This window comes from Puma concolor, chromosome C1 (assembly GCF_028749965.1).
Source record: "Puma concolor isolate L17-30 chromosome C1, mPumCon1.1.hap2, whole genome shotgun sequence".
Classification (NCBI taxonomy): Eukaryota; Metazoa; Chordata; class Mammalia; order Carnivora; family Felidae; genus Puma; species Puma concolor.
Genome location: NC_141674.1, coordinates 102,243,656 through 102,532,013, shown reverse-complemented (window position 1 = coordinate 102,532,013; position 288,358 = coordinate 102,243,656). Strand labels below are relative to the sequence as shown.

Here is a 288,358-nt window from a genome sequence, read left to right as displayed (position 1 = left end):
TACAAGGGGGTCCTTGTTACCAGTCCACACTCTCCCTCTAAGGGGCAGATGGACCTCACTCACTTTCCTTCTTTGGATCTTAGTTTCCTTACCTGTAAACTGGGGAAACTCATTCAACAAGTGCGTTACTAGCCATCCACATTCTAGGCTTGAGAGGTACAGAATAAAATGAAATTCTCTGCTCCTATGATGCTTATGTTCTAGAGGAGGGGCAAATAAATTAAGTAGAATATGTTAGATGGTAATAAGGGTTGAGGACTTGTGAGGAGACCGGTGTGTCCAGGCAGAGCAAGGTAAGGGGGGGTGGTAGTGAGGAAAGAGGCCAGAAAGGGAGGTTGGGAGAATGCAGATCATTTGGGCCTTATAGGTCTTGGTAAAGACTTGGGATTTTTCCCAAATGACATGTAAAGCCACTGGAGGTTTTGAGCAGAAGGGTGGCTGTAATCTGACCTATAGTTTAATGTGTTGCTCCAGCTGCTAATTACGAATAGACTGGAAGGTTCAAGGGAGAAAGCAGGCAGAGGTATTAATACCTTATTTGCTTTAATTTCACCTTTTGGTATGCCTTATTCATGTCTATGGCCATGCTTCCTTCATGCAGTTATCTCTCCTAAGGGCACCCCGGTCCTCTTTCCAACTCAAAATCCCATCCAGTACCTCCTTCAAGAGCTGCTCAGTCCTCTCCTCAGAGCTGTAAGGGAACTCGGGGAACTTGTTATCCCCTGCTCTCATCTCAGGATGAGGAAACTGGGCCCCAGGCCCTTAGGAAGCCTGTCCGGGGTCGTACAAGTAGCAAGTAATAGAGCCAGCATTGCCCTTGAAGCGTGATTCGAGGGAAAGCAAAAGGCCTTCTTGATACAAAGATGTTTTCCCTGGAATTCTTTTGCTGTTTGCAGCTTCCCTCATTAAATTGTGATGTGGAAAAGCGCACAGAGTATCTTATTCAGTTTTGTGTACTTAGCACCTGGCCTGGTGCCTGGGTTGTGATAGACCCCCATAGGTATTTGCTTATGTGTAAATAACAGAATGTCAAGCCCTCAAGAGTCTGGTGTTTATATGTTATATGTCTCCCCACCGCACCCCACTGCCTCATGGTATTAAATGTCAGACAACTGGAAAGGTCTAAGAATCTATGAGAGCTAAACTGAGTGCTCTAGGAAATGAGACCTTGTTATTGTAATGAAAGGCGTGGCACCAGGATTGGAGTGGGATCTTCCAATCATCATAAAGGTCAGAGCTGGAGACCCCTTCTTTTTCCTTCCCTCCTTGATTCCCAAGCAATTCTAGAATAAAAAGGATAACACAGGTTCTGAAGGGATGTTATTCTTCGAGGAGAAACCACAGTCCTATTTTGAGTGAACTCCTGTGCCCAAAGCATGCAGGTGATAAGTGACAGTGACGATGTAATCGCCAAGCGTAGCTAAGGCTGGTGTGGGAGCAGTGTGTGTTGACCTGGAGACAGGCCCTAAGAAGCGCATCCTTGTTCTGCCAGTGACCCTGTGGACTCATACTGAGTTATCTAGTTGAGAATATTTTTTTTAATGGGCAACTTGAGTTCACATTACCATGTCCACGCTCAAGAATGGCTCCTATCCTGCTGTATTTTTTTCTTAATTTTTTTTAACGTTTATTTATTTTTGAGACAGGGAGAGACAGAGCATGAACGGGGGAGGGGCAGAGAGAGAGGGAGACACAGGATCAGAAGCAGGCTCCAGGCTCTGAGCCATCAGCCCAGAGCCCAAAGCAGGGCTCGAACTCACGGACTGCGAGATCATGACCTGAGCTGAAGTCGGACGCTTAACCAACTGAGCCACCCAGGTGCCCCTATCCTAATGTATTTTAACAAGTTGACAAGAAATCTTCCCTGCAGTACTCAGCTTCCCCAAGGTGGGATCCAGCCTTTATCATCTGTGGATCCCAGTACTTTAGACAGTCCCAGGTTAATAGTAGGTGGTCAGTAAGTACAGAAAAGAAGGAAGGCAGGATGGGAAGGTGGGAGTCGGGAAAGAATGCCGGTTTCCCAGTTTCTCTAAGTTTTCAGAGTGGGAACTAGTAAACTACAGCCAGGAAAAGAAGGTGATAGATGTGATAACTATAAGAGGTATCACTATGATGACTCAAGATTGCCTTTTTAGTCCTTTAGTTTTATGGGCATGCAGTTAGCATGCGGTAAATGATTTCTGAGTGAGTAAATACTGTGAACGAAGTTAACGGCACCTTTGACTAACAAATTTTACGGTAGGTGGTTTCCCATCTCCTCTACCTCCAAGGTCTCTGCCCAGGCACTAGCTGCCAAACTGGCCCCCACCTCGGAGATGCATGTGATATTAAAGACTCTTCATTTCACCTTTCCTTTGAATTTACTATCTAGTGATTTCCTCACTGACAGTATGCTCTTCAAGTTAGTCACAGTTTGGCTCAATTCCTCCAACACCAGATTACCCAAGACAGTTTCTGGGTCTTCCACACATGAACAGTGTAATAGGTAAAGGATCATTGAGTCCCAGCTGGATCGTCTGTCCAAATGGGAGTATATTTCATCCTATCTGCCCAAGTACCAGGAGATCCTTGGTTAAAAAATGAGACTCCTGCATGATCATAAGCTTATACAGTTCAGGGCTGGAAGGACCCTTGAGAATCAGCTGGTTCAACCACTCCCATTTTTTCAAGGTAAAAAGCAGGCTGAGAGGCTACTTTCCAACGCCACTTTGCTAGTTGTGGCAGAGTCAGAACTGGGTATAAAACCCAGTGTTCTTCTCAGGACACCCACTGCCTACTGGAACACAAGCTCTTCTCTCTTGCTTCCCAGTGCTTCAAGCCTGCTGATGGAAGTTGCTCTTCTTAGATGCAAAACTGGTATGGACAGATCCTTAAGAAGAGATGCTGGCAAACAGAGAGCTTGATGATAAACAGGGAGATGATGCAAACACAAGAACTGAATCCAGAAATAAATCATATCTTCACAATAGTGTTTACAGAAATTGCACTTTGAATAATTTCCATAGAAATTATTTTACCCGCCACAGGAATGTTGCTCCCTCCCACAGGGATTTGACCGAACAGAAAGAGAAGCAGAATGGAGGAAAAGCAGTAATTTAGATTTATATATAAAACATTAGTTGGAACCTAAGTAATAACCCTCAACTAATCAGAGTATTTTATGCATTCTGCTTTTTAGTGGAAAGAGCAAACCACAAGAAAGCGGGCATATATCAGTGATTTTAAAAATGCTTCCAGGGCTTATTTTAGGCTTAAAAATTTTCCCTCCAATTCCCTGCACTATCTTTAAAATATCCCACTGCACACCTCCCTCTTCCTCCTCACATGTGCTCATTTGCTCATTTAATCAATCTGCCAATATTTATTGAGCCCTCCTCTGATGTCCCAAGTACCCTGCTATGTCAGAGGTGAAAACATGGTCTTGCCTTCAAATGTAATGCCTGGTTAGAAAGTTAACCTAATACGCTTTAGATTTTTACCATTGTTTCAGAGTTATATTTCTAGCTTTGTAAATGGATAGTGGCTCTGTACTGAGTATTTCCATTTGGACTTTCAAGATCCACTGTTCCTATTTTGCAGCTGTTCTGTGCTTCTGGGAAATGGGAAGTGGTGGTGGGGGGTGGGGAGGAGAACTGACATTTATGACCAGATAAATCATGTTACTTCATCCTGAGGTTCAGCAAATGGGAGGAAGCAAAAGATCAGATCAGAGGATGTGTAGAGAGAGGCAGGGCTGTCCCACCCCCCACACCTCATTCCCCACACCTGCCTAGCTGTGGGTGGACACTGGCTACCTTCCTCTCCTAAAATCACAGCACCTGCTTGATAACCCTCTACTAGAACTCTTGGGTTAGCAGCTGTTACATAAGTCACTGATTGCCAATTACAAAATAATGACTGTGTTTCTGACAAATAACGAAAGCAATACAGTTGGGAACCCAGTGGGTTGCCCTAACGTAGCTAGAGTGAATGAAAATGGGTTAAGATATTCTTCTTACTTACACTTTGGAAGATATGTGAAAAGCCATTTCCTGCTCACAGTTGGGTGAGAAAAGTTGCATATTCCCTGTCTTTCACAAACCTAACCCTTCCAAGACAGAAGGAATAGGGCCCATTTTATTTGGTTGAGAGTAGCTGCCTGGAGCTGTCTTGGGAAAATTCTGCAGCCCATTCTCAATATCTGTATGTCAGTATCTGCCATGGGCACGTGGTCAGGGGATGTGCTCTGAAATGTGGATCCTGACTGTAATACCTATTTCTGTACCTCTAAATGAATCTAATTTGGGACAAAACAGAAACTAGTTCCTAAAATCACCAGAGTTACAATGTATGTCATCTAGCTCCCCCCATTTTTTGTTAACACACTTGACACACGTTATATTAGTTTCAGGTATACAACATAGTGATTCAACTTCTCTATACTATGCTTAACTTCTCTATGCTCACCAGTGTAGCTACCATCTATTACCATGCTACATTATTATAATATCATTGACTGTATTCCCTATGCTGTGCCTTTTATTTCCTTGATTTATTTATGCTACAGCTGGAAGCCTGTATCTCCCACTCCCCTTCACCCATTTTGCCCATCCTTCTACCCTTTTCCCCTCTGGTAACCATCAGTTTTACTCTGTATTTATAGGTGTGATTCTGCTTTGTGTTTATTCATTTGTTTTTTAAGATTCCACATGGGGGAGATCACATGATGTTTGTCTTTTCTCAGTCTGACTTATTTCACTTAGCATAATACCCACCCATGTTGTCTCAGATGGCACGGTCTCATCCTTTTTATGGCTGCATAATATTCCTGTGTGTGTGTGTGTGTGTGTGTGTGTGTGTGTGTGTGTGTGTGTGTGTGTGTGACATCTTCTTTATCCATTCACCCATCAAGGGACACTTAGGTTGCCTCCATATCTTGGCTATTGTAATTAATGTTGCAATAAACATAGGGGTGCATATCTTTTTGAATTAGCATTTTCATTTTCTTTGTAGCCCTAGCCCTTTATTCATTTTATAGATATGAAAAAAGAGGCACATGAACGCTAAACGGTTCACTGAGATCAGTAATGGGGCTAGCATCCAGAATTTCTCCAAGATCATGCTCACTTCTACTTATTAAAGACAAAAAGTGAAGACAATCACAGCTGACTCCAACTATCAGTGGGTTTAGGAAAAGTCCAACAGACTCTAACTGGTTAAGATGGGATTTGACTGAGACAGTGAGGTTAACATGTCCCTTGTTTCAGAGAGATCTTTTCACGTTGTTTTTAGAAAGATCAAAATCTAAGCATTGTGTCTCACTTTAATAGCTCCTAGCATTACACCACGGAGATAGAGTATGCGAAGGGATCAATGGAGTTTGATTACATAGACAAAATAGAAAGGAGCCTATCTGAAAGACACTCCAGGAAGCTTTGTCCAGACCTACTTCTTTTTGTAAAACATAAATTCCAAAGTGGGGAGCCCATTATGAAGTAGCTGGGAGTGATTTAAAAATACAGGGGCGCCTGGGTGGCTCAGTCGGTTGAACGTCGAACTTCAGCTTGGGTCATGATCTCAGTCTGTGAGTTCGAGCACCGCATCGGGCTCTGTGCTGACAGCACGGAGCCTGGAGCCTGGAGCCTGCTTCGGATTCTGTATCTCCCTCTCTCTCTGCCCCTCCCCTGCTCATGCTCTGTCTCTGTCTCAAAAATTAAAAAAAAAAATTTTTTTTTAATTAAAAAAAAAAAAATAAAAACAGAACAAGCGTGCAGACAACATAAAGATCTTGTCTTCGGGGCCATACCATTTGGAGCAGCTATGGCATGCAAAGGGAGACAACAAAGTAAAATGCTCTTTTAAAACTTTAATTTGCTAATTTCTAAGCTCCATTTCTTCCACGGAACATTTTCTCCTAAGACTGAGGGTGAACAATGGAGATAGAGAATATTGAAAATTGTCTTTTACATTTCCAGAAAACTATTTGCCCCATTCTGGATCCATAGTCAAGGGGGCAAGTCTCTTCTTTGAAGACTTGTACTCTGATGTTGAAACAGCCATTTAGGCTGAAATGAAAACATCTTCAAAATACTTTAGAAAGCATTTGAAAAAAGTTAGAGAGGGAGGGAGCCAAACCATAAGAGACTCTTAAAAACTGAGAATAAACTGAGGGTTGATGGGGGGTGGGAGGGAGGGGAAAGTGGGTGATGGGCATTGAGGAGGGCACCTGTTGGGATGAGCACTGGGTGTTGTATGGAAACCAATCTGACAATAAATTTCATTAAAAAAAAAAGAAACAGCCATTTACAAAAAAAGTATAGAGAGAAACTATTAAATATGAACAGGAATCCCCAGGTCTGCACGAGCCCCATATCCTATTCCTGGGATCCCACGCTAAGGACTCTACAAGCAATGGAGTCATTTGTCTGAAGACTGAGGCATGCAAATCATTCACTTCCTAGCTTTGACTCTCTCCACCCCTCCCACCTTCTCCCACTCCCAAATGTTTTCATTGTTGTGGAGTAGCTAAGTCCTTAAGAAGTTGAATCTGGAAAAAGCTATGGCCTTGGCCCTTAATTTTAAGGAAAAGGTGCTCTGAGAAAAATTCTGTTTTGCTATTCACATCACTAAATCTCTCCCTTAATTTTGCTAGATGGCATCTTCTGGGGGGAAAAGTGATAGTAATGCCTCCTTTAAACCTCTAAGTCTCTTTTTCCAAAGACCAGATGGGCCTTCTGACTATGATCCTCATACAAAGATGGTATAATGTACACTTCCCCAAAAGCTACTAGGGAAAAACAGCATCTTTTAATGTTAGGGGAGGAGAGATGAGCGCATCAACCCTTTAAAAATTAGCCGTTGAGTTGCTCTGACTTGGAAGCATGACACAAATATGTGCCGTTAGATGAAACCTTGCCCTTGCATCAGTCCTGCCTCAGCTACTTCAGCTTTACAGTGGTGTCTGTTACTGTAGAGCACTTGTCTATCCTGCACTTTATTGGTTGTGTGATTTTTGTCAAAGTACTTAATATCTTTGGATGACTTTCATCGCTATGAAATGAGGGCTAGAACTAGATAATTAAGCCAAAGGTGGGGGGAGGGGAAGAAATTATCTCCCCGTCATTATTATGGTTTCCCGCCTACTTTGATGACACTCTGATGAAGTGATCTCATTCAAAGGCGGACTCTGCCTCACTTTGATTTAGATCCTCAGAATGAGTCCAGCCTAAGATAGCATGGCTGTACCCCAAATTATGAAGAGGAAGATTTACCTTCACTGTGGAATCTCTTCCTCTATATTTGAAAAACATATTTAATATAAAGGAAAAGCCAGAGGTGAATGGATTGTGCTTTAAGTTTTGAACATAGATGCCATCTAGTCTTTGCAGTCTGCAAAATTCTTCTTTAAGTGAATAAATGTGTAGGGCAACTCTCCATTACCGTGATCAGCATCTAATACCAACCTGACACTTAGAATTAAATTAGAGAGACAAAATTGGATACTTTGAGACTTGAGGGCTGATTATACTACTAGAGCTGAAACTGGATTTAAACTCTTTCCTTATCCCATTTAAATCTAACTAGATATAAACTCTCCATTACTGAGGAATAAAGGTGTGTCTGCAGAGGTGGAGGTTCCCCTTGATGTTCTTGGACAAGGAAACCTAATCCTTTCTTCTGACACACATGGTTGCAATAGAAAGCGTTCCCCAACTGCCAGTCTGGTTTTAATCTATTGTTTCAAGCAAGATGGGATTTGCAGGGAATGTTAAGGAAAGAGCAAAATTACCAGGACGTACTATAAAAGTGTTGATGAGAAATCAAATTTTAAACAAGTATCCAAAATAGTATGCATGGACAGCTGCAGACACACAGTGTATGCCATAAGCACAGGACTATACAAATTTCTAATTCTAAGTATATTTGAGGTAAGCTTTAAGTACAACATTTAGATCTCATTTTATTAAAGTTATTTGGCTTACCAAATGAGAGCAGTGTGAAACACTGCCAATAAATACGGCGATGCTTCATTTAAACAACACTGTTGGACAATGAAATATTCCATGAAGTGAACTTCTCAGGTAACCAAACTAACCCTGCAGTATACAAACTTTTAAAATGTTAATCACTTTGTACAGAAACATTTCAGAAGTGTATTACACAATTGTTCATTAAACGGTACGCTGAATAACATACCTTTTCCTGAAGACTCAGGATTAACATTTAAAATACTCATTAAAATAGGCTGAATGTATTGCACTTCTTAGAAGAGCAGAAGGCAGTGGGCTTAGACAATGGTGAGCTTTTTCATGATCCTTTCCCAACGCCAAAGATTTCAGAACGCCACGTAAAAGAAGTACAACAGACGAAACTAACTTGCTTTAAATAAATCCAGTGTCTTTTCCGCTATCAGCTGTCCCTCCCGGCTATTAAAAACATACCAACCTCTGACAATTAGTTACATACTTGGTCAAAATAAAATTTAGATATAAAAGATGTGCCTTCTCTGTGCAAGGTAGCGTACTGGATGCACGGGAAAATGTAAGAAACATAAAACACAGTCCTTGCTCAAGGGGCAACCTGGCTGGCTGAGTGACACTCAAGAGTCACCGGTCACCTCTGTGGTGGGAAGCAATTACTTCTAAGTTTGAAAATAACTTGTTTAAAAAATACAGATACGACCCCCCCCCCCCTTGCTTGCATGCCCTCTCTCTCAAAATAAATTAACATTAAAAAAATACAGATATTGAAGTTGTTACACTGTGTTCCCATACACCTTCTTCAGTGGGAGTATGTCTTGGAAATATCTCCCGTGGAAATATTATCAGCCACGTGAGTTTTTGTAGATAAAAGACTAAAAATACTGCTTGAGGAGATAAAGTGGACAGGCCTTGGACAGCTTTCTATTGTAACCCTCATTTTATTGCTAGGCTTTATCGCACAATCCAGAGGGTTGAAGATGTCACAAGTCCAATCTTACTAATTCCTAGGGTCATTTAATCTAATTAATAACATATCTGTAAAAAACTGTATTTTAATGCTTTGCTGTATATACAAGTACAAAACATTTCTAAAACTGCATGTTTACTTTTTTTAAATGTTTACTTATTTTTAAGAGAGAGAGAGAGAGAGAGTGAGGAAGGGACAAAGAGAGAGGGGGAAAGAGGATCTGAAGTGGACTCTGTGCTGACAGCAAAGAGCCTAATGCGGAGCTCGAACTCACGAATGGCGAGATCATGACCTGTACTGAAGTCAAGAGCTGAACACTTAACTGACTGAGCCACCCAGATGACCCACTACTATATACCTTTATAATGATCAATCATCACTTCCACTGGCAAAGTCTTTCCTGGGGTTGAGTAATACCACATTTTGGGGGTTTTAATTATGTTTTGACTAGTCCTTTTAATTTCCATCATCTGACCGCTTCTATTCCACAGACTACCTGGTGGTCTCAGACTTCCTTACTTTCAACTACTATCTGTTTTGCAGTTTGGACCTCTCTCCTGAGCCCCTGACCTATTGAACAGTCATCACATTTGGAACTACTGCACACACCTCAAATTTAAGAGACAAAAGCAAACTTCAACTGATTTGTACAAGAATAAGTCTTGATTTCCTTTGGATTTTTTTTTTTTTTTTTTGCTTTTATCCCTCCGATTCCTTCTCTGCTTATTTCTACATTACTCCAATTATGCTTGAATTTCCACCAGTACTTTGTACCACTATTAAGAGATTGTAATGGATGGTTCTAATTCACACATTTTGTTTTAACCTGTTAAGATTTCAGCTGTTTTAAGAGTACAGTCATCCTTATTCATCTCGTACCTCTCCCTATGGAAATGTGGTAATTGTCAGTACTTGTTCAATGGATAAACACAAGAAAACACATAAAGGAACTCTGACAAATCTCTTCCTGTTATATTTACACTGATAGGTTCTTTACCATCTGGGAGCTTTTTGAGCGCATTAGCAGAAGCAGGAGCACTGTGTTAATTCTCAAAATTTAACCCAAACACAATTTCTTCTATCAGTATCCCCTTCTGAAGCCTTCCCTGGACCAGGCTCAGGCACAACAATCTCAACTACCCCTCTTCCGCAATCTTGAGTGTTTGCTTCATAACACACCAGTGCATCGTTTATTTACCTGCTACCCATCAGGCCGCATAAGACAGATGTCTTTGCACCTTCGGTACCTAGCAGATGGCAGGGTTTAACAAACGTTTGTAGATGGAATGAATTAATGAGGCCACATTAAGTCTCAAAGGACCACTTACTGCGCTCTAACAGGATTGGGAAGGCCCCATTCCGAGAGAAACTTCTTAAAAGATGCCTCTGGATGGCTAGGATCCGAAAGGCAATTTATGGGCTTTCTTCCAGTCTAAAACGCTGCTACTACTGTCCCGGGAGGAAATTCTCCCACCATGAAGCCTACACAAAGACTAAACTCTAGCGGAAACACTAACGCCAAGCCCCACCCCGTTCCTGTCCCCACCTGCCCTGCAAATACCCGAGTCCCGAAAGCAGCGGCGCCACGGCACGCCCGGATACATGCGCGCATGCGCAGCAAGCAAGGCAGCTGGGACTGGCTCTCTGAGCAGACGTCACACAAGCCAAGACGGCTCCGCCCCTCTCAAGATGGCGATGCGCTCAATACGGAAGGCGCGTGGGTGCTGGAGCTTCATCCGGGCACTTCATAAAGGACCCGAAGCTGCTCACGCTCCCCAGGTAACCAAAGCCGGTCTTTCTCCCGCCAGCTTCCCATCCCGCTAGATCCTTCCCGTCTCCCTTCCCTCCGTTTGCTTCTCTCTTCCTGTTTCCTCTGGAGAGCACCGAGACGGTTCTCTCCTAATATCGACTCGCCTAAGACTGCCCTCCTACTCGGAACGTGGCGACGTTGCAAGGATGTGCGATGATGTCAGGCGCCCTGATGGGAGGAGCGCGCTTCCGCCTGCCCCCTGGGCCTTCGTAGAACGTTGGCCTGCAGCTGTTGCCGGGCAACGAGGAAGCGGAGTCCCGCGTGAAGTCATCACACCCCAGGGCAGGTCTTTCCCAGGCTGCCCGCCTTCTCAAGGTCCCCTCTTTCTATTCTTTCTATTACTGTTTCACCCTCCTTTCCTTAACAGCAAGCCGAGGGGCCAGCGCAGAAATCAGAGAGGAGGTCTTGTGAGGAATTGGGCGATATTTTTAAATCGGAGCAGCCACTTGACGTCCTCCTTCTGGCCGTGCGGCACTTCAGTGTCAAGTGTCGGTGCGTCTTCCTGTCTGGTTCCTCCTCATCCCCCAAGTAGACTTGTATCTTGCAGGCTCTGGGAAGGAATTACAGCACGTTGCCAAAGTGCATCGTCCTGTCCTGCGCCCGGCAGCACTGCTGTTACCATTACTGTGTCGTGCTGAGAGTGTGGATGCGGTTCAACCCACCCCGTCAGTGTCTGTGAATATACGCCGCATATATATACCCTTTCACTCGTTCAGTTATTTACTTCACTCATTCAGACGTTTACTAAATGTCTTCCAAGTGCAATCTCTCGGTGGTAGGCGCTTTGCTGTACATCTCTTGGGACGTATCTGTGGGGAAGTAGGCAGAAACTTGAGATTCTGTGATGAGATGATTTCTTGGCAGCCTTGTGTATTCGTTGTCATAATGCATAGGTGTGGATTTTGCGTGGTAACTGGTATATTGAAAGAGCATTAGACTTGAAATTAAGAAATCAAAGTCCAAGGGATTGGTCTGCCACTTGCTAGCTGTATGACACGACAAGACAAATCTCACTGGATTTTTTTTCTTTAGCAAAATGGGTGGAGGAAGGGTTGGACCCATTGACACGTTAATGTTCTTCAAAGCTTTGGAAAATCTATGACTCCATAATTATGAAGCCAAAGTAAAGCAATTAGATAAATTATGAAAACCAAGATTTGAGTAGTCATCCCATAAACTAATGTTCTGTACTTAAGTTTTCTTCATTGATATGGGCCTCACAAGATTCTTTTAAGGATCAAGGATATACTGGAGCAAAACAGCTACTTAAATGTTACTTTAAATTTCAGGCAGCAGTGTTAGGTAAGAATTGATTCATAATTAGGTAAATCCATTAAATATCCCTCTCTTTGAAGTTGGAGGGTTTGATTTTGCAGAACCAGAATAGGCTGATTACTATTTTATAGCTAATAACGTGTTAAAACGTATGATACCAAAGTAACAGCCTTAGACCCAAATTTCCTCTCATTTCAAACCCAAGAAGTGAGGATGTCATGAGAAATAGAAAATCAAAGAGAAAAGGAAAGCAAGCTAGAGCCCACTAATTGCCCAGGGAATTCTAGGGCACTAAATTATTATAAATTCTAAAGAAAAAAATTCTTTCTTTTTTTAAAAATGTTTTTATCTAGGGGTGCTTGGGTGTCTCAATGGGTTAAGCATCCAACTTTGGCTCAGGTCATGATCTCATGGTTTGTGAGTTTGAGCCCCACGTCCGTCTCTGGGCTGACAGCTCAGAGCCTGGAGCCTGCTTCGGGTTCTGTGTCTCCCTCTCTCTCTGCCCCTCCACTGCTCGTGCTCTGTGTCTCCGTGTCTCAAAAATAAGTAAACATTTAAAAAAATTAATAAAAATAAAATGTTTTTATCTATTTTTGAGAGAGAGAGAGAGAGAGAGAGCATGAACAGGGGAGGGGCAGAGAGAGAGAGAGAGGGACAGAGGATCTAAAGCAGGCTCTGTGCTGTCTGCAGAGAGCCTGATGCAAGGCTCAAACTCCCAACCATGAGATCATAACCTGAGCTGAAGTCAGACCCTTAAGTGACTGAGCCACCCAGGCACCCCAAAGAAAAAATTTCTTAAACTTCTATTATTGTTCTAGTGGAATTAATGAATATGGTTATGTTAAAGTTAATCAACTTCAAAATGTAGAACTTCCAGAACAGATTAGTGTTTACAAACCTTTAATTTATCTTTGAGTACTTTTATTACTTTATGATCTTATTAATTACATTTAATAGGAATTAAATGTGTAAGTGGGAGCATTTCTTTTAAAGTATAAAGCTACATGTAACATTTAGTCATTATGATGGCTTAAAGTCATATGATGGCTTAAAAGGCCTGTTGAGAAAAGATACAAAATTGTATTCATAGTATAATTATAATATTGTTTGTAAATAAATATTTAGATAAATACACACACACACAAACAGACTGGAAGGAAACAACCAGTCTTAACTTTTTTTGTTTTGCTTTAGTCTTCCTAAATTTGGGTTAAAAGTGGCTGAAGTTTTCTTCTTTAAGCATTCTGTATTTTTTCCATGTTCTAAATTGAAGATATATCACTTTTATACCCATAATAAAGTGTTAAGGCATAAATCTCCATATAAATGCATAGTCGTTAATCTCATCTGTGATATTTTAGATCTCTAAAGACCTAAAGAGATACCTGTCCCACAGTGCTATTATTAAAATGGCCTTAGAAAAGGACTACTAGAAATTTATGGCCACTTTTCCTGTATGTATCTTCTTTTTCTCTTGAAAAGCTTCCTTTGAAGTCAAAGAGATTTTTGTGAACAGATGCAGAAATATGTGAAGGAAGAATTGGATTCTTAAACCAGATGGATTAGACGTTTTTATGATATCTCATAACCTTTGTAGAAAACAGAAATTATTTTGCAACAGTATAGTCTAATAGAAAATGTATTTTTATCATATGGATGATTCTATCAAATCTACGAAATAGCCACATTGCTTGTTATTTGGTTACACAGTTATTCCCTGAGGTGAGAGGCAGAAGTCAGGGTGGTGGGGGGTGGGGGGGCACATAGCCGATCTTTGTTGGAAACTATGACTGATAAAGTATTGTGATTCCTAGGTTGATTTACTGTTTTCTTAAAAAAGCAAAATCTTGAATAATAAGGTTGACATTGGGAACCTTTAGTTATCTCAAAGGCAGGTTTTTGCCCCTCAAGGCTAGAGGTAGACTCAAGTTTAAAATAAAACATAGAAACCACGAATAACAGTGTTTCAAGCCATGTTCATTGTGAGCTGTCTACAATTTATGTGAAAGAGGTTTATTTTGCCAGGTGTTACCTCACAAAAAAACTGTTGAAGTTTGACAAGATGAGAGTAGTCACAGTCTGGGGAATGAAGATTTGACATGCTACGTTTAAATGCTGATGGCATTAGGTAAATGTAAGCCTGTCATCATTGGCCAAACACAGAATCCACACTTCTTGAAGCACTAACGAATGATTGTGTTGTACCAAGAGTGAAATATTGATGGTTAGTAGGCCTTTGCAAGAATATTTGTAATCATTCAGTATAAAACGTCCACATTTTGTTGCAGTTGAACAACACACTTCACTGTTAGCTGTCCCAACCTGGGTCTGGCCAGTGTTAACATAATGTTCCTACAGTTAATGGCCACTGAGTTTAGCCATTGGATGAAGGAATCATGCCTACAAAAAAAAAAAAAAAAAAAGGCAATGTATTAAATTAGTGATCTTGTCTTTAGTTCTCACGACTAGGCTTTTTAATTTTTTTTTAATCTTTATTTTATTTTTGAGAGAGAGACAGTGTGAGCAGGGGGGGAGCAGAGAGAGAAGGAGACACGGAATCCGAAGCAGGCTCCAGGCTCCGAGCTGTCAGCACAGAGCCTGATGCGGGGCTTGCACCCCTGAACTGTGAGATCATGACCTGAGCTGAAGTCGGACACTCAACCAACTGAGCCACCCAGGCACCCCTCGACTAGGATTTTTAAATAATTGTTCTTTTTTTTTTTTAATTTTTTCATTTTATAATAATTTCAGATTTACCAAGTTGCAATAGTAGTACTTAGTATTCCTGTACACCCTTCACCAGGCCTCCTTTTACGTGATCATGACACAGTGATTAAAGCCAAGATATTAATTTGGTACAATAGTAGCTAAAGACCTATTTCAAATTTCACCCGTTTTTCCACGAGTGTCTTACTGGTCCAGGATCAAATCCAGGATCCCATATTTAGTTGTTGTGTCCCCTCCAATTTATGGCACTTCCTCAGTCTTCATGACCCCTGGCATTTTTGAAGAGAATTGGTCAGTTATTTTCTAGAACGTCTCTGAATTTGGGTTTGTCTGATGTTTTCTCATGATTGGGTTGTGGATTTTGGCAAGAATACCACAGAAGAGATACTGTTCATAACAAGGCTTTAAGGCAGGTTTATTTTAAATCATGAGGAAACAGACTTTAGTTAAGTAACTTGCCTGATGTCACACTGCTAATTAATTGTGGAATTACGATGCCAGAATTTACTATTGGGATTTCATTCCATATTTTTCCATTAATATTTGTTACTGTAGGTTTCTGTGATCTTAATGAGATTCAAATGTGGTGATATTCCCAGTGACTTTTCCCTTAGCTTTTCTCTGCCACGTCTTGTCCGTCCATCTTGCAACAAGAGCTAATCAGCCTGGAGAGCTACCAGGAGCTTCCATAGCCATTATTTTGTAAAACAGTTAACTGGGCTGGTTTGATGGGGCTTCTTCATCTCTCTGTGCTTTTCTCCAGTGGTGTTACCGGGACCCACTCTAAAGCCCCTTTCAAGTTTAGTCAGCTTATGACTCCATTCGCTTAAAATCCTCTTTAGGTTGGTTTTCCTTGTGAACTGACTTAGCTTATTAGAAATAATAATTTTCAAAAATACATTGGAGTAGATAATGAAAACTACCGATGGTCACTGATGAAAATATAGAGGAGGAACAGTGAGTAAATGCTGAGGATTTTTGCTAGCAACTCTTACGACATCCACAGCTAGGAAATGCTAAGGAGAGTAAGGCTGAGATCCTTTGTCGGGATATCTGCTGCATGGCTGCAGGCTACAGAAGTGTCTGCAGAGGCTTACACAAATATATGTGTGTGTGTGTGTGTGTGTGTGTGTGTGTGTGTGTGTGTGTGTGTGTGTGTATATGTGTGTGTATATATATATATATATATGTTTTTTTTTAAGCCTATGTACATCCATAACCCAGTCTTTCAGAAAAGGAACTAACATTCAGCTAGTGTCTTCTATGTGCTAAGGCCCTGTGTTGTGTGCTCTACACACTTTACCTTATTTTCTTCTCACAGTTATGGAAATATTATTCTACCCATTTCATGCAAGAGGAAACTAAAGTTCTGAAAGATTAGATAACTTTCCCAAGCCTAGTAAATGGGTGTGCCGGGATTCAGACTCAGCCTTGCCTGTGCTTTTTCCACTTTGATGAGTATTTTTTCATCAAATAAAATCTTACATCAATCCCTGTTAGATAAAACATAAAAGCCAGGCTGTTCCTGTTTCAGAAATAGAGGAGTAGCTGGAGCCCTGCTTGTGTGACCTCACTGCCCCTCCCCACTCCTCCCACCTGCCGCCCACCAACAGAGGCCCCTGAGATGGTGCCACACAATCTTCAATGTTGTATGATGAAATTTGAAAAACACTTCATCTTCCTAACATGTCCGAGTAAGTTTGTTGGCTGATGACCACATATAATGGATGAATTATGTTTTAGGAGCTACCCTGTAAAGAAGTAGTTTGAGAGTATTCACTTTGATATGTATGTATTTTATCAATAAAATGCAACATAGGTTCTATTATCTTTTTTTTTTTAAGTTTTATTTAAGTAATCTCTACACCCAACGTGGGGCTCGAACTCATGATCCTGAGGTCTAGAGTTGAATGCTCTTCCGACTGAGCCAGCCCCCGATTTATCTTAGGCTATACAAGTACTCAAATTAATAGTAGTCAATTTTCCTTCTTTCCTGCTCTCCTTTCTTCTTTCTTTCTCAACATAGCTGACTTCTGCTGATCTTTCTGCACAAAGATGGTTCTATGGATTCTCTCTCAGTGACTATTATAACCAACCCAGCCTCTCGCCTCCTCATAAAGAACATTTAACCAGTTCTGCTCTTGATTCCATTCCACCACTCAGGGTTCAGGAATTTCCCTTCTAGAGACTGCAGCATGAGGCCTAAGGCTTCTTCTTGAATTTCCACAGGAGCAATTTCCTCATTTAGGGTGGGAGCTTATCTGCCCATGTGAGACACTAGATACAAAGAGGTAATTTATAGGCACAGAGGTGCTACGTTGACTCCAGCTTGACTTAATTTAATGCTGCTGGAGCATTTACTGTTTTCCCTATATATCATTTCTTAGCAATACTCTATCTTTTATTCCTAGTCGGAGGTGTAGCACTTGTCTTAACTTCCCTGCCTCCTGAATGAATCAAGGTCATATCAAGATCTTCACACCACCCTGACATCTAAGTTCCGTTGGGCCTCTAAACCGTTTATCAAAATTCATCTACAGCTTTCTTTTTTCATGGCACACAGTCATCCCTGCATCTCTGGAACCTACTTCTGGTTGGCTAAGGAACTGCCTTTTGACTGCCCCTTTGTCTCCTGAACAGCGGAATTAAGCCAGCTGATTTCTAACCCATGGGGATTCTCACAACTTCTGCTTCTCAATCCCTTGCCCTCTCGGCCAGGACACCAACTAGTGTGCAGGTTGCATTCCTTTGCTGGTGACACATTACAGTGCCAGGCAATGCCACTGTGTATAGAGCCCTGAATGAATGACCTAGGTTACACTGCTTATTGTCCCAGGTCTTTAGGACAGTAGTTGCAGATTTTTCATCAAGGTATTTAAAAGCATAAAATAAAATAACAAATCTCACCTTGTAGAACATTTTCAAATGGAATCTGTTATTTTCACTGATAATAATATCCTTTTGTAATATAGCACTTTGTAGTTTCCAAAATGCTTCACATATTCTCATTTAATCTTGAGTATAACATACCAAGTTTCACTATTTGGTCATCTAAAATTTTTACTCACTGATTAAATTTTCATTGTGTCTTCCCATTTTTTTTAACCAGTTTTCTAAGGGTGATGAATAAGTGAATATCAGTATTCTTTTTGTTTTTTTATTTTATAAATGTTTATTTTTGAGCGAGACAGAGCGTGAGTGGGGGAGGGACAGAGAGAGAGGGAGACACAGAATCTGAAGCAGGCTCCAGGTTCTGAGCTGTCAGCATAGAGCCCGATGCGGGGCTTGAACCCACGAACTGTGAGATCATGACCTGAGCTGAAGTCAGACGCTTAACTGACTGAGCCACCCAGGCGCCCCTAATATCAGTATTCTTTAAAGTTTTAAAAATTTTTTTTTTTTCAACGTTTATTTATTTTTGGGACAGAGAGAGACAGCGCATGAACGGGGGAGGAGCAGAGAGAGAGGGAGACACAGAATCGGAAACAGGGTCCAGGCTCTGAGCCATCAGCCCAGAGCCTGACGCGGGGCTCGAACTCACAGACCGCGAGATCGTGACCTGGCTGAAGTCGGACGCTTAACCGACTGCGCCACCCAGGCGCCCCAGTATTCTTTAAAGTTTTAGTTGACTAGATGTTATTTTCGTATTTGTATTAAAATCAGTTTAGTATTTAAGTTCTTTTGGGGCCCTGGTCTGATAGGACTGTGATCATTTTGGTTATTATAAACACGATGATGATGGAGGAGGTAGAACTAGCAAACATTTATTGGATGCTTACTATGTGCCAGGCATGATTTGACATGTGTTCGCTTATTAAACCTTCACAACCCGATGAGGTTTGTGCTAATATAAGCCACATTTTATAGATGAGAATAGTAAGAGGTTAAATAACTCACCCAAGGTCACATCACTAGCAAGTGTTAGGGCCAAGATATAAACCCTGGTAGCCTGATTCCAAACTCTGTTCGTTAACTGCTAAATTCTAAAACACATTACCCGTGATAACTGTCTTGCAACTTTTAAATTTGTTCCATGAAAGCCACTGATATGTATCTTGCCATGGTGACATGCAGAGTAGAAATTATAAATCATCCCTTGTTGTCACTGTTCCTACACTCTTGTTTGGCTCCTTGAGTTATGAAGAAGGAGCAAAGCTGTCTTGTAAATTTATCTCCATGTCTCTATTTGGCTATTGCCACTAGGATTACCCTGTGTAAAATAAGGGCTTTAAACGCATGAGTCCCAAGGTGCATGTAGGAAGTTCTGTTTATACACAGTCTATAGCTAAAAGGTCAACCTGTGCACAGCCCTGCAGGCAGAGGGGAGGTGGTGAGTGCTGAAGCTGATGGATGACCAAGGGGCCACTATCTAGGGTTTGTTGGGATTTATGGCGAGAGTACTTTCTTCAAAAGTAGCAGAGGTGCAAAGTGGGAAGATGGGAGAGGTGAAAGTAATTAGTGTTGTGTGGGCCATTTCTGCAAGTGATAAGGAAGAATTTTATTCCAAAGGATCCTTATTCCAAGGAGCTCCTAAAAGGGGCTCTAATTCACTAATTGAATTAAAGTGAATCATTTCCAATTAGTACCTTAATTAGGGTGCTGTTGAGGCTTTAAAATGAGCAAAATTGAACAGAATTTACTTTATACACCAAAGGGCTCCTCGTGGCCTTTTCCTTATACTCCCCATGAACAGAGACTGCATGGGCTATTCTACTTTATGTTCGTTCAGCCCCACCCTTTACTCTCTATGTTACCTCGGGCCCCTTTTGGGAAGCAGGAGAATGTAATGGAAAAGGGATATGGAGCTGTTTACTCAAATCCCTGATTTAGATTCCTGTCCTCCCATGGGGAGAATGGGCTAAGTAGCCAGTTCATAAATTTTCTGCAAGAGACAAGAGGTGTCTTGAGCTGGGGCTAAGTGTGCAGGATGAAGGTGGAGTCTCAAGGGAGATGTTAAGAACCAGACTGTGGAGCCCGTGCCAGTTCTGGGGAGAAAGCCAAGTTGCCCCTCCGTGGATACTAGTTACCTGGCTATCTTGGTTGTGAAGGAAGATCCTTCTCTGTAGGCAGGCAACTTTGGCTTCTCCAATGGCTGGCAACTTTTCAGCCACCCCCATGCCATCAAGCTGTGAAACTCTGTAACCTAGAGAAGCAAGTGTCTAGAGAATAAGCAGTCACATGAACAGTATCCTTGTCATTTTAATTTACTGGCCCCTTCCTAAGAGGAAGTGTGGTAAAGCAAAAGGGACATGACTTTTGGGATCAATTAGGCCTGGTTGTACTAACTTTGTGATGCCAGGCAAATATTTGACCTAACTAAACTTTAGTTTTCTCATTTGTAAGTTATTCATAATAATGCCTTGTAGGAATTTATGTGGATTCGAGATTTTATATATATACATATATATACATATATATGTGTGTATATATATAAAATACACATATATATGTATATGTATATATACATATATATATACATGTATATATGTGTGTGTGTGTGTGTGTGTATATATATATATATATATATATTCCTTATATATATTCCTTTTGCTAGTGCACAGCATCTAGTGGGTCCTCCATGCTGGATGATGATTATTTCTTCAATAACATTTAAGTCTTCTCAGTGAACTTTTCTCTCCTCTACCCTTATCAATCTTGATAATCCTTTGATTCCCCCATCACCACACTTTCTTGCCCTTCCATCCTGTCCCCACCCCAACAAAATTAGTCTGACCAATTAATCTCCTTAAAGCAGCACTCTAATTATGCATTTTCCCTTGCTTAGCAACCTTTGAGGCCTCTTGTGAAGTTTAGTCTCCTTAGAGTTCCACATTCAAGACCTTCCCTAGTCTAGATCCAAAACACTTCTCTAGGTCTTTGCTGTCTTGCATGGATCCTTTGCCTTGGAGTTCATAGAATTTACAAGTTTGTTCAGAGCTTTTCCCTTTTACTTGTTTGTTAATGCCATTGTCTCTTCTTGGAAAGGCCTTTCTTTCCATTCTTATTTGTCTGTATTCCACCATTCTTTAAAAATGAAAAAAAAAAACAAAACAAAACAAAATTCCAGACTTCAAGTTATAGTACAAAGCTATAGTGATCAAAGCAGTATGGTAATGGCCCAAAACAGACACATAGATCAATGGGACAGAATGGAAAACCCAGGAATGAATGTGCAACTATATGATCAATAAATCTTCGACAAAGCAGTAAAGAATATCCAATGGGAAAAAAGATAGTCTCTTCAACAGATGGTGTGGGAAAACTGGACACCAACATGCAAAAGAATAAAACTAAACCACTTTCTTACACCATACACAAAAATAAATTCAAAATGCATTGAAGAGCTAAATGTGAGACCTGAAACCATAAAATCCTAGAGGAGAACACAGGCAGTAAACTCTTTGACATCGGCTGTCGTGATTTTTTTTCTGGATATGTCTCCTGAGGCAAAGGAAACAAAAGCAAAAATAAACTATTGGGACTAAATCAAAATAAAAATCTTGTACACAGCAAAGGAAACAATCAACAAAATGAAAGGCAACCTTTGGAATGGGAGAAGATATTTGCAAATGATGTAACTGATAAAGGTTCATATCCAAAATATATAAACAACTTATCAAATTGAACACCCAAAAAAATAAATAATCCAATTAACCAATTGAGCCACCCAGGCACCCCTTCAGCCCATTTTTTAAGTGTCTGACTGTTGATTTCCATTCAAGTCATGATCTCGTGGCTGAGAAATCAGGCCCCATGTCAGGCTCCAAGGTGGGTGTGGAGCCTGCCTGAGAGTGTCTCTCTCTCTCTCTCTCTCTCTCTCTCTCTCTCTCTTTCTCTCTTTCTCTCTTTCTCTCTTTCTCTCTGCCCTTCCCCTGCTTGTGTGGGTGCTCTCACCCTCTCTCTCAAAAAAAAAAAAGGGGGGGGGCAGAAGACCTGAGCAGACATTTCTCCAAAGAAGACATATAGATGGCCAACAAACACATGAAAAGATGTTCAACATCACTCATAATCAGGGAAATATAAATCAAAACTGCAATGAGATTCCATCTCACAACTGTCAGAATGACTAAACAATACAAGAAACAACAGGTGTTGGCAAGGATGTAGAGAAAAGAGTACCCTCCCACACTGTTGGTAGGAATGCAAACTGGTGCAGCCACTGTGGAAAACAGTGTGGAGGTTCCTCAAAAAGTTAAATTCAGCAATTGCATTACTAGGTATTTACCCAAAGAATACAAAAACATGAATTCAGAGGGATACATGCACCCTAATGTTTATAGCAGCATTATCTACAATAGCCAAACTATGGAAACAGCTTGCGTGTCCATCAACTGATGAATAGATAAACAAGATGTGGTGTATATATGCTGATGGAATATTACTCAACCATAAAAAAGAATGAAATCTTGCCATTTGCAGTGATGGATGGAGCTGGAGAGCATTATGCTAAACAAGTCAGTCCGAGAAAGACAAATATATGATTTCACTTGTGTGGAGTTTAAGAAATAAAACAAATGAGCAAAGGGGGAAAAAAAGAGATGCAAACCAAGAAACAGAGAAAACTATAGAGAACGAACTTATGGTTACCAAGGGGAGATTGGTGGGGGGATGGTTAAAATAGGTAAACAGGATTAATGAGTGCAGTTGCTGTGATGAGCACCAGGTATTGTATGGAAGTGGTGAATCACTGTTTTGTACACCTGAATCTATTACACAGTATGTTAGCTAACTGGAACTTACAACAACAACAACAACAACAGAATTTATATACTTGTTCCAGAAAACTTTGTTCTGAAGCTGGAAATAATTGCTCCCATTTTTAAGTTTTATAGGACTTTATACCTTCCTTACAGAAATTAACACATCCTTCCTTATATTCTCTGCTTATAGACATTTGCTTTAGGACAGATGGAGAGCATGCTCTTTTTTTATTTAGACCTTTTATGAACGCTCCAGCAAGAAATGGCTTATAATTAATACCAGGATTCCACAGGTGCAGCCTTAGGCTGCCACTCAGCAGACAGATTTTACCAGAATGGATTTTACCATTCATGGAGGCCACCACCAGTCATAAAAGCTGGGAGGGAAAGATTCTTCCTGTTGAGACTTGGCTATGATAACTGTATGTGTGAGAAAATGAGTTATTACTTAAATCCTTGGCATAATAATTCCTGTAGCAGAAAGAGCTCAATAAGTTTTTAAGTGAATGAATTCAGTGAAAAATAAAGCCAAGGAGGTAAGACAAGAGAAAGTGCATACCATTGGCATTTAGTATACTGTTGAATTTAAACCATACGTTTCTGTATATATTTTTATGTATTTAATTTCAGAAGATGTTCAGTGTTTGCTGCAGTTACTAAGTGATCTTACTATTGTCCTAAGTATCCAGATATTTATAAGTGATTAGAAGGTAATACCAATTTTATTTCAATGATTTTCCAAGAAGACTGTAATTTTCAACTTGTTCCTATAACTGATTTTATTGCCTCTCTAGCTCTAAATTTATTTTTCATAGGCATAGCTAATTACACTGCAGTTTGCTACTTTTGCGTATCATATTAAAGTTTATTACTTTTGTCTGTAGGAAAATATAGACATACTTAGGATTAAGATGAGAAGATTTTATTTTGAGCATGGTTTTCCCTTAGAAGACTGTCTGGTTCAACAAATGTGCTGTATTATCTATACAACTGATGTTATGTTTTTTTTAACTGTTATAAATCAAGAGTATGCTTTCTGCAACTCATGAAGGAAATAGGCAGCTCATTTATCATATCAGCATTGCATTGCATTTTTTCTTAATTGTCCATCTTAAGTCCCTTTAAAGCAACCTGTCACACTATGCCTGGTACCTTTGCTCTATAGATCTTGGTATGCTCTACATAGATAAACAGCCTTAGGTCCTACTGCACTGTTACACTGTGTAGACAGTGAGGCCACTTGTAAGCTTCCAATCTAATGCTGTTTTATTTTTCTTTGCTTCATAGTAAGAATACAGCAGTGTGATCCAAGCAGAATTTAAGTCTATATTACAAAGAACTTATATTTTCTTCTTTTCAAAGTGGCCAGTGGCATTTTAGTAGTTGGTAAGCAAAGTTTTATTGTTATATGTGTTACTAATTTATCATTTAGATGTTTTATAAAACCTTAAATCATCCCAGCATAATCACAGAATGTCATGTCTGTTAAAAGGGGTTGGTTTGCAGCATCTTCCAGATAAGTCTGTGACTACAGTGGCCAGATATCTTGTTAAATCAGGGACCAGTTATACCCCTAAATCTTTAAAATGTCTTGCAGATTCCAATGTTTCAGCATCCACATGATATCTCCCGCATTGTTTTTCACATTCTAAAATGGAACAGAAATTTTTTAGCAGACCATGTGTCCTTAATTTTGATTGGGAATATATTAACATAACTATGACTCAACTAGAGATCCAGCTTATGCTCTAGTCTTATTTTTCTGGCTAAATGGCAGAGTTTGGGGTCGGACTTCCATGATACCTGTCTTCTTGAAAGCCAAATGCCCACCTTTACATTTAGAGATAGGGTCGTCTAGCTTCCATTTGGACCACATGTTAGAAGGGATGGGGAGAGAAAGGAGTGGATCTTCAGAAAGGAATAACAAAGCCATGACTACTGATAGGATTACTGCCAGCTGACTGGCACTTAAATTTCTGTCTTCTTTTGTGAAATCATCAAGAAAAGCATGTAAAGTGGGAAAAATAATTTTTAAAAATCACAGGTTTTTAACCCTACATAGGCTCAAACTCTAGGAGAGAGCCAAAAGTTGATGAATCTAAAAAAAGAAACAGTGATGGGAGAACAATCACTGGAGTGTAAGTGTGGACCTAAGGATTTTAAAGAGGTAGAGAATTTCAAAGATAGTGAAGAGCACGATAGTGGTAAGGTATGATAAAGACTAAAAATGATCCATTGGTTTGTACAGTTGGTATGTCACTAAAGATATTAGCAACAACAGCTTTAGAAAAGTTATTGGTGCGGAAGATTAATTACTGGGAGACAAAAGGTGAGGAAGTGAGGACTGCTGTTTTGAGGAGGCTGACTGAGAAGTGTCAGAGACGGGGAAGAGAGCTGTGAAGCATGATCTGACAAAAGCAAAGTTTTTGGTGGTAGGATCTTTTAGGATAGAAGAGACTTGAGTATGACTATAGGAGTCAGTAAAGATGGAGAGGTTGAAGATACAGGAAAGAGATGGAAAGAAACAAAAGAAATGCAATCTGGAGCAAATGACTAAACACTGGGAGAGATCAACCCTGAGACTGGGGGAAAGATGGCTGTGTGTCTAGATTAGTTGGCTGCAAATGGGCTGAGAAATCCAGGAACTCCAAAACCTGTTGGATATAATTCTCCCAAGGGGCTTACGACCTGAAAAGATGGTATCGGGTAGGGGTTTAGCATGTGGCATCTACAGTCTGGCAGGGTTCAATCCAAGTTCTTCCACTTGATAACTAGATGTCCATGGGCAAATTACTGAACCTCTTCATCTGTATGATGGATTAAAGGTTAAAAACTTGAACTCTGTGGCCAAACTGCCAGGGTTCAGAGCTAGTAAGCTCAACCACTTAAATCCCTAACTAGCATTATGTGTGGGGCAAGTCACTTAACCTTTCTGTGCCTTAACTCTTCATCTGTAGAACGGGGTCAATAATAGTATCTACCTCAGAGAACTACTGTGAGGATTAAGTGAGTTAATACTTAGACGTATCTAGAACAGTACCAGGCACATTGTAAGAGCTATGTAAGTTTTAAAAAAGGATTCAATTAGCAGTGTTGAGAGTTGAGGCCCTAAATGAGATGAGAAACCATAAATTAGATTTATAGCTAGATTCTGCAGTGTTTTTGAGATTTTTCACCAAAGTGCATAGCCACCAAGGTGTATAAATGAAGAACAGCTCTCTAGCCTTGATCTGGGATTGGTGTTTTTATGTGGCTGTTGAGACATAATAGCAAAGGGAGTTGGGTTGCAAATGAGAGCAGTCCGAGTGATTGACCCTGGGGCCAGGCTGGGAGGGGTGGGGAGGAGATAGACAGGGACTGCTGCACCAAGAAAAAATGGAATAATCGGAGGCCTTGATTCCTAAATGAGCTTGGGGAGCAGGTATAGTGGAAATAAAAGCATGAAAGGGTTGACAGATGGGATGGTTTTAGACTGAGTAGAATGTTGACATTTATGATTTCAGAAATGGAGGAATCATGGGTGATGACAGGGTCCAGTGGCTGACCATGGGAATAGGTGGTTGAAGTTAGAAAGACTAAAGGAGTATATTGAATGCTAGTGTATTTCACGGGTAGTGTACCTTGAACTCTCTTGGATGATGGAAGTTAGGGAAGAAAGAGAGCCAGCTTCCTAAGCCTTTAATTGATTTAGGAGAGTATTCAAGAGGTGGGAACATAACAACAAAGGGCTGAATAAGTGTAAACAGTTATTCTCCAATTTTTGTAGCCATGTGAGAGATTTTGACACATTTATAACCAATGTCTCCTGAACTATTAAAAGACTGTTCAATGGAATATTATTTGGATTTGTCACCTGGTGAACTATGTCCTCATCTCTAATTCATGGGAATAATAAAGTCATGAATTTTTTTTTAATGTTTCCTTATTTTTGAGAGAGAGAGACAGGGCATGAGTGGGGGAAGGGCAGAGAGAGAGGGGGAGACACAGAATCCAAAGCAGGCTTCAGGCTCTGAGCTGTCAGCACAGAACCCGACGTGGGGCTCATGGGGACCGCGAGATCATGGCCTGAGCTGAAGTCGTACGCTTAACCCACTGAGCCACTCAGGCGCCCAGGTCATGAATATTTGATTTGTATTGATGTATTCAACAAATATTGAATATTTGTTATGTGCTAGGTGTTGGAGATAGACCATTGAAAAACATCGACAAAAATCTTACATTTCAGAGGCAGAAACAAATAAAAAGAAGTAATTAAAATATATAATATGTTATATGATTTTAGTGATATGGGAAAAATAAAGCAGGGACAGGGGATGGTAACTGCAGTTTTAGATTAGGTGAAGGCTAATCAGTGAAGGCTTCCAAAAAGGCATCATTTGAGGAAAGACCTGAAGGTGGTGAGAATATGTACAAACTGGATATGTGGGGGAAGAACATGCCAGGTGGAGGAAATAAGAATTGAAAAAGTCTAATCTACCATGTTTGAAGACCAGCAAGAAGGCTAGTATGGCATTTCCTTTGTTTAACAAATATTATGCAATACTTACTTACTGTGTGTTGGGTACTACTCTAAATACTTTGCCAATATTAAGTCTTTAATTCTCGTAACAACCCTATATAAACCCAGTGCTGGTGCTAACAGATGAGGATCTGTAAGACAGATGTTAAGTAACTTGTCACAGGAACAACAAAATGCACAGACCTAAAAAGGGGAGGGGGCGAGGGTTCTAACCTTGGGTTTAATTATGCTGCCCAATATGGTAGTAGGACATGAAGTCAGGTGACTAACAGAAAAGTGGAAGTGGGGGATTCAGTTGTACAGCACCTCAAAAGCAATTGCAAAGACTTTGTCCTTTACATGGGTTGGGTTGGAAAGCCATTGGAAGGCTTTTGTTTAGGGGACTGATATGATCTGATGAAGGTTTTAAAGCTTACTCTGGTTGTCATGTTAAAAATAGAATGCAGAGGAGCAAGGATAGAAGCAAGGGAGATGAGTTAAGAGGCTAGTACAGGATGCATGCAAGAGATGATGATGGCTCAGACTTGGGTGAGTGGTACAAATTGGCTTCACGAGAAGTGGTCAGATTCTGGATATTTATTTTAAAGGAGGTAACGCCAGTAAGATTTTCTGATTCGATATAGGATGAAAGAAAGAAAAGAGTCAAGATTGATTCCAAGGCTTTTGGCCAGAGCACCTGGAAGAATGAATTTGCCACTTAAAGATTATAAGAAGAACAAGTCTTGCGGGGGTGGGGGGGTGGGGGTGGTGAGCAGATGAGGGGTTGAGTTTTAGACATGTGGAGTTTAGATGCCCAGGGAACATCTGAGTGGAGATGTCAGGTAAGCAGTTAGATTTATGAGACCAAAGCTCAAGAGTGAGGCCTAGGTCTATAAATCTGTGAGCTTTTGGTAGAGACTGGGCTTCAGGCTATGAGACTGGGTGTGATCATCTAGGCAGTGTTTGTAGAAAGAGAAGAGATCCAGGTACTGAGCCTGTGAGCATTTCAACATTAAGAGAAGATGATGAGAATGACCAGCCAAGGTAGTAGTAGCCAGATGGGTAGAAGGAAAAGTAGAAAAAAGGTGACCTCCTAGACACCAAATGAGGAAAATGTTTCATAGACCAATCCACCTGAATGCGTGTGCACCCACACTCAAGTGCATGCACACACCCACGTGCACACCATATATCATATGTGAATTTAGAATGACGGAGTACCGGCTGCTTTTCTTTACTGATTACCAGAGTCTCTACTTGGAGGCAAATTGAACTGGAAAGCCAGATTATTAAATAAGGTGGCTTGACATGTGGGGAATCAGAACAAGGGGAGTTCATTAGATCACCTTATTGGCTTGTGTAATTAAGTCATAATAACCCAAAGCTTCATCTCATTATGGGACATACTTGCTCCTCGGGTAACATACTCTTGGCCTGTTTCAGGGCACCATTTCTCTTGGACAGCTCTTGAAAACACATGTCCAAGGTTTTCCCAACAGTGTTGCTTTTCTAAGCTTCTACCCTCCAGGGGAGGTATTCTTTCTTTAGATATGTTAATGTACCTCATCTTGTTTCTATTAAGTCTTGTCCGCAGAGTTCTTATACTTTTTGGGTTGGGGGGGGGGGTCGCTATTTCCTTTGATTACAATGTGGACCTTCCACCTAGAAAAATGTGTACATAAACTCTCAAAACTTTGTGTGCAAGTTCAGAAGTCCATAAACCGTGGTTAAGACTCGCAGAAGGTAAACTTTCCTTGTTTCAAATATTGAGCCTTCCTCCTCATCATTGCCTTTCTCTATTGCTACCCAGTTACAAAGCTGGTCTTACAATCTACACCATAGGACTTTTGTGTGAAATTGTTTTATAATGAAGTATTTGTGGTACTTCAACACGTAAAACCTCTTGTCTAGAGAACGAGGTAGACCTTCATACCTTATTCCTTTCTGTATAAATCACTTTATAAGTGAACTTCTCATATATGTGTATACAAAAACAAATATGTAAGGCTCATGTTAGCCAACTCTGAAATTCAACGTTTGTAGGGGTATAAAATCTTACTGTAAGATGCTGCTGCTTAAACATTTAGGAATATATCTATTATTTATTAAAGTTTTGGAGGAAATAGAGCAAGCTTGAAAATATTTGCTTGAAGAGTGTAAAAAAAAAGATGCAGAAGATTAAGAACAACACTCATCTGAACTTCACAGAAAGTGTCATGAGAGTGTCAATGATTAGAACTGATTAGATATTTGGCTGTCCTTTTCAACCAGAAGATGGATTTGAACCAGATTACCACATCCATGGTTTAGTTTTGAAGAGAGAGGGGGAAAAAAAAAGCCAATTATTTGTCTCTTTGTTCAAAGCCCCCCCCTCCTTTTTTTTTTCATTTTGTAGATCTCTGAGCAGCTAGTAGAGAATCCAGCCTTTCACATCCATTAAGGTTAGCTCTGAAACTGTTGAATTTGATCTCTTCCATTTGCCATCTGGATACAGTAGAGAAAAAGCTATTCTGCATTGGGTTGCTGGACACCATCCAGAAAATAATATGTCGGGGGCATCAAAGGCTTGAGGCACTTGGTCCAGTCTGTCTAATGATCACAGGCAGGGCCTGCTCTCCAGTTTTGTAGAATGTTTTATTTTTGCTGTGACAATATATATCCCAGTAAAATAGATCACAAGGATTACTGCCAGCTTGTCAAAGCTAGGATTCTTCCATCATAGACTTCAAAAAAGGACCAGATTTTAATTGGGCAAAGCTTGATTTCCAAAATTGAGGAAGCTCCGTCTCATCTCAGTCTATTCCCTTTCTTTGGGAGGGCACTTCATGCAGCGAGAGCTTTAATTTGTAGACTGTTTCATCCCACACCCAAATGCCAAACTTAAAGCCTCCTTAAAATTGACCTTATTTAAAGTGGTATTCCTTATCCTCTTTATAAGTGGGCCTGGTACCGGCCAGCTAATGACCACGCTGGCGGCTTTCCAGGAATCTGACAACCACATCTCATTATTCACACCAACTGGAGCCAATTGTGGCTGGATTTTTTTTCTTTTTATTCTGTTATTTAAAAATGTGAATAGGAAGCAACAGCAAGCAATGGCATGTCGTTTGGTCTCCTCTGGGATTGGGGAGGGGCCTTGCATAATAGGACCTGTAATGTCCGAGAGCATATGGCTGTGTTTTAAGGTAGCTGGAGGCCATCTAACTCTAAGTGCTGATAAAGCGAGCTTTGGTTTGAATCTATGCAGGATGTACTTAGGGATGAATTTATAGCCTCTGCAATAGGTAAAACTGTAGGGCAATTGCCATTTTGTCTCTTACACAGGAAAGGGATTCAGGAACGGTTTCCAAACCCTAACCACAAACGTGACTTTTCCTTGTGGACAGGAATGGCCCCCAAGCTGCACCCTAAATACTAGGGCAGCTCCCAAATCTCCCACAGTGACAGCTGGAGAAGCCCTTGCTGGGATCCGGCCAGCTGACTAAATGGGGCATCATGGACAGCATTGGTCCAGTTTTGTACCTTGTTTGAGTTATCCGGTACATCCAAAGTTATAATTTATTCTGCTCCAAACTGTACAGACTGTCTGCACTCCCATCTTGTCATTCAGGGACTCTGCTCTCAGAATCTTCTTGTTCTTCTGTTCTCCCTTCAGATCTCCTGATATTGAGAGCAACAATTCTCCTCGATTAAGAAAAACAAACAAAATCTCTTCTGAACCATAAATCAGGCAAAGCCAGATTGCCAATTCTTAGCAGCATTATCCCTCTGAGTTTTGGACACATACTCATGGCTTCTATCTGGCCCCTTTCAGGCTGGCCTCTCTCTTTCTGCCCTCGGTGGCTTGCTTTTCCTGTAGGGTTTACCTGCTCTCAGATCACCCCCCTGACTTAAACACAAAAGCAACAACAACAAAGGAAAGGCTGTGATAATCAAATCATTAGAGCCAGACCTCTGGGCCCTGCCACCTCCCACCCAAGTTAAGTTAATACCTCTATGCCTTGGTCCCCTTATCTGTAAAGTGGGACTAGTAATAGTGTCCGTGTTGTGGGTGTGCTGTGATGGTCAAGTAAGTACTGGGAAGGGCCTGGCATAGCAGGGCATTCAATTTATATTGACCACAGTTGTTATTGTTCTCATTTGATATATTAAACTACAAACGAGTTTGGTTATTTTTACCTCAACCAATCATTTGGCATTTTAAGCCCTTTATTATTTATTATAGATGAAAAGATTTGGGGTTCTGCGGAAAGAATTTCAAGGATTAGCCAGCAGGAATGATTGCAGCAGAGGGGATCCTCAAGATCACACTGTTGCCGTGTGACTTTGACATTGCAGCAGAAGCCTTGTTTGTTGGAAGGAGCAGAGAGACCACGTCCCCTGCTGCAAGATGAGCGCCCAGAGAGCAGGGGTTTGACCTGTTTGGTCACCTTTGCCTCCCAGTATCTAGAACAGTGCCTGGCCAGCTCCTCTTCAGTCCAGTCCTTTACAAACTCATGTGATTAAGCACAAAATTTTTTTTATCTTTTACCTTTTGTTCTTGAAAACATTTGGGGGGCAGAGGGCACCTGGGTGGCTCAGTCGGTTAAGCGTCCGACTTTGGCTCAGATCATGATCTCATGGTTTGTGGGTTCAAGCCCCGCGTTGGGCTCTGTGCTGACAGCTCAGAGCCTGGAGCCTGCTTCGGATTCTGTGTCTCCCTCTCTCTCTGCCCCTCCCCCACTCACACTCTGTCTCTCTCTCTCTCTCAAAAAGTGAATAAATGTTAAAAAACAATTTTTTTAACTTTTTTTTTTTTTTTTTTTTTTTTTTTTTACTGCCATTGTCTGTCCAGACCCCTTCTTAGTTTGAAAGAATCCTCTGAGTTTGGTGGGGGCAGGACAACTTGTATCACTGTGGAATCCTGAGGAGGAGTTCCCCTCTTTCTCTGCCCTCAGGTAGAACGAGTAAGGAAGGGCTCAGGACCCAAGCTCCAGCACTGGTACTCACCTGCCTGGGCCTTTGAATCTTACAGTGGGGAGGCTAAAAGAGGAAGAGGTGGGGGATGAGCTTTGTGGTGGCAGTGGGATAGGCCCTGCAGTATCCAGTGGCAGCAGCAACATCCTAGCTGGGTTGTTTCTGCTAGCCAGTCTTTTCTACTCTAGTTAGAGCCAGTTGGGTTTCTGCTCACACTCAGAAATTCTAAGTACTGGGGCGCCTGGGTGGCTCAGTTGGTTAAGTGTCCAACTTTGGCTCAGGTCATGAACTCGCGGTCCTCGAGTTTGAGCCCTGCGTCAGGCTCTGTGCTGACAGCTCAGAGGCTGGAGCCTGCTAAGAATTCTGTGTCTCCCTCTCCCTCTGTCCCTCTCCTGCTCATTCTCTCTCTGTCTCAAAAATAAAACATTAAAAAAATATAAAAAAAAAAAAGAAAGAAAGAAATTCTGAGTACTCCCACATGGCTTCAACTCTGGATCTTGTCCTCACTGGCATAGCTTCACAAATGTCACCTATCATCACCCCACTTTATGAAACCCACCAGCTGACCCCCTCTTCACTTCATCAGGCACTCACAGGCCAACTGTGTTCCAACCCTATCATGTCCCCCAACCTACTGACCTGACTCCTTTCTCGTGATCCACCACCCCATTTCTCACGGCCAGTCATCATGAATCGCTCCTTGGTGAATATTCTCAATCCCCGTGCTGTTTGCATTCAGCAAAACCCAGCCCACTCTTCACTTTCTTCTCACTTATACCCAAGCAGCCAAACGTAGCTGCAGAATATTACATGGCAGACTAATTGCTTCAACTTTAATTGCTGACCAAAGTCTTCAAACAGGCACTTACTATTGCCTGGCAACTATGTTTGTCTAGTAAATCGGTTTCCCTTTCTGAAAGGTAGACTCTCTGAGACTCTGTGTTATTTCCACTCCCGCACCTTGCCCTACCTCCTGGCAAACAGGTAAGGTTCCCACTCCATACTTCATTAAGAAAACACCACAACACACTCGCTCCCTGTTTTTGTTTCAGCATCTAGGCTCATGTTCTCTTGTCTCAAGTCACAGTGGAAGCCATGTTCCTGCTCCTGTGTTGGTCACTCAATCCATCTGTGCTTTGGGTTCCCTCTACTTTTTTTTTTTTTTTTTAAGTTTATTCATTTCGAGAGACAGAGAGAGCAAGTGGGGGAGGGGCAGAGAGAGAGACAATCCCAAGCAAGCTTCACATTGCCAGCATGGAGCCTGATGCGGGGCTTGAGCCCACAAAACATGAGATTATGACCTGAGCCAAAATGAACAGTCGGATGCTCAACCGAGTCACCCAGGCACCCCCTCACCTTCGTAAGGACTTAACACCTGTTTCTATATTCTCTTCTTTTCATTGCCTGCATCATACTGTCTCCCCCCTCTGGATAATTCCTATCATCATACAAAATGCTCTGATTATTTTCCATCTTAAAAATACACATCTTGACCCAATAACTCCCCTTAACTGCTGCCCCACTTCTCTGCTCCCTTTCATGGTAGAACTTCCCTAAAAAGTTGTCAGTACTTGCTTTCTCCACCTCCTCAAACAGGCTTTGGTTTCTCGTCTACCTCCCTGCTCTAGAATCTTATCAAAGTCTTCAGTAACCTTCACAATGCCAAATCCAGTGGGCAATATTTAGTAATCATATTGCTTGATCAATCAGTAGCTATTGACAGAGTTGAACTCCATCCTTCTTTACAAAACACTTATTTTATGTGTTGGCTTCCAGGACACAGGCTCCTGATCTCACTACTACCTCTCTGGCTGCACCTCGTTAGTCACATATCCTGGCTTCTCTGACGTGATGTGTTAGAGGGCTGCTGAGCTATATCCTGAGTTCACCACACTCTTTATGCTAGTGAGCTAGTCCAGTGTCTTGGCTTCAAATACCATGAATATGTTCATGATTTCCAAAGTGACACTTCCAGCTCTCCCCTATGCCTTGTATTCGTATCCATCGACCCAATTAGCATTTCCTTGTAGAAGACTAGTAAGGATCTTAAACTTGTCCAAAACAGAACAAAAAATGGCCCCAGCTACCAGTTTCGCCAACTAGTACTTAGGATTTCCACGTGGTACCGCCCTTTTCTTCAGCCATACACCCATTCTATCAGCAAGTCTTACTGAAATTCCTTTCCAAATATTTATCAGATCTGTCCACATTTCTCCCATTTGCCTGCCAATACCCTAATCAAACCCACCATCATTGCTTACTTCTGCTCCTGCTTCCATTCTCGACTGTCTTCTGTCCTTTCTTGATCTAGAGGCCAGGGTAATTCTTGTAAAATGTAAATCTGATCATGTCATTCCTTTCTTTTTTTAAAAAAATTATTTAATTTTTAAAAATCTAGTGTAGTTTACAGTTACATTAGCAGGTGTACAATACAGTGACTCAGTAATTTTATACATTACTCAGTGCTCATCATAACTGTACTCTTAATCTCCATCACCTATTTCCCATCTCTCCACCCACCTCCCCTCCAGTAACCATCAGTTGATTCTCTATACTTAAGAGTCTGGTTTTTTGTTTGTTTCTTTTTTCCTTTGTTCATTTGTTTTGTTTCTTAAATTTCACATGTGACTGAAATTATGTGGTATTGTCTTTCTCTGACTGATTTCGCTTAGCATTGTACTCTCTAGCTCCATCCATGTTGTTGCAAATGGCAAAACGTCATTCTTTTTTATGGCTGAATAATATTCCTTTGTATATATTTATGTATGCCATATCTTCTTTATCCATTCGTCTATCGATGGACACTTGGGCTGCTTTCATGGTTTGGCTATTGTAAATAATGCTGCAATAAACATAAGAGTGCAATATAATCTTTTTGAATTAGTTTTCATATTCCTTGGGTAAATACCCAGTAGTGCAATTACTGGATCATATGGTAATTCTGTTTTTATCTTCTTGAGTAACCTCCATACTGTTTTCCAGAGTGTCTGCACCAGTTTGCATTCTTACCAACAGTGCAGGGGGGTTCCTTTTTCTCCACATCCTCACCAACACTTGTTGTTTCTTGTGTTGTTGATTTTAGCCATTCTGAGAGGTGTAAGATGGTATCTCACGGCTTTGATTTGCATTTCCCGGATGATTAATGATGTTGAGCATCTTTTCATGTATCTGTTGGCCATCTGTAGGTCTTTGGAGAAATGTCTGTTCATGTCTTCTGCCCATTTTTTTTTTTTAATTTTTTTTTCAACGTTTTTATTTATTTTTGGGACAGAGAGAGACAGAGCATGAACAGGGGAGGGGCAGAGAGAGAGGGAGACACAGAATCGGAAACAGGCTCCAGGCTCCGAGCCATCAGCCCAGAGCCTGACGCGGGGCTCGAACTCACGGACCGCAAGATCGTGACCTGGCTGAAGTCGGACGCTTAACCGACTGCGCCACCCAGGCACCCCATCTTCTGCCCATTTTTAATTGGATTATTTGTGTTTTTTGGTGTTGAGTTGTATAAATTCTTTATATATTTTGGAGACTAACTTTTTGTCATATATGTCATTTGCAAATATCTTCTCCCATTCAGTAGGGTGTCTTTTTGTTTTGTTGATTGTTTTCTTTATTGTGCAGAAGCTTTTAATTTTCATGCGGTCCCAATAGTTTATTTTTGCTTTGGTTTCCCTTGCCTTAAGGAGACATATCTAGAAAAATATTGCTATGGCCCATGTCAAAGAAATTGCTATCTGTGCTCTCTTCTAGATTTTTATGGTTTCAGGTTTCACATTTAGGTCTTTAATCCATTTTGAGTTTATTTTTGTGTATGGTGTAAGAAAGTGGTCCAGTTTCATTCTTTTGTGTGTTTCTGTTCAGTTTTCCCAGCACCGTCTGCTGAAGAGACTCTCTTTTTCCCACTGTATATTCTTGCCTTTGCCTTAATTGACCATATAATTGTAGATTTATCTGGGCTCTCTGTTCTGTTCCCATTGATCTATGTGTCTGTTTTTGTGCCGGTATCATACTGTTTTGATTCCTATATGTTTGTAGTGTATCTTGAAATTTGGGATTGTGGTACCTCTAGTTTTGTTTTTTCTTTTTCAATATTGCTTTGGCTCTTCAGTGTCTTTTGTTACTCCATATGCATTTTAAGATTGTTCTAGTTCTGTGAAGAACGCTGTTGGTATTTTGATGGGGATTGCATTAAATGTGTAGATTGCTTTGGGTAGTATAGACCTCTTAATATTTGTTCTCCCAATCCTATTAACATGGAATATCTTCCCATTTGTTTGTGTCATCTTCAATTTCTTTCATCAGTGTTTTATAGTTTTCAGAGTACAGGTCTTTCACCTCCTTGGCTAGGTTTATTCCTAGGTATTTTATTATTTTGGGGGGCGCCTGAGTGGCTCAGTTGGTTGAGCGTCCAACTTCGGCTCAGGTCATGATCTTGTGGTTCATGAGTTTGAGCCCCTCATCGGGCTCTGTGCTGACAGCTCAGAGCCTGGAGCCTGCTTTGGATTCTGTATCTCCCTCTCTCTTTGTCCCACCCCCACTTGTGCTCTGTCTCTGTCTATCTCTCCCTCAGAAATAAAAAATAAACATTAAAAAAAATTTATTTTTGTTGCAGTTGTAAATGGGATTGTTTTCTTAATTTCTCTTTCTGCTATTTTATTATTAGTGTATAGAAATGCCATATTGATTTTTATAGCAATACAGGCCTACCTCAAGAAGCAAGAAAAATCTTAAATAAACTACCTAACCTTATATCTAAAGGAGCTAGAAAAACAAGAACAAACAAAATCCAAAACCAGTAGAAGGAAGGAAATAATAAAGCTTAGGGCAGAAATAATGAAAAGAACAATAGAACATATCAATGAAACCAGGAGCTGATTCTTTGAAAAGATCAACACAATTGATTAAGCTTTTAGCCAGACTCCTCAAAAGAGAGAGAGGACTCAAATAAACAAAATCAGAAATGAAAAAAAAAAAAAAAAAGGAAAGAAAGAAAGAAATGAAAGAGGAAAAATAACAACCAACACCACAGAAATACAAAGGCTTGAAAATTTATGTGCCATCGAATTGGAAAACCTAGAAGAAATGGGTAAATTCCTAGAAACATATAACCTCCCAAAACTAAATCAGGAAGAAATAGAAAATTTGAACAGACCTATTACCAGTGATGAAGTTGAATCAGTAATCAAAAAACCCCCAACAAACAAAAATTCAAGGTCAGATGGCTTCACAGGTGAATTTTATGAACATTTAAAGAATTAATACCTATTTTTTTCAAACTATTCAAAACAATAGAAGAGGAAGGAAAGCTTCCAATTTCATTCTCTGAGGCCAGCATTACCCTGCTACCAAAACCAGATAAAGACTCTACAGAAAAGGACTACTGGCCAATATTTCTGATGAACATAGATGTAAAAATCCTAAAATACTAGCAAACAGAATCTAACAGTACATTTAAAAAGCCATTCACCACCATCAAGTGGGATTTATTCCTGGGACGCAAGGATGGTTCTAAATATATGCAAATCAACGTGATACATCACATCAACAAGAGAAAGGATAAAAACTCGCAACAAAGTAGGTTTAGAGAGAAAATACCTCGACATAATAAAGGCCATGTATGAAAAGCCCACAGCTAACATCATATTCAATGGTGAAAAACTGAGAGCTTTTCGCCTAAAATCAGGAAGACAGGGATGTCTTCTCCAACCACTTTTATTCAACATAGTACGTAAGGTGCTACTCACAGCAATCAGAAAACAAAAAGAAATAAAAGGCATCCAAATTGGTCAGGAAGAAGTAAAACTTTCACTATTTGCACATGACACAATTCTATATAGAGAAAACCCTGAAGACTCTACCCAAAAATGACTGGAGCTGATAAATGAATTTAGTAAAGTTGCAGGATACATGTCAGTCCTTTCTTAAATTCCTTGACTTCAGTTCCCAACCCAAGCTCCTGACCATATCCTACTAGTCCTTATGAGACCTGCTCCCTGTCTGCTTTTCCATCCTCACTTCTGGCCACTCTTCTCCCTTCTCCCTTCTCCCTTCTCCCCAGACACCTTCTCCCCAGACACCACCGTACTGGTGTCCTCTCTGTTCCTGCTGGTTTGTTTTTTGGCCCAGGATATTTTTGCCTTGCCTCTTCTAACAATCTGTTTTCTCTCTTATTCTTCAGATAAAAGCTCAAATATCATTTACTTCTAGATACATTGTGTCCAGTCTATGTACAGTAGGCACTACCCCATTACTCTGTTATTTCACCCTCTGTTTCCTTCCTGGCACTAATCACAGTCTGTATTTATCATGGTTATTCATTTACCCATTTTTTTTTTGCATGACTTTTTCTGGAATTAAGCTCCACAATAGCAGGACCATTTAATAGATGCTCACAACTATTTGTTGAATAAATGAACGAATGAATGGCTATTTCTCCCACTAATTTAGTGTTCTTGGGCAAATCAGTTAATTTCTTGAGGCATCACTTTTTTCATCAGAAGTATTGTTGTTTGACTTAATGATTTTTTAATATTCCTAAGTCCCATGATTCTCAAGAGGGAGAGAATGGAGACAGGGACACCAGTACAAAGATTATAAAAATATAGGTGTGAGGGGAAAAGGATCCTAATTTATGGGCATTAATATATTAAAAGGAATTTGTTACATATACGTACATTGACCATGGCATATTGTGAAGTGGGAATAAAAGCAAGGTCAGAGTAATGTGTTATGTGATCCCAAATTTGCTTAAAAATGTACCCTACATATGTAAAAATTTTTCATATTTTTTGATAAAGGTATGTGTATATACACTCCAGAGTCTTAATATCCATTGCTTTAGTTGGGTGTAATATGAAGAAGAAAAGATTTTTTTTAACTTCCTCTTTTATATGTCTCTATATTATTTGACTTTTTAAAAATCTAATAAAGCAAAGAGGAGGAAGTAAAGATGACATTATGGCTTGAGGTCCAAGAGTGTACCAATCTCCTTCAAACCTCGGATTTCCTTCTCTAGGAGGTTCCAAAGGATGGAGATAGATACAGATACAGATATAGATACAGATACAAATATAGACAGGTAGATATAGCATATGAGAATTAAAATACTGTTTTATTACAACTCAGCATGGGTCTGATACCCCAACGTGTAACTCTGGTAAACTTGATTAGACTGAGACCCTTGCCCTAAACCCAGACCCAAACACGGGGATGTGAATTACCAGCTGCCTTTGGTAAAGGGTGCCAGAGATGGATGTCATCTCCGGAATGAGGGCAAGAGGATCTTGGGGGCCAGGCCCAGCTCTGAGACAGGCTTGGAGGGATGACAGAAAGGACAAGACTCATCTGGAAACAAACATGGCCCGGTCATGGTCCTTGAAGTTGATCAGTTCAACAAGCAGTTCCTTGATCCAGGTGGAAAATGAGACACGGGAAGAAAGGAAGTTCTCCTTTCAGTGAACATTACTTGTCACAACAGCGAAAAGGTTGAAAACTGTTGTTATGGGGTAAGACCCAATATAGTGAGTAAAAATAGAAAATCAGGAATAACAAAGACAAAATTGGAGAAACCATAGGCCAAAGTGACAATGCAGTGCAGCTTCATGAAAATCAAAGGAGAGTATTTGAAAGGATTATAATAAACAGTGTCAGTTGATGGATTCAAAGAGATCACTGAAGAGCAACAAGACAGAAAAAGCCATTGGATTAAAGGATTATGGGACCACTGTTGGTTTTAGAGAAGTTTTAGTAACTTGGCGGATGAGAAAGCAGATTATGGGGGAAGATTAAGTGGGGTGTAGATTATGGGGAGTTAAGGTAGTGACAGCAATATTTGGGAAGAGTAGACTGAGAGCACAAATAACTGCAGATAGGGGTAGACCTTTTTATATCTCTACATAGTAGGAAAGACTGTGTAAAGAGATAAAGATTAAAAGTAGAAAATAGAAAAAGAAAACTTGATAGAGAAATAGTCTGAAGAACACAAGAAAGGACAGATCAACACCGGGAAAGGGTTAGTCTCAGAAAGATTTTTCTCTTCAAAACAAAAGAGGAGAGTAGATGGTTATCTACATGGAAATATTTGGAGAATCAGAGTAGAGAAGATATATTATACACTGAACTCAGCAAAGCAAGAACTGAGGTCATCTAACTCCTGGGGCTTAAGTAGTAGACTGGAGATTTAAAATTAGCTCTAAGGGGGGCACCTGGATGGCTCAGTTGGTTAGGCTTCTCACTCTTAATCTTGGCTCAGGTCATGATCTCACGGCTCGTGAGATCAAGCCCCATGGCAGTGCAGAGCCTGCTTGGGATTCTCTCTCTCTCCCTCTCTCTCTGCCCTCCCTCCCTCGCTCACGTTCTCTCACTCTCAAAATAAATAAAAAAACATTAAAAAAAATAAAATTAGCTCTGAGGAAAATGGACCAGCGAATTAGCTGGGCTTGGCACAATCATCATTGGACTATAGAGTTTTCAAGGGCAGATACTGTGTTTTATTACTCCTGTATCCCCACTGCCCCATACAATGTTCAGTGCATGGTTAGTGCTCAATGGATATTTGGATGGATAGATGGATGGATGGATAGATGAATGGTCTGGTATGTAGTATGTGCTTATTAAGAGTTTATTTTATTGAATTAAACTACACTTGATCCCTAAAGAAGGCTGAGGTGAAATTAACTATATCATTAAACTAAGCCTTTAAAAGTCTACAGTTTGGAAACAGGACTAAATAAAGTTGCTGGTACCCCTTTTATACTGCCCAAATTTTGTGTGTTGGCTTTCTGCAGGATAAGGGATAGCGGTGGTATTTTGCTTTGGCAAGGTGGGTGAAAGGGTGAGTTGTTACGTCTAGCACACATTCATTATTCTGCTGCTTTTGGCTCTGGAATCTGGCCCAAGTTCAGAAATGTCATATTTGGGCTCATATTTGCAGCCTCCGAGGAACCTGCACCTTCCTGCTCTTGCATCCTCATCTGAACGTTCCAGTAACTTTGAGAGAGTTCAGATATCCCTGTTTAAAACTGAACAGCTAGTGTGTGTGTTAGAGGGGCTTGGGCACCCACGTTAGGAAACGTGTATGAGACGTGATAAGTGAACCTCACGATTCCAGATGTCATGGCATGTGCCTTTACTTTGGGAAAAGACTTGGAAGAGAAAAGAGGACAGGGGCTGTTTGAGAAAGAAAAGAAAAAGACCTCAAGTCTTTTATTTTTCTATGAGAATAAAAAGGAAACTGGTGATGAAACTCTCTCATCCAGTAATTCAATATTGAGCACCTGTGGATTACAGAGGACGTCTCATTAAGATGAGGCTAGTGAAATGCAGCTTGTTCACTGAGGAAAGGTTTTTGTTATCCTTCATTAAAGACACAACATGGTCTTGTTTTGATTTTAAATCAGTGAAGATTCCAAATTGGTTATTGTCTAACAAAGGGATGTTGAAATCATCCTGATTCTAAAACATACATTTCTCCTCCCCTTACCAGTTTACATCAGGAGTTGGCTGTTTTTCCATTACTACTGGGGACACTGGTAGGACCAAAGCATTTTTCTCCATGTTGCTTCTGGTTGTTAAGAACTGTTATAGTGGAAACCCTGGCCCCTTGAACCACAGCAGCAGCAGGTGAGCGGAGGAGTAACTCGGTTTCAAAATATTTTAAGAGGTTGTTTGTTGTGTTGAAGTCGTCACACAACATCTGAAGTTGATTTTGAGATTCTTAATTTATCCTTCTCAAAGATTCAGATTAAAAAAAAGAAAACAGTAAACACACTTTCCCTTGGTTTTCTCATAAATCTCATCCCTTCACTCAACTCCAAACATCCTGATCCTGCAGTGTTCTGCTGTGTTCCTGTCCCTGCCAGATGGGTGTGCTCCTAGATGCCTGGTGGGGACACACACTGCTTGTCTTCCAGAAAAGGGGAAATAGCACCGTATTATAGGCAAGACACACTCAGCCTAAGGCATAACTAGTCAGAAATCAAACTGGATTTATATCATGAGCTCCCCATATGCTTGTGAATGCCTCTTTAACAGCACACGGTTAAAATAAAAGGTCAGGAAATTGTCATGTAAAATCCACTCTAAACCTTGAGATAAGATTGCTTGATTCTAGGGAGAGAGTTGAACAACTTTATGAGGAGTTCACAAAAATAATGTTTTTCAGTACATTTTATCCAAAGAGTATTTTATTATAGATTCAGCTAAAATTATAATACATTAAGAATTTGGGAAACTATTCTGAGGATTGTAGGTACTGTTGACTAAACGATGGCTGCCACTTGCTTAGGTAACCCGTGGCAGGGGGCGGGGCAGAATTTGCTATCCTACTAGTCTTGGTAAACGTCCTTCCCTCCTTCACCTCTCCTCTGGCACTACTGAGCGCCATAGAACTTAACACCAGACTTCAAGCTCCTGCATTCAATAAGCTTCACAGAGTATTCACTTCTACTTCATTCACATGCATGTATTGAACCTCCACCCTGCTGCTGCTAGGAATAAAACATGGTTCTCACCCTTGAGAATTTCATTGGCTGGTGAGGGAGTAGACTTACAGGAAAAGTAAATTACATACAACTACGTGCTATAACAGAGGGAGAACAAAGAATTGTGAGCACTTCTAGGGGCAAGTAACTCACCTTGGGAAGATGGAGAAGACTTCACAAATGTGGTGACATCTGGACTGGGTCTTAAAAGAGAAATTGAAATGTGTCAGGTGGAGAAAGGCACACCAGGAAGAGAGAACCAAACGTGCAAAGGCTTAGGGTTTAGAAAGAGTATGGCTTCTTCGGGGCAGTAAGAGAAGTGTGTAATTCATGGAATGCAATGGTGGAAGAAAAAGATTGACAAAGTAGACCTGGGCCTTGCAGAGTGCTGGCGGCGGGGGGGGGGGGGGGGGGGGGGGGGTTGAGGGCTAGCACAAAAGGTAACATTGCTGGAAACTTGAGAGAATTTGCAAAAATACCTTGAGTTTGTTACATAAATAGGTAGGTAATTGGGCAATTTTTTCTGCAACTGTGTTTTTCTCTCTTTTAACTCTCATTCAGATGGAAAATAAACAAAATCCCTTTCGTATAACTCAACCGATGACATTTCAACAGCATCATCTTTACCAGTGGGGGTTCTTCCTCTCTACACAAAACAGCTCCCTGTCCTCTTGGTACCTACATTTCTCACTCTTCTTCCCTAATTGCTGATTCAGATGTGAATATTTGCAGTTACTTACTTAGTACCTATGATGTTTTGATGGTAATGTCAAAACAAAAGTCTGTGTTATTTTTCACAAAAATGTCAAAGAGTTTACCAGTCTTGGCAAGCAGTCATGTCCCTTGTGGTACCAAGTATCTTATCATTAATAATTACTCAACATATAGGGGCGCCTGGGTGGCTCAGTCAGTTGAGCATCCGACTTCGGCTCAGGTCTGTGAGTTTGATGATCTCACAGTCCGTGAGTTTGAGCCCCGTGTCAGGCTCTGTGCTGACAGCTCAAAGTCTGGAGCCTGTTTCAGATTCTGTGTCTCTCTCTCTCTCTGACCCTCCCCCATTCATGCTCTGTCTCTCTCTGTCTCACAAATAAATAAAACGTTAAAAAAATAATTTTAAAAAATTACTCAGCATATAGTAATTGGTTATGTAAGCAGATGAAAAATAATGTACCTTCAAAGCAAGTACACTTTCAAACCATGTGATTGAAATTGTTGAAAATAAGAGTAATGTTCTATTATCACATTGATTATTTTACCTACAAGAATTTAGTCATAGAGGAGAACTATGTACAACATAAGCAAAACTCAGTCTCAAAAACTCAGGAGTAAACTGCATTTAAGATCATTACAGGTTGAGTGTGAGTGCTGATTTTGTGGTGAAGCTGTTGAAAACTATAGTTTTGACTCAAAGCATATTTACAAAAATAAAATGTACCCATATAAAAATAGAAAATATGTAAAAATATATAAAAATAAAACAAGAGTTGAAAGTTTATTGGAAAACAGTGTTCACTGCAAAAGAGACATAAGTATCGTTTGGTGAATAAACGCAGACTTGGGGAGTTGTTGGAAATGAAACTAAAATATAAAAGAGAATAATTATTTCGGTTTATACATTTACAACTTGGTTGCTCTAAGAATGTATAGGTTCCAAATGAAATCATTGGAATTGGAAACAAAACTGCATTTGGTTGCAGTTAGCTACATTATCTTATAAATGAGATACATGTTTCTTCAGCTTATTCGATAATACATGATGAGGCAATTCAATAACAGAATGAAAACAATGTCATCAATTTGTGTAAACAATCAGGAAAGGAAAGGCTATCTTGATTAAAGAAATATTTTCAAATTTAATAGGCACACTGAGAGAATTGACTAAGGAATGGGGAGTTACACACACACACACACACACACACAGTATATGCAAATCAGAACCATGATTTTTGACACTAAAGAGGAGTAGAAAATTAAATGTGGTAAAGTTTTAGAGGAACAACTAAGTCCTCAATTGTGCAAAATTCTAAGGTTTATTAGTAAGTGTAAGAAATTGAAAACTCTGAAGTCCCCAGTACTGACACCTCTTTGACCACACGGTCTCTCACATCTACACAAAGATTGCCAATTTTTTCAAAACTTGTTTAAGAGAAGGGGCACCGGCTGTCTCAGTTGGTGGAGCATGTGACTCTTGATCTCAGGGTTGTGAGTTCAAGCCCCATAATGGGTGTAGAGACTACTTAAGATTTAAAAAAAAAAAAAAGCAGGGCGCCTGGGTGGCTCAGTCGGTTAAGCGTCCGACTTCAGCCAGGTCACGATCTCGCGGTCCGTGAGTTCGAGCCCTGCATCGGGCTCTGGGCTGATGGCTCAGAGCCTGGGGCCTGCTTCCGATTCTGTGTCTCCCTCTCTCTCTGCCCCTCCCCCGTTCATGCTCTGTCTCTCTCTGTCTCAAAAATAAATAAACATTAAAAAAAAAAAAAGCTTGTTTAAGGTGCTCAAAGCTGTGACACTCAGGAAGCTATGTGAGATATTAAAAATATGTTAGACTATTTGTTCTCTAACGTTACGGGCTGTCGTCAAGGGCTTCCAGAGATAATCCAGGTAATCTTTCAAACGTAAGGAGGAATAGTGAATTAATGATTGGCTGACACTGATTTCTAAATGTGAACTTTTCCCTCCCCCCCATGTTTATTTATTACATACAAAGCATTTTAAGAATTTTTTCTAAAAAGCTTTGACGAGAAATCATAGATATATTCACTTGGTCTTTAAAAGTAAGAGAAACAGCTCATTGCTTATGATCTAAGAAAATATCTCAGAGCCATTTGGGCTGGGGTAATTATGCCAAAAACAATCTCTTAAAGTTTCAAAGGGGGACAAAACGTTCTTTCCGAGAACAACAGATCATAGCAGCTCAACAGTGCATATACTGCTTCATCAGATAAATGGCACACAGTATTTTCACCAAAGACAAGAGTATTTGCTAAGTTTAAATCTGCGTTTTTTCTGAGTGATTACAGCATAGTGAAAATTTCAGAGCTACCATTCAAATGTAAGAAATACATGGAGCAGAGCCAAGCACGTGCAATAATTGTACAAAATCAATGCAAATATGACCCTAGAACCTGGATTTTCCTGGCGCAAAGTAACAACAACTTCATCTATGTGTCTATTTGTCGTGAGCTATGCAAAAATGCTTCCTGCATCTCAGCACCACTGCCTGTGTGTCCTTGTAGTCCGATCGGTCCCAATCACCAGTGTTGAATGCTTGTTTTCTACCCTGCCTTGCCCCAGCATGGGCTCGTGCAGCTCTTTGGAGGAGCTCAGCGGCCTGGCAGATTACAGATCCTGAAAGACTCACCAACCCACTCAGTTCACTGGCTTAGCCAAGTGCTTTAGTTTTGCTGCCATCACAAAGTGCCACAGACTGGATGTTTGAAAACAACAGAAATTCATTCTCTCACAGCTCTGGTCGTTAGGAGTCTGAAATCAAGGTGTCAGCTGGGCCCTGCTCCCTCTGAAGGGTCTAGGGAGAATCTGACTTGACTCTCTCCTTGACTCAAGGAGAATCTCCTTGACTCTTTAGCTTCTGGTCGCTCCCTGCCATACTTGGCATTTCTTGACTTATGGCTACAACCCTCCTATCCCTGCCTGCCATGTAACATATCCTTTTTCCCTCTGTGTCTCCCTCTTCTTATACGGACACAGTCACTGGAATTAGGGCCTACTCTAATCCAGTATGACTTCATCTACACTGATTACATTTGCAGAGGTCCATTTCCCTATAAGCTCACGTTCTGAGGTTCAGGTAGACATGAATTTTAGGGAGATAAATTCAACCTACTACATCAAGCAGTGGAAATACTGTAAATTTCATCTTATCTGGAATAATGTCAATTGTTACTTTTTTTTTTTTTTCTTTGCATTTTGGGCTTTAAATTATAAATCCTAAAGATTACTCTTGTGGTTTCAGTTGAATATGATATTGGCTCCAGTGCTAGGATGATTAGTGAAAAATAGCTTGTTATAAAATGTGAAATTTACTCATATGAGGACTTTAAGAGACAAAACAGATGAACAGAAGGGAAGGGAAACAAAAATAATGTAAAACCAGGAGGGGGACAAAACAGAAGAGACTCATAAATATGGAGAACAAACTGAGGGTTGCTAGAGGGGTTGTGGGAGGGGGGATGGGCTATATGGGGAAGGGGCATTAAGGAATCTACTCGTGAAATCATTGTTGCAGTATATGCTAATTTGGATGTAAATTTTTAAAAGTGAAAAATTAAATTAAAAAAAAAATGTGAAATTTAAATAGTAACCTCTGGGGCACCTGAGTGGCTCAGTCAGTTAAGCATGTGACTCTTGATTTCAGCTCAGGTCATGATCCCAGGGTTGTGGGATCGAGCCCCAAGTTGGACTCCATGCTCAGCATAGAGCCTGCTTAAGATTCTTTCCCCTTCCCTCTGCCCCTCTTCCACTCACTCACTCTCTCTCTCTTTCAAATTAAAAAAATTAAAAAAATAAACACACATTAATTCCAGATTTCTCACTTGCTTAGTTAAGTCTCATCCAGAGGCGCCTGAGTGGCTCAGTCAGTTAAGTGTCCCACTTCAGTTCAGGTCACGATCTTGTGGTTTGTGGGTTTGAGTCCCCGGTCAGACTCCGTGCTGACAGCTCAGAGCCTGGAGCCTACTTTGGATTCTGTGTGTCTTCTTCTCTGTCTGGCCTTCCCTCGGCTTGCGCATTCTCTCAAACATAAATAAACATTTAAAAAAATTTTCTTTTAAATTAAGGCTCATTCATGGAGATATGTGCCCCTACCATGTCTAAGTAATTTGTATGTGTGTGAAGTCCACTTAGGAAGGATTTTCTACACTATATTCAGGTGTTTGGATTTGTTCCTGTAGGAAAGGAAGAACCAGTGGAGATTCACTATTTCAAAAAGATATTCCAGGTTGTGGTATGGAGTATACAAAAGTCAGATCAGATGAGATGAGTGGGGTTTAGGCTACATTGATGGGGATGGGGAAGTGAGATTGTATTGGGTAACATCCTCACGATTCAGTAATTGATTAGATGATGTCAATAATAATAGCTAATATTTTTTCCAGCTTTATTGAGATCTAATTGACATATAAAACTGTGTAAGTTTCAGGTGTATAACCTGATGATATGATACATGTATATGCTGGGAAAAGATTTCTGCAAGAAGGTCAGTTAAGACATTCACATAATTATTATATTTTGTGTGTGGTGAGAACATTTAAGACCAATCATAGGTAAGATTTATTGGGCATTTTCTATGTGTCAGGCACCATTCTAAGCACTTTTTATGTACTAATTTATTTAATTCTGGCAATAATCCTATGAAGTAGTTCTTTAGTAGTACTAAAATTTTGATTTTATATGAGGAAACTGTGGGACAAATGCTTGCCAAACGTCACCTACCTAGTAGTGGGAGGAATCAGAATTTTGACAGAATCTGGTGAGCAAAAGGAAGGAGTCTGGGGTGACTCTGGAGATTGGGGAGCTGAGTAGAAGGTTGGGTCATTAGCCAAGACTGAGATACAGAAGTGCAGCAGGGGTGGTGGTGGGGGGGGAGTTTGACTGGATGGTTGTGAGTCAGTACATTTGGTTTTGGGTATAATATTAAGTTTGAAGAGCTGTGGGTGGGAAATCCAAATGGATATGTCCAGCAGATAGTTGATAGTAAGTACTAGAATAATATTTGTTACTCTTTTAAGTGTGTTAAAATTAATCTTTTAAAAGAAATAGTTTTAATTTCTTTTTTTTTCATATTTATTCATTTTTGAGAGAGAGAGAGAGAGAGAGTAGGGAAGGGGCAGAGAGAGAGGGGGACACAGAATCCGAAGCAGGCTCCAGGCTCTGAGCTGTCAGCACAGAGCCTGACACAGGGCTGGAACCCACAAACTGGGAGATCATGATCGAGCTGAAGTCGGATGCTTAACTGACTAAGCCACCCAGGCACCCCTAGAAAATACTGTTTTAATGTATACATTATGCAGCCGTAGTAAAACATAGGGGAGAATCCGTGATACTGTCTCCTAGCCCCCAAAAAGAAAGTGCTTTTAATAGGGTGAGATTCTTTGTGATAGTGTATCCTCTCTACATCAAGTCAGGAAGGTAAATGACTCTCTTACCTGGAACTTTGTGACATTGTTCAGCCAAACAGGAAGAGGAGAGGCATTGGTGATGAATGTGCACCCGCCCTATCGTGGGTGAATTGCCTTCATCACAAACTCCCCTCAACTCCCACCCTGTGCTCCAACATTCCAGCAAATGTTCCCCCGCCTTGCTGTAACCACAGGGTATTCCAGTTCAAACCCGGCAGTTTATGGGAACCGCTTTTGTTGAAGTCATTAAAGAAAGAAAGGCCTGTGACTTCTCTTTCCGACGCACCGCCTGTTTTCTGTGTCATTTCAGTCTCATTAATCAGCGCTGCAGCAAGGTAGACATCGCGCTGTGTATTTTACTGTCCCCCGCACAGCGGCTCCTGCGTCTCTGCCCCCAGGCCGGCGCATTGGGGAAAAAGAGGGAGGGAAACCATCAATCTTCCCAGTTGCACATGTCAGCAGTGATTCCTTCCCCCTTCCTGTTGGCTGTCTCTCTCACCACCTGTGTTTAGAATTAGCATTGAAGCTGCTGCCCAGATGAATAAGAACCACTGTCCCTGTCACCTGCCCTGGTACGGGCCACCACTTCTGAATGAAAGCAAGAAGTCCGTAGGGCAATTATATTCATTTTGTGAACAGTGCGGGAAACAGAATCACACACCCCCTTAGAAGCTCATTAAAGCCTTACATTCAAGCAGATTTTATGTCATGCATTCTAGCAGGTAGCATCATTTACTGGATCAGAGGAGTAAAAGCAAATAATTTCTTGGTGCCTTGCTGTATTTTCATAGTCTCCCTGTAAGTATATACAGCTGGTTGGTCTAGCCAGGTTGAAGTCCACTACTCACTAGCTACGCGTTATTCTCTGAACCCCTCTGTGCCTCAGTTTCTTCATCTGTAAAACCGAGATGATAATATTACCTACCTCATAGGGCTTTTTGTGAGGATTAAATGAGGTAATGGATTCATAGCTTCTGTACTTTGCACATTGTAAGCACTCCAATGGTAGCCGTTAATTACCATAGTTAACCTCATTGTTCAAATAATAAAACCGAGGTTCAGAGAGGTTAAGTAATTTGTGCAAGTGATAGGAGTGCAGAAGGAATTTGAATTTGGCACTGTCTGAGTCCCCCAAACTCATGCCCTTTCTGTTAGACTACATTGTTTCCATTCCAGCTCTATCTTAGAGATAATTTCATATGTGAGCTTAATAATTCATTTAACTTTATTACCCATTATATGAAGCAAAAATGGTAACAAGTGACATTCCTGTTAGCACTAGACTCTTGTAATTACATCAATTAATATAATCAGGCTGTATGCAGAAAAACTATTTTAAAAATTTCGCTGTACTAGGGCTCCTGGGTGGCTCAGTTGGTTAAGCGTTCAACTCCTGATTTCAGCTCAGGCCATGATCTCATGGTTCGTGGGATTGACCCCCATGCCGTGCTCTGTGCTGACAACACGGAGCCTGCTTAGAATTCTATCCCTCTCTCTGCCCCTTCCCTGCTTGCTCTGGCTCGCTCTCTCTCTCTCTCTCTCTCTCTCTCTCTCAAAAATAAATAAATAAACTTATTTAAAATTAAAAAAAAAATGGCTACAGAAGATGTTCTTGCCCTTAAAAAAAAAAGTTAAACCATACAAACGTAACAAAAAGGAGGTCATTACCATCACTTGGGGTAACAACCATTGTTGTTAAAGTGTGTTCTTCCTTGTCAGAATTCATCTATGTAACAAACCCTGGTGGGCTAAGCATTGTTCTTGGGTCTTGAGGGGGCTGCTATTAGTATTCCCAGTTTACAGATGCGGAGGTTGCTTGACTTGCACAAGGAAACACATCTAGTGCACGGCAGAGCTGGTGTTGAACTCAGTGTCTGGCTCCAGAGTTGGACCCTTCACCCACTCTGCATGACTCTTAAATTCTTCTTAATTCTACTTAAGTTCTCCTTATCTCTTCCACAGGATTCCATCTCATAAAAATAAAATTTAATGTTATTTAATATTTCTCCTACTGATGGACATGTCGTTACTTGTGGCCCTCTCGCTGTGAAATAATGTAGAGAATGCCAGGTATCCTTACGTTCTTGTATAAATATTTCTTTAGGACAGATTTCTATTCATTGAATGGTTGGATCAAAATATGTAAACGCTTAAAATTTTGACCTCCATAAATGGTCAGACAACTTAGAGCTTACTACATGCCAGGCACTAAGCACTTTACACTAATAAAGGTATCACAGTCCTCCCCTCCCCAGCCACCCATTTAATAGATGCTCAAAACCATATAAGTCATAGGGGCCAGGGCTTCAACCCAGGCAACCTAATGTGAGCCTGCTTGTTACCATGGTTAATAACCAAACAAGTTATCATAGTCCTATTTTACTGCTTGACTTTGTCATTTTTCTCATTTACACTAAAGTCAAGATAGCGATATAGGCTGACACAAGGATCTGAACTGAAGCAGGTGTATTTGAAACATCCCCAGGAATGGTGTGAGTCTACAGGTTGCATGATGACAAAGGCAGTCCTGGGTGGCGGGAAAATGAGACTTCTTTCTCTTGATAGTGGTCAGGACAGTCAAAGAGATTCTTTTTTGGAAGGGACTGTATGCCAGGAAAATAACTAGAAGGTTTTTTTTTTCCATTTATAACATGATAGCATGTAACAAATTCACACTGTGTCTCTCTCAAAGGTTCAGAACACTTGGGTTAGTCATGGAGTTATTTCCTACACTGTGTATAAGAATTTCCTGCATCTCTGCTTTTACATAGCCAACACCACCTGTTGTTTGTTGAGGTTTTGGTCAACCGAGTAGCCATAAGACCTACCAACAACTGTTTAACTATTGAATCCAGACTCTCTCATAGGCATCAGAAGGACTTAGACTTTTCCAGGCAGGAAAATGGGTAGAAAAGAGCATTCTATATAGAGGTCATTTTGTTTTCTCTCCATTACAATTCTGGTGTCAAAACCTTCTTGGGCGATTATTTTCTTGGTAAAGCCCCGGCTACACGTGCTTCCTGAATCCCTGAGCCATAAGGATTTATGGAACTGGACATTGCCAAGTAAGTCTACCTAGGCATCAACGATGATGTGCTTACTTGTTGTTACAGGTGTCTTTTCTCACCAATGTAGAGACTGTAACCATACCTTCATAATCTGTTGGTCTTCCCTGCTGCCAAATGTGATATCTGTACTGCCTGATGCCCAAATGGCTTCTGACCATGAATTAAGAAATAACTGTCCCAAGAGTTTTATTACCTTGAAATGTACATTATAAGCAAATGAACATACTTTTCACATTTTTACAGTGTGTGTGTGTGTGTGTGTGTGTGTGTGTGTGTGTGTGTGTGTATTTCCTAGCAGGTTGGCAGCTTTGGAGAATAATTATGTAGTAGTTGGCTTTGAACAGTGTTTTTTCAATCTTGGCCACACATTAGAATCACCTGGGGAGCTTTTAAAACTCCCAGCGCTCATGCCAAATCCCAAGCTGATTAAATCAGAATCTTTGAGGATGGGACCCAGGCATCAGTATTTTTTAAAGCTCCCAGGTGATGACTGTGCAGCCAGGATTGAGAACTGTTGACTTAGAAGGTATCTTTTTTTTTGTTCACAGCATTTTCATCTGTACTTCAGTTTAAGTGGTTGAAGTGAATTTTCAGAATTGATGTTGGTGCCCCAAACCCCTCTCAAACTGGAGCATGCCCCAGAACTACTTGGAAAGCTTGTTGAAGCACAGATCATGTAACTCTTATTTCTTCTGGGATAAGCCCAGTCTTAGAATTTCTGAGTCGGTAGGTCTGGGTTGGGACCCAGGAGTTTGCATTTATAACAAGTTCCCTGTTATGGCGATGCTGCCGGTACTGGGGACACATTGTGAGAACATCTGCTCCAGTGCCTTCCTTCCACCTTCCCTCTGCTCTTTTTTTTGCCAGCAGGGGCTGGCCAGGGCACCTGTCCCCAGGGCCGCCTGTGCTGTCAATATCCACCTTAGGAAAGGGATGCTTGAGAATACCACACCTACCGCACCACCTCCAGTGAGCACACAATCGAATTTTAAAAGTCTACTCCTTATAGAGTAGTTGAGTGCAACTTCCTCCTCATTCCAGATCACCCTCTTAAACCTTTTATACATCAGAATCAGAGGCACCGCTGAGGGTTTTGGTGTCCCAGTATGGAACTTGGATTTCACTTTCCCACAGAAACAATTTTATGAATGGTGTGTAGGTACAGCTGAAATGGTGATGTTAAAACCATTCATCAAGAATATTGTGGGCTCAATGAGGCTTCAATGGACTGCCTTCCAGGAACTTAACCACCATTTAAAGAACTGAGTTTCTGAGTTTCAGAAAACCAATTTTCAAACAAACTCATAGAACGTAACTTGTTTAGGAACTACATATAACTGGAACATTTGATTCATTTTGTTTATAGTTATTTTGCCCTTTACATTTTGGAGCCAAAGTGGGGTGGGGGAAGATTTGTCATTCATTCCACTAACATTTATTAGGTGCTCACAATGTACCTGGCACTGCCCTGTACTGGGAATATAAAGATGAAAAAGACAACTTCTGCCCTAGAGGAGCTCATATTCTAGAGGGAAAATATTTTCTAAGCAAATAAGAAAATATTTACCAAGTTGCCAGTGTGATATGTGCAATAATGAACTAATGAAGGAGGGATCTGTTCTGCCCTGGGGGCAGGGAGAGGGGTATGGTGGGTGGGGGGGGGAGAGACTGGGTAGAGAGAAAGAGAGAGGAAGGGGGGAAGGGAGGATGGGTGACTGTGTGTGTGTGTGTGTGTGTGTGTGTGTGCACGTGCGGGAGAGGAGAAGACATGTTTACGAGGTTTAGAATCAGGGAGAGACTGTTAGACCTTGAAGACCCAAGGGAGTTGCCCAGCAGAGAAGGGGATTAGGGCATACAGGACAATGGAACGGTCTGAATGCGGACAGGAATGAGCTCTACAGGACCGGCAGTAACCAGGTCAGCTCCTCACATAAGATGATGGAGGATGCCTGGGAAGGCCGTTACTGGCCACATGAAGTTTGGACCTTAACCCAGAAGAAGAAAGGAGATTTATGCACACAGCATATATGGTGTTTGCATTGTTATCTCAGACCTTCTTTTTTTTTTTTTCAACATTTTTTTATTTATTTTTGGGACAGAGAGAGACAGAGCATGAACGGGGGAGGGGCAGAGAGAGAGGGAGACACAGAATTGGAAACAGGCTCCAGGCTCCGAGCCATCAGCCCAGAGCCTGACGCGGGGCTCGAACTCACGAACCGCGAGATCGTGACCTGAGCTGAAGTCGGACGCTTAACCGACTGCGCCACCCAGGCGCCCCTCAGACCTTCTTTTTAAAGAACTTTCTTCTGTATGTGTCCCACTACCCTGAGGAAGACATTTTTTTTTTTTTTCCCAACAAAATATTGATACTTAGAAAATGTCTTGAATCAAGCAGTTTTCAGACCTGTGCTCTGAAAGAGCACCCTCAGAGGCTGGGTGGGGTGAGGGTAAAAGAGCAGGAAGGGCCTCCCTCCCTAACTCTCCCATTATCCACCCACCTACCAAGTTTTTCTTTGGACTGCTTTACATGTTGGGCATATCTAGTGAGAATATTGCACTTGAAAATGGGTATGTAACTAAGAAAGGCTTTAAAACCACTGTAATCTAGGGGCGCCTGGGTGGCGCAGTCGGTTAAGCGTCCGACTTCAGCCAGGTCACGATCTCGCGGTTCGTGAGTTCGAGCCCCGCGTCGGGCTCTGGGCTGACGGCTCAGAGCCTGGAGCCTGTTTCCGATTCTGTGTCTCCCTCTCTCTCTGCCCCTCCCCCGTTCATGCTCTGTCTCTCTCTGTCCCGAAAATAAATAAAAACGTTAAAAAAAAAAAAAAATTTAAAACCACTGTAATCTAATCCTCACACGCTAGCAATAGTTTAAGGACTTTGGTGTGCGTAGCCAAATCTCTCAACTGTGGTTCTGAGACCATCAGCTGAAGGCGGGACATCAGGCAGGCACTGAGGCCGATGTGTGACCGGTGACAGTGGTTAGGAGGGTAAGCCTTTAGTTGGCCACAAGAGGTAATGACAAAATCATTTGTCCCCAGAATGATCTAATACTTTAAGATCAATGTTTGAATTTTCTTATGAGGAAAAACTAACATTTTTGTAAGCATCTCAGATTATTCTTTACACTTTTAAAAGTTGAGGACTTCTCGATCCCTTGCCTGTGTTAACTGTTCCATTCAACATAAAAATACAATGTGCGGTGGTCATTGAGGCATTTATGTCAAGAATTTGACACTTGCTGATTTGGTTTAGCAAGTGGTGTCATCATTAGGAGTTAAAAGTATTTCTCACCACATACCATGTTACATTATAATTATTTGTCATCTTCATATAGTATGTTAATTTAGTTTTGATCACCTTTGCTATGAAAATTAAAGAGACTGGTTTATTCTGTACCTACATATAACCTTTGCATTTATTTTTATTTTTTAATCTATTTTTTAAAGTTTATGTATTTTGAGAGAGAGAGAGAGTGAGAGCATGGGGGAGGGACAGAGAGAGGGGAAGAGAGAGAACCCCAAGCAGGATCCATACCATCAGCACAGAGCCTGACACAGGGCTTGAACCTGCTAACCACGAGATCATGACCTGAACTGAAACCGAGACTCAGATGTTCAACCGACTGAGCTACCCAGATGACCCCATATAAGCTTTGCATTGAAATATAACTTAGCTGCCCTGAGGTGACAATGCAGTCTTTCTAGGGAGCTAGAGTCCCAGACCTTGTATTTTATCATCTGTCTCTGATGGGGAGACATTCGCTGCGTTGCTGTTTAACATGTAGGAAACAAAACAGAGAAGAAAGACCTGAAGAATATAAGCCCAGAGAGCTGTTGAAGTACAAAAGAAATCGCTACAGAAGAAAAGAACACAGTCAGTGTCCCAACCTGAGGCAGAGTGTCCTGTGGTCTGCGGCTGGGCTCTGGGGTTCTGGATTCTGGTCCCAGCTAGGTCTGCCAGTGTGTCCATGGCCTTTTGGTAAACATGGCTGTGACACACTTTGTCCTTCTGAGAAGCCTGTGTGTGGAGGCAGGTGTTGGTGGCTGAGGGTGCTCGAAGGCCGGGCCACCCCAGAGGCGAAGAAGTTCTAAACGGGTCACAGCCCAGTGTCGAGGCAAACTCAGAGCTCAGTTCTGGGACTGACCTCCCTGCCAGTGATTTCCCCCCACAGTGTCCTTCCCTAGAAAGTGTGGCCACTAATGTCAACTCCATCAAGGACATAAGGTATGCACGAGTACCAGGAAGTACGCTCATCACAAGAAGGAACATGTATGCGCATAAGCCTTCCATTCCAGGCTGGGGACTGCACAGAGCACACAGGGAAAAGAGATGCGCAGCTCTTGAAATTCGGAAGAGGCTTAAGTAAGTCTGCAGGAGACTTGTTAAAAGTCAAGTTTATTCCTTTTAGACTCTTTCATAGCCGAACAATACACATGAAGTGTTTATCATCTATGCCGTTAAGGAACTCACGGGGGTGAGTTAAGGAACTTTGGGGGTGACGTAAGACGTGCTTTCTCTTACACTGAATTAATATTTACTATATTGATTCCCAGGTCTGAGCATCTGGCTTCACTTCTGAGGAGAAATGAACCCATTTTTCTTGGTGCTGAGTCAGCATTTCCTCCCCAGACCCTGGGTTCTCCGGACATTCTGGAAGAACCGACTGTGGCCGGACAGTGAGCTATGGCCAAAGAAAGCTTCAGAGGAGCACCTGGCTTTTCCCGGCCATGGCTGAGATACTGTGTTTCTGTGCCGAGTCTCCTGTTTCAGCTCTTAAATCACTAATTGTTAGTAGAGATCTTTAAAAAAAAAAAAAAAGTTGAGATGTTCAAGGAGCCTAAGATTGAAATAGTAGGGTGATGTATAGGATAGAATTGAGAAACACTGACAGAGAGCCAAGGAGTTGAGAATCTTAAGATGTATTTTTCTTTATACAAAATTAGAAGCACATATAGACTTACAGAAAGAGACTTTTAACCCAGTTAGTTAATAATGTTGGTGACTTTTTTTTATCATACTCTGTGATAACATGCCCTTTACAGACCCGGTTAGACACAGTGGTTGTTCCCCAAGGTTTTGGTGTTGACTATAGCTAAAACAGATGAGGTGAATGAATGATTGCTATTATAGCTGGCTACAAGCAGTTCTTGGTTATAAGAATCTTGAAATTCTTACTAGAAGCCCTTGGTTCCCAACACCATACCCAAGTCAAAGCTAGTAGGCAGCCTCCTTTGCATGGATTTTATTCACTTGGAATTAAAGACAGAAGCTCTTTTTAGCTAATTGCAAAAACTATCTTTTGCAATAATTGGCAGCTTCCGATGTTTCAATTGCTTTTGGGTACGGTAATTAACACGAAGATGGCCGTGAATTTTGGATACGCTCAGTACCTTAAGACAGGAGTGGTGTTAGCTACGTCTGTCAGATTGGTAAGTATGTTCTTCCTTTGATTTGAACATCCAGCCTCTCCTCTGGAAGATATCAAATCCCGGGGCTGAAGCTGCCCATCAGTAACACCGATTCTGCTACAAAATGAGCCAGTGAAGATATTGATTGGAAGTGGCATTTGCTAAGGAAATAACACCTGAGATAAAAATGAAACCCTCTTTTGTACAAAGCTCCTTGCTTATCCTCTGCACACTGCGATGGGATTGCAGCCCGATGCTCCGGACTCCCCATGAGAGCCTGTGGGCTGGTCCTGAAGCTGTTTTCTTTGTGGCTTGCCTCCTGTCCGCTGGGGAGCCCACGCTCCTCTCATTTTCATTCTTTTCCAGCTCTAGTGCTTTTGAACACAGAACCCCCATCCTCCAGCCACCCAGCCTCCACATTCCAGCCCCGTGATCTCATGGTACCCGGCAGAGCTCCCCTGCCATGCCGGCAGGCTGCCTGCTGACTCTTGCAGGGGGAGCAGATGGGAACATAAACTCGCCCGCAAGAGCAGGATGCTCTCTGTATATTTTTAAGACCAGGAATCCAGTTCTCATTTAGAGGCTGTATTTTTTTAATAGCTCCTTGAAAATTGAACAAAACCTTTCTTGTTGCTCTTATTTCTTGATAACATCATTCCCTCTGTGTAGACATATAGAATCACAGAAACTGGAGAATGGAGAAGATACATTAGATCTTGTCTGACCCATCCCCGCTGGTTACAGTTCTTTTTTCCCACAGTCTGTCCTCTAGTGCTTTTCTCTTTTAGTTTTCTCAAGAATTAGTTTCTCCATTTCTCCTGGGGGAAGGATTCCTGAGTTTGACCATGGAGGAATGTATGTGCAAATATTCATAGTCTTTTTTTTTTTTCAGCTTGATATTCCTACTCTTCATAGCCCTTTACATTAGCATAAACAGCCCCTCTTTATCCTAAGTCAAGTATTTCTGGATGGTATTTCTTTTCCTCTTCCATTTATTAAGTTCAGAGCTTGTTTTTCTGCTTTGCTTTCTCTCTTCATCAATCAGTCCCTAAAGCCCATTAATCATTTTTTTTTTTTTTTTTTTTTTTTACCTCACTGAAAGCTCCTTTGCTTATTCCCATATCAGGAACCCAGGGCTGGTTAAGATCCCAAGGTACTGAAGAAGCCTCACTGATATGTGTTTATTCCATGTTAACTCACTCACTCTCTCTCTCTCTCTCACCCCCACCCCCCACCCCCAGCCTCGGTTCACAACCACAAACTGTTTCGACAAAAATGTTTCTAAATTATGATATGGGGAATTACTCATATCAGTCATCTGAGGGCTGCGTGTGTGTGTGTGTGTGTGTGTGTGTGTGTGTGCGTGTGTGCATATGGTTTTAAGTGGTAAGATTATATTTGTTCTCAGTTACTTAAAAGATATTTTTCATATCCTTGGAGCCACAAATCTTTCAGGTCTCCTGAGTGCTTGGATCAAATGCAATTCTGGACCACAGAACTATGAGACATCAGTAGAATGTAGCATTCTATCGTAGAGCTGTTATCTCAGAAGTAGACGGGAAAATAATGACATACAGGGAAAGCAGACTGTATTTGTAGGATGTAGAATTCTTGAGGAAAGAGAAGGGCAAAGTTTAAATAGCCTTGGCCCTCACATATCTAAAGCAGATTAGCTCTTAAAAACTAGTTAGGTATATAGACTTTTTTCTTATATCACTTTTTTTTTTTAATATCTCAGCTGTATTGAGGTATAATTGACAAGTGAAAGTGTAAGATATTTAAAGTGAACATCACAGTGATTTCATATGCACATGCCTTGTGAAAGGACTTCCTCTGCCTGGTGAATTAACATACCATCACCTCAGATGTTTATTTTTATTTGTTTGTTTTGTTCAGAATATTTAAGTTCTACTCTCTTAACAAATTACAGTTATACCATACAGCATTATCAGGTATAATCATCATGTTTTACCTTAGATCCTCACACATTATGGTTTCATGGATTGGAGGACCTAATATTATAAAAACATCACTTCTCCCCAAAGCAATCTATAGACTCAATGCAATCTCAATCACAAACCCCAACAGTGTGTTTTTTTTTCCTCTTGAAACTGGACAAGGTGATTCTAAAATGTATTGAGAAATATAAAAAGCCAAAGATGAGTAAAATAACTCTTGAAGAAGGTAAAAAGACTCTCTCCACTGTGTGCCAAGACCTACTAAAAAGGCACTGTAGTGCTGACCAGAGATAGACACATAGACCAATGGGACAGACTGGAAAGACCAGATATAGACACAAGCATAAAAAGGTGCTTCATTTATGACAGAAGTGGCATTCCAGAGTAATGGTCAAAGACAGTCTTTTCCATAAAGGTACTGGACCAGTCTGATATATCCTTGGGGGGGGGGGGGGGTTAAAAGAAATTGGATGCCTACCTCACACCATATGCAAAAAACTCCAAATGGATACACACTTAAATGTAAAAGATGAAACTTCAAAGCACACTCACACATGCGTATACATATGCTTTATATATGTATACACACTCATACCTTTATGACATCAAAGTATTGAAAGATTTCTTATATGCCATAAAAATCTGTAGTCAAAAATCATATATTTGGTAAAATGAAGAATATCTCTTCATCAAAAGATAACATAAGGAAGACACATAGCTACACAATGAGAGAACATTTTGGCTATACATGTAATTGATAAAATATTAGTGTCCAGAATATATAAAAATACTTAAATCAGTAAAAGACAATCCATTCTGAGAAAAATAGGCAAAATGACCTCAATAGGCTCTCCACAGAAGAGGAAATAAAAATAGCCAATAACCGTAAGAGTTCTCAATTTCCTTAACAACCAAAGAAATGCAATTAAACCATAATGAGATTCCACCTCATAGCCATCACCTTAGCTGAAAATAAAAATATTAAAAAAAAAAAAATACTGGCAGTGTTAATGAGGATGGAGAGGGACAGAAATTGACGATAGAAATTGCAATATGTTGGGGCGCCTGGGTGGCTCAGTCGGTTAAGCGGCCGACTTCAGCTCAGGTCACGATCTCGCGGTCCGTGAGTTCGAGCCCCGCGTCGGGCTCTGTGCTGACAGCTCAGAGCCTGGAGCCTGTTTCGGATTCTGTGTCTCCCTCTCTCTGACCCTCCCCCATTCATGCTCTGTCTCTCTCTGTCCCAAAAATAAATGTTAAAAAAAATTAAAAAAAAAAAAAGAAATTGCAATATGTTACATAGTTAGGAGTAGTTTTAATACCCTGTAGTACACCTGAAGAGCCATAATGCCTACCTTATGACGCAGCAGTTAGGTATATACGCTAGAGAAGGTTGGCACACAGAACACAAAGGTGTGTTTTTTTTTTTTTCTCCGTAACTTAATTTTTGGAAACTTGCAAGCCTACAGAAAAGTTGCAATATTAATACAATGAATGTGATGAAGTCTCCCTGGATAGCAGCTAGTGGAAAGAAGTAAGTGATACTTGCCCTGATATCCCAACTTCACTTACTAGCTGTGTGGGCAATCTGTAAAGATCTGTGAGCCTCAGTTACCTCCTCCGTAAATTGGAAGCAATAAAATGCCTGCCATGTTGGGTATTGTAAGAATTAAATGCATTAATGTATATAAAGCCCTGAGCATAAATGCCTATAACATAGTTGCCCAGCAAGTTATGGCTGCTGTTATTAATATTTTGTTGTTGTTAAAAGTGATGACACATTTTATTTTTTTCAGAACCTTTTAATGACAGCACATTTACTGACGTGTATTCATTTTTCGTGTTTCACTACAGAATGCAAAATTATTCCAGAGAAAAATAGCCTTTTTTTCATCCTCTTTTACTGTTTTCTTTCTCATTTTCCTATTACAACTTCAATATTAGAAAGTGCAAACCAGTGAGAATACATGCCCTTAACAAAAATTTTTTATAATTTCAAATAATATATAGAATTAAAAACTACTTTTGAAGAAATAAAAGTATGATTTTATCAAAAATAAAAGGAAATGGAAGCACAAAAAAACTTACATAACTTTATCAAGAAGCAACATTAGAAATAATGTGTAGGTTTTCTCATTTCTGGCCCAAGATCCTGCACACTGAGTTGTAATATCAGCAGTTATTTTTAAAGAAAACCAAATTAATTAAATAGCACTAGCTCTTAGCTCTAACGGTATGCCTTCCTTGCCTGGACAAAATGAATGAAATCACATGAAAAACCTTTGAAATCGCATTAAAAGCCCTTTAATCTCCAATGAAACTTGGTTCTGTGTCTGAAGTCTTTCTCACTGACCCCCAGACCCACAGTCATCTTTTCCTCTTGGGAACTCCTGCCCATACCCCACTATTTATGGTTGCAAACAGATTACGATCATATTGCCACCTTGTACCATTACATATCTCTTCGTAAACATATCCTCTATCTCCAATTAGCTTGCATCTCCTGGGGATCCAGACCTTTTCTTATGTGCCTTCGTATGTTCTTGAGTGCAAAAAAAAAAAAAAAAAAAAAAAAAAAAAAAAAAACCTACCCACATTTTAAATATCATTTTCTGTCCTTAGTAACACCTAACATAGTGCTTTGCACAGACACAAGATAAATGCATAAGGATGACGACTGTCAGATTGCAGTTGTAAAAAATAGAACGAGTCATAGCTATGGTAACACAGGCATAGGCTCCATGGATTCTGCCTCGAAAGCAAATGTCTCTCTTCCTCTGTTCCAGAAAGAAGCCGTAAAGCGAGTGTTCTCTGGCATTCAGCCTACAGGAATCCCCCACCTCGGCAATTACCTGGGAGCCATTGAGACCTGGGTGAGATTGCAGGAGGAGCATGGCTCAGTGCTGTACAGCATTGTTGACCTACATTCCATCACTGTCCCCCAAGACCCGGCTGTCCTTCGGCAGAGCATCTTGGACATGACCGCTGTTCTTCTCGCCTGTGGCATAAACCCAGAGAAAAGCATCCTTTTCCAGCAATCTCAGGTCAGCTTCTCAGATGAGAACCAAGAAAACCTGTACTTTCAAATTATTTGAGGAAAAATGTGAATGGTTTATGTAGCTCCTATTAATGATTCTTTTTAAATTGTTGAAGTGACTTCATCAAATGCAAAGATTTCATTGTATTTATTTTTATTTTATTTTATTTTATTTTTTAATCTTGATTTATTTTGGAGATGGAGAGACAGAGCACGAGTGGGGATGGGGCAGAGAGAGAGGGAGACACAGAATCCGAAGCAGGCTCCAGGCTCTGTGCTGTCAGCACAGAGTCCGACGCAGGGCTCGAACTCACGAGCCGTGAGATCATGAACTGAGCCGAAGTCGGATGCCCAACAACTGAGCCACCCAGGCACCCCTATTTTTATTTTTGATTTGAGAGAGAGAGAGCGTGAGCAGGGGAGAGGGGCAGAGAGAGAGAGAGGGAGGGAGGGATTGAGAGAGAGAGAGAGAGAGAGAGAGAGAGAGAGAGAGAGAGAATCTTAAGCAGGCTCTGCTCTAAGGGCATAGCCTGACACGGGGCTCAATCCCATGATCCTGGGATCATACCCTGAGCCCAAATCAAGAGTCAGAGGTTCAACCAACTGAGCCACCCAGGTGCCCCGCAATGATTTAATTTTAATGTTTACCCTGCATTCATATCTTTAAATGTCATCATGAGGCAATAGTGTTTTTCACCTTTTCCTCCATTATACTTTACTTGCTTCATATAACAAAATGTTGCATCTCATTAGTACTTGTAACTCTGGAATTGTTTTTCTATCCTGGGTTGAATTCAAACTGATGAATTCATACTGTTGACTAATCTCCTGGTGATCAAGGATAGAATTTAGCAACCAGTGGTTTTGCATAATTCCATTTTGCTTTACTGGGTATTGCATTTGGAAGGCCTATTGGATAATTCCCATTGTTCATTCTTTGTATAATAGCTTTTGAGAAGATTTGAGAGAACTGGCTGGGAAATTGGAAGACCATGTCCATTCTCTTGAGTCCAAGCCAAGAAAGGCTTCAGAACAAAGCCAAAATATTTGACTCATATCGTCACTATGGATGAATCAGTTTACTCTTGGACAGGCAGATAGCCTGGACCAGAGACAGGGCACTTAAGAGACTCCCTAGCAAAGAAGATGAAAAATTTAACTGGATCATGCCCTCATTACATATCCACTTTAACGTTATGACAAAGCCCCAGCCCAAGAACAGTGTGTTAGACGTGTTTTGGCACATGTTAACATGTATACATGTATGGTATATATATGTGTGTATGATGTGTTGTACATGTGGATATCTCCTTCCTTGATCATAAACTTCAGACAATCATCATTTTTTTTTAAAGAGAGAGAGAGAGTGAGAGAGATATATCAGCAGGGGAAGGGCAGAGGGAGAGGGAGAGGGAATCTTAAGCAGGCTCCATGCTCAACATGGAGAGCAGTGCTGGGCTCTATCTCATGACTGTGAGATCATGACCTGAGCCAAAATCAAGAGTTGGACGCTGAACCAACTGAGCCACTCAGGAGCCCCTGACAGTCATCATTTTTATGTACATTTTATCACCCGCAAAACTTAGTATAAATATTCACAGTGACCATTTTAAAAATATGTAATAGGGGCGCCTGGGTGGCTCAGTCGGTTAAGTGTCTGACTTCGGCTTATGTCATGATCTCGCGGTCTGTGAGTTCAAGCCCCACGTCGGGCTCTGTGCTGACAGCTCAGAGACTGGAGCCTGCTCCAGATTCTGTGCCTCCCTCTCTCTCTGACCCTCCGCTGCTCATGCTGTGTCTCTCTCTGTCTCAAAAATAAATAAAAACACTTAAAAAAATTAAAAATAAATAAAAATGAATAAATAATATGTAATAAATGAATATCTTCAAAAAATAAATAGATTTATCAGCTTAAAATGTGTTTCCAGCTTGGAGATAATGTGATAAAATCATAGCATGTAATCATTAAAATATCCATAAAGGCAACTTGTCTCAATTTCATTCCTCACGGTTGGCCTTTAGTCACACATAACTTTTCAAAGTCAATCTTGGACTGATCTAATTGTTATAAGAATATAAATGTACTTGCTTATGTTGAGCATATACCTGCCTCCCTATAATTCCCATCCACTCATTTGACTTACGCTCTCTAAAAATGCAGAATAAATCAACTCTGTCTTCCACATGGCTGCTTTTCAAATACTCAGAGACCTTTATTATGCAATCTCTTTACCCTACAGATCCTTACCCCATAGGTCTTAACCTTCTTCACGCTAGGGGTCCCATCTTGGGAACAGTCTGTCTCTCTGAAAGGAACGTGCCTGTCCTATATCACGAAACAATGTTTATTCAAACTCGTCACATCTGTCTCCAACATTATACTGCTGACCATCATTAGAGCCACTTTTTAAGTTACTTGATACACCTTAAGTTCATCTAAGCTATTTTTTTTTTCATCTAAGCTATTTTTGATAAACGCTCCCTTTTGATCCTTATGTGACACTGTTTCTAAAAATGGTATTCCCAGTACCTACTTCCATACTTCTGGAAGGGGAAAATGTCTATGTCTCCACAAAGTAACCACTTGCCAGACTGCCTTGTTAAGTGATGTTTAAAATTAAAGGCTCATTTACAACCACGTCCAATGCTTGCACTTTGAGCTCATACCCCCAGGAATGATCACATTATAATTTTTTTTTCCTTCTTTTTAAAGGATGTTTGGCAGTGATATCTGTAAGCATCTAAAATTTGTGATAATTAAGGTCTCTTCTTCAACATGATACTTTGTTGTTCAAAGTAGCAATAGAAAGAGCAGCCCACAGTATGGGAGACTTTGTGAGAACTCCCCCATAAGTGAGGGATAATGAAAGTCTCCTTCCTTGTGATTCTTGTACGGCATGTGATACGCTCATTGGTTCCAATAGTGGTGGTGGGTCTATGTCAGAGACTGCAGGTCATGGTGTTGGCTGTTTCCTCAGTGGCCTCGATGCAGCCTCACAGTGCCTCGAAGCTCCCCTTCTCCCATCCCTGACTGCAGCTCCCTCCGGGGAATTTGGGTAGCCTGCCAGTAAAATGTGAGGGAAGTACTCATCAGCCCATAGTCCACAGTTCGTCCCACAAAGACAATATGAGAAGACTTCCTCAGGTGTCTTTCTAACCTCAAGACATGTTTGGTCTGGGCCATTTCCTTCTTTAACTCAGACAACCCACCTTAGTACAACTGAGTGGATGGACTGGATGTTTTATCAGGTTTTCTTTCCTTGTTTAAATATTTAATAAAGAGAAATTTCAATATGTATAGAAGAGTAGCCTTTTGTGATTTGTCTCATCAAGGTGGTTTTTTGTGGTTGTTGAAGTATTTTAAAGCAGATAACACATATCATGGCATCGCAGCCCCTGCATATTTCAGTGTGCCTGTCTGTAAACTGAGAATATTTTCTTCCATAGCCACAATACTGTCATCACACCCAACAAAGCTAATGACAATTCCATATGATCATCTACTACGCAGTCCATATTCAAATTACGCTGAGTCTCCGAAAATGTCTTTTATATTTGGCTTGTTTGAATAATGGTCCACATGTTACATTTTTTTTGTATCTTTTGATTTGTTGTTCAAGTTTTATTTTATTTCCCATAGAGTTAATCCTCCACTTAAAAAGAATTAAAACCTTAGGTTTTTTTAGACTCCCACTTTTTTTCATGACTTTGATATGTTGATCAGCCTTTCCTTTATTTGCTATATAATTAGCTCTTTTGAGCACAAAAATAAGCCTTATTTTTTGTTGTTGCTTTTTCTTTGCTCTAATGTGTATTAGCTCATGTTTAGTGGCTATCCACCATGATTCGCAAAGTTGCTGATCGCCGTTTTTAATGGTTGGAATAGAAACTATGCTTGTCTAGTGCCCGTAGAATGCCTGGACGTCAGTTCCCTCAGAATGGCCATAAAGCTTCTAGTTGTTCATGGAGGATGATGGGAAGTTCTTCCTCATGCTTTATCTTGAAAGTATGAAGGCATGTATTGAATTTGCTTCTTAGAACCATTCTCAAATAGAAGTATAATCAAACAAGCTAGTCTCCCTGAAACAGTTATTATTCTAGACATGTAGCCCCATATTTGCAGTGTTCTATTAAGTGAAAGAATCCTCATGGTGTTCATGTTTTATGTCTTACCATACAAAAATCAATAATTAATAACTGTCTTTATCAATCTGTGGAGTCTCCAATAGATGGAGACTGAAAAGAAAATGCTCATAGCATTTAGGAAAAAAATTGGAAGTCATGTTTATTAGAAAACTAATATTTTTAAATATATAAAATTGGAAAAGCCTTTTCATGTGTATGATATCTCTTTTAATCCTCAAAAGAGCACATGAGTCAGGGATTACTGTTCTTTCACAGGTTTCACATTAAGGTATGAAAATGTTCAGTAAATTATAAAATGTCCTCAGAATCATCTCTGAGAGGTGCCTGATACCTAGTAACAAATGTAGCTTCTTAATTTGACCTGTCATACAGGTGGCAAATCCAGGACTCTTTTTTTCCTCCTAAGACACCACTTTTGGAAGGTATTCTCATGGGAGAGAACCTTATTCTGCCCCCCCACCATGCCTTTGCCTCAGTAGCTGGCGTCTGGGGGACAGCGGAGAGCCAGGGCTGACCTCGAGGTCCTCACTGTTTCTTGCTTGGACAGTTATATCACCCTTCCACTCCTGCCTCAGGCCCTCATATCAGCCATCCTTCCCCCACATTGCAGCCACGGTCATCTTTCTACTTCAGATACCTCAGCACCTCTCTCCTATCCTCAGGTTAAAAATCTAAGCTCAAGGGGCCCCTGGGTGGCTCAGTTGGTTAAGCGTCCGACTTTGGCTCAGGTCATGATCTCACGGTTTGTGGGTTCAAGCCCTGCATCTGGCTCTGTGCCGATAGCCTGGAGCCTGGAGGCTGCTTCAGATCCTGTGTCTCCCTCTCTGTCTGCCCCTCCCCCACTCACAAGTGTCTGTCTCTCAAAAATAAACATTAAAAAAAATTTTTTTTAATCTAAACTCAATTTCTAGAAAGCCCTTCAAGAATGAGGCCCCTGCGGGGCGCCTGGGTGGCTCAGCCGGTTAAGTGGCCGACTTCGGCTCAGGTCATGATCTCGAGGTCCGTGAGTTCGAGCCCCACGTCGGGCTCTGTGCTGACAGCTCAGAGCCTGGAGCCTGTTTCAGATTCTGTGTCTCCCTCTCTCTGACCCTCCCCTGTTCATGCTCTGTCTCTCCCTGTCTCAAAAATAAATAAAACGTTAAAAAAAATATTAAAAAAAAAAAAAGAATGAGGCCCCTGATATGTATTTATAAAATATACCTACATATTTTGTATTTATATATTATAAAATATTTTTACATATTTATATACATTATATTTATTATAAAATAATCTATATAATTTATATACATAAGGGGATATTATTCAGCCATAAAAAGGAATGAAATCTTGCCACTTGCAACTACATGGATAAACCTCAAGCATGTAATGCTAATCTAAGTAAGTCGCTGAAAGACATACTGTATGATTTCACTCATGTGGAATTTAAGAAACAAAACAAAGGGGCAAAGTCAAAAAAAAAAAGAGAGACAAACCAAGAAACAGACTCTTAACTATAGAGAAGCTAGTGGTTACCAGATGGGAGGGGATGGAGGGATGGGTGTAGTAGGTGGTGTGCAGTAAGGAGTAAGTACCCTTGGGATGAGCACCGGGTGATGTATGTTAAGTGATAAATCACCATATTGTACACGTGAAACTAACATTACACTATATGTTAACTATACCAGAACTAAAATTAAAAACGTAATTAAAAAAAAAAAAAGAACAAGGCCCCTAAGAACATCCGTCCGGTGTTGTTTCCACTCTACCACTTTTCATTCATCAGGTTGTTTTTGTTCAGATGATCTGATTAGCTTTTACTAATAACTCTTTAAAGCAAGAGTTGGGGGAGGTTCTGGTTTTATTTTGAGAAAATTTGATAAATCAGTTCTTAACTTTCAAAGCAGATAACTTAGAGGTCAGTTGTCTATTTAACAAGGGTTTTTGTTAGGTCCTTTCTTTGGGAGTTTTATAATGCATTCAAGCATTTAATTGATCATGAAACATGTAACCAAGAGGGTAGGGATTTAGAAAACAATTGTACCTCAAGCCAATGCCAGCTAAAATTAGATATACCTTCATTACTCTCCCCATGCACTGTTATTTACAAATAAAATTAAGAATTTTGGGGGCACCTGAGTGGCTCAGTCGGTTGAGTGACTGATTCTTGGTTCCGGCTCAGGTCATGATCTCACAGCTCGTGAGATCGAGCCCCACATCACCCTCTGTACTGACAGCACATAGCCTGCTTGGGATTCTCTCTCTCCCTCTCTTTCTCTGCGCCTCCCCCACTCATGCATGTGCTCTCTCTCTCTCTCTCCTATACTAAATAAACTTTTTAAAAAAAGAATTTTTGAAATTGCGAACTAGAGAAAAATTTTTAATTATATAGCGCCCTCTTTTCGTGTATTATCCATTGTGTTAAGCAAAGTACTTGAAGCTAAATCCAAGACTCGTTCCCCAGGTGCTATTGTTGTACATGGGAGTAAGTTCTAGCAATCATTTGAAGTAGGGAAGGAATTTAGCTGTGCTATAATGCTTATTTTACCAATAATTTTCATTTCCAATCCTCTGCATTCTTTCTCAGCAGTCTGACTGAAACAATTTAGACTTATTGAAGATTTTTCTCATTATTTTCTTTTTCTTTCTCTCCCAGTGGCCTCTAGTCATGGTGCTTCCCCTAAAATATGTTTGCCATATGTGGGGAATTTTACAGAGCCTCTCTTCTGAAAGGTGTGTGTGTGTGTGTGTGTGTGTGTGTGTGTGTGTGTGAGAGAGAGAGAGAGAGAGAGAGAGAGAGAGAGAGAGAGAGAGACTGAGAAGGAGAGAGAGCAAGCAAGCCCACTTGTGTGTGTGTTTGGCAGAAGTTTCCATCCCAATGCCAAAATCAATGGTCTTTTATTTCCAGCAGGCCTCAGTGCACATCCAGTCTGATTCCCACAGCTGTCTCTGAGGTGCACCTCTCCACATCTTTAGTTGTTACTTTCCTTGCGAACTAATCACCCTGCGGATGGAAGATAAAAGCTGGAGTTCATAGCTTTAGGCGCTGGCTTTCTGCCAGAGCCGGGAGAAAAGGACAGTTTCGGCCAGCAGACAGTATGTTACAGAGAGCTCCAGCACTGTCCAGGGAAGAGTTGAGGGAGAAGAGTGGAATCTACAGCTTTGGAACGTGGCTTCAGTCTCTAATTAGAGTTATGTTTTGTTTTCCAGGAAACTAAAATCAATAATAGTAATAATAATAATAATAATAATAATAATAAAGGATAGTAAACAGTAACCAAGCTCTCACATGTATCCTGGCTCACGTACACAAACAAAAGGTGTACCTGACCCACTGTCCCTCATCTCAGAGGTGTGAGACCCCAACACTTAAACTTGAACAGACAGTCTCATGTTTTCACTTACCCAGGAATTTTGGAAGCCTATTTGACAATACATATTTATAGCTGTTGAACTCTCAAAGTTGTTAGGCTACCAACAACAGGTGCAACATACAACTCAGAAAGAAAGTAGGGGCCCCTGGCTGGCTCAGTCGGTAAAGCACGCGACCCTCGATCTCGGGGTTGTGAGTTCGAGCCCCACGTTGAGTGTGGAGATCACTTAAAAAATATATACGTTTTTTAAAAAAGAAAGAAAGCAAGCAAACATCCGTAAAGATTAATGGACTTGAGAAATCAATTTATAAAATTGCCATTACCTCCAAAGTTTCTAGGGAGAGACAAAGGATCTGAATGGCTCATGGTATAAATAATAGAGAGAAGTTAGGAAGATTACACAACCAAACTCCCCAAGTATTTCTTTCTCTAAGAAGTTTCCACTGGTACCACTTGCTCGCCTGGATTGATACTCCCTGTGACGTCATGAGCAAGCTACGGTAGTTTTGCTGCCTCCATCCTGGACCACAGGATTAAGTCGTATCATAATGATACTTTCAGGAAGAGTTCTATTTTACTATCATAGCAATAGTGGAAAAAGTACAGCTTTTACAGCCAGCTGTAGTTCGCCTGAATCGCACTGTGACCTCTTTTTGTTGTCACATGCTGGGCAAGTTCTCTGAACCCCTGTTTTAATGTCTAGAAGAGGGATATTTAAATAATAGGATATATCATACCTGGTAAGTGTTAACTTTCTTTCTTGCCCTACCCCACTACACACAATACTGCTCCCACTGAGGCTTCTTGATACCGTGAAGATTTAAGGGTGGAGTGGAATTGGAAAGTGCAGCTCAAATGAATGATAGTACCTATCTTCATACTCAGTAATCAAATATTTTCTGAAAAGTTTATTGTTGAAGGTTTTGGGGGAGCTTCTTAAATAGTTCAGGGTGCCTGTGTGGCTCAGTCAGGTAAGCATCCGACTTCAGCTCAGATCGTGGTCTCACGGTTCGTGAATTCGAGCCCCACATTGGACTCTCTGCTCTCAGCACAGAGCCTGCTTCAGATCCTCTGTCTCCCCTCTCCCTCTGCCCCTCCCCTGCTCAAGTTCTCTCTCTCAAAAATAAACAAGCATTAAAAAAAAAAGAGTTCAGATATTCAAAAAAGCAGGAAGATGAATGGTTGCTTTTTGCAATGCTAACCTTTGGGCATACTTACTTATTAATGCTTTTTGTTTTTTAAGAAATAAGATATTAGGAGTATAGTAAAAACTTTCTATTTAGCTCCCTCTAATCCCATTCCACTTGCTGCCTCCCCAGAGGTAACCATTGTATTGAATTTGATATTCATCATTCCAATGTATGTGTTTATATTTTTATTGCATAGGCTTTAGCCGTAACAGTCCATATTATTAATTTTTCATGTTTTAAAACTTTATATAGGTGGTGGTACGCACATAGCTTCCTGCATCTCCAGTTTTGTGTGCAGCATTACTGGGCTGAGATTTGTTCATTTTGACTGCTCTCGATATTCCACTGTCTGGCTCTATCACAATTTATCCATTTCCCCAGTAAAGAATATTTAGATTTTTTTTTCTCCAGTTTTTTGTTATTATAAACAATACTATAGCATGCTTGTATATGCCTTATGTGTACGCCTGAAAGAGTTTTCTAGGTATGCGTACCTAAAGTGGGATCATGACAGTGTGTGACATACATCATCAGCTTTACTGGATATAGCCAGATTGCTCTCCAAATTGGCATTCCAGTTTATATTCCTACCAATAGAAAAGGAAAAGAGAAATTACTCCCTGTCTACCATGTGAGCACGCAGTGGAAAGCAGCTGTCTGCACACCAGGAAGAGAGCTCTCACCAGAACCTGACCCTGCTGGTACCCTGAGTTTGGACTTCAGCCTCCAAAAATGTGAGACAATAAATTTCTGTTGTTTAAGCTACCCAGTGTGGGGTATCTTGTTATGACAGCCAAGCAGATTAATACAGAGCTACTTAGCCATTACCATAAGTGGAAGGCTTGTGCTTGGATAGGAAATTCAATATTGTTAACATGTCAGTTCTCTCTAATTTGATCCATAGATTCATTGCAATCCTAATTGAGATGTTGTAGACACTGACAAATTGAATTTGAAATGTATATGGCAATACAGAGTACTTAGAATACCCAAAACAGTTTTGAAAGAGAAAACACAGTTGGAGGACTGATACCACCTTTCCTTAAGACTTACTCTAGGGGCGCCTGGGTGGCGCAGTCGGTTAAGCGTCCGACTTCAGCCAGGTCACGATCTCGCGGTCCGTGAGTTCGAGCCCCGCGTCAGGCTCTGGGCTGATGGCTCGGAGCCTGGAGCCTGTTTCCGATTCTGTGTCTCCCTCTCTCTCTGCCCCTCCCCCGTTCATGCTCTGTCTCTCTCTGTCCCAAAAATAAATTAAAAAAACGTGGAAAAAAATTAAAAAAAAAAAAAAAAAAAGACTTACTCTAAAGCTACAATAATCAAGTGAGTGTGGTCTTGAGATAAGAATAGACTAATAGAGGGGCGCCTGGGTGGCGCAGTCGGTTAAGCGTCCGACTTCAGCCAGGTCACGATCTCGCGCTCCGTGAGTTCGAGCCCCGCGTCAGGCTCTGGGCTGATGGCTCAGAGCCTGGAGCCTGTTTCCGATTCTGTGTCTCCCTCTCTCTCTGCCCCTCCCCCGTTCATGCTCTGTCTCTCTCTGTCCCAAAAATAAATAAACGTTGAAAAAAAAAAATTTAAAAAAAAAAAAAAAAAAAAAAAAAAAAAAGAATAGACTAATAGATCAATGCAAAGGAATAGGGAATCCAGAAGTATACCCACATCCAGAAGCCAAATGTTTTCAACAAAAGTGTCAAACCATTTCAGTGGGAGAAAGATAGTCTTTTCAGCAAATGGTTTTAGGTGTCCAACTGGATATCCATATGGGGAGAGGGAAATGAACCTTGGCTCTTATCTTACACCATTCACAACACATCGACCTAAAACTACCATAGACCTAAATGTAAATGTGAAAACTATAAAACTTCCAGAGGAAATCATGGGGGGAATCTTCCAGACCTTGAGGGTAGGCAAAGCCTTCTTAGAAAGTACAAGAAAAGCATTTAACTTAAAAGAAAATGTTAATACTTGTTTGAGTTCCTGAAAAGATAAAGCTTCTATTTTTTTTTTTTTTAATTTTTATTTTAGAGAGTGTGTGAGCAGGGGAGAGGGCCAGAGGGAAAGAGAGAATCCCAAGCAGGCTCCATGCTCAGCACGGAGCCTGATGGGCTTGATGCAGGACTGAATCCCCTGACCCTGGGATCATGACCTGAGCCGAAATCAAGAGTCAGATGCTCAACCGACTGAGCCACCCAAGCGCCCCAAAGCTTCTATTTTTTGAAAGACACCATTAAGAAAATGAAAAGGTGAGCCATAAAGTAGGAGAAAATATTTTTAATACATGCATTTGACAAACTCTGTGCCAAATATATACAGGACTCTTAGTAAGACAGCCTAATTTTGTAATTGGACACTATATATTGAACAGACATTTCACAAATGAAGAAGTAAGCACGTGAAAAGCTCAACATCATGGTTGTCAGAGAAATGTAAAATAAAACCACAGGGATATACCATTTCACCCACTTGGTTGACTAAAATTAAAAATACTGGCAATACTAAATTTCAGTAAGGTTATGAAGCAGATTGAACTCTCATACATTGCTAGCAAAAATATAAAATGGCAGTTTCTTACAAAATTAAACATGTTTACCCAATGACCCAGTAATTCCAGTCCTGGGTATTTTCCCAAGAGAAATGAAAACATTGCCTACAAAATGACTTGTACACAAATGTTCATAGTATTTTAGTTATAATAGCCCCCCCAAATCCTAAACACCCATCAACGAGTAAATAGATAAACAATTGTAGAATATTCAGTTAATGGAATACTATTCAACCATGAAAAGGAGTATATCACACTGTGGAGGAGTCTCAGAAATATTATGTTGCTAGAAGCCAAGCACAGAAGAGTTCATATTATATAATTCCATTTACAGGCTTTTCTAGGATAGGCAGAACTAATCCATAATAACAGAAAACAGGTCAATGGTTTCCAAGAGCAGGGGTGAGGGATTTGTTGTAAAGGGGCATGAGGGAACTTTTGGGGGACATTGAAATATTCTGTGTCTTGATGGGTGTGGTGGTTACACATGTAAATTGGTCAAAACTCATTGGACTGAACAGCTAAAATAGGTACATCTTACTGTGTATAAATTATGCCCCACCAAAGTTGATTTAATATAAAAAAAATTTTTTTGAAATAAGTAGACACTCTGGATGTCGTTATATAAGTCAAAAGAAAAAAGAACCATGGAATTGTGTACGAACACTACAGGTATTTCAATGTAGCTGTTGTTCAGACATTTAAAATGGCACAGACAAAACAGATATGGCATGAAAATGTCATCCAATCTTTGAGTCATCCATTCACAGTGAAGCCAAGAATCAACCTGCTCACAGATTTAGTAACTAAACAAATTATTTGATTTGTTGAGGTAGCGTGTTCCTTGTATGTCTTCAAATGGTACAGATTGTAAACCAGCCAGAAGCACTGTGAAACCAAGTGTTACAACTATTGGCATCCCTCCAGGGAAAGTGTGAGAGCAATGTGCTTATTAGGACAGTGTTTAGAATTAGATTGAAGGGATTTTTTTAAATTTTTTTTAACGCTTATTTATTTTTGAGAGAGACAGAGACTGAATGCGAGCTGGAGAGGGGCAGAGAAAGAGAGAGACACAGAATCCAAAGCAGGCTCCAGGCTCTGAGCTGTCAGCACAGAGCCTGACACAGGGCTTGAGCCCACAGCCATGAGATCACCACCTGAGCCGAGGTTGGATGCTTAACCAACTGAGCCACCCAGGCGCCCCTAGATTGACGGGATTTTAACTGCCAAGAATTTCGGGAAATTTTAGTCAAAAACTGAAAAGAGCTTAAAATAAGAATATGAAAACCATCTTATAATTTAAGATTTTCATTATTTTTGCTTTGAAATTGATGTGTTTCCTTGTCTAAACATTGTTTATCCAAATCAAAGCAAACAAAAACTATGTAGGGAGAGCCATCTTTTACAAATATATTTTCTCTCTTTTTTTTAAGACCTTATTATTAAGTAATCGCTACACCCAATGTGGGGCTCAAACTTACAACCCCAAGATCAAGAGTTGCACGCTCCACCGAATGAGCCAGCCAGGCGCCCCTACAAACATATTTTCTACTTCGTTACGTCACAGGATTATGAACACAACGAAGTGTTTGTGTTTTTAATGAAGTGCAACGTGACCCCTTACCTGGGCTTAGTCTGTTCTTACTTCTTATACTTCTTTACTTCTCTGATTCACTGATACATAGCCACTTCTTCCTTTTAGGATTTTCTCTTGACTCTAATGATAGGGCAGTAATGTATTTTTCTTCTACTCCTCTGATCATTTGTTTCATTTACTGACTCTCTTGAATCTGCAGTTCTGTCCTGAGATAAAAATCTCTCCATATATATTCTACCCTCCTAAAGTCATACCTCCTTCTATAACTTTCAGCCATTTTCTCTCCCGTCTTTGCTGCCAGCGCCTGTCTTTCTTCTTAATTCTACACTTGCGCTTCTAGCTACCTTCCAGGCATCTCTATCTGGATTACTTTCCCAAATCTCAACTTCAACATACCGGAAGCCAGGGCTTTCCTTTTTGCCTCTGACCAGTCCCTCCACCTGATTTTTTTAAATAATTTGAGGCGAGATTCATGTAACATAAAATTAGCCATTTTTCCCAACTTGAGAAATAGGTTTAATCTGTATGTTTTTCTTTACACAGTATTTTTAAAAAATAGTGGTAAAATACACATCACATAAAATTTATCATCTTAACCATTTTTAAGTGTACCATTCAGAAATGTTAAATACAGTTCCACTGTTGTGTAACCAATCTCCATAACTTTTCATCTTAGAAAACTAAAGCTCTGTACCCATTAAACAACAATTTCACATTCTCCACCTCCTCCAGTCCCTGGTCACCAACTTTCTGTCTCTATGAGTTTGACTACTCTAGGTAATTCGTATAAGTAAAATCATACAGTATTTGTCTTTTGTGACTGTCTTATTTCACTTAGCCTCATGTCCTCAAGGCTCATCTGTGATATAGCATGTGTCAGAAATGTTTTTGTTTTTAAGGCTGAATAATATTCTGTTGTATGCATATACCTCATTTTGTTTATCCATTTGTCTGCCAAAGGACATTTGTGTTTCTTCCACTCATTGGCTAGTGTGAATATGGGGGCACAAATGCTTGAGACCCTGCTTTGAATTTTTTATATCTATACCCAGAAGTATGCTGGATCATATGGTAATTCTATCTGTAATTTTTTGAGGACCACCTTACTGTTTTCCATAGTAGTTGGACCATTTTGCGCTCCCAGCAACAAAGGTTCCAATTTCCCTGTCCTCACCAGCCCTTGTTATTTTCTGGGCTTTTTGTTTGTTTGTTTTTGATAGCAGCCATCTAATGGATATGAGGTGATACCTCATTGTGGTTTTAATGTGCATTTTTATAATGATTAGTGATGTTGAGCATCTTTTTATATGCTTGTTGGTCATTTGTATATCTTCGGAGAAATGTCTATTCAAGTCCTTTGCCCATTTTCTTAAATCAGACTGTTTGTTTGTTTGTTGAGTTGTAGGAGTTATTTTCTCCCATTTTGTAGGTTGCCTTTACGCTTTGATTGTATATTCTTGATGAAAAAAAGGTTTTAATTTTGATGTACTACAAAAAACCTCCATTATTTTGTTGGACCTAAATTCCCAGGGCTATTGGACATGCCCACACAGAAATTTAAAATAGAAGCTACTAAAAAATGGATTTTATTTTTTTAAATTTTTTAAAAGTTTTTATTTATTCATTTCGAGAGAGAATCCCAAGCAGGCTCTGCACTGTCAGCACAGAGTCTGATGGAGCATTCGAACTCTGGAAATGTGAGATCTTGACCTGAGCCGAAACCAAGAGTTGGACGCTTAACCGACCAAGCCACCCAGGCGCCCCAAAATTGGATTTTATTTACAAAATAAGCAAACTGTCTGCCATCAAGTTCTGTACAGGATAGCTAACACTCTTCCTTCCTCAAGGTAGCCAATTTTGAGAGTTGCTTGTGGTAGATTGTTACTGTTTTAATTATTCATGTTCATTTCCTGTAAGAACAGGGATCAGCCAACTTTTTCTGTAAAGGCACAGATAGTAAATATTTTAGGCTTTGCAAGCCACATGCAGTCTCTGTCACCCCTGCCATCACCACCACCTCTTCTCCTTTTCCTCCTCCTGTTTTGCCTTCTCCTCCCTCTCACTCTCTTTTTTATTTGATTATCCTTTATTTATTTTTGAGAAAGAGAGAGACCAGGGGAGGGGCAGCAGAAGAGGGAGACAGAGAATCCCAAGCAGACCCTGTGCTGTCAGCCAGAGCCTGACGTGGGGCTCGACCCCACAAACTGAGATCATGACCTGAGCTGAAGTCAAGAGCTGGACGCTTAACCAACTCAGCTACCCAGGTGCCCCTATTTGATTACCCTTTAAAAATGTAGAAACCATTCTTAGCCCATGGACTGAACAAACACAGTCCACAGGCCAAAGGCCTGTGAGCAGTAGTTTGCTAACCCTAGCAATAGTTTGCTAGTCGTATGAGGATTAAGTGCCCTTATCCACTGGCATGTGACTATGAGTGCATCCTATAGGAGAAGTGTCTATTCCTACTCCACTGATGTTGGGTTCCTCCATATGACAGTAAAAAGTGAGTGGGCATTGTATACATGATGCCTAAACAGAACCTTTAAAAACAATTTCCTGTTTGTTATAACTCTGCTGCTCTTTTCTTCTAACTTGAGAATGGCATGTTCCAGATAGGGAATACTCCTTCCGTTTGGGTCTTGGAATGAGAAGGTGTATAAGATAGAGCTATAGCCAGCCTTCAGCTACCAATATATAATGTGTATGAGAAAGAAGCCATTGCTCTAAGCCATTTATATTGGGGGATACTTGTTACTCAGCATAGCCAAGAAATAGCTGGCTAATATAATGCAATAGGTTTTTTTAAATCCATATATACACACATACATACATATACACAATAAGCAATACAGTTTAGATGGGGATGACTTTTAACTCAACTGCAGGCTGATAGAAGCTGTTTACTTAGCTTTGGAAATATTGGACTAGAAAACATATAGAAAAAATCCAAATGTGTACACATAAATACTGACAGTTGAAGAGAGTGAGTGAGAGTTTATCATTGATAACATACTGCTTTTAATTAAGATCAGATCCCCAAACAACGTTCTGTGAAGGGGATTTGTCATGGGGATGATGAGTCCAATAAAAATACTCAGCCTGAAATTGTTGGTTTTGAGAAGATATGATAAATGGGAATTTGTGAGTCTGAATGATCTTCCAAGTGTTCTAACCAAAATTTACAGGGCCTGATTCCTGGGAAGATCACAGTGTTTCTATGGGAAATAGTAAAATCCTGAGGGACACTGAGGGTATTTTAGACATTTGATCCACTATTTACTGAACCAGCTAATTGCTTGAATGCATTTGATTGCTACCTAACAGCTATAGCTTTGGGAATCATGGTATTCTATGTTCTTTTTGTTAATTAGATATTTTTAGAGAATAATGTAACACACATTCATGTTTCCAACAGCAAGGGTGAATAGTGTTAACATTTTGTCATATTTGCTTGACTTTTTTTTTTTTTTAATTTTTTTTTTTCAACGTTTATTTATTTTGGGGACAGAGAGAGACAGAGCATGAACGGGGGAGGGGCAGAGAGAGAGGGAGTCACAGAATCGGAAACAGGCTCCAGGCTCCGAGCGGTCAGCACAGAGCCTGACGCGGGGCTGGAACTCATGGACCGCGAGATCGTGACCTGAGCCGAAGTCGGAGGCTTAGCCGACTGAGCCACCCAGGCGTCCCAAGTTTACTTTTTTTTTTTTTTTTTTAATTTTTTTTCCACGTTTTTATTTATTTTTGGGACAGAGAGAGACAGAGCATGAACGGGGGAGGGACAGAGAGAGAGGGAGACACAGAATCGGAAACAGGCTCCAGGCTCTGAGCCATCAGCCCAGAGCCTGACGCGGGGCTCGAACTCACGGACCGCGAGATCGTGACCTGGCTGAAGTCGGACGCTTAACCGACTGCGCCACCCAGGCGCCCCATGCTTGACTTTCTTATATTAAAAAAATGATTCTGAAGTTGAGGTCCCCTTTAATTCTTCCCCTTGCCACTCCCCATACCCCTCCTCCCTGCATCCCTTTTCTCTCTCCCCAGGCAACCAAAATCATAGATTTGGTGTGTGTCAATCTAGCCAATCTTTCATACTGGTTTTCACATACAATTTCACGACCAATATATAATATTTTTATTTGTATGGTTTTTAAAAATTATATAAGTAATGCCATATTGGGGTGCTTGTAGCAATTTTCTTTTCTCATGCAGCAGTATGTTTTTGTGATCTCACATTTATCCATATAAATCTAGTTCATTTCTTTTATGTGTTGTGTAGTGTGCTATTATATAAATATGCCACACTTTATTTAGACATTTCCCCATTAATCAATCTTTAATTTCATTCATGCATTCATTTAACAAATATTTATTGAGCACTTACTGTGTTCTTGGTACTCTGCTAGGTATTCCCATTGCTTTGCCACCATGGTACTCATAACGATAGTAAATTTTCCAAACATAAGGTATATGCGGTGATAGTTATTCAGAAAAACATTAAGGGACATTAGGAGTGTCACTGAGGGAGACAGATTGTTATGTTAAACAGTGCAGTCTGGTGAGCCTCCTTAATGATATTTTAGCAAAAAAGTTAAGGTGAAGGAGTCAGCCAGGTGGCTATCTGGGAGAAGAGAATTCCTATCACAAAAAAGAGCCCTTGCAAAGCCCCTAGGGTGGGAACATGCCTGGTGTGTTCAGGGAACCCGAGAAGGCCAGCATGGCTGGGGAAGAGGGAGCAGAGAGGGAGGAGGGCTGGAGGACTGCAATCACAGAGGTTACAGGGTTGAACAGGAGTCGATGATCGTGCCTGGTCATGTAGGCCATTATAAGGACTTTGGCTTTCACTCAAAGGAAATGGGAAGTGCTGGGTTTTGAACAGAAAAGTCGCATGATCTATGTTTTTAAAAGATCAGTTCAGCTGTGTTGAGAATAGATTGTATGAGCAGTCAGGTGGAAGCATGGAGACCAATCAGCACGTTATTACAGTAATCTAGGTGAGGGTTGATGGTGCCTTGGACCAGGGTGCTAGCAGAAGTGTTAAAAAGTGGTAAGATTCTGAATATATTTTAAAGGTAGAATTAACAAGATTTGCAGATGGATTAGATGTGGAGCGTGAGAGAAAATGAGGGGTGAGAATATCTCCAAGGTTTTTGCCTAAGTCACTGCAAGGATGGAGTTGCCACCAACAGAGATGACATCTGTGGACAGAACAGGTGCAGGATGGAAGAGTGGGAAGTCAGTTTGGGATGTGTTGAGTTTGAGGTGTCCCCTAGGTATCTATGTAAAGATGCTCGACAGTATATAAGTCTAGAGTTCAGCAAGGTGGTCTGGCTGAAAGTACAAATTCAAAGGTCATCAGTTATATAGATTGTATTTAAAACCATGATTACAGGGGCGCCTGGGTGGCTTAATTGGTTGAGTGTCTGACTCTTGCTTTCAGCTCAGGTCATCTGATCTCACGGTTTGTGAGTTTGAGCCCTGCGTTCGGCTCTGTGCTGACAGTGTGGGGCCTGCTTGGAATTCTCTCTCCCTCTCTCTCTTTCAGCCCCTCCCCCACTCGTGCTCTCTTTGTCTCTCTGTCAAAAATAAAATAAACTTAAAATAGTATATTTCCAGGGTTGTGCATCCATCACCACAATCAATTTTAGAACACTTTGTCACTCTAGAAAGAAACGTTGTGTCCATTGCCCTCTCCACCCACTCCCTGGCAACCAGTACTCTTAACCTTGTCTTCTGTGGATTTGCCTTTTCTGAACCTTTCATAAAAACGGAATCATACAGCGTGTGTTATTTTGTGATTGGCTTCTTTCATTTAACATAATGTTTTCAATGTATATCCATGTTTTAGCATTATCAGTACTTCATTTGTTTTTATTGTTGAATAATATTCCACATTTTGTTCATTCATCAGTCAACAGACATTTGGGTTGTAACCACTTTTTAGCTATTGCGAATAATGCCGCCATGAACATTTGTGTAAAGCTTTTCGTATGGATATATGTTTTCAGTTTTCTTGGGATACACCTAGGAGTGAAATTGCTAGTCATAGGATAGGTAAATCTATACCTAACCTTCTGAGGGGCTGTTAAACTGTTTTGAAAGTGGCTGCATCACTTTGTGTACAAGCGTTCCACCATCAATGTATAGGGATTCCAAGTTCTCCATTTCCTTCCCAAAACTTGTTATGGTCTGTCTTTTTTTATTTTAGCTATTCTAGTGAGTGTGAAGTAGTATTTCAATGTGGTTTTGATTTATCTTTTCCTAATGACTAATAATGTTGACCTTCTTTTCATGTGCTTATTGGCTGTTTATCTTCTTTGAAGAAATATCTTTTCAAATCCTTCTCATTTTTTACTTGGATTTATTTGTCTTTTATTGTTGAGTTATAAAGCGTTTTCTTATATATTCAGGATACAGTTCTCTTATCAGATGTATGATTAGCAAATATCTTCCCCATTTTGTGAATCATCTTTCACTTTCTTGATGGTGTCCGTTGAAACACAAAAGTTATTAATTTTGATGAAGTCCAGTTTGTTGATTTTTTTTCTTTTGTTGCTTATGCTTTTGGTGTCATATCTAACAAGCCACTGCTTACCCCAAGGCCATGGAGATTTACTCCTGTGTTTTTTTTTCTGAACATTTTATAGTTTCAGCTGTTAACATTTAGGTCTGTGATCCATTTTGAGTTGATTTTTATAGATGATGAGAGGTTAGGGTCCAATATCATTCTTGTGCATGTAAACATTGCATGTAGATATTCACTTATCCCATCACCATTTGTTGAAAGGCTATTCTTTGCCCCCATTGAATTGTCTCAGCACCCTTGGTGAAAATCCGTGGGCTGTAGATGTGTGGATTTATTTCTGGGCTCTCGATTCTATTGGTCTATATATTCTATCCTTATACAAGTACTGCACTGTTCGATTACTGTAGTATTACATTGACGGATTTTTGGATGTTAAACCAAGCTTGCATTTCTGGAACAAATCCCACTTGATCATGTTGTGTAATTCTTTACCTATGTTGCTGGATTTGGTTCATTAGTATTTTGTTAGGATTCTTGCATCTATATTTGTAAAGGCTATCAGTCTGTAGTCGTCTTTTGTCGTGATGCCTTTGCCCGACTTTGATACCAAGATAATACTGGCCTCCTAGAATGAGTAGGGAAGCACGCTTTTTTAATTTTCTGGAAGAGACTATGAAGAATTGGTATTTATTATCTTTAAATTTGTAAGAATTCTCTAATGAAATCCCGCACACACTTAGGGTTCACTTTTGTCATTGCTGTTTGTTTGTTGACTTTCCTTCATCAATTCTGTAAAGTCTGTCTACACTGCCATGTCTAGCCACTTCAGTCTCTGTTGGGTTAGCTTAGTGTTCAGGTAAAAATTGAACAGACATTTCCAAATGCCTTGATCCTGTATTCTTGACCCTTTGCTGAGGGATTTATACAGGGTCTGAAGGTGGGGCAGAGGTGAAAGATTAGGATCTCTTCTGGACATGTGCAGAGCCCTGCACGTGCGTGTGTCCTTTTAGATGCCCTCGAATATGTCAGTCAGATCTTTCCCCAGTACCCCATGGCCATATTATTTCCCAGCTTTTTCCTAGTTTTTAGCTAGCCTCTTGTTTTCCCCTACTGGTATCAGCACCTCAGACAGCTGCAGTATTAAATCATTGCTGCCGATTATTTCTGGAAAATGTCCTACAGATAGGGTTTTTACCACTGAGTGGGCTCGAAGTGAGGTCCATTAACAGCAAGCCCGGCCAGTGAGGTTTTTCCACAGAGGTGTCAGACAGCTCAAGGAGTGACAGTTGTATGTAGATGAGAATTGACTTTTCGAGAAGCTCCTAACCCAGTCTTTCCCTTCCAGTGGCTGCTAGGCTGCTGGTTTTCAGAGCCACCACAGACATGGGCAGGGGTGATGGGAATAGGATGAGTTTAAATGCCGCACAACTCTGTTTTCACTGAGATTCAGATTATTTCTGAAGTAGGTACTCTTGCCATTATGGCAAGCCTTTGGTTCCTTTTCCAGAATTCTATAAAAATTGCCTTTGACAATTTGTGCTGGTGGTCTCATTGCTTTTATGGAAGAGCAGATTGTCAGAGGGTATTCCTCTGCCATTCCAGAAGTCCCTCCACCTTATTTTAAACACCAAAAATTGTAAGCAATCCAAACGTCCACCTTCGTAGGATAAATTGTGGTATATTCATACAATGGAATACTATAGCAATGAAGATGAGTAAACTATTGCATTCAACAACATGAATGAATTTCATAAACATAATGTTGAGTGAAACACCAAAAATTTTATCTTATCCAAGAACAAATGTAGACTTGCTAGCTTTTTATCTATTTTTGTAAACTGAACACGCCCATGAACTTGTACCCAGAATGTTCTTCATGCCCCTTTCCAAATAACCTGTTTCTAAACCTTGATATAATTTGAATTATTTAGTATATACTTTTTTGTGTCTGGCTTCTCTCACTCAACATTATATTTATGAAATTCATTCATGTTGTTGAATGCAATAGTTCATTCATCCTCATTGCTATAGTATTTCATTGTATGAATATACCACAATTTATCAATCCTATGTAGGTGGACATTTGGATCGCTTACAATCTGGGGTTGTTACAGTGCATTCTGCACATATATTTTTGCAAACATATGTGCATACTGTTGTTAGATATATACCTAGAAATGGAACAACTGGGCCGTTTGTTATATGAATGTTAACTGTAGATGCAGTCAGTTTTCAAAGTTGGTACACCAATTTACATTCTCACAGTAGTGAAAAGTATTAAATGTACCCAGTATCCTTGCCATACTTGGTTTTATTTGACTTTTTCATTTTAATCATTCTGATGTGTATGTATGGGGTCACATTATGACTTTAATTTGAACTTAATGCATTTGGTCCATTTTTATGGTGCTATCTGCTTTTTTCTAATTAATTTGTAGAAATCCTTTATATTTTGTATATCAATATATTCTGTGTAGATTTACAAATATCTCCTTCCACACTGTGACTTGTCTTTTCCTTCTTTTTTTTTTTTTAAGTTTATTTATTTATTTTTGAACGAGAGAGAAAGTAGAAGTGAGGGAGGGGCAGAAAGAGAGAGGAAGAGGGAGAGAATCCCAAGCAGGCCCCACACTGTCAGTGCAGAGCCTGATGCAAGGCTCAAACTCACAACATGAAAGCATGACCTGAGCCAAAATCAAGAGTCGGACACTTAACCAAATGAGCCACCCAGGCGCCCCATGTCTTTTCCCTCTTTAAATGGTAGTGTTTCAATGGAGTACTATGTGGCAATGAGAAAGAATGAAATATGGCCCTTTGTAGCAATGTGGATGGAACTGGAGAGTGTGATGCTAAGTGAAATAAGCCATACAGAGAAAGACAGATACTATGTGGATCCTGAGAAACTTAACAGAAACCCATGGGGGAGGGGAAGGAAAACAAAAAGAGGTTAGATTGGGAGAGAGACAAAGCATAAGAGACTCTTAAAAACTGAGAACAAACTGAGGGTTGATGGGGTGTGGGAGGGAAGGGAGGGTAGGTGATGGATATTGAAGAAGGCATCTTTTGGGATGAGCACTGGGTGTTGTATGGAAACCAATTTGACAATAAATTTCATAAAAAAAATAAATGGTAGTGTTTGATAAAATTTTAGTAAACTTGATGTTGTTTAATTTATCAATATTCTTTGCTATTTACGTTTAGTAGTTATCGGATCCTGTTAAGATTTTTTGCTGGCTAAAGGAAATCAAATGCAATCAACTGATTTAATTTTTTCTGCAAAGTTTTAAAAGCACCTACGATTTATGAAGAATATTTTAGTCTACCTTGACGAACAACAGTGCTTTCCCAAGAGTGTATTTTATGAACGATTGTCCTCTTTCATTCACAAAAGCATCCACAAAACATCAAGCCTTAGGATCAAACCCAGCAATTCCATTGAGTATATTTTCTCATCCCATTTGTTTCTACTGGACTGTCTTCTATTTTCAGAGATAACAGAGCCTATTAGATGTGAAATTCTCTAACTTTTTGCTCTCCACTCCTATCCCATAAAATAGATCCTCATCTGTATTTATTTCCCCTCTTCCTGCTTCAGCGGAAGACATTTCATAGAAAGTGGGTCTATCCCACCTTAAAAAACAAAATAAAATATGGGGCGCCTGGGTGGCGCAGTCGGTTAAGCGTCCGACTTCAGCCAGGTCACGATCTCGCGGTCCGTGAGTTCGAGCCCCGCGTCGGGCTCTGGGCTGATGGCTCAGAGCCTGGAGCCTGTTTCCGATTCTGTGTCTCCCTCTCTCTCTCTGCCCCTCCCCCGTTCATGCTCTGTCTCTCTGTCCCAAAAATAAAATAAAACGTTGAAAAAAAAAAAAAAAAAAAAAAACAAAATAAAATTTGTATTCTCTAACCCCTACTAGTTATTATTCCCATCTCTCTCCTTCCTTAAAGAAGGAATATCTTACGTATGCGATAAAATTGCACGGAACTAAATATACCCACACAATGAGTGAGTATACTACTGGTGAAATCTGAATAGGGTAGATGGATTGTATCCAATTCAATTTCCTGGTTGTGATATTGTAGTTTAGTCATGCAAGATGTTGCCATTGGAGGAAATTGGGTGAAGGTGTATTGGGTTGCACTGTATTATTTTTTTACAGCTATATGTGAATCTACAATTATCTCAAAATAGAAAGTTAAAAGTCTTTCTGAAACTTATCCGTAAGAGTAATTACCATTTATTGAGTGCTTGCTGTGTGCTAGGTACTGTTCTAAGCACTGTCAGGTGGATACTGTCGCTAACCTCATTTTATACATTGACAGAACAGGCATAGAGTGATGGAGTCACTTACACAGGGTCACCCAGCTCACACGTGGCAGAGCTTAGCATTCAGATCCGGGCAGCCTCGTTGCAAAGGTAGAGCTCTTCACTCGGCTACACGTCTTGTGTAATCTGCCTTCCTGCCACCTTGTCACACTTCAACCCACCCCTCCTTAATTTAGCTCCCATCCCACTCACTCGGCTGAAACTGCTTTGCCTGGACCACCAAGTCTGTTACTAAATGGAATGGATTCTTCTGGGCCCTTACCTTTCTTCCCGCAGCCTTTGGTATTGTTCATGCATTCAGCCAGTATTTACTGAGCACAGGGCGCCAGACTCTGCTTTTCTGCTACAGCTGAAGGATGTATGTATCTTCACTTGTTACAACTCGGGGATCAGAATTTTCGGGCCCTGCTGACTTGCTTGTGGGTGGTTGACAAGCCACCTTCTGTGTCCCATGCTTTTATTTTTCTGTAGCTAAAACAGATCAGATTGTTATTTTGTTTGTTTCACAACATTTAGTGGGAATGACTATATTTAGATACTGTTTCCACTTCTCCCCAGACAGAAATCTGAACCTTTCCAAGCAGTTGTTGTGAATATGGATACATTAAGAGAGCCAAATCCTGAAGTATTTTACCCCTTCTTATACAATTATTAATGATAAATGATTAATGATACAAATGATCTGAAAGTTGCCTTTGACTCTTTACCTACCTTTTTCTGTATAAGAATAATTTGGATTATTCTTATGCCCCCTTATATGGAAATACCAGGAAGATCACTGTATAATATTAAGTAGGTTTCATTCCATATGTTCAAATAAAAAAGCCACTCCAAGGAAAATACTTGATTTCATGAAAACACGGTGGAAGCTTTTTGCATATCATCAAAACTGAGCATTGAAGGCCAAGTTGAAGGAAAGGAGTCAGTCGTCTCGTCTCTTTCTACATATGCACGGTTATTTTTCTGTATTTTCATTCCTTTCCCTAATTCAGTAAAGGAGAAAAAAAATTTTCTCCTACTTCTTCATGCCAAGAAAACAACTCTTATTTTATTAGTTCTAATGGGAATGTGTTTTGCTTGATGATTGGAAGCAACTATAATCCTCCTGCTCCCATGCAGGGTTACTGTTTTTGTCTGTTAGCTGTTTGTTTACAGCAGCAGTTAGCAATTTGTATGGACAGTGCTGTTCTCAATGAAACCCAAATGCCTCTTGGAAGAAAGATGACGGATTCAGCCCAGTGACTTGCAAAACTTTAAAAGCAATTCCTTGTCAAACATGTGAAAAACAACTCTTCCCTCTCCATGACTCGAGGAAAAAAATGAGAAACTATCTTACACCAGATGGTGATTCCTTGCTAGTAAAATGGGCCAGGGCTGACTGGGCCCCAGTGCTTCATGTTCCCTTTGCAAAACCCACAAAGAACACATTTGGGGCCACTTTTCAGAGTTGGCAACAGTCTCTGCTTTTTAAGGAAATCATATGGACACCAAAAAAAGCCACAGTGGATGAAGGGCTCGGAATCCCCAGAGTCCAGAAATGGGATACTTAGCCTTAAATTCTAAGTCATCAATTGGAACCTGGCCTGGACCCAGGAATCATCCCAGCTGTTGCCAGGTTTGGTTACTTGATTAAATTTGGTTAAAACAAATTGAGAAAAGGTTATATTCTCTTGTTGACTACAGCTCTTTTTAAAAAGAAGATGGAGGGAGGAGGAGAGGGAGAATGGAGCACAAAAGAAGAAGGAAGGTGGAGGAAAATGGAAACGAAAAAAACAAAACAAAACAAAACACCTTTGGAATGATGAAGTGATTAGCAAATTTCTAATTACTCCAGATCTAAGAGATTCAATCACTGATTTTTAGGCCAGAACCTTCCTCTCCTAATACTATTTACATGTAAGGTATTATAGTTGCTTTCACATATTTATAAGTTATTTAAAGAGGATTTGAGAGAGAGAGAGAGAGAGAGAGTGTGTGTGTGTGTGTGTGTGTGTGTGTGTGTGTGAGTGCGCATGCATGTGTCAATTTCCTGGCTTTTTAAAGATGGAAAGGATGCGTCGGGACATAATGAAGCCCTTTCACTGACGACCTTGAAGCAGAGTCTGGCCAGCCACTTGCTAGGGGTGTCGTGAAGATCTAAACACTAGAATAGTAATTGTATTGGTTAGTTTTAAATTTTTCTTCTTCATCTCAAATGCTGTGCATTATGAATCAGCCCCCTTTGCCTGTCGTTTTTTAAATTACCTTGATTTGCACTTTCCGTCACTTGAGGTAACACCTGTTTACTCTTGCCTTATATGCAAGAAAACGTTGACCACCTTCGCTAACGTTCTGTTTTATTTCTTTAGGTGTCTGAACACACACAGTTGAGTTGGATCCTTACCTGCCTGGTCAGACTGCCCCGGTTACAGCATTTACACCAGTGGAAGGTAAATGCTGGTGATCTGATTAATAAATAAGGAGTTCAAAGCTATTTTTTTCTCCTGTTTATATTTGTGTTAGGCTCTGGGAATCCTGCGTTTACTCGCCTCCCTGGTCTGTTACTCACTAGTGGCTAGAACAGCATTTTAACCTCTCTGCCTCAGGGTCCTAAATGGGAAGTAAGAGAGTTCTCCAAAATTTCAACTTAAAAATAGGATAGGGGAGCCGAGGTGTCTCAGTCGGTTGAGCGTCCGACTGCGGCTCAGGTCATGATCTCACGGTTGGTAGGTTCAAATCCCCGCATCGGGCTGTGTGCTGACAGCTCAGAGCCTGGAGCCTGCTTTGGATTCTGTGTCTCCCTCTCTGCCCCCCTCCCTGCTTGTGCTCTGTCTCTCTCTCTCTCTCTCTCTCTCTCTCAAAAATAAACACTTAAAAAAATTTTTAATAAAAAAAACAGGATAAAAATGTCCAACTTATTAACTATTTGATTTTATCTGTGTAGGTTGAATCAGAGCGATCTTTGGATAGATTTGGTAATGACTTAGAACATTATAATTAACAGACAGTCACAATTTCTGGATTACTGGGCTCTGAAGTTGCCTCCCATCTCCACTGTAATTAACTGGCAGTCAGGCTCAAATGTTTCCATTGTGGGGAGAGGAAACAACATATTTTATTTAACATTTATACAGGTTGAGTCCAGGCAACAGTTCAAACCCACAGAAAAATGAAGGCTGTACTTTTTCTAGAAAGCTCAACTGAGAAAGATAAAGTGGATAATTCATAGTACTTCACTCCCATTTATTTTTGCAGTTGGATAACCTGAGGGTAGGTAGCCCCCATGTATGTCAGCCTTGAATTTCAGTTTCAAGCTTCTTTCCAGCATATTTTCAGGGCCATTGGTTTCTTCAAAAGCTGGTCCAGAAACCTCCACGTGAGTCTCAGCAAGAATCAGAGCTTTCAAGCGGCCGGGCCTAAATAAGAGGTAGAGTTAATACTGTAGAATCATTACCTGCCAGGAATTAGAAACAAAATTTTTTAATGTTTTCTACCATATCTTGGTTTTAGGCAAGACTTTGCCATTTGATCATAATACTCTAAGTTGAATACTGCAATCCGTTTTATAAGAACTGAATACTAACTTAATGGGAAATGTTCCCACTTTAAAATCGTGTCCGAGGAGCTCCTGATAACACATTACTAGTGAATGCACAAGATGGTTTCCCCCACTACCCAAAACTAGAACATTCCTCTTTCATAAGCCACAGTGGAGTAGAACCAAGAAGCACCTTTTCATAAAGGTGAAAATCCTCTTCCGATTTCTTCCAGTTATCAAAAGCAGGCACTACCGTAAGTCATTTGCAAAAGCAAAGTGGCATAATGAGAACTTTCAGGTAGCAGGGGAAACCTATATTCTGGAGAAGCCTTCCCTCCAGTCCATGATATTTTATTTGTGGGGAAAAACATGGGTTTCAAATGCCAGCCTTATCCTAGAGCGTGTTCCTGCCTTCTCTGGTCATTCCTTCATTAACAAATACCATCAAGTCTCGTATCACATTAGGCGCTGGGGTTACAGCAGTCAACAGGAGGGACAGAGCCACTCTCATGAGGCTTGTCATCTATTTGGGCAGAGACAATTACACAAGCCATCAGAAAGTGTGAACAGTGATCAGAGGGGAGAGTTCCAGGACTGTAGAAGGATCTCCGAGCACCTAGCTTGGTTTTGATTAGGGGGGATAGTAGGGTAGAAAGGTGGAGTCAGTGTTGCTTGAGGTCAGGGTTATTTGGAAGATTCTACAGGGAGTAACACAGATGTAAGGCATCTGAGGCACATAATAGACACTCAATAAATATTAATGCTCTCCACATCTCCCCCTTCCTTTGTAATTTCGAGATCCAGTATTCTAATATAGAAAGACTAGGAAGCTAATGCAGTAACAGTTTTTAAAAACTGGGTTCTTTTCCCATTTGCTCATTTCCAAATTGAGCTTTCATTATCTTTACCCAGTGATCATTGCAAACTGGGCTTTGTAGTGGACATTGTAATCAAGAGATGTACTGAAGGAATTATACGTTCAAACTTTTCAAGTTTCCTTTGAATGCCTTATAGCATTAGATGCTATAAGCCAGAAACTACTTGAAGTAACCTAAAGAGTTAACTTTGTACCTGACTTGTGGAACATTGACATTAAGAGGGTTAAAGAGGAGCTGTTGCTTTTCAAACCCAGACTCAAAGGGTGTATCTGCATGTTGGTTGGGGAAGCCCGAGTGGTGAGCCCATGAACTTGGTCCTCAGAATCATGCAAGTGTATATATTCAGTTGTTCAGTTCATTCAGAAATAATCAGACCTCAGGGAAGTGATTCATATTAACTAAATGAATAATGTCTGTACACCAAAATAACCATGTTTCATTTTACAAGAGAGATGCTTAGGCCTTGAAGCAATGACCAGTAAACTGTATGCAATATTCCCTATTAAGTAGTTCTGCCCAGAGCACTGTTACCAAATGTTCTGCCCAAATTACCTGTTATCAATGCTTAGCTGTGGCAAGGGAAATGCTATCACTAGGGCTTATGTTCGGTGGGTACATACTCGTAGCTTGTGGTTGGTATCCATTAATTAAATACTTGTCGTATCTCTTCTGGTGTTACTATCAGCTTCCCCATTAAGGAAACACTTTTCATCTATACAGTCTGTCTTGTACACTGGAATCACTTTATGCCCTCTAGTTTTCAGTACCTACAGACCAAGACAGATTCACAATTGATTAGATTAAAATTTTCTCTTAGTTTCGTTTTTTAAATGCCACAACTTTTTGTTTTTGGTTTGGTTTGGCTTGGTTTTTTAAAGAATTTTTTTTTAATGTTTATTTATTTTTGAGAGAGACAGAGAGAGAGCGTGAGAGGCAGAGAGGCAGAGAGAGAAGGAGACACAGAGCCCAAAGCAGGCTCCAGGCTCTGAGCTGTCAGCACAGAGCCCGATGCGGGGCTCAAACTCACAGACCGTGAGATCATGACCTGAGCCGAAGTCGGACGCTTAGCCGACTGAGCCACCCAGGCGCCCCTTGGCTTGGTTTTTTAAATGTGATTTTAAGGGGGACCTCACATTTTGGTCAACAGCACAGGGTGAGACTTTCAGGGAGGTTTCCACAGACACGATATGGTGTTTGATGTTAACTTATCAAATTAATTAATTTGCAGGAATCTAATTTCATTATATTTTCTGACCTTACTTGTGAAATACAGAGTTCATCTGATTTGGAAACTAGAAATCCCCCCCTTTTTTTTTTTCATTTTATTTGTGTATTTTTTAATGTTTTAATTTACTTTTGAGAGACAGAGAGTGCAAGCAGGGGGGTGGGGCAGAGAAAGAGGGGGACGGAGGATCCAAAGCGGGCTCTGTGCTGACAGCAGCGAGCCTGACGCGGGTCTCGAACCCAGAACCATGAGATCATGACCTGAGCCGAAGCCAGACACTTAACTGACTGAGCCCCCAGGGCTCCCCAAAAACCAGAAACTCTTATACGCTTGTTTTAATTAAATGGATAAGAAATAGTGGCCGTGCAGGACTCGTTAGAGGGGCAGTGGTGAAGTAGATGTCCCTTATTCCTGCCTGAGCCTGCAGCATGAAGACAAGCCAGCCCCATGGCTAGTGTTGCTAAAAGGAACTGAGATATAATGCTAGTCCTGGTAGCTTCAGATTACCTTTTGCGTGCTTTAAAGATTTCTTTATTTAGCAATATAATTAGGTGCATGTCGGATTTCATTCTCTCCTCTCTCTTCACCGCACAGGCAAAGACTGCCACCCAGAAGCATGGCGGAACCGCGGGCCTGCTCACGTACCCAGTGCTCCAGGCCGCTGACATTCTGCTGTACAAGTAAGGAGCAGAGCTTACCTCTGGTCTCACACGTACTCATGCTGACAGGAGAGTGAACCGATCCCGAAAAGATTTGGTTCGTGGGGCAAGGGGACATAGAAAGGATTGTGTGAATCAGTTCGCGTCTATTCCCCAGTAGGAGATACAAAATGATAGAAGTATGTTTCCATATGGAACGAGTAACGTTAAGGGCTAACACCTAAATAGCACTGGCTACGTGTTCAAAACTGTCATAAGTGCTTTATGTGCATTAGCCCACTGAATCTTCACCAACCCTTGTAAAGATAGCACGACTATCATCCCCATTTCACAGATGAGGAAATTAAGTTAGTGATTTGCCCAAAATCATGTAGCTAGCAAAGCTTGGAGCCAGGACTTGAGTGTAGAAAGTTTGAGTGCAGAGTTTTTGTGCTCTTTTTTTTTTTTTTTTTTAATGTTCCTTTATATTTAAAAAAAAAAAATTTTTTTTTAACATTTATTTATTGTTGAGAGACAGAGTGCAAGCAAGGGAGGGGCAGAAAGAGGGAGACACAGAGTCCTAAGCAAGCTCCAGGCTCTGAGCTGTCAGCACAGACACGGGGCTCAAACTCTTGAACCGTGAGATCATGACCTGAGCTGAAGTTGGACACTCAACCGACTGAGCCACCCAGGCGCCCCAATGTTTCTTTGTATTTTGAGAGATAGAAGGAGAGACAGACTGTGAGTGGAGGAGGGGCAGAAAGAGAGGGAGACACAGAATCCAAAGCAGGCTCCAGGCTCCGGGCTCTCAGCATGGAGCTCAAAGCGGGGTTCGAACTCACGAACTGCGAGATCATGACCTGAGCCGAAGTCGAATGCCTAACCCCCTGAGCCACCCAGGCACCCCGAGTTTTTGTGCTCTTAACCACTCTGTAATATCTACTTCCCTGGTAATAATTAAACTTCAGGGGTTTTAAGTGTTGACTTCTACAATCTAGACTCTCAAGCAAGGCAGTTTAATACAACTTGTCTGCAATTATGGCAGTCAACCCATGCTTTCCAAGACCTTAGCGGCTAGCCGCATGGACTGTTGACAGAGGAACTGAATTTTAAATTGTGTTTCAGTGTAATTAATTTAAGTTTGAATGGCCACCTGTGCAAGTTTTTCAGCATGATGTAGAGTTGCTCTGCTTGTCCCGGACCCACAGTCCATGCAGTCAGCCAGTGCTGTCCTTTATGGCCTCAAACCCTACAACCAGAGGCCGCCAAGGCCTGCCCTCTCTGACTGCTGGCCAGAGCTTCTGACCTCATCCCTCTCCCAGTTCTTCCCTGCCATCCCCAAGTCACCTCCCTCAGCCCTCCATTTGGCCTTCTAGAGAGAAAACTTCCCAATCAGCACGCGCATAGCCAAGCCTTGCTACTATGAACACTTCTGATGAAAAAGAGAAACTCCGTGAATCTTTTCCCCCCTCTACAGCCTTGATCCTTCCCTAGGAAAACTAGAATTCTTTGCATGTAATTATGATAACAGCATGGAGATGATTGGATATGTACCTTGTAAGAGTCCTTGTGCAATTAAGATGGAAACAGCCAGAAGAACAGCCTCTTAGCTTTACAAATAAGGAGTGTCGTTTACTACACGCAGGCTATCTTTAACTCCATTTCAAACGTACACATAAGGATTGTGTGTTGTTTGTTGTATTAACTTGAATACTGGATTCCCAACAGCATTTACTACTTATAGTAAACTTTTGACTTAGCCTGGAAAATCCAGAACACTTTTCTCCAGGAGTAGCAAAATGAAAGTCTAATAAAGATCTAACATATCTTCCAGCAAAGTGGCATGTTTTCTCACCTGTAAAATGGGAATCATGATTATCATGCACAGGATTATTAAGGGATTAACATGAAATATGGGCCAGGAAGTGCTGTGGCTGGGATCTGTCAGTTGGTCATAACTAGTGATGATTGTCTTTAAGGATTATAAACTCATGTGAAATTTCACTTCCCAGGGGGTCTTCTGTATAGAAGCAAAGGCTGAGATTTTTTGGCACCAGGATATCGAGCCAGTTGATTTCCTTAACAGTTCAAGAACTACAATGTAAAAGTCCTCTAAGCTCAGGGCTGTGAAAAAAGAATAAACTTGAACAAAAGTGACTTCCTCCTTTGTGATACCAGGGAGCACAGAGAGGGAGGGAACTTTTCAGGGCTCTCTTTCATTTTCCTAGCTTTACAGATACAGCCCAGTGAGGTTGAGCAGTTTATCCAAAGCTGCACAGCCTGTCAATGGACAGGGAAGCATCAGAGCATGATTATGGCCTCCTGAGGCCTGTGCTGACCCTCCTTAAGGAGTCAACAGTTATATTAGGGGGCAAGATCATCACATAAGTAACTAGGACAATACAAGGTCATATATACTGAAGTGATGACAAATTTATTTTTACCAGTTGCCCAAAAGACAATTGGCAGGATGATAAAATCCTGCAGTTTCTTTCATCTATAAAGTGGGCCAATGGGACATAGCTCAGGGGTTATTAAACAAATTATGTGTGAGTTGACATCACCTACTATATGCTCACTACACACATTTTAAAAGTACAAGCAACATTTTAAAAGGCTGACATTGGCAAAAGTAGCCCAAGGTCCCCAAATCTGACACATATTCTGCCTAAGCTTGTGGATGTCTTCTTCGCTTACAGAAAACAGTAAGTATTTCAGATGTTGCTGGTATACTTGAAGAACTTTCAGTAGCTTCCTGCCTCACTTTGCCCTGACACTAGCAGGTTCTCATAGTTAGTTAATGTTTCCAAGGATAAATAATATCTTTCTAGCATCAGCTACCCTCCAGCCCACTCTCTGGAAGCAAAGAAGTTATCATACTGTATATAAATATTCCTTTTTTGACTTCTGATCCAGGGGCGCCTGGGTGGCTCAGTTGGTTGAGCGTCCGACTTCGGCTCAGGTCATGAACTCGTGGTTTGGTTCATGAGTTTGAGTCCCGCGTCGGGCTCTGTGCTGACAGCTCAGAGCCTGGAGCCTGCTTCGGATTCGGTATCTCCCTCCCTCTCTCTCTCTCTCTCTCTCTCTCTCTCCATTCCTCCCCTATTTGCATTCTGTCTCTCTCTCTCTCTCTCCATCTCAAAAATAAAGATTAAAAATATTAAAATAGTGGATATTTGAAGAGAGACAAAATACCCAAAAGTAGCATTTGCTCGTAGTATTATTTTGCATCTGCATTATTTTTCTGAATATCCAATTTCAAATAACTAGCTATCTGTTGAGTAAATGTTTCTCTCTCACTTTCTCTCTTTCTCTCTCCACACACACACACACACACACACACACACACACACACACAGTTGTAATGAACATACAGCAAATACATGTTAAGTACTTGTACTGCCGCTAACCCAGAGAAAGGCACCATGCATGGACGTGAGGCAGAGGGAAAGAAGGAATCAACATGAGGGGGGCATTATTTGGCAGTCGCTGTACTAGCCACAGCACACCTGTCATCTATTCAGAGTTTGGGACAGCTCTGTAAGGTAGGTAAGTGATATTATCCCCATTTTACAGATAAAGAAGTGAAATTTTAGAGTGGTGCCACGAAGTCTGCTCGGATAGAGATGACAGTGGTTACCTGGGCCAATCGGTTTCTTTCTCTCAAGAATGCAAACAGAGAAATACAGGAAGAGGCTGAGAAGATAGTGAAAGCAAAAGCTGACACGACATAGGAAAATGGGGAAACAGAGGCCTCAGGAACTGTGAGTCAACAGAACCAAGACCCGCCAGGAACAGAGTATACAGAGTCTGATGACTGGTCAGAAACGTCACCCTTGGTAATATTCCAGAGAAGAGCGTAGTCAGCCCTAATGTCTGAGAATCAGAATCCGACCACTGCCATTGAGGACAGCGGAGATAATCAGTTCCTGAAACTGCTTTGGAGACTTCTGGCTGTTGAACTACATCCTTTCTCTATGAGGCCGGTCTGCCCCCAATTTGTATGACATCCTGAAAGCTGCCGGCCACATCCTCACCCACAACTGCCAAGCAGTAGTGTCTCCTCTTGGTCTTTGACTTTCCAGCTCTGCGGCAAGTGCCTGTGGTAAACCAGAAGCCTCTGGAAATGTGGCTTGCAGGCTGCTAGCCCCTGGAAATAGAGAAATTGCCTAGAAGGGAGAGGGTGGGGCTGAGATGTCAACAGATAACCCAGGACACTCTCCTGAAAGCAACAGGAAGCTCTTTGTGATTTTCAGGACAGCGTGAGATGATCTGATTTATACTTTTAAAAGTCAACTGATGGAAGTACAGAGAGTGAGTTGCAGGGGCCAAGAGCGGCTGGGGCAGTCTGTTCGGGGCTCTTTCACTAGTCTGTCTGGACCGTGATGGTGTCGGTGAAGATGAAGAGAGTAGGCAAATTTAGGAGATTTGGGGAGGAAAGAGGGATAGAGCTTCCCGATGGAGTGGTGGGTATGAGAAGGGGGTCTCAGTGACCCCGCATTTCTGACTCGTGGCTGGATGGATGGTGTCGCCATCCATGGAGACTGGGAATACTGTAAGTGGACTAGCCAGAGGAATTTATAACTTCACGTGGTGTTTTCTCTCCTCAACTTCACTAGAGGTAAAAATCTTCATTGTATCTCTCACAAGACCCAGCACCAGGCCATGCACATCATAGTCCCGAAGTCGGGAAAGAATCCCTGAATTAGACATCATTACGGTATATCCAACAAGCAGCCAGTGATGGTGAATTCATCCTTTGCAAAAGGAAAAACAGCACCAAACTCCACCCCACCCAGGCTGGTTAGAGGCAACATCACTGAAAACTCACCAACATAACCAAAGTAGGAAAAAAAGAGAGGAGGACAAAATTCTGTGAGCAGATATATGTAGGCAATGATTATTCATCTGGACACTAATTTTGCTGGAGGGTGGGGTGGATCCCAAATAAATGTGGATACAACTAAGAACCGAACAAAAGGAAAAAACATGAGTTAGTCACCAGAGAAGAAGATCAGACACATTATTATGTGACAGAAGTTATAACAATCAAAATTATGAAAGGCTTTTGTTTTCTGTTGTATCTAAGGAAGCACAATCAGGATAAGTTAAAAAAAAGAGAGAGAGAGGAAGGAAGGATGGAAGGAAGGGAGGAGGAGGGAAGGAAGAGAAGGGAAAAAAAACTGGGGAAAAAAGACATATTAATATGGATATCATTATATAGGGCATAAATTTTAAAAGAGCAGCTCTAAATTATCTGATGATGAGGACAGAGGTTGAAAATATGAAGAGAATAAGGCCCATAAGTGAGCAGAATCAAAGACAGGCTGAATTAATGTGAAGTGTGAACCCAATGAATGAGAAGTAAGGGCCAAGATAAATTATAGGAGGTGAGGAGAGCAGTAGGAGCAGAGGGAGAAAAGACTAGAAACAAACAAACTAAAATCAGAGGAAAAAGCCAAGCAGGGCAATAGGACCAGGTGAAAAAAATTAAAACTTTTTAATCCTTTTTTCAAAACAGCACAACCTCACAGAATTGTAAGAAAAGAGGCACGGATCTCACAGAAAGCCAAGAGGCATGCAGAGTCATTATGAAAACTAAATGTGTTTTCTGTTTAGGTTGGTTGCTTTGTGGATCTGGAACCATTTTGACATGTGGAAATATTCATTTTGATGTGCCTAAAGTGTATTGATTATGGTAATTGCTTTTTCTATGTTAGCTGCAGTCCATTGTGATTTCCTATGGGCTACTGTAATTGCTTTTTAACCTGCCCTGTTGGCTAATTTGGTTTGGAGGAGTCAAAGTGACCTCTGCGCGTCAGCCTGACTAGAATCACAAGACAGAAGAACCAAAGTCCAGTCAAAGAAGAGAAACGTAGGAGGGGGGTGTTGTGTGTGTTTACCTCTGAGAGGCGCGCATGCGGGCTTATGGGCATGGAAGGAAACCTAAAAAGGAACATTTTTGGTTTTACCACTTAGGAAGCCAGTGACTTTCTGTGTGGAAGAGAACAATGGACAAAGCCAAGCAACCATTTTGTAGAACTTCCTAAATTCATTTACTGACCTTAGACAAAGAGAAACCACTTCCTGATCCATCGTCACGGTCCCTGTGCTTTGCCTGTCCGTTAATTATTCTGTCTCTGTTTTTGCTTAAATTAAAGGGGTTCTCAGAATTCCTATAACATGCTATTTATACCTGGGGATTGCCTAATCAGATATGTGAACCATCAAATTTGTTTTCTATATGTATCAGGATCGCTGCCCAGGTCTGTGACTGTCTCTGGGATTATATGCTGGTATTTATGTTTGTGGTATAAATCACCTGGCAAAAAAGGAAAGTGATCCTGGCTTGAAAAAAGTCACAATGTACCTCTCATCAAGGTCCCTGATGGTATCAGTCTTTTACCATTTCATACTTCATCATGTCAGATATTAATGAATATCTATTATATCAACAGCTAGTGTTTATTGAGCTCTACTGTCCAGTATTATGCTTGCTTATCTCCTTTAATCCTTGAAACAATCTTATGAGGTAATAAGCACCATTATGACACCCAATTTACAGAAAAGTAGGAAGCTTGGCTATGGTAACTCACCTAGTAGCTGGTGGAGCTGGGATATGAACTCAGATAGTCTGACTTCTGACTCTGTGCTCTTATCTTATACTGATGACAAACCGATCTTACTATGATTTTTCGCTTGGTATAAATCTATATAGGTCACAGTGCCCTCCTCTTAAGATCATTCATTTATTCAATAAATATTGTCACTTGATCTTAACCAAAAGGCCGAGAAGCCATTACTTACTCAACAAATAATTGTTGAGCTCCTCAAATATGTCAGGCAATTCCTGTAGGTACTGGAAATAGATTCAAAAAGAAGACAAACAAGCTTTCTAAAAGCTTATTTTTCAGCCGGAGAGAAAACAATATACAATTAAATAAACAAATGAAAGAACATAATTAGATTAGGATTCATACTATAAAGAAAATAAATAGGATATGTGGAGAAGAACAAGAGGGAGAAATCAACATTGGAGAGTATGGCTGGGGAAGGCTTCTCTGAGGAGGTGATATGTAGGCTGAGACCTGAAATAAAGGAGCCAGGCTGAGGCAGCTAAGGGAGGAACATTCCCAAATTCTGGAAGAGCCTCACACGCTCACCCAGGTCACTGATACGACCTGTTCGTGGGATTTCACTCCTTACTGCTCCTGACTCTTCTGTTTTGTGTTTGGTTTTCTTTATTTCATGAATTCACTTCTTTTCATTTGATCGGTTTTCTGTCACCACCTATGTTCTCCGTTTCGTGGTCCTGCTTTTATCTTGTGGCATGATGCCTTTTTGAATCCCATCGAGGGAACCAAGCAGTTTTCTTTTTTTTTTTTTTTATGTTTATTTATTTATTTTTGAGAGAGAGTGAGCGAGCACATAAGTGGTGGAGGGGTAGAGAGAGAGGGAGATAGAGAATCCCAAGCAGGCTCCACACTGTTACCATGGAGCCCGACGTGGGGCTCAATCTCACGGACCTTGAGATCATGACTTGAGCTGAAATACAGAGTTGAACCCTTAACCAAGCAACACCACCCAGGCGTCCCAAGCAGTTTTCTTTAAAATGCAAAACTATCTGTTTCTTGTAAAAGCTCGCTTTCAAATGTCTGATCTTCCTCAGGATCTAAAGGGTAAAGTCCCCCTTCCCTTGTTCCACAGTACTTTTCACGGTCCCATATTGGGCTCTTTTACTTGTCTGTCTGAATTTTATGGGCCGGGTGTTTTAAATCCATATTGGAACAAGGGAACCTTTCAAATAACGTCTGCCAGTCTACGAAAGGCCCTTGTGTCCACCTTCTGCCTCCCTGGCCGCTAGTTGAATTCCCTGCCCAGAATTCAACAGGAGGGCAGGACAGTGTGTCCAGTTGCACATGCCAGTCAGCTAGGTTGGTACCGCTGGCCCGAGAGAGAGCTTTCTCCTACCACCTGTCTGGCTCTTTCACTCTCTGAACAGAGGCATTGCATGCAAAAGAGTCTTCACCAGGTTACACTGCTCCCATGTCGCTTTCTGCTTCAGTGTCTCACCTTCTGCGCTTCCCTTTTTCATTCAACACCTGTAACCTGAGTGCCGTCCTTCGCTGGCCGGGATGTGTTCTGTGTCCTGGGTCCGGCAGTGGCCAAGACAAACAAGGCCCTGCCCTCGTCCCTCGTCCCAGAGAGCCCTCGTCCCAGAGAGCCCAGAATGAGCTCTCGTCCCATTCTTGCGAGGATACAGTGCACCCTGACCTGCTCCTGCCGCCTCCGCTGCGTGTCTGGTTACTTCCTCTTGTCGTGACTGAGTGTCTAAAGAGTCAGGCTGATGAGACAAGGGCCGCCCTGGCGGCAGCAGAGGGGTGTCTGCCCCCATCCCGCGGGGCATGGGTTTCCAGCAATGGGGGCTCTCGCTCTGACCCTACATGGCCACCAGCTCCACCAGTCACTCTTTTCAGTGCTTCTGTTGATCCTCACGGTTCATGAAAAGTCTTCTCAAATTCCGTCTTCAGGTGTAACTCTTGCTGCTAGTTTTAAGTTATTTATAGTTTCTTTGCCTTTATGGGTATTTTAATACGAAATTGACATAGGTTCTCTTGGAATATAGTGCCGACCTGCAATGTTGGTTCTCCGATGTTGCGTTGGGGAGTAAATGTGGGATAGTCAGTGCCAACGTCTAGCAGGAAGGCAGAGATATAGTCCTAAGCCTTCAGAGACACAGCAGAGCTAGAGGCAGAGCCCCAGAATCATCAGAGGAGAAGGGACGTGTAGATCCCCAGGGGAAAGCTGATGAGCTCTCTAGTGATGAGAGAGAACCAGTGAGCCAAGATGATGTTTTTAGAAATATCAACACTTAATGGACAAAAGGGAGAGAAAATAAGCTACACATTGCTCTCTGTTGATTCTGTTTCTTTTTTCCTCCCCTGTGAAAATGTATACATACATAAATAAATATTCATCAGGTCTTGATTATCCGCTTTGCCAAACAGATGACCCTGGGCTTTTTTCCCCTCACAAACGTCCCCTCTTTGGGGCCAAGCTAGAGAGAAGTTGGAATGAGAGTCAGGTCACGGGCGAACCTCTGGCTGCATAGGCAATGTTCGTGAGCATCCTTCCGAAATACGGTGTAGTACCATTTTAGAATTATTCCCTACATAGCTACCGGTGTCTGAAGGCTTACAGACTTCAAGCAACTCCACTAAGCACACGTTGTCTCATTTCACCTCCACAATAGTATGGGGTAAATATTATTACTCCCATTTATAGTGAGAAAGTTGCCTATGATAGGAATTCTATGATTTACCCAAAGTCACACAAAACGAGAGTGGCAGAGTCAGGATTTGAAGCTCAGAGCCTGAGCTCTGAGGGCCATATTGCATTCCCACCCCACCCCATCCACACACACACACATGCACACAAACATGCACACATGCACACAGGGCAACTGCATGGGTATTTGAGGGGCTGTATGAAAACAACTAATATTCAGAGATTTTTTTTTTAATAAATAAAATATATTACTTCCATGCAAAAGAAGTGTCAGAGTTGCTTTCAAACCTATACTTACTTACTCTAAACTTCAAAACATTTATCAACATTCATTTTGGAAATACACTCTGCGTTATTTTATGACAGAAACAAATATTAGTTTCATTAGCTGACAATCATACCTTGTTATTGACCAGAAAGTACTAAACATACATTCACCAGATTTACCTCCACAGGACTTTTGGGTTATTGTAAAAGATTATTTTTTTCACTCGAATCAAAATTTCCCACTATATGAATATTCAAAAGAATCTGCTACAAAATCATGTAAATTCTTTACGGTTCTATAACTATAGCACAGGAATATTCTTTTTTTTTTTTAATGTTTATTTATTGTTGAGAGAAAGAGTGCGAGTAGGGGAGGGGCAAAGAGAGAGGGAGACACAATCGGAAGCAGGCTTCAGGCTCTGAGCTGTCAGCACAGAGCCCAACACGGGGCTGGAACTCACAATCTGTGAGATCATGACCTAGGCCAAAGTCAGATGCTTAGCTGACTGAGCCACCCAGGTGCCCCAGCACAGGAATGTTCTTATGCAGCTATTAAAAAATTTTATTAATGAAGACCACATAGAAACATGGGAAATACCCATTATGTTAACATGAAAGATGGTATGCATATTATACTGCAATTATGTAAAAATATGCATCCATAGAGACAAGAACAAAGACTAGAAAGTAATTGGCAAAAATAAAAATGATTGCAAAATGAGGGATATTTCAGATGTTTTCAAAATGTTCTCCAGTGTTTTACTATATTAAAGTAGCCAGTCTGTACGCTTTGTTTGCTCATGCTCTGGACAGCTTTGTGAAGTAGACCAGTAAGTAGCCTGTGGGCAGTAATTCACAAGGGAAACATAAGATCTCTGCCAGTTTTTTAAGGACCACTGCTTAACCACAGGGATAGGAGATTTTCCTCTATATAACAAAGTAGAATAGTTTTCCTCTTCTGAGGCTGTTTTAAAAAGTTGTTATTTTCCCACTCAAAATGTACAATTATCGTGTAAATATCCAAATTCACTTTGAGGCAGCTGTTTTCACAGGAAGAACATGAAACTGTTTTGATCAAGAAACAACAGCACTTTATTATCTATATTATCAAACGTAAACTCCCCAACCAAGTATTAAAGACTTAAAATCTCCTATGGGGCGCCTCGGTGGCTCAGTCGGTTAAGCGTCCCACTTCGGCTCAGGTCATGATCTTACGGTTCGTGGGTTCGAGCCCCGCGTTGGGCTCTGTGCAGGCAGCTCAGAGCCTGGAGTCAGCTTCGGATTCTGTGTCTCCCTCTCTTTCTGCCCTTCCCCTGCTCAATTCCTGTCTCTCTCTCAAACAAGTAAACATTTAAAAACAGATAGATAAATAAATAAATAAATAAATAAAGACTTAAAATCTCCTGTCTCTTTCCCTAGTAATGCTTCCCCATCGAGACTTCTCTGTAATGGCTCATTGTTCCCTTGTTTGACATGCTGCATCATGATCCAGCACTGCAAATTTTATATATGGGATTAAAATAACCATTAGTGAAGCTCCTATATTCTGACATCTTTGTCTCACATCTCTATTTTTTAATAAAATGAAATAATAAAATAAAATAAAATAAAATAAAATAAAATAAAATAAAATAAAATAAAATAAAATAAAATATTGCGGGATACAATTCAGGTCTCCTTTTTGCTTTTCCCCAGACCCACTGCCCTTCCCTCCTCCTCTGGGGGCAGCTACAGTCATGGCTTTGTGCAGGGGTGGGGGCCGCTTCCGTGTGTCATCCTACTTACATATGCAGCTGTAAACAATAGACAGTACTTTAAGATCTGCACGTCCGTGTACTCTACGTGTCTTCTGCGACTTGGTTTCTTCATTCAACATTGTTTTCAAGATCTGTCTGCATTGTAATGATAGATTTGTTCATTTATTTCAAGTTCCCTGCAGCATATTAATTGTGCTGTGATTGCAATTCACTGAAAAACGAAGGAGCATATTCCAAAAAGATCTTGAGTTACTCCCTGTATGACAGGGAGGAAAAACCCTTGCCGGAAGAGCTTTCTGCCATCTTTGATTTGAAGAGTGGATTGGAGCGGCTTTCAAGTGTGAGCGCAAGCTCTGGAGTAAAAAGCATCTGGCCAGGGCTAGGGTAATATGTGCTGACTGGGCGAGGGAACAGGAGTGGTTTTAAAATACAATTATGCTTAGAGCATATGCTATTTAAGATACCATTCCTCCCTCCCAGCAAGATCCTGTCACACTGGTGTTGATGGCTGTATTCTTCTGCTATGGAAGAAACAGAACTAGAGTTGACAAATGTCTCTTTGGCATTTGTCTGATACGTAGATAAAGAATTGGGCCTCAATATTCCCTCTGTAGTTGGTGAACATTTGTTGAACACCAACAGTGAAATAGGCACAGGAAAGGCAGCTGCTTGCAATATCATCTCAGTATAAGCAGGAGCCTTGCTGAGTGTTTCTGTCTGTCTTTTATTAAAGGTCCACACACGTTCCTGTCGGGGAGGATCAAGTCCAGCACATGGAGCTAGTTCAGGATCTAGCACAAGGGTTTAACAAGAAGTATGGGGAGTTCTTCCCGGTGCCCAAATCTATCCTAAGTAAGTAACACACATATGACTGTTAAATCAGGCCATGTTTCCAAGACAGGACTGGATAATGGACCAAGGCTTGGGATTTCTCCGGGGCTAAACTTGGCTTTCTTGTGGACAGGCTTCAGGATTTGTAACTAGAATCCCCATCTTTCTCTGTACTGTGGTAGACCTTGTTAGATTATTGGATAAAATAACTAAAAAAGTTTGAAAAGTATGGGAAAGGCTAAAAATGAAAAATAATCAAATTCATTAAATTATATAATATGCATATATATATATTTGGTAAATTATATAATATTTTGAGAGTATGAGAAAGACTTAAAATGGAAAATAATCATTTTTATTAAAAAGGATTATATAATTTACCAATTATATATATTTGGTAAATTATTTTATATGTATATTGAAAACATATTAATAAATCAATGTGCTAATATTGTATTATTAATATATCGTATATTAATATTTTATATATTTAATACTTTATAATGAATTACATATATATATGCACACACATACTTCCCTGGTTTATGGATGGGGATACTAATGGTTGGCAAAGCTAATTTTGCATCCAAGTCATATATCAAGTTGGTGGCAAAGCTCTTCTGATTTCTTTTTTTTTTTTTAATGTGTATTTATTTTTGAGAGAGAGAGAGAGACAGAGTGCAAGCGGGGGAGGGGCAGAGAGAGAGGGAGACACAGAATCTGGAGCAGGCCCCAGGTTCTGAAAACTCTTCTGATTTCAAAGCCAGTCGACCTTGCCTTCCCTGCTCACAAGAAAACAGTCAGAAGACTGAGAACTGCTGAGTCATCAGCTAGATAAAACAAGAGGGCACTGATCGTTCTCACACTCTCCCTTCCTAAATGCACGACATCGACAGAATGTACCGTCCACCCAGTGGATCTGACATGGCACCTGCAGCTTGTGAGGTAGTACTGGTCTGGAATCTTCTTGAGGAAAGAAGCTGTGAATCTCTATCAATATTTCAGTAGCGATGCAGATTTGTGGCAAGGGCAGAGATCACTGAGCCCAATTAAACTGAGCGTTTATTAAACTGACTGCATTTACGTGGGCCCAGTATCTGATCAGAAGCAAAAGGCAGGTATAAATTTCTAAGCTATTGCAACAGTTCGCACAAATAAAAACTGGGCCTTCCATGCATTGAAACCTTCTTTTAGCAACAAGTAATATTTTAATGCTTTTGCCTATTATTGTTTTTCCTATTTCAACTTGATATGTTTCTGTAATAGCCATAAAATAGGCAATTATTAAAAACACTGGTTTATAAAGCACAGCTTAACATCTTGATTCTATCAGAGCAGTAAGTGAGTCACTTCTGTGTGTGTGTGTGTGTGTGTGTGTGTGCGTGCGTGTGCACACACACGCGTTGGTATATACTTATATAACTGTGGATAAAGAAATGAAAGCATTGCCACAGATTGTTAAAATTTGTTGGGGGCAGGAAGGGCAGTGGTTGTAAAGGGCAGAGAGTGATTAGCTAATAGAGAAAGAGAGAAGGAAAGAAATAGATCAGACTTTTTAAAAAGGTAGGCACAGCTAGGTATGATTGATATATTTTCATTTGTGTACGATTATACATTTTATGAGTATATATGCATTAAGAGATGCATGAAAATATGATCAACAAAATGTTAACAGTATTATTACATATTACAGGGGATCTTTATTTTCATGCTTATATAAATGGCTTGAATTTTTCACTATGAGTATTTGGTATTTATATAATCAGATAAAAATAACAAAGTCATTTGGCAAGAAATAACAAGTGTTGGCGAGGATGTGGAGAAAAAGGAACCCTCATGCACGATCGGTGGGATGCAAACTGGTGCGGGCACTGTGGAAAACAGTGTGGAGGTTCCTCAAAAAATTAAAAATAGAACTACCGTATGATCTGATAATTTTACTGTTGGGTATTTACCCAAAGAAAAGGAAAACACTGATTCAAAAAGATATATGCACCCCTGTGTTTATCGCAGCATTATTTTATTTATAGCCAAGATATGGAAGCAACAACCTAAGTGTCTGTCAACAGGTGATGGAAAAGGGGGATGTGGTGTATATATACACAATGGAGTACTGCTCGACTATAAAGAAGGATGAGATCATGCCATTTGAGACAGGCTGGGTGGACCTAGAGAGTATTATGCTAAGTGAAGTAAGTCAGACTGAGAAAGACAACTACCACATGATTGCACTCATAAGCGGAATCTTTTTTAAAAGAGTCAACAAAAAGCAGAATCAGGCCTATGAGTACAGAGAACAAACTGATGATTCCCTGAGGGGAAGGGGGTTTGGGCCAAACGGGTGAAGGGGAGAGGGAGGTACAGGCTTGTAGTTATGGAATGAAGGAGTCGGGGGAACAAAAGGCACAGCGTAAGGAATGGGGTAATAGCATTGGAGGGTTAGATGGGTAGATGGGGTAATAGCATTGGAAGGGACAGGCGGCAGTTATACTTGCGGTGAACATGGCATAATGTCTGGATTTGTCAAATCACTACGTTGTACGACAGAGTTGGTGTACGACTGTGTGTCAACCATACTCACTAATAATAATAATAATAATAATAACAACGTCATTTGGTATTCTCTGCACGTTTTAAGATCTAGACACTGACATTCCTGGTGATGTTTTCTGATTTTGGTGTTGTCTTCTGGTTTTGGTTTCGGTGTGTGTGCGTTGGCGTTTTCCCCCAGCATCGATGAAGAAGGTCAAATCCCTCCGTGATCCTTCGGCCAAAATGTCCAAATCGGACCCTGATAAACTGGCCACCGTCAGAATAACGGACAGCGCGGAGGAGATCGTGCGGAAATTCCGCAAGGCTGTGACGGACTTCACGTCGGAGGTGACCTACGAGCCGGCCCGCCGGCCGGGGGTCTCCAACCTGGTGGCCATCCACGCGGCCGTGACCCGCCTCCCCGTGGAGGAAGCGCTCCGCCGCGGCGCCGGCATGGACACGGCCCGCTACAAGCTGCTGGTGGCCGACGCTGTGATTGAGAAATTTGCGCCAATTAAGAGGGAAATTGAAAAACTGAAGATGGACAGGGGCCACTTAGAGAAAGTTTTACAGGTCGGGTCAGCAAAAGCCAAAGAATTGGCACACCCCGTGTGCCAGGATGTGAAGAAATTGGTAGGGTTTCTGTAGGAAGCTTCAATCCCAGAAAGGCGTTTATGCCTTGTGGTCTGTGCACTCCAATAAAGGCAGCTTTCCTCACAAACGAAAAATTGTGGCTTGGGGATGTTTAATTTGGTACCCATGATTATTTGCTTCATTTGATAAATAATGATTTGTAGCCTTCAAATAGAGCAGTATTCTAAATCATCAGCAAAATGCTGTGGCTAAAGGAAGGGGGGAGTGGGGGAAGAAGGAGGGAAGGAGGGAGGAGGGAAGGAGGGAGGAAGGGAGAAAGGAGGGAAGAAGGGAGGGAGGAGGGAGGGCAGGCAGGCATAAGTATCTGAACCCTCAATTATTTGAGGCACATTCCTTACCCTGAATAGGTACACAAATGTGATTGAGCTGAGCAGCAATTTGGCAAATGGAGGTATCATTTGTGTCTCCAGAGTACGTATTACTAGGCTTGCTCCACTTTATGTGTCCCAACACTTTGAAATGTTGTTATTGTTGTTGTTGTTGTTGTTATTGTTTAAGTAATCTCTGTGCCCAGCGCCCAACATGGGGCTCACACTCATCACCTGGAGATCAAGAGTCACACACTCCCCGAACTAAGCCAGCCAGGTGTCTCTCTGTCCCAAACCTTTTAAAAAGTAGTATATAGAGTCTAGAATCCTTAGGATCCCATTTGGGCCAATTTGTATTGAGATCTTATAAAAACTCAGTTGATATATATTATGATTCATTTGTCACTAAGATAGTGCCTGCCTAAATGTATTTAAGCTGCTTAAATTGCTCCCTATGAGACCGCGTTGACTGTCCTAACAAGTTGTTTTGTTTTGTTTTAATTCAGAAACGCATGATACAGTCTTCTGAGAAGGTTGCATTTCAACTTGATTTATTTCTAGTGCAAGAATGCAAGTTCCTGGATTCTGTTTGTACTACATGCTTCCTTGCCTTCACCTCTAGTTCAGTATCACCACCCCTCTGGGAAGTATATGAGGGGGAATGCCATTTTACACCCAAGGACAGTGAGGGTTAGCTTGTGCAAGATCACTCAGTAAGAAGAAAGTGCAAGATAAAAGCCTTCACTCCTTAAAGAGTAGTACTTTTCTCATCAGCACAGAACCAAAAGAGGCCACGCGTATGAGACTCCAAACATTCTTATTTTGAAGGTGATTACTCGAAATGTAAGACCTGAGCTATGGAGGCTGTTTATATCGGTAACCCAACCAATGGCCGCCTGCTTTAAATTTGCTCAAAATCCCCAAGGCAAGTCCTGAGCCCTGTCTCCTATGTTTTATGCAGAGACACCTCAAAGTATATTTTGCCAGACTACAAGAATAGTGAGGCCTGCCAGATCAGATTTTCCCAGTTACCAGAAGCTTCTCACCTCACCTCTACTTCAGCCTCTCTGAGTCATAACCAGTCACCCTAAAACCTAGCTTCTCTGCACTTTCTGAATATGGAAATGACAATCCTGACTTATGACACCAGGACCTGTTAAAAAGATTGATTTTGTAAGAAAAATTGCATGTAAGTTTTTTGCCAGTGGGTACCATGGCCACTTTTATACATAAGAGACTAGTATGTTAGGCAAAGAATTTGTACTCATATTTTTTTTAAGTTTTATTTATTTTCAGAGAGAGACAGAGTGAGGGGAGGGGCAAAGAGAGAGGGAGAGAGAGGATCCCAAGCAGGCTTCACATTGTCAGCCTGGAGCCTGATGCAGGGCTCGAACTCATGAACCGTGAGATCGTGACCTGAGCCGAAATCAAGAGTCAGACGCTTAATTGACTGAGCCACCCAGGCACCCGCCTTACTCATGTTTCTTAAGAGAAAAAAGTAGAGTGGTCTTCTTAGAAGAACAGATATAAAAACACAAGATGCTGCATCCTGGAATCCACCCCAAGTCCAAATCCTTTTTGGGATCTTTTCTTGGAAGGGGTATCTATAGTCCTAGAACTTCTTTGGGCATATTTCCTCCAAAGCTCTTTTTTTTTTTTTTTTTTCCTTTCAAAGGAACCGTAGTATGAATACTGGAAAATGAGAAAATTAAAGATGGATCTACCAAACCAATTTGTGTGTGTGTGTGTGTGTGTGTGTGTGTGTGTGTAACCCACTTACAACACCTTTCATCCACAGAACTAAAGGCACCATGGAAAGGACCGCTGAGGAGAAAAACTAGGGGACTTGTGATAACTTCCAAAGAACAAAGCCCTCACAGGCGAGGGTGAGGGTGAGTGTTCTGCTCTTATTGTCTTTGAAAGTGACCTGAGGGCTCATCACGTCCAAAATCCACGCGCATAGTGATTGAGAGATGTGCCCAGTGATCTCAGGAAGTAGAAAAATGAGCCAAGACAAGAACCTAGATCTCTTCTCACATCCTTTCCACCTACTATTTGCAGGCCTCAGCACAGTCTTTTCACAGAGATGAAGAATTGGAAGTCTAACCAGTGGCTCACCTCAGGAGGTGATTTTAATTGTCATTTTCCATATGTTTTGTGGAGAATTAAAATGATGAAAGGTATTTCAGACGGCAGTAATCATGGCCACGTAACTTGGTGTTCTGGAGCTCTGGCAACTGACAAACCCCATTTCAAACCCACTTTGACTGACTGTCGCTTGGAATACATTGGGAGTATCTTGTCCTTTGTAGGTGCCTCACAAACATTTATGAAAATAATGTCAGAAAATGAGTTAGAGAGATCTATTGAGGTGTGGGTTGTGTTTCAGAAACCTTGATGCTGATCCTAAAACACTAAATAACACTCCCGAGTTCTCACATATATCAGGCACCATGCCAAGTGTCTTACCACAGTGCTTTCCCAGGTGTGGTTCCCTGACCCGCAGCCTGGGCACCACCTGGGAACTTGTCAAGAATGCAGATTCTCTGGGGGCGCCTGGGTGGCTCAGTTGGTTTGGCGTCTGACTTCAGCTCAGGTCATGATCTCACAGTTCGTGGGTTCGAGCCCTGCGTCGGGCTCTGTGCTGACAGCTCGGAGCCTGGAGCCTGCTTCGGATTCTGCGTCTCCCTCTCCCTCTGCCTCTCCCCCACTCAAGCTATGTGTCTCTTCCTCTCAAAAATGAATAAATATTAGAAATTAAAATTAAGAAAAAGAATACAGATTCTCTAGCTCTACCCAGACCTACTGAGTCAGAAATGTGGGGAATGAACCCAACAATCTGTGTTTTAACAACCTTCCAGGTGATCCTGATGAACAATAAACTTGGAGAACCACTGCTTGATGTGTATTCTCTCATTTAATTCTCTATCCCAATACAGTGATACTATTGTCAATTTCGTATTACCAAGGATGAAACTGAGGCATGAGAGTGCTCTGTAGGTGCTCACCAGCCTCAGTGGCTATCGGCTAGTGGACTGGACAGTGCAGATAGAGAATATTCCATCATCACCAGAATGTCTACTGGACAAGGCTGTGTGAAGCATTCAGCTTACTGAATTTGCTTGTAGCAGGTCAAACACATATAGGTCAGGACTCTCCCCGGAGAGTTCTTCAACTAGAGAATTCATGAAGATGTTAAAAGGATGAGTTAAGAATGACAGACCATTGAGTTCCCCAAACAATACTTCAGTAATAAGAGCTAACATGTATTACATGCACTTGCTCTGTGCTGGACACTTTGTGTGTTTAGACGCAATATCTCATTTAATATTTCTATCAGGCTATATGATAGGAATTATTAGTGCTGCTTTTTCAAGTAAGTAAACAAAGAGCAACTTGCATAAAGTCCCACACGTATTAGTCTCTAGTATCTCCTAGTTAGGAGCTCGCTGATATCCCTTAACTAGTATGCCCAAGGGAGGGGTCCGCCCCTCCCTGACTAGTCTAGAGTCTTCTCTCAAGCACTTGTGATCCTCTCCTGTGTGTCCCTTGACCTTAGCCCTCACTTCTCCCTCCTTGCCTCCTTCCTTCCTATGCTTCTTGCTTCAGTGCTCCTACAATTCTTCCCCAAAAGTTCTTCGTGTGTGCACCCAGCGGGTCTAGTTTGCTTTTTCCTGCAGCCTTTATTTTCCCCCAGTTCTCACCGTCACGTGCTGTGTGCCCGTGTTCCTAGCTTAACGGCGGTGACTGTGCCACGTGGCGGCTCTTGGTCTCTTTCACATGACAACTCTGTTCTCATTGCCTCTGTGTTCTCCCTGTGTGATCAACATGCTCTTTTCACTCTGTCAACCAGAGGGGTCTTTTGGAATGTCTTCGGCCGGCAAGAGTCCATTCTTCCCGGAAGTGGAGCTGAAAACAGATTGCCTATCACTACCATGTCACTTTTCCAAGTACCCCCATAGGCAGAACAACCTGGAGGCTCTACTGTTAATCATTTAAAGTTCTCATCTGTTAACTTCCAATAATTCTGCTCTACTGGCGAGGCAGGGGTTGCCTTCTTTGTCCAGGAAGGAAACTGGTTTAGAGCTTCGGTGACTTATCCTCAGATATGTAATTCAGCATTGTGACAAACGTTTACGTAGGGCCTCCTTTGTGAAAGGCACAGGGGAAATACAATATGCCAGTAGGTTAGAGGAGGACCCACAGAGATGCTAGCTGGAAAATAGCATAGGAATGAAAGATTGACCAAGATGTTTGGGGAAGGAATAAAATAGATAGATGATAGGAGAAAGGGCTTTCCACTCAGAAACTAGGACACAGAAACATGAAAGCATTTAGGGAAAAGCAAATCCATACAGTAAATGGCAAAATGAGAATGGAAATACAAGGTTAAACTATACAAAATTGTCAACATTGGATTGTTATTTTTTACCAAAACACCAGTAGTGCAGTGTGGACCAACCTCATCTATCCAATGAAAAAGCATTTTGTCAAGCACCTGTTTTACAGGTACCATCAAAGCACCAAGAATTAGAAATGAGACACAGTCTCAAGAGATGTCTCTCAGAGATGAACATGGAAAGCCAGTGAGAGGTAGAACCAAAGGCTTCTGGGTCTTGTACCTTTCCTGGACACACGCCATTAACTATGGCATTTAATTATTTGAAAAATGGCTCACTCGGTGTCTCTGAAATAAACAGAATATTTAGTATTTGATATAACCATGTTGGCTCTGTAGGATGTAGACTCTTTTTTTTTAATACCCCCCCCCCATCCCTACCCACATACACACATGGTAAACCAGGCTGACGGTCATCATTTTCTGAAAGTGTTTCTGAAAAGCCCATGGTGTGGCTTTAAATGACTCTATTTAGAATAACTTGATCTGGGGCGCCTGGGTGGCTTGGTCGGTTAAGCGTCCAACTTTGGCTCAGGTCATGATCTCACGATCCATGAGTTCGAGCCCCGCTTCGGGCTCTGTGCTGACAGCTCAGAGCCTGGAGCCTGTTTCAGATTCTGTGTCTCCCTCTCTCTCTGCCCCTCCTCTGTTCATGCTCTGTCTCTCTGTCTCAAAAATAAATAAAAACGTTAAAAAAATAAAAAATAAAAAAAATTTAGAATAACTTGATCTGATTTTACATAGTCACTGTCTTATCATATCCACCTTAACCCCGTTTTCAAATAAAATTTTTAAACACGGGCTTCCTGGGAAGACAGCTGTGACTCTTCTTTTATCTGTGAATTCAGGGTGAAGAAATATGTGTGCCTGGCATTTACCACCAGATCGCCCCCCACTAGCCTGTCCACAGAGAAGCCTATCGAGAGCAACTGTCAGTTCAAATAGATTATCTAGAGAGTTCCCTTAGCTTTCAGCAGCCTCCCCACCACCACCAAAAAAAAAGGAAATCCTATAATAATTTAAACACACACACACACAAGTATTATGCGGGTAGTCCAGACATGACCACGGGACCAGACCTGGGGAGGGGAGAGGTGTTCCCACTAAGAACCAGACAGCCAGTGAGCAAGATGGGTGTTATTCTTCAGCCGTATTCTAGAAGAAATTTCTTATACTAAAAGGAGAGGTGAGTCCTTGTGGGAATGCAAAGCCAGAAAATTGGGTTTTATGATGGATTCCCCTCCTGGGAATTAACAAATTGCGGTATTTCTGAAGTTGCTGATTCCTGCATTGTCCTCCCTGGATCAGCCACTATTTTGACTTCCAAGCCATCCTCACACCTTCCACAGCTTTGTATTCTTCTTTTGAGGAAAGCACATCCTGATGCCCCTTTGACGTACTGGCACTTTCCTATGTCAAGGTAGACAGAAGAGTTTTTGCCTTTTGATCCATCTAAGTTCCAAAGTAACAACCTCTCTATTCAGCTTATGCTTCCCCACCCCCAGAAAACAATAGGTCCAGATACACAAAGAGTACTTACGGTACTTATGGTTCAGATTTTCATCATTTTACGTGTGGATTTGCCATAAAATTGTTGTGTGGCAACTCCTCACTATGCCCGCGTATCTAGTCTCTCCTTCCTTTTTAGTAATGGAATCCTCTCCCTTAGTTTTAGGAGAGAACATACTGCCAAGTAGGAACTACATTTCCCAGCCTACCCTTCAGCGAGGTATGGATCTGTGCGTTTGTTCTAGCCAATGGGATACGAGCAAAAGTGATATGTGCAATTTCTAAGACACAGCTTTTTTAAAGGAAGTTGCTTCCCCTTACCACCACCCCCCACTTCTGGAAGAGCCTGTTGGACCAATGGCTGGAAGACACAAGAGAAAGATAGGGGGAATCAACCCCTGAGCCTGGGTCCCCGGACTCAATAAGCAGTGCTGCCTCTCTGCCCTGGATTACACCACCTATCGCTGGACTGTTATGTGAGAAATAAACATTCATCATATTTAAGCCACTTTATCATGAGATCTCTTTGTACCTTAGCTATTATCCCAACTAATACACTCATCTTACTAGACTCTTTGTCTAATGTCTGCCTTCCAGTTGGGTTACTTCAATTCAACCAACATTTTGTGGGAGGCTTACCATGTGGTGAGACAGTGTTTTTCAAAGTAGGGTTCCCAGACCAGCGGCATCATCCTCACCTGGGAATTGTTAGATATGCTAATCCACAAACCTCTACCCCAGCCTTCCTGAATGAGAAGCTCTGGGGGTGGAGCTCAGCAGTGGGTTGTTTTTTTTTTTAAGTTTATTTTGAGAGAGAGCGAGCACGTGCTCATGTGGGAGAGGGACAGAGAAAGAGGGAGACAGAATCCCAAGCATGTGGGCCTCGAACTCAGGAAGAGTGAGATCATGACCTGAGCTGAGATCAAGAGTCGGAGGTTTAACCAAATGAGCCACCCAGGCGCCCCTCAGCAATCAGTTTTAACAAGCCCTTCAGGTGCTCTGGATACATGTTCATGTTTAAGAGCCACTGTGCTGGGGGATAAAAAAAGGATAAAAACTGGCCTCTGTCAAGGAATTTACATTAGAGAGTAGAAGGTGCAAATGGATAATCAGTCAGAAAAACATAATTATCGCCTTGACTGTTGGCTTATTTTCCTGTCTCCTCCTCCTTTTCATCAGATTAACTCAAAATATTTAGCTTAGGTTGTTTTTGTTTACATATGCAATTGTTTATAAACAGCCTAAAAATTTAGGTCATATGAGTGTATGCAAATCCTAAAGGGGGCGATAACTGCATAGGGTAAACAGAGATTTGATCATCAATATTAGAATTGATGAGGCTCTCCTGAAGCCAAGAAAGACAGGAGGAGGGAGTTCTTTTACACTGTGGGTAGTAAAATTACAGTACTTAGTTCCCTATGAAGGATTATATGGCCTAGAAATAAAAACAGGCAAGCATGGGTTAAATTCATGGGTGAGAAAGTCAGAAAATGGCATTGAGCACAAGATAGGAAGGTTCAAATTATTCTCAAAGTCTCTGACGTCGGTATCCTAAAAGGAAAGTACCATCTTTACTTCTCATCATAATCTTCAGTGTTCAGAATTCTAGGCTAGACCGGACTAGGCCAAGGTGGTATCGGTGATGGGCTCGAAAGGAGAATACCCAGGAATAAAGACTCCTGTGTTTAGTGTGTTTGTATAATACCTGTACACACTTCAGATTTAACGGGTGATAAAGGTAGAGGAAATAAAGGAGACAATGGATGCAATTCATAAAAGAATTTGTTATCATTCCAGAGTAAGGTCAGTTTGCCATGACTCTTATTAACAAGAGAAGAGACAATTCAGATCATCGAAATCTGTAGATAATCCAAAAATGACATGAAATATTATTATTACTAAACACAGCAAACTGATCTTATGTCTTTGGCATAGGAGCTACACACTTTAGATAGTGCTAACATGTAAAATAAGTGTTGTATGTCCCCAAACTGCCAAACTTAGGCACTTATCTCTTTGAGATAAGGAAGAGGCAGCAGTTAGCATTGCTGAAAGCTCTGTGAGTCTTTAGAAGAAAGGGTTTGATTTCCCCACCAACTGTTAGGAACAAACAGAAGTTATTCTAGCCCTGGCTTACATGTTTTCAAAATCTTGCAGTGTCTTTAAACTACCATCCAGTTTGGTAAGAGACAATCACTCTACTTCCTTCTTTCCCTCCTTTTCTCCTTAAGGATATTTCGTCTTCTTCCCCCAAAATACTGTCAGTCAGACGTTCTGTTCCAAATAACATGGAGGCAAAAGCATTCAACAGTCTATAGGTGAGCGAGCTCTTAATTGCATTTTTATTGAGAGCAAATTGAACTGTGTGGGCAGGCCAGAAAGGGACCCCTCTGTGAGGCTCCAGCAGCCCCACCATTGCACCCTCGCGAGGATTCACGTTACAAGAATTACATCGTTGTGATCTGCTTCTGTTGGCTGACCAGGCCAAACAGACTCCTGGGTGTTGCAGGCAGGTTCACTCCTGTCAATCCTCAGGAACCTTCCAGAAGAGAGCTCATGTGGCCTCCAGAAGTCACTGTCTTTCTTCTTGTAGCTTTCGAATCTTTTACTAATTTAACATGTGGAGATATATTTGGCAAACTGTAACAATATTTCATCTTCATAAGCTTGTATAAAGCATAAGAAATCTTATCCCCATTATACAGTGAAGTTTTCCCTGTGTACTTCGGCACTGACTAACCTACTTATCGCACTGGACATTTGCACCATAAATTTCTATTCGTTTATCGTATGTGTCCTTGTTTGTAAGTGCCTCTGAGGGCACTGCAAAGTCATATGGCTTCACAAGACAGAGAACTTTATAAATTCATTAAATAACTTAACAAATGTTTATTCAGCGCTTATTATGTGCCAGGCGCTGCTCTAGGCACCAGGGATACAGTGGTGAACAAATAGACAGAAATCAATGTCTTCGAATTGACGTTGTCGTGGGGAGAGACAGACAACAAACCAACAAGGAAAGCGAATTAAGTCATAAGGTGATGAATGATGTGGAAATATACAGAAAATGGGGGTGGAGTGTGTTATGGACTGAAATGTGGCTCCCCCTGCCACTCCCTAAAATTCCTATGTTGAAGCCCTAACCTCCAGCACCTGGGAACGTGACTTACTGGGAGATAGGGCCTTTAAAATGGTAATTAAGTTTAAAATGAGGCTGCTAGAGTACAATATGGCTGGCGTCTTTATAAGAAGAGATTAGGACACACAGAAGGACATCAGAGGTGCTCTTGCACAGAGAAAGGACCGTGTGAGGACACAGAGAGAAGGTGGCCACCCGCAGGCCAAGGAGAGAGGCCTCAGAAGAAACCAAACAGGCTGACACCTTGATCTAGAACTTGCAGCCTTCGCACATTTTCTGTTGTTCAACAGTTGGCGGTATCTTGTTACAGCAGCTCATACAGTGTGCTTGTTTTATTTTATTTTTTTTATGGGAGCGAGAGACAGCGAGCATGAGCGGGGAAGGGGCAGAGAGAGGGACACACAGCATCCGAAGCGGGCTCCAGGCTCTGAGCTGTCAGCACAGAGCCCGACGTGGGGCTCGAACTCATGGACCGCAAGATCATGACCTGAGCTGAAGTTGGACACTTAACCGACTGAGCCACCCAGGCGTCCCCAGTGTACTTGTTTTAAATAGGGTTATCAAGGATGGTTTCGCTGAGGTTAATTTTTAAGCAGAAAACTGACTGAAAGGAGGAAGGCAGTGATGTCACCTCTGGGGTAAGACCCATCAGGACAGAGAATGTCAAACACAAAAGCAGGAGCGTGCTTGACTTGTTTAGAGTAGCAAGAACATTGCGGGTAGAGTCGGGTGAATGAGAAGGACAGCGGTAGATGAGGACGGAACTGGAGTTCAGCCAGGGCCTTATGGGCCATTGTAAGATTTGGGCTTTTCCTTTAGGGCACTGGAATTGGAAAGCCATTGTAGGCTTAAGTTATAAAAGTTTCACGCTGGCTATTATGTTGGGAAATAGACTACAGGGGTCAGAGACGGACAAGGATGAGACGGATGAGTTAGGGGGGCATTGTAATCATCCATATCAGAGGGGAGACTTGGAATAGGAGAATAGTGATGGAGGTGGTAGGACTCCATCCAGTTTGGGATACATGTGTGAAAGCAGGGCTAACGGGGTTTGCCGACAGATTGGTTGTGATATTTGAGAAGAAAAAGGAAGTCAAGGATGCCTTCATGCTTTTGACCTGAGAAGTTAGCAGCATGGCGTAGCTGTTTACTGAAAGGGGAAAGGCTGCAGGAAAAGCAAATTTGGAAAGATCAGGAGTTTGGTTTTGACATGTGGACATATTTAGCAGGCAGTTGGATATTTAAAATTAGAGGTCAGGCAGAGGGCCGGGCTAGAGATATTAATTTGGGCGTCATCAAGATGGGGACAGCATTTCAAGCCAGGAGTCTTGAAGGAATTTCTGCAGAGAAAAGAGGAGGTCCAAGGACAGATCCTGTTTCGGTGTGGAGGGAAATGAGAAAATATGAACCAAGGAGACTGAGAAAGAAAAGCCAACACGACAGAAGAAAAACCAGATGACAGTGTTGCCATGAGAGTAGAAGACAAGCAAAAAGGCTGTTCTCCAAAAAACGGACTGATCTACGTCGAGTCAAATGAGCGCTGGAAAGGACCACTGGATTTGGCATTGGGGTGGGGGGGACTGGTGACCTTGATCAAACCAGGGTGGGTGGAGGGAGGGGTCAAAAGTTGAATATTTTAAGGGGAAATGGAAAGAGGGAGATGGGAGGGAGTGACCTGGACAGCACTCACAGAAGTAATGCTGTAAAGGGAAGCGGAGAAATGGAACAGGAGGAGGGCGATATGGAATCAGGGGAGGACAAACAATTGCATGTTTGTACGCTGATGAGAATGATCCAGCGGAGAATGGAAATTCGGTGACGCAGGACTCAGAGGACAATTGCTGAAGGAATATCCTTGAGGGAGCGAGTGAGAAGGGATGGGATCCAGAGCACATGTGCACAGGCTGGAGCTACATGGTGGGGGGGAGGGGGACACGGAAGAGGAGGAAGAATAGATGGAAACGGGTACAGATGGATTTTTGCAAGTGCTAGTAAAGCAAGTAGTAGAAAGTCTCTTTGTTGCCTCAGTTTTCTTAGTGAGATAGGGATCAAGGTCCACAGCAGAGAATTAGGACAAGGAAGACCATGTTGGAGGCTTGAGGAGTAGGGGCAGTCACAGGGAAAAGGAAAGAGAATGTGCCAGGCAGGTGTAATGGAACTGGCAGGTGTTATGGGCTCACTTGAGGCTCGTGAATGTATGAGAGCAGTCAATGCGGTTGATTATTTTGCTCCAGCCATATTGCACTGTGTGGGGGTAGGCAGAGTGTAGGGAAAGTTGCATTTCACCTTGAGCTGGGCTTTGCTCAGCAAGGTAACTGCAACAAAGGTCGAAGTGGCGAAGGATCTAAGTGTGTAGAACAATGGCCATAGCATCCAAACCGGGCAAGGGGGAAAGTGAGGATGTGAGGGGCGTGGAAACGGTGAAAAGATAGCAAGATCAGTTGATGAAAGGTCCCAGTGGTGTCCCAAGAATGGAAGGAGTGAGCTGAAAAGACAGGAGGTGATGATCTAAGCTTGATTTCAAGCTTTTGGGCATGTAATTCTTGGTATTGGTAAAACGTGAGGGATGGCCTAAGGAATGGTTGTATATATGGGGTGGAAAAGATGACCTCTGGAGAAGAGAAAGTCAAAGAAGCTAGGGTATTATAAAGATTATTTACTTCAGGGGCGCCTGGGTGGCGCAGTCGGTTGAGCGTCCGACTTCAGCCAGGTCACGATCTCGCGGTCCGTGAGTTCGAGCCCCGCGTCGGGCTCTGGGCTGATGGCTCAGAGCCTGGAGCCTGTTTCCGATTCTGTGTCTCCCTCTCTCTCTGCCCCTCGCCCGTTCATGCTCTGTCTCTCTCTGTCCCAAAAATAAATAAACGTTGAAAAAAAAAAATTTAAAAAAAAAAAAAAGATTATTTACTTCAATGTGCAACCACTGAGACTGTGCCCAGAGAGGTACTGGAGAGGGGGCCAGGAATGAAATCTCCAAGAAATGGAAGGGAGTGGCCTTGGGAGTCTGTAGCCTGGTGGCCCCAGTTCCCAGCGAGGGGTTTTAGGGAGGAATGAGGGATAATGATCTAGAAGTGGCAATGAGGAACAAAAGGGACACTTCCTCCACCTGTAGCAGCCAGTATTGCATCTCAGCTGGAGCATGAGACCCCCCCCTCCCCCCGCCACATTTCCAGCACCTTCTGGCAGCAGGCCTGGGCTGGGTAGAGACCACGGGTAGTGAGCAAGGTAGTTTTTCCTCGGTCTGCACTTCGGAAGATGACAAGGTCGGGAGGGCATTGAGAGACAGGTGGTTGGCCATTGGGTTGTTATTCCTTAACCTATAGATGATCCATCATCGTTTGAGCCCTCAACAGACTTGTAATTTCGGTGTGGCCCTGCTGGTCTGATTCTTAATCTAAAGCGTTTGGTTTTTGTTGTTGTTGTTTTGTCTTGTTTATTTTGTTTAGAGGGGTTGGGAAAGTGAGGGTCCTGACAGCTAAATTAAGTCTGAGTCCTCTGAGACCATTTCAGAATATCCCAGACACTTCCGAATAGGGAGGCTTCCTTGGAACAAATTCTCTCTCAAATAAAGGGACCCAGAATATCTGGGATTCTCCAGGCAGTCACCCTTTCTAGGAATCTGCTCTGATTTCTCGGGGCTGCCTCGTTCTGGAGCTCTGAAGCCCCTGGATGGGGGTGGGACTGATGACGGATGCTGCAGGCCTCTGCTTGCTGTGTGTTCCATCCCAGGGACACCCTTAAAGTGACATCTTTTCTCTAGGCAAAGATGTTGCTTTGCACCTGACAGTCCTAATTTTTAGAATTGGTTCCTTAGTTTGGGCAGCTTTGATTTCCAGAAGGGTACCCATATTAGCCAGCTAAGAGGAAAAGGGTACTGGAATATGTGGTGATGCGGTCTTTTATTGGCTCATAAGCTATTCCTAAAGACATTTCCAAAAAAGGCATTCCAAAAATGTTTTGAGCAATCATTTGTATAAGAGAGAATCCCAGAATTTCTTCTTTGAAGGACAATCTAATTTGAATACATTCTGGTATTTAAATATATATATATCCGCCCCATTGCTCTCCAGTCAGCTTTCTACCCTTTAATCCTTTAAAGAAAATTTAACTGATCAAAGGGAAGTCCTGCCTTAGTGACAGTTGCCATTCACCATTGTAACAGGCAGGATGTGTGGCTGAGGTAGAAAATACTTCTGATTTGGTAGAGTTGGGACCAAACTCCACACTGTTCACTTTTTTTTTTAAGTTTATTTATTTATTTTGAGAGAGAGAGAGCACAAGCAGGGGAAGGGCAGAAAGAGAGGGAGACAGAGAATCCCTCTGTGTGTTCCCTCCCAGGGACACCATTAAAGTGACATATTTTCTCTAGGCAAAAATGTTGCTTTGCACCTGACAGTCCTAATCCACGCTCAGCGCAGAAACTGATGTGGGGCTCGATCCCCCAAACCGTGAGATCACGACCTGAGCCAAAATCAAGAGTGGAACGCTCAACTGACTGAGCCGCCCAGGCACCCCCAACACTGTTGCTCGCTTTCTAATTTAGCCAACATCCAATTCAAATACTTGAGACTTCTGAACACGTTAACGGAGAAATACAGTGAGGAATCAAAGGAGGAGGTACTCATTATTGAGAAGGCCAGCATTTTAAATGTCTGTGTATTGTGCTTTACATCTAGGTACAGGGCGTTAATGAGAGGGCTCCTTAAGAAAGCAGAAAGTCTTTCTATTTTGGAAAGTCACAAGGAATGACAAACAACTTGACCTTGAGTGCCTATGTTTGCCATGGGGAAATTTTAAACGACAAAATACAAAAAGGGGTGGAAAACAGAAAGCTCCTTGAAAGTGGGTTTTATGTCTCTTTTCATTACATAGTCTGACACAGGCACAGAAGCCTATGTGATACTTTGACTTCCTTGGGAAAATCCAACTGATTGGCACAGCTTTTCCAAAAATATAGTTTCCCTTGAGGACATATTAAGGGTGGCTCTTTCCCAGTTCTCTTCTGCCAAACAGCACACATTTATAGTAGAGGCTATCAAGGATGTACTTGGAATAAGGCCAAATCAACTAATGCCCAAGTGGATGGAACTTTTGGGATGATCTCATTAGGACCCACACAACCCCACTGAGTTAACCCGTCTTCACAGTTTACAATGACACAGCTAAGGAAAGCTGTGGGTGGGGGGAGTGGGGGAGCTCATATGGAAGAGTCATCTTCAGCTTAACTCATCCCCTTCTCTGTGTTTCATAGCCTCCTGGGGGAAGATAAGGGGGGAGAGGATGTTGGTTCTGGACAGAATCTGGGCGGGAGGAGATCTGACCCAATTGAAGGAGAAATCTGAACAGAAACTTCCCTACCCCTGGACCACTATATATGGTCCCTCAGGATGCCTGGCACTGCCCAAAGGAATGTCTAAATGTTAAATTTCTCTTAATATTTCCTAACTTAAATTCAGTCTTCTCCTTCCCCTTACTCTAAGATAATGGATCAATATACCCAGCAGGATGTACTGAAAGTGTGTGTGTGTGTGTGTGTGTGTGTGTGTGTGTGTGTGTGTGTGTACATAAAGAAAGTATTAACTTTGAGCCTCATCTCAGTATGCTAGCATCTGTCAGGAACCCCCTCCCCAAAAAGTAAACCCATTAACCAAGGTCAGTCCCTCACAATCCAGCAAAACTTGTTTTCCTTTGTATCACACACTCAGTCAAGAAATGTATCTTGGAGGAGCGTTCAACTGAATGGAGTTAAATATCTGATCCCCTTTGTGCAGCTTTGTCTTATACTTTTCAATTTGTCCATTCACGCAACAAATATTTCTTGAATGTTCTGAGCAAGGCACTATGCTGGGCACAGAGAAAGCCATGGTAAACATGGTAACGTATCAAGGATATTAATACTGATCAATAAAGCCCCCTAAAAATGATTCCTTGTGAAGCATTCCAAACAAATGGTTTTTAAACTTTGGTTATTATCTTCCCTTTCCCCTCCCGATATGCCTGTTTAATCCTACTATGAAAGTACTGAAAGTATTTTGGTGGAGTGAAATATGAAAAAAAAAAAAACAAAAACAAAAACAAAACAAGTTTGTGGTGTAAAAGGATAAATGAAATTGGCACTCTCTTCTCCTCTTAGAAACATGAGGACTCTGCCTGCTCTGGGGGTTCCTGTTCTTTTGGGAGCCCTCAGCTGGTCTTTAGCGGCAATGATGACATAAAGGAAAATTACATTCTGATGCAGAATTCAGCCCCTTCATCTTTCTCCTTTCTCTACAGCATGAAGCTAGGGGCCCATAGAGGATCTAATATCAAAAGGAAGAGGGTAATACCACTACATGGAGAAAAAAAAATAATTACCAAATTTCCTGAATAGTAAACAGCTTTAAAAAAAAGAAGAAGTTGAACCCTTTGATAGCTTGGCCCTTGGTCGGCCTGTGAATGCCTTAAGGATTATATCATCAGACTGACTCCAGCAGCCCGTGCTATTGTTTCAGAAGGAGGAAACAACGAAGAAGGGGAGGGAGAAGAGGGGATGGGTGGGAGCAGGTCCGTCCTTAGGGAGGGGAGAGTTTGATTTTGAAAGTGCAGTTATCAATGTTAGGGGTTGTGAGGCCAGAAAGACAAATTGAACAATTTCTCAGCGTCTGTGGAAAGGAAGTTTCTCAGGGTCCTTTCTCCTTTTCTTGGGGGATTAACGTAAACGTTTGGATTCAATAACTTTTCTACCGCAGATGACATTAGCTCAAAAGAGAGAGAAAGCGACCTCAAGTTGCCCAAGGGGAAAAAAAAAAAAAAAAAAAAAAAGTCATTGCTGTAAACTATCACCTGGGGGCAGTCTTGTGACTGTTAAGTTTCCTTGGCCCCATTCTAGTAGGGATTTCACTTTTTTCCTCCAAGTGCTCAGTTTCTTTATCTGAGATTGAAGAGTGAGAAAAAAGGGCAAAGGGGAAGGAGGCTCGGGAACTGAGCCTCACACCCTCCCGAGTCAGGCGGGAGGCGACACCCCGAGAACGTGCAGGAGGTTGAGAACAGTCACAAAGATCTTCCTTTGGGTCTTTGAAATGGAAAGCCTCAGAAGCCGAGGAGGCGGCGGGGTGGGGGCCGCAGACGGCGGGTCCTGGGATACTAACGACCCCCGCGCGGACCGCAAGGGCGAGTGGCCTGGGATTCCCGAGATTCCGGGAATTTACGGCGGCTCCCCCCAACCCCGACCCCTGCACACACGCGTCCCCGCCTCCCTGCCCCACCGCGCCAGGCCTTCCCCGCGGGGGCCGAGACGCCCTGGCTCCGGCCCACGACCGCACGGGGACTACTTAGCCCAGGGGTGGGGGGCGTGGACCGTGCGGGGCGCTCACTGACCAATGTGGTCACTCCAGCTGCGGCAGCCAGGCCTGCCCCTCTCTGGCTGCGGCCACGGCGTACAGGCCCTAGCTTACCAGCCAGCGCGCTCCTTGGCCAGCGCCGGGGGAGCCTCCCGGCCCGAACCTGGGCATCCACAGCCGACCCCCAGGGGGCAGAGCTGGCCCAAGGCCGTCCGCCTCCGCCCACGGCCGGCCGGGGACGCGCGTCGCAGCGAGGCGGGCCCCGGGCTCACAGGCCGCGCCCTTGACAGGACGCGAGGCTGTCTGAACCCCGCGTGCCGTTTCCGACGGGCTTCGTGTCGTAGCATTAAGAGCACCGAAGACCTGGGCTAGGGGCTCCAGTCGGTGTAAGGGAAGCCGAGCGCAGCCTCCCCCCGGGCCGCGGGCCCCAGCGCGGAGCCTAGAGGGTTCTGTCCCTCCGCGTGCGTGTGCTGGAGCGGCCCGGGAAGCGGCTGAGCGCCAGGGAAGGCGGGCGTGCGAGCCGTGAGAGTGTAAAGCAAAACCTGAGAGCCCCGAGCCCGAAACAAAGCCAGATCCTCGCTCCACAAACCAGCGGCGGGAAGCCCGGGTTTACGAGGGAGGACTTCCTCAAGACTTTACCTCCCCCCACAGGCCCACCGTGCACGCAGAACAAGGGGGCACCCGCAAAAGTCGGGAAGAGGGGAAGCCTGCTGGAGGACTTGGCCTCGGCTGCACCGGGAGCCTGCTCCGGAGGCCTCCTCGGGCCCAGGACCACACGCCGTTCGGCGCGGCGCGAGGTGGGCGATCCGAGCGCCGGGGCAGCGCCCGCAGGCTCCACGGAACTTGCGGCGTGGACCCATTTCTCCGGAGTTGTGCCCCGAGGGACAGACCCTTAGTGGAAAGGAGGGAGAGCCCGTCGCTTTTCAAAATCTCTAAAAAAAAAAAAACAAAAAAAACACACAGTTAAAACTCAAGACGTCTTCCCTCCCTCCCCCTGCTCCCGAAGACAGGGAAGAGGAGTATCTGGGTTAGGGTGGACGAGGGGCCTCAGTCCTGCATCTCGAGCCCCACAGATAAGGCGAGGGCGCCTTTTTGCCCCCTCGCGGGCTGCCGTAGCCGCCCTCGCGGCCCGCCCACGTGGGGAATCGGCACGGCGCGTGGCGCCGGGACGAGCCCCCGCGCTGAAACTTCTCGAGGGGGGCACGGGGCGCCGGAGGGCTCCTGCAGAAGCCTCCTCGGGGTCCCGGAGAGCGTGCAATCCGCGGAAGCCTCAGTCCGAGAGGCGCGCTGCGAAGCGGCGCTGGTTTCCTAGAGGGCCCCGGCAAGGGGCTCGGCCCCGCCGCTCCCCGCCCCACCAACCTTTCCCTTCTTCCCCTCTTGCGGCCCCACCCGAGTTCCGCGCGGCCCTTCCCGCCTGGGACAAAGGCAGGCGTAGCAGCCTGGGCTCCCGTCGGAACACCACAGACGTGTCCGAATCGCACAAGGAGCTCCTGCGCTTCGCTGGGTGGGGACCGAGCCTCACCTAGAAGCCTCTACTCTCCTCCGCGACGAGTGGCAAGCGAGGGGCTGCGAAGGGTGCGTTGGGCACCGCCCGCTTCCTGCGCTAGAGCGGCGGCCGGCCGGACTCCCTTTGCCCGCCTAACTGCAGCGCCGGCGGGCGGCCGGGGTAGTCAGGCAGCCTCGCTGCCTCTCCCACCGGCCCGCACCACTTCGGGCCCTGCTGCTGAACCCGGGCCGGGAGGGAAGCTCGCGGCCACGCCGGCTGGTAGCCGCCTGGCTTTGCAATTTAGCGATCCAGCCCGGAAGGGGTGTGAGCGTGTCTCACCTGTACAGGTGCAGTGAAAATCATTGCGCGCGTTTAAGTCCGAGGCTACATTTCCAAAAACTAGTGACAGAAACAAGAGCGATGTTCAGGAAAGGAAAAGCCGTTTGCTTCATTTGTTTAAGGTGAAAGTGAAAATGTTTGCAGCTTGACAGAGCTGGAGGATTTTCTCTGCCGTGTGGTTCGCTAGATAGAGCTAAGGCGGATGGGCAGTTAGGGAGGTCGCGTGCAGTTTACCCTTCCTCGGAATCCGTACGAGGAAAGGCTCTCGTTCGCAGTGCCCTCTCATCACTGCCTTCGCGTTGAAAGAATTGTACCCGCCTCGGCCGTTGGAGTCGGGTGTGCTGGAGCGCAGCCACATCTGGACGAGTTTGGGTGACGTTCAACCCCCACCCCTGCCTTTGCCCCCAATCCTTCCAGCGGCATTATTATCCGTGGCATCTAGTGGCCGGCTTTTCTGTCTCTTGGGGCATTTTACCTTCCTCCCTACTCCTTTGTCACACTCGACCCTAGATGACCAAACACAAAGGAGGGGTCGCTTCCAGACGGAATCCCCATATTAGTACCTCTTTGCTTGGCTTAGATGGTAGGATTCGAAGTCACTACCCAGGAATATGCTTGTACGTGGGAAATGCCTACGCCAAGCCTGCTAAGCCTTGTTCCCGCATGCCTCAGAGAGTCGGAGCATTCAATACCGGGTAGTATAGACCGGATTTTAACCGAATATGCCATGAAACCACAGGCCACTGGCTCACTTGCTGCTTCCCGTCCAGGATAGGTCACACACTGATAAAGCAGATAAGTTAGCAAGGACACATGAAAATGACTGCTAAAAAACTAAGTGATATTTTGAGCCTACTTGCAGAATTTCTGAATTTGGGAAGTAGGGAAAACTAAATACACTCTCCTCCCATTCTGCTTTTGTTGTAGGTGTGATTGCACTATGTGCAAATGACTTGGTATAGTAATGTAATAATGTGTGTTTTTGTGTGTACATATGTCTGTGTGTGTGAGGGTGATATTGAAGTGTGTACCTGTGGAGAGTGCCCTCAATCAGTCTCTCCTCTCTGGCGTATGAACTGAAAAGAAATTCTTTGGTTGCAGGGTTTATGATTCACAGCCTCCTTAGACTGCTCCTGGAAGAGGAATAGGCTTTAGGAATGGCAAGCGTTATTTGAAAGGGATTTAGCACATTCTGCTTCTCAGCATTTCCCCCAAAGGTAGTAGGACTGGAAGTTGGAGCTCAAGGCTGCCCCTCCCCCACTTCCACAAGGGCACAGGAGGAAAAGTGTGAACTCCTAGGGTGCCAGCAGACTCGTTACCACCTCTGGCAATGACCCAAAGTGTGTGTGTATCTTGAAGTCTGAGCCCCCATCACTCTGATTGTTCAGAGCTGAAAGTTCACAAACCTGCCATGAAGCCAAATTACAGTTTGCTGGATGAATTTGTACACACACACACACACACACACACACACACACACACACACATTTTTACCAAGGAGAACTTAGTAAAATGTCCTGCACATGGTAGACATTCAGTGATTATTTGTTGAGTGAATGAAGGAACTCATTTGTATATTTATTCTTTCCAAGGCAATTTTTAACTAAATAGGCTTGTATATGCATATGTAATATATACGTAACAAAGAATCGTGTGCCCCGAATATAGGGGGATTTTTGTATCTGTCCCTTCTTGCTTTCCAGTTTTCGCAAGCAAACCCCTCCCCCAAGTCCCTGCCTGAGGCACAGGTCTCTGCAACTAGTTGGTAAACTTATCCGTCTCCCACCAAAGCCTGTCAGTCAGCCAGTAAAAGCAAATGCGTTGCTTTGGTCACGTCCTTACTTCCCTCACAGATCACACTCATGTTTCTATAAAGGTTTTTCGGCTAATTTCATGCTGCACACCCCCACATTCCTTTATACTCTCTATAGGTGGTATAGTGCTTGGGTTTCACAGGCCTGCAAACAGGCAGGTCGCCTCTGTTAACAGACCCAGCCTCAGTCAGCATTTTCAGAGAGTGGCCCAAGTTCCCAGGAAAGCTTGGATCTTAATATGGGAAAGGACTGCCAGTTCCCCGGAAGGAGAGAAGCCACTGTTCCCCGTCTGGCTGAGACTCGCTTCACGCTTCTAGGTTCGTACTACAAAAACATGTATTTAATCGCAATTCTGTGTGACTTCAGAAATTACAAGCCTGGTGCCTCAGAGAAAAGAGTCCAGTGCCAGGACCTTTTGAGCCCAGTGGGTCTCACTCTCGCTCTCCAGTGGACCCCAATTCATCATCCCTCTGAGGGAGCTGGAGGACCCTTTTCTGTGCCCCGGCCAGCCTGCTGCCACCTGGAGGATGAGGGTACCCTCTTCCTCTTGTTTCCCCCACACCCTTTTTGAGGGGTAGCAAGCTGGAAGAAGTAGGACGCGAACCGAGCTAATTTCTGCCCTGACTCTGAACAGACTCTGCCTGAGCCCAAAAGACCCAGGACAACAAGGACAAAGACTGTCTCCTTTCCCCTCTGCTCTCCCCTTCCTCATCCCCTACCCCTTCCCTCACTGTCCCCCCCTTCCTCCAGCCTGTGGAAGTCCTGGAGGTCCTGGAGGGGAGCTGTCTCTAAAGGCTTTGCCTCCAGGGCTGCTGCCTGCTTCATCAGGAAGGAGAGTGGGGTCGGGGACAAGAAAGGAGTATTTTTTTAAAAATTTGTTAACATTTATTTTTGAGAGACAGAGACAGAGCATGAGCAGGGGAGGGAGAAGGGAGAGGGGGAATACAGAATCAGAAGCAGGCTCCAGGCTCTGAGCTGTTTGCTAGCACAGAGCCCCGATGTGGGCCTCGAACTCACGAACTGTGAGACAATGACCAGAGCTGAAGTTGGACGCTCAACCAACTGAGCCACCCAGATGCCCCCAAAAAGGAGTATTTTTTTTTTTTGAGAGAGAGAGAGATTGGAATGGGCAGAGAGAGAAGGAGAGACAGAACCCCAAGTAGGTTCTGCACTGATAGTGCAGGGCTCAAACCCACAAACTAGGAGATCAGGACTTAAGCTGAACTCAGGGGTCAGAAGCTTAACCGACAGCCACCCAGGCACCCCAAGAAAGGAGTATTTAAAACTCCACTAAAGCCAAACTGAAATGGCAGCTCATTGGGGACAACCTGGAATGTTTCAGCCCCCACCTCTGCCCCACAGGAAGGATAATACCTCCTCTTTTAATGAGATGAACAGTGATCAGGACTCAGTGGGGTCGGGAGAAAGGGACCTGCAAACTCATGGTGGAGGGGAGTCTAACTTGTTTCTCGCCTGCACTGCTAGAAAAATGTCTAACGGTGCTTGCCTCTGGAGTTGCTCCATGGTGAGCAGTCTCCAGGAACAGGCCTGACCCAGAGCATGGCTCTCCCAAGTGAGGCCTTGAATTTGGGTCAGGACACTTGTGATCCTCCGTTTCCTCACCTGTCTGCCCCACCCACATCAGAGGCTAAGGCCCAGAGGGGCCTTGCGATCTGCTAGCGCTTTACGATTTGTAAAGAATGAAAGTGGTGACAACCCAAAGACCAGTCTAGCTCAGGGATCTGGGCAGCCTGCCGCCTGCTGCCTTCTTGAAGTTCTCCCAGGGCTGCTCTCTGAACCGCCTTTAAAATAAAAAAATAAAAAAAAAAATAAATAAATAAAACGAAATCAAACCCAAGGCAACAGTGTTGAATCAGCTGTTCATTCTACCTGACCCGCCCCCGATGTGATCTACAGCCACGATCGCTAATGGTCACCTAGGGACAAATTAAAGAATTGAAAATGCTGAGCTTGAGAAGCCGAATTCCTTACGCTATCTGGAGTCGTTAATCACCCAGCAGAAACCAGCCCAGCAAGCAGGAAAAGTGGCTAGAGGGACAGAGAGACAGTGCCGGTCTGTGCGCTGGTGTTCGAGGGGCTCAGGTGGAGAGATTTCAATGCAGTTGTGCTCAGGTGTCCGATGTGCTCCGAATGAGCGCCACGGGTGACGGTCCCCAGAAACCGTTAAGCTCTTTTGGGCTCCTCTAATAGCCTTAATTTTGCAAATAAATGTGGACTTGATAATCAAGAGATTTGTGCAAGGTTAGTTCGCGACTTGATGGCCCAGTGAGTCGGGTCCACTCCTGCACGTATCTATTTCCCAAGAAAAGGCAGCTGTTTGTTTGTTTGTTTGTTTGTTTTACCCAATGTGGTGAGAAGAACAGGAGATTCGCGTTCAGTGTCCCTGGGCCTCTCCGGAATCCACCTCTGAGGGCAAGGCGGGGTTAAGGGTAGTGCAAGTAGCAAGAAGGCGCGTGCCTGGGAAAGTGGCACCCTGGAGCCTTGCAGAGACAGGAAAGCAAGTATCTGCGGGGTGGAGGAGTCTCACTTCTGTGCGGACAAGGAAGGGGAAGCTTCTCCACCCACCACTATCCAGGGTGGGCATCCCTACAAAATTCAATATCCAGGAAGCCTGGCGCTTCGGGTCGGTAGTCTGGCACCAGGTCTTCCAAGCAACTAGCGCTCTCCCAGGAGGCGGCCGCTGCCTGACTAGCCCCTCGCCCGTCCGGGAACCAAGAGTCCAGGCCTGGACACCCCCTTCTCCCGGGGCCTCGACGCCGGTCGCGCAGCTCCCTGAGCGCGGCGCGGGCGAGCGCGGGCGCTGCGCTCTTCCCTCCTCCCGGCGCCCTGGAGGTGCAGGGCTTCCGGTCACCGTCTCCGGCAGGCAGGCTCTGGGGTCTGGGCGCCTCCGCGGCCTGCCCAGGCCCGCTCTTCCACTCGGGTCCCCCAGTTAGCCGCGCTTCTCAGTAGCTCCAAAGCTATACAGACAATTTGTTTAGTGAAGCTCCTCAGACAATGGAAAGTTACGAGGTTTCCTGGATGTTGTGTTCGGGAGGCGGGGCCGGGACCCGCTGAAGGCGGTTTCCCCAGCCCCGTTCTCCCCCTCTCTGCCCCCCCTCAGCCACCGGGCCGCAGAAAGAGGCGGCCAGCCTTCTCCTGCCCTTCAGCTGGAGGACCTACGGCTGCCGCGCCCGCCACCTCTGCACCTGCCAGGCTGAGGTGAGATGCCCGGCGCGCGCGGTGAGGGCGGTGCGCACAGGCCCGCGCTCAGCTGCCGGAGCTACCGGGGCGACAACCTCTAGTGATGGGCGGGAGAAGGGAGTGCGAGGCGGGGGGGGGGGGGGGGGGGAGGGAGGGAGGGAATCACCCCTCAGGGAGTGGGAAAAATAAGAATTTTTAGATGACCTGGGTAAAAGGTCCCATGTGATTTTGCTTCTCGAAAACTCAGGACCAGTGAACGAAGTTTTAGGGACCGTGGTTTTCTTATCTAGGATTGAGAATAACATCACGCTGTCCCCACGCCCCAGGGGAGTGACAGCTCTCTGATCGGAGGTGCAGTCCCGAGGGCGGCTGGGGAGAGGCGGAACCCAGGGCCGGGAAAAGCAGGCGCTCTCCCATCCTGCTGTGGCAGGAAAAGCTGACATTTAAAACCTCAGAAATGGCCACGCAGGGGCAACGGCGGTCAAGTACAGTCGAGGTGCTATTGCGCGCTTGGTCTTTCCAGGAAAGGAGAGACCGCCGCGGCGTGGGGGCAGCCGAGTCTTCCGGCTTCCCGCGGGCCGGCCCCAAAGGGCGCAGGGAGCCCAGTGGGGACGTGGCGGTCCTGCTACGCGCCTTTGCTCGGGAGGTGGGTTCAGCAGACGCGCGAGAAAAAGCCCTCACCTCTGCCTCCCGGCTCCACGAGAACCTGGCGGCGAACGCCCAGAGGCGGCCGGCCCCTCCCTGGGATTCAACCCAACCTGGATTCAGCCTCTTCGGCCGCAAAAACTCCCAAGCCCCGCAGCCTCCCTGGGATTCAACCCAACCTGGATTCAGCCTCTTCGGCCGCAAAAACTCCCAAGCCCCGCACCTCTCGCGGCTTCCAGCGCTGGGGCCCCGCACACTTCCGAGCTTCTGGCGTGGCAGCCCCTGGCTTCCTTTAAGGAAGGCGCGAGGGGGCCCAAGGGACCTCCGGCCTAATCGACCAGGACCGCATAGTCTCCCAGTGGACCTTAGAAACAAGCCCACAATCAAGATCCTCGCTACCTTCTGCCTGGAAAGCCCGGGACTGACCCGAGTCCCCGAATAATCCGAATCCTAACCTAGTTGTCCCCAGTTTTTCCCGCAGAGCAGAAGAGACCTGCCAGCCTGAGCGCAGAGGGGGCTGACAAGGAGCCTCTCTCTGGCGGCTACTTGGTAGGAACTTGGCGTTTTGCTGGCGTCTCCGCGTTTTATCCGCGTATTTGGTTGACCCTACGGTCGGTGATTAGCCACCCAGGCCCTCCCGCTCACCACGCCCCGTGGGGCCCGGGAGTCAATGTTTTGGCAGGAGCCTCGGGGGCTCTGAACGTCTTGCGAGCGGAGTTGGCGAAGGCAAGGTTTCTCCACGCGCCCAGAACGAGCGCCGTTACGCGCTTCCCCGCTGCGCACCCCGCGAAGTTGGAGGAGGAAGAAAATTTTAAATACATTGGCCAAAATTCGTTCTTGAGAACACTTTGAAGTTGGGTAACTCGGACTGCGCTACTCTGCTCCGCTCCCTCCCCCAACTCCCTGCGCAGCCAGATGCACCAGAAAGCGGCACTTTGATCTTGCAAAGCAGTAATTCACATTTCTTTTTAAAAAAAATTTTTTTTTCTGTGAAAAAGATGATGGGACCGGGGTGAACATAATACAATTCCACGGGCGCGCGGTTGAGGAGCGGTTTTCTGGGCCGGGCCAGGGCTGGGCCCGGGATGCCGGCACATCTGTTCGCCCGGGTTTGCCGCATTCCAGGCTTTTTTCTTCCTCTCCCTCTGTGGACCGGTCCGCGTGATTCACCCCAGGCAGGAAGCTGGGCTTTATTTGTCTTTGACCTGGAGATGCTAGGAGAGGTGTGGAGAGGTTGGCCGGGGCGGGGGTGGGGAATTGCCGTCGGAAAAGCTCTGAGGCTTTCCGTGATTTGAATTGGAAGAGAGGGGAGGAGCTCAGAGAGTAAAAGCGCCTCCTGCCTTCCAGCGAAGAACTCGGTACCCTCTACCCTCTTCCTTGCCAGGAAAGAGGTGAGGGCAGCTGCAGACTCTGTGGGTGCAGGGCCAACATCAACCCGTACCGTCGGTCTTTCCCGCCACAGGGATTTACTGAAATAAAACCGACGTGCAACTTTGTCTGGCACTTTGCCTAATAACCTCAAATTGGATTAAATTCTCGAGAATACTAAAGTCGGTACAGCGCCAAACACGGCAGGCTTCCCACCGGCTCCTCCCACCCGCACACCCAGCAGACAGATCCTCCCTTTTCTGCCCAGGTCGACCAGGCAAACTCCCACCGCTCCCGGGCCCGCTTGGAGACTCTGGTTCCCTGGGGTCCTCAGCCCACCAGATCTTTCTCCCCATAACTGGATTCTCTTTCTGTTCTCCAAGTGGAATCTCTTCTCTTTCCTCCGAGACCTGGGGACTGCCTATCGCACACGTCAGAGCTTGAGGAAGCAGTGCAGGAGGCCACCCATCTTCAGTCTGCAGGCTGGTCCCACTAGGCCAATGGGGTCTCTGTGGGAGTCTGGTTTGTGCTAAGGACCCTAAGTTAGGCGCTTGTCCTGGGCGGGGGGTGGGGCTCTGCTCTGCAAGAGTTACTTACTTGGAAAACCCATTCCAGGCCCCCTGGCTAATCCTGTCCTGCGTCACCCTAAATCCCACTTTGGGAAGGTGGATCAGAGTGGGGGGACCCTGATTTCATGCCCATGCCAGGGTTAGGGTTTCAGGAGATGAGGTAGTCCTGTCCTCTTTCCTTTGATTTTTCTTTTTCTTTTTCTTGTTTTCCTCTTCTTTCCTTTTGTTATTTTCCATTTCTTTTCTTTCTCTCTTTCTCTCTTCCTTCAGTTTAGTTTCCTCCTTCTAGCCTTCCTTCCCCTCTCATGTTTCTCTGGCTCTTGTTTTCTGTAGACTCCCAGTCCTAAAAGTTCCAGTCAAGTCTCTCAGGCTGTAAGGAGGCCACTGTCAACCTGCCCACCCGCACTGGTAGACCCCGACAGAGCCTGTGGGCCGCATGGGGAGCTGGGAATAAAACAGAAGCCGGCCATCTGAGAGTGGTCAAGAGCCTCCCAAGGGCCTGAGGCAAAGGCCCAGGAGAGGGACTGGCTCCCACCGCACATTCCTTTCCTCTCCGTTGCTCTAACACCCCCACCCCCACTCACTCACCTCTCTCTCCAGCCCACAGGACACTCTGTGTGAGCTCCGCTTCCAGTTACAATGTAAAAATTCAGGAAAAAATAGATGGAAAGGAGACAAGTGGGAGTCCCCAGTAGGTAGAAGAGTGGGCTCAGTCAGCTGGTTGAGTGGAAAAGTACATCTGTGGTGCTGAGGGAAACTCCCCGGCAAGAGGGACAGGGGCAGACGTAACCAGTGAGGGTGCAAGGCAGGCTGGAGAGCAGCACGGAGCCTGTTATCTGGGGGAACATCCACACCAAGGACCTGGGCACACAACACCACGTTGCCTCGACAGGAGTTTTCATTCGGTGTTTGCTCAAAGCAAGTCTGCTAGGGAGGCTGGATTTGCCATCAGTGGGAGAGAAAAAAATAGCCCAAGAAAAGAGGCTGCCAACATTCCACCAAGAAACCAACGTTGGGAAAAGGGGAAAAGGAGAGGGATGTTCGGCCTGAGTTTCACCCTCTTTCTTCTTTCTGGATCCCACAGGAAGTGGCTGGCTGGGGCCAGTGCCCCAGGGCCATCCTTGGGACCGTTCTCCAAAACGCTGCTTCCTTCGCACCCTCCGCCCCAACTCCCCAGGCCTGGGTGTGGGAGGAAGGAGTCAGACCTGCAACCTGGGTGAAGGGAGGAGGCTGCAGTCCCTGGGCACAGAAACACGATCAGACTCAGTGACTCTGAGTCCCACAGAGTCTGAAGGTTTCCAGGGACTTTGACACATCACTGCCAAGGTGCATCCTTTGAGAGGTGGGGACTTCGATGATGAATCTGTCTCCTGCCCAAGCCCGCTGGTCGGTGGCTTCACAGGGAGCCCTTCTTGGGCACCAGGGTCCTCTATTTTACTTCCCTCTCCCACCAGATTAAACCAAAAAGCTGTTTCTCCCAAGCCGAGCTTTTGCTTCCAAACTCCAAAGTTCTCTCTTATGCTGGGCCCCAAGGCCCTAGGAGTTTTCCCTCTCTGAACCCTTTTATGCAACAAATCTGATATCTGGGGCCTCAGCTATTTTGAGGAATAAACTGCTGATACCAGCCAATGCTGGGGCCACAAGACCTGTTCCTTATTTGCATTTCAAACAGACCTGAGCTGTAGAAATGGGGACTAAAATATACTATGGACCTCAGAGTTGAACCCTGTGAATAAGTGTTTTGAAGGGGGGGGGGGAGGTGGGAGGAAAACTCACTTTGAATACCTTTGAGGGTCCACCATAGGAAACAGCCTGTCCCTGGTGGCCTTCCAGTTGCAGAAATGGCTTCCCTGCCAGATCAACACACTCTGTTCCCGGGAAACTTCCAGTCTGAGGGCAGAGGTGGTCGGCAAGGCACTGTCTGCCATCCACCACTGGGTGGACAAAGTCCACTGGGGAAGGACAGGTGTTGGAACTGAGCCGGGGTGAGGGGTGGGGGGCTCTGCTGCCTCCTAATTGAGCAGTTACCATCCCCCGCCCCCCCGAAGTGTCTTATGGGAGATGTGCGCCTGGGGGAGGGGCAGGCGGTGTGCAGGCAGGAAGCCTTCAAGGAATAGGTGGTTTGAGGGGGTTAGACCAATAAAGGATCGGAGCTTTAAAAGCCTATGGTGCTAAAGCGAAGCCGCCCTGGCCGACTGGGCCGCGCCAGGAGGGAAGGTCGGGGGCTGGCAAGTCGGAAGGAGACATCCGCTGGAGGCCGGTCCTGCGGCAAAGCCACGGGCGCCCACCGGAGCTTCGCAGCTTGATCTTAGTTGACTGAGCCCCGCCAGAGACGGCAGCCCCCGATTCCCATCCCGCGTGGCTGGTGGTGTTTTATCTTCTCTGTTCAGCACCCGTTGCGTTTCACCCCCGGGAAGGACCAGATGGAGCTCCTTTTATCTCCTTGCTCACAGGGTTGCTGCGCTCAGGCTGGGAAGGCCTTCTGTGTGCATTTCAGATGGGGTGGGCTTTTTTCTACCTCTGTAAGCCAACTCCATCGGTGCCGTCTTCCCCACCCCTGCCCCCTTAGCCGGGGTCACTTCACCGCAGAGACAAACTGGGTGTGTGAATTGCACCCAGAGAGGCTGTGGGTATAGGGATTAAGCATTCTGGCTCTAGAGCTATAATACCGGCACTGAAAGCTGTGAGACCCAAGCCAAGTTATTTAACCCCTTTGTGCCTCAGTTTTTTCCCCTGTAAAATGGGCCTGGTAACACTGGTTCTTGGTTCACAGAACTTGAAGTGGGTGGAATGGGTTAGTTTATGTAACACGCTTAGCACAGGGCCTGCCACAAAGGAAAAAAGGCTCAGTTAATATTAGTCCTTCGTACGTGGTGCAGAATAGAAAGAGAGGAGATACAAAAATGAGACCTGATGGCGTGAGAGGAAGACTATGGAAATACATGCTTCTTATCTTTTCTCTCTGATTTTCCTGGAAGCAGGGGCCTCTGGATGGCAATGCCTCTGCTGTTTTTCGAGTTGGGTCAGAGGTTCTCATTTCCTGCGAAAGCAATCTCGAGAACAGCAACACTGGGGGCAGGTGTCAGTGGTGCCATGGCCCACCCTGGTGCCACTGCTCTCTGCTGTTGCCCCGCCGAATCTCCAAACCTCTTGGGCCTTTGGTGCTGCAGACACAACTGAGCTCTAGGAGACTATGGACACACCCGTTTGTTCTGCCCCGGCAGAGCCTTCATTTGCCTGGATCTGTGGGCTGTCCTGTGAAGTGTTTGGAAAGTATGTAAAGTTAAGCAAATATTTTTCCTGATTAGGGATAGATAGCTTTCCTTGCCCCTGGCTTTTTGGGGTACTTGGCTGTGAGCCAGAGTGCAATGCCTCCTGCTGCTGTTTGAATGCCTCCAGCGTGGGACCGCCTCCCCCATCCCCAGCGGTAGGCCCTGTAACGGGCAGTGTTGGCCTCTCCACAGACACCCATCATGTGTCTTTGCTCTGAAAGACCACTGGAATAGACAACTATATATATATATAGTAGAACATATAGTAGAGCATATAGTATATATATATATATATAGAGAGAGAGAGAGAGAGAACTATATATATGCATGTATTTGTAATTAGTCTTATTTGCTATGGTATATGTTTTATATATAATCATAACATATAATATAATAATACATATGTGTGTATATATGTGTATACATATATACACATACATACACATATCTTTTCAAGGCTCCTTTGCTGGGACAATGGGGCTCCCCGTGTTGGTAATCTCTCTATGCCAGCTCATTTCCAAGTCACCAGGGATGTGATGCACATCACTCATGAGTTCTGGATATTTTTCTACCCCCTTTTGATTTGGTTTCACTCAAGAAGGGTAGAAGGAGGCGGCTTATGAATTATGGACCAACACGAATAAAAAGCCTCCCGTGACCTAGCTCACACACCTCTCCCCAGCTCCTGCTTCCCCAGATGGAGGGCAGAAGCAAGCGTAGGTCTGGCCCTACCTCTGCAGGATTTAATTCCCCAACCGCTCCTTGGAGCTGTGCGGTCAGAGAGCTGTTTTTCCACTCTTTGTGTAATGGACAATTCGTTCCTCACTCCTGAAGAGGGAGAGATTGATCCGTAAGGAGGCTGTAAAAATCTACTTGTCAGCTTAGCCGGTGCCGGCTCAGGCCCAGCCGGCTTGCCTAGTTCTACCAAGGACGTTTTGCTCCTGGGTGGCCAATTTTTATTAGTGACAAGTGAAATCCAAACACACTTCTGGCAAAAAAAAAAAAAAAAAAAAAAAAAAAAAAGCCTTTAGCTGGTGGTTGTCGTGGGCGGGGCCCCATTTCGGTGCCCTCCTCGCTCAGTCCCCAACCCGGAGCCCAGGAACCCCTGGTATCCTCTTTAGGTTTCAGGGCTCTGGCCCACTGTGTTCGACTGTAGAGCCTGGGGCTTCTCCCCTCTTCGCCCCCATAAGCTTTAGATAATCCTTCCTCTCAGTGGAAAAACCAAAGTGAAGTCTTAACCTTGCTCAGCCATGCACCTGCAAAAACCAGCAGGAAGAGAGAGATGGGGTCACATTTAGGGGCAAACCTGGAAGAGCGGGGAGACCATGGATCAGAAAGAACTCAAAAGAATCTTCTGCCTGGGAAGCGTCCGGCTCCTGGGGTTTGGCGTTCTGGTCGAGGCAAGCTGGCTGAAGGGTCAAAGGGGCTGCATGCGATTAAAAACAAAACTCGACAAAACACTGCTATCCCTGCTAGGTGCCATTTCTCACTGACCCATCTTTCAGTCCCTGTTGGGTCTCCAGGGCTTTGGGGACCCCCTGGTCTCTCCCGGGCACTGGGTAGCTTTCCCAAGGGTTGAGGCCTCGAGGCTGGGTGCTCATCATTTTCCGCTTCTTTTGGCTCCTAAGTGATCTTCACCACAGATGAAGCTCCACGCAGATGAAGGAGGAGGTTGTGGGGACAGCCGCGTGGGTTAAGCTTCTGGAGGCCGGGGAGAGCTCAAGGGAGCTGTGGAGTTGGGAAGGAGAGGCGGAATCCCGGTAGATTTCTGCAGACTTCGGGGCTAGCTGAGTGTGTGGCCCAAATGCTTCCCCATATGGCTGTGCGTGATGCTGCATTTCTATGTGCGTGTTGGATTCTAGAAAGGCATGTGCGTACATGCATGCAGCGGCACTCCGTGACAGATATAACCATGGCTCCGTACAGTCATGATGGTGCAAACTAGATGCACGAACCTTGTGCTTACAAACTTCCTATACAAGTACATAGCAGTTACTGATGTACCCACGTTTACTTGGGGGTGCGCGCCGGTGTCCTCAAAGTCTGCTAACCTTGGGTTGGTTGCCTCAGGTAGCCAAGCGGCCCTGAGCTCAGGAGGGTGCTGGGATGTTGCCTTGCAGCCCAGGCCGAGCAGGGCGAAGGCCAGGGGCAGGAGGGCCTTCCGGGAAGCCCCCTAGCCTCACGCCCCGAGCTTGCCTTTCCTAGCGCCTAGGTACCCGGAGGCTGGCTCCTCCCTCACCCTCCGTGGGCTCAGCGCAGGCTCGAGGTTTCGCTTCCTGCGAAGGCTGGCAGGGCAGGAGCCGGCTGCCCCCACGGCGGGGGCAAGCTCAAGGCGAAGGTCCGGCGGCCGGGTTGCGCGACTCGCCCGGGGAAAAGAGGCGCTGGGCCTGGGGGAACAGGATTTCCTCGCCTCCTGGGCGCGGCCGCTCCGGGCAAGGCCACACAAGGCCCCCTTTGTGGAGGGGCCCAGCTCCTGCGCAGACCGAAGGCGGCGAACAATAGCGCAATGTTGCCGCTCGCCGGGCCAGGCTCTCCCGGTTACACCACGGCCGCCGAAGGCGAGGAAACCGGGTGGCGCTTTTTTATAGTCACGAGTATAAAATCGGGGCTTTCTCCCCTTTCGCTCGCCCCCTACCCCAACGCCGATAGAAAGCAGATAAATTTATGAAGGGCGAGCTAAGAGAATAATTACAGGGTGAAGGCCGTTAAATTTTATTTCCAGTCCCAAAGGCAAAACCTGCGATTTTATTGCAAACATCTGGAAGGACCAAGAGGTGGGCACGCTGCTGGTTTAAAATAAAAACAAAAGATTTTATTTCGCGAAAACAAAAAAACATCATTAAAGACCCTTTCGCCCCCACGGACATTTATTTTAAAAAGTGTGAGGGGGTTGTTGAACAGTCAACGACGCACGCCGGTCCCGAAGCTCCTGGCAACCTGAACCAACCCGGAGACTCGAGATGCGGTCTACCGGAGCGGGCCTGCCAGCGGGCAGGCATTTCCAGAAATCGACCCCCTCCCACGCCCTCCCCGAGGGCTCCAGGCCAGTTTTGCCACCCTGTAACTGGGCGCCAATTTGGAAGAAGAAGTGAAAAGTGGGTACGTTGGCCTCATATTCCCCGAAGAGGCGGTCACAGCAACCATAAGACCTCAGGTCTGTTCCGCCTCCCACCGATTATCTTGCCTGCTTTGCCTAATTGTAAAGTATTTAGGACTCACTCTGCCCACAGGGAAACTGAGGCACCGGTCATTCATCAGCTTGCCTGAGGTCACAGTTTAGAGCTGAAGGGGACTTTCAGCTAGGCTTCACCTGCCTTGGAGTCCGGAGGGTCACCTCCCACCCCATAGTCGCCTCATAATGTTTTATATCTAGTGCCTAGACAGGCTCAATTCATTGTAATTGCCTCCCCCCAACAGAGTGTCCTGCCCACGTGTTTAAGGGCACACTAACATGTCCTGCTGGCAACCGTTTTTAACATTGTTTTCAATTACTCAAGACTGCAACATCACACAGATCACCTTGTATTGAGGCATTAGCAGGGGTGGGACTTAGGGTGGTATTTAGTGGGGAGAAACCCCAGGAAGACTGATTCGTGGGGGGGGGGGAGGGTGCAGGAGCTGTGTTTCCAGGACTCCTGTTTTTACACTGCAGAACTCTGGTGTTCCTTTGAAAAATCAAAATATCCGGACATGGTCGATTATAGGTGAGCAGTCATCACGCTGCCTTTTCCTTCTTGGCTTTCCTCCTGTCAAGGCTAGGACCAGGCACCCATTTCCCATCTGTCCCTACCGGTAGTCAGTGAGCTTCTCTTCCCCATTCCCCCTCGATCCCCTCTGACTCCTCCAGTGCTGAATAACCTCTGCCTCTTGGGGACCCTGCAGGGGATGGGGGGGGGGGGGGGGAAGGCGAGCTCCAGCTTGTCCCTTTGCCGTCAGCTTCAGGCCTGAAATCTACCCGTAGACTCCACCCAAGACCCAAGGTTGTTGGCTGGGAAATCTGGGGACTGCCTCAGGAGTTAGCCTCAGACGCTGGGTGCCCCACTTCTATTCCTAAAGGTTGAAGAAGAGAGAAACTGGATAATGAGATTTTGAAAACACTGATATAACGAGGGGAGGAAAATGCACACTCCCAGATTTTTGCATTCAATGCCCCCAAACCTCTTTTTCTTCTTCTCCCCAATCACATACATTTATACACTTCAGTCATAGACGTTAAACCATCCCGCTTAAGATTGTCCCAGGCCTTCTTCCCCATCAGTACGGGTCGTGAACCAAAGACTGCATGCCCCTGGGGGTGGGTGGGGTGGGGGGCGTGGAGGAAACCACAAAGCACCTTAGATTGACCCCTACTGTCACAAAAAGGAAATATTCCTGCCCCTCCCTTTTACCTAGAGGAAAATTCCTGTTTTCCTGACAGATCCAAAACAACCTGGCTTCATTACCATCTGATTTATTTTAATGGCCTAACCCACAATTCTAGGATATATGAATATATAATAGAGGTGTGGCCACCTACATGTGGGGGGTCCTCTAAGAACTCTGTGTGGAGTGAAGGCTTTGGGGTGAGGTGTAGATGCATGCCATCGAAGCCATTGCTCTCTTCTCCATGCATGGCTCTCCCACGTGTGTGTATGGGCACCGACGTTGTGCAGGCTTTCTGGGCCTGCACGTCAGTACGTGAGTAAACCAAAAGTTCTTTTTTTTGAGAAACTTTCACAGCCTCGGGGAGAGTGTATGGCCTAGGGTGCAGCTACTTCTCAATCCAAGCTAGGTCTGCGAGAGAAGGTCAAGGCAAGAGGCTGCCAGAGGGATGGAGAAGAGGAAAACGCTGGGAGCGAATAGAGTTTGGCCCCGTCGACCCCACAGGGCCTGGTCCCATCAGACCCCAGCCAGGGGCAGTCACACCAGAATCGGGAGCCTTAAGAGGGGTCTGAGCTGCCAGGGGAAGGTAACTGCGCGCTTGGGGCCTGCCCTTGTCTCCAGCTCTGTTGCTGAGGCCCGGTAGTGGTGATTGTGTTGTCACCGGAGCCGAGCGTGGCTGAATTGCACACATCCCATGGCTTTTCCATTTTTCTTCCTGGATTTGCTGCGCCACTACCTTCCTCTAGTCTGGCTGGAGCCCAATTTGAGGGGGCTCCAAACGTGTTCTTTTCTGTTTCCCTCTGAAGAGGCCCAAGGTACATTCATGACACTGCCGATGCCTCCAGCCCCGGAGCGCTTCTAAGTGTAATATCAAGGACTAGATTCACCCTTCAGTCAGGAGGGGGAATGTGGCATTTCAGGGGCCCACAGGCCCTCCCTTCTCGCCCCCAAGGTGGAAAGACACATGGGCGCTTGTTCTTGGGGGGCCAGTGGCACTCAATGGGCCCCCCTGCCCTAGGCTTGCTGACTGTACTCAGGGCCTGGCTGTCCTCGAGACCTATCTGCTGAGCCTCTCTCTTCTGTCTGTCGCTCGAACCCGAGAGCTGGCTCTTTCCTGCCTCTTCGCCCTGGGACAGAAGCGTCTCCACCAGGGCATTGGGACGGGAAGATCGGGCTGTGGCTAGGCCATCGCCGGCGAAATCCGAGACCTTTTTTTCCTGCTTGGCAGGATCAACTTCTCGGCCCTCTGAAACGGCTGTGCGTTGGGATCCGCTTGGGGTCTCCGGCGGCCCGCGACCAGCAGCGTAACCCAGGAGGGCGGGTGTGGGAAATGAGAATGGCCTCAGCGCTGGATGGTAAGTTCCGTAGAAATCCCTGACGACCGCACTATCCTGAAAGATTTTTTTTTTTTTTTTTTTAAGGGTGGAGGGAGGATCAGCTGGCGGGGAGAGCCCGGTTCCCGAGATGATCAGATTTGAAGGGTATTCTGAAAAAGCTCCTCCGCTGTCAAAGTTACTGGCTGCCCTCGCCCAGCCCCTCTCCGTGGGTTCTCCAGAACAAGCGCCCCGAGCCGGCGAAGCTCAGATCAGCATCCACGCCGAAGCGAAGGCGAGCATTTGCTGCGTGCGGGCCCAGTCGGGATAAGTCTTCGCAGCGGGCGGTAAGCCGGGCGCCCCACGGCTGGCCTTTTGCTTTGAGCGAGCAAACGTCTTCTTCTCCGCCAGGTAGCACTGGAAGGAGGAAGCGATCTCTAGATTTCCAATTACAAGACCCTGGATAGTAACGGGGCGTCTTTGTTTGTTTCTTTCGTTTTGCCTTAGCCAGAGTTGATTGGAAATCGTACGACAGGAAAATAACCTGTGTGGCGAAATCCGGGCAGAACCAGGAAAGCTAATAGCATCTGGGAGCAGGAGCGAGATTATCAGAGGCGTTTTCTGGTGTCTTTGGACAGGTTGAGAGCCCCCGAAATCCAGATTGGTAATTTAAATGACTCTGAGCTTGCAGCATCTATGAGACCTATCAGATTTGGAAGGAAAAGATACGGATTTGGGACTTGCAGGAGTTTGGACCGGCACAGATCAGACCTCGACTTCCAGCTCTCCTCCCTCCCCCACGAAGAACCCGTGGGGGACCGGGAAGCCAGGGGTTAAAGTGGGCCCTGGAGCATCCCCGGGACTACCGGCGCGGAGCCTTGGCCCGAGCCTCAGTCTCTCCCCTCCTCTCATTGGCCCGCGCTCTCAGGATTTCTCCTGTTCCCTCCTCGCCATTGGTCGGGGGCTGGCTTTTTTTCCCCTCAGTCTTTCTCTTCCTCCCCCTCCCTCTCCCTCGCCCCTCGGACAGGAGCGCACCGCCTGCCCCCAGCTCCTCGGGAAGGGAGGAATTTAGAAAAAAAGTTTCCCAGAAGTTTGGATCAGAGGGAGGACGGGAAGACCAAGAGAGGAAGAGGGAGAGGGAGGAGAGAGAGGGAGAGGGAGGAGAGAGAGAGAGAGAGAGAGAGAGAGAGAGAGAGAGAGAATAAAAAAAAGATGAAGTCCAGTCTGCACAGCCTGTGAGCGCCTGCCCGGGTAGGGTGGGAAGCGGGACTCGGGCGCTCATGCTGCGAGCGGGCGGCGCTCCGGGCGCTCGTTCCTAGCGGCTGGGGCAGCTAGGGGCGCCGGTCCGACCCGCGGCGGCGGAGGGCGGGGGAGGACGCAGGGGGAGGGTGCCGGGGACCCGCAGGGCCGCCGCCTCAGTCTCGGCCGCCGCGCCGCCGCCTCTCCCGGGCCCGGCCCGGCGGGCGCTCGGAGCGTGAGGGCGCGGGCTGCTCCCTCAGTAGCGGGGGCGAGCGGAGGCCGGGGTGCGGGCGGCTAAGATGAGTGAAAGGAGAAGATCTGCAGTCGCCCTGAGCTCGCGAGCACATGCCTTCTCCGTTGAAGCCTTGATCGGCTCAAATAAAAAGCGGAAACTGCGAGACTGGGAGGAGAAGGGGTTGGACCTGTCCATGGAGGCGCTGAGCCCCGCGGGCCCACTCGGAGACGCGGAGGACGCGGCCGCGCACGGCCTGGAGCCTCACCCGGGTGAGTGCGCAGGACCGGACCGAGGGAGGCGGGCGGAGAGCGGACGCCGGGCGGCCGGCGGGCGGGCGGAGCGGTGTGGAGGGAGGCCCTGCTCGCTGACGCCCTGCCTTGCTCCAACGCGGGTTTCCTTTTCTTCGCGCAAACGCCTTGAGCCTTCCCCAAATTCGCCGCAATTTGAGGGAACTGAGCCTTGCATTTTCGTCGCCAACCTCAAGCAAGGAGGCCTCACTCGCATCCCTTTCTCTTCTGGGAGCGGAGCGCAGTGTTCTGGTGTGCGCGGCTGAGCGGCCGCAGGCCCTTGGGGTTAAGGAGGGGCGCAGATCGAAGGCGACGGCGGGAGCGGAGAGGGGCTGGGACTGTCTTTTGAGAGCCCCAGAGGACTGGCGCGGAGCTGTCGGGCTCCATACCCAGTCTCGGGAAATGCCCGGTTTGCCCCATTTAGCTTTCGACCTCGGTCCTCGCCCTTCCCCCACCAACTTTCCTGGGACTCAAGTTGTTGTGTTTCCCCTACCCCGGCGACAACGGAGCATAATTATATTTCTACTTCGTTGGCGTTTATGGAAAGAGAATGTCTGTTAGACCTCTCAGCCTGCGCCCTGGGCCACTCTTCAGGGCCCACACCTCTGTGTATTGCGGGGAGAGCGGTGCGATTAATTTCTGTGCCCATTATATGTACACAACACGTAAAACTCAGAGCGGATGTCGGTGTCTGTATTTTAGCAGAAACCTGGGCGGGTGGTTGAGGGGGGAGACAACTTAAAGTTCTGTATTAAGTGCCAAGATTTCAACTGTGCAAAACAGCCCCGGGGAACAGCTGTTGTCGGAAGAATCTTGCGCGCGCGCGCACACACACACACACACGCACACGCACACACACACACACACACACACACACCCGCTCGCAGCTTGGGTTTAGCGGTTTCAGAAACTTTCCAGCCAGGACTTATGTAGCCATTCTGGAGGTGCTCCTGCTGACCAGCTAGGGCTGGGGAGTAAACCTGGGTCAGCCCGCCGGAAAGCGGAAAGCCAGGGTGGGGGCGGCGGCCCGCAAAGGGATGGGGGTGGCCACGGGTCGAAGAGCTCTGGGACGGAGCTTGGGGCCCAGGGGCTTGGGGGCTGGAAAGCTGGCCGACCCAAGGAGGGACAGCTGTCGCTTACATTTTCTCTTTCGGCAGTGACAGTTCAATTTCCATGCTCCTGAGGCTAATAATAACGCGATTAGCGTGTGACTTGCAGAGACAGGGTTTTATGAATTCTCCGTGTTCTTGTGGCCCGTTACGGTATTTGAGTTTAGTGCTGGGGAATTATTTTTATTAGTCGATGAAAAGAAAATTAAAAGGGAGATTTATTTCGTCCGCTCAAGTCTTTCCCTGTATTTGGATGCGGGTGCTTGCCCACGCGGACCCCTGTGTGGGCAATCCAGAAAAGAACGCGTGGCTAATGTGTGTTTCCCATCTCTGGCCAGACCCTACTTCCTCACCGCATTTATATGTTGTCAAAATCTCACTCGGGCCTTCGCACAGTTTAGTGGAAGTTCTTTCAGGCTTCATGACAATTCACGACTTGGGAGGTTAGTTTGTTTTACTTTCCCGACGGTGGGAAGGCAGAAGTTACTTAACTGCGTGTGGCAGACGCCTTGTCCACGGGACTTTTCTTTAAGGAGGGGGGCCAGGTCGGCCGGAGCTGATCTTGGGTCGCACGTTCCAAAGGACCAGCACGTGGGGTCATAATCAGAGGCTCAACTCGCAGTTTTCTCTTATCGCCGTTCTTTTCAGCCATAGTGAGGAGAGAAAAGGTTGGAGCAAGGTGAGACCAGTCCGGAGACATAAACGCGAGGGCCTGTTGTCCAGAATGCGGTTCCCTCGCTCCCACAGTATGGGGGCCAGAGGGTGAGGACCTAATCTAGAACTTTGTGGCACACAGAGCTCAGCTGACCGTTTTCCTTTCCTGTATCATTCTTTTTTAAAAGAAAAAAAAATGTGCTTTTGTATTAGAGAAAACGAAATACGTTTGTGGGGCTACGGTCTGGGAGGAAGGAAGAAGCTGAAAGCGGAGAGCACTCCCGGGCCTTATGCGGGGCCGGCTACCAACCGGGCCTCGCTGCGAGGTGCGCCGAGGGGATCTCCAAGTTGGAGCCCCTTTAGTGGCCAAAGCTTTCTGACGAACCGGACGTACGAAGAGAAAAAAGATCTTTCAGAAAAACTGCGCGGTATCGTGGAGCCTAGGCAGCCCCCGGAGTGGAGGAGGCGGAGCTGCAGGCTCTGGGCCCGGATGGTGGTGGAAGGCAAGGCCAGGGCTTGGGGTCCCCTGTAGGCCTTTCTTTCTTTTTCCTCTAATAGAGCGCCCTAACGAACACATACAGACTGGGCCACCGTTAAGGTGTGTGTATGGTGGTGGAGGTGGGAGGGGGCACAGGCGACTCCGTTTGTGCCCAGGGCCGTGTCTATGCCGGTCTTAGCCTCCAACTGTTTAAACTCTCTTCCCGGATTAGGACAGAGAGCAGGCTGGACCCGCTGCGTGGCTCAACTGCGCTAGGCCGGTGATAAGTCAGGAACCGGGATAAAAACGACAACAACAAAACCAAAATTGCCACGGAGCTTGGGGAAGGATTAAACAAACAGGCAAACATACACAGGACACCCGCCTAGAGCAACTCTATTTATCATTTTCCCCCTCCTCCTCCCCCCCCCCGCCCCCCTGACTGGGACCTCCGTTTCCAGCCTTCTCTGTCCGTGCCTGTAAATCCAAGGATCCTCAGACAACCCAAGGGTCAGATTTTAATGTTTAACTTTTATTCAAAGACGTGGCCTTTTGCTTTTTCACAGCCCGTTTTTCTTTTCGCGTCCGGACAGAGCTGGCTTTAGTTGGCGCCGAGCGCCCCGCAGCCTGGGGCGCCAACCTGCAGCAGCGGGGGACCAGCCCGGCCTGCGCGCCGTGGGCGCTCACACATCAGAGGACACACAGTATGTATTTCAAACGTTTCCACCGAGTCTGCTGGTCCTGAAAGACCCTGAGGCCCTAAGGGCCTTGGAGAAGGGCCTGTGAGATGCCCTCATTATTGCCAGAACTCCGCGTCTTTGGAGAAGCCGCCAGGACGCAGCCGCCGCGGGCTCGGGAGGGTCTCCCAGGAGCCTGACTCTCCGGCCTGCTTGCCTCCGCCTCTCACCGAGCAGCAACAGGGAAAACTTTTAAGCCAGGATCGCCCGGAACAGCTGCTCCGGCTGCGGCCTTAGAAGTATATTTCAGGCACGCGGCGGCGCCATCTGCGCTCGGACCCCAGCCCCGGCTCCACCCGGCTTCCCCAGCTCGAGTTTGGGCCTTTTCCCGCCCAAATCCACAGCCGAGTGCTGCCGAGGTCCGGTCTCCCGCGGAGCGAAATAATTCAAACCTTCTGCGAAAGGATTTCCCCCTTCAGGGCCTGCGGCCCTATGCCTTGCAGCCGTGGCGCTCCAGAGGCCTAAGAAGGTGGCGGAGTACGCGGGTGGGCACACAGAGCAGGCACACTCAAGAACGTGCGTGCAGAGCCGCACTCCGCGCGCACGTGCACATGCATCAGGCTCGCGGGGTCCCTGCACCCATCTACGCAATCCCTAGAGGAATGAGACGGGAACAGCCCGGGCGGTGCCCCAGGGCCCTTTCTTCTTCCGAATTACCGAGATCAGCTGTTCACGCGAATTAAGCTGCCAGTTTATGGCTTGTTTGCTCAGAGTAAAACTCCCAAGATTTTAATCCTGACATCACCCCTCCACCCACCCCCAATCCCCAATAGGGAAACACAGGGTCAAAACGGAGGAAGTGACTCTTCACTGACGTTTAAGTAATGGAGAAAACGCGATGCGTTTGAAGCCAGTGGGGAGAGTATGCTTGTGCTGGGCAAGAACCAGACAGGGCGCACGCCGGGGCTTGGACCGCAGGGCAAGGGTGTGGGGTGCGCCGGGCCGGACGCCAAAGCGTATGCCTGAGGTAGAGTCCGGGGCGAGGAACACTGGTTCCTCAGCGGTGCGTTCGCCCCATCGCCGGTGCAGGCCTCAAAGATGCCAGGCCTGGGCCCGGAGGATGAGCCAAGCGTGGTGCCTGCTGGACATGCGCAACGCTCTCTCCTGCCAAGTCAAAACGGCCTTCCGCGGTGGCCGCGCCTTTGGTGAGTGACCTTGCGTGAACGGGAGTGAGGGGGTAGGCGAGATCTGAATTCGTCCCAGGCTGGTGAGGACGGGTGTGTTCGAGGAGGGCCGCCGACGCCCTTTGGTCGAGCTGCTCGGACGCTGGCTAGGTCGCGGGGCTGGGAGAGCGCGCTGCACGGGCTCGCGGGAGGTGGGCAGGGTTCTGGAGGGTTCTGTGTAAAACACCAGCCCTGGTGCAGTGGCACAACAGAGCCCCCCACCCTCACCCCCACCCCCAGGAAGAAGGAAACAGTTCTAACCCCCAGCATTCCGTGGATGGAACAAACTGCTGGAGGGCAGTGGGGAGGACGAGGAATGGGGGAAACACCCTAATGCCCAGCGTTTGGAATGTGATGGAAGGGGGGCAGACGGAGTGTGCTGTGCTTTGCACCCCCCGCCAGGTCGACCGGTGTCCCCTGAGCGCTTCACCGGTCCTTGTGATGAGGGTAACAGGCAAGTGCGGGGGAACGGTCTCTCGAGGACGGGCGGTGCGGGACCCCTCGCCCGGCCCCGCCGCCCACCTCGCCGCTCGGAGACTGGTACGCCGCAAGCGTAACGCCGGGAGCAGGCTTTTCTGGACGTGACAGATCAGCTCACAGCCTAGGGGTGCAGCGCTTCTGAATTCGTGTCTTCCTTCCACGCCCCACCCAACGCTGTTTCTTATCGAACATTTTTCTTTGGGTTCAGAGCTGGACACTTTTAGGTTTCCTGATTTTATAGGTTAAACTCCCGGAAAGGAAAGTTCGCGGGGTGACGTTCATGCAGGGGGAAGGGGGAATTAAATTTCTAATAATGGAATTCGTATTGCAATTATATTGACACATAGCCGCTACGGTTTTTCTGGCCCCCCACTATCACTTCAAATGGTCTCACGACCATCTTTTAAATATTAAAGAAAAATTAGTTTAAAATCTAATTAATACGCCCAGCACGTGAGGAGTGATTGAAGAATGGTGTGAAATGCCTACCCAGGGGCCCAAACTAAAGTGATCGGTTTGTGTTCCCCCATTTATTTGTATAATTTCCTTTGTGTGTGCAGACATGAGTTTAATGGGAACAAGTCCCTCATCGTTAATCCTTCATGTTGGACCACAAGGAGAGAGAGACAAATATGTTTTGGTTCAGAAGACCTGAGACGTTTTGTTCATCCAAGCCTCTCCAAGGGCAACACTAGTATTAAAGAGTGAAATATTCCAGGTCTGTCACAATCGTTCTCTCTATTGCCAAAAAAACGTAATATTAATAAGACGAGAGAACTTTTTTGAGATCCTGATTATGGACTCTGTTAGAAGTTTATTTCCCACACCCAGGAGTAAAATCATTGCTTCTTAAATCTGTAAGTTCCTTCTCTAGGTGACTGTAGAGTTAAAAACAAAAACAAGACTGAACTGAGCAGATTCCACAGGGATAAAGAGCAGAGAGCAGATTGGCATTCCACTTTCCTTTCTGGAAATGCAGAAATCCATCTAATGATTGTTCTGGGGGTGGGTAGCTGGTTATTGCTTTTTTACTCCCCAAAGACAAAGACAAAGTAGTTCAGCAGGAGAGAATATTTAAGTGGTTTTCTAGTTTTGACCTTATGGGATATTTTTCCACAGGGGGGAAAAAAAAACTAGGGAACTGGTGGAATGTGAAATCTTCCTCCCTTCTTTCTCTCACCCATGTGGTTTATTTTTGCCTTGCCTTTTCTGGTTTCTAGTGAGCTTTGAATTTTATACGTGTATGACTGAGATACTCAGGGGTCTGCGCTGGGAACGGCAATTAGCAAATTTATAAATTAGGGTCTGTTTACACGTCTTTGGGCAAGGATAATCATTACTTAATTTAAGTGAGGCCCTTGCTCTAAGTGTCAGGATGGAAAATGAGACTCAGTAGGGAGGACAGGAGGTGAAATGGGAAGAGGTGGGGAATTAAGCAACTGGTGACGACAAATCAACATTTATGCAGTGCCATTAATGGCTTCACTTTGAGGCAGGACATTTTGCTGACTACAAACTGATGATGAGCTTTTGATACCAGAAATGAAAATAGACCTTGCAATTGATACTCTATTCTATACTCTTTTTACCAGCCAATGTTTAGCTATGCCCTTCATACAGAAGTGTATAAAATGTATTAAAGAGTATATAAACAACTGTATGTGATTATACACAAGTTTATGTGTGAACTTGACAGCTCGGAATGGCACATAGATAACATCTCAGGAAATATTAGAAAAACATTAGAGAAAATAAACTGCTCTTGCTTTTTTGTGGAGCCAGTTAAAAAATCGGGAATACCTAAAATTTGGGGAGGCCAGAAATTTTGTCATCTGTACGTATCACTCACTTGCCAGTTCAAGAGAATCCCAGACTGGAAGCTCCTGGGCACTGGCATTTTCACTTAACTGCCAGATTAAGTGAACATTTTGACCAAAGTCTAAGAGAAAACAGCAGAAAATGAGGCTGTACAGATACAATTTTTAAAAGATCGGGAAGAGTGGAAGTTTTTTTCTAACTAACTTTGGCATTTAATTTTGTGAAGAATGCTACCTTCATTTCAGACGGGCAGAATGCTGACTTCTATTGAATAATTTCATGTTCTTCCATGCAGAGAGCTAACGGAATCACCAAGGGAAATCTGGTTAATAGAAATAACGAGAGAAACTGTGATTTGGGGGAATCACTTAAGAACACAGGAGATACGTGCAAAAATCTTCTCCCTATGTGTCTGTCCTCTTGTATTTTCTTCAGAATAGTTGCCGAGGCTAAATGAGCCGGTTCCAAATTGCCACACAGCCCCTAAGTCTGAACTGCACCCGTAATATCCTAATATAGCCTTCTTTTAAAAACCGGAATACTGCAGATGAGAGCAGAGTTCCCTTGAAAGGTATCATTAGGGGTCATTACCTAGCCGGTGCCTTGGTGTTGCAGCGCGTGGTTCTCAACAGGGTGACCCGAAATTCTTGCTTCCAACACCCACCCGCTGCCTTCTCGGCTGTCCCACAGCCCCGAAGATATGGTCGAAGCCCCAGTAAACCCCCGTAGTCCCCCCGCACCCCTCCCCCCACATCCTGTTCCCCACCCCTCACTTCCTATGCGTATGCTGAAACGCCCATATTTTCCCTCTCTCTTTCTCGAAAAAAAAAAAAAAAAATTCAGATGAAGTTCCAGCGAGGACTGACTGGGGATGGCCAGCTCTTCCGTGCGAAACCATCCCGGGGAAATTGGGGCAACTCGGGGGACCTTCCCGACTCAGAGAGCGGGGCCGCGGCGGCGCCCTGGGGCGGGAGCGGCGGCCGGGTCAAGAGCGTCCGGGCCGGGCCTCGGTGCGCGCGCCCCGGCTCGGGCCCCGGCGCTCGGGGCTCCGTCCCCGCGGGCGGGTGCGCGCCGCCGCTGGCAGTCCCGAGGGGTGTCCCTACCCTTCTTAGCTCCCGCTACATCCTGGAGAAATGCGGGCCTCTGGGGCAATCGGGAAGGCCCCCTTCTCCCCGCAAAAAATCAAGGGGGAAAAAACCCTAAATAAAAACCCCAAACGGAACCCAAGAATCTTCCACCTCGCGCCCCGAGGGGAGTTTGAGCCTTGGCTTTCATCAGGCTCAGCAAATTTCCAAGGAATCAAACTGACTTCAAACATTAGCAATTAGAAACCAAGAATCCTTCGGCCCGAAGAACTTTTAATCCCTAACCATTTCCAAATGGGTAATAATAGGGTCAGTAAATATCATAGCTAGTCTGTTAAAAAGGAAAGGCATTCTGTCGGTTCGAGGAGCGCAGGGTCCCCGGGTGCCTCAGAGGGTCATGAGGGTAGAGATGCCCCCTGCTCTCTGGAGAGCGGGCATTGCCCAGCCGAGACAAAATGACAGCAAACAATTGTCCTTTACGCTATTCTTGGAGATTAAAAGCAGTGAGGTAATTATTTTTCTAAACAAAACAAAACAAAACAAAACAAGAAACAACAAAAAACAACAATAACGACAAACCCCCGCCCATCTCTCCAAAGTGGATTGAGAAATGCCTATTATTCACTGGGGGACTATGTTCGCAGGAATAGCTTCCCTGCTACAGCTCCGTGTGAGCTGAGAGGGAAGTCTTCCCTTGAGGCGCCAAAGTGTCAGTCACACCAGGTTCCAAGGCCCAGAATTGTAACCTAGGGGCTAGGGGACTTGGGTGGTTCGGGGATTGTGTTCTTACTTCTGAAAAGTACAGAATTGGTTTTTACCATAGGGAGGGGCAAGCATTTGTGCCAATAAGTGATTGTGAGCATAGCAATACTTTCTTTCTCTGGATTTGACAAAGCTTCCTCCATTTAGAAGCCTTACACACACACACACACACACACACACACACACACACACACACATTTATTTATTTGTTTATTTATTTGCAGGAAAGCTGAGGGAGGGTTTATATACCTATGCACTATTTAGAATTAAAAGGATTTATGAGAAAATTAATCATATGAGCAAGTTTGCAGAAAAATACTGACTTGCAAAACTTTTCAGAAACCTTAATTGCTTATGTGGCTATCCATGAGTCTTCACTATACTACAAAGCTTTCAACACAGGCTCTCATAATCTAGATTATATCCATGCATTCTGGTAGGAAGAGGGCTCGACTAGCTTACATTAGACCTAGAGTCTAGTGCTAGCTTTATCGTTATTTTTTTGGAACCAGGAATATTTGTTCTAAAGGCAGACATACAGATGTGGCAAAAAGCGTTTCAAAGTTGTTTGATAGCCACTGATGAGGACTCAGTTCCTGGTTTGTGAAATGAGGCTCAAAGGCCCCTAAGGCCCCTTTAGCTAGAAGATTCTGTGATCCTGTTAACTTTTTAAAAAAAAATACTAACATTTTCTCCTAATGTACGTTGGCTATCACTGGACTCATCCCTTTGTTGGAACAAGGGGAGTATTACTGCAGTTGTAGAAAGTAATAGTAATAGCAACACAAGGACCCCCGTCCCAACCAGAAAAGGATTTTTACAGCTAGAATTGAGAGCTTCCATAAGGCTCTTGAAAAGTTTTTAGATTAATATCACATGTTCAGAAGTTCTGGATCTAGTCCTTTCTGTTTGATGTAACCTATTGTTGCTTGTGTGACTGCCCAGGACCCTCCTGCTGGGAGAGTTCTATGGCATTAGTGTATTTAAAGGAAATATAAGTTATTTATGCTTTGGACATTTTTTTTGTGCCATTCCCAGAAATAGCTGGAAAAACTCTGGATTTGAAAAATGCAGACTGAGAAGAGCAACTTCACTAGTAAATTGAGTTAGTGGGACCTCCACTCCCCCCAAGGAAATCAGTTGCCCCTCATTACTCTCTGAGCCTGATGGAAAGCACTAGTAACTATTTTCCATGTCTAGCCTGCTAAGCCGAGGTCTTGATCTGGCAGAGATGTGAGAATGCTAAAAGGATGACTTAGTAACGGGCAAAACGCTTGTCAACAAGATGGATCAGAAGACAGCTTAGCGTTGGAGACCTCTATTCATAGCTGCTGAACTTGAGGGCAGGGTCAGACAAAAAACTGGGCCCAGCACACACCTAGGAGGGTTTCTTGTATTTCTCTCTGTGGGACTGTCTCTCCCCCTAGACTTATATGGCTGGGCTAGTGACAGCTCCCCACTTAAAAAAATTTTTTTTAATGTTTATTTATTTTTGAGACAGAGCGTGAGCAGGGGAGAGGCAGAGAGGGGGAGACACAGAATCTGAAACAGCCTCCAGGTTCTGAGCTGCCAGCACAGAGCCAGACGTGGGGCTCGAACCCACGAACTATGAGATCATGACCTGAGCCAAAGTCAGACGCCCAACCGACGGAGCCACCCAGGCGCCCCAACAGCTCCCCACTTTTATTTGCTGTCCCCATTCTCTGCAGCCCCAGCCCTTAGGTAGACTGGAGTCATCAAGGAGCTTATGGATTTACTGGTCATCCTGTCTCACTGCCACCCTGTAATATACTGCTGAAGGGCAGGAACCTTGTTTTCTTTGCTTTTGTATGTCTAGAGCCTAGCACAAGTGGCTGGCACAGAGCAACACTTAATATATATATATATATATATATATATATATATATATATATAATGATAATGAATAGCATTATTTGTTGAACACTATGTACCGTCTGGCTTCCTATGTTATTTGTTATATATTATATATAAAGTAATAAAATATAATGTATACCTATATATAATACATATAATAATTCATACAGTATGGCTGTATGTTATTATATGATATATGTATTCCAAATCACAGTATGTAACAGTCATATATTCCAGATAAATACAACTATATATATGGAATGTGTGTGTGTGTGTGTGTGTGTGTGTGTGTGTGTGTGTGTGTTATTCCATACAGATTTTGAGCTCTTGTTTCTGAGCCCTGATTCCGACACTTGCTAGTTGTATGACCTTGGACAAGTTTCTTAATCTCTCCCAACCCCAGTTTCTGCACCTATGAAGTTGTAATGATAAACATATTCATCAGAAGGTGGTTGTGAGGATTAAATTAGTGCACATAGAGGAACAAAGGGTTTAGCAGTGTCTATATTCCTATCAAGTGAATTGATAGTAATTACCTCAGTGACCAGCTTGGATAATAAATTGTTGCAAATTGTGAATCTAGCAGGCACCACCTCTCTCCCCCAGTCTTTGGCTTTAAATGGGATGTTTGGGACTTGGAGGGGATCAGCACTTGGTGCATAGCCTATGGTTAGAAACAGTGGAGAATCTGAGTACGAATGGCTGGCTAATGAAGTCAAATAGAACTTTGAGGGCTGTTGCTGTTTAGGGTTCCGCTGGGGCAGAAAGCCAGCATCCGAGTGAATATTTGAGGGAGGGAGAAAGGGCCTCAAGGGTGAGGACCAGCTGTCTGGCATGCGGTAGGAAGAGAGGGTAGGTGGAAGGGGGGGGGCCGGGGAAACTCAGCTTTACCAGCTCCCCAGGAATTGGGCTCTGGCAGAGGACAGAGGGGCCTTTCTGGATGTGGGGAAGTGAAAAAACACAAGCATGTTTCTCTGGTTAGTTTCTGATATTTCTACCTGGAGCCCAGAAATCCCCAAATGGTCAGGTTTTATCAGATGGGAAATAAGGAAGATTCATTTTCATAAGGCTTTTGTTTGTAAAGCCTGTGTTCCTCAAGGTTTTTTTGGGTTAAATGAGCTAGTTGTATCAATTAATTGAGACTGCAGTAAAGGCTTTGTAGGTGTTGCTTGGTTGAGTTACAAACCAAAAGAGTAAAGGGACTAAACTTAAGGAAAATCTGTAATAACTAAGCTGACTGTCAGGAAGAGGAGACTGAGGAGTCTTTTTTTAGAAAAACAGCAGAAGCCCCAGCCGTTGTGTTAGAACTTACATCTGGCGGCACGGTTTCGCAGTTTTCTTCCTTCCAGAAAACAGAAGCCTGGGTTTGATCGTTTACTTTTTTTTTTTAAACTAGTTACACCCCAGACTTTGTTTATATTGATTCCTGGTAGCAGAGGGGGAAAGTGCATTCCCAGGGGAAGAGGAACAGAGGGAAGATCCCTCCCAAGGCCTCCTTCAAGGAGCCCAGTCCCCTTCGGGCACTGCCTGGCCATACATAGGAGGAGGGAGTTGCTCTGTCCCGGCTGGAATTCAGGTCTCAGTCTTCCAAACGGATCTGCGCACCACATTTCATCTCCAAGACAGCTGTTTCTGTACTTCCCCAATCTTACAAACATCCTCTTATCTCAGAGTGCCCCCAGTGCTAACCAAGAAGCACTTTTATGGATCAGGGGCACACTTTGTACCAGGCACTGTGCTTATGGTTTTATTCGCATTTTCTCATTGCATTCACCCAATGGTCCTCAGAGGGCGGTACATGTTTCCCCATTTTATAGATGCAGAAATTGAGGCCCAATGAGATTAAGTAACTTGCAGTGCCCTTAGCCACCAGACAACATTGACTTCTCCTGTAGATGACTCTTCAGTGCTCTGGGGAGATGGAAATTTATGCTTGCTGCCTGTGCTCCCCCCCCCCCCCCAAACAGAAAGTATTAAATCATAAATGAGAAAGAGCTCATTTACAGTTTCTGGGTCTCTGTCTAAAGCTGCCTTCTCCATACAGGCTGGAGGAAGCCTCTGTGTCACAGTGATACGGGGCAGAGTTTCTGAACCATGGTCTTTGGAATAGGGCATGTGCTGCTACCCCAACCTGACTTGCTTTTCTTTGACTTTCATGCCCAGAAATCTCAGGGTCTGAAATGTGGCTACATATTGAACTTGATCTAGACCCTCCTCAACCTAAATCCCCTCATGCAGTGAAATTCAGGGGAAACTTTAACTGCCCTGTTTTACCCATATCCTTCTCCATTCACAATGGGTTGGATGGAATCTTATTGGTAATTGATTCAAAATGGAACAGCTTAGACACATATCAGTTGCAGTGACGAGCAATTTGTGCATTTCTAAGTACTGTTGATTTTTTCAAACTCAGCAATCACAGCTGAAATCCCTTTGCCATGGATTGAATTTACAAAGGAAGAGATTCTGATTTCCACAGTGGCTTCTTTTTAATGCCCAAGGATTTGGTAACTGCCTTGAGGACCCACAGCAAGTACGCCTGCTCTCAGAGCCACAGCTTTAACTTTAACCTCTGAGTGACTGCTCTGATTCATTTATTTTATAACAGCTCTATTTAGAGCAGCCTCGTTTGGTATGGGATCAGTTATTTGTAGAGATCTCTCAGCCCTGTACACACTTCTATCCCGTGCTCCTTCACTCTTCTAGCATGCTCTACGTGGACGCACCCCCAGCAGTGAGCTTAACAATGGGCCTCAGGATTTCTGGTCCACCTGTTCCCTGTCTTTCCATCACTTTCCCTCCCACTCCAAGTAACCTTCCTCTCTTGGAAGTCTGATGTCTCTAACAGGGATTTGGAGAAAAAACTACTTCCCCTCATTTCAGTGTGCAGACTGTAGCATTCATGTGGTTCTTGGCTGTGTAACTGTAAGGTCTATCAGATTCCTGCTTGTTGTGCCCAGTGACAGAAAAGTGGCTCTTAGACAGTAAAATGAGAGGGATGTAAAGTCTGTCTCTGTTTTAAAGCTTTGCTTTTTCCTACTGCCAGCCCCACTCTGTGCAGGCAGAAATTGATGGGTTTCAATATGCTCTCGCATCAACAGAAGCATATGAATCTCCGGGCCCATTTCCTTTACCAAGGAACCCATGTGGAGCCAGACTCTTGAAATACAGAGTGTGGCAGAAGGTGAGGTGAGGGCTGCAGTCTTGGATGGTTTGCTGGGCCTCACTCAAGAGGTCTGTCCAATTAGAAAGGTAGATTCTGCAAGGCAGGAAACCGGCCAGCCTTGGCCACCTCCTTTTTCCTCCAGCATTCAGAGCACTGGTTGCATGGCCAGCTCTCATCCTGGGAATGTTAGATTCCATCTGGTGCAACTGTGCATTACCCAGATTAGACTGTGACATCACAGAGATTTAAGGCATCTTTGTGATATTCTGACTGGGTGGTAGGTACTGCAGGAGACGCTTCCTGCGGACACAGGATGATGTGAATGCTGTAGGAATGAGCAAATACTGAACAAATCCCTGGCGAGTGTGTGCGTGCATGTGTGTGTGTGTGTGTGTGTGTGTGTGTGTGTGCGTGTGCATGTGCGTGTGTGCGTGCATGTGTGTGTGTGTGTGTGTGTGTGTGTGTGTGTGTGTGTGTGTGTCGGGGAGGGCTGACACGGGTGCTGAGGGGGTGTTATGGAGAGCTGGGAGTAACGGTTCCCCCAGCCTGCGTGGGTGAATTGGTTCCGGATGTTAACATTTTTTCCTTGGGGCTTGACTACATTCTTCTTTTTCTTTGCCTGTCTGTTTTCCTGCCCAAACTGTTGGGCCTCCACAGCTGTGTGGCTCATTGCTGGTGAGTGTTGGGAATGACAGATCTGGCTTTATTGCAAGGGCAGTTTGGGGGCATGCATATAGGTAAACTTTTGAGAGGTTTTCATCCAGCATCTTTCATAAATTTTGAGGGTTTGCTTTTTTGGCCATCATCTTGTCGGCTGAATACCAACCTGTAGTGCATTGGGGAATGAGTATGAAATGCTTTGGAAAGCAGAGGGTCCTTCATATCCTAGAAGCAGAAGAAACTCCATCCAAATAGATGGAAGCCAAGGAATCAGCAGAACATAGTGAAGAGCATGGGGTGTGGGTCAGGGCACATAGTTCTGGTTTTGGGCAAGTGCCTTAACTCTGCCTCAGTTGAATACATGTAAGCAGAGGGTAATATCGCCTGCTGCAAGGCTGGTGTGAGAATTCAGTGGGATAGCAAATGCAAAGCACTTGGCACAGTGCCAGGCTCATGGACTGTGCTCAGCATTAGCCTCTGCCTCCCTTGCTCATAATTAGACTTCTAGTCAATTGCAAAAGCTCAGAAGCTCTTTGGGGTTCTTATGAGGAACGTTTTGGTGAGGGTCAGACACAGGACCACCTCAAGCTACCATTCTTAGCTTGTCTCCACTGCTGCCCCATTCATAGCACCTCCCTTCCCATAAGCTGTTGTTTTTATTTATTTATTTTTTAATTTTTTTTAATGTTTTATTTATTTTTGAGACAGGGAGAGACAGAGCATGAATGGGGAGGGTCAGAGAGAGAGGGAGACACAGAATCTGAAACAGGCTCCAGGTTCTGAGCAGTAAGCACAGAGCCCGACGCGGGGCTCGAATTCACGGACAGTGAGATCGTGACCTGAGCCGAAGTCGGACGCCTAACCGACTGAGCCACCCAGGCACCCCAAGCTGTTGTTTTTAAATGGATGCATATTTGATACATACATCGTGTAAGTTTAAAGTGTATAGTGCGTTGGTTCGATATGTTTATATATTTGCAATATGATTGCCACCTTTTGTGGTGAGAAAATTTCAGATCTAGTCTCTTAGCAACTTTAAAGTATGCAATACAGTGCTGTCAACTCTAATCACAGTGCTTTGCCTTCGATCTCTAGAGTGTGTTTATCTTCTCACTGCGAGTTTTGTACTCTTTGACTAACATTACCCTGATTCCCCCACCTGTAGCCCCTGGTAACCACCGTTCTAGTCAGCTTTTTAAGATGCGGGGCGCCTGGGTGGCGCAGTCGGTTAAGCGTCTGACTTGAGCCAGGTCACGATCTCGCGGTCCGTGAGTTCGAGCCCCGCGTCGGGCTCTGGGCTGATGGCTCAGAGCCTGGAGCCTGTTTCCGATTCTGTGTCTCCCTCTCTCTCTCTGCCCCTCCCCCGTTCATGCTCTGTCTCTCTCTGTCCCAAAAATAAATAAAAAAAAAAACATTGAAAAAAAAAAGATTCCATGTAGAAGTGAGATCATACAGGATTTGTCTTCCTCTGACTTATTTCACTCAGTATAATGCCCTCAAAGTCCATTCATACTGTGGCAAATGTCTGCCTATCTCTCTCTCTCTGTCTCTCTGTCTATCATGTATCTATCTGTCGTCCTTATCCATTGATGGACACTTAGGTTGTTTCCATATCTTAGCTATTGTGAAGAATGCTTCAGTGGACATGTGAGTGCTGACATCTTTTTTGAGCTCCTGTTTTCATTTCCTTTGCTCCCAGGCTTCTTATCATCCTTCATGCACTTGCTCCTCCTGCTTCTGTTTGGAACACTTTTTTCCTTCTCTTCTCCTAAAATTCCTCCTGAAGAAAGTTTATCCTGCTTTCGAGACCCATTGTAAGCACCTAGTAGGACAGAAACATTTTAAGATGCACAAGGGCGATTTGATACAAATGTGAATTGGCATGATGTACGGATTCAAACGTGATGAGCTCCATAGGAAACTACATGTGTCCGTGCGGAGCTCACATACATTTTGGGCATTATGGTAATGGAAGAAAGTTCTTGAATGCCACGAGCTTTACCTTCACTTGGAGTCTGTTTTAGAGCTCCTCTTTCAGGGGACTCATTGTGGTTTCCTCTCAAAATGGTGCTATGCACTTCTGTCATTTTATAGTCACAAAGGAGTCTCAGGTGATCTTCAGCTGAGCAGCCAAGGTGGTAAAAGTACAGGGGACTCCCATTGGCTCCATTGGTTGCCATCATCAGCGAGCTCCCCTGGAGAGGAAGTCTTCACCGAGGATCTGATTAGACCATTTCTGAGCAAGGCTTCTGTCCTGCTTTTGACTTTGTATTACCAACAGGCCAGTAATTTGACTTTAGTCTTTCTTTCCCTGGCAGGATATATGCCTGCTACCTTCTTATTGTCCTATTAGATTGGCCTGTACCTTTGGACTCTTGAGTAACCAATGACCACAGTCAAGGAGACCGTGCCTGAATGTCTCTTTGTTCTGTGGTTATCTTTGCCCATATGTACACACACACACACACACACACACACACACACACACACACACATTGACGCACTGCTTGTGATTGCTCTTCTCTGCATTTTAAAACTGGGCACCGAAGAAGAGGTAAAGTAGAAGTCTATAAAAATTAATGCTTGGTGCCTTTCTTACGACACTGAACACATTCTGCCTTGACTGATAACGTTTTGGAGGACCTATTTGTTTGATAAGTGCACTACAGTGGAAACCCCAGGGGAAGCACTGTGGCTTACTCATCTCTGAATCCCTGTTAGCTCTCCATGAACGCTTGTAAAATGGAACTGGTACTTGTCAAACTTTAGTGATGGGTTTTGTAACCACTGTGGCCACTTTGCAGATGATTTGGCTTCAAGATGGTCCTGGACACCCAGCATGACGTGTCTGCCAGTTGCCCGTAGATGTGATCCTGGACGTGTCAACTGATGTCTCTATACTCTGGAGTCTCTCTATCTCTAAGGGACTTTAGTAAGGAGACTGTGTCTAACTGTACTATTAACAAGGCATTTTTGTAGCTAATTGCTGAATGCTTTCTGCACGGAGCCTATTTTGGAAGCTCTCTCCTGATGAAGCATTAGCATTCAGAAGCACGGTTAGTCTGTGGGAGTAACTTTGCCCCATCTCACCCGATTTGTTTCAGGCCTTATGTCCATGGCAGCCTCTGTTTTCTGCCCAGCATGGGAGAAAAAGAAATAGAATAAAAGGCAGTCTGAAAATCCCCCGTGCTACACAGAAGTGCAAAAACATATCCAAATGAAAGACAGATTGCATGAGTTTGCCCGAGAAAGCAGCATAGAGTTAGACCGAGCTAGAGCAGAATTATAGTCTTCTGGCGGTTGTTTTCCATGAGCAGTAGGGATATGTGAGTGAACCGACTGGAGGTCCCAGCTCAGGGCTCGGCCCCATGATGCGGGAGAAGGCAGAGTGTCAGGAGGAGAAAGGAGACCATCCTCTGAAACGTAAGGTAAGTTTTGAGCGGGGTGGGGGCCCGAGGAATGTCAGGCAGGTCTGTGAAAATGTATTTCACATTTCAGAACCAGCACGTTCATAAAGAAGAGTCAGGAACTGAGACGTACAAAGTGCCAAGTACTTTTTGGTGCCTGTCAAATTACATATAAAATCCTTAGTACTGTCCCGGGTCTGACTCAGATCATCAAGGGGAAAGACAGCCTCACTTTGCTATCTCCTCTCATCCTACATGCCTTCACCATTACATGCCTTACAGCTGGGAGTAGCTGGAACTTGCTTTAGAGGAAAAGGCTTCCCAAACTTGTCTTTGTTTGGGCTCTCAGCCACCATGCCCATAGTGGCGGCCGATCGTTGGGACCAACCCACTGTCGTTACGGATTTTTCAGGGATTTTTCAGGGCTCGTGGCTTCTGAGCCATTGTTACATTGTGAACGCAGCCAAGTGGAGACGAGCTTACACGGCGGTCAATAGACCTGGAGCTCCAAGTTATGGGAAAGAAAGCTTTTCTGCACTTTATATGTAAACAAGTAGGATGATTCTGAGTCTCTTTCTCTGGTTGAATATCCTTGATCCTGAATCCTGAGGATGCTTCTTCAAGATGAGTCTAGTGGCCTCTGAATGTTCACTGCCAGCGGATTTTAGCAATTGTCCAGTGTCCCGGTGTCTTTTGGGAGTCCACCATTCCAACATAGGTGCTTATTCTAGATCCTCTTAGAAAGAGAATGTGCTTCAGAAACTCAGACTTGGGAATGGGGCACATGGCAACTAACCACGATCTAGTTACGGGTCACGAAGGGCCCTATTTGCACACCTCTGAAGGACAACAGGGCTCTTCCAATGCTGTAGTGCAGCCTACGGAGCATATATTGTCCACAAGAGGTTTAAAAGTTCATTGTTTGTTACTGACATCCTAATTCTTAATCATATGACAGGCTTCTCTTAAGGTCTCTCATGGTCTTGAAGGTCAGGAGCAAATAACCACAGGTAGTAACCCCAGGAGGCCACTGCCCTCTGGCCCTTGTACTAATCACACAGATGGAGCTCCTTCTTTTCTGTTTCACAAAGATGTGATATGAAGGACCGTGAGCTATCGATGAGGGGAGGGGCCTTTCCTTTGAGCTGCACTAGGTACAGGGAGTAAGTATATTCGTCCAGGGTGCTAAGGAACTTGGCATAGATACTCTGGGGAAAGACATGCTCTGACCATTGTGTCAGTTTCCTTTCATGGCTTGCAAACCTCTTTAACCCAGTTCTTGTTAATAGTCCCTGGTAGGTGGTGCAGTGATTATGATGCCTGGGCTATTCTGTCTTAGGAAAACCCCCAGATTGACTTTCTAATGTCACCCATGTTTATACTTAAAAATAAAACCCACAAAACCTTGAGGCACCTGGTACTCAAGATTGAGTTTGAGGTCTTGTATCTTTACGTGGAAGGTGCTCTGGACAGAGAAGCTCCCCAAGTGTGGTCCAGGGGCTGGGTTCATTGCAAACTGGAATTCAACAGCCACGTCACATGCTTCTCTTTAGATGGGAGTGGTGGCACCAGCATCCTCTTTCAGAAGCCCAAGCCAGAGCCACCAGCCCCTCAAACTATGTGTGTTAAGAGCTTCTGGGTCCTTCCTTCCTCATGAGGCGGCATCAACAAAGCAGCCTGATTACCTACAGGTGCGAGATATTATCAGCGCCAACTCTTCTGCTGTCTGAGTAAACCCTGTAAATAAACTTACACTTAACTTTAACCAGTGGGACTTAACAGTTAGGGGCTGCTGTATCTCACCCTTTGAAGTATGTGAATTTTCACCACATGGGCACATAGAAGTTTGGGATGATAAACCTACTTTTCAACATACAAAGTTGTTTGCTGTTTTTAAGTATTCTAGAGTGAAATAATATGCGGGACGAAAAAAGAACTCATTTATAAAATGAGTACAGATTTCTATCACTTCAGTAATGCCAGATCTTCACATATCAAATATGCCAAAAAGTAAGTCCTATCTTCCTGGAACAGACTCTGTGTTTTTTTTGCTGGGGCTTGAAAATGGACTCATTCTGGGGCGCCTGGGTGGCGCAGTCGGTTAAGCGTCCGACTTCAGCCAGGTCACGATCTCGCGGTCCGTGAGTTCGAGCCCCGCGTCAGGCTCTGGGCTGATGGCTCAGAGCCTGGAGCCTGTTTCCGATTCTGTGTCTCCCTCTCTCTCTGCCCCTCCCCCGTTCATGCTCTGTCTCTCTCTGTCCCAAAAATAAATAAAAACGTTGAAAAAAAAATTAAAAAGAAAAAAAAAAGAAAATGGACTCATTCTGTACATTTGATGACTTGGATTTCACCTCCTGCATTTACCAGACTCACTGATTCTGTGTATTACTGCTTGAAAATGAAAGTGTCTTGTTTCAGGGAATTTCAAAATACTTTACAAGGGTCAAGGGCAAAAACATGGCTCAGGTTACGGTTAGGGAGAGGGCGCTCATCCTATTTTTGGGGTAGAATCTTGCCTGGAAAGTCCTCTTCCAAGGGAAAAATGCCGAACACCTCCTAGTAGCGGGCTCCTGGCTGTCCAGGCAGATCACGTGCCCTCTCCGCATGCATATGTGTCCGTGTCAGTGGGGGATAATGCCACGTGCTGTCTTTCAGAGGTAGTGGAAAATAGCCTTGTGTGGCAGAAACAGGCTCTGCTTATTATGATTGTTCTCTTCCAGACAACTAAACATTTTATTATGAAAATTTCTCATCACGGAAGTACCAGAAGCCCCCATGAGCCCTTCCTTCACCTTCAAAGTCATCATGATGTTTGCTGCACTTGTCCTCCATCTTCTTTTTGCCAGAGCATTTTGAAGCAAACCTCCGGCTTTATGGCATTTTACGCTAAGTACTTTAGTACTTGAGTAGACCTCCAAAGAGGATCATCTGCTGACCTAGATACAATGACAACATCACACATACCATGGTCAATACGGATTCCTACATATCATCTTAGTCAAGCCCTCAGGGCCAACTTTTCTCCTCTGATTTGCCTACCTGTTTTTTGTTTGTTTGTTTGTTTGTTTGTTTGTTTGTTTTTTAAAGGATGTCACACACCAAACAAAGGCCTGTAGTAGACTGACTGCCCATTGTACCTGAAGGGTGCCTTTCCGGGATAGATTCTGGGGTCCCCAACGTGGCTGACTTCTTTCAGGAGATCTGAACAGGTGGTGAAGCCTGTGTTTTGGAAAAGTCCTCAGATGATTTTGATGGGCAACCAGGTCTGGAAAGCACTGTTCTCTACCACTGTGTTTTCCTTAGGAATGCCCGGGAGACAAAGGACTGGTCAGTGCGTGTTTGGCATGTGACAAGAATGCTCTGGAACCTGTCGTTTTAAAACTATTGTTCTACCAGCACCCAAATAAATGTCATATCTGAGAACATTTGTTATTGTAACAACATCAGAAATTTACTTTTTGTTTTAATAGGAATGACTAGTGGACATTGAAATAATGTGGGCCAGTAAGTAATATCTGATTACAGAGTCCCCAGGCAAATAAAACTCAGGATGTTTTTCTGGTTGTGGCAAATACAACCTGTCTTATAGAGGTCATGGAAAACGAAACTCCTTCAGGGTTTTCGTATTGGCAACAGAATACTATTCTGGAAGTGAATTAAATTAGAATTAAATTTAATTTTATGCAGGTTAATTCAAGGAGCTCAGCCCAAGATTTGCAACTCTTCGACTGATATTTAGACCTGAATGAAATACAAAGTTGAATAAAACACAGGTTTAAAAGTGAAACATTTAACCTTTCCTTTTGTCCACATGGCTCCAGACAGCTGCTTGGGGGACTTTATCTTTTATGTATTCGTCTCCTCCTCTTTTTAAAAATTTTTTTTCCATTTATTTATTTTTGATAGAGAGAGACAGAGCATGAGCAGGGGAGGGGCAGAGAGAGAAGGAGACACAGAATCCGATGCAGGCTCCATGCTCTGAGCTGTCAGCACAGAGCCCGATTCGGGGCTCGAGCTCACAAACCGTGAGATCATGACCTGAGCCAAAGTCGGATGCTTAACCGGTGGAGCCACCCAGGCACCCCTATTAGTCTCCTCCTCTTAACCGATGCATGGGATCCACTGAGTTGGAGGAAGGAATACAGCTATATTGTTCAGGCACATGGAGAACATCAAACCTGAGCTTGGTGGTGAACGTATTATTTGAAGTTAATTTGATTGAAATATTGCCTAATGATGCGGCTATTTGCAGGCCATTTCTTTAATTTTTACCCAGGGTCCCTGTGATTGCGAAATCTGCAATGACCCCTCGTGGGAGGGTCATGTTTAGTCATTTAGTTTTGAGGTTGTTCAATGAGAACATTGATTAAATCAAAACAATACTGAAGAAATATGTTGATTACTATTGTTACAAAAATTATTACTGATCACTTACAGATTGCTTACCAAATACATGTGCATTTTACTGAACAACTGTTATTAGTCTGTGTGCCATGCATGGTATTTGGTGAGTCTGTGAGGATCACAGGGTCAATCCTTCTGTTTTTCTCCCGTGGCCCTCTGCTTGTACCTCTAATAAAATATACTAGTAGCGATGATATTGGAGTACAATTATTTGCTCATGTGTTTCCTTGACTAGACATGGCATTTTCTAGAAATTAGGAGTCTGGCTTCTCTCTCTGTATCTCCAGTCCTGGCTTGCCACGAGTGCTTAATTTGCATGTGTGGCAGTTAGTGAGTGAATCGTAACCTTGATTTTTGTGTGTGTGATTGACTGTTTTGACTGAACCAGCTGACCGCACAATGGGGTCCAGTTGCTGTCTTTTCACTGAAAACATCGCTTGTGTAATGCTGCTAATATTTTACGTTGGTGTATTCTACGTGCTTTATTTTCTCCAAAAGTAGTGTCTGGCCTAGGATGGAAAATCATGAGGATCTCATTTGATTTTCTCAAAAACCACCCAAAACAGAGCCACTGGACATCTTAGGTTAGAGGTGGGAGAACAAAGGAAGACAAGTTGCCTCAAATCATAGCCAAGTATGAGTAGAGCGCTGAGATTTCTGTGGGTTTCCCATGAGCATTGTCCCCGCCCTATCTCCCCCCCCCCCCCCCGCCCGCCCGCCCCACCTCAGTACACTATACTTTCCTTTCGCTGGGAGTCCGGTGAGGGGTTAGAGGATGTGCTGGAGGCAGGTGGAACACTATGTGAGGGTGTCTGTGCAATGGGTTTTCCTCTAGTTCTACAGGGGTTTGGCTGAGCTGAGCCTCAGGCAGGTGGTAGTGATGTGGAAGGTTTCCTTCACTCTTTTTGAAGAGCCAGTGTTTTTGGCCCCAAATACTTTTTTTTTTTTTTAATGTTCATTTATTTTTGAGAGAGAGAGAGAGAGAGACAGATTGCGAGCAGGGGAGGCCCAGAGAGAGAGAGAGAGAGAGAGAGGAAGACATAGAATCTGAAGCAGGCTCCAGGCTCTGAGCTGTCAGCACAGAGCCTGACACGGGGCTCGAACCCATGAGCCGCGAGATCATGACCTGAACCCAAGTCGGATACTTAACGGACTGAGCCACCCAAGAGTCCCCCAAATACTTACCTGTGTGTTTCCTCGGCTGCTGCCCAGTGGGCCCAGGAGCATCTGCTCTGCTATTTGTTATATCCCTACTGAATGACAGACATCGTCATGTACCTCCTTCCGAGGATGGGCCTCTGGTTACCTCTCTGCCTGTTGAATCTCTCTCTGCTCAGCAAGTGTGTTTGTAGGTTTTCCCTGAGAGACTGAATCAAAGCCTCAACATCGCAAGATCGGCTCTAGTCTCCATTTCCCCTTAAAGTGACAGTATCTGTATCTGCTCATGCTGGCCTCTAAGATTCCATTCTCTTAATAGGCTGTGACGGTTGTTACTTACTCTCCTCTTTTACTTATAAGTTAAAAAGAAAAAAAACCTCAGGGGTGCCTGGGTGGCTCAGTCTGTTAAGAGTCCAACTCTAGGGGCGCCTGGGTGGCGCAGTTGGTTAAGCGTCCGACTTCAGCCAGGTCACGATCTCGCGGTCCGTGAGTTCGAGCCCCGCGTCAGGCTCTGGGCTGATGGCTCAGAGCCTGGAGCCTGTTTCCGATTCTGTGTCTCCCTCTCTCTCTGCCCCTCCCCCGTTCATGCTCTGTCTCTCTCTGTCCCCCCAAAAAATAAATAAACGTTGAAAAAAAAAAGAGTCCAACTCTGGATTTGGGCTCAGGTCATGATCTCATGGCTTGTGAGACTGAGCCTTGTGTCGGGCTCTGTGCTGACAACTCAGAGCCTGCTTGGGATTCTCTCTCTCTCCCTCTCTCTCTGCCTGTCCCGTGCTTTCTCTCTTTCTCTCTGAATAAGTAAAGTTAAAAAAACCTCAGATAATTTGTACACATATTAAACAGTTCCAACAGCACAAAAAGTAATTACTGAAAAGCATGAAGTGAAAAGGAGTCTCCCATCCCTGGTCTCCTAGTTTATCATCCCAGGACCAGTCACATTACCAGTTTCTTTAGCATGATTTCAGACATATGTAGGATGTATATGAGTCGTTATATGAATGATATGTGTGAATTATTATTTGTAAGTACATAACATGCAAATATGCAAACCTTTAAAAGTAAAACACTAATTGTGGCATAATGCACACAACTTTGGACGTTATGACTTTAGTTTTGGACTGTTATACTAGAGAGCATTAAAGAGACATACTTAGGAGTTCCCTTCCCTGCTGTTTTAAAGGACACATAGCATTCCATTTTGTGGGTCTATCACAATTTTTATCGAACCTATGTTAATGGACCTTTAGGTTGTTTTCAGTCGTTTGCTTCTATAAATATAGCTCCCTTGTTACTTTGGGTCCCCCCTGTGATAGCCTTTATAGAATAAATTCTAGAAGTGGAGCTGTAGTTATGGCATTTAAAATTTTGATAGGTGTTCCAAAATTGCCCTCCCCAAAAGGTGCAATTTACACTTCCACCCACAAGGTATATGACAGCCTGTTTTCCCACCCACCTGCCAACAATACATTAGAAAATGTTTCCATCTTTGCTAACTAATATCCTTGTCTTTGAAAAATGTTTGCAAATTGATCTTGTCATAAATTCTCTTCAGCTCTCCCCACCGACTTTCCAATTTTTTCCAGGTACAGAGCTTAAGTTTATAGGTCTATAGGGCAATTCCTTCTTCCCTTTAAACAGGCGTAGGGTTTTGTTTAATCCCTTGGGCTTCCCTGCTCCTCCATTTACTACCAATCATTACTTTAACTTATTCTTTTAGGATCCTGGGGTGCAAGTTGTCAGTGCCGGAGGCTTTCAAGGTGTTGAGTAAATAAGAAATGGCAGCAAACATTTCTTGTTAGTGAGGGAGAGAATAAAAGGCATATCACTCAGGGTTTCTGGGGGCAACTTTGGTTCAATTATCTTCAGATGTTTAAAATCAAGGCTGTTTCCAGACCATTTCAAAGAACAGCAGGGCAACCTGCTGGGAACTGTGTGAAATGAACACCCTGTTACAACTAATTAGTGTTACTGTTTTCCTTGCAGTTGGGAGTGAGAGGAAATATATGAAGGGTGTTTATCCCTTCCTGTAGTAGGAAAGAGTTGGGACCACTGGAAAGGCCTGGAGGGGCACCCAGGGTAAGATTCCTACAGGACTATCCCCTTTTCCCAAAGAGTGGCCATGAGCAGTCGTGATCCATAGTGCGTATTCCATCCCTGTGCTATGCTTTCTTTGAGCCATGCGTTAGCTCTTCAGGTTGTTTTTTACAAGAGCCCTAAGACAAATAGTCCATTCAACTAAATTCAACAAGTATTTGTTGAACACTTACAGTATGTAGATGAGTAGGAAATGGTCCCAGCTCTAAGGACTTTAAAATGTGGGCACAAAGAATAAATGGTGGGGTTATTTGGAGCCCCTGCGAGATTTTGAGGAGAATAGTGATGAGCTTAGACAGGGTTTCAATTGTGACTTTGTCCTTTACTGGCTCTGAAAACTTGGGGAGGTCGCTTAACTCTCCTTATGTCAATTTCCTTACCTATAAAGGTTTCAGAGTTACATCAAGTTGTCCATGGTTAGTGATCAATTAATGTTAGGCCATCAGGCCTGTGCCTTAGGAAGATTCATGAGACAGTAGCAAATAAGATGATAAAGCGTGGGATGGGGAAAGCTAAGAATGGGGAGATCAGAGTTTCGTCAGGACAGGTCAGTCTGCAGGGCAGGGACCAGCAAACCCCGAGTCATGCTCCTTTGTCCTAGCAAAGATGGCTGCCGTATCCCCCTGCTGCTGTGCCAACAGACTGCTGTGCGGCACAGCAGCGCCCCCTCCGTGTCAGCAGAGGGAACGAATCACACTCCTAGTTCAGTCGCTCATTCAACAAGCACGAACTTAGGCAGACAGGCTCTCGAGGTGCTGGGAGCCAGAAAGGCAGATAAACACAGTGGCTGTTTTCAAGAAGACAGATGGGTCACCAGATAAATGTGACGCAGGTGACGAGTACTCCCAGGGTGTATGTGCAGAGTCTGTGGGTGGACAGAGCAGGACACCTGACCCAGGCCTGGGCTGGGAGGGAGCCGGGCGCTCATTTATAGTCTCTTGATTCCCACCAGGTTTCCCAGAAGCAGGGCCTGGATGAAGGAAGACCTTGCGTGAATTCCCTGTCCTTGTGGGGCCACCCCTCTCCTGCTGTCGCCACAGTCCAAACCGCTGCCAGCCCCCTTCTGCTCCCAGCCTCTGCTGGCACGGCTGCCGCAGGTCGCTGGCTGAGGCTGCCCAGTGCCCATGACAGCAGCGGTAACAAATTGTTCCTCCCTCACACTGAGAGGACGGGTTGGACCAAGCCCAGGATGATTAAATTGCACTTCGGGCCACTGCTGTGTTGACCAGACCTCCGTTCCAGCTGCCCCCCTCCCCTCTTCAAAGCAACAAGTAGCAAACATTTGATAGAGTCAGAGTGGCCACTCGTCCCCGTCCCTGTTTCCTCACTCCCGCTCAGCTTTGGAACACGAGGGCCAGGTCGTGAGGGCAACCGCCGGCTCACACACCAGCCTGCTTGGGACGCTGTGTCATGTTCTGTCAATTACAACCGCGTGCTTCCTGCCCTGGCCTGCATTCCCGCGGTCCTAAGGTTCATTCTCCGGTTTGGGCTTCTGGTCACCCTGCGCTGTTGTGCAAACTTCAGTGCTTTTGGGGACTGGCTCCCTCTTTGGGGGGGGGGGGCATGGGGCGCTGGCAGCGGTGGACACGGGAGCCTGGAGAAGCTCAATCATGGGATCTGCTCACCCAAGTCAGTCACCTCGAAGGTTAGATGGGGGAGCTGGCCACCGGCGAGTGCAGTGAGGAGCTGCAGCTTCGCATAGTTGTTTCCATGGGGTGGAGGTGGGGGAAGGACAAGTGCATCGGGCTCCCTAAACCAGAGCTTCCTGGTGTGAATCAGATGAAACCTGAACCGTGGGGAAGGTGGCAAGTTCTCCAGTGCGAGCCCAGGGAGTGTACTTGGGTGGAAAGTCACGTCGGGCCCATAAACAGCAAGATGGAGAGGCCGCCAAAAGCAGAGACAGAAATAGCCCAGGGGTCCCCCATCCTGCCTCAGTCAAACCCACCAGCTCCCGCCAGACATTCCTCTCCCTCGCTCTGCCTTCCCTCTTTCTCTTGTTTTTCTTTCTCTCTCCAAGTTTTGTTTTGCTCCAGGGACTCCTCAGCTGGCCTGCAGGGCTGCAGTTGGCTTGATAATCGTGGAGTTGCTGGGTCTTTTTTTGCAAGTGCAGGAGAGATGCAGAGAAGCTGGCCTTCTCCAAGGGTTTCTCCTCTCTGGGAAGCCGTAGGAAACATGCCTCTCTGTTCCACCCCAAGGCAATATCTTCCAGGTGTTTCTCCTATAAGGAGGAGGAATTGGCTCCTAACTCACGTTTTCATCAGAGTGCTTTTGGATATGTCGAATTCGTTGCCGATATTTGTGCTTTTTCTGGTTTTGAAGTCAGACTTCATCTCTTTCTCATTTGGTCTGTAGGTAGCTCTTGTAGCACGCTGAACTGAGCTCATCCTCTATTTGAAAATGATGAATTAGGAGCTTGGAGGAGGACTGAAGCTGTTCCACGGAGCAAAGCTCTGTATTGTGCTAGTGCTCTGAGTTGGTAGGGAGATTGTAGGAGATGGGTAAAACACAACAGCAACGAAACAGGTGCTGCCGTAGCAGTCAGTCCAGGGAGGGCTCAGCCCAGCTTGGCAGCGGTGGTGTGCTTTTTTCCAGCTACAGAGACTGGAGCCCCCGCAGTGCTGACAGAGGTCAGGTACTGGAAATATCAAGGACCATCATCTCTCAGGCACCAGCCCGAGACACCTCGTACATTTCATGTTAGGATGCAGAAGCACACCTGGCAGACCGCAGCTTTCTGCCTTCCAGCAGGGAGAGCTGATGGTCTCTCTCTCTCTCTCTCTCTCTCTCTCTCACGCATGCAGATGTCTATAAATACACGCTCTCATTCGCCTGAAAGCTTTTGGCAGGAAGGCAGAGTGTATCCTTCCCGGCCCCGCTTTCCGAGGCGGGAGGACTCTGAGCTCCTATGGGAAGCGCCTAGCACAGCTCCTGGTGCAGAGCAGGAACTCGATCACCAGCCTTCTTTCCTCCATTCTGCCTCCCCTTTCTTCTTTATTCCTACCTTCTCCCTTGAGGGAAGCTACCAGAACATGGGTTTAATTTCCCCTTGTGTGTATCTGTATAATAGAAGATGTTGTGCTCTTTGATGAGTGGGAAGACACCTCTTCTCTGGGTGACACTCCTCCTTAAGGAGTGTAAGTCACACTGGACCACTGATCACGGTCTTCTCCCCCCCCCCCCACCCCCCCATCAATCTGCCATCTCACTTACTATTCCAGCATCTATCTTTGCCCCTCCTAGGGTGAGACATCTGTTTAATATTTTCCTTCTTTGGAACCAGGCCATTGGAAAGCAGACGAGGCAGGGCCAGCCAGGTGGAATTGGCAGGGAGTTGGTGAGCACCTCAGCATTGCCTAACGAGGCAAGACGTTGGTAATACACAGGCCGGGAACCATGGGGATTTGGCTACTAGACTGCGGGAGGAGGGCTCCTGGCAGTACGTGAGGATATTTTAGTGGGAGCAGAGTTCAGCCCTAGACTGCGTTTCTCAGGGCAGGGCCAGCACACGGGTGAGGCAACACTTCCCTCGCTATCAAGGTGAGTAATGTTTTAGTGCAATATTAAAAATAATAGTTAACTAGCTTGAATTTAAGTAAAAAAAATAATCAAATTTAATGTGAAAAGAACCCATGATAAACCAAGTATCAAAATATTGGGGTGATAGTAATACAGATCTTGTCTGTCTTAGTCATCTCGGGCTGCAACCACGAAGTGCGGACTGGGTGGCCTAAAACAATACTTATTTCCCTTGGTTCTGGAGGCTGGAAGTCCACGATCAAGGTCCAGCAGAGTCTTTCCAGTGAGAGCTCTCTTCCTGCCTTGCAGACAGCTGCCTTCTCTCTGTGTCTGCACTTGGTTGTGGAGAGAGACGGAGTGGGAAAGAGACAGAGAGAGGGAGAGGGAAAGAGACATAGAGACACAGACAGAGAGAAGGAGAGAGACAGAGATCTAGAGAGGGAGAGATAACAGAGAGACAGAGGTAGGGAGATAGAGGGACAGAGACAGAGACATAGGGAAAGAGAGACAGAGAGACAGAGGCACAGAGGGAAAGAGACAGAGACAGAAAAAGAGCATTGGGTGTAGGTAAGAGAGCACACTTTCTGATATCTCTTCCTTAAATGGCACTAATCCCATTATGAGGGCCCCATCCTCATGACCTCCTCTAGTCCTAATTATTTCTCCTAGTCCCCATTTCCAAATACCATCATACTGGGAGTTAAAGCTTTAGCATACAGATTTTAGGGGGACACAAACATTCAGTTCACAATACTGGCTTTAATATTTTGATATTTTGTTCATCACTGATTTTTGTATTAATTTTTATTTAAAAAAATATTGCATTAAAACATTGTTTATTTGGACTGTTGAAGTTTTCGTTGCCACCTTCAATTTTGCCTTGCTCACCTTGTCCTTGTCGTGGCTCTGCTGTAGAGAAACCCCAACTCCTGGATCTGGGGAAGGGACATTGGGCCCAGGCATCATCCTGAACTAAAGGATCAAGGTCGACCACTCGTTGGACCAATCCAATGCTGACCAATTCTTCATTTCCTTTTTCTTCCTTAATCATTGTCAAGCGTATGGTTGCATTTTCAACACTTAATTATTTCTGTTGTGCCACAGGACTTGGCATTTCATCCAACACTGCAATAATTAGTTAAATGTAATGTTCCATAATCAAATCTGATTTTTAAAAGTTCTCATATGAATGGAGGTAGTCAGGAACCAAAGAACCCATTCCGAATCGTCAGCTTTATCAGGTGAACTTTTGCCGTAATTTCTGTAATTTTGGTGTGTCTGAAGATTTAATCTAATTTTAAAGACTATGAAAGTCTTTTCAGCTCTCCAGTAATGCGGTGACCTTTTTCAAAATCCTTTTGATGGTATCCCCAAGTTAAACATTTTTTTAACTTTTGATTTTGATATAATATTGAATTTACAGAAAAGTTATTGGAGCTGTACAAAGAATTTCTGTCTGTATATCCTTTACTCAGTTTCACTGTTTATATTTTGCTTCATTTGCTCTCTTTCTCACTGCATGTATACATGCACACACCCACATATAGGTATGACCACACACGTATATGTATGAGCACACACACATTTATACGTGAACATATACACATGTACGCGTGAATACACGAGTATACATATCAGCACACACCTATATACACACACATATATATACACACACATAAATATGTAATTGTTTTCTGAGCCATTTGTTAGTAGATTAGAGACCCCATTAATTGATATAATCTGTTATATAATCCACAGTCCATATTCAATTTTCACCATTTGTCGTAATGTTCATTATAGATATTCTTTTTTCCTGGATCCAATATCTAATACAAGATCATGCATCACATTTGGTTGTCAAATTCTTGTAATCTCCTTTCATTGGGAGCAGTTCCTCAGCCTTTTCTTGTCTGTCTTTTCTTTTTTAATAATTCCACTTTATTTTTTCTAATTTATAAGAAATGTTTATTTATTTATTTTTATTTTTGAGAGAGACAGCACGAGCAGGGATGGGGCAGAGAGAGGGAGAGAGAATCCCAAGCAGGCTCCATACTGTCAGCGCAGAGCCTGATGTAGGGCTTGAACTCATGAACCATGAGATCATGCCCTGAGCCGAAATCAAGAGTCAGACACTTAACCAACTGAGCCACCCAGGCACCCCGTGTTTCTTCACCTTTTTAGTTTTGAAGTGCTCATTTTGTAGACTGTTCCTAAATTTCGATGTCTGGTGTTTTCTCATGTTTAGATTGAGGTTTTGCATCTTTGGCAGAAATACCACAGGAGTGATGTGTTTTCTATTTACCATATCAAAAGTGTATTGGTTTATCTCCATTTTGATGATATTAACTTCTTTTTTGCTGTGTGTGTGTGTGTGTGTGTGTGTGTGTGTGTGTGTTTGTGAAGACATCACCCAGCTGCTTTTTTCCCCCCTAGTTTTTTTCTTCCCATTGTGTTGAGATTTTATTGACGTATAACATTGTGTAAGTTTAGGGTGTATGATGCGACAGGTTGATACCTGACTATGTTGAGAAATAATTACCATAATAGCCTAGTTGCTTCCATCTTGGTGATGTTCGCTTTGGGCACTTTGTTAAGGTAGGGCCAGACAGTTTTCTCCACCATAAAGTTAGTTTGTTCTACTTTGAAATTAATAAATAATGTATAGAGAGCTATTTTGAGACTGTGTATCTTTGTTCCTAATCAAACTTTCACTCACTTGTTTTAGCATCCATTGATAATTGTTTTCCGTTTTCATTTCAAAGTATTAGAAAAATTTATCTTGAGGTTTCTTCTTTGATTTATGTGTCGTTTAGAAGTGTATTGTTTAATCTCCAAGGATTTGGGGATTTTCCAGCTCTCTTTCTGCTACTGAATTTTAGTTTGGTTCCATTGTAGTCTGTGAGCAGACACTGTGGGGCCGGGAGGGGAGTGTTCTATATAGTGTTCTGTGATTGGGACACAGGTGAGACTGTGCTCCTAGATGGTGAACTTCACAAGTACTTCTAGGGTTCCTCCTCCCGCCCCTGGGGGTGGGACAGGATGGCTAGAGGGGGACAAGAGTTGGCTATTTCCCTTCCCCAGGTAAGGTTAAGCTCTGGTAAATCATTTCTTCTGAGGGTGGGCCTTGTTGAGAAGAGAAGGCTGTGGGATATTTCAGAATGGTTCCTTGTTTTCTCCCAAGGCTGGAAATATGAGGGGACTTTTCTCTGATTTGTTATGAAGAGCTCACACAAATGTGGGAGCCTCCTATGACTGGGTCCCCCTGGAGTTTCCAACTCTCACACTTGTCCAGATTGAGCCTCCAGCAATTTGTCAGTTATAGTCAGGTTTTCTGCCCCTGGCACTGTTCCTGCACGGTTTGTGCTCGTGGGTTTCTGCTCCAGTAAGTTGATTCTCAGTATCTGCCTGTCTCTTCAATTCGGGGTGGGGGGCGGTGGGGAGCGGTTGCCCTGTGACCTCATTTCTCTGACACATCTAAGGAGAGTTGTTGACTTTTCAGTTTGTGAGGTTTTTAGTTGTTGTTCAGGTGGAGTGATGGCTTCTAAGCTCCTTACATGCTGGGCCAGAAACCAGAAGCCCATTGATAAATGATATTTTTATCTCTATCATTCCTTCTATATTTATTAGCTGTCTAGTGCAAGCAGGAGCTTTTCTTTTTTATTAATTAAAGAAAATATTTATGTATTTATTTATTTAAACAGACTCATAGACTCATAGGTTCCTGTATTATTTAAAAAAATTTTTTTTAACATTTATTTATTTTTGAGACAGAGAGAGAGCATGAACAGGGGAGGGTCAGAGAGAGAGGGAGACACAGAATCCGAAACAGGCTCCAGGCTCTGAGCTGTCAGCACCGAGCCCGATGTGGGGCTTGAACTCACAGACCGCGAGATCATGACCTGAGCTGAAGTTGGACGCTTAACCGACTGAGCCACCAAGGTGCCCCAAGTTCCTGTATTATTTAATGGATTATAACCTGTTCTTACTTATTTTGATACTCAGATCACTCCTGACTTGGCCAGTGGAAGTCTTTTCCAATTAACTCTTGAATGAGTTGACATGTTCCCATTTTTCTTTGAGTACTTTCTTACTTTCTGATGCAACAAGATGTTCCAGGCTTGTCTTGTACTTTTCCTGCTCCAGGCCTGGCACAATGTGATTCAATTGGAGTTCATGAGCTATTTTCTTTTTTTGGAGAGGTTATTCTAGCTGAAGATAGAGCTTGGGTTCCATGTTATTTGTTATGTCCATTGTGCCATGCAGCAAATTCTGTGTGTGATGTCATCAGCATTTCCTATGAAAAGGTATCATCCGTTAGTCTTCTTTGAATTCATTGTTCCGCTTTAATTTAGCATTTCAGGCTGGGGTGTGATTCGCACGGTGGCATTCATGTATTGTTTTGATTTAGGTAATTGCTTTATTTGGATCTGTTTGCCAAGCACTACAATTGAAAGCCCTCAGTTAACTCAATATGTCTGGTGATGGTTGGTTCTGTGCTTAGCCCTTGTTGATTCTCTAGGCAATAAAATACAGTACCTACTCCCAAGAAGTGTATAGTCTAGTAGGGAAGGCGAGAAGACTCTATGTTAACCTGTGGCACACGCCTCATGCAAGTATATAAACCGTCACTGCATTTTTTGGGGAGCCAACAGTTAGTCTGTGCCAGATCTTATGGATGAGGATGGAGAAGGCAAGCAAGACCCCACAGCTCATAACCATCAGGACAGGAAGTCTTTCCAGACCTAGGAGGAACTCCGCATATTTGCTTTGCCTAGAAAGATGAACTGTTTCATAGATGACCTTTTAACACCTGGGCTATAAACCTCCATGGGACACACATAGGGAAGAGTGGGCCGGGTCTCACTAACTTTCCATATGTAAGCATTCCCTGGAGCCTAGAACAGGGTCATGAAGTTGAGATAGGAGAGCATGACCTTATGAGATTCTTTGCCTGTATTGACTCCCGATTGTCCTAGAGCAGGAGGCTCTGGGGCTTTGTAAAATTGCTCTTGGGAGCAATGTTGTCAGACTCTTGCAGAAAGAATGTTACCTAGGAGAGAAGCATGACGAGGTTTTTTTCTGGCCCAATAATTTTATATCTCCATCCTGTCTACACTCTAGGTTGTAAATGCCTTGGGGAAAGGGCCCTGCATTCTACTTATTGGCATCTCCCATTGTATGTGCATAGGAGTTAGTCATTGATTGATTGTTCTTCTGAAATAACTCTAACTGCTTGGGGATGTGTGACACGGGAGATACAATGATGAGACTTGTTGAACTGTGTATATATAAAACTTTTGCTGTGTTAGCTTAAACTTGTGGCCCTAGAATGGCTCTAGACTCCCCCCCCCCTTTTTTTAAATGTTTATTTATTTTTGAAAGAGAAGGTGGGGGAGAGAGACAGAGTCAGAGGATCCAAAGTGGGCTCCACACTGAGAGCGTAGAGCCCAGTGCTGGGCTCGAACCCATGACCTGTGAGATCATGATCCAAGCTGAAGTTGGACACGCAACCAACTGAGCCACCCAGATGCACCTAGACTTTCCCTTGTAGAAGCAAAATCACTATAGTAGTTCCAGACCTCACGTTTCCTAAACATTTTTTTTTTTTTTTTACGACATTGTTCCTTATTTAAAAAACAGATGGCCTTTTAAAAGGTACTCTATATATTGAAAAGTCTCTTTTGGGTAAAGGTAAAGTTATGACCTAGACGATCTTCAGTGTTAAGCAATAGGCAAACTTAAAAAGCAAGAGGGGCCCTCCTGGCAACTCTAAAATGAAAGCATGTAGGTGACTCCTCTGCTGCCCAGAAGATGGCTCCTGGATGGTTTACATTCTTCATGCTCCTTTCTTGGGCCCAGCGAAGCCTGAAGCTTGGTAATTCTTCCAGCCAAGGAGGCACTTGGGATTCTGCCCTATTTATTTATTTTTATTAATTTTTTTAACGTTTATTTACTTTTGAGAGAGAGAGAGCACAAGAGAGAGAGAGGGAGACACAGAATCCGGAGCAGGCTCCAGGCTCTGAGCTGTCAGTGCAGAGCCCAACACGGGGCTCGAACTCACGAGCCATGAGATTGTGACCTGAGCCGAAGTTGGACGCTTAACCGATGGAGCCACCCACGCACCCTAGGGTTCTGCCCTCTTAATGGTAGAGGTAGCTCTGGTAGAACTTGAAGGCTGTATTGAATAAGGAACTATCAGATCATGCAGTGCTCACAGCTGGGATGCCCGTGTGCATCAACTTTGGAAATCAGCAGTTGGATTAAGGAAATTCTCCAAACTGAAATGAATATCGGCTTGAGTTATTAAGCCCAGAAATATTTCCTGTCTTTGAGATTTGCTGGTAGGCCATGCTTGCCTTAAGTTAAAGGGTCAGATTTTCCCGTAAGCACTTGAGCTCTCTTGCTATTTTGGGTAATCACCTCTCCACACACATATGCTTAATCAGGAGCCGGAGCATAGGGAGTGTTGTCGACTTTGTCCTGTGCTGCATTAGGATCCCTTCCTTGGCCAAGCGAGTGCTCTTGATGAGTTCACTCCCATCTGCGATCATGTTGTACGGCTTCTGATTAGACATTGTTGTATGCAATCCAGCCCCGTGTTAACAGGCATTCCTCCAAGTGACGACAAGATCTGGCCTGTGGTGGATGATGGCTCTCCCCTGGGATCTCCTGGGGACAGGCTGGTGCTTTTAGAACTGCCGTGTGCCTTGATCTTAATTTATCTGTTGTATTCAATATCATTGGAAGCCGGGAAAAGGCCACATACCTGACCTCTGTTCCAGGGCTGTGATATTGCACCCACTCCAAGGTTTCTTTGATCCTGACTTTGGCAAGCCAAGTAGGGGAACTCCTTGGTCCCCAAAGGTTCATCTGACTTTGTACATTTGTGACATTTAGTCTTCAAATTACAGTTTGATTTGATTGCAGGTTGGAGAAAAAGAAGGCTTTGAGGGTCTGCCGGAAAGTAGGCTTTTCCAAGTGTCCACAAGAAGATTAGTATTCCTCCCAGTTGTCACCTGGCTGTCATGTGACAATTCTTGAGGGAGAGGACATCGGGCTATTGGGCTTTGTTTGGGCTTCCTGGTTATGAGACTTGGAAAGGTGAGCAAAGCCATTATAGACAGTTTACAGTATTCACGTTAGGGCCACTCCCACTCCAAATACAGACCACTCCCTGGCCTTTCTAATTTTAGAATGCTTATTTACAATGAATTCAGATTTGCTGAAATCATGTCTGCCTTTGTAGGGGGTAAGAGAATAATCACCAATTTTTACTGAAAAAATTTCATGAAGAGAATTGTTGACTTTGTTGAGTGTGAAGGCCAATAAACTGGAAAGGAAGGAAGGAAGGAAGGAAGGAAGGAAGGAAGGAAGGAAGGAAGGAAGGAAGAGGGAGGGAGGAAATTGAAACAGCTTTGTGTAAAATATTAGTGCTGAGTTAGGAGGACACAAGTTTCAGACGGTTGTGTGTGACATCATAGGTTACATCTCTCATTCCCATCTGAAATCTTATTGTGTGAACTGTAAAATAATGAAACTGCATTTTAAAATGTAGTTTATAATTAGAAGCAGTGGCCTTGATGAATTTTGTCACAAAATTAAGTCTTCAAGAGAACACTCTTAGCTGGCCACAGGCTGGAAACCAGTCCCTAGCAATGTGGAAAAAGTTCAGGATTGGATTGGGTCTATCTATTAAAAAAAAAAAAAAATGAAATGTCTCCTCTCTTCTAGTATCCTTTTGGAGCTTCTTTCTCTGTTTCTTTTTTTTTTTTTTAATGTTTCTTTTTTTACTTTTGAGAGAGCCAGTGGGGGAGGTGAGAGTGGGGGCATGAGTGGGGGAAGTACAGAGAGAGAGGGAGACACAGAATCCAAAGGAGGCTCCAGGCTCTGAGCTATCAGAACAGAGCCGGACGTGGGGCTCAAACTCGTGAGCTGTGAGATCATGACCTGAGCGGAAGTCGGAGGCTTAAGCGACTGAGCCACCCAGGCGCCCCTCTTTCTCTTGTTTCTACGGCTTTAAAATGGCTGAGCTGAGGGTAAATCTAAATAAGAAAAGGATGTACCATTCCTTAATGTGCGAAGGGCTCCCCGCCCCCCCAGTGCCCTGTGCTTGGTTTTCTGAGACAGCAGAATTTCAGGTAAAAGGTTTTTTTGTTTTGTTTTGTATGTGTGGGGGGCTCTAGAGCGGGTTCTTGGATAAGAAAAAAGTCTTTGTCAGCCTTCCCAGAGCCAAAGAGTAACTGTGATTCTATCTATGGAGCCTCCTATTGCTAGCCCACCTGGGAAGTTCAGCCATACTTCATGGGGGCACCAAGTCTGGGCATTTGTGGGTGTTCAAGCCTGTGTTAGGGCAGGCTGCCAAGGAGACAGAGGGGTTAAACAGCTAGCACTCACTGCTGGTTGGCTCCAGGATTTAACCAGGCTTATAAAAAGAGAGGGCCTAACAGGGTTGCCCCTCGGTGAGGGCCCATTTGAGAACTGAGAGTCTTGGGTTCGGTCTGAAGACCTGGTTGGTTTCAAGCACAGAAAAACTGTACATCATCTGTCACCACAGCCCTACATTCCTATGAGCTGAAGGCACTGCTCGAGAGTCCAATGCGGATTTCTAACACCGCTGGGGACAGGGCCCTGTCTCATGTGCAGCAAGGATGGCACTGAAGAGAGAGCCTTGTAGGGGCCGTAGGTCTGGAGAAGCAGTGAGGCCCATGTAGGGGTAAGAAGCCCTGACATCAAGCTGGTGACCTTTTGGAGTGTGTGGTACAAATTGGCAGGGATGGGAGCAGGAAGCGGTTTTGGCCCAGGCCAATGGTGACCTTCAGGTGTACCCGCCTCTGGGATCAGGAACAATGGGGTGTTGCAACCAAGGCCATGAGCGGAGCAGAAAATGGCACCTGTGGTTGCAGCAGGTGAACTTTAATGACTGCCAAGGAGAGCTCAAGCGCCATTTGGAGACCCTACCAGCCAAAGGGGGAGGACCAGGGCCTGGGATTCCGCAGATCTCCTGCCCCAGGCTGCAAGCCAATGGCTGTTATTATTGTTACTCAAAACCCCTCCGGTGGCTTTTCTCCAGCTGGGAGAAGGGGGAAAGGCACAGGCTACTCCTGTTCCTTAGCGGAGAGACGTCCCCGAGTCATATTCTGGGGGATTGCATGTCAGCAGCTGACGGCGTGTGGAACTCTACGGACGTCCATGTAGGGCTCTACTAAGAACTTAGAATATCAAGCCAATTAGGGGCAGCATCTCTTACGGTGGAGATATAGATGTTGTATGATATTCCCAATGTGTTTTTCCCCCTAGTCATTTGTGTTCTGGAATATTCTATACTCTATTGTATATAGCTAGATGACACCTGAACAGTGTCATGATCCTGCCTGTTCTTAAGTTTACATGTGTCGTGGTATGAAAATTGCTCATGGGTGCTGTTTTTTTGGTGGCGTAAATACTAGCACTCATTCCGAGTGCCACAGTGACACGCTGGGCTTTCCTGTTTTGACTGCCTCATTTGGCAAAGGCCTAAGGTCACACATGCTGATGTTGAGAATGACCCCCCCATTCCCCACCCCCCCAGCCTACCCTGTTCTCCAGTGGGAAATATGGAGCACAAGGTGCCTTCACACCAGCGGGCTTTGGGGAACAGAAGCTGTCCTTTCTTATTCTTCTTGGCAATAGTGTTTGAACTCTGGTATTCTGATTAAAGTTTACCTGTTTACTTTAAAAGTGAAGGGCAGGCTCATAGTTCTCAAGATATGAGTATCGGATATTCATTAAAAAAACAAAAAAACAAAAAAAAACCCCATAACAGCAAAACCACATCACAAGTCACGCAGCTCAGGCCGGTGCCACTTCAACAGGCTTCTCTGGGAAGGCCTCAGGCTCGGCGCTGTACTTTTTCCTTTACCCTCCCCATCCACTCCTGCCAATTGTGCCATTTGGCCAGAATATACCAAATTGAACGTGAAGTATTTTATTGTGTACTTACGCCAAGGGATGGCTTTTCAAGCCAGGTATTAGGATGTTACCTCCTATCTATCTGCTTCCAATGCAAATGTATTGCAATGGTCGCAGAATGGAGTATTTAAAATTAGGACTCTCTTAGAGAATCCGGGCTAGGTGATTGGTACAACCATAGGGCATAGAAAAGAAGTTGAAGACCATTCTTGCCTGGCGGTTGTTTGGAGATTTTGTGAACCTCCCTGAGAAAGATGGAGACGCGTGAATTGTGGATCACAGTGTGAACGCAGCTGTGTTTTCCTTCGATCTGCTCCTATTTCTCAGGATCCTGGAACTCTGGACCACCTCACACCACTGTACCAATGCTTCCTGAGAGGCAGAACAAGTCTGTTACCTTAAGACTCCAAAGCCACGGCTAAGGGCCTTACCACTAGCTCCCTGCCAAGGCCGTTGGCTTTTTTAAATGGCTTGATCACACCCTGATGTTTCAAGGCTGGGTGCTCCCCAGCTGGAGTCCTGAAAATGCTTGCATGGCATCCTTAGAGAAGGAAACCAACTTGAAAGAAACTCCCACAAAGTAAATCACCAGGACCGGATGGTTTTCATCCAAGAGTTGGGGAAGGAAATGAAGTGTGAAATAGCACAGATACTGATGAAGACATTAGTTCTCCATTAAAGCCACAACTGTGTCAGAGCAGAGGAAGTTTGCTAACATGATGATCTTATTGCTGGAGAAGAGAGATTACTGGCCTATCTGCTGCCTCCAGAAAACCTGGTCCACTTGGAAAGAATGGCACAAAGTACGAACAATAACACAATAGCCTTTATTCCTTGAAAGCAGGTGAGAGGGACAGTATGCTGATTCATGCATGACAGCATTGTAGTAGAAACCTTGGAAAGAATATAACAGTGACTATGTAACATGTAGGCTGCTATCCTCTATTCTGTGCCTGTGGCAGACATTGCTAATCAATCTGGTACTCTTCTCTTTGATCTTGGATTGGGCCTCCTTAGTTCTGTGCTCTTGACTGTCACCATCAAATGACCAGAGTTGACATATGTGTTAAAACTCATTTTCTCTCTTTGCCTGAGAGGATATATTTTATCATGGACCACAAGGGCTCATAATTAAATTATAAATAATGACAAGAAGGAAGTCTTTGACAGATAGTTTAGTTTAAGAGCCTGACAAAAACATGTCACATTCTTTCTTCTAAAGACTGAGTTAGAAGAACATCCATCCCCAGCGATAACCAATTTTGCGAGAGCTGAATCCAGATGTGTAATCCCAACTCAGACCACAGAAGGGTCTTTTTGGAAGGAAGAGAAGTCACTTCCTCTGTGGCAATAAGCAGCATGCTCCAGAAAGTTCTTCTGAGGGATGGGAAGCAACAGCAGCCTCCTTCATTAGGCATTTCCCTGCAGAGTTGTCATCGTTGTTGAGTCCGGCCACAACAGTGACTCAGTGGGGCACAGAAGTGAGGTATGGTTTTGCGAACAGAGCTACACTGGAGCCCAGGGAGAAGAGAGACAGGAATTTTGGACCCTGGAGAAGCTGAGTAGCTTTATGGAAAACCTGAAGTCTCCATGGGACTGGCCTTCATTTCACACTAAGGAGCAGAAGACCAGTTCTGTGGCAGGTCTGGGAATCCCGTGGAATCCACAAAACGTTTTGCCACTGGAGTGAACAAAGCCTCCTGTCACTGATAATGGCTAAAGCAGTTTGGCTGTAAGGGGCGTCTGGGTGGCTCAGTCAGTTAAATGTCTGGTTCTTGGTTTTGGCTCAGGTCATGATCTCATGGTTCATGGGTTCAGGCCCTGCGTCGGGCTCTGTGCTGGGAGCCTGGAGCCTGCTTGGGATTCTCTCTCTCCCTCTCTCTCTCTGCCCCTCCCCTGCTCATGTGTTCTATCAAAATAAATAAACTTGAAAAAATTAAAAAAAAAATAAAACAACTTGGCTATCCTATAGCCCAGTGATCTCCATGTAAAAGGGTGTGTGATGGAACAGATCTCCTGGAATATACTATAATCTGATCACTTACAGATCTTTACCTGCCTGCCGCCATTAGGGAATGGGCTATTTTTCTTGATCAGTGAAAAGAGGCAACATACTTGGATTAACAGAGAGTCGGAATATGGTAAAATGCACGTAGCATGGGAGAGACCCTGACTGTACTGTGATTTCTCATTGATTATTCGGGATCTTGTCATGCCGCAGAGTGCTCACTGGGGCATTGGCCAGGTGTTGTAGCTCAGAGGCCGTGGCAGCCATGATACGATGGGATCCATTGGTCAGCAGACCTGGGTGCTTAGTCCTCACCCCACCAGCAGGTGCCCCGAGACCTTGCTCAGATCTAGCAGAATCACAGGGCATGGAATGAGACGCTGGGGAGAGCATTTTGTCTAGACGTTTGCCTCAAGGATTATCATCTCCGTTTTAAAGCGAGGCGGTAGTTGTTCAGCAAGAGTAAGTTAAGTGCACAACGTGCAGGGGTTGGGGGAGGGGAGGGTGAGGAAGTGAGAGGAGAGAGTGCAGGCTCCCAGCCAGCAGACCTTCTCACGTCACCTCTTTGCTTCTGAGCCTCAGTTTCCTATCTTTCATGGGCGTGGAAAAATAGGTGCGGGTTTAACATGGTGTTTAGAGCATAGGGAGAAATCTCTGCCGGTTAAATGATCACGCGTCATGCTGACGACTCCTATTTCGAAGGCACTTTATAGTTGATAAAGTGCTTTCGTCTACATTATTTGACCCTGCTGAGGACTCCGCGCGTGCGGTGAGCGGTTGGGTTCCTTATCCACTCTCCCCAGCCCAGATGCCTCAGCTGAGACTCAGCGGGATGAAATGGCTTCCACAAGGTCAGACCAAGGTCAGACCCAGGGCTCGAACTCCTGCCTTCTGGTTCTGGACCCAGGGCTCCTTTCACCACATAATGATAGATAATGGAGAGTTTATTTATCATTCACTTCTGTGGCAGCGGAGACTTCAGCGTCACGGCATGGTAAAAATAGACCGTGAGGGCGAGGAGGTTCTCAGGAGCAAACAAACTGAGCTCACCAGAATGTTCTCGTGGGCAGGCTCGGTTGCCGTGGCCTTTCGGGAGCCCTGGCAGTCCTGCGGCGGGCGGGCAGCGTCACCCACTCGCCTTCCCGGAGGAGCTGCCTCTGGGCTCCAGGGCCAGACGCAGGCCCTGCCCTAGGGGACACAGGGTGGGGGGGGGGGGGGGGGGTGGGGAGGGGGAGGGGGGGAGGGCTGGGAGGAGGGTTTCTTCTGAGGTGCGGGAACCACCGACCTGGGGCCCATCCCTGGGCAGGGGGCCAGATTGTGTGTCCCACAGTAGCAACCTTCCTGTGGTTTAGCACGCGCGAGGAGAAACAGCCCAGTGAGCCCGGGCTTCTGTGTCACTGAGGGTTTTCTGCGGGGCGGGGGGAAGGGGAGCAAGGGAGTATGGCTGAGTAGAGGTGGCAAGGCTGAAGAAAAAGCCCCATTAACATTCACTTAAAGATATATATACATTTTTTTCATTTGAGAGAGAAAGAGTGGAGGAGAGGGGCAGAGGGAGGGAGCGGGAGAATCCTAAGGAGCACGGAGCCCGACTGGGGCTCAGTCCCACAGCCCTGGGATCATGACCTGAGCCGAAATCAAGACTTGGATGCTCAACTGACTGAGCCGCCCAGGCACCCCTTCTTAAAGATAATTTTTAATCCCCCTAATGCCGGCAAATGATTTGATTGTGCTATAATTGAAAGAAGTTACACATACCTGTATATGTGGTTAAAATACAGTTATTCGAGAAAAAAGGAATCGTACAGAGAAAGTGTAACACTCACAGACAAACACGGCCGCTTTGTCTTTATAAGGGGGACAAAGAATGTGTTTTTGTGAAGATGCATCGCTACTGTTCTGGGTTGTATTCTTTTGAATATTTTTCCTGTTGGAAATATCTGGTTAAGAGGACGTGCTTTACATTGTAGCAGAAGAGCTTAGAAAATGGATGTTTTCCCCACTTGAAGAAAGCCTATCAAACCAGTGGCCCTTGTCCTGCTAAAGTCATAGATTGCTTTGAGAATCCCATAAATACCCTACATTCCCTTCCTAGACAAACTCAAGCACTTACAAATTTGACACAACTTTAGGTCAGATAAACCACGAAAGCCCATCCGCTGACATTAGGTTAATATCTTCTTCATTGAAAAGATTAGAAATTAATATTTTACGAAATAGTTTTTTCTTTACAGAAGGATTCACTACATGCAGCTGAGACGGTTATAATTAAAACGTAGGTATACATCCTGTGACACACAAAATATTCTGATTTCTATGAAGTTCCCTAGCTGATAACATTTGTATTTTACATCTGTAGTCATTGCACGTTCGTATATGTATGTGTGTACACACACACACACACACACACACACACACACACACACACACATATATATTCAAGAAGCTCTATGCCCAACATTGGCCTTGAACTCACAACCCCAAGATCAAGAGTTTCATGCTCTACCAACTGAGCTAGCCCGGCACGACCACATTCACTTATAATTTTATCTTAGTTTTTTTTTTTTTTTTTTTTTTAATTTTTTTTTTTTCAACGTTTATTTATTTTTGGGACAGAGAGAGACAGAGCATGAACGGGGGAGGGGCAGAGAGAGAGGGAGACACAGAATCGGAAACAGGCTCCAGGCTCCGAGCCATCAGCCCGGAGCCCGACGCGGGGCTCGAACTCACGGACCGCGAGATCGTGACCTGGCTGAAGTCGGACACTTAACCGACTGCGCCACCCAGGCGCCCCTATCTTAGTTTTTTATTGGTTCTTTTAAAGATGCTGTGTAGTGTTACTCCATTGTAATTTGTATCTGATAACACATGTAATATTTGATATAACAAGGAAAATCTGCCTTCACTGTTAAATCAATTTTGATTACATGTAGAATATAGTATATAAAGTAATATTTTAATATATACAACGGCCCACACGCCATCAGTAAGATCTCATCCTCCAGACTTGTGAATTCTGGGAAAAAAATTACTTCCACATGTTTCTAAAACTACTTAGGATTTTTGACTGGTTGGTGGTCTATTGATTCTAAGTATCTGACCTGTCAAAACGCCATCTTTAAACTCCAGTGATGCATAGAGGCTTGGAATTAGCTGGGGCTGAATTTATTACAGAACAAAGGGAGGTGATGATTAACACACCCATCTGAGCAGTAGGGGGGAAAATAATCCTTGAATGGATTAGATGCCATGATCCTAAAACCACATTCTCTGAGTGTTGGGTACTTGCCCAGAAATGGGAGAGGCCAAACACTGATGCCTTTTAAATGACAGGGTATCTCCATGGGACTCTGGTCAGGGACACTGGTGCAGAGAGTTGAGGGTCAATAGGGAAGAAGCCTTTCTTTCTCCTGTGCTCTAGCAGAGTTGAGGACTAGACCCGCTCCGTGTGCAGTAACCCTCAGAACGGACAGCCCACTCTGTTAGTGTTACACAATTATCAGTCTGCCTGTGTGGGTGGGGATTACACTGAAGTGTAAATAAAAGAGTTGTTTTTTGTTTGTTTGTTTCTTTTAACCACTGAACGGGAATAACTTACAATTTTTTTGGACTCCAGTAAGCTACTTTCAAGACAGACATAGAGGCTGCCAAGAAGCTGAAATGAATTATTATGTACTGTCCCCCAAGAAGTCAAGGGTGCTAGTCAGGCTTTCCCTGTTCCCTGACAATATCTGGTAGATTCTGTGCACTCCCAAGATGTAATTCCAGGGAAATTTATCTTTGTAAGAATAGTCCACGGACAGAGCACTACACCCCTTTTCTGAAAGATTTTTTCGTTCTCTCTTTTCTCTAACATGGCTTACAAACTTTGTAAAAAGTCTGGATTTTTAAAATAGCATGATTTAATAGCATTGGTGGAGGTTGGGTCTCTGAGACAGACCTCCATCAGAAGGGTACCCTCCTGAGGAGGAAACAGGCCATTAGGAAAGTCATTTTGACCCCCATTCCCTGGAGGGAATCACGGACCCAGGTGCTCAGGAAATCTCCTGTCACTCTGAGATGGGCCGGGACACGGTGCCATGTCCGAAGCTTCTAAATACAGTTCAGGCTGGGTCATCATGACAGATGCTGAACTGGCACCCCCACGGGCTTTGCAGTGGGAGCTCTGACGGCTTAAATGCCACGGCCCCTGGGCTCCAGGCCCTCCTGGGCTGGGACAGGGAGAGGCCCTGCAGAGCCTTATGGGGAGGAGGGCAGGAGCAACTTTGGCAAGGAAATCCCGCTGCCTCGACGACACCACCACTCTTTCAGAAAGCAACAGGCACCCGGCGGCGACACACCAGCTATTTTAGAAGCTGTCAGATTCTGAATTGCTGACATACTTGGAGGACGCGGTCTCTTCAAGAGTCATTCTGACCGAGGTAGGTAGGCCTGGGGGAAAGCAGAGGCATGCTGTACGTAGCCAAGGTGTTGGCTGAGGAACGAGTGGAGGTCAGTGATCTGGGCGAGGTGACTAAAGGAGTCAGTAATGGAGTTAGGAATAACATGTTGACTTTGGGATTCCCAAATCAGCCGTCACGCAGAGGACAGTGTTAGGCAATCTCTTACCTTGCCCCACCCTCTTCTCGGCCCTCCCCAGAAATCTGCCTGGGGCGAGCATCCTTTGACAACTCATTCTCTTCTGGAGAGGGCTTTGGAGGGGGAAAAGAAGACCAGAGAAGACAAGAGGGGGGCTTTTCCTGGAGGGCTCCGGGGACTTGGGATGGGAGGATGGGATTCCAAGTGTTGTAAGCATCTCCAGCTGGGGTTGCTGAGTTGTAAATATAAAGACGCTGTTGTGAACATGATTAATCTAGGGTGCTCCTTTCCCCCTCAGCACTTGCCCTGCAGCCCCAAAGTGGATTCTTTTCTCTTGTCAAGGCATTTGGCTTTAGGATTTCTGAAGATCGTGTGGCCCGGTGGATGAGTTCAAGCTTTGGAGTAAGACACCGGTCCTTTTCTTTTCTCTGGTATTTCTGTGCAGGTTACCTTGGCTGAGTCTCAGTGATAGGGTTGTAGGGCACAGCTCTCAGACCTCATCCTTATGCTCCTTGGGAGACTCCCTCAGGCTCTAGATCTTTTCTGCCTCCTCCGTGTGTATTTTCCTTATCCTGAGACAGAGGGCGAGTGCTCTTGACAAGGGTGTAGCTTTGGAGTCAAGGCACGCTGCAGCTTCCCTGCTCTTTCTTGTGTTTTCCCCTTCTCATGGGACAGTGCCCTTGGACTGCTTCTCTAGCCAAGGTTGACCTTTCTGCTTCTCTGCTCAAGGCTAGAGTTTGCTTCTCCAGCCCCATTTCCTTACTGAGGGTCCAGCATACATCTTTGCCCCGTGGTATTCCCTGTTGTCTCTTCTTTCAGATTCTGGTCATTTCGCTTTTCTACAGCGTGGCAGCCATTGTGGACCAGGAGGGCATCACGCAAGCAGACCCACACAAAAGCATGCTTCCTTCGCTGATATTTTCACTTCGCTGATATTTCCTTCCATCTGCTTTTCCACCATGTCTTCTAACACTATTCAGTTTTGGTAGTTTCTGCTCCAGGCCCTGAATTACTTTCTTCACCATGTGATCTTTTCCTGTTTTACATTTTACATTTTCTTTATTGGGATTTGCTTTTCTCCATTTGAGAGAATACAAATCTTCTTTCTCTCTCTCAGATATGGACAGGGAATGATTGGGGAAAGATCTAACCCTTGTGGTCACTCCCCTTCCCAAATGATGGAAGGAACTAACATTTAATATACTCCTGCTGTGTGCCAGAAGCTTTACTGAGAGTTATTGGCACCTCTATTTTAGATGAGGAAATTGGCCTAGAAAGGTTAAGTCGCTTGCTCAAAGTCATACATCTGGGTCTATGTGATTCTGGGGTTTTTTTGAAAAATTTTAATGTTGATTTATTTGAGAGAGCAAGAGACAGAGCATGAGCAGGGGAGGAGCAGAGAGAAGGAGACACAGAATCTGAAGCAAGCTCCAGGCTCTGAGCTGTCAGCACAGGCTCTCACGGGCTTCAGGTCAGACCTTGTCAATCAGTTCAACGCAACTCAGTCATGGAAGGAAAAGTGGGTGGGGTTCCAATAGTTTAGGTTCTATGTAGAGGTGACCCTGTTAGGATTTCACCGGGAGCATGGCATTTAATGAGGACACCTCATTATCAGAGATATATTGGTCTCCTGAAGAAGATGAGGAAATGAATAGCATTCGAGATTCTTCATCTCACCTTCAGTCTACTGTCTCAGAGAACAGTCTCACCATCACTTGCCTTGCTAAACATACAACATTCCTTTATTCAATAAAAACCAACATTTTTTTTTAAATTTTTTTTTTCAACGTTTATTTATTTTTGGGACAGAGAGAGACAGAGCATGAACGGGGGAGGGGCAGAGAGAGAGGGAGACACAGAATCGGAAACAGGCTCCAGGCTCTGAGCCATCAGCCCAGAGCCCGACGCGGGGCTCGAACCCACAGACCGCGAGATCGTGACCTGGCTGAAGTCGGACGCCTAACCGACTGCGCCACCCAGGCGCCCCCAAACCAACATTTTTTGAGTGCCTAGTAGGTGCCAGGCACTGTCCCAGGTGCTGAGGATACAAGTTCTAAAGCAGATGTGGTCTGAATCACTTGCGGTTTTCTAAGCTGTCTGGGAGACGTTACTGCCATGCTTCCCTTTTCCTGGAAGATCCTTCTCCTCCTTTCTTCTTATCTTGCAGACATCTTTTCATTAGGCCAGGAAAAAAAAGACCACTGGGCTAGAAGGGGTTCTTCTCACCACTAAACTTCCAGAGCATTTTGTTGAAACTACTCTTCGATGTAGTGCATGAAAGTTAGCATTTATCTATCCCCTTTACTATTGATAAGGTATTTACATAAACATACACACATACTTGGTTAGTGATTCATAAAAATTTCACATAGTAGGTATTACTACTGTGATACAGTACCTACTGTATCACAAATGATAAAACTAAGGCTTCAAGAGGTTAAGCGACTTGTTCAAGATTAGACCGTTAGAAAGGAAGAGGTGAACTTTAGAACTCAGTCTTTTGAATTCCACATTCCAATCCCCAATGTGCTCTGTGCCCTATTGGATTTTGACTGTTCTACTTTTATTGGATTGTTTATTGTGCTGTCCTGTCTCCTAAGTGATTTTGTAAGTTCCTGAAAACATAGATCATATCTTAGTCAATTTTGTGCCCCTCTTAGTACCTAGCACATTGCTAGGTCCAAGCTAGTTAATAAGTAATTATTTACTGAATAAATAAATGATTTATCGAATGGATGGATTTAGAAGATTATTGGGGAGATTGTTACATACTTGCTGGCCATGTAGCTCTCTTATATTCATTAAACAGGATGGTTCTGTATGTTTGGCATGATACATTGGGTTTTCAACTTAGTGTAGCTGGTGGTCTCTTGTGTATAATTTGAAGGGAATTTCATCTTCCTGGCTGTCCACAAATGTCTAACCTACTTACGCGTTTGAAATTGCCATCTCCAAGGGCACTGTTTATGGAAGTCAGAGCTAAATTATACTTACTGCTTGGAAATTGGCTTCTTACTCCTTCCCTGTTAGTGTATTAGCATGAATTTGTTTACTTACTGGTGCTCAGGGGGAATATCCTAACAAGGTAGAAGGCAAGTTCTTCTAGGGCCTTTGGGGGAAGGCCTCCTTCGCACTTCATGGAAATGTAAAGACCACTATGACAGATGTCTGATGGTGCTATGGCAGTGGCCAGGGTGGTGGTGGGAGGTTCAAAGTAGTTGTGGTTGCAAACAGCAAACAAGCATTGGCTTGGGGATGAGCTGATGTGTTACTTCACTCAGAAAAAAAAATGCCAAGAGCCTCAAGGTGGGGCCTGTGTTGACAGCTGCTGGCCCAAAATTGACTGGTAAATCTTGAAGACCACCCAGTCAATTAGGATCAACTTTTGGAGGACCTCTGGTAGAAGACGTATTTAGACTGAATTTTGCCATGTGGCTTGTAACCAGTTTTTTATTATTTCTCTCATGCGTTTTCTGGGCTTTCCGTTGGGAATATTTTGTGAACCAAAAGTCAATCTGAAAAATTTTAATTCTGTAGGAAGAATTAAATAAAATATTTGGAATTAGGACTCTTCTGGAAAATCCAAGACCCATATTTGTCTTCATTTTTTCTTGGTCTTCCTGATTAACTTGCTCATTGGCATCTAATCTTATACGTTAATTTGATACTTTCTTGTTTATAAATGCTTTCACATACATTGTTACCTACCAGATGGATTCTCCTCAAATACAGATATCCATTTAGGATTATCAAAACTTTTGGACTGTGAACTATGACCTGAGTTAAGCCTAAATTAACCAAATTCTGCACGAGTAGGAACTCCCTCAGCTGCTTTTTTCTTGTCTTTCAATACTGTCATTACATATTTCTCAAAGTCCAAACATTTTCCAAGTACCTCCTAATGTTGTTTTGCTTATGGTCTAGGCCAGAATGAAAGTGACTTGACATTGACAGTGATCTTCAGTGAACTTTCACCTTTGGATGTTTTCCCCAGGGTGGGTACTGGGGACAGGAAGTGAAATACAACAAAAGGGGGCCTTGTGTGCTTGTATTTAAACTTATTAAATAATGTTAAGTTGGGGCAGACACCTCAAATATTCCTGAATACAACTGTCCCACTACTGAGAAAGGAAAATTCCTGTCTGACTTTGGCTTGAATTTTCTCCTCCCCTGAAAGAACTGACAATGTCTTAGTTTCCATAGAGTTGTCTTCTGACTGAGCAGCCTGAACATGAGCTCCGCATTTCCAAGTTCAGTGTGAGAAGCACCTAGCTCTGTAGGTCTCATTCTGAAAATGGGAAAATCTTATACGGTGGAGAGAATGTCAACTCTAGTGTCAGTCTAACTCAAATCCCATGATGACACCTATTATATAATGTGTGTGTCTCAATCTTGCCAAGCCTCAGTTTCCTCATTTGTAAAGTGGCAACAGTATTGCTTACTTCATAGAGTTTTCTACGAAGATTTCATGGGATGATGTATACAAAGTGTCTAGTGTAGTGCTTATAACCTCTTCCCTTTTTGCGTCCACCTTCAAAGTATGCTGGAGCATTAGAGGCTGAACCTTTAATGACATTGAGCCTTCGTCTGATCAAAGAAATAAATATAAAAGTTACTGCTGCCACTTCTTTGCAAAGCCTCTTTAAAAGACTGAGTACTCAGGGATGACTTTGGGTCCTTGCCTCTGGTTCTGTGTATCACTGGGTGAGATGCTGGTTGTCAGGTGGAGAGTGCTTTAGGCAGCTGAGAGATAATGTGCTTTTGGTCTCCTTAATTGGCTTATTGGCATGGGAATCACAGGCTTCAGGTTACCTCCTCCTTTTCCCAAATAGAACTTGGAGGGCATGAAGAGCTCAGAGACTTCATTCCATCACTAAAGTCATCTAACAGGCTTGTTTGAGTGTTTGCTATCATCATAATTTTAGTTTAATCCAACCTGGGTTATAGTTCATTCCCTTGAAGCTCTGGACTGGGTATCAAATTTGGGGTCAGTCCGTACTCGGGTCAGTGCCAAATGCTCTGCTTCTGCCATATTTAGAATTACTCTGTGAAAAATTTCGTCACCAGATTTTGCTAAGCTACCTGATAAAATCTGACATCGCAGAACCAACTTCAACGGCACAGGTCCTCTAGAAATAAGAATTTACTTGAGCATGGTACAGTGAGTGCTGCCTGTCCTGGTATGAATGAATGAGAGCCCTTGGATGGCTGTGGGAGTCTTGGTTTTGGAGACTTCAGGATTTAGGAAATAGACCAAGGAGTGGCTGCCCCACCAATATCAGATAGGATGTACCACTCAATGTAGTCATGTCCCGCTTATTGGCAGAAAAAAAATGATTGTTTGATTATCATCTGGGTTGTGTCTTTCTCCTTTGTTTCAAACTATTTTCTTCTTTGGAGTAAAATATGATAGCTGAAGTCCAGGCTTATGGAAGTGGCACTGTATATCTAATCTCAGAACATTCTGGATCTCTTATCTGACTTATAGCAGTCTTCTGTGACCCATCTTCCACCATGAAAACAGGCTATTCTACCTCATTCATATAGAAGATGTAGCAAAGCATTAAACTCAGCTTGTAGAATTCATAATCTGGAAGGGGAGACAGATATCATCACTTTCATTTGAAAGAAGACTTTGGAATAAAGAAACAAGGTCTAAGCTCCATATTATGACACCCAAGTTTCTTCTGGAATATAAACTCCGTGTGGCCAGAGATTTTTTTCCCCTGATGTGTCAAGAATCTAGAAGAGTGACTGGCACATAGTAAATGTTAAATAAATAGTCATTTATTTGAGTTTGAGTTGAGCCTGACTTTCCACCTTTATCTCTTATCTCACCTCCCCTCTTCTCTTATGTATTTTAAGCTCTGGCCATATCAGTGTGCTTGTAATTCTCCAAAAATGACAAGTCCTTACTTGTGCTATTCCACCTACTTTAAATTCCATCTCCATGGTTTCTTTGTGTGCTTATATTGAACTTATATTTCAAGTCTATTCTCAAATATCACCTTGTGAAGTCTTTTTGATCCTAAATTATTGACTTGCTTGCTTTTCTTTTTTTTTTTTAGAGATACAAGTATGTTTTCTTTTTTCTTTTTTTTTAATATGTGAAATTTATTGTCAAATTGGTTTCCATACAACACCCAGTGCTCATCCCAAAAGGTGCCCTCCTCAATACCCATCACCCACCCTCCCCTCCCTCCCACCCCCCATCAACCCTCAGTTTGTTCTCAGTTTTTAAGAGTCTCTTATGCTTTGGCTCTCTTTCACTCTAACCTCTTTTTTTTTTTTTCCTTCCCCTCCCCCATGGGTTTCTGTTAAGTTTCTCAGGATCCACATAAAAGTGAAAACATACGGTATCTGTCTTTCTCTGTATGGCTTATTTCACTTAGCATCACACTCTCCAGTTCCATCCACGTTGCTACAAAGGGCCATATTTCATTCTTTCTCATTGCCACGTAGTACTCCATTGTGTATATAAACCACTTGCCTGCTTTTCAAAGCTCCTGGATTCCTTACTCCCATATTTGTTGGGCTGCCTATCAGTCAGTCTTCTTTAACAGTTTGTGTGTCCTTCGCATCAGATTGTGAGCTCCTTCGGAGCTTATCTGTCTTGGTCCATTAATATATAACCTCATCTATGCAAAGCAGAAATGTTTGGTGAAATAAAAGCAGAATTAAATATAGACTCATATGCCTGAAATCCTTAGAAAATAGAGCTGATGTGATCTGGATTTTGGTGTCAATAATCTATAAGATGGAGATAATAATAATAGCTTTTAGATTTGTTTCATTAAATTTGATATATATATATACATATATATATATAAAGTTACATATATGTGTGTGTGTGTATATATATATATATATATATATATATATATATATATATATATAAGTTTTAGCAGAGCACCAGATGCATAGTAAATATGCAATAGATGTTGACTGTTAACTCTTTGGTGGGATAGTTCTTGTGGGCTTATATTCATCTCACTGTCCAAAGTCACTGGCATTGTTATCAATAGAATCGTTAGTTTCTGTTTTATAATAAGGATATAAATATAATTTTATAAGCAGGAGGGTATCTCCCACCAGCTCCTAATAGTAAAGATAAGGAAATAGTAACAGATAAAGGTAAGTGAATAGTAAAGATAAGGAAACGGAGCCTCCCTGAAATGAAGTGACTTTCCAAGACCCCACTCATGGTAAGTAGTGGAGCCCCAGGAATAAATGTGCTCTGGTCACTGTACTAATGAATTGTTCCCCCAAATTATTAGTTAAGTGGAGATGAAAATCACCTGGAAGATTGTGAAATATGTTTTAATAATGTCTGGTTTTGATATTAAGTCAAAATGCACATGAGTGAGGCATTTTCTACATATGTCAATCAACTCAACTTATCATGGTTGAGTTGCTGTTGTTTGACCTGGTGGTCTTTAAGCTGCACTACTAATCCATCCATGATTCATTAGACTTAAAAGGGACTTTGTAGCACCTCTAATTAAATGTGCATGTGCTGTGCTAAAACGATTAAGGAATATGAGGGTCAGAATAGTCATGTGACTTGCTAGGATCAAACATATTAAGCCATTTCATTTGTAAGGATGGTTACAATAGTTGAGGGTTGTTACAGAATCGCTGGGTGTTTTGGCCAGGGTTGAACCTAATATCTTGGGAGAGACCTGGTCATTGGATCAGAAGGCAGAAGACCTCCTTTCTACGCTATGTTCATTTTAATTTTTCTTAGTCTCAATTCCCCCATCTATATAATGGGCATAAGAATAAGCCATTTCTACCTCATCAAATGGAAGGATGTATTAAATAATGTGTAAAATGTAAATTAAGAAACTTTTATTATTGCTATTATTTTGCATGAATTGAGAATTGAACTTGCTGTAAGCTAAACTCAATTTTCTTTTTCTTTCTTTCTTTCTTTCTTTCTTTCTTTCTTTCTTTCTTTCTTTCTTTCTTTCTTTCCTGAAAACTTTTATTTTTATTTATTTATTTATTTATTTATTTATCTATTTAATTTAAATTTTAGTTAGTTAACATACAGTGCAGTATTGGTTTCAGGAGTTGAATTCTGTGATTCAACAAGTGCTCTCCTTAGTACCTATCACCCATCTAGCCCATCTCCCACCCACCTTCTTTCAACCCACAGTTCGTGCTCTATCAAGAGCCTCTTGCGATTTGTTTCCCTAAACTCAACTTGCTATGAGAACTTGGTGTTACAATGTCCATTTTATCAACATGAAACAGGTCAGAGAGAGAAAGCGAGTGACACTATGAACTGATGGTTAGAATCTCTTTTTCAGGGAATTTTTTTGGATGATAATAGATAATGTTAGTTTGACTATATGAATCAGATGATGTTCTCCAGTGACTTGTAACTGGCTCCATGAAATTTCCCAAAGACTGTTTTAACTTCCTTAGTCAGGTATAACATTATCATTTATGTTCCTGATTGGCTGAAACTTCCCTTGTTAAAATACTATCCACAGCAAACATCTGACGGCCAAGAAGTCTTCCCAGGTCATGCAAACGCATTCCTAATGGTTATTTTTTTAAGACAGGAAGTCACAAATTGCCGAGTATTAAAAAAAAAAAGGCTTGAAAACACAGAGGTGTTTTCTGATTGTAGTTTTGAATACATGACCCTATTTGATTGAAATAACCTGTTCTGCATTTCTTATAATCATGATTTTGTTAACTTGAGTATACATTCTGATTAATAGCTAAAATAACTGATCTGGTTAGCCTAAAGATTTTATATAGCTATGATTTAGCAATGTATTTTCCAAAGGATTACATTTTATTTTTACGTAGGTGTTGATCTTGACTCTGAGTTTCCTATTTTAAGAGTATTATAGGGTAGCTTAATTTATGTTATTGAAAATGTGAGCTGGTGCCTCCATTCTGTATATAAAAGTCACTTTGTGAGGGAGTGAGAATTCAGGAACACAGAGTATTTCCAGGAAACAAATAAATGTATCTGAAAATGCTCCTCATGGGCATATACTGCCTATGCCTCCACATCTTGTCCATTTCTTTTCTAGCAAGCATGAGTTTCCCAGGGCTGTTCTAGCCCTAGCAAATCCCTCTCTTTTCTGGATTCCTAGGAGACATCAAGGCAGTACGTAACGGTGTGGAAAACTGCATGGTAGTAAATACTACCTTGGTCTCTTGGTCTCTTGGTCTCTGTTTGTGAATGCACTCAGTTTCCACTTGTACTGTAAATACCTTTAGGAGGAGCCCCACTCCATACTTTGGTATTTTCCAGAATCTAGCACAGTGCCAGGCACATAGTAAGCACCCAATAAACACATAATTAATCAACACTAACTGGGAAACTTCTCAAGGTCTGGGATTCTGTTTCAAATTATCTACATGGTACCTCATATAGGGCCACATGCTGATAGGTGCTTATTGATTGATTTGATTGAAACTATAAACAGAGTACCCACTGAATTTTTTAACTTCTGTGATAATCTGAGCCCCTAGCCTTTTTCCTCGTTTCACTTGTCTTGCCCAAGCAGTTTTCATTTTATGCTTCTAATTGAGGTTGCCTGAGTTATCATTGAAAGTTACATTAGAAGAGATTCTGACATTCTTTAAGTCATTAGAGGTTGAAGAGATTATGAAATTTTCAGCTCAGTCCTTCTAAATACATGATAAGGAAATAGGTCCATTGTAGTTAAGTGACTTGTTCAAGGTGACTCATTAGTTTAATGTTACACTTTGAGCTCCCATTTTATTCCAGATGACATAGGGAGATAAGAGCAGAAACTCTGGTTTCCTAATTCTCCAGCCATAGTCCCCATTCCAATCCCAGACCCCATTGTCATCGTTAAAAAGTTACCGTTTAATGCAGTGATCTTTTTCCCTCCCCTCCCTTTTCCTAAACACTCATTAGAGAAATCACACGTCCAAAACCTCCCCACCTTTTCACAATTTTTGCACATTGTGGTAAGGGGGATTTCATACCACTTTGTTCCCAAAGGTAGGACAAGACTTTTTTTTTTTGTTTTTTAATTCTTGCTTTGAGAAGTTTTTTTAAAGTTCACAAGACTTGTGATAAGTGAGGAGCTCTTGGCTTATCACAGAAACAGTGGGATGTGGGAATCCGTGACTCAGGGGATCTGAATTACTGTGTGTGGCCACGTGTGTGAGACCATGCCACGGCTCTGCAGCGGAAAGGCATATAGAAGCAGGCTGGGACAGAGATTTGTCACTCAGCAGCGGCTCTCATCTTAGACAAGAAGCTCCACTTTTCTGTGCTTGAAGGGGACCAAAATTAGCCCCTGTGTGGCTCCAAGTATAACATTATGTGCTTAGGCACACAAAACCTAGATATAAAACTTTTTTTTTTCTCTTCTCGTGAAGATGGTGACTTTGCTAGTGAGTGATGAGAGGTAAACTAGTTTTGGGGCAGACTTTCCTGTGGCCAGAGCTTGGTTCAGTTCTGCAGTTCCCTGAATGTCTTCAGAAGTGAAGGGTGATGAACTGAGGAGGATGGAGAGAAATGGCACTTTGCTCCCTGTGGGTGCCAGCAGTGCTGTGGGAGACTCTTGCCAGGAGTGGTGCCTGGGTGTGAGAGAGGAACACACCAGGTGTAGAAGGCAAGAAAAGGGAAGGTCTCGTGGGAGGGGTTTTCACAGGCCTAGAAACCTGCTACGGGTAAGTGAGGATGGCCACAAGATGGTCTGACTTTCTGTCCCGTCTTTCTTCATCCTGCTCACGTTGAGGACTGATGCCCAGGAGGCCTTGACCTTTGACATCAATGAACAGTCAGTTGTCAGCCTGAGACACTGCTGTTTCCGGCCTCTACTCATGTATGTATTTATTTACAGGGGAAGCAGTCAGAATCCTAGATGGTAAGGGTGGGTTGGAGAAAGAGGTTCCCAGGCTTAGCTTGCAGTATTTGACCTAAGGAGATTGCACCATCTGAGTTTGGAAAGTCTTAGGAGACAAGCTTCTTGGCATTGGGCCTTTAAAGCTTTAAAAATTGTAGGAAATTCCCTGGTAAATCTGACTCCAGCCTTCTCCATCAGTCTTCATGCCCCCCCACCCCCTCCCGCCCGCCCCCAGCCCCTTCGTTGAGTACAGAAGACACAGGAAGAAAAGACCATCTGGCACAGCATGCCAGCTTTTTATTTGGTTGCTCTCAATCCTACCTTCCTGTTTGGATCACCCCTCCCCTCTGCTCATACTTCAGAAACCAATCAAGGTGTCTCCTGAACTCATTTATTCCCTTTGTTTCCACCGCCTTCTTGGGTAACTTTTTCCATATGCTTATATCCTTGCCTTACAACAGACTTTTTTTTTTTTTTTTTCATTTTTCATCCAAAATGGCCTGATTGGACTCTTAGGAAAAACCATTTACTCAAATATATGACCAAGTGCTTCTAAAAGCCTCAAAAAACTTTTACTTTTGATGACCAAGATATATAAATAAGAGGAAAAAATGCTGTGTTTAAAAATAACTGACTGGTGGGCAATGATGCCGAGTGGTATGAAATTAAAGAACACGTTACTGTTGGCATTGAACACCCCCCTCCAAGTGAAATTGTCTAGATTTGGAGCTGTGTGGTCTCTAATTATTATTATTATTATTTATTTATTTATTTATTTTTTTAATTTGGCATGTATGTATTATGTTGTCCCAGTTTGGCTTCAATGCCTTCACCATGCTGTCATTGGTACTCTTTACATCGCCTGTTGTGGACTAGTTTTCTTCAGCTGTTGCTAAAACTTACTAAAATGCCAGATGTCATGTTGGAAACACGAAACCTAAAAGATGGTCGTAAATCACAAAAACAAACCATAAAAAAAAATAATAAAATACGCCGAGTGCTGTGCTCTGGAGCTTCCCAGCTTTAAGTCTCCTTTTGTTCAGCGCCCCCCCCCCCCATGCCCCCCATCCAACCTCCCATCTTTTAGGGTGATGGGCGGGGAGTAGCTCTGAAGTTTCTCACCTAAGACTTGCTTGTTTATTTTGCAGATTCCGAGCAGAGCACCGGTTCAGACTCTGAGGTGCTCACTGAGCGGACTTCCTGCTCCTTTGACACTCACACTGACCTGGGCCCTGGTGCTGCAGGCCCTGTGCCTGCCACCATGTCTTCCATGGAAGAGATTCAGGTGGAGCTGCAATGTGCTGACCTATGGAAGCGGTTCCATGACATTGGAACTGAGATGATCATCACCAAAGCAGGCAGGTAAGGACAGGTTCCTTTGCACGACCAGCTTCCAGGAATGGAGAAAAAAACTAGGAGCCAGTACATTTTTCTTTCCCGTTATTTGTGGTAGGTAGCATTGGTGAAGCCAAAGCAACTTGTACTCACTTTTCTGCATGTGGACATCTTGGTAAAGTGATCTTGTGTTTACTGTGATTTTGCTCTTTTCCTCCGAGGGCCATTCCAACCTCTGAATCACCCCTAGGCTCACAAACATTTTCTGCCTACAAATGTATTTCAGCTCACACCAGAGATCCGTGGTACGTAAGGGCCAAACGGTAGATTTCCAAAGCAAGTATTATGTCACCATCCAATGTTTTCAAGAGAAAAAGTTTGCTCCCCAAACAACAGCTTGCATTTTCTAAGGCATTTAAAACAGCCAGATGTTTTTGTAAGATTTTTTTTGGTAAGAACTGGGCTTGGTACACGTCTGAGCCCTGCTTATTGATCCATGTGTTTTATTGTTGGCTTGAAATTATTACAGAACTTTAATGGTGACCCCGTGGAAACTTTTGCAAAACTATTTGTGTAGAATGATAGATGTTTTTATACAATTCTTTATTATTTTTTTAATGTTTATTTTTTGAGAGAGAGAGAGACATAGCATGAGCTGAGGAGGGGCAGAGAGAGAGAGACACAGAATCCGGAACATGCTCCAGGCTCTGAGCCATGAGCAGAGAGCCCGATGCAGGGCTTGAACTCACGAACCATGAGATTGTGACCTGAGCCGAAGTCAGACGCTCAACCAACTGAGCCACCCAGGCACCCCGAATGATATAAGTTTTTAAAATACAGTTTCTCTTAAAATAAGCACTTTTTATTAAGCTTATTCCTTCATTGGCATCTTTCAGTTTTTCATAGTTAGGTATCTGTTTTGTGCTGGATACTCAACATGTATTATGTTATTTAGACACATTATAATCCCATACATGGATGGGGATTAAAAGGCTTAAAGAAGTTAATTAACTTGACTAAGGTCACACGGGTAGTAAAGGGCGGCTCCAGAATTCCACATAAATCTGTCTGGTTCTAAAAACAATGTTCTTAACTATTTATAATTCTGCACTGTTAAGAAATGGTTGTAATTTTTGCCCCTTGGATTAAAACAAAATGATTTAAATAAAAATAAATTTAGACTAAGTTTTTGAGTATATAGGAATAGTTAATTAAAGTTAAAACAGTTATGCTGCTTTCATATTTTCAAAGCCAGTCTACATAGTCTCACATCCTGGGGACCAAAAAGAGCCACCCAGCTGATCATAAGCTGTCATGCGAACATCGACATTTAAAGTAAAAGCATATTTGAATGCATATAGAGAAACCTTCCAATTCAACAAGACACCACAAAAACATGAAGTCAAACTGAACCTTAAGTCTTGTTCATTTTGTTTCTCCTTTAGAAGCTTCTTCCTTCTTGGGGCGCCTGGGTGGCTCAGTCGGTTGAGTGTCCGACTTCAGCTCAGGTCATGATCTCACGGTCTGTGAGTTCGAGCCCTGCATCGGGCTCTGTGCTGACTGCTCAGAGCCTGGAGCCTGTTTCAGATTCTGTGTCTCCCCCTCTCTGCCCCGTCCCCGCCATGCTCTGTCTCTCTCTGTCTCTCAAAAATGAATAAGCGTTAAAAAAAAAAAATTAAAAAAGAAGCTTCTTCCTTCTCTAAGTTTTAGTAGTGAACAAAACCATTAAAAAGCACTTTAGGAGAACACCTATGAAGGGAAATTATTTTCAATACCATCTCTTGTCAGTTGGCTTTCAGTCTACTTCTGTTCTACATTTTGAGATGTTATGGCTTAGAAAGAAACAGAGCAATTCAAGGAAAAAGTTTTTATTCTTCTTTTTTAAAAAAAGTTTATTTTGAAAGGGAGATAGCAATAGAGAGAGAGATACAGAGAGAGAAAATGTGCAAGTGGGGGAGGGGCAGAGAGAGAGAGAGAGAGAGGGAGAGAGAATCCCAAGCAGGCTCTGCAATGATGAGGGGCTCAAACTCACAAATTGTGAGATCATGACCTGAGCCAAAATCAAGACTCAGACCCTTAACCAACTGAACCACCCAGGTGCCCCTTTATTCTTCTTAGTTTTTGGCAAGGGGGTTGGTTTGGATAGAAGGGAAAATATTACATTTTTTTGTTTGTTTAAAAGATTTTCCAGTTTTATTTGAGGTTTTCACTTACTACCGTTGAGTATGTGTCTTCCAGTCATTTTTGTCTCTGATATCATTCCCTTGTTTTTTGCACTTCAGTGAATTCAGTTTACCCCGACACCTTTTTCACAGCTCTCCTGTGACCTCATTTCATGATTTGTACTGCAGTGTTTTCTTTCCCACATCTCTGCCTTCACAAATTCACTTGATACCTGGATGCACCCAGATATTCCCAGTACATACATATACAGTTTGTTCTTTAGTCATATCCCTTTGTTTAGGTTTAGAAATGTTATTCATTGCTTCTGTAGTGGGTTGCCTCAGCCTTTGCTATTGCTACATGTAACTCTGCTCAAGTAATTCTGGAACAACTCGGAAACAGACAAATAAAGCTTTCTCTCTAGCTTTCTCTCTGTGAATTTTCTTCACTTTGTCCCCTTTCCTCAAGTCAGTTTCTTCCTTTTCACTCCATTTTCCTTCCTTTGTAGTGTCCCTTTCAATGTTAATCTCAGTTTCCATTTTCTTAGTTACATTCGTTTTGTATGACTCTCTGTTCTTTTTCATACTCAGAAGATCTTAGTCACCATCTACTTCTTCTGACACCTTAAACTGTAATCCTGTTGATTCAGAGCTACTGCAGTCTACAGAGCCCTCAATCTTTGAATGTACCAATGGAATCTGTATAATCAGCACCATGGACAGAGGTTCTTGTAGGGATTAATGGGTTTGGAAGACACAAGAATTGGCCTAAACGTACCCATAAAATTAAAACCAAACACATATCATTTTCTGAACATGAAAGATTAATGTTTCCCTAGGGTGTTATGACTTCACTTGATATTCTGTGCTAAAATACCGGCAAAAGAAAAAGCAACTTTTGGTATGTTTTTAGGAAGAGAATTCACATGTTGTCATAGAATTTTAAACCTAGAGGATACCTTAGAGACTAGATAGTCCCTTTTCTTTGTTTTATAGGTAATAAGGTTAAATAACTTCTCCAAATTCATTCATTTTAGAACTTGAGTATTTATTGGTAAAGGATGGGTAGCTTCTCCACTCAAGGTCATATAAATGTTCCAGACAAAACAGGTATTGAATTTAAGACCATCTAACCCTTTTTCTTGAAGTCATGAAGAAAAACATTCATCTTTTGCAACGTAAGCCTCTCTAGATGACTTAGAGGAACCACATTTTCTTACCTCAGATAACAAGTGAGAGGACTTTTCTTTCCATCCCTGGCAAGGTACTCTCCAACCATTTATAAATACAAGGCAGCCATAAGTCATTGTTATTAAGAAGGGAATTAATTGTTTAGATTGAAATGTATCAGGGCACCCGGGAGGCTCAGTCAGTTGGGTGTCCGACTTCGGTTCAGGTCATGATCTTGCAGTCCCTGGGTTCGAGCCCCACGTCGGACTCTGTGTTGACAGCTCAGAGCCTGAAGCCTGCTTCAGATTCTGTGTCTCCCCCTTCTCTGCCCCTCCCATGCTCATGCTCTGTCTCTTTCTGTCTCTCAATAATAAATAAATGTTAAAAAAATAAATTTAAATGTATAGATCAAGGTTCCCAAATTTTGGAAAAGAATTAATGTGTATCAAAGTGCCTAACCTATAGTGAATCCTGGATTTAGTTATTATGAGAAGTTCACCATTGAATTTCATTAGCTGACTGTAAGACTAAAATATAAGGCTTTCTAATTAAACTTGTGAGCTAGAGGGAGAAAATCTAGGATGATATACCAATAGAAGCTTCTGAAAAGTTATAAAGTAGGAAAGAAGGAATGGTTATACATTATTCTTTGCAACTATTTACAAATTAGCCATCATCCCTATTGAAGGTCTATGGTCCCCCTTGTCCTCAAATATGATTATGATGTCACTGACCTATTACCAGAGAACATTTGCTTTTTGAGTTGCTTCTGGTGGGCAGTGCAGTGTGTGACTAGCACAGAAGGCCCCTCATGTAAACAACTAGGGCACATATGCAAGATGGCTGTCTGGGGTCAGGGTATGGTCTATGGCCGTGAAATGGAGCAAAGCCAATTAGGCTGTATGTGGATCAAGCCTGTGACCTTGACCTCATTAGCACCGTGCTCTGCCCAGCTAAACTAACTGGCCCCAGATGGTTAAGCTTAGTGCAGCATTTTGTGTACAAGTATCCTAGAGCACAGTCAGGCAATGCAAAGTTTTGAACTGAGCACTTTTTATGTCTGACTCCTAAATGAATGACATACAAAAGAGCTTGATGTTTTCCTTCTTTCTTATGGTTAAAGAAGAATGGAGAATTTTATTCTAGACCCCTTGAAACTCAATACTCTTCTGGGTTGCTCCCTCTCCTCCTCTTCAATTATGAGAGTAGTTGTAAAGTGCCATATCCTGACCTTGCTTGCTTTGGCAAGTTTAACAAGCCATTGTGGTAGAAACAAGGTATTGCCCAGAGGCCACTAGAATTCATTTGGTATTTGCTCCCTATTCCACAGGGTCCTCTCTCTGACACACATGTTGACAGCCTGAGAACTTGCAGAAATTTTTCTACAGTTTTATGCCTTAAAAAAAACCCCAACTTTGTTGGCCCTTTGTTTAGGGATTGGTAGCCTCTTCTATTTTACTTATTTTCTCAAAAGATTACTTTTAAATAGACTCAGTCAATCAAAAACTATTTCATGATCACCTACAATCAACTGTGATAAGCTACTTGACTAGTAAGAGCGTAAGTTATTCAAGTACATTAAGTGTAAGAGTGTATTTTCAAGGATGTTATAGTCTAATAAGAAATACATGTGTGGATGCACACACATTGTCTGTCTATCTATCTATCTATCTATCTATCTATCTATCTATCTATCTATCTATATGTATCTTTCTGTCTAATCACTTTAAAGATGAACTAATAATATAAATCAAGGTAGGTATGAGCATTTGGAGTGTATGAATCATCAAATAGTTCAATTTAAGTTAAGAAGACGTACTATTTCAGCAGTGAATCCTCAGCATATTTTATAGCAATGATTTCCAAAGTGTGAAAAAGCAGCCAACTTTGAGGATTAGAAGAATTGGACTTTGGTGTGCTTAGAGTTCGAAATAAGAAGAGACTGTCTAAGCTTTTATTCCTGCTACTTCTCCCGCTCTGATTATTGAGCTTACTGTCTATTCCCCTTCATAGGAGGATGTTTCCTGCCATGAGAGTAAAAATCACTGGCCTGGACCCACACCAGCAATACTACATAGCAATGGACATTGTGCCTGTGGACAATAAAAGATACAGGTAATGATGACTCTGGGGTGTGGAACTGTGGACATCACCAGCATTCCAAGACAGTTCTTTAAACTCATTAGGTGAAGCATTTTAACAGTGCACTGTACTATGCACTAAACAGGGAACAAGGATGGCAGATATGCCCATAACCCATAGCAGAGCACCAGGCGGGAAGTAGTCACAAGTGCTTAGAAATCAGGACTTAGTAACGGGTTAGAGTGGAATCCTCCCTTGTCTCTGGAAAGAGTGAGCTTGTATAGTGTCTGCAAGGGTTGCAGAAATCAAATGGATGTTAAGTCTAAAATGAAGTCAGTTAAACATTGAAAGTGATTAACATATTGAATGATTTGGTTTATGGAATGCTAAATGAGTTGAGATGATTTATTTTGGAGAGGTGGAGGAGAAGTGGACCAGTGTAGTATATTCAATCATATAGCTGATGGCTTGCCCTGTGGATGAGGGAGGGCAACAAGAGGAGGACTGGGTAAGATTTCAAGAATAACTTTTAGTTAGGTGAATTATTGTTTATCAAACTGTGTTGTGAGTGAGTTTGTTAAATAGCTTTCCTTCAGAGTCATTAAAGACCAATACAATGTGTTTGTCTCTTGGATGGCTTACATGTATTTATTTATTTATTTATTTATTTATTTATTTATTTATTTGTTTATTATGTAGTTCTTATTTAAAACAAGCTGTGGCATAATCAATCTCTTGAGATTTCAATCAAATCAGTGAATCATGACTCATTTTCAAAATATTTGAGTACTTGGCTTTAAATCCAAGAATTAGGAGGCAAGAGATGAATGAAGGGGGAAGACCAGGACTAGTATGGTAGAGGGAGAGAGCTGGCTAAGAGAGAAGTGATCTAGATACAGGACTCAGGACAGGAGATGCTTCTGATCTGTTTCAGAGGATCATGGGAGTTGTGATTTGGATTGAGTGTCTCTGTTTGCTAGGGTCCAGGTCCCGCATGGTCCTTTATAAGTGAAAAGCAGGGAAGTGTCACATCCACGGAGAACTCTCTTCAGAACTATATATAGGGCAATTGGCAAATTCTGGAAAACTGACCTCCTTTGCTACCAACATCTCTTACTTTCAGTGGCTTTGTGGGAAAATAACATGGAGGATGATGACATTCCAAACTGGGTTCATCAAAGAAACCCTAAAACTCTATCTGGGAAGACTTGGTGGTGTTTCTGGGAATGGTTGCACTAAGACAGAGACCCTCTATTTTCATAGAAATGCCTCCAAATTCTGATTCTCAGCAAAGAAATGGTTAACAAGTGAGAGGCTCGGAAGGTCTCTGCACATGGCTGTGTTTTATAGGACAATATGGAAGATGTTTTTAATAAGGAACCAAATCCTGAACAAGTGGCCAACGGATTATATGGTTTGCATTTGAAAGGTGAAAGGTTGCAGTAAAATACCTTTTCCATAGCTAGACACGTGGGTTCAGGATGCCTGTGTGCACACAGGGGTGCAAGGCAAGGAGAGGGAGAAGAAAGGAAAAGGACTGTGAGAATGTTTTCCTTGTGAGGGCTGCAGCTTTGATCATTAACCACAACACTTTGCTGCCCTCCCCCACCCCACCTCATTCTCCATTTTCGTCTCTGTCTGATTGTCCCTGCTTATCTGCCCTTCTCTTTTTCTCCTTGTATTCTCTCTTTAATCCCTACTGTTTCCATCTTGTCATCTCTCTGTCCCTCCCCTCTCCTGTCTCTACTGGCGTCCTGGGCTTCTCTTCCCTCTGTATCTCTCTCTGATTTCTCCTCTCTCCCTCTCTGCCTCAGATATGTGTACCACAGCTCCAAGTGGATGGTGGCTGGCAATGCGGACTCCCCTGTGCCCCCAAGAGTTTATATACACCCTGATTCTCTAGCTTCTGGAGACACTTGGATGAGACAGGTGGTCAGTTTCGACAAACTCAAGCTGACCAACAATGAATTGGATGATCAAGGACATGTGAGTCAAAGAATCCCATCCATCTCCCTCTTCCTCCCTTTTGGCTCTAAAGCTGACTAGCCCCAGGCTTTTCCAAATGTGTAAAATAAGAATCTCTATGCCACTTTGAGTCATTTTAAGTGAGTAATCCTAAAAGTTCTTTTTTCCTCCTGCGAAATTTCATTTATTACAAATCTAACATTTAGCAAATGTCTGCTGTGCATCAGGTTGTGTTTACCAGACCCCGTTCTCATGCTCCAGGGACCCATAGTCTAATCAAGGGAGAGGTTAAAGACAGAAGCACAGGACGTGTTTTAAAATGGTGAAAGAAATCACACCATTCAGTGGAATAACTCACAGGGCAATAAACTCAGAGAAACAATTAAGGTGACAGTTTGGGTGGATTTGCCAAGTAATTTATGCATTTTTAAGAGAAGAATAAGTCTTAAGACTTTCCAGGTATAATTAGGGCACTTGATGTTGTTAATTTATCTTTATAACTTCCACTGGATGCCAAGATCCATACTGAGTGCTGCAGGAAGATCAAAGAAGGAAAACCATGGCTCCCATCTTTACGGAAATGACGATATTCTGAGGAATACCATTCACTCTCACAGGACATAAGGAATGTCCATAAATTTAGTAACAAGGTACAAATAATAGCTGATAGAATTTAAAGACAACACGAGCCCATGATGAACATTTGAAGCAGGAAGGAGCAGCTGTCACATAGCAGAGGGTCTGAGATCTTTTAGCAGAGTGTTGTCTTCTGGGATTGGGACAGTTGTTCAGTATGGCCGGTTAAAGCAAGTGTACTACATCACCACCTGTGACTGGGGTACTCTGCTGTATGGTTCCGTGCAGTGCTATCCAATCACTTAGTCCTTCCTGCCGCGGGCAAGAACACTGACTTCCGGTTTCCTGTACATCCCAGTCCCAGTCTCTGTTCTTCCTGTGATGCTTCTGTCCTGCGATTGTATTTGTCTGCGAGTTCGAAACGCTCTTTGAGTCTAGCATAATGCTGCCCCTTCTCATTTCAGATCATTCTGCACTCTATGCACAAATACCAGCCTCGAGTTCACGTGATCCGCAAGGATTTCAGCAGTGACCTGTCGCCCACCAAACCTGTCCCTGTTGGGGATGGAGTGAAAACATTCAACTTTCCTGAGACCGTGTTCACCACAGTCACAGCCTACCAGAACCAGCAGGTAAGAGGCTGCCTTTGAGAGTCTCTTGCTGCATCAGCTTTTAAAGGAGCTTATTCATGCTCTTGGTAAGAAATAGTCCTTCTACGTGATACTGAAGAGCCGGAATGAGCGATGCCAGGCTTGCTCTGCAAACACCATGCTGGTGATGACAAGCCGTGATGCCTGGTAGCAGCTGGTATAGTCTAGATTTAGATCAAAGACAAAATCTTTGACCAGGAGGACCGAATCTCCTCAGTCATTTTCAACCTGTACTTGGACCTGTGTTCATGATCTCCCCTGCATTCTCGCAAATGTTCTTCATCATTTGCAAGTACCAAGGTTTGATTCATTCCTTCCCTCTTCTCTGCAACTTTCTGTGTATCCCTGCATCGGCTACATCAAAGTCATCAAGCCTCTCCAGCTCCACTGAAGACCCAACTGCTTTCATTTACACTATCAGACTAAATTTACCTCTGTGTGATCACCAGCCACACCCTAACATCTGTGTTTTGATGTCAGCAATATGTTTCTTCATTCCATAAATATTCTAGAACTTACAATATTGCACGTTTAGTAGGGAGATCGAGCAGGTGAAGACTTATTTCTCCACGAGGAAAGAAAAGTTTGAGTTGAGTGAAAGACACGTAAATACACAAGGATAAAACAGTGGAATTGAAGGACAGAGACGTGGAGAGGGTGCTTTTGGGTTTGGGGAATGAGGGATGTTTTCCCGGAGGAGTCGATGCTTTCTCTGATGTTGAGACGTGCATAAAAATTGGCCAGACTAATGGGGGAAGTATGTGGGGATGGGGCATAGGGAGAGGGGGAGAGACGGTGAGTCTGCAATCGTTGTGGGCATTCTAGACAATGTTCTTGTTTTGAGGAGGGTGGCTCGATGGATCTACAAGTGATCTCACTTTATGCAATTCCCGACAGTTGCATGTGAATTTTGTTTTTGTAAATTAGAGTGTATTTCATCTTTTGACAATTTGTCTCCTCAATAGGATCCTGCAGTGACTCCCTTTCTGAAAATAAGAGTTTTCACTTGTTTATTTTAATATGCCTGCATATTTTTATTTTGGGCCTACTTGGAGCAAAATGAACTTTCTACCACAACACTCAATACCTTTCGTACTTGGATACTATGCTTAGTGCTCTAAGAAAGAAATAGAGGAAAAATAATCATTTACTAAATATTATTGAGTGCTTACTGTGTGTCAGGCAAGTGAAAGTGATATAATCTTTGGCTCATAGAGAAAGAATATTTTAATCTTTCTTTTTTTTGTTGTTGTTGTTGTTGTTGTTGTTGTTTTTTTTTATTTTTGGGACAGAGAGAGACAGAGCATGAACGGGGGAGGGGCAGAGAGAGAGGGAGACACAGAATCAGAAACAGGCTCCAGGCTCCGAGCCATCAGCCCAGAGCCTGACGCGGGGCTCGAACTCACGGACCATGAGATCGTGACCTGGCTGAAGTCGGACGCTTAACTGACTGCGCCACCCAGGCGCCCCTATTTTAATCTTTCATAGCGCATTTGGATAAGACTTTTTAGATGTTCTTTGCCTCCAGAGGCATTTGATATACAACAACCCCTTAGTCTGGTAGACAAGTACTGTCTGCTTGCTGGGCTTTCTCAGCAGCTGTAAAGCATTCCCAACTTCAGATTTTCCTGGTGGATGCTACATTTGATCTAAAGTAGAGGAAGAGTTTTAGTTTGCTTTGGGTGCTACTTAAAAACTATTGAACCCTCTCAAACTCCTTAGATAGTAAAAGAGCAGAGGCCATCGAGGGTCCTTACAGGAAACTTTCATAATCAGAAAAATTTTTGCAAACTCTGAAACAAGATAGAGCATCAATATAGACATGCCCGTTGCAGCGACTGGGACCTTGGGATTAACTGTGGTTCAGGAGAGGGGGAGCACGAGTCTAAGTTATTTGAGTCACTGATTGGACTTTTTTCCAAAACACTCACCCACCATCTTAATCATTAGTTTCTCATGAAGGTAGAGATTGTGGCAACAAATACTACAACTTCAGAATTTAGTGTGTGCAGCAAACTAGGACACTGGCGAATGAACGTTCTACTGCCTCGCCGAGATCGGTTGTAGAGGCTAATAGGGTCAGTACTGTGACCCAAGCTGAAATTAGAAAGCCACAACTCACTGTGACAATAAAAGAAGAGCTAACAGGGAAATCTGAAATCCCTTGCACTTTTCTACCTTCTTTCATAGACAGCGTTCCCGTGTCTGAGTACATTCTACTTGTATAAATATTTTGTCTTTTTCTGGACCGGGGTGGGGGGGCAGTGGTGGTTTGCTGGGGGCAGGACGCCATGATTAACTTCATGGCATTCAGTGGCAGACATACCTGGCTTGATTTCTGACCTTTCCACTGACAAACTGACAAACTTGAACAAGGTTCTTAACCCCTTTCACTCGTGTTTCCTGGTCTGAAAATGTCCTGGCCTCATCGAGTTAGTGACGAGGACTCGATGAGGGAACACGCGTCAAGTTGCTGACGCAAACCTGGCATCTGATTCATAGCAGTCAGCCTGAATTGGTAAACAGCTGGGTCTGCACAGGCATGAAGGGGAGTGGCGAGTAGAGGCAATTTTACAGAATAGATTGCTCGTTAAGGAGAAAGTGAATCGTTGGGAGTTGGAGGACGTGCATTGGCTCTTGAAGGGATTATAACCAATAGGCAACTACTTTGATCTTTCTGTTCTCAAGTCACGTTGGTGAATTCATGATGTGCTGACATTCAAAATAGATGAGTCACACATACTCAATTCTGTGCAGTTTGAAATCAAGATAACAGCTTTTGCCTGTTTAACAAGTCTCACATCAACAGGCACGATTATTTAACATTCCCTTTGGCTGTGTAGATATGATTTCATATAACACAGTGTCTCCTAATAAAGCAAACTAACCTCAGGTCTCTCCCCCAGGCATCTTGGGGTCTGCATCCTGTTACCTAGCAATAATTTTCAGACTTGTCATGGAGATGCCGGGTAGTATAAACTATTCTCTTTTGTGAGCTATATCACCTACTACTGTTTTTATCTCCCTCAACTTTCTTGAATGGGAACGATTAATATTTTATGGCAAAAGTATTTACCTCATGTATTTCTTTTTAAGGGAATGGTTAGGAGGCCTGTGAGAGAGGAAAGAGGAAAAGTCAGTGGGCAGGGGGTGGGTGGGGGGTCCTCACTGTTCTCAGGAACTCAGTGAAGGAAGGACAATGGAAGGAATGGAATTGAAGTGAAATGTTATTCAGTCAGTCAGATTCAGGCAGTGTCCTTTCCTGGATAGGGAAGGACAGCAGTGGGCTAGGCATTTAGAGACTTGGGTTTTTGTCCTAAGTGTCCCACTAGCTATTTGTGTCACTCTGAGCAAGGTATTCTCTTTCTGGGCTTCGATTTCTTCTTCAGGAAAACGAGCAATTGGCCTGTGTTTTCTAAGTTCTCTGTTAGCTCTGAAATCGTAATTTCTTCCTCTTTTTTTTCTGCATGATTTTTAATGAGGGTTGGAAACAATTTCTTGTTTTCAAGCAGAGGCAGTCAACACACACAAGTATTAAAAATTATTAGAATGTTCATGTCTGTCAACTATTTAGTAACCTCCACAACGGTCTAGACCAACAGAGTTGTAGCAAGTCCACACTTGAAAGGCGGGAACTTGGTGTTTTGTTGCTGGTCAGCAAAATATTCCAAGCGATACTGTTCATTGTCACTCCTCCTAGCCCTCTCCTTTGTTAAGGTCTATCTCCTCTTGGCTTCTATCTCGTCAGCCAGACCAGCTGGACACCTGACTCTCCACACGTCCGATCTGCCATTACGCTGTGTTGCTTCTACTAGTGGAATATCTTCTACTTTCTACTCTCATTGCTTGTGCCCTCGTTCTGGACCTGCCCTCCCTCCAGCTTAGGCTGTGGTGACAGCTTCCAGCTGAGTCACCTGGACTGCACGCTTAATGTCTCATGAGCCATCACGTATATTCGCTGAGGGATGGATCTTCCTAGAGCACAGCTCTGATTGCATCCTTTCTCTGTCACTAATTGTCTATGACTCCCCAGCGCCTAAGGGAGTAAAGCCCGAGATCCCAAGTCTTCCTATTAAGGTCCTCTGTAGCTAGTTACCAGCTACATTTCTGGGGTCACTTTCCGCTCGTCTTCGTCATGCATCCACAAGAGTTCAGCGATCTGGTTTGAGTTTTACCATGGTTTGCGCTTTGTAGCCGCCCTGCTTTTGCTCGTGCTGTTGTCTTTCCAGGAATGACCTCTCCGTTCCTCTTTATCTGTCTAGATTCCTTCCACTCTTCAAGTTCGGTACAGATATAAACCCTCCTAACATTCCCTCTTACAACATCCCTTACATTTTTCAGCTGCAGGTGAGCTCTCCTTCATCGAACTGTTAGTGTGCTGTCCCTCTCTCATGACCCCATCACCAGGTCAGGGGTGAAAAGACTCAGGTTCTAGACCCAGCTCTGTAGCTGAAGGATTGTACTGCCTGTGACAAATCACTCCACCTCAGAATTCTCGTTTGGGAGTTGATGGTTTGCTCTGAATCAGTGCTTCTCAGCCACCAGTCTATGGAGAAATTTTTTATAATCCATTGCAAGATGTAACAATAAAGACAGTATAGGGCAGTTTTATACCTGTATGCATTCACTTAAATAGACCATATGTTAATTTGTCCTTTTCACTTTTTTTGACACTAAAATGTCATTTATTTTATAAAATTATGATGGCAGGAGGTAGTAGATAGATGTAACTCTTTTCGTTTGGTAGAATAAAGAACTTGAATATCAATGTTGATCCCTCAAATGTTTGGGGGGGGTATTAAAATTGGCCTGAAGCCCAGAAACCACTAATTAAGAAGAAGGACACTTCCATCTCCAAAATGCTAAGGTATTTGTGTCTATCTCATAGTGCACAGCACTGAATATGTGCCTGGAAAAGGACTGCATGAATAATTAGCCAACACACCTTCACTACTAGTTTCCTTACAGATTTGTGGTTTGCTTCTTTGGATATAAGTAGTAGTGAAATGTGAAGAAAGAGTTTCTATTTTCATAAAATATTTTCTGCTTTTCTTTCCCCCTTCCCATTCCTTCCTCCCACCCTTGCTGACTGACCCGTAGACTCCCAGGGCTGCTAGCATACTGAAGTTATTATTACTATTATTTGCTCTTGGAGTGCCAACTTGGCAGGCCTAAGGCAGAGAGGAGGGCACGCCATGCCCAGAATCTCATCGTGGAGAATAAAGTGGTAGAGGTGGGAATAAAGGCGACTCTACGCTTTATGCTTTTTCTTGGAAGAAGCTGACGCCAGCATGTCCTCATGGAATTAGCAGGAAATTTCCATTGCAGAGTCTTTGTCTTCTCTAAGGGGAAAAGACTGCTGAACCTTGATTTTTTTTCCCCCCAAACAGGAAACTAGATTTCAAAAAGACACAGCCCTGTTCTCCTCAGGTAACACAGTCTTATTTCTTGATGAGAATTGGCTACACGAACCAGATCGGAAGTCTGAAACCACAGCCAGGTCTGTGTAAGCAAATCCAATAGGAGTTCTGAGCCACTCATTATGTACTGAACTATCGAGCCAGTTGTGTTCTCACGTTCCAATCAAGTCAGTGCAGAGGCTTTTTTATTTTTTATTTTTATATGGGCTAAGTTTTTTTTTTCTTCCCTGATGAACACCCTTCAAGCAATATAGTAAAAAAAAAAAAATAAGAATAACTAAGAGAGTGTTCATAAGGGAAGGCCTTTTCAGCCTTGGTATTATAAAATCATACTCAGGATATCAAAGTTTCCTTGTCTTTGTGGGTTGTGCTATTTATGTCTACGCTGTGTACCGTGAGGTGTCCCTCATTTAGTAATTGCCTTGGCGAAAGGTCAGTGAAAATTATTCAAACCAATGGTGGCAGGCCAGCAGCCACCTCTTTGTGTGCTACAGCCCCCAGTGACACAGACTCTACCAATCAGTAGAAGGTCGTGGAAATCAAATCAGTGAGGAAAAACGCTTCCCCAACCTCTGGACTTTCCATGCCTCCTCGTTATCATTGGACCAAGTTTGAACATGACCGCTGTAGAATAGCTTTGGATATACGGAGAGTTACTAATCGACCTCTCGTTCTGCCTGGTGGGACATTGAAGACTCTCGTCTGCAGTGCTGCAGTGAAAGCAGATAGAATCGAGGGAGTTGTTTGGTCTGTGTTCTCTAGGGCCGGTTACCGCTCTGGCGCTGGTGATTCCTGTTTTCCACATTATTCATTCATGCTCTCACGCACTCATTCATTCATTGAACACAAATAGCGTGTCATGTTCAGTTCTTGATAAAATGGTATATGAAATGGATGCGGTTCCTACCTGAAAGCACCCTGTTTGGAGGGATGATCAAGGAACATCTCTCTCAGGAGATAACATTTGGACTGAGACTCATGACTAGGCAGCAGCTGTGTAAAGAGTAAAGAATATTTTCGTCTGGGGGTTGAGTGAGTGTGAGGGGTCTGAGCAGGGAAGGGCCTTGGCACTTTCCAGCACTCAGAGCAGCTTGAGCTTGGCAGGAGCCTGTGGCCCAGGCGTGGAGGAGTGTGGGTGGGGATGGAGAGCTAGGCAGGGGCCACGCCGGGCTCGCAAGTCCAGCCAAGGAGTTTGGATTCGGTTCTGAGTGGTGTGGTAACCACTGAAGAGAATGACACGATCTATGTACATGTTCACAAAGACCACTTTGGTGGCTGTGTAGAGAAGAGAGATCAGTTTAAAGGTTATGTAGAGTAGTTTAGTGAAAAGATGGCGGTGTATTGGTGGAAGGTGGGGAGGTGGAGACTGACTGCCATATTTGGGTCTAATTGATAAACAGAACTATGGAGTAGAGTTGAAAATTATTCCAGTGAGCCTTCTGCACTATCCCAGATGGCCACATGTGTGGCGTGTGTGCAGAGGCGGCAGGGGTCGTGAGTCCTCAAGTGGTTACTTGTGGGTCCCTGTGCTGTGGTCCTCACTGCTGGTGGCTGTCATTATCTGCTCTCGACCTTGGGTCCTTTGTGTGGACACGCTCTACTGATAGAAGACTACTCAGCTTGTGCCTTTGTGTTTTTGCCTCAGTTGGACCTCCTGGGCCTCCCTGGCTGGCCCCGCCTCCCTGCAGGGCTCGTCTAGGTCCTCTGTTTGGCTCCTGCCTAGGCTGTAGCACCTTGGGGTTAGGGCCACCCTGCCTTCCCTGGCATGGCAGGTGAGGACCTCTGAGTCCCTGACCCCCCATGGAAGGGCAATAGGAGGCCTGCAGATGCTAGCTTGGGCCTCTCTCTCTTCCTGACTCATCAGACCAGGCGGCATTTTCACTTCGATGCGGCCAGCCCTATGTATGTATGGAGGTGGCCCTGCCAGGCTTCCTCTTTTTCCCTACTCCACTGGGGTGCGAGGGGAAGACCTTTTACTTCTCTTTCCACTTGATACGAATTCGTCTTGTGTCACATCCTTGTCTTCCGCAGGACAGCAGGCTGTATGGCCCAGCTGTCATTCGCATCCCTTCCTATGCTATATGAGATATTCACAAGATCTGAGGCTACCAGGCTGGCTCTCCATATGGGAACTGTGGGCCTATGGATTTATTGAGGTTGAGAATACATTGGTTTGTTCCTCCAAATTATTGTCCTTGTTACACTTGGTATTGGTAGGCACGGCCAAAGTTGTCAGCACCAGCGTTAACTGGGGTCATAGTTTGGCTTATATTGTTAAATGGCTCTCTTCTGCCTGTAGGGTGTGTAAATGCCTAAGCAGGGCAATGAGGGCTTTCTGTGATAGGGCCTGAGGGCAGCCTCTAGCTGTCTCCTACCCCATGCCCTGGCCAAATTGGACTTCTCAGTGTTTTTCCAGTATGCTTCATTCATTCATTCATTCATTCATTCATTCATTCATGCTTCTATACCTCGGTGCACTGGCTTATGTAGGACATTTCTTAGTAAATGCTTCCCTTGTTCCTTTCTCCCCTTTTTGCATGTTTCATGAAAATCCTACACATCCTTCAAGGCCTGGCTCATGTGCTATATCTGAGAGATAGCCTCAGAGACCTTCAACTTGGACCCATTGCTACTTCCTCTTATGTTCTTACGGCACTTTGCCTTTGTTGTGAACCTTATCAATTTCTGTTTTGTGTTGGTGTGTATATCTGCTTTTTACTTCTAGATTAGAAGCTTCTGTCTGGGGGGGGGGGGGGGGAAGGCCAGACAATACATAGCCAAATACGGACTATATATCACTATCACCTATGCATCCTGTCACCTTGCTTTGCACACAAAGGCACTTGATAATCAACAAATAATGAGTATACACTACATAAAGCTCTGTAAATCTCACATTAAAAGCTTTGAAACAAGTATAGAGGTGCTGTTTTTCCTAACATTTGGTGGCATTTTTCTATTAAATCGCCATGCAGACCTCTTGGCCTGAGATAGAATGAGCTGTGGCAAACAGGTTTTCAACCTTTTCTCCCAGGCCCATGAAATAGAATGTCATTTTATTTACAGGGGCCTGTGGAGGCCCCCCAAACATGGCAGCACAACCATATATCAGGAACCCCTATCATAAATGAGCCGGACAGGATAAGCCAACTTGAAAGAGAAAATAAAATATTATAACCCCAACTTGAAAAGAAAATATGGTGTGTGGTTTATTGCTGCGGATTACGGAGGAAGAAAGAACGGATTTTAAGTCAAAAACAGAAAAGCAGTGACAGTCTTTAAACGCAATACAATATTCACAGGGCAGACACTAGACTTTAGAAAGCCAAAGGCTTCAGGCTCCTGCTCTGGTCTATAAAATAGATGTAAAATTGCTTTTGCTACATTATTAGTGCTACATTATTAGTGTGCCATTCTAGAGGCAAGGACTGTTTTAGGGGAAAAAAATTAACTTTGATACTTTCAAGTCAGAGTCTGTTGGTTGGAATCTCACGTTGCATTTTAAAGACCTTTAAAGACTGCGGCTTTGGGAAATTCCACTCTGACAAAGTGAGCAAAAGAGGGACTTGGAAAGACTTGCTCCATAAGAAATAACTGTAGCCATCCTAGTTGATAAGGTCTGCAATGAGCAGAAATGGGAAGGTGGTCTTAAATAATGAGATTCCCTCTGTGTAGAATTACCTTCCGTTGAGAGTGCCTTTCATCCTTTCCTGAGCTCCCTCGCCCCCACCCCTAAGTCTCTGTTGCTTGAAGGTAGTGAGTCATTCACATCTGGTTTAGACACAAAGATCTCGAAAGGGCCTCCCATGACCAAGGCTGAGAGTGGAAACGAAAGAGCACATGTGGAATTTGTTGGTCAGGCTTGGTCTAGTCTGGAGGCATGAGGGTGATGTGTCCAAACCTCGCCGAGTTCGAGGGGACTGAGGTCAGATGCAGTAGGCAGGGACTTCTGCACTGAAGTGGAGTTTGAGCCAGATGCTCCAGAGGACCTGCCCAACCTGGGCCACACAGTGGTTTGTGTCTTCTGATTTGCTTGTGAGCCTTGGAGACTGGAAGAAATGCACTGTAGCCAGCTCCCTTGAGTCCCCGTTTGCAGATTTTGCCTTGGGTGCAACCTTGATGAAGGTCTAGCTGCTTTTTGGGTCTTTTACAAGACCACTTTAGGTCATTAAATGAATGATCTCTAGGGACAGGGAAGGGGCAACTTAAGTGAGATGGGATGTGCAATTATTTGGGTCTTTCAGGCTGAGGCAGTTGTCTGGTGCCCTCATTTCACTGGATTGGATTGAATCCATTCATTCATTATTTACTCGCTCAGCAAACACTTTTCAGGTGCTCCCTGTGTGTCATGTTCCATGGACTTGACCATTGCCCAGTTTTCCATTTCCATGCCTTTGTTTGTCTAGGCAAATGATTTAGCCTCTTTTGGGGGGGGGCAGGAAAGGTGAGCAGAGGAGTTTACAGTCACATACCGGGAAAACCTGGGTTTTTTAGGGAGAAGTGTGTCAGCTGGGTCAGACATCTGTGTGCCAGGCCCGAGTCCTATCTCCATTTCAATTTAAATCTCAAACTTAATGGAAACTAAATAAAAACAAGAGCCATTACTAACAGAGTGATTTTTGTTATTTTTCTAGGAGCAACCGAAAAAGAAATCCGTTAATATAAACACAACTTATGTTTTTTGCTTGTTTCCAGATCACCAGATTAAAAATCGATCGAAACCCTTTTGCTAAAGGATTCAGAGATTCTGGAAGAAACAGGTAAGAATAATTGAGAAAGAGACTCACCGACATTTCTCTTCTATGTGACATTTTTCCCCCGGCTCCCCATGCGTGGCTTTTGGCTCCTACTTGTCGGAGACTGCTTGCACACTAGCCGCTCTGCTGACTCAGGCAAAGAGAAATGGACAGCTGATCCGAGGATCAAAGAGCTGTCCCCCAAAAGTTGAATTTTCCAACTTTCTGTTAACACACTGTACATCAATGCTTGGTAATCCAGTCACTTAAAACAAATTTTATGGTGCTTTATTATCCTCAGAAGATTTTGCCACTTTTTCTGATAAGTGCATGGGTGGCTATAGCACTTACACTGACATCTCATTTATTTTGCGTTATCAGGAAACAAGGAATTGTGGACAAATAAAAATTATCAGAAAATTATTACCTTTTAAAATTTTTTTTTAAGTTTATTTTGGGAGAGAGACAGAGAAAGAGAGCATGAGCAGGGGAGGGGCAGAGAGAGTGAGAGAGAGAGAGAATCCCCAAGCAAGCTCTGCACCGTCAGCGTGGAGCCCAATGCGGGGCTCGAACTCACAAACCATGAGATCATGACCTGAGCTGAAATCGAGTGTCAAATGTTTAACCAACTGAGCCACCCAGGCGCCCAGGAAATTATTACCTTTAAGAGCTAAAACATTGGTAAGAAATTAGCCATTTTTCTCCTAAGACACGTTCCCAAAATATATTAGATGTTGCCTACCTTGATAAAGACAGTTTCTAAAACCCAACCTTTCCTGATGGCCCAGCATCATTAGGATTAGGTTGTCATATAGGGAAATTCTGAGGAACAGCTGACGTTTGAGGGACTGTTTGCTCTTATTGTAAGTGGACTTAGCGACATGGCATTTTTCTGGTTAATTCTGCTTCTGTCTAAATCCTTTCTTTCTCACCCTTCCTCTGTAAAATTAAAATCTGTTATCCAGAGAGCTAGGTGAGAACTGAAATGGAAACACAGATCTACCTAAAGTTATGCAGTCAGAAAAATTCACTTTATATAAACTGTACTGAAACCACAAATGTGACACGCATGTTTTATAAAGTGTGCAGGTTAAGGGGTGCCTGGGTGGCTCAGTCGGTTAAGCGTCCAACTTCGGCTCAGGTCAGGATCTTACGGTTTGTGAGTTTGAGCCCCGTGTTCAGCTCTGTGCTGACAGCTCAGAACCCGGAGCTGCTTCTGATTCTGTGTCTTCCTCTCTCTCTGCCCCCTTCCCTGCTCCCTCTCTGTGTCTGTCAAAAATAATAAACATTAAAAAAAATGTTAAAGTGTGCAGGCTTTGCAGTAACTATTTACATTAGTGTTCAGACATTTTCCTCATCCGGGGGGCATTTCTTTACATCGAAATGACACAGATTGTCAAGAGTTATCTGTGCTATTTTCCCTGCAAGAGTTTTCAGAGAAACTGTTTAGTATTATATTTAGAATCACTTCATGAACTTTATAGCACATTCTGTTAGAACCCAGATGTATGCTAAAAGTCATCTGTAGCGATCATTTCCTTCACAAAATGATTAATGGAAGCACTTCTTTTTTTAAAACATTATTTGCTTTTTTAAATTCTAGGATAATTAACGTACAGTGTTACCTTAGTTTCAGGTATACAGTATAGAGATTCAGCAATTCTATATATTACTCAGTGCTCATTGTGATAAGTATATTCTTCATCCCCTATGGAAGAACTTCTTTATGAAACTCTTTTTTTGTATATTTAAAATCCATTTAGATTTCTAGAAATTTTTATTTACCTCAGAATTTCTTGAGGTTACACCTATTGATTAAGGTAGAATTCAGTTGAACTTCTAGTTTGAAGATGACAAAAATTGAGTGATGTGTTCTAGATCAAGCAACTGGTTAGTGGTGTGGCCACACTAGAACTCAGGCATAAGGACTCCAGAAAAGACCTTTGTCCTCAAAATGTAGCCAGTGAGGAATGGGTACTCTCTCTGCCAGTTAGTTTATATCCCATGTTCAGGTTACAGAACTTGCCTGTGAGCTGTTTCCTGTTGCTTCCTTTTCAGGGCTCTGCATTCTAGACTTACTGAGGACCTTGCTAGTGATGATGTTCTCAGAATAGAATTTGGCCTTTGATAAAGAAGTCTTTAGGGTATTTAAGATCTTTAGCTTAAGAGCCCATGGCTGGATTTGGGGGGTTCTGTGAGTTCCCAGATACTATAAGGAAAATCGTGTGTGGATGAACAGGTATGCATTTTTCTTAGGAGAGGTCTCTAGCTTTCTCCAGATTTTTGGAAGGTTCTGTCACCAAAAGTCAAGAATTTCTGCCCTAGACACAGCTGGGGGTCAACCCTAATGACTTTCGTTATTCAACCACTTTCTCTTTCTTTCCTTCTGTATCTCCAGTGGCATTTAATTATTTGTTTATTTTCTTCTTGGCACTCCAAAGGTTGTTTTGATTTCTTCTTTGCCTTTTACTCCCATTGGAGTCCTTGTTTTTCTGAGGCCTGACCTAGGACAGAAAATTGGGATAGGCTGTATTGACCAGTGTTGCAGCTATGTTCTAGGAATTGAAGCCCACACTTCAGTCTTGGGAATAAGTCTACATGTCTTGAAGCATTTGCCATGGTTAGGAAGTTGTGATGACATCTTGGTTCAGGTCCTGAGATTCTCCTATCCCCTCACTGGGCTAGAAGGGAGTTAGACACACCATTTGGTCCTGGCCTGGGTCTGCTTTAGGGCTGGTGAATGTCTTACTGTTCAGACAGACAGTCATTTGTCTTGCCTAGTGGGCTACTCTTCTTTGTAAGGACTCCAGGAGGGCAGAACTATGGATCCTCATTAGCCCATTTCAGTGGTTTATTTATATATAATTTTTCTGGTAGTGTGGTGATTCTTCGTTCTGTCCCATTAAAACCTGCAGGCTATTTTATTTTAAGTAATGTTAATAGTTATAGAAATTATCTCAGATCGAACACTTACTGTGTCCAAGATCTTTTACTTACATGTTTTCTAATCTTTAAAATGACCTATATTTTGTGTATATTGTGGGAAACTGAGGCTCAGGGAGCTAGTGTCACACAGGAAAGCTGGAGCACTAACTCCCAGGTCCACCTGTGCACTCTGTGCTCTATCATGCTAAGAGTTTAAACTTGACTTATGTTACCTTCGACAGATTTAGAGACTAGAACTCTTCCTCTAATGGCCAATAATGTGTGTTCTCTGTCTGTCTTTGTAGACTTCCCCGTGGCTTTGTCATTTGCTTGCTGTGCCCCCCTGTAAATAAGGAATTCCCTAGTAGAGGACAGGAAGTCAGGTTGGTCTTCCCTAGCAAGTGAAACCATGACATGATGACCCTGAAGTCCCCTGTCTCACAATAGGGAAAAGATGAATCATTAGATATAGAAGCCATTTTTATCCTCCGGTGCTCTGGGAAGCTAGATTAAAATAGACCTCTGGGGGCTAGTACAGTGGCCCTTGTATTTTCTCTTTTAAAAAGGTCAAAATTACCTGATAATCAGGCTTGAAATCTCACTACCTGCCTGCAGGATCTGATAAGGACAAGAATTACTAATGTCAAGTTGCAGATGAGAAAGACTGATGAGGATAGAGGGGATTATTTGTAAATCCTCTGGGATCTGGGGGCTCTGTGCCAACACCAGAATCCAGTTCATCACCTTCCAGCCAGTGCCTCACCTACTGCCCTGCTTGTGCTAACAGAGTTCTTATAAATCTATGATCTTCCTCATGCCTTTTAGACATCAAATGACTCATACAGAGGAGCATGGTTTGATGAGTTGCATATAAACGTACCCAAAACATACGGATTACATTTCCTTTAAAAACACATGGGCTTAAAAATTAAGGGGGGAAAGTGCTTGGCCAATGTTTTTTGGTTTTGCAGAACACAAAACATTTGTGGAATACTTTGCAGTTACAGAATTTGCCAAACCTCAAACCAAAACACGTTTAGGTTTGTCGATCTCAATCTATCGCAGCGCAATCCAAAGGCTCAGGAAGGGAGGGGTGTAGAGGGCAGATGGGGAAGACACAGCCACCCGCTGCCCTCTCTTCAAATGCCTCTCCAGACTCTCTCCCACCCTGCCAGCGTCTCTCTGCAGCACCCTCTGAGTGCGGCCAGGCGACCGCAGTGTCCTGAACACAGAGAAGAACTGAGGAGGCTCGGGTGAGGACACTTATTTCCATTACTGATATATAGTTTTTAAATGTTTAGTTTGAGAGAGAGAAAGAGAGAGAGAACCTGAGCTGGGTAGGGGCAGAGAGAGAGAGAGAGAGAGAGAGAGAGAGAGAGAGAATCCCAAGCAGGCTCCGTGCTGTCAGTGCAGAGCCTGACATGGGGCTTGAATCCACAAACCGTGAGATCATGACCTGGGCTGAGATCAAGGGTCGGATGCTTAACCGACTGAGCCATCCAGGCGCCCCACCTCATATTTTAATATAAAGAGAAATCCATGGAGAGTACTCCTGACTCCCAGCCCTATCACTCTCTCCTTCCCCTCACTGGGCACCGCAGTGCCCCATCTGATTGCTGAGCCTGGGAAAGGGGACTTTTTAGGACCTGCTTCCCTAGAGTGAGTGTACATTCTGGGCTCTTGCCATTGATGGTAAGTCCAGAAGAGGCAGCCTGCCATTCTGGGGAGTGGTCCCTCTTCAGGGCAGTTCTAGCCCGCTCGTTCAGCCTCTACACCTACGCCTTAGTATCCAGACACCTTTGTCAGTAATAAAGCTGGTATTTCAGTCTCCATTGCTTCAGGCTCCCAGGACTTTCTTGGACTTTATTCTGAGCTCAAATGAGGACAAGAGGTGACATTAATTGGGCCTTTCAGAACCCCACCAGAAGCCCCGGTGAGCCAGGGTGTCATCCCTGTGGTGTCATCATCACCAGAGCCTGTCACAGTCCTCCCTGCTTCCTTAGGAAGTGCCATTCACATGCTTCTGTGTGACAAGGTCACCACTCCTCAAGCTGTACTTATGGCGCTGCTACTTTGCATTGCCATGTGATTGTGCCCCTGATTAGAAGTCTCCACCAGAAGTGTGTGTGTGTGTGTGTGTGTGTGTGTGTGTGTGTGTTCATGTTGAGAAGAGTGGTAGACAGGTGGTCCTTTGGATGGAGACACTCACAGATTTTGCTTCCAGGCATTGTCTCTGCAATGGGAGGGCAATTGTGTTTACTTCTAAATTGTTCCTCCTAGATTTCTCAGAAATTATGTGGCCTAAATCTGGCTTTAGGGAGGTTGGAGGAGATCCATGTATATTTGCTTTTAATCAGGCCTAGTCCCAGGCATGATATCCAGAGTTAGCTCTGGGAGATTTCTCCTTCCAGGAGGAGATAGTAACACCTTCCTATTCCTAGGGAAAACAGATCCCCTCAGCTTGATTAGTTTATGTCTTGTGGTCTGTGTTCCTGGGCTCTGCCCAGTGTTAGAATGTGAGTTCCATGGGGCGCCTGGATGGCTCAGTAGGTTAAGTGTCCAACTTTGGCTCATGATATGATCTCACAGTTTGTGGGTTTGAGCCCCGTGTCAGGCTTTGTGCTGACAGCTCAGAGCCTGGAGTCTGCTTCAGATTCTGTGTCCCTCCCTCTCTCTCTGCCCCTCCATTGGTTGTGGTCTCTCTCTCTCTCTCTCAAAAATAAATAAACATTAAAAAAATTAAAAGAAAAAGAGTTCCTTGAAGACTGTACCTATGTCAGGTAGTCTTAAGCTATTTCCTACAGCATCAGGTACACAGAGTAAAATGATAATTGTTCATTTACTTACAAAACAGCAAAAAGATTTGATGAGTGGCAGAGAAATTAAAAACCAGGAACTCTGGAGTGAGAAAACCTTACCCCAACCAAGGGTGAATCAAATGCAACAATAGTGGAGAACTAGTTTTGGACACGAACTAAGAAGGGAAGGAAGAGTGAATCTATAAATAGGCTTAGTCTCAAGACTGGGGGCAATGTTGTTTCAAATCTGAGATCAGGTCCATCTGAGATGGACTGATGCTGTGGACACTGATTTAGCCTCATCCTAGATTAGACACACACACCCTTCAGGCCGTCAGAGCTGGCTCTGAACAGTGGGAACATGTTTTTTGCTAGTTTCAGAGTCTGTAAGTGCAGGAAAGGAGTCCCAGAGACTGAGTCCAGGCAGAGTGAAGTTTAGTTGAGAAAGGTTGCTCAGTAGCGAACGGAGAGGTAACATTGCATCTTTATGGTTGGGCACTCCAGTGGACAGTGTATTCCAAAGAGAAGACAAAGGTCACGGAGCTGAAGAGAACCAAGTGTTTGCAGTGTGTCCCATGGTCAAGAAGCAGCCTGGGGAGATACATCTGTCCACAAGCCTGACGAGCCCACTGTGCTCAGCTAGGGGGAGCATTACACCTGCAAAGACCTTGCACTTGAAAAGGATAGCAGAGGAACAGAAGGAATGAAGAGTCTCTGGGTCTCTCAGTCCACATCTAATGTGAGGCCTTGTCTCTGCTAGGAGTGGCTGCCAAGATTTTACAGAAAGCCCAAGTCAGCTTGGGAAATTTTATACAATTCCCAGGGACTTCCTCCAAAGCAAACACATACATAAAAAGGAGAGGATTAAAATTATGATCTGTCTGGATTGTGAAAGGTTCTATGAACTTGTCTTAATAGTAGCATGGAGTGCATGACTCTGGGTTCTCTCAGTAGCCTTCATCCTGTCTTTGACCTTGGGTTTTACCTTACTCCCAGCCTCCATTGCATCTAAGACAACTGCAAGGGCGACTGTCCCATGTGATGTGGTTTCATCCGGATACTCCCAGCTCGTGTGGTGCCTCAGAAGCCACTGCTGTTGGTTCCACTGCTGTAGGTCCCCAGTGGAGTGGCCCTTCTGCGGTCCAGGGAACTGGTGAAACTTTTTAGAAGGGTATCTTTTTCTCTGGAGGCCACCTGTGGAGGCTTCTACCACGACACTCAAATCCCACTTAGGAACTATCAGAAAGGAGCTGGAGGCAGGCCTCATATCATGGGGCACTTGGTTCATACAAGTAACTGTAGGTTGTCCCTCGCTGAAAAAACAAGAGGCACTTCAGGATGAGGTGTATGAGGCAATGTGTGTCTAGGCTGATTCTCAGCCAGCACTGCTGTTTGCTGGGAACGTGGCTGGTGGCTGTCCTTCTTGGTGCCTAGTGTCCCTTTACATAATATTTCAGGGAAGAGTGATCTAAAAATGGAGCCATTAACTGCATTACGGGAATGGATATATTTGCTTGCAGGAGGAGGATGCTTAATGAGGCTAATACTTAGCACAAAGGAAGGAATCTCCATTGATGGGGCGGGGGTGGATATTTGGGAGTAAAAGATTTTCCTGTGACCCCCCTCTTCAGCAGCTGCTGTCCCAAGACCATGTTCATAGAGTGAAGAATCACCTTCTTGAGCACAGACAGGAAACCTTGTGAAGGCCCAGCCCTTTCTCACAAAACCCACAGTGGAATCAGAATGCCTCCAGTGAATGGAAATGAAAAGGAAGGAAGAGGAAAAGTCAGCCAGACACTAGCCCCAGGGCCAGGTCATCGGTGCTTAGGTCTGAAAGAAACCATTTTTCTTTGTGAGTTGGGGAAGAAGTGTGCAGGGTGGGTCTCTGTCAAAGTCTGTTAGAAGAATTCTGTTACAACCAAGTGTTTCCAGTCTTGTCCACACCCTGGCCTACCTCTTAAGCTGAACATATGAAATTACTATATTTGTGGGTCAAAGAGGTAAAATATCGGCAGTTTCATACCGTTCAACCTTGTATATTCATTTCCAGCAATTTGAATCATAAGTATACGATAACATTAGTAATAATCATCTCACGTAGTATCGGTGGTCCAGGTTTTCCCTTTTTATCTCCAAGTTGATTGGTATTGTTAGAGTGTTTCCCATTTGATAGATGGTAAAGCTGAGTAGAGTGAGGTACTAGCTTTCAGAATTTGCAAATCCAGCCAATGGCAGCATCCAGAGGGTGATGTCACTGTCCTCTATTAGGCACAGCTTGCCAGTCAGCAGCTTTGCTCTTGTCCCTCTCCGGGTCCCTGTCACTCATGAAGGCTCACATAGCAAACTTAGAGCCAGTGCACTGACCACTTGCCTTCTTTCAACCAGCATGACTTCCAAGTGTCTCCCTCACTTTCAATTTCTATATTTTTATTTGTTCTCCCCAAAGCCATTGACTGTGTTTTTCCAGCCAGTCTCATCCTGCTCATTCCTGGAACTTTTACTAGCCCCTGTAGATTTTTCAGACTCTTTTGTTATCCCTGGCACGGGTGCCATTTAGCAGATCTAAAGTAAGTAATCGGCACTAGACTCCCTCTTGGGAACTGCTGCATCTACAGGTCAAGGTAGCTGGCCCTGTACTAGACTCTGGTGGCAGCATCCTGCCAGACTCCCCCTCTTCTTCCAGGCCATGGCTGTTTATCACGTCCCCTGGCTTTTGGTCTTCCAGCCAGTATTTAACATTTTTCTCTGCCTTGTTATTTGTTCTCTCTCCTCTGTCATGAACCTTTTCCACCATTGTCCTCTTGGCTCCGTTGGTTTGCCAGGGAAAGTTGGCAGTTGTTTTATTATCTATGGCTCTCGCCCAGGGATGGTGTCATCTAACAGAGTGACGTCTTTTTAATGGCTAACATATTGGAGTCTGAAATATCTGCAAGATAATGAGGCCTACAGAGGCTTGAGGGACATGTTTTCAGTTCCTTGAGGAGAGAATGAGAGATGGAATTAGGTAACGTGCAGGTCCCTCCACATTCAATCCAGAACCAGAGGGCTGACACAGTTTTGAATTCCAGGGAAATAAGAGTGTTTTCTCCTGTTACAGGTCACAACCTGAACTGACGGTGGGATTTTGTTTGCTTGAGTTAGACCGATGGTCCTCAAACTTTCATTATGTTTTTTTCTCTTGTTTGGATGTATTTTGTCTTTAATCAATCTGCATTTATTAAGTAACAAGCGAGGCTGAGGCATGAGAAGGTTGTATGGCTTGGTCAAGATTGCGATGATAAGCAGCCGGGTTGCAGTTTAGGCCCAGGCAGTCTGGCTCCAAAGCTCTTGGTCTTCTTTAAAAAAAAAAAAAAAAATTGTTTTTAACGTTTATTCATTTTTGAGAGACAGAGAGAGACAGAGTGCAAGCCGGGGAGGAGCAGAGAGAGAGGGAGACACAGAATCTGAAGCAGGCTCCAGGCTCTGAGCTGTCAGCACAGAGCCCAACACAGGGCTTAAACCCACAGACTGCGAGATCATGACCTGAGCCGAAGTCGGCCGCTCAACCAACTGAGTCCCCCAGGGGCCCTGCTCTTGGTCCTTCTTAACCACTGTGCTAATCTGCATCTCGTGTGATTACCAAATTAAAGTTTGACCATTCCAGGCAAATGCAAAGAAACTTACTCTTTTAGTTAGCCTGCTTTGTGTCATCAGGGATTGTTACTGTACTTCCTGAGGCAATGAAAACTCCTTCGAGAGTCCCATTGCTACCCATTCAGACTCCATGTGGGGTGGGGGGCAGGGTTCCCGAGCTGGGAATCCCTTGGGAAGGAACAGTTTTGACTCAACTCCAAGCATGTGCCCATTGGACACCCGTTCTTCCAAACCACTGTAAGGCACATCAGTGACAGCCAATCAAGCGTGTAGATATACTTGTTGTACCATCTAAAGCCAAGTTTTGAATGATGGCTTGTTGTTGGTGTTGTTTCCAATTTGCAGACCTCTGTTGGGGGGCCTTTTAAAATATTCCTGGACAACAAATACGTAGGAGCCAATACCAGATCCAGGAAAGAAGGAGGTGTGGAAGGTTTGCCCTCACCTCAGTGGATGAAGGACAGTCTAAGAGAAAGGATTAGAAAGTTGAGATATGGTAATTAGATCTGAAAGAACAGTGTATTCTGGTTCTGTGTCTTTTCAAATGCTGGAACAGGAAGAGAGAGGAAAGATCAGAGGTGCAGTACTGCCCATGGGATAAAATCCAAGCACCTAACATGGCATAAATATCCACAGTATCTGCCCCATCATCTCATCTTGCACCTGGAGCTCCAGTCACCCTGAACTATTTTCAGTTCCCAGAACGTGCCTTCCCTTCCATACCTCCAAGGCTTTGCGCACACTGTTAGCTCTCCTAGGAAAGGTCTTTCTGCCTCTTGTCTGTGTGGGAAACTGCTGAGTAACCTTTAATATGAAGCTGAAGTCACTGGCCTATCATGGAGTGATCCTGGAGTTTCCCAGGTGTAGGAAGTACTTCTTGTTCAGGGCTCCATGGCATCTTCTATGTATCGTCAGTGTAGCACTGATCACACAGGTCAGAATTAGTCATTTACATGTTGTTCTCTCTTTCTTCTAAGTTTGTTTATTTATTTTGAGATGGTATGTGTAAGCAGGGAAGGGGCAGACAGAGAGAGGGAGAGAGAGAATCCCAAACAGGCTCCATGCTGCCAGTGTCGGGCTAGAACCGTGAACCATGAGCTCATGACCTGAGCCCAAATCAAGAGTTGGACGCTTAACCAATTGAGCCACCCAGGCACCCCTACACGTTTTTCTCTTTTTGTTAAACAGGACGCTCCCAAATTACAGTAAAGACCCTCTGCTCTTTTTTGTTTTTAAATCTCCTGAACACGGCACATTTACTGGTTGGAAAACTTCTTTGTGACTTCAAAACCCCATCTCTGTATTTCTTGACTGTCTGTTATTGACAGATGGCCGATGGCCTTATCAATCCCTAGTATAGGTTCCCTTTGTTGCCAGAATCACCAGCAAATAACTTGGGGAAGAGTTAAAAGTCAGAACTACAGAGAAAATAAATAGAAGAATCATAAAAAGCAACCCTGTCTCTCAACACAAATAAAAAACAAAGTATACATCAACGTGCTACCTAATAGATTCATGAATGTAGTTATAATTGTTGTTATAATGATCAAATATTTGCTGAACTCCAAAGCGGGGCAATCCCACATTTTATTTTTAATTAGAATTTGGAAGAATAATTCTTTGCAGTCTGGCTTTTTTTTTTTTTTTTCAAATCAGTTGATCTTGAGGCATCATCAATTTGTAAAAGAGATCTTTGGCTTGCTTCCTTTCCTTCCTTTTCTCCCTCCTCTTGAGCACATTCTGTTGGTTTGGCCAGTGAGCAGACTGAAAAGTCTAAAGAGAAGAGGCCTGGAAATCAGAGAGATGATTTCAGCCAAAGCACTGAACAAAAAGGGTTAGATATGGCCTCTCTTGTCACTGGAGCAAACAAGGAAAAGTAAGCAAGAAGGAGGCACTTGCCAATATGATCATCTCTGATTGGAAACCTCAGACGTGACATCAGGTCTCTGGTGTGCAATGGACCCAGAGAGGCCCACCATGTGGAACATGTTAATGACGTGAGGTTACCTAAGACTGCCTTCTTTTTTTTTTTTAAATCTGTTAGGCAATGAATTCACTTTTAAGAACCTTAAGATAAAATTTTACAAACCCAGCGTTCAGTGGTGATGAATAAGTAAACAATGTGCTGCTCACGATAAACTTTGAATAGATGTCCAAGTGGCTGAAGATGTTAATGGGTAGTTGGCAAAGACTCTTGTAAGAGAAGATGAGGGTAGAAATGACGGGCCTCTGATAGGGGACTCAGACTTGCAGGTCAGAAATTCTGTGACTGGAACAGAAGAAACCAAAGGAAAAGTGAAACTCCTCTGAGACCTGAGTCAAGAAAGGCACAAACAGCTATGGAAACAAGTCCCACTTCTCCAATACCAAAGGAATCCTTTTGTCTTCAGAGTCCTGATTTTCCATCAAGTTGTTTTTTTAAGTTTTACGCTGGCTACAGTTCATGAAACAATGGCTCAGTAATAAAACACAGGGTGAAAATTTACTCCTTTTTAATGAATTAAGTGCACGTAAATTGAGTCTTACCAGGCAATAGGCATCACCTTAAGCACTGGGACACAGAGAAACATGGGATCCAAAGCAGACATGCTAGTGATGGAGAGGGAATTTATTACCTGGATTACCTGGAACTTATCTTGCCGTGGCCCATCACCCGAGCCTGATACATAGAACTAGTACTTTCTAACAATTAGATCTATCCAGTGAAGCTTAATGGAGTTTGAGGACAAATAAGATGTGGCATATAGTAAACAAATAGGATTAATTTTTCTAAAAAGAGACATGCTTTGCATATATAAATAGATTCAGGGAGTATCCAGGATAATTCTATGAAGGATGGAGCCACGGCCAAGTGTGGTGAGGAATGTGTGGTCTTAGTCATTATTTTTTGGTAGTCATGACCCCTCCCCCACCACCCCACCACCAACATCAATCTTGTGACCGACCCCTGGACTGGATAGACCATGGCTGTGTCCATATGTGGAATCTCGTGCATTACATTAACAGCTAAGGAAAGTCTTCCTGAAGGGGATGTGGAAACCGTCTGGCACTGTCACCATTTACTCATTGGTAAAGGAACCAGAGGGTAAAAGTTACATCAGAGATTTCAGCCCAAGGTCAGAAAGAACTTTCTAACGTCTGTTAGAAAACTGAGTATTTTCCTTGGGAAATACTCCAACAAAGGCTGAATAACCATCCAAGCTGGCATCACAGGAAGTAGAAGTAGGTGATACCCAGGAATTTCCCTTTTGTTTTTTTTATTAAAAAAAATTTTTTTTAATGTTTATTTATTTCTGAGAGAGAAAGAGAGACAGAGCACGAGCAGGGAAGGGGCAGAGAGAGAGTGAGACGTAGAATCCAAAGAAGGCTCCAGGCTCTGAGCTGTCAGCACAGAGCCCGACGTGGGGCTCGAAGTCACAAACTGCGAGATCATGAGCTGAGCTGAAGTCAGATGCTTAACCGACTGAGTCACCCAGGCACCCCAACTTTCCCAATTTTTAAACCTATTGATTCCACGACTCAGTCTTTCAGTTGGATTTTAGACTTGGACAGATGGGCAAATGGCCACTATCCTATAGAGAGTTGACTGCTTAAATAAAATCATGAATACCTTTGCCACAATCTTTTTGCCTGTTGTGAAAATGAAATCAAAGCTTTTTATATTTCTCTAATAAATACAATATTGGCAAGTATAACAGTATATTATTGTTACTTCAGTCTTCTGTCACTTTATTAGGAAATGAGAAGGGACTGTTCTTTGTCCTTGAGCTAATATTTTGCCCCTCGTTAGTACATGTTCCTGGGAAGAATGGAATCGGAGGTGGAGCAACAAAGGCCTTGCCATTTGCAGGGAGCCTGCCGTGCCATTAAAGGGAATCCTAAGATGTTCTGGTGGGTGGCCAGCATTCCAGAGCAAGGCAGTGAGATCTAGGCCCGGCCTATCTCTTTCTTACAATCATCAAAGCTCGGCATGCCTTTATCTGCCTATCCCCTTATTATTGTGAACTCCCTAATTGCCTGGACTCTTTCTCTCCACAAATAGTTTCATGTACTGTATTCAGCATTGATGTAGGTGAGTATGTGGACACGTCTTCTATTCCTACTTTTAACAGATTAACAGCTAATAAACACCATGCAACACCCTCTCTTCTCAACCTCTTCTAAAAATACAGAGTTCGATTTGCCAACATTGGTGTATTTAAAGCCTCCAAGATTCCAGGGAAGACTTTAGAAAGTTAACTGTGCAAGTAAGGGCTGTTCAGAGAGGAGATTTTCCAACATAAAGAGCCAATCAGTGTATCAGCAGCTCATCTGAGAAGAACCTCAGGGGATCTTATAGTCATTTATAAGGAAAGGATATTTGTTCTCACTTAAAATAAAACTTTTCACTTTGTTCTTGGTCTGCAGGACTGAAGACAACTCTGGAAATGTATTGCCTAGGGAGCAGGACAGGCAGCGTGTTTTCATCTCAGGAGGGAAAGCTTGTCTTTTCTGGGAAGGGACGCCATGTTACCTTCCAGTAACTTTGCAATGAAAGGACTATGTCACCTCGTTTTCTCTACCCTCCTTGTCCTGCCTTCCCCGTAGTCCCTGAACTTCCCTTCCCTCCACTTAGATAGAAGCGAAGCAGTTAATTTTAAAGAAAAGTCAATAATCAGAAGCTATGTTCAAAGCTTTAAACGAAGCCCCAGCCAGGACTCTGTTCCGAGGACTTGGAATATCAGCAAGAATATGTCTGAGATAACTTGGACAGTTATGTTGAAATTGTGCCCATCAGCACCTCATATATATGACAGAGAGATAATTTATTGACGGGTAAAGTAGGCACTGTGTGCATATTTCAATTAATGGAACCTCCAGTATCAATGAAACAGAGAAGCCTTAATGTATTCATAAAATCCTGGATGTTTCCTGTGGTCTGACTGTCTCAAGTAAGTGACCCTCAACGACCAGCTTGATTATTAGATGATAAAATACAGGTAGATATTTACAGAAAGGTCTTGGCCTTTTTGCTTGAGGTACAGTTTCTGGGACCAGACCCTTTCTTTGCCTTCAGGTGGGTGTTTTTTAAGGCAACGGAAACTCAAGTGTATCTGCCCTGCTTGCCTCTGTTGATTTAAGAAGCCTGTAAAGCCACAGCGATTTGACAATTTCATTGACTCCACATATTCACTGATAGAGCTGGGGCAGTCTGTGTCTGTGTCACTGTGGTAATGATGATGACATCGTCCTGTGCTAGAGAAACCGGCAGCGCTACTCTCTGTTCAACTCCATTCGTGATATTAGTGACCTTGACCTTTAACAATTAAGGTGGGTTTTTTTTTTCCATGCAGACCAGACATCCTTTGAAGAAAGCTCAGAGGAAAAGTCCATCATAGTTACGACTTACTCGCAAATAATCTGAATTGGGCTAATTTCTTCTTCCTTTTGCATTTCAGTGTCATCTATACCTTGCGCTCTTCCAGACGAATTGCCCCCGGTGGTGATATCTCTCAGTGCCTATGTCTATACCACTTCTCAGACAAATCACCACAGATCTTTAAAAAGTCAGTGCATTTCTTGGCGTTATTTACAACTCCCTTTGCTGACTTTTCTCCTTGGCAGGACCGGACTGGAAGCCATCATGGAGACTTACGCGTTCTGGAGACCCCCTGTGCGCACACTCACCTTTGAGGATTTCACCACCATGCAAAAGCAGCAAGGTAAAGTCGTGGGGCACGGCCTCTGCCTGGTGATAGTGCCGAGGAGAGTGGGAGCAGAACTGAATATAGCACATCTGGCCCCAAGCCAAGCCATGAGTTACACCCGTTCTTCTAGAACGAAGAGTACTTGGTAGCGCCCTAAATAACCAAAGCATAACCACTTGCGCAAACAAGCCAGTTCCAGAGGCAGCACACTTTCACTCTTCCTAAAAGCAGGGTTAGGTTCACGATTATGATGGTGGTGAAATTATTACTTCTACCCCTGAACGTTCACATAGCCCTTGGTACTCGAAGAGATCTTCATAATAACATCATTTATTCCTCATGGCAGCCTTATCAGTTTTCTTAATCTAGTTTTGTAGATGAGAACAAACTCGGCCCGCACAACGGCAGTGAATTGCTCAGGTCTGACAGCGAGCGGGGGGCTGCCACAAGCCCGTCGGAGTCTCGCGACTTGTGTTCCCTCCTGTTCTTGTTTACGTGGAACAACACCTGCCTCAGGTTGATGGGCTGGGTGGACTTTTTCCTTACACTGATTTGTCCTTTCTTCCAGTATCTGCCCTCTCTGGCAGCTCAGGTCGGGAAGCCTGTGGCCTGCGCACAGGTGACTCGTGGGCTGACCTCGACTCCTTTCTTCAGTCCCATTGGTGGCTCTTCCCAGCACAGCCCCCGTTCACCTGGGGAAGCTTCCAGAGTGTCAGATGCTTTATAGGCCTCCCTCTCCAACTTCCTCCCATCCCAGAGTGGCACGGGCCAAAATTACAGACAAAGCTTATTCTGTTCTGTCAAATGGCTGCCGTTAATAGAGCCCCGAGTTTTGAAATTGTGGCTCTGCCATATAGGAGAGCCTTCTAGGACTTGATGATACATTATATTACATTCCCCTCCCAGGGGAGCTTCTGGTGGTTTGCACGCTAAATTAGGTTTTGTAACCTAAATTATTGCGCTCTCTCAGATTGTAAGATAAAGCGATTGAAAACATAGGGTCTGGAGTCAGACCGCTTGGGTTAGGCTCTTCCTAGCTTTGGGACCTTGACCAAGTCCCTAATCCTTTCCGATACTTAGTTTTCTCATGTGCAAAATGGAGAATTTTTGTGAGGATTAAATGAGACAATGGAAACAGGGGAAGCGCTCACGACATGCTAGCTCTCGTGGTGGTGGTGGCGGTGGTCGTCATCGCCACCATCTCTGTCCCTCTCTGTCCCTGTACATGGATACCTGAGAGGCAGATGCATCAGGGACAAGAGATACTGCCTTTCTGATGATTAGTTATTTAAAACATGATTAGACCATTCACCTTCACAGGGATCTGGTGAGGCAAGTGATCCATAATTTCTCTCTCTCTCTCTCTTTTTTTTTTTTTAATAAATGGAGGAGAAATGGAAGCCCTCTGCATGAAGCAGCCTTCTCCTCATAATCCTGTGAGAAAAGAAGGGTCAATGCATCTTCAGGGTGTTGCTAGTGCTTCTAGGCTCTCGTGGCCCTTAGGAGGCAGAGGTATTCTGACAGTTGGGAAATCTGGGTCTCCATCTTGGATGGCCACTACCTCTCTATAACCTTGGGCAAGGTATACTTCTAGTGAATCTGTTTTCCTCACCCACCAAAGAGGGGTAATTTTTTTACAAGATCATTTATGTAAACACGCTTCATAAAGGAACATGTGTCATTCTCATGCAAAGATACTTACTTGATCCTGTTTATTTGTGAGGTGGCTCCTTGCTTCTTTGCCCTTGCTTTATGTCGATTTTGCAAGCTCTAGCTAAGCAAGAGTTTGCATCATGGAGGCTGGTGTGAGAATGTTGGCAGGGGTATTGCCAGTTATTGAGAAGCAGGCATGGGTGGGGACATTGTGTTCACTGCTGTGTTCTCAAGAACTGTCACAGGGCCTGGCACCCCGGAAGTACCTAATGAACAATGCCAAGTGAAGTCACTTGGTGGCACTGTGGCTCAGGTAGGCAGGGTCACTGTCTGATACATGTGCTTGGAGCACAACTACCTAATATGTGTGTAGATGTGGATGTGGAGTGATGACTGGGGTTGGCAACCTGTATTTCAGCAGCACGTGGGGCCGTTAGGCAGGCACAGGCAGAGGGAACTGGCGTGAGTTGCTTAGGTGTGTAACATGGCCGGTTTCACGGTGTTTCTATCAAAAATTTATCCATATGATAAATTTATTGTTGACACTTGGGAAACAATGGTTTAAGAGAAATGGACTTTTGAAGCAAAATGTCACACTTAATTAGGGAGTCCATTTTTTATTGGTGGGGGATGAACTTGGAATTACTAGATACATATGGTAGTGGGATGGGGCTGGAGGGAGAGCCAAAATTCTATTCAGTTGTTTAATTGGAATCCATTTTTGAACTATACATTGAACTTGATCCAGATTCTCATTATTAAAAAATATGTGGCTTGGTTTCTTCACATTAACAAAGGACGTAAAAGAAACAACATTCACTCCCTCCTCCCTTAAGAACTAAGAATTCCGGTAGCTCTGGACTGTATCACGCATGAAACGAAGAAAAGAGACATAGCCACCTGTGTTGAACTGTCTCGTGTCTTAGAAGGAGTAGAAAGTGATGACCTTCTAGAGGGAAATTCGATGGCAGACTGATCTTGTAGTAATTCCCTTTTGGTGAAGAGAGTATTGGCAGTGTTGACACGAAACCTAAGCTCCACATAATGACTGACTTACCCAGTGTCCATATAACCTCACTGCTTCAGACACATGAATGTCTGGCATGTCAAATACATGGCCCTAAGACTGTTTTCTACTGCTGCTTCTGCTGCTGTTGCTGGAAGCTAGGCTCTTCTGTCTGAATGAGGTTACAGATGCTTTTTTCATCCCGTCCTTGCTGTCATTTTTATTTCTCTTTCATGAAGACCCATTTGTTGATAACATTGCAAGGAAAGCCCTTAGTTGAATTAGCCACAGTTTTGCAAAAACCCAAATCCTTCTGTTTAAAAAAATATATTGAATGGGTATTCTATATAATTGTTTTCTCCTATGGAGAAGCATGCATGGGATTCATTATCCTCTGCCTTTTACACAAAGAGAAACCGAGGCACAGAGCAAAGTCTGCTCACATATCTGCAGGTAAATGGTGGAAGAAGTGAGCTGAGGATTCCAAAGTGCGTCTCCATCTTGACAGGGCAGTTCCCTTTCCATTAGACCACATTTGATTTCTTCATTCTTACTAGAGCTTTGATTGTCCACAACGTTGTTTTTTAGTTTACACTTCCAATTGATGTTTCCTTGCCAACACCTTGAGCATTAATTCTAAATAGGTCGATATTCTATTTTTATGAAGTCAAGTGTATGGTCTTACCTTCAGATGTCTTCATTTAGAATCAGCAAGGGAGTTCACATGTTTGGAGAGTGTGGAGATAGGATTCTATTTCAGGAGGGGCTTCTGCCTGAACACTGCTAGTGGCAGGGACAAAATGAACTAACCAAGTAGGTGATGCTTGGGGACGTTGACTGAGGCAACACAGGTAGAGAAGAAAAAAGAAGAGCCCAGGTCAGTTATGGCCAAGTGCAGTCCTGTTGTTCTGATGATATATACAGTGGAGCTGTTTGTATGGCCCAAACCTAAAGAGCTTGTGTGAGCACCATCCGTGTCCAAGGGGCTGACAACTCTTGTACCAGGAAGGAACCATCTTGGACCAGTGACACCAGAGCTGGCAGTCCATCTCCATCTGTGGAAATAAGGAGACCTGCCATTTATGGAACACTCCCTCTTCCTCAAATGGTAGCAGACATCACCAGAAAAGACCTCAACACCATTGGGTCTTTTAATGTTTGTCAGGCAGTTAAAAGGATATGAGCATCTCTGTTGGTGCTGGGATTTTCATCAGCTAGATTTATAAGAATTAGAAGTTGGTCCTGGAAAGGGATCAGAAACTGAGAAATTCAAACCAGTAAAACACAGGGAAAGGGGACAGTTCAAGGGACAGCTTGTCTTTGAATTACTGTGGATTACTCTGTAATGATTCTGAGACAGCTACTTATGCAGATCTCATGTATCACTGAGGTGAGGAAGGATGGCTGTGAGGAGCTCGTGACAGGGATTGACAGGGTGTCTGAACTCAGTCCACTAAAACAGTGGCAACATACATTTTGTTTTGTCCCAAAGTCCCTGATGCTCAATGTGTCCAGAAATCTAGCACACGATTTACCTTACAGACTTGGCGCCCTCTCCTGGGGGAAGAACACCACTATATATATGCATCATCCTGGGTGTTTCCCTGCCTCCTTCCCCACGGTAGGTAGCCCCCATCTCCAAGTTCTGGAATCCGTCCACACCTCTAATCTCCCTTGCCACCACCTGCTCCAGGCTCCCACCTGACTTCATCCTCAGACCCCCATGGTGGTAACATAGCTGTGAGCAGCAGTAGACCTACATCTTAAGTCTCAATTTGAGGGAAAGGGTCATGTGCCCCTCTTAAGGTTTCTAGCAAAATCTCTGAGTCTCATTGACTCAAATTGCGTCACCCCTGAACCAATTACTGTGGTCAGGGGTGGGGAATATGATGTGTGGACCATCCAGCTCTTAGTCACATACCTTCCCTGGAGGTAGGGGTGGAGAGCTGAGAGTGGGAGACGGGGGTTTTCTCAATGGGAAGCTGGGTACTGGGGCCAGGAGACAGGCAGATCAGCCCTCAATGGCAATAACAATTGGTGTGTACATGGCCGCAGGGAAGGCAGTAAAACAAGGAGCAGAGAAAACAGACCAGTTCATGGAATGTGAAAAAACAGGGCCAGCCCAGCTAGGCAAGGTGGTAGGTGTGAAACAGGGCCATTCAGGAAACAGAGAGACTCAGAACCCAAAAGACCAATGTGAAAAATGAGAATTGGGTGAATATATTACAAGCTAGATTAGGGGCACCAGGTAAGCATCTGACTTTGGCTCAGGTCATGATCTCACGGTTTGTGGGTTAGAGCCTTACATGGGGCTCTCTGCTGTCAGCGCAGACCCTGCTTCTGATCCTCTGTCTCTCTCTCTTTCTCTTTTTTTTAAATATTTTTTTTTCAACATTTATTTATTTTTGCGACAGAGAGAGACAGAGCATGAACGGGGGAGGGGCAGAGAGAGAGGGAGACACAGAATTGGAAACAGGCTCCAGGCTCTGAGCCATCAGCCCAGAGCCTGACGCAGGGCTCGAACTCCCGGACCGCGAGATCGTGACCTGGCTGAAGTCGGACGCTTAACCGACTGCGCCACCCAGGCGCCCCTCTCTCTCTCTCTCTCTCAAAAATAAACGTTTAAAAAAAAAGGAAGAGGTCTGGATCTATGTATATCTTTAAGCTTTATGGAGAAGGATGCATTAAGAGTCTTTCTAAGATTGAAACCACACAATTCTCATTAGCACTATAATGTTTCACATTTGCATTCTAAGAAGGGCCCTCATTTCAACTAAGGGTAATTCCATAGTAGGGAGGAACGGAGTTGTGATCCTTAACTTTATGGCTTTTGGGTTTATTCCCTGGGATCAGTCCACAGGGTGCTGACATCTTACCTTTTCCCTGTTTGAACGCCTCAAAGGTGGCTACTCAGGGACACAGTGATCCCACATTCTCCAAGGGACACATGCCACCAAGTTATATGAGAGAAGAGTCTGGCTTACGCAACCAAGTAATTACATGGAAATTTATTCTTTACTAGCCCAGATGGGGTCTTGTTTTTACTGTTTTTCAATTTTTTTGGGGGGGGAAAGCACAACAAAATAAACCCAAAAGGAAACTGTATGTGAATGCCTCCATATTACAGTCTGGAAGTGATCAATTTAAAGATGCAAAAGTCAGCAGGTTTGGTATTCAGGATTTTCATGGTCACATTGTACTTGTCTTCATGGTACACAAGTATATTCTAGGTTATTGTCCTCGTATGGAATCACTGCTAAACATGTATTCTTTTTGGTTATTTTGGCTGTGAGCCTTGAATATTGGAAGAAGTTAATGTTGAATATGAATTTCAATGAATATCTCCTCACTTGGGTCCATGGGTAAAACAAGATGCAGGGAGGTGGGGCGGGTGGGGGATTGGTCCTGGAATACCAGAGAGTTTCCAGCTACTTAGGGCATTACATTTTAATCACCTCTCAGACATGGATTAAGGCCTCTGGGGACAGTGGGAAAGACACCAACCTACCTATTTGTGTTCAATTCCGCTTGCTTGATCTGAGAATAGAGACACAGAGCATGGAATTTCCATTCTAGGCAGGGGTGAGGCGAGAGGGAAAGATAGTTCAGAGAGGAAACAGAGCTGGTTTAGCCTTTGGGAGTACAGGCTTAGAGGGCCCATAGTGGTCACGGGTCCAGTGCTCTGTCATTCGCAACCACGGAGGCTCCTCCAGCCTGTTACATCCGGGCATCTAGCTGTGACATATGCTCACCAGAGTGTGGGGAGGCCAGACATGCTCAGCTCCATAGACAGAAGCCAACACCTGAGAGTCTCCCCATCAGAACCCAAATGCCCTGTGATTCCTTTCTCCTTCTTTCACTCCTTCTTCACTGACAGAAGGGAAAAGAAAAGGAAATAAATATTTAATGCCTTTGTGCACTTTGTATTATATGTTATTTCATCTGTTTCTCAGAACATCCCCACAAAGGTAGATACCCGAAATTCCATTTGTATAGAGAGAGGCTAACTTGCAAGGTCCCGTAATCGGTAAGACAGCTGGGCAATCCAAACGCTACAGCCCACACTCATCTATTAAATAAAGCTTCAGTCAAGACCCTGAGAGCATTCAGGACCTGGCTGTGGCAGAGGGGTGAGGCGAGAATGTTATACAAGAAAGGGAGGTGTGCTTTTCTCTGAGAGGCAGCTCTGCCCCCTTTGTATCAGTGTCGCCTGGCTTTCCACTCTGCCCTAGCTCTTTTGTGATGAGAGGCCTCAGGCAGCCGAGTGTTGAGATGCACAGGGAGGGCAGCCTGCCTCCTTATGCTTATTTAGCGCTTGGCTGGCACTTCCGATCTTGTTTAACAGCCGACAAGCTGTTAGATCATGCGAGAGTAAAGACTTCTCGGTATCTCGTTTGCTTCTCTGCAAAATGAGTGCCACAGTCTTCTCTATGTGGACTTTGAAAACTAGCTGTCGTTTGTATTGAGTACTTTAAGTGCACAAGAGCACTTCTTCAAAGTGAATGGAAGCAATGTGACCTTCTCTTGGACAGGCTTGCTCCCCAGCTTCAAACACTGGTTCATGTGGGGGCTCCCGCCCCCTGAAACTCAGCAGGCCACCAAGTCTCATTTCCAGGGAGTGTCATCTAAAAGCCAAAGCAAGCTGACTACAAACTTTTTAACATGTACCTCTCATCTGCTCAGCAGAAATCCCTGTGACTTGTTAATAGCTCCCTTCTTATTTTTTTGTAGTGAAACCAATTGAGGCCTTAAATCAGTACCATTCGTTCCATCTCGGGCCATCTGAGAAAACCATTTAGAGTTGTAAAAAGTCATCTGTTGCATCTTGCGCTTCCTGCTGCAGGGCGAGGGCCAGTGCCTGACAGAGCGAACCCACAACAGGACGGTACAGTGTGCCGAACAGGGGGTCTCTTCGGGGACCCCATAAACACCAGATCTGGGAGAGCAAGAACGGGCCTTCAAAGAGAGGAGACCAGATACATATCCCATAAAACACAAACCTCTTTACAGCTGGAGTCAAGTTTCTCCACTTGCGCCACAGCGCTGCTTTCACCAAAGCTCATAGTGTTTAGGGTGGAAGAGGAGGAAGATGTGTGCAGAATGCCGCTTGCAGGAAACGAATCTCTGACCTTCCCCGGCCGGCCCTGTCGCCGAGGCCACGCAGTCATCCAAAAACAAGAAGTGGGAGATGTTCTTCCTCCTCCTTCTCAGCTGCCCCCTTCCCAAACTCCTTTATATTAAAAGGATTCCTTGAAAAGTCCTTGTTGGCCATGCACACTTTTGTGTAAGTTTCATCCTCAGACGCAAATATAATTCTGCAAGGATAGAAAGTGAAGCCTTATCAGTTTGAGACCATCTTTCAGAGATGAGAACGAAGAGGCAGGACACGTTGCCTGTGGTCATGAGCCGGGTGGAGGCCGGCAGACCTAGAATTTATTTGTCTGGGTGCTGTTCCTATGACCGTCAGCTGCTGGCTTCCTTCTCCCAGGGGTGTTGACAATGTTGGCCTTCTCTCAGTTTGTGGAATAAAAATCTTTTCGCGAACCCTCTTAAAGGAATTTAAGGCATGAAGAAGAAACAAAGAAGGAGAATTTCCTGAAATGACTCTAACTAAAATCAGCTCCTGTTTGTAGCTCTACCTTGGAAGTTTCATGGGGGAAATTTTTGTGACCAAGGAAGAAGTGATACTAGTTGGGTTTTGTAAAAATTTAACTCTGACAAAGCTGTTGACAGGAGCTAAGTTTGTACTTCAATACTACTACCATATCTGTGCACGTAGGCTGAGGCTAAAAATTAACTTTGGGTTTCTCTTTGAGGTATCTGCGTCTCGGTGTGCACATCTGGATCCTCCTCCCTGGCACACTGTGGATGGTTCCTCTGTATCTCAATATCCCTGGAATCCTGTTGGTTTTCTTCACATTTCTCTCACGGATAAAAACCTTATTCCTGTTCCTTTCCACTTAAAATGTCCTTTACCCTTTTATAGCAGCTCAGGTTCCTCACATGAGTTGTGGATGACCTGAAGATAACCAGGCTCGTGGGGTGGGGGTGGGGGGAAGCTGTGCTTTTAAAGAACTCTGGGAAATTCCCAACCTTGCCCTGAAGGAGGGAGTCCATCATCGGAGGGTCTCCGTGGAGGACAAAGCAGCCTCCCGTTCTGGAATTCAGATGACAGGTCCAGCGGCCCCAGCAGTCCCCACTGTCTTTGCCAGTGGGCGAGGCAAAAAGCGGTTGCTACCCTGCTGCTTCCTAGCCCTGGGAAAGGAGAAGCTTGGAAAGGCCATTTTTTTTTTTTTTTTTTTGGCTTCTGAGAACACATTTGAAGTAGGTTGGGTTGAACTGGCCCTTCATCTGTTGGTGCATCAGCCGCCAATCCAGTTCTAATATCCACACGTCAGAGAAGCAACTCTTTCAAACACAGATACGGGGACTTTAGGAGATGAAAGGGAGCTGGAGTTCCTCTACCCCAAAGTGTGGTCTCTATGCCAGTAAACAGCATCAATCTCAGAAATGCACGTTCTCAGGCCCTGCCCCAGACCTGTAGAATCAGAAACTCGGGGTGGTGGGTGGGGACAGTCAGCAATCTATTTTAACAAGCCTTCCAGGTGATTCTCATGGCCCTTAAAGTTTAAGGATTGCTATTCTGGGCACTTTGAAATAAGGAATTTGGGTATTATCATTGCTTTTCACCCCCGGCTGCACATTAGAATCATTTGATTGCTGTTTAGTTGGTCTGAGGTGGGATCCTGTCACTTAAAGCTTGTAGTTTCTCCTAACTTATCCAATTCAATTTCTCATCTTCTGGATAAAGAAACAAACCCAGAGAAGATAAGTGATGTGCTCAGGGTCAGCTGGGGCGGGGGGGTGGTTCGTGTGGCAGAGCTGTGAGGGCGCAGGCCTCCTGACTTTGTGACTGTCTGAACCCCTGCCCTCACAAATATCCCAAATCCACAGACTACATTTACAGTCCTTGTTCCAGTCTCTGAGACTGGACAGGGTCTTACAGAGGGAGATTGGCAGACCCTCTGGATTATGATGATTTAGTTACAGGTTAGCTCTGCTTAGCTCTTCCGGTTGTACTCATAATACCTCTCATATGACAGAACTTCAGGCCAGTGCCTCCCTTCCCACTACCTGGGCCCCTCTCAGTCCTCAACCTTGACCCAGTGCCCCATTTCCTCTGTGGGTACGGTCCTGAGATTTGGTATGCTGTGTTTTTACCTGGAAGACTAAATATGGCAAAGTCTGCAACAGTCCCTGGTGAAAACATATATTTCATGCCTTTCCACTGAGAACGGAAGAAGTTTTGTGGGGGGATTTTAATGCTGAGTACCAGAGGTCTTACTGGAAAGTGAATTTGTTTCTTCTTCGTGCCTCAAGTGAGAAGTGGCAAAGTGAATATTGGAAGGTTTTTTTTTTTTTTTAAAGAAGACTTTGAAGGCATTTACACACAAAAGTTTAGTGTTCTTTTGTGTCATCTCTGTCTTTTTTGGAGAGTGTGTGTGTGTGCACACGCGTGTGCCTATGTATGTGTGCACACGCGTGTGCCTATGTATGTGTGCACAGATAGAATCACTTAGGTCTGCTGAGTTAAGAGAAAGCTGTGGTTCTGTAAAAATCAGCCCGTCTGGGACATTTGAGGGTACCTCCTGCATGGCTTGCCTCTGGCCTGGACGGGCCTCTGTCTCAATGGTATTTACCTTTTATTTTTCAGGGGGCAGCACAGGCACTTCCCCGACCACCTCCAGCACTGGGACACCATCGCCTTCAGCTTCTTCTCACCTTTTGTCTCCATCCTGTTCTCCTCCAACATTTCACCTGGCCCCCAACACTTTCAACGTGGGCTGTCGAGAGAGCCAGCTGTGCAATCTAAACCTCTCTGATTATCCACCATGTGCCCGAAGCAACATGGCTGCCTTGCAGAGCTACCCGGGGCTGAGTGACAGTGGCTACAACAGGCTCCAGAGTGGCACTGCTTCAGCCACTCAGCCCTCCGAAACCTTCATGCCTCAGAGGACTCCATCCCTGATCTCAGGAATACCGACTCCTCCCTCGTTGCCTAGCAACAGCAAGATGGAAGCCTACGGTGGCCAGCTGGGGTCCTTCCCCACTTCCCAGTTCCAGTATGTCATGCAGGCCGGCAATGCAGCCTCGAGCTCCTCCTCACCACACATGTTCGGGGGCAGCCACATGCAGCAGAGCTCCTATAACGCCTTCTCTCTCCACAACCCTTACAATCTGTACGGATACAATTTCCCCACTTCTCCGAGGCTAGCTGCAAGCCCGGAAAAACTGAGCGCCTCTCAAAGCACTTTACTCTGTTCTTCTCCTTCCAACGGGGCCTTTGGAGAGAGGCAGTACCTGCCCACGGGGATGGAGCACAGCATGCACATGATTAGCCCTTCGCCCAACAACCAGCAGGCGACTAACACCTGTGACGGCCGGCAGTACGGGGCGGTCCCAGGCTCCTCCTCCCAGATGTCCGTGCACATGGTTTAATGGCCAGGCCGAACAGCACGGAGCCGGGGCCCCAGTCTCCACGGGCAGATCCTCCTCTTTGGGAGCCCAACGCCTTTGAAAAACGGGAACTGTGTATTCTTTCTTCTTTTTTCTTTTTTTCTGGAGGAGGAAAGCACATCCCGAAGAAGAACAAAAGACCTTTAAGCCACTGAAGGATACTTAACCGTGTGGAATCATCTCCGACTCAGTGGACATTCTCTTGCCTTCCCAAACCTTAGTTTTATAAAGCATTGTCTACTCTAGAGTGGCCTTTGAAGAAACTGAATTATCATTTTATAATAATGTTAAGGGAGATGCTAGCATGTAGCAGCCATAAAAAGTTACCCCCACACAAATACAGACCTACCTATACGTACACACATACATACATACATGCGTGCATGCATGCACACACACACACACATACATATTCGCACACAAACTTACCTACAGCGATACACACACACAGACTTGGAACTGGGCGAACTCTGTGGAGGGGGGCCCAGGTGGGTGCTTTCACCAAGAATCGGTCTATGTACAACGCTAGATGGACTGGGCCAGCAGTAGCTGCCAACCTTTCCCCCCTGCAGCTTACCCTGTTTCTGGAATGAACCATGTATCCTGGAACCCCTCCTATCCACAAGGGTGGACAGACACCACCACTACAACTGGACTTGGCTTCCTGAAAAAGATGGCTTTTGAACTTTGGCTCTCCTCACTCTGTGTTCGATCGCTGACGTTCCCAGTGGTACCTGTGAAAAGGGAGTAAGAGTAGCCGAATGAGAAAGGAGAAGGAATAGTGGGCAAGAGAGAGGCGGAGAGCGAGACTGAGAGAGGAAGTGTGAGCAATGGTGAGAGTGACAACGCACCGAGGAGATTGGTTTGGGGTCGTTTCTCCCCCTCCCCCCTACAGGTGATAGAATCATGGCGTTACCGAGGAGTAAGCCTCTCTGGGACACTGTGCAGAGTCAGGGCACTGGAGAGAGGACCCGGGCAAGGAATGCACTTGGATCCCACAGCTCTGACCAGCATGATCCAGAAGAGGGGTGCGCTGCCTGGGAAGTGCCCATTCCAGAGCGCGAAGCCTGGCGGGGGAGGGGGAACAGGAGTGTGAAGAAGGAAGGGTGTTATAATCCCGACAGATGATACCAAGAGCAGAGGCGACAAATCGAGGCCTGGCCGTCTGCATGCCAGATCCAGACACCTGACCTGGATTGCCTGCCCCGCAGCCCCCGGGGCAGGAGAAATCCAGTCACGTTCCAGGGAATTACAGATGGGCCTTTCTGCATCCTTCCACCTGCCCTTAGGTCTCCATTTTTATCAAATAGTTTATTGCATTTTGAAGTTTGGGTTTTTTTCCTTCATCTTTCCCTTTCCCCTCAAATCCTTTAATGTTAAGAAAACAAGTAAAGTTTGGTGCAAGCTAAACTTTTTAAGTGGTGTGGAAATGCAAATAATACCAAGTAATACAGATATTATTAAGATTTTTGGTTTTGAGGTGTTGTAGATAAATGTATTTATGTGCCTAGTGGGGAATCCAATATTATGAATTTTAAAAAAGGGGGCAATAAAAAGGGTATGTAAAATATGTATGAAGTAAAGGTGTATAAAAAATTTGCCCTTATGCACGGAACTGTTTCTAAGTGCCAAGCACAGAAAGCCGCTAAATAAAATCTTTGCAATTGTTTCCTGTGTGTTTGTATGGAAAAAGTAAAAAGTCTATGCGTTTCCATTATGCTTTGTAATAAGCACAGCACGGTCATCTATACCACTTTACGTGATCTCTGTGTAGACCTCATGAAATAGATATTACCATGCTCATTTTATGATTAGTAACTGCGCTCCAGAGAGGTTGAGTGGATTATCCAGGATCACAGAGTGTCAGAGAGGGAGCCAGGACTTGAAACCAGGTCTAACTCTGTGGGATGTTCGCCTCTCAACATTCGCTGCAGATGCCAGTGAGTCTAACAGCGATCCTCACCCTGGCTATGTGCCCGGCGTGATACCATTCTATGACTATCTCCTCTCATCCTCCCACTGTTCTGTGAGATATTAGTTTATCATCATTTCATAGATCTGGAAACAAGCTTTAAAAAGTTTCAGTACTTGATTAAGGCCCTCAGGTAGCAAGTGATTGAGCTGGCGATTTGACCTCAGAGTCCTGCAGGGCCCCAGCAGTCCCATGAAGCACTTGGGCAATCAGGAAAGAAATTCTATCCAAAGGGAGTGAGGGGAGAGTGACTCTGAGGTTGTTTAATCATAAATTTATACCCCCCCCCCCCCTTAAACGCACCACCGCAAGACCAGAGGCATGATTTTGAGTTCTCATGCACCAAATGACTGATAGACTAATAAAGTGCCTCAGGCTGTTCACTTATAAACACTCCCATATTCTCTCATTTGAGCCTCACAGTGTCCTAGGACAGGGTGGGAAGTATTGTTTTTGCAAATGGGAGATGAGGATTCTTAAAGTTGTGACCCGCCAGTGATTCAACATGGATGGGAAGCAGCAGAGCCAAACAGCAGAGCCCCTGCTCTCCCTCCATCCTGGGTCATTTCCAGTTGACAGCGACGTTGGGAGTCCACTGACCCATTTCATCGGGGCTCGATTTCGGGGGTCAGGTTGTCCATGAGCACACCCATTCACTGGAAATGGAGCTTGGTTTGGGGGAGTAAAAACTTCTCCAATCATTGCGTCAGTTTTATAAATAACTTCAAAGACTGGCATGCCAAGTTAATTCCATTAGCTATCACGTGGTTGCCAAAATAGCTGAGATAATGGCTGGATCTCCATTGGGCTAGATCCCCAATCTCAATGGATTGTGGGTATGACATATCTCAAGATTTAAATAGGCATTATTTACTTGGAAATCTTGCAGTCAATCCTTGGCTTCATGATGGTAGATAGAAAACAACTACATATAAAGCTTACAGTTATTTCTTTCTGATTTAACAGCATACCAAATATTATGCACTGGCCTAATAGTGTTTGAGGTTTTAAGTAACAGATAATCACAATATGCCAAGAGGCAAACTTTACATAGAAATTTCCATACTTTCATTGAACAGAATAATAATTTCAATAATCACTTGTGAGTGTTAATTACAGAAACATTTCTGTAATTTGTATTAATTAGAATGGTCCAAATCAATTACATCTCAATTATGGCATATGTTTCTATCTATAAATGAGAAAGTAATAAAAACATTTATTTTAACAAACTGGATAAAGAATTTGTCAAGAATATGCCTTACCCCATTCTCTTTAAGTAATGGTGAGAATTCATTATAATTGGCACACTGATTACATACATAGAGGTAGTAGAAAGCTATTCTGCCCTCATTCATGTTTCTGGAGGAAAGGCTGTCTTGTTCCTCTTTGCATCCCAGGAAAGTTTGTGACCTAGTATAGAATCTTAATACATAGTCATTCTTACTGCTGAATTTGTCAACCAAACCCATTTTTCAAGGACAGTGCAAAATGGTTGCATGGCTGAATTAGCATTGACTCCAAATGAATGGGCCCATATCAACAAAGATTTATTCTTCATATTGTATTCCATGGCAGATTAATGTAAATTTAATTTTGATACTAGCCTGCCAGGATCCCCTGTACATAATGGAGTGCTGAAAAGAAAAAAAGGCATGTCATAGTTTCTTTCTTCAAAGCGTTCACTATTGAGGCAGTCATGCACCTTGTGGGGCAAATGATATAAAAGACCAAAAATTCAGAGGAGATGCTCAGTGTAAGAAGGTGACATTGGAACTGTTTTCACGGGTTGAGCTTTGAACGATGCTCAGAATTTTTATGGAAGGAATGATGGGTTAAGAATCAAATAACTTTGGGGTGCCTGGGTGGCTCAGTTGCTTGAGCGTCAGACTTCAGCTCAGGTCATGATCTCGCAGTTTGTGGTTTCGAGCCCCGCATCGGGCTCTGTGCTGACAGTTCAGAGCCTGGAGTCTGCTTTGGATTCTGTGTCTCCCTCTCTCTCTGCCCGCCCCCCCCCCCCCCCCCCGGCCCCGCTCATGCTCTGTCTCTCTCTGTCAAAAATAAATAAACATATATAAAAAAGAATCAAATAACTTAAAAGTCAATAAAATAAGTAACTTCTGGAGGAAAAATGGTAACATCTCAATTCAAATTTAGTAATTTAATAAAACAAGACATTCATAACCTTCTTGTAGCCTATAGACTAATACCCTCTTCTTTTTTTTTTTTTTTTTTTTTTTAATTTTTTTTTTTTTCAACGTTTATTTATTTTTGGGACAGAGAGAGACAGAGCATGAACGGGGGAGGGGCAGAGAGAGAGGGAGACACAGAATCGGAAACAGGCTCCAGGCTCTGAGCCATCAGCCCAGAGCCTGACGCGGGGCTCGAACTCACGGACCGCGAGATCGTGACCTGGCTGAAGTCGGACGCTTAACCGACTGCGCCACCCAGGCGCCCCACTAATACCCTCTTCTATGAAATCTTTTATCATTAGTGGGGGTATAAAGGTTGAGATGAAAGGGCACAGTTTCTTGGCTGATGCTAAACGTTTGATTTATTGCTTAGTACTTGGAGGATTTCGGAGAAGCTCTGCTGTACCAATTCGCATTCAGTAAACTAAAGGAGAGTTGTCCTCCTAAGGAAACCCAGCCACAAAGATAAATTTTCACAAAGATTTTGTGTTTATGATTGTCAATTGGAGATCTGATTTCCAGAGAGGGCTATGCCTGTGACAGCTTCATTCATTCATCTGGATCAATTTCAATAAGCATGTATTTCATGCCTATTCTGTGTCAAGCACTGCCCTGGACACGAGGGTGTAGAGGTGAACAATTGGACACGTTCCTGCCATTGAGGAGTTCGTGGTCTGGTGAGAGACTACTATGGGATACGCTAGCAAATGAACAATGTAATTCCAGGCTCCAAGTATCATTTTGAGGTAATTACAAATAATAGGAATGTTAGAGAGTAATTGGAGAATGAGGATGGAGACTCCTTTAAATAGGGTTTTCTACGAAGGCTGCTCTAAGGAGATGACATTTGAGCAAGTACAAATGCAGAAGTTGCCTCAGAATTTGCTTCTCCAACTTACACCGAGGGCAGCCATATCCTTACTGGAAGATGTGCTCTGCTAGTCCTCCGTCAGCTGAGGCTGGGTATTTCGTTCTTCCCTGGGCTCTGTAGTATCATTCCTTATTTGCTGAAGCCTGGATGCTGGCCTTCTGGGATGGGGGCCATTTAGAGACTCCTCAAATCGAAATCTATCTTCCACATGGCCCCAGTAATGTCCTATTTTCATGACTAAACAAAGGATCAATTAATTAATAACAGTCAGGTAAATGGTGAATAACAGATAATTAAAAAGTATTAAATATGGCTTGGCATTCTATAATTTTCTCAGAACTGTTCTATGTAATATGGAGACGTAGAAAATGTCTACGTTCACAAAGATTTCAGCTTAGTTGAGGAGTCAAGATAATATGCATGTGAAACAGTGAACAGTGAAAGTATTGCATTTGTTGTAAAGACCATGTATTCTAGAGAAGTTTAGAAGGAAACACATTTTTATTGAGTTTTTATTACATGTTATGCATTGGGCAAGTTTATCCTATAATCCTTGCAACTACTCTACAGAATTTGTATTCAATCCCTATTTTATAGATGGGGAAATAAAAACTCATAGAGGTTAGCAGTGTGCACAAAATCACAAGAGCTTGTAAGTAACAAAGACAGGGCTCCAGCCCAGGTCTTTCCACCACTATGCTTTTCTGAGAATGAGATTCAAAGGGACTGTAGTAAAGAGAGGAGTGTTCACGGAGAAGGCGGAATTTGAATTGTTTGCAGAACTGGCAACCGTGTAAACTGAGGAGAGGGTGGGAAGCGGCACATTAACGACAAGTATTTTCTATATGGGACAATGAGTTATGGCGGTTGGCAGTGGGGAGAGGATGTTCACCTTCTTAAGTCAACTCTCAAATGTCTTAAGTCAAATGTTCTCCCTCCTGCTCCTGGTACCATGAGTCTGGATTTCCTTTTTGTATGCGAGCTGTCCTGACTGTAACGTGGGCAATTCAGGATTTCCTCCAGGGTCTCAGTGGGAGTCTTTATCCTGGAAAGAACCAGTGGGGGCTGGGAGGCCACAGAGGAGTCAGGCTACAACCCCCCCGAAACCCGCCAGAGCCCCTAGGCCAAGCTTACTGCCACAGTCCCGGCGTCGAGCTCTGCACAGAGCCCCTTGATCCCACAGCCAGCCATGCAGCGCCACGTGGGACTGTGAAAGGGGATCTTGCTGTTTAAGGCCGAGAAAACATTCATCATGTTTTCCTTCTTAGCTCATTTTACTGCTCATAGCACTCATCTTTTATGGGCCAGCCTAACAGCATTTCCCACTTCAGATGCTTCCTACTCACACTTTCTGCTTTTATTAGACTTTACTGCAGGCCCTGCAGAGGCACAGAAAACCAAAGAGGTTTTGAGTCCTTTTTAGTATTTTCACCCAGTGAAGCTGAAGTGGACAAAGGGGACTGCCAGAGGACTGCCAGGTCAACCCTCCAGCAGTTCTCATTCTAGGAGAAATTTCTGGACTCCGTGAAGAGAATTTGTGAAGTTTTTCCCTTCTTGCCACACTGCCCATCCTTCCTCCACCCATGGGCAGGGAAAGCCTCTCCTAAGTTGTCTCTGGATGATGTAACAGCCAAACTCTCAAATAGCAACACATTATTGTTTATTTCTCCTTCACCTTGCAATCCTACCTGGGCTTCTTGATTAGGTGGCTCTCTTCCAAGCAGTGATTCCAGGAACCAGGCTCCTTCCAGGCTCCACTATCTTCAACACACAAGGTTGGTTCCTCTCCATTCAAGTAGCAGATGGAGAAAGAATGGAAACTTGAACATGGAAGATGTTTATAAATCAGGCCTGGAACTGACTCCATGATTTTGTAGTTTGAACTCACGTGTAGTTTGGCCACACGTACCTGCAGGAGAAGGTGGGAAATACAGTCTAGTTGAGAGTCTAGGAAGAAAAGGAAATGGATTTGGTAGGTATCAGGGAGTGCCTGTAAGCCCCTGAGTGATCTAGACTCACTTTCGAAGATCTGCTCTTCCTGTAACCCCAGACTGGTAAAGGTAAGTCTAACTTCTAGTCCCAGCTTCTTGAATGTTTGGCAAAACTATTTGGAGCAGTTGACTTTACCCCACTACAGGTCAGTTATCCGTAAGAGGTATCTTTCAGTAGGCGTTCTTTCCCATTCTCTTAAAACATCTTGAGGATTTATGCAATGCAGAATGAGCTTCTCCCATGTGGTAATAAGTATAGAACAAGAAACATTTATCAAGTGGTTATTATTACCTGCCAGCATTATTATTATTATAATTATGCTAATATAATAGATGAGAGAAAAATTACAGATGCTAAAAATCTTACACAAGGTCATACTCAGGCTGTCCCATTCAGAGTTTGCACTATTAATTACTAGAAGTTAGCTAATTTACAGCAGGATTTCTGTTTTTATATTTATTTACTTGGGCAATGCTGAGAATGCTATAGGTAAGTCATATTCCCCGCCCTAAGAAAACTTAAAGTATAGAAGGAATCCGTTCTTACTGTGTTTCATCCAGAAAGATCTCAAGCATGACACTGTGGTGTTAGGTGCCTTAGAATTAGCTTTTTTTATTATTGTAATGTAAGTGCCCAGGTGGTAAGCTTTTGATTAGTGAGGCATCCATTTCAAAGACATCCATCTCCGGGGCGCCTGGGTGGCGCAGTCGGTTAGGCGTCCGACTTCAGCCAGGTCACGATCTCGCGGTCCGTGAGTTCGAGCCCCGCGTCAGGCTCTGGGCTGATGGCTCAGAGCCTGGAGCCTGTTTCCGATTCTGTGTCTCCCTCTCTCTCTGCCCCTCCCCCGTTCATGCTCTGTCTCTCTCTGTCCCAAAAATAAATAAACGTTGAAAAAAAAAAGACATCCATCTCCAAACGTATTGCTAGCTACACGACTAAAATAAAGGCCGTCCCGCCCATGCCCACAAAGTTCCCCGTTTTAGAAAAGCCCACTCGAGTGACCCTTTTCTTTTCCAGTGTTCTAGTTCCTGCTCTTATGTTTTAAATTCACCAAGAAAGAGTGAACCTGTGAAACCCTAGGCACTCCACCTGCAGCCCCAGCAAAGGCGGAGCCCCAGGTCAGGTCCATGTCTCCAATGACCTCACTGTGGGGCTCTGGCATGCCATGTACCTTCCAGAACCTGGAGGTTTATTCAGTGTGCCCTGATGGTTGTTTCTGAGGTGCACCATGCAATCATAAGAAGAACCACAAGGGCTGGTTCATCCACAAAATTGGCTCCAGTCAATCAGGGAGATATCTGTGGGGGTTCAGCAAGAGTAGTAGGGACTCAAGCGAATGCCCCAGGCATCACTATCAATAGGCTGAGGTGAACACAAAATGAACGTGGATATGTAAGCCATCTCTAGAGTGTCAGGATCATCTTCTACTCAGCTTGTGGTTTGCAGGTCTTCAGATGACAATTTCTGCCCCAAAGTAAGATCATGGAAAGCCTTGTCATGTAATGTTCTGGGCAATCCCAAAAGAGCCAGTAAAATCCTCCTATGTGACTCCCAAACTGGGTTTCTGGAAGTAGGCTTTGTCTAACCCTGTGACAGCACCAGATTCTGGCCTCAGAATGCTGCCAGTGATGCCCCTCAGAACACTCACAGAGTGAGGCCCCCAGGACAACAAGCCAACAACCATCTTGTCCCCTTGCCAGTCAGTCTTCTTTTCAGGGAACTTGATTAGCAATCCCATCATCCAGAAATGGTTCCCAGAAACACCTAGGCAAACTGCCACAGGTTCCATATCCCATTACCAGAGTCTGCTTGTCTGTGGAGGATTTAATGCTCCATCAATGGAGCCTTTTTCCTAAATGTTGGTTTTGTTTCTTTGCGATATGGGTTATATACATCTTCTCATTAAGGTCTCCAGGCCCCACCTTAAATTGGGCTCATTCTCCTGAAACATGGCCAGGGAAAGACTTCCTTAACCATTCAGAATTAGAAAGATTGAGGCCCTAGTAAAATAATCAGGGCAAAAGTCAGTAAGTCCAGAATTGGAAAGACTCATTTTTCTACTCAAAGCTTTAGGATGTGAGACTCCTTGAGACTTAAACATTCAAGGACATCCTTTACTATGTAGCTGAACAGAGCTATCCTCAAGCAAACTGAAGTTGCTGAGATCGGCAAAGATGATCTTGGCAGCTCCCAATCTGTATCTAAGACTGAAGCATGCTTTTATGGTAGTAGTGTGGCTGGAAAGTTGATACAGAGGGTTAGAGGTTCATAAGTCATATCAGGCATTTTGGTTTGATAATGTCTGTGAAGATCAGCAGAGCCTTTAGGGAGGATTTAAAGAAGATACTGTCAGAGAATATTGAGCTGTACACCAAAGTAAAGGACAACCCAAAGTGGCTGCTAAATTCCTTGTCTCTTACAAGGTGAAAGTATGGGGAAAGTCAGTCATCTCTGTCAACATGGCCCATCCACAAGACCTAATAAATCAAATTACCCTTTGAGTGCTAAACTAATTAGTCTTTCTGTAGTGACAACTTCAGTTGGATGTGTGTTCTCCTATTTGAATGTCAGCGCAAGCCATACTTGACATATACCATGGGAAACTAATACTGACAACAAAACGACTTTCTGAAATAGAAGTAATTCACAGGCCTGGAAATAATATTAACCCAAACTCATTCAACCAAACCTTCAATAATGGCTCATCAGCATGAACAACTATTTTGTGCAGGACATGGTGCCAGGTGTTAGTAATGCATAGATAAATGAGAGCTAGCCCATACAATTTAGGAGCTCACAGTCCAGTATGGAGACAGGCCATAAACAGAAACAGTTGTTGTAGTGAGGAAATGCTATGATAGAAATAAACATGGATGCTATGGGAACACAAAAGAGAAGCAGTTGGGTCAGTCCAGAGTTGGAGGAAGACTTCTTGGAGATGATGATGGGTGGCTAAAAGTAAGAGTTCTTGTGCTTAGCATAGACATAGGATAAGTGGAGGACCCGTGATTGTCATCAGGTTGGCCTACAGTAATGTTCCAAGGAAATGCAGTGCCCAGTGCCACATGATGCAGTAGGCCTGTGGAATTCTGGGAAATTTCGTATCAAAGGAAATGGCTCTGGAATGGTAGAAAATAATAACACATGGTCTAAGATTTAGAGTCCAAGGGAATGGGCACCACTGGATATGTGGAAGTTCATTTTGATATAAAGTGCTGGGCAGCTCAAAGAGCTACAAGAGGCAGTGTCATGGAGAAAACGTAGGGCATACATCATCTTGTCATATCCTCTTAATCCATAATTATCCCAGAAAAGATTGCAGGAACCAAAGCAGAACTTCAACCCTCTTGCATATCTGGAGAGCAATACCATGCATGACCACGTCATCTTCACACCACGAACCTGATGACGCAAATGTGTGCAGACACTTAACCCACCATAGAAAAGCCAAGCACAGAGTGAAAAGGTCACTTGTGGGAAGGTGTGAGATGTGTGAGGAAAGCCAAATCACAGAAGAGTTACCCATGCAAGGGCCAAGTCAAGCAAGATTCAACAGGGGCCGTGTTGCCTGTTCAGGCATTTCATAAGCCTACACTCAAGAGTGCTAGCAGGACCCAGAGATCCAAAATTATGCGTTATTTAACTTGGCCTCTATCATGACTAGCTCTTTTGTGACTTGGCTGTTCTTGGGGATGTCACACCTTGATTCTGTTGCATTTTACCAAAGAATATTTTTTTAGGTGCATTTTATACTTTCAGTGACATAGTCCTTTCTGTTTAGGGAAATAATTAAAGAAGAACCAGCAGTAGGGGATTTATTCATTCCAGGTCATTATCTTAGAAAATGCTGCTTTGCGAAGAGTTGTACCATAGAAGCATGAACTTTAATGGGACCTGCTGGTGCACACAAAACCATCCCTTTTCTCCCACTACATTAACTGGTAGATCGCATCAGAACCAGGAGACATTAAGGAGGAGATGGGGGGATGGTAGAGTAACCCTTAGACTTAACTGAAGCACATTAATTTTTGTTTTCAGCTCTCCTCAGTGGATGGGATTTATGGGATTTTTAAGCCTGAGGCCTATCATCTGCTCCAAGGGAGCACAGATTTCACAGACTGTCCAAGCACAGAATGGAGTGCCGCTGTGATTAGAAGAGAGCAGGAAGCTGGCCTGAAGACAAGACCCAGAAATCTGGAACATTGAGAAATGAGCAGAGACTCTTGTAGAGCCTGGAGGCAATGACTCTCCAGGAGTCTAGTCTTCTAACTCACTTTTATAGGGCAGGAGATGACAGAATGAAATGCACTCTTATTTGATTTCCATTGACTCCCTCCTGGAAGCAGAGATTTTATTAGCATGTTTTGCTTCTAAAGAAGCTACAGTCTTTGGGCCATATCCAATGTTTCTTTTTTCTTCTTCTTCTTCTTCTTTTCTTTTCTCCCCTGCTACATGGAAGGCAGCACACAGGGAACATGACCTGGGCATATTTTTAAAAAAACCTGGATTTGAGCCTTTGGTTCTGTCATTTATTAGCTGTAAAATGGAGATCATAATCTACTTCCTAGATTGTTAAAAGATAATGTAATCAAAAACCCTACTCTCAGTGAGGCTGTAGGACAGCCACTTGTTAATAAATGCTAGCTGGGCTAGCGGTGGTCCTTCTGTCTTCCTGATAGAAAATAACATGATATCAAAGGCTGTTTCAAGAAAGACATGATTAAAAGTGAGTGACTTCTTGCTCCATCAAAGCTGGTCTGGGGGACTTTGAACCAGTGAAGATCTTGCCAAGGTCAGACAGCAACTGGAGTACCTGCTTTGTCAACTGGGATACCTAAGAATGATGAGTCACTGGGTCATTCATGAGGATGAGCAAGGCATGAATGGGTTGAAAAGGTAGTAGATTCAAGTTCTAGTCCTGCCTCTGGTCAGCTGTATGACAGTCTTCAGGCCTTTCTGGGCCTCAGTTTCCTGTCTTAAAAATAGAGATGTCGCAAGAGGTGATTTTTAGGGTCTCTGCCATCTCTAATGGCCCATGAAACATAGCTGGATCTCGTCCATGATTTTTGGTCAATCTTTGCAGTGGATTCTGTTTAAAGAAATAAGTGAAAATCAAGATCAACCATAAACTGACAGATTTAACTTGTGTAGAAAGTCATACTTGACAACTCGGGTATCTCCTCTTCCCCAAGCACTTCTAAATGCTTCTCGATCAGTTTTTATTGAAATATTTTTTCTTTTTCACAAAGAAGACATTTACTTTACTTAAAGGCACTCAGTAGCAAAGATCCCTGGGTTTAGAACCAGCACTCAGTTCCCTCCCTTGCTGGTACTGAGTTTCCCTGAATCTCAGTTTCCTTCATCTATGAAAAAGGAATAATAAACTCTTTTATGTATAAAATGGGAAGGACTCAATTACTTGGGCTTGACTAGTGTCAAGTATAAACTATACATACATTAGATAGGCTCTCTTAGTAAATCATAATATTCAAGGATAGGAGGAGTTTTTCTTTTATGTTCTTGATGGCATATAGCACAGTATTGGAGTCACAATGGATGCCGTAGTAATTATTAATTCACTTGATAAGAATTGAATATTTTCTTTCTTTCTTAAGAATTAAATACTTTTGTTACATATTCACCTTTTTAATTTACAAAAGTATTCTTGCTTGCTGTAACAAAGTAAAATGAAAAGCATATATTCAATAAAATTATTTTTCCCCTGGCATGCTGTTATTAATTGTTTGGTATGGATCTTTCTAGAGTCTTTTCCTGAGACTCGTTAGCCCACACACTCACATGTCCGCTCACACTTACACATGCATTCACATAGGTTTTTATTTCCTTCTTTTCTTCAACTGTTTTTAACCCAATAGTGATAATACCATACATATTATTCTATAAATAGCTGTTAAAAACTAATTTAATTTATCCCATAACTGGCTGTATACTATTTCATTAGATGAATGCACTATAATTTATATCCAGTTCTCTCCAGATAAATATTTAGTTCGCTTCTATTTTATTTATTTATTTATTTAGCCAACACAAACAATGCCAAAATAAAAATTTTAAATATATATTTTGGCCACTTGTAGGCATTAAACCTTAGCTAATCCTAGCTCTAGCCTTTATGGGTTGAGTCTGCTGGAAAATTATGTTGGATTCCAAAGATAGACTTGGCTCTTAGCAACTTATCAAGGCTTCTTCAACTCTCTCATAATCCTCAAATGAGTAAGGCTTACTCAACAGCTGCTACCAGCCCTGGTTTCCCCAAATGGATCATCTTGTGGGCTTCAGCAGGCCTGACCGTGAACACATTGAGTGCTGGCTCCAATGACCGCCCCCCCCTCTCTTCCACAGATGCTCAGGCCCAGGGCAGGGTTCTGTCTCTAACCATACATAGACAATTTTAGCAACAGCTTGTCTGGCATCTGTTTCACCAGGTTCTTAATCTCAGCACCATTAGTAACTGACACCATAAATAAGATCACCGGTGAGTGCCTGGAATCTTGGGATGGGCCAGGAATTTGACCTGGAGATTCTGGGGGATCCGACAAGAGCAGTCTTGTGGTAAATTAATATCTGTGGCAAAAAAAGGGTGACTCTAGCACATAGCTGAGTGGACACGCAGGTTTCCCATCCTGGAGGTACTCCATAAATAAGATAAAGTTTCCTGACCTATCTCTGGGATTATTTGTAGTCATGGTTACAGCATGTAGTAACTACAAGTCCTTTCTGTGACTAGAGGTGTGGGGCTTCAGACTTCAGGCTTTAGGCCAGAGACTGCAAACTGCTCGTACGTTGTTCTCAAACATGTAAAATGCTAACTTTTTAGAAAATAATTTGCCAATATTTAAAAATTGGGAGATTTTACATAAAAGTCTAGATATTTGGTATCTCTTGGGAAAAACCAAAGAAAGATTTGGAACACTGAGGCCTCAGTTTCATGTGGGTGCCAAGTAGGGCCATCCTCTCCAAAGGGTCATGAGCAGGGTCTTTAACTGGTCTGCTCCACTGGTATTTGAGTCTGTAACTTCTGGCCTCTGGCTTCGATGTGATGACATTTATAGCTCAGAAATTCTGTTGCTACCCATTGCTAAGCAGAAGAGCTAACCACTCGCACAGTATGAATGCAGTGGCATTCATTTGACTTCATAGCTCCCAACTCTTCAATATTTCTTTTTTCATTTACCTAGAGGCCAAAAATGCCAACATTAAGATTCACCTGATGATAATTAATAGCCAACATTTATCCTTATAAAACCATTATCCCCATCCTAGAAATAAATGGAGGCCCAGAGAGGTTAAGTAAATGCCAAGGTCACATAGGTAGTAGGTAGTAAAGTTGGTATTTGCATCATTCTCCAGATGTTGTGGTGGGAATCATTATACCTCACTTCATCAGTCCCTTCCAAAGACGAAAATGCCTCCCAGTAAAGGGAGGTTTGGAGTGCTCATCAGCTGATACCAAAGGACAGTTGGTTGAAGGCCATGTTTTTAGATTATATAAGTCCATGAGGGCACAGAATGGGCCTGAAAGAAGGTGGATGAGGCATTGCAAAGAAAGGAAGAGGAAAGTTCCATTTGTAGATTTGCCCTGCACAGAAAGAAGAGCATGGAAAGGGCCCCAATGTTAGGAGGATAGAGTCAAAGAACAGTGTTGATATAAGAAATATGGACTTCTGATAAAGAGTAGAATGCATATCCTTAAGATCCAGAGGAACCAAGGCTCACCAGCATGATCAAGGGAATTTTTGATGAAATATGGGGGGTGAGGCTGGGGTCAACATAAAAGTGGAAGTTGAAATGGCGAAAAAATGATAAAGCTCCTTCTGCTAGAACACGCTCAACTATCTGATGAATGCTTAAAAGGTAAGGACAGACATGAGAGGGAAGAAAGCATCTCTGTTTCTGACAAGTTCCCATTTTTTTCACCAAGGAGAGGTGTTAATACTGTGAAGTGCAGAACAGATAGAATCAAAAGGGAACTGAAGGCCAAGGTAGGCGGGAAGACAGAATGAGAGTCCCAGTGAGAAGGTAGGTATGGCTCAGTGGGAAGAACCTGGGTTTTGGAATTGAACAGACTTGGGTTTGGCTCCTGACTCCGCCTGACTCTGGTTGTGTAACCTTGGTCAACTTTCTTCTCTGAACTTCTGTTTTCATGGTTGGGATTAAATGAGGTATGTGTGTTAAATGCCTGGCACATGGCAGACCCTCATCACATAGCTGAGTGGATACGCAGGTTTCCCAGACTGGAGGTGCTCCATAAGTAAGATAAAGTTTCCTGACCTATCTCTGGGACTATTTGTAGTCATGGTTACAGTATTTGGTAGCTGTAAGAGCTTTCTGTGACCAGGGAGGCTGGGGGGTTGGGGGGGACTTCAGACTTCAGTAAGTTCAATTCTTTAGATACAAGTGAATTGTACCCTGGGTACTGGAAGAATTTACAGATGAGATTAAGCAACTGTCATTGGTAATGGTTAAGAAATCATGGTTACCGAGAGGATTCCTAGAAAAACTGGAGAAGGGCAATTGTCATTATTTTGAAAGGGGAGTTGGAAGGAAGAGGGTTTCAAAGGCACACACTTGGTGTCCAACCCAAGCAAAATTTTGGCATATGTTAACTAGCAGAAAGTTTTAGAGAAAGACAGCAAATGGTTTAGAAAAGACAACAGATAGTTTAGAAAGGACAGCAATGATTAGTAGGAGTCAGCTAGAATTGCTAAGGAAAAAAATGGTTGCAAGTAAATACCATTTTAACTTTTTGTCAAAATTACTAATTGAGTAGGAGAATGCTATGGATTAATCACACTATTGATGTACCATTTGACAAAGCTTGCAAGATATTTTGTGAACGAGATGGTGAGACTGGGTTGAATGACAATATAGTTCGAGTGTGTGGACTACTCTCAATTCTTGAGGGAGCCCCCAGGGCCGCACCACAGGGGTCTCTACTTGGCCTTCTCCTCGTGACATCTTCATCAGCAATTTGTATGAAAATAGAGTACATGTCAGGAAGATGTGTAGTTCATATGAAAACTCAGAGAGGAAAATAATATAGTGAACAAGAGGATCAAGATTAAAAAATAATTGCCAATCTTCAACGTGGGCTAATAATGAAAATTTGGTATTACAATAAAAAACTTAATAAAAATGTATACACATATATATTGCCAATCTTGAAAATGGGCCAATAATGAAAACCAGCCAACTCATCAGAGGTGCTTGTTTATTTGTACTTCTAAATTCCAAAGTTTTCAGTTCTTCAAAGTATAGGAAGGGGGAGGACTATGTCACAAGAAGCACACACACACACACACACACACAAACACACACACACACACACAATAATAATAATAATAAATCAGTTTCTCTTTCTTTTCAGAGTTGGTGATTGGAATTTCAACATAAGTCCAAGTCTGTTGTGACTCCTCAAGTCGTAGATTCAATTTCAGGCTGCAGTGACTAGATCAAGTGAGATAAGACCTTGGACTCCAGTCAGACTATGTCTGCGGTAGGAGTAATTGCAGAGGTAGTAATGATGGAGGGGTTTGTCTGTGGTAATGGTAGCTAATATTTATCAAGCACTTTCTCTATACCTGGTACTGTGGTTTTACATGAATACATTAGCCTAATATACATAGCAGTATTAGGCGAATGGCTGAAATAACTCTAAAATCATAGTGACTTAATATAATACAGTGTTATTCTTGCCTATGTGTCACAGGGACGGGGGAGAGTCTGGGGTGAGGGATGGAGTCATGCAGAGACTCAGGTTCTTTCTATCTTATGGCCCCATCTTCTTCTAAGCCCTTGAAATAATCCTCATTCAGTAGGCAGGTGGAAAAAGAGAAGGAAGGTCCCACGCAAGAAATTTTTGTGTGTGTCGGGGGAAGAGAATATCTAAAAGTGGTAGATATCACTTCTGTCCACTTTCCATTGCCCAGGACTCAGTCACATGGCCTTGCCTAACTTCAAGGAAGACTGGAACGTGTACTCCCACTGTGTGCCCAAGAGGATGAACAACACACACACTGGTAAGCACTAAAAGTCTGGATTATTTCTTTAAACATTCAACACACACCTAGGAGGTAGATAACTACTGTTAATCTCATTTTAAAGAAGAAACAGATTCAGTGGTGGCACCATTCAGATCTATGTATTAATCTTAAAGAAGAATAATGACAAGTTATATATTTCGAAGAAACAGGACCAACCTCTTTATAGATGTCCTGTGAGCTTGACAGAATTGCTTATGTATAACTTGGAAAGGAGAAGCCAAATGGATGGGAGGATACATACCTTCAAATAGTTAAAGAGTTGATTTGAACTTGAGGTAGAAGAAATGATTTTTTAGAAGTTGGACTCACTCTGTAAAGCCACAATTCCTGGCATTGCTAAGAGCTGTCTGTCCCCAGAGAGTTCCTGTGGAGGCAGAAGGGGTAACTTTGAAAAATATTGTTGCAGTGACTCCAGATTGGGTAGAAGGTTTGGTTCTATGATTCTGTGGGGAGAAAAAAAAGACACTATGCCCATTTAAAATTTTTGCCATGGGCCTCCAATTTCTCAGTTGGCATCATGGATGGAAACAGGCTCCTACAAATTTGCCATGCAAACACAGTAAAATGTCTTTCATTCTGGTTAACTGAGCAGGGTGTGTATGTGTGAAGTTGTGGGGGGTGGTGACGAAGAGGAAGGAGGATAGAAGAAGGCTGGTCTGAATGAGGTACTAAGAATGAATAAAATAATATTTAAAAAAAATGGTTTCATTCTATGATTTTCAACCTGATTAAATCTTACCTCATTTTAGGTATGCTTTTGGTAAATAAGCCTAACTTATTGTGTATGTTTCTTCTCTGACAAATAAATCAAGCTTCTAAATGAGTAAATGGCTTTTAGTTTTCACTCAAGTGGGTTAATGACAAATTCCCTCTTATTCTTGTTTCCTACTCGCCCCCACTCCCCCAAACTAACTGCTTTAGACTATGTTTCTTAACATGTACTAGAAATGCCAACTATGTTTCAGGCCCTGTTCTAAACATCAAAAGCTCTGAATTAGTTACATTTGAGTGAATGAGAAACATATATTACAATTAATTTTTTTCCTTAAGGTGACTCTTTGAAGAATTTCCGCTAAAACCTGATTTAGGTGAGAAGAACAAAGTAAAACAGAATTTACTTTGAAAACATTACTTTAGATTATTTAGATTCATGCCTAGTTAGGGCCAGAGCCTTGTCCTCTCCTTCCTCTCTCTTCTGCTCTGCCCACCACTGCTTGTTTGACTTTGTTTTTTGGTGTGTGATTTTTCCCTTCTCCCTCCCATGAATGGGCTCTAGAGCCTAAGAGAGGTTGAGAGGAAGTGTATGGAGCTGGGGGAGGACATCACACTGCTAGAATAATGATCTGTTGAAATGACTAACATTTTCTATGAATCATTTGAAGGACTTTACTGGTGTTTGTCGGTGATCCAGTCTTACTGGAAGAGGGCAGAAGGCATGGGCGGAAGTTCCAGCTGGTCTTTCATAAACTATGAAAATCTGGGAACGTGGCTTACTGTTCGTGAATCTCAGTGTTTAAGAATCTCACATTTTAAGAATGGGAATAATAAGATCACCCAACTTATCTTCACCCACTTGTGAGAGTAATGGGTCAACACTGTAACACGTGTGAACATTCTTTGTAAGTAAGAAGCTGCTTTCCTTCTCCCTCACCCTTGTGTCCTTCTTTATTTTCCCTTCTTTTATTTAAAAATCATTTCGTGGACGCTTACAGCCAAATATTTCACTTTTGAGCATTTTTTTCCCCCTGAATGACTCTTAATGTATGTAAGGAGTTGTCTCCATGGCTGAAGGAGTCTCCTCTTCTGGGCTCAGGAGATAAGTTGAGCGTCAATGGAGGCATTCTGTGGAAATATTTTGCTTCCTCATAGACTGGACAAAGGCATCTTCAAGCAGATAGATCCTCTGGGTCCAGGACCAGGCAGAGTCGCAAATTCAGAAAGGTCTTCTGATCTGCCAGAAAGCAGTGGCTCAAGAATCACTTCTTTCACGTTCCAGGAAGATACTAGACTAATTGAATTCCTTGCAGGTAAAAGTCAAGGGGGATCTGGCTTTGGCACCAACTCAACATCAAGTCTGATGTGGAAACTATGAAAATGTACAACCCTCCAAATACAGGGAGACTAACTGACCAAGGGCCTAAATGTTGCACCCTGAAACCCACCATGCCATTCACATGGAGGCCACACTTCCTACGAGCTGCTGCTAGGATATTAAGGCAATTCCATTTCTGTGAGGTGTGGGACTCTGATGACAAATGACTCTTGCTGGCTCAAGGACTCCCCAGTGGTCTTAAATGATCTTCCTTAGATGGTACAGGACACTCCCATTCAACTTTTTCTCACTTTTCCTTTCCCTCAGGATTAGAGTCACGTCTTGCTCTGAGGGTTTCCTGGTCTGACAGTTCTTCCGTCTTTTTTCTGGCCCCCTTTCCATTTCGCTCACACAGGCGTTCCCCCTAATAAAATCTTTGGACACATAGTCCCAGCTTGACTTCTGCTTTTCAGAGGACCCAGAATAACACACTTGGCAGATCATGTAAACCTCTCAGTTTCAGTTTTTATACCCTGCAAATTGAGTGAGTTGGGGGACAGAGAGAAGATCTAGAAGAGAAGAAGGGAAAAGACTCAGTGACTACATTGTGCCAGACAACATCATGCATTTTTTTACACATAATTACCACATCAACTTCAATGCGGCCGGTAGCACTGTTTTACAGAAGAAGCTGAGGATCACAGGAATTAACTCATTAGCCTAAGATTACTGCAGAGTCTAGACTTGACCCCAGATCTCTTCTAACTTCAACATTATGTTTCCTCCACACTTCCTCTTCTTTTCTTACTGCTTAGTTGTGAGGCTCACATGAGATAATGGAGGTGAAAGCACTCTGAAACTGTAAAGTTGTGTTACTCCAAAACCAGAGATTAGTCTTTCTTTGGCTGCAGTCAGGATCACTACATGATATACAGGCAAGTGCAAAATGAAAATGTGGGGCTCCTTGTTCAAACTTTATTGAGAATTTTAAGATGGCATGGCAGAGCGTTAAACCAAGTGTGGGCCCTTCTGAGTGTGGGACCTATGAAGCCAGCCCTGGTAAGATGAATTGTCAATACAGGGATATTTGAATTGAGCTTGTAGTAAAATTCCTAGAAGAATCATTCAAACATTTAATTGTTCATCGAGATCATGTAGAAAAGAAAGCCCCACATAGATCCCTGGGACTCTCAGTGCCACAGATATGATCTCTGGTTGTCTTTAGGAGAAGTCACATACATTTCAAACAAAAACAGAATTCTGAGCCGGAGGGATTCAGTAATGTATATGACAACATATGGGCCAGAGGGCAGGATGTGCCTGTAGTAATTTTTTTTTTTATCAGCTCCAGTGTTTCTGGTGCTGGATGCCTAGGTTTCTTCTGAAGACATCCAGGGGCCTCCACTCCAAGCTACAGCTCATGGAAAAGCACTGGGCCCTGCCATCTCCCCCACTGAACTCCATAAAGCCATGCCTGCTAAATTAGTTCTGGGTTTGGTTTTGGGGGCAGCTTGCTTTCTTGAGGGCAGTGCTGCTTTCTTCAAGTGTGGGGCAAATCCTAATTCTCGTCTAGCAGAAATTCACACCCACTTTGCTTAACCAAATGGGAGGCACCGTAGTTCTGTGGAGACTTCAGATTCAAGCAGCCTCATTAAGGATGGCTGGCTATGGTATGATTATGAAATTTTAAGGTAGGTACAAGCTAGTATGATTTCTCCTGTGGCTGGGGATATTGTTGGTTGGGTCAAATATCTATTATCGGGAAAAACCTATATGAGCTTCTTTGTAAGGCAGTATGAGGTGTATATGCACATTATCCTGGTCCTTGGTGCAGTTAGTTTCCAGTGAACATACGGATCCTCTTAAACTGGGCAGGGAAATCCATCAGCATTGTCCTCATTCCTGCTTGGGTCTGACCTTCCACTTTGAGCTTTTGACATGGTTACTAAGAGCTACTCTATCATTTCATGGCATAAAAGCTGGTGACAGCCTGGAGGAAAACAGTCATGAATCTTAGAGTTATTGAATTGTGGGGACCTCAGTAGTCCACCCCTGTGCCTTTGGGCAATCTAGCACCAGCCTCTTCTCTCACCACTTCCCCCATTTGTTCTTTGTGCTATTGCCATACTGTTCTACTCTTGTTTACTTTTGTGGAATTCATTTAATTGGGCTGGAATGCCCTTGTTTGCCCACAAGAAGAACGCTTACTTTTTGAAGATGTTGTTCAAAATCTCAGTTGCTTGCTCCGTCCTCTGGGCTCCCACTCCTTCTCTTAGTACTATGCACGTGTGCACTAACTCACATATGGCCACCATTCACTTGCATACTGCCCTCCCAACTAGTCGGTGTGTACCTAAAGAACTGGAGTTGTTCTTCTTGGTCTCTATAAGCTTGGACTTGTAGAGGACTACAGTGTCCAAACCATGGTAAGTTTTCATTAAGTCACTGATGAACAAGAAGTAAATGAGTGAATTATCCCCCGTCCAGAGTGTCTTTCCCAGCATCCTGCCACAGAACAAAATTGCTTCCTACTCCCAACTGCCTCTTACGCTGGTTTCAGCGGAAATGTAGACGTCATTTCTGTATAACAAGCTGTAGACTATCCTCATCCTTCACCTTCACAGAGAAACAATCCTTGTCTCTTTAATAAAGTCATGCAAGCCTTAATTTTTCAACCATTCAGCTACATCCAATGCTCTTCCCAGAAACTTCTATAGGATGGAGTCATACCAAATAGCAGGGTTCTTTCTTCCAGTTTAGCCCTCAATATTCAGGAGGCCCGGATGCAGTCAGCATGGTATGACAGGGCAAGGAGAGTCCAGCTGTATAAGTTCTCCTAGTATTATGTAATTTAGTGTTCACCTTGGCCCAGAAAAAAAAAATTCCCCAGAAGATTAAAGGGGATCTATGTCTTAAAACTTAGACTAAGGTGATTCGGTGTTATCAAATAATATGACACATATTGTATGTCAATTATAATAATAGTCAATGTCAATATAATAATAGTTTAAAATAGTTTTAAATATAATATGTTATTATAGTAATTTATGATTATCACAGTTATAGATTATAATAATTTATTTTAAAATATAATACCTATTATAATGGACTATGATAGTTGATAGTATATTATAAAGAGCTTATAATAGCTTATGGATTGCCAGAAGCCCACCTCCAGATTGTGTTCTTATATCATCCCCTACTTATACCCAGAAATGTTCAGAGTCCATACTATCACACTCTCTCTGCTGAGGATCAGGGGGAAGTCATTTTATAAGAGGGGGTGCTGGCACATCACCTATGTACCATTTAAGACTTCAGAGGAACATTAAAGATGATATGTAAAACTATGAACAAACCTGTCACAAATGGAAAAAGGGCTTCAAAGCCAGAAACATTTTACTTATGGATATTCTGAATGGAGAAATAGGAGATTATGATGGAAACAAAGGAGGAGAAAACTCCTAAACTGATGACTAAGAAAACATAGATGTCCGCCTCTCCAGGCTGTAAGTGTCTTCAGCTTGTATGTGCAGATGCCTCCTATGTCTAGGGCACTGCACAATAAGGCTTTAGCTCTTTTAGACATCCAGATTTGTCAGTACAGAAGGCTTTCGTTTGGTCCCATGGCAACAATTATAGGGTGGGTGGGCAAGTTCTAGTTATTTCTATCTTTATCCCATCAGAGAGGAGGCCACTGTGACACCGTGCAGGGAGGCCTCCTGCAGGGATGTGTGAGCTCCCTTCATGCCTGAGCAGTTGGCCTCTTAGTGGATGACTTCTGTGCAGTATAGCAAGCAAGGCTCTGGGAGGCTGGGGCATAGCAGTGGCACCAGTCACACAGGTTTCTGGTAGGAGGCTGAAAATCTGTCCTGAGGCTGACCTGAGGGAGAATGGAGGCAGGGCTGTGTATAGAAGACTCAGATTTGTGTAGGTCTGTCCCTTCCTCAAATCTCTTGTCTCATTTTTAGACTATGTGTCAGCTCACTCTGCCAGGTTTTTAGTTCAAAAAATATGGTTATGATCAATGTGGATGATTGCAAAGGGCACCGTCTACCCCTCAGACGAATGTGTGCTTCTCTATGAGGATTATCTTTGAAATCTGGTATCTGAGAGGAACAACACATTAGGTCTCTAACGCTGCAGAGAAGCCTTTCCCAACTCCTTTCCAAGAAACTATTAATAAGTGTTTGTTTGTTTGTTTGTTTCTAACCAGAGTGTGGTTTAATACATATTGGGAACACCTCTACTCAGGGACTTCTGAGAGCTTAACATGAACCGGAACTAAGACAAGGTGTATGATATTTTCCAAACTTACTGCTCTGGACACCTGCTGGTACAATCATTCAGAAGAACACTCTTCAGAAAACACAGTTTGGAAACAGAATGCTCTTCTCATTTGTCATTCAGGCCAGGGGAATTTGAAGAGAAAGGGGGCACCATCGTGTCTGTAGAACAAGTGTATACTAGAACTGTCTGAGGCGAGCCTCTCGCAGAATCGGCTGACTGGGGCGGCTCCGGAGCCTTGGGATTTTCTTAGGGAGGAGGTGGTACTGAGAGAGACAGTGGCTGGCAATGCAGGAAGCATCAACAGCAAATTCACAGTTGACTTAGAGATTCTCAGCGCACAGTGAGGGAGGAGGACTTTGGGAGGCTCTTTGGCAGAGCCGCAAACAGTAGCCATCAGTAATGGAGGTGGGAAGTACGTTGCCATCCTCGGGCCAGGACTTTCTGCCACTCAGCTGACCCTACCCGCGCCCTGTATTTCAGCGGAGTAATGTGCTCGCCCGTGGCATCAGGTCTCCGCGTGAGTGCCTATGACTCCTACTTGTAAAATGGCCAATTGCAAAAACAAACAAGCAGCTTCGAGGACCCTGGGAAAAGAGGATGCCATTTCACCCAGGATCTGCCAAATAAAACAGTCTGGGAAAAACAAAATAAATAGATTTCTCAGGCCTAATGAGAAACAGCAAGTGTTTCTAATTCAGGCTTCCTCTGGGCCTCCTCTCTCTGATGTGCCATTGGAACCTGGTCTTGCAAAAGTTGCTGCTCTTTGCCCAGCCGATTGGGCCTCCTTCACAGTTGGCTTAGTTGTCCTGGGTTTCCTCTGAATAGCTTCATGTATTCCATGCAGCACAGTGTCCACTTCCTTCTCCAGACATCAATTTTTCAAATCTTTCATCAGTTAAGTTCTTCTGTTTATTTTGCCTGACTCTAATCCTGGAGCCTCAGTGAGAGGAAGATTAGCAGAAGACCATCTCAACCTCCCTCTATCCCTGGATCAGAAGTAGGCAAGCTCTGTGTCATTCATTAATTCATTATTTAAATACATCTTTCTATCTCTCTCTATATATATCAGGGAGCAAGGGACATACTTGATTTTTTAAAAAATTTCTGAATAAACCTCAAGCTGCAGTGGAAAGGTTGGATTGAAAGGGAAAGTTCTTGGGGTGCCTGGGTGGCTCAGTTGGTTGAGGGTCCAACTTCAGCTTGGGTCATGACCTCACAGTCCATGAGTTCGAGCCCCGCGTTGGGCTCTGTGCTGACAGTTCAACGCCTGGAGCCTGCTTCGGATTCTGTGTCTCCCTCTCTCTCTGCTCCTCCTCCGCTTGTGCTCTCTCTCTCTCTCAAAACTAAATAAACATCAAAAAAAAAAAAAAAAAAAAAAGAAAGAAATGGACAGTTCTGGGGTAGGGAGTTCAGTAGGGAGAATTCTGCAGGAGTCCATCCCAACTGTGCCAGAGGTTGAGAGATCCCAGATCCTCTAGCATTCAGAGTGATTCTCCAGTTTCTCTCAAAGCTAGAGAGAAAGGACCAGAGTTGGCATCCTGTAACACAGGCTTACATTTGCATGTAGATTAAAAGCACTTTCATAGTTATCCAATGTGATCTTCACAACTATCTTGCAAATTTGGAGGTGGAGGGGACAGTACCTCCACTGCAGAGACAGGGAAATGCTGCTGATGGCTGATGATAGAGCCAGGGCTAGAATCTACATCTCCTCATTTCCAGCCCTGAGTGTGTTTTACCTGAGCAAGCTCCTTATCAGGCAGTAGTTGTTTGGGGGTTCTTGGTATGAGTTTGGAAAGGGATACGGCAGACATACCTCACCACTCCATGATGAGAAAATGTGTGTTCTTCGTGGTAGGGAGGCACAGGCTCCTTTTTCCTTAAAATGACAAGTTTAGCCATTACATCGGGTTGAACATTGTCCCCCCTCCCCAAATTCATGTCATTCTTGAAACCTTAGCATATAATGTCGCTTGGAAATGGAGTTTTTGCAGATGCAATTAGTAAGTTAAGATGAAGCCATACTGGAGTAAGGTGGGTCCCAAATATGACGAGTGTTCTTGTGAGAAGAAAAGACACAGACACAGAGACACATCAGGAAGAAGGCCATATGACAACGGAGGTGGAGATGGGAGCAATGCTTGTACAAGTCCAGAAATGCCAAAGACTGCCCAACCACTGAAAGCAAGGAGAAAGGCATGGAACAGACTCTCCCTCAGAGACCTCCAGAAGGCAACAGCTTGGTTGACATCTTGATTTTAGACCTCTGGCCTCCAGAATTATGAGAAAATAAATTTCTGTTGTTTTAGGCAACCTTGTTTGTGGCACTTTGTTACAGCAGCCCTAGGGAATTAATATAGCTATGTTCTGGAAAAGTGTTGTCCGATAGACGTATGTGACTCATATGTGCAATTTTAAATATTTTAGTAGCTGCATAAAAAGTTAAAGAGATAAATTAATTTCAACAATATATTTTATTTAACCCAAGTTTCAATTATGCAAGAGGAGTAAATTATAGAGATCTGTTGTACAACATTGTGCCTATAGTTACCAATGCTGTATTATACATTTACAATTTTTGTTAAGAGTGTAGGTCTCATGTTAGGTGGTCTTATCACAAAGCAAACAAAACAACAGCAAAACAAAGGGGCATGAGGAAACTTTTGGAGGTGATGAGTAGGTCTGTTACATTGATTGTGGTAAGGATTACACATAGGTGTTTGCCTATGTCCAAACTCATCAAATACTTAAACATGTATAGTTTTTGTATATCAATTATACCTTAATAAAACTGTAAAAAAAGATCAGGCTAAAAAAAATGAAAACAATTATTTAAACATGTAATCAATATAGAATTATTAATGCTATTTGTTTTACAATCCTTTTTTCACATCAAGTCTGAATTTGATGTGTATTTTACATGTATAGCATATCTCAAGTTCAGACCAGCCATTTCAGGTCTTCAGCTGTCACGCATGACCAGCTGTCACGTACTCCATCTTGGATAGCACAGTGCTGGGCTCTCCCCTCCCTGCGCCAGGTCGGTGAGCATTGTATTGCACTGCTTTGGTGGCGGCAGGAGAGGGAGCTAGAAAGGAAGGCCTTTGCCCTTTGCACTGTGCCTTCTGGTGCTCTCCCAATTCCTTCTGATTTGTCCTAAGCACAAAGCCTTGCAAGGGCCCACTGCTTCTCTACCAGGGAGCATCAGGTCCAGGCCTGCCCCTGGTGCCACTAATACATCTGAGATAGATGGGATGGGGCAGAACTCCTTTCCAGACATGCTGCTTCCTCACTATTGTTCCAGACATGTCCTAGGACCTTCTCCTTGGCTTGGCTGAATCTTGCTTCAGCTTTCTGCTGTCTCCCAGGGACAAGGAATTCTCAGGCTTCTGGCTTCTTCTTGGAGGCCTGAATATCCATCGTCTTGAAGCATCTACTGTATTTAAGCACAGGTTCTTCCCTCCCTCCCTTACACTGTTGCCTGGCAGTGAGGCAGCAGGCACAAGTCTGAATCTGACACTGACGGATTCTCATGCTGAATCCAAAGAGATGCTCAAACCAAATGTTACAAAGACAAACCATATGGGAGCCCCGGCACTCTGGGCCATTAATAGGAATTTTTAAATGACTGTGATTGATGGTGTGGCTCTTACAAGTCCAAGATCAATGAAAGTGCATCTTGATCTTTTGAACTCCTTCGTTTTTCCTTAGATCCTTTTCCTGTACAATGAGGCCCATTTCTGTGATGCCTGAAGGCATCTGGGGGCCCCTCCAATGGATTTGCCATCCATGCCTTTGCCAGCCGGCCTGTCGTTGGAATGGCAGAGGGTGAGGTGAAGGCCTTGGAAACCAGAATTCTCATCATGAGGTTAAATGCCAAATCAGGCCTTTCAAAGTGGAAATTCCATATCATGCCTAGAGAAGGACTCTGGGCCAAATGAGGAACATCATTTGCCTTGTCACAGACTAGGGGGATACTATTAAGGTAGGCATTTATGTTCTCGAGCTTGTTTCTGGCATGCTTATCTACCTGGGCATAAAAGGAACTCTTCTCTTTCACCGTCCACCTAGAACTAAGGTATTAAAGAGGGCTTGAGAATTTGCCTTACTTTGAGTCTTGAACACTTCCTCACATCTGGGGATCTCTCTGCCGAGAATACATACAGGAACACAATTTTGCATGCGATTTCAGGGCATTCACAGACTTCCTGTAACCAATCCATGGATCCCACATTAATGACAAACGGTGCCGAATAACTAGTATGGGATCAAAGTGAGACAGTCAGATTGAGGTAGAGTACTATAAAAAGGCAGGAAACCATTTCTTTTTCTTATTTTATGCATTTCTCAGAAAGCCTCAACTATGCTTTGCAAAAACAGGTTCCTTGGTAAAATGAGTTTGGGAAACGCTGTACCTGGTCCTGTCTCCACTCCCACTTTGGAAATTCACGATGCAAAATAACATGCTCTCAGAAATCCTGGAGAAATCCCAGATTAATTTGACCAGGGAATCTTATATTTTTAACACCTTAAATGTCTCACAGAATATAGTGTGGAAAATACTGGCCAACATTATTAAATCAGGATCAATGTGTAGACCGCTCCACATTTTGGTTTCCTAGGAATTTCCGAGGAAATTCCTAGGTCCTATTTTTCTCTCCTATTTTTCTTCAAACTACGGTGTGTCTCCTGCTCCTGCTGTATCCTGGGTAGCATGGTCATCTATGTACATGGCTAAGTGTGAGGAGGTAGGGCCATGAATGAGTACAGCATGGCTGCCTTTTTGCGTACCTCAAGAGGCATCATGCAATTGCACTTCGCTATAGAAGGTGCCATTCTCACAGAATACAAGGTTACGAGTGTCCCCTGGAGTTGTGCAGTGGGGATGGAGTGCAGACTTAGTTCTCAGAGGTGCTCACTTGTTCTTGCTCTTTCTCTGGTTTGTGGACAACTAGGATCTCTCTTTGGTGGCGGCTGTCTGGAGCCACCCAACAGGAATCACGGTTGTCGTGCTGTGTGGGAGACCCAGCTGAAAAACGATCGAAGAAAATGTCTCCAGGAAGTTGGCATTTGAGGTGCACCTTGAAAGACGTGAAGGTTTAATTCAGCAGTGAAGGGCCTCCTTGGCAGAGAGGATGGCATGAGCAAGGCATGGAGGTCTGAATCTCGTGGAACCAGAGGTTTGTGGAACATATACTGGGAAATGGATCTCCACAACTAAGGGGCATCTGACTGGATCTTTCATGGTTCAGATTTTGGTGAAGGCTGCAGCTATATACAAACTCAACTTCATTTGAGGCTCCACAGTTGTGGAGTGGGAGAAAATAAAGGACCTGACAAAGCTAGGTGTTTGACAGACCGTCCCAAATCCTCCTTCAAGGATTCTGACTTGGACAATTGCCAAACACGGCTTCCTTCTTCCCTTTTTAAAACTTTTTTTTTCCTTGTTAATTGTTAAGCCCTGGGTATTCTGTAGGAAACTTAATCCATCTGTTTCTGATTCTTTTACACTTGACTTTTTGAAATGTTATTTTGTAAGAACTTTTGGATAGCCAAGCATCTTTCAGAACCATTTCCATAAGCCTTTAAACCTATTTACTTTGAAGCAGGAAGTTGCTGTTTTGCCAAGAGAACATGGATCTTGGGCCTGAGAGCCCTACTGTAGGACGTTTGCCCACCTCATCGGGTTCTCCACCTGGCCAAAGTGTCTGCCCATTCTGGACATGAGGCTGCAGGGTTTCCCCCAGTTGTGACTTTATAGGCAGAATGGATCCAATATTTTCTGTGTTTGCTATGGAGGTCATAGCACCTAAGAGATTGATCAGTTTCTTGGCACCTTCAACTTGCTTAAAGCACCAAAGGAAGTGAGCTCAGCATGCAATTTTCAAATGCTCCTTCCAAGTCAGATTTCTTCAAACAAGGTAACTCATAGCAACATGTGGATACCCATTTAGAGGGCAGCTGCCTCTCCAATTTCCTTTTGGCCATGGTGTCAGGAACCACTTCTTACTTATCTTTGAATGTCCAGTATTTATCGCAGGGCTCAGCATAAGATAAGTGTTCAGGAAATGTGTGCTAACTGCTGGCTCAGGGGTCATTGTGTGAGAACAAAAATCATAGAAGTTCTCTTCAACTGAACTACACTAAACCTTCTTTTTTTAATTCTCAAGGGATCCTTGGTGTAGGATATTAAAGCATGTATCAGTTCTTAGAGGCAAATTTTACTTCTGCTATATAAAGAAAATAATCAGTGCTTCAAGGAAAAGAATACATGCTTCCCAGAATTCCTGGCGGTTTAGTTTCTATAAGGAAAGATAGAGAGACTTGGAAAATCTAACTATTTTTTTTCCTATGGAAAGTGAAAAACTTGTTAGGCTGTATTGGTTCATGGCCACCAGTCTTAAGGCTTTTTGTCATTATGGTTTTGATTGGCTTACTCTGAATTTCCAGGGGAATTTGAGACTTTGAAATATAAATGCTTCTGATCTGAGGGAGTAACACACTGAGCAAAGTAAAATCAGGCAGAAGTTATGGACAGAGGCAGCAGATAGAGGTGTCTGCCCCATAAGACTGAGTTTGATGATAATGGCAAACTCTTATTAAGCACTTGCCAGCTGCCAGACACAGTCCTAAGTGTCTAATTTGTAATTTAATTTAATTTAATTTAATTTAATTTAATTTAATTTAATTCTCACAACAACTCTATGAGGAACCATTACTTTTTCCATGTACCAATGAGGAAACCAAGGCACAGAGATGTCACTTGCCTGAGGTCACACAGCAGAGGCAGAATTTGATCCCAAGTAGCAGAACTCCAGACTGTGTTCATAACCCCTGATTAGTTGCCTGCACTGCTTCTGAGCTAAGCAATATTGAGGAGGCATTTTGAACCCTTTGACCCTCGGTACTCAAGGCTACAATGGGAATAATAGTAATAATAATAACAATAATAACAATAACAATGATTGATTTATCATATCTATGTCGTAGGACAATTTTCTGAATCATCGCAGGTGATGAATATGACAACATTTATAATAAGCCCTGAGACACAGGTGCCTGGCTCAGAATAATGGCTCAATAAATATTTTTTGGGTAGCAAACTGAATAATGGATTTATAGTAAGTGACCTTCTCCCCAAATCTACTATGGTATCTATTCACACCAGGTCTTTTAACAGATAACTCTTGAAGGCAAGCCCCACACTTGCTATAAAAGTAGCATAGGGGCGCCTGGGTGGCGCAGTCGGTTAAGCGTCCGACTTCAGCCAGGTCACGATCTCGCGGTCCGTGAGTTCGAGCCCCGCGTCGGGCTCTGGGCTGACGGCTCAGAGCCTGGAGCCTGTTTCCGATTCTGTGTCTCCCTCTCTCTCTGCCCCTCCCCCGTTCATGCTCTGTCTCTCTCTGTCCCAAAAATAAATAAAAACGTAAAAAAAAAAAAAAAAAAAAAAAAAAAAAGTAGCATAAACCTAAACATCTCTCAAGGATCATCTGCATTTCATGCCCTTCAGAGCATTTCATGCCCTTCATGCATTTCAGAGCCCTTGAAATCATCTCATTTAATAGCAAATGCCAGGTAAGGTGGCCATTTATAGACTTCTGACTAGAGAGAGGCAAGACTGAAACTGTGTACCCCAAGTGTTAGTGAATATTATCATTCAAAAAGTTAAATATACATTTGCTGAAAATTATTAGAACTCAAGAAGCCAGTATCTCAGTGAAGACCACTACAAGCTCTATGAGAGCAAGAAATGTGTCTATCTTGTTCAGTGTTGAATCGTTGGAGCCTACAATAGAGCCTGGCTCATAACATGCTCAAATATCTACCAAATGGATGAACGTAGTAGAGGTCATTGCCCTGTCCTCCCCTTCCAGCTAGAAATGGGGGCTCAGGATGGGGTCAGAGCTGGGGTCGGAGCAGTAGGACACTGCCTGAGCTGTGCTGTCGAGGAGGCGTTCATCCCAGGCTGCTGACCCTGGTGGCCTTCCTACTCCGCCACAGGGAGCTGTTTCTCTCTTTATGAATTTTCAGACTTTATTGTGCACCCAGAGGTCTCTTTCCATAACCAAGAGCCAAGTGACTAGTGACTGGTGAAATGAGCTTGAATAAAAATCAAGGTATTATATCATACTTGATGCATACACATCCACACATACAACACACACAAATCTATGAGCTTTAACTGAACGAAATCAGAAATCCCTGGCAGAATTGCTGAATTTAAACAGAAACCACCTATGAATCTCTTTCTGAGCCTTGAACTGGATTGAAGCTTCTTCTCCAATAATAATGATCAAAAATCCCCCAACACACACACACACACACGCACACACACACACACAGCAAAGAAATAAAAATACTCCTAATGAAACAGTTTGAACTAGAACTGACTCTCATATTTATAAAAACTGTTGATCCCCTAGATCACATTAACCAAACTCATATTTCATTCATTTACATTCATTTAAATACAGCTACGCTGTATTTTATGTAAAAGGTACATTCAGTGAAAGATGGATGGATCTAGTTTTTGTGAACCAAGCATATTTTTAACAGTAGTAGGGAATAGGATAATCATATTTTGAGCAGTTTTATAGAGAAAGATTCCATTTGTGACAAGAGGAATTGGCTGCTGGTTTATATTTTAAATCAATTTCGATTTCCATACCTTGACTTTTCTTAAAGTGACCCCACCAGCATACACATGTAGCTACATTTCAACATCTGAATCAGGCTGAGTCTTGGTTTCCATCATTCCATGCAGCCTCCCTTGTTATTGCACTCATGCTTTGATGTACTTTACAAAGCCAAGTCCAAAGAGTTTTCACAAGTATGGCCCTCTGTCCACGTTCTAGTTGAGGTGTCGGGGATAGCACAGCCACCTGAGTCTTGGACCATGATGTCACTGTTCTCAAGATGTGAGCTAAAAAATGTTCAAATACCATAATGGTGGTATTGCCTCCAGCCCTGATCCAAAGGGAGCTGAGGCAGGACTTTGAGAAATAGTTGGATGATGGTGGTATTCAGGCTCATCCCAGGACACCCCAGAGACTGCTGGTAGTATTACATCACACACAGAGTTGATTTCTGGCTCCTGGTCAGCTTTTAGTGAATCATATACAAGTGAGTAGATGATCTGACTGCCCCACTGAGAAATGTCTGTTCATAGATCTCGGGGACAATGGAACTATGAAATATATGCCTTTTCTAATCACATTGCTCAATCACTGAAATTCACCATCCTGACACCTTCCTTTCTTAAGACTCCCCCCCACAGGCTATTTTCTAAACTTTGTGAGTTGTTGTTACATAATATCTGTCAACTGTGATTTCATGAGGTTAATGTGTTTTTCACTCCATACTATCTAGACACTTTTTTTCCACCATGGATAGTTTTCAAACTGAATTTTTTATTTGTTTTGTGATTGTAACCTTAAAAACAAAACTCAGGTATTTTATCAGTAAACATGGGTGTAATTGGGACTAACAGTCCAGGACATGCAAGGTGCAGTAAAACCATGGGCAAGTTGGGAGAACAAAGCAGAGGAATGCTCTATTATAGAGGAAAGGCAGAGTTGGGAGGGGTTGCTACATGCAAAAAGTCCATTGGAGTAAACTAGAAGTCTGAAGGGTAGTGGGTTTTCATTGGCTGAGTTGTGACAGTCTCTTATTGGCTGGGCTGTTGCCAGGGAAGGAGAAAATCTTTCTTCCTCTTGCTGGAGTAGTAGAGTAAGCTGCTTCCTGTTGGGAATGTAAATTACTTTGTTCTTGTTGGGGTCTGCCATTGACTATGAGTGGTAGGGAATAAGAGCTCCTGACTTCTTCTGGACTTCTTCTGACTCCAGGAAGATTTCCTTTTATTAATTTTCACATGATCATTACATTTCTTTTAAAACAATTTACATTAGAGTGTATGTCCTCAATTCATCTGTAAAAATTCACTCTAGGAATTCTGCTGAACCTACTTCTTTGCTGTATCCCACTGTCCAAATTCATAGTTTCTGATAAGATTTCCCCAGGAATTTTTTCTGGGTCTATACTAGAGGATCACAGTAAATGAACTGTATATAATTGCCAACTTTCAGGCAATCTTAATGTTCAATGCTTGTTTCTACTATGCTGAAAGCATTGGTTCTGGAATTTTTTTCTCCATGGTTTGCTTAAAAGTTAAAAATAACTATGCACTTAAAATATTTAAAAAATTCTTGCTGTTAAAAATTCAAACTGTACCTTTAATAAAAAGTTATAGTATTCCTTCATTCTTCAATTCCTTCTCAAGATACATACTTCTAGAGGCCCTTGTGCCTAAATAGTTATGTTTATTTGACTTGTTGGAGTTATTGTGAGGATTTCCAATATAGGAACCCTTGGCTACTCATTGGGTCTTTACAGTAATTATTGATCTTTTAGCTGAAGTAACTCATCAGTAATACCACCATCTTCCACCATTTAATGAGTGCCTATCATATGCTCAACACTATTTTCTTTAAACATATATTTTAAACTAAGTTTTATTCGCATTACCCACGTTTAAAAGACGAGGAATATAAGGCTTTGGGAGGTTAAGTAATTTGCCAAGGTCACATACTTAGTAAGGGACAGACCCAGCACTGGGGCTTAATCTGTTTGGCTCCTAAAATCAGTGTGCAGATCAGTCGTATGATGAAGCCAGCTTCTACTAGCTTGCGACCACTGATTCTGATTACTTCTTCCCAACTCTGTCTTCAGTGATATCATGTTGGTAGTATTTCACCGTGGAAAATCTGCCAATTCTACCCACTGATGTTTCTGCTCCCTTTGGAGACCTGATTTTACCACTCTCTATGTTGTACTTTGACAAACTACTCCTCTGAAGAGGAAGCCCATAGAATTAAGCCATGGGAGTGGTGAAGGGAAATAGTTTCCAGAAACCTTTGCCCAAATATGTCATAGTATTTTTTTGTGACTGAATGAGCTATAAAAATTCTACAGCTAGAGAGCTCCCATTGACAAGCACTCAACATCTATCCTCTGTCCCCCATAAAGCACTTCTTATAGAAGTTGTGTCAATGTTTGCACACACTTAACAAGGTAGTGTCTCGACTCCTGGTTCTTTACCATCTCCTCTGGGTTTCTCACACATTCATGGGTAGAAAGGGGATTCTGCAAATCTAGTTAAACCAAATCTTCAGGGACTGGTTATACAGGTCATGGATAATCCAGGCTCTTTTACCCCCTCCTCCTCCTCACCTTCTGGCCTTTTTACTGCTCATTAGCACCTCTTCCAGAGACCTGGGCTGGGGAAAGGAGCGAGTGGGTGTGGAACTCTCATCAGCCCTTCTGGCTCCTTGCCAACAGCTCTTATGTAGGTTTCCTTGGGAGGAGTAGTTTAGAGACAAGGTAGCGAATCCCTAGCAAATGTGGATTTTGCTCAGCTGAGCTCCCCAGCTCTGCCTCTCCCACTCCCAACACCCCCTTAAACGGATGCCACTCATCATTAAGTGTTAGTTGCATTAACTGTTGTCCTGCTCTGTGGCACTTTAATACAGTTCACTGGTGGCCAATTTAGTTAATTCCATTAACTGGATCTGGCCAAGCATTGTGCAAGGTCAGAGTGAAGATTCAGATTAAACAATGTTCACAGGGTTGGCCTTAGGGTAAGTAAAAGACAACTATGCAAGATTTCAGGACAACTCATTAGGTGCTGCCCCCTAATGCTTTCTGAAATTGTACTCTAAGGATCACATAGTTTTATCATATAGCATTCCCCATTCCGTGTATATCATTATTTATAAATAATATAAATATTATAAATTATTTACATATAAATTTATAAAACACATGCCCATTAGCCAAGTCTTTGAGTATGGCTATTTACTTGGCTATGAATTTACCTCTTTCATGAATGTATTCACTTATCAAATATATTTGAGTATCTAATATAAGCCAGATACAGTACTAGGGATGTATTGCTGAATAAAACAGACATGGTCTCTGTTCTCACACTGCTTGCATTCTTCTGGGGAAGATAATCGAGCAAATAAGCTAAATAAAGGTAATGACAAGTTGTGTTAAGCAGTAGAAAGCTAAGAAATAGGGTGCGGCTATGTAGAATAATGAAGCCTTCTCTGTGAAGAGACATTTAAACTGAGACTTGAGGAAAGTGAGAAGCTGAGGAAGAGCATGAAGACTGGGGAAGCTGTAAGCGCAGAGACTCAGGGGGGAGTTTTATCTGCTGAGGAGCTGAAAGAAGGCCGGTGTGTATGAGGAAGGGGGAGTGGCAGGCGACTGTAGTGGAGAAGTAAATGTGGAGAAGGGTGGGGTGGGGGCAGGTTATGCAGGGCTTCATAGACCATGGCAAGGAATTTTGACTTAGTATTTGAAAGGCAATGGGAAGGCATTGATGAGGTTTCTTTTTTCTTTTCTTTTCTTTTCTTTTCTTTTCTTTTCTTTCCTTTTCTTTCCTTTTCTTTTTTTTTTTTGAAAGGAGGGAGGAGGGGCAGAGAGAAAGAGAAAGAGAGAGAGAGAGAGAGAGAGAGAGAGAGAGAGAGAATCCCAAGCTGGCTCTGCACTGTCAGCCCAATGCAGGGCTTGAACTCACGAACTATGAAATCATGACCTAGGCCAAAGTTGGATGCTTAACTGACTGAGCCACCCAAGCATTGAAGAATTTTAAGCAGGGGAGTGACATGAGGTGTATTTTTAAATGCTTATTTGTTTATTTTGAGAGAGAGAGACCATGCATGTGCACGTGAGCGGGGACAGGGAGGCAGAAAGAAAGGGAGAGACAGAATCCCAAGCAGGCTCCAAGCTCAGCGAAAATCCCAATGTGGGGCTTGATCCCATGACCCAGGGATCCTGACCTGAGCCGAAATCAAGAGTCGGACCCTCAACCAACTGAGCCACCCAGGTACCCAAAGAATATTTTTTAAAAAGTCCACTCTGGCTGCTGTATAGAGAATGCCCTGTAGGGACCCGAAGCAGAGATAAGATGGTCAGTTAGGGGATTGTTGGGAGCTTCTAGACGAAAGAGGATGGTGAGATGCACCATGGTGATAGCTGTGAGGATGAAGACAGGTGGATAGATTCAAGATTCTTTTTGAAGGTAGAATTTATGTGACTTATTTGATGAATTGTTTGTGTCTATGTGGGGATTAAAACTCAGGACAATTCCCAAGTTTCTGTGTAAATGGTGGTACCGTTTCTGAGATGGGGGAAAGCTGGGTAGAGTTCACTTAGGAGGCACAAGGGGGAATTGAGTGCTGTTCTGAATATGTTCACCTGGAGATTCCTCTTACCTGAGCTCCAAACTCCTCATGCCATGCCCTGAAAATATTAGGAAAGAATTCCTGGAATAAAAATAAAAGAGCAGCTTTTAAAGACGATCGAAATGTCTGAATTGAAGTATGCGCGTTACATATCGTGGGTGAACTCAGACTGGCTTCTAGTGATTGTGTTTCACGTGAGTACTCACAATAATCGAACACACTCTTCTGCTCTAGAATTTTGTTAGAAATCATTTTGCTCTCTTTGAAGATTAGTTAGTATGACTGTCTTTACTCTTTGCCATTTTTCTTGTATTGTGAATGCATATAGAATCACCAGTGGTGATTCTGAGCCCTCCTGTATCATTTCTTTCAACAATAATAAGAACTCCTCACATGCACTGAGCTTACCATGTGGCACACTTTTCTAAGAGTGTGACATGTGTCACTCACAGGCATACATTGAAAATATTGTGGGTTTGCTTCTAGATCATTGTAATAAAGTACATACTGCAATAAAGCAAGTCAAGAATTTTTTTGTTTCCTTCTGCATACAAAAGTTATGTATGCATGACTCCAATAGGAGTCGATTACACATGTATAGTAGTATGTCTAAAAAAAACCAGTGTACCTTCCTTAATTGAAAAATACTTTGTAGCTAAGGAATGCAAACTATCGCCTGAGATTTCAGCAAGTCATAATCACTGATCACAGATCACCATAACAAATGTAAATAGTTTAAAAGTTGGAGCCAGTGTGAGAATTACCAAGATGTGACACAGAAACATTAAGTGAGGAAATGCTGTTGGAAAAATGGCACCTATGGACTTGCTCAACGCAGGGTTGCCCTCAAACTTCCAATTTGTAAAAAAATGCCACGTTGGCAATGCAAGATAAAGCAAAGCATAATAAAATGAAGTATGCCTGAATTTAACCTTACAACAACTCTGGGAGGTTACTATTATTATCCCCATATTTAGAAGGGGAAATTGAGAAACAAAGACACTTATTTACTTTTCCAAGTTCATGTAGCTAACAAGTTACAGAGCCAGAATTCTATCCTAGGTTGTTTAGGACCTTTTATACCCTAAGAGATCCCAAACTCTTAACCATCAAACTATATTGCCTGCTGAGGAGATGTCTGGAGAACAATCCATGTGAATTTGCCATTAAACCGTTTTAATCATCTGAGTCAATGATTCCAAAACTAGCTGTTCATCAGAATCGCCTAGAGAGCTTGTTAAGTCAGATTCCCTGGTCCACCCAGACCCAAATCACTGTTAGACTTGGGGCTTGGAATCTGTGTCTTTAACAAGTTTTCCAAGCGATTTTATTATAGCCAATCTATGGTAGAACATTTGGGAATGAGAGATATAAGTTATCTTTTATTGCCTTCTCTCCTGAGAACAGATTTCTTCCTTCTTCTTCTTTTTTTAAAATATTCATTTATTTTTGATACAGAGAGCGTGAGCGGAGAAGGAGCAGAGAGGGAGGGGGACAGAGGATCTGAAGTGGGCTCTGCGCTGATAGCAGCCCGAGGCGGGGCTTGAACTCACAAACTGCGAGATCATGACCTGAGCCGAAGTCAAACACTCAGCCGACTGAGCCACCCAGATGTACCCCCCACCCCGGATTTCCTTCTTAATGGTGCTTGTTCTATTCTTCCCAGTTTTCAGAACATTCTCCTTGATTATTAGACAGAAGCTCAACAGGAACTAACAATTTTCTTTCTGCATTCATTTCAGACTGTTTTTCAACCTCTCCACTTATTCAAGGTACAATTTATAGCTGAGGGATTGTATTTTTACTTCCTGCTACTCATGAAACAGAAAGCCAAGACTTCTCTGAGATATTTTCAATGGCTCCACTGTTTCACCACAAATGGCTAGTTGTTTTCCATTTAATACAATTAATATGAAGAATAAAATTTTCATTTTATATTTTCTTGTCATGAGCATCTTAATTTATTCAGAATAAGGAAAAGTTTTGGATATTGCTCCCGTTTGGTAATTTTTATACTGTTTAGTGCCAAAGAATGTAACAGTTAAAGCTTCTCTTCAGTCAAGGCCCGGGCCCCAGGAGGAGTCTGGGAGTGTCTATTATGTTGTTTCAGTCAGCATTTCCATGCTACTCCCCAGGACTGTGCCTCAGTGGTGGGTCAGGACTTGACTTGGTGTGCTCTAAAAGGATCACCAACCTTGACTTACCTGGGACCAAGGGGTTCCCTGGGATGTGAGATTTTCAGTGCTAGGTGCTAGAATCTTCAGTGCTAGGAGGTCAGTCCCAGGGAGGGCCACAGCAGTTACTGTGCCTGTAAGAGGACCAGCAGAAGAAAGGATTACCGTTCTCTTCCGTGTCTCTGAGATGCCATCAGCAAGTATTCCAGAGTAAGAACAGGCTTACATTCTATGTCTGAAAGACAGCAGTTGTTAAATCTATGCTTGGCCAAACCACTGTTTGGGTGGGCCTGCTGGGGCAAAAGGCAGTTGAGAACTGAAGAAATTATCCTGAAAGGACCCTCTTTGTTACTTCTACTGAGAAATAAAATGCAGTTTCTTGGTGTGTATCCATAGGAAAGGTCTGGTCAAACCTTTTCTGTTTTAACTTCAGGGCATTCCCATAGTTCCCTTAAGCATTTTTTTTCCCACTTAATGTAAGCTCTACACCCAGCATGGGGCTTGAACTCATGATCCTGAGATCAAGAGTCATGTGCTCTTCCGATTCAGCTAGGCAGGCGCCCTGGTTCCTTGAGCATTTTAACAGCTGATTCATCTTTCACAGAAGATGGGCAAATGTTTCGTAGGGTGCCTGAACGCTCCCCTGCTTAATCTTGATAGTCTGGGCCTAGGTTTCTGGCCTTTGCTGCCCGTATTTTCGCAGCAAGAATTTGATGGGTAATAACTGAGTCCCTGCATGAGGAAACAGAATATTTTATGCCTTTCTTACTCAATGCCAGAAGAGTTGACAGGGTGTCCCACGTAACTGCTCAACAAATTCCTCTTTTACCAGCAAGTCAAACGTGGACTCGTCTGTAAGGAGGCTTCCTCCTGGGATGAAAAGTGCGGTGCATCTTGGGGGAGAGTTCTTGGGAAAGTTCATCTCCTTGGGTGCTTTGGAGAAAATGTTTTGACCCATATATAGATTCCACCCCAGGGACTTAAAGGGTAGATGCTTAGTGCGTGCCCAGCTATGCTCTAAAACTTGGCTTTTGGCTTTACAGTGATGGTTTTCTCAACCATGCTTCTATATGTTCTTTTATATATGCTGTAAAGAGGTGATGTATGTGAAAGTAGTTTTTAAATGGTGAGGCGCTGAAAATGAGCTGGGAGATAGGGATGGGAAATCGTCTGAGAAGCTAAATGTGACTTCTGAGGTAAATTTAGACATCTCCCATGAAGAGGGACAGAAATCTTTACTGTCACCCCTCAGTCACCCTCTCCCATCCTGACACAATCTCTTTCTGTAAGGTTTGTGTCACAGACTGAAAGCATGTATTTATTTGTGTCTCCATCTGTTTAGTGTTCAATCCTTACTTGGCCCCCTCTGATCTGGTCCCAGTGCTGGCTGTCCTTCTCCAGTGTGCTAGTTGCTTAGTTTCTTCATGTTTGTGAGACCATATACCAATCTCCCCAAAATGAGACTATAAGTTTATTTAAGAAATGGAATTTATTAAGCCCCTTAGAGTTTATTGTGTAAGCGTGTTGAGGGAGTGGGGTGGTGTGGGCAGGGTGTTAACTCCTTTGGGGCAAGAGTTAGATATAAAATAAATTAAGGCTCTTTGGGAGCTGCCAGAGATTTTAGAGGTCATCTTTTCAAACATCCCTTCCCCTATTATTCAATAGACACATAACCTTCTTGTCATTTTCCTTTTCTTCTCTTTGCCTGAGCTTTTCTGCTTCTATAGTCCCTTCCCTGCCTTCGCCAAGCAGGGAAGGGAGGGGGAATGGTTGGGCCATTACACTGAAGATCACTCTCAGTCCATCCTCCCTCAGCCCACCTCCCATATCCCCTGTCAGTGGCTCTGCCTCTAATTCCCACTGCCCCTGTTCCACCTCTTTTTTTTTTTTTTAATTATTTTTGAGAGAGAGAGAGCACGCGTGTGCAAAAGAGCGGGTGAGTGGGGGAGGGGCAGGGAGTGAGGGAGACACAGAATCCGAAGCAGGCTCCGGGCTCTGAGCGGTCAGTCAGCGCAGAGTCCGACGCGGGGCTCGAACTCACGAACTGTGAGATCATGATCTGAGCCGAAGTCGGCACCGACGGAGCCCCCAGGTGCCCCTTCACCTCCTCTTCAGTGCGTATCCGAATGCTACCTCTTCACTGAAGCCTTCAAATTAGAAGCCACAGCTCTCCCCTTTTTGTTTTGCATAGCGCTTCATTGCTGTCGATGGACTCTAACTCGCCCTGTAGCCGTTTGCCGGCACAGCCCACCTCCCCTGTTTTGTGAGAGCCTTCAGGCCTGGGGCCTTGTCTCTACTCCTTTGCTTCTCTATCTGCACTTGGCACAAGTCCTGGCACCGAGGGGCTCCAGCAAGTGCTTGTTGCAAGTGCTTGTTGCCACTATGCCGCAAATGGTCTAATTCCCTTTAATGTACCCCGAGATAAGTTGGGTTTCCGTGGGCTTTTCTCGTTCGTTTTTTGCAGCCATTTATAGTTTTGGCTCGCATCGCTTCACAGGAGTAATGAGTTCCATAATCATAAAATCTGTCATGGAAAATGACATATTTATTTATTCCCTCTAGGTTTGCCTCTTTCCAGCTCGAGCCAGGGTCTCCTAATGAAAGAGTGTGTTCACTGGATGGGCAGGCTTATGATTCAGTAGACTCTAGAATGCTCTCCTTCAGTCTCGCTCAGAAGTCTTAAGTCATCCGATTACCTGCCCCACAGCTCTTCAATCGTTTGGATTACTCTTCTCCAGTTCTGCAGCTTCCTGTCCTGTTTCAGCTTGTGGGTGGAGCCTTATGCCAGCTTGGCACAGAAATAGGGTGGGAAGAGGTGGGATACAGATTAGATGGAAGTTGGGATGACGTGTCCTCAAGGAGCTTGCAGGACGCTGTGTATTTGAGCTGAACATGCCTCTTCTCTTTCCTGGATATGAGGTCGTGGAAGCAGAGTAAAAGTGGAACTCTGAGCATTTTGGAGTATAAGCCATACATAGGTGTCCACTGTTAAAAAAAGAAACAAACCCAAAATGGAGTCATTTGCCCCTACAATAGCAAACCAAGACTTAAGTATAGTTTCAGCCTATCCCAGGAATGCAGCTTTTTAACAATCTTAAATGTCCTGATCAGCACCAGTGAGGTAGTCTGCATGATAAAAATCCTGTCAGTCCTTTCCCCCACAAAAGCTGTCGTGGTCTAAAGCCTTTCTTCTCTTTTGCCGTCGACTTCCTTGTCCCACCCTCC

At 43.7% G+C, this 288,358-nt stretch overlaps 2 protein-coding genes and 2 long non-coding RNA genes across 9 annotated transcripts in view; 3 read left to right on the top strand and 1 right to left on the bottom strand.

Moving 5' to 3' along the window:
- Positions 1–10,614, bottom strand: part of LOC147578288 (uncharacterized) — a 15,033-nt gene extending 4,419 nt beyond the window's left edge. For both annotated transcript variants that reach the window (XR_015255038.1, XR_015255036.1), the window contains exon 1: positions 10,257–10,614. This is a non-coding gene — a long non-coding RNA (uncharacterized LOC147578288). The remainder of the gene's footprint in view (positions 1–10,256) is intronic.
- Positions 10,605–107,307, top strand: WARS2 (tryptophanyl tRNA synthetase 2, mitochondrial). 4 transcript variants are annotated; one of them, XM_025912147.2, is made up of 6 exons: positions 10,606–10,707; positions 61,724–61,981; positions 87,995–88,075; positions 91,861–91,946; positions 103,950–104,068; positions 106,779–107,307. In XM_025912147.2, exons 1-6 carry the CDS (start codon positions 10,618–10,620, stop codon positions 107,225–107,227), a joined length of 1,083 nt encoding a protein of 360 aa, XP_025767932.2. In that variant the 5' UTR covers positions 10,606–10,617; the 3' UTR covers positions 107,228–107,307. The 4 variants fall into 4 exon arrangements, with proteins under 4 accessions (XP_086574075.1, XP_025767932.2, XP_086574076.1 ...); XM_086717950.1 differs by having other exon boundaries at positions 10,617–10,707; positions 61,728–61,981; XM_086717951.1 differs by lacking the exon at positions 10,606–10,707 and adding an exon at positions 10,982–11,053.
- Positions 107,308–107,524: 217 nt separating this feature from the next.
- Positions 107,525–110,443, top strand: LOC147578287 (uncharacterized). Its single transcript, XR_015255035.1, has 2 exons — positions 107,525–109,433; positions 109,603–110,443. It is a non-coding gene; the product is annotated as an uncharacterized LOC147578287 (long non-coding RNA).
- Positions 110,444–142,921: 32,478 nt separating this feature from the next.
- TBX15 (T-box transcription factor 15) lies at positions 142,922–247,968 on the top strand. Of its 2 annotated transcripts, none has more exons than XM_025912208.2 (8): positions 142,922–144,016; positions 201,133–201,346; positions 206,665–206,766; positions 208,548–208,719; positions 209,739–209,906; positions 220,040–220,104; positions 235,041–235,138; positions 245,497–247,968. In XM_025912208.2, the coding sequence occupies exons 1-8, from the start codon at positions 143,812–143,814 to the stop codon at positions 246,279–246,281; spliced, it is 1,809 nt and encodes a 602-aa protein (XP_025767993.2). In that variant the 5' UTR covers positions 142,922–143,811; the 3' UTR covers positions 246,282–247,968. The 2 variants fall into 2 exon arrangements, with proteins under 2 accessions (XP_025767993.2, XP_086574074.1); XM_086717948.1 differs by lacking the exon at positions 142,922–144,016 and adding an exon at positions 187,522–188,974.
- The last annotated feature ends 40,390 nt before the right edge of the window (positions 247,969–288,358 follow it).

What these genes read in the sequence shown, in the direction of transcription:
- WARS2 (XM_025912147.2), top strand. Translation starts at nt 10,618, where the DNA reads ATGGCGATGCGCTCAATACGGAAGGCGCGTGGGTGCTGGAGCTTCATC. An exon ending in GCTGACATTCTGCTGTACAA is followed by an intron (nt 91,947 to 103,949) that starts GTAAGGAGCAGA and finishes CTTTTATTAAAG; the next exon opens with GTCCACACACGTTCCTGTCG. An exon ending in GGTGCCCAAATCTATCCTAA is followed by an intron (nt 104,069 to 106,778) that starts GTAAGTAACACA and finishes GTTTTCCCCCAG; the next exon opens with CATCGATGAAGAAGGTCAAA.
- TBX15 (XM_025912208.2), top strand. Translation starts at nt 143,812, where the DNA reads ATGAGTGAAAGGAGAAGATCTGCAGTCGCCCTGAGCTCGCGAGCACAT. An exon ending in GTGGACAATAAAAGATACAG is followed by an intron (nt 206,767 to 208,547) that starts GTAATGATGACT and finishes TCTCTGCCTCAG; the next exon opens with ATATGTGTACCACAGCTCCA. An exon ending in CACCATGCAAAAGCAGCAAG is followed by an intron (nt 235,139 to 245,496) that starts GTAAAGTCGTGG and finishes TTTATTTTTCAG; the next exon opens with GGGGCAGCACAGGCACTTCC.